This window comes from Semicossyphus pulcher, unplaced genomic scaffold (assembly GCF_022749685.1).
Source record: "Semicossyphus pulcher isolate SPU_LCO1_2020_fin unplaced genomic scaffold, fSemPul1.0.p SCAF_10, whole genome shotgun sequence".
Lineage (NCBI taxonomy): Eukaryota > Metazoa > Chordata > Actinopteri > Labriformes > Labridae > Semicossyphus > Semicossyphus pulcher.
In genome coordinates, this window is record NW_027211604.1 from 25,498,911 (window position 1) to 25,710,447 (window position 211,537).

Genomic DNA, 211,537 nt, shown 5'->3' on the forward strand with positions numbered 1-211,537 from the left:
TCTCAGCCCAACAGGTAGACTGAGGAAGCTGGGGATCAAACCGCCACCTTCCGATTGAAAGACGACTGACTCTACCACTGAGCCACAGCCGCCCCATTTAGTAATTTCATACATTTGTACAATACATGCTTTACTTATTTGGACAGTGTCTGAAAGACTTGAACATTTATATTTTTATGACACCAACACGGAACACTTTTGGTAGCCACAATGAAATATGTGGTCGCATCTGTAATGAAAGTGTTGTTTGACATTGAAACTGTGTACTTACAAGTTATGAACCGCACCAGGCACACTATATTTACAGCAAATGGTTTTTAAATGTCTACCTGATAATGTTTTGAGATAAGAGATTCAATCAACTGATCTATTAAAGAACCGCTCCAGTCATGTTTAAAGACGTATAAATGCTCTGCTTGAAATAATAAATTGTGTCTGATATGTTTTTTCTGCAAAATACGTTTGATTACCTTAAAAATCCTCCCAAGACATCTCCTCCTTCCGCCTCATTAAAAACTCAATCTGCATAGGCCCCGCCCACTATGAACATTTCCAACCGCCCCCTCCATGTCGAAAAGAAATCACGTCTCTGCCAACGTTCAGTGACAACTTGTTGAAACTTAGCTCGCTTGAAATGTAGTAATCAGTAGTAGTAAAGTTAACGTTAGTCGACAGTAGTGAGTTTGCAAAAATGACGGTTACAGCTGGCTCCTGCATCGCTGAAGTGGTTGCCATAGGTTACACATAATGATACGCATAGCATCACCCAGTCCATTAATGGGATTGGCTCCTTAGGTTTGTGACGTCTCAAACCTGCCAATCTGAAAACGTGTTGTTCAGCCTGTCCTTAGTACACTGCAGTTTAAAAGCAGACAGGCCCAGCCATGGAGATGACTGCTGATGTTGTCCCTGATGTGTCTTGTAGCACATGAAGAACACCACATGGAGGTGTTTACAAGGTTAAACTCTGGATTTTCTCTGGAGGGGGGCTTTTACTTTGTTAAAACCATGAAATTGTCCAGTTTGGCTAAAAACCAATCAACAATGTTGACTTGCAGATTTGTTCCTTTGATGAGCAATGACTAACACATGATTCTTCATTTCCTAAAGTAATGTTTCAGTTTACAGTTTGTGTTCCTGTTTCAGCAGATTTACTTTGAACATTTTATACATTGAAACTCTATTAGATTAGAATGACTGAAAGGTGTTGTTGAAATGCTTTTAACTGCTCTAGATAACAGGTTATATTTGGCTTGTGTGCTTGTTAAAATGTTCATTTGTGCTGTGTATGCTATGTCCAACTTCTATGATAAAGTGTGACACATTTGTCCCTTACTTACTACAACACACTTTCTTTCTGTACCTTGCTGTATACTAAAGTAAAGTACTCAAGTGTTTTAAAGTCATCTATAGTTGTCAGGATTTATTCACATGTTCAGCTCCGTCACAGTGAAGATTCAAAAGGATGATTCAAGGTAAAAGTATGACATTTACCTGTAAACATTTTAGTGTAAGAAAACACACCACTTTAGAGAACAGGATACCTTTTTTCCTCATCTCCTCGTCTCTGCAGCGTCTCACAAAGACCTGATTTTTATCGCAGAGAGAGAAGGCCGCAGTGAGTCTGTGAATGAACCACTGTATTGTTCAGGTGCAGTCAGGCAGGCCTCTGTGAGCCTCAGTTTGTAAAGTAATCTCACAGACTCCAGAGTGGTTTACAGACGCACTGACACATCACAGACACGACACACGGCTCCATCAGTGCTGTGCATGCAAAGAGAAAAAGAACATAATATTTACCTTCACAGGAAGTGAGGGAGTCCACAGCTGAAGGCCCTCTGTGTGCGGACACTCATTAGAAAGGGCAGAGTTACAGAACATGACGGCTAATAGCTCTAATGGACGTGTCTATGACAGGGTGCACAAACACAAAGAGTAAGTATACAGTGCTTTGTGACAAAAGAAGACTTGAGATGTCGGATGTGAGGCCTTTAATTATGCAGAGCTAAATTTCCAACAGTTCGAGGAGGGAAGATTATACAGCAGCCAGAGGAAGCTCAAAGTGTAGAATAAGTGTTCAACCCATACAAACCAACACCCTTTCCCACAGTCAGACCAACACGAACCCCCAAAAGTCAGACGCTCCGGTCCCAGAGTCAACACACCTAGTCATGCAGCGGGCAGGAAACAGTCGGGCGTAGGCAGGAAAAGGGCAGCCATTCTAGCGAGCGCTGGAATTTCCATTTGCACTTAAACTCACAAGGAGGACAAACTCTGAACGGCACGGAGGGTGAATTCAGGGTGAAAAATAGCTGCAGGTGGAAGTGAAGCTCCAAAATGTCGACTCAGTTCAGGGTTTAAAAGCAGCATTGTTCATGCCATCCATTTTTTAAATGTTACCGTGCATTTTAAATAACAGAGGCCTGTTGTTTTGAGTTGAACTCAGCTCACGGAGAATAAAATCAGCTTTCTAATAAAAAATAAATACATTAGATCTGTAAGGATAGATGTGAAATTAAGCAAACTTTACATTTGAAATCTCACTTAAGTTTGACCTGTTACATAACTGATACGAGGACTCAATAATGTTGACAATTGCACATATATCTTATATTGTATATTGCATAAAAGCATTTAAAGATTTGTTTATCTTAAAGCTCCTGTGAGGACTTTTTTGCTGAAACTTTATTAGCTACAGAAGCAACCCAGAACTTCAGCTACAAGATTGATTATTTCTGTGTAGTTTTTTTTAATGCCTGAAGCAGCTGGCGGGGGGCATGTGACTGTTAAAGAAAGCAGGAGGAGATTCTTTGTTAAAAATCACCACTTAAGCATGAACAGGACATAATCAGCAAAGAGATGAGAGGTACAGCTTTGTCCACAAGGGGCGCCAACATCAACACAAACCAAACATTCCTCACAGGAGCTTTAACAAGGTTTATAAGCTAAGCTAAACTATAAAAACTATAAAACTTATGTACAATTCAAGGTGTGAGATCAATACTGAAGTTAGAATATTGTCTATAAACACAACATATAAGATAATATTATTTAAATTAGAAAGCTTAAACCTGAACAATAATATATAGCCTTTTTCCTTCCACACTTCCGCCCTCAGAGCACCAACACTTTCTACAGCTTTCGAGGACAGCCTGCTCTGTTTAAACTAATAATAAAGTACATCTTCATTTAGGTTGTCACTCCATGCTAAACTAGGCTAATTTAAGCTAGCTGTAGCTTCATATACCAATAAAGGCATGTAAGTGGAATCAATCTCATCTAACGTGATGTTATCCCATTATCCCTCCAATAATGCACAGTAGAGTGAACAATTGAGGCTTATGGTGTTTACTTATGTTTAAAGCATTCTGGCAGTCCAACACACATTAATGAAAACGTTATGTTACTCATGGCCAGTGATCAAGAAAGGGCAGTTTTATTTTTATTTTGTTCACCGTTCTAAATTAATGCTCCGGATACATATCTTAAGTGAGTGGGGACGCAGTCAAAGCCTTCATTTACAATTTATTGAAACTTGTTGACAGACTTATATCTTATTACAACCATAAGGGACCTAAACGTTTCTTTCAACCTTTCAACCTGTAACATGACGTGACTTCTGGCCTCCATATCATTCATAAATCCCTGATAATGGACACCTCGTCGGGCATTATCCCTTTACAATGCACGGTAGAGTGAACAGTTTAGTTCTATGGTATTTTCTTAGTTTAAGGCTTCATGGCAGTCAAACTATGCCTTACAATAATAAATACTTTATGTTCTTCATGCCAAGTGATCAAGAATAGTTAGTTTTATTTATGGCAGGCAAACCAGAAATAAGTGATGGGTGTAAACAAGTAAAAAACAAATATAAAGTCCTCAACAAAATTAAAGACCACATATATTTTCATACAATAAATCAAATCTGAAATTCGCTCATGTTGGCAGGCTCTCATTTTGAAAAATAGGACACAAAGGTTTGTGTTGCGGTGACAACCAGTCATATTTAATTAGCCTGGGACTTTAAAATAACAGTCTGTCAGGGAACATGACTTATACCATCTGAAATGAAACTCTACACCCAACACAAAATCTTTATATGCCTTTCATTTACAACCCTCCTGAGCTGGACTCGAATGATGCAATCACCGCCTTACTCTCTGTAAGAATGTCTGCTTCTTTAAAGGTTTGAAGCAGGCAGCGGAGACGTTCGTGTTCTGACCTGATGATTAATGCAGAGTTACCGGCACAGGGGTAGGGAAAAAGGAGACGTGATAATTCATCTCAAACACAAAAAGGCTGCAGAGGAACACATGAAAAAAGAAGTATCTGCAGTCTGCAGTATCACACCTCCACTGTGAATCTCTCACCTCTCGCTGCAGACGCCCGCCGACTTTCCCAACCTGCTTCACACCGCAGGAACACAGTCACCTTCACGAAAATAAGTGTGCTGGAAACATTACAGGAGTCTCCGGTTGCACCTGGTTACACATTTTTCCTGCTGCCTGACTCATTTGATGTTAAAGTGAGATCCAGGATCTATTTTCCACTGGCTGGTTTTTAAAGCAACAGTTTTAATATCTTCTGAGGGTGGAATTAATTTCAGTTCACAGCACTTAATGTTATATTCTACTGAAATAAAAACACGGATGAAAAATTGATGAAATGAGCCAAGACTTCAGTACACACTGTACCGTCTGATGAAGACAAAGATGCACAACGACAAACTATATCCTCCACTGCTCCGTGAAGCACTTATTTCTTTCTAAAGACAGGGCTGAACATGGAGGATTAAAGGAGAAACAGAAAACAACAACTTTCCAGGCTGTTTGTGTAATTGAGGGGAAAAGACAGAAATAGCTCTTTTGCTTCATTAGAGGTTCACATGCGACGGGAACATGCTCAAGTTTTCAACCACTGTCATTACAAGAAGACACGACGGAGCAAACAACCCTCCAATCCAGCACACTGACGGCCATAAAACACCAACACCATGTGTGGGAAACCAGGAAATGTGAATGAGCACACAAATTACAGCATGTAGTGTTTTGGTGACATTTATATCCCATGAGTCAAATCAAAGCACTTCTGTTTGATATAAATTTAAACATGAAGACAACACGAAGCTTGATTGTCATCAGCTAACAAACTGTATGTTTATGTCTATAGTTGTTGCCAACTTTGGATTCTAAGTTGTACTTTTGTTTGTGCCGTTTTGTTGTGTCCATCTCCCTTTTGCGGTAAACATTGTTTGCTTTGCAGAACAAACGGTGCCCAGCTCAACAAAAACGCCCTCTGCGTCAGTTATTTCATGTAGATGCGCTCACAGCTGTCAGTCGAATATAGTTTAACTTTTGGAACATCGCTGCGCTTGATAATATCACTTCTCCATCATCAACAATTCAGAATCAAGAAGGGGCGGGACCTCAGATATCAACTTTGTTTGTTTTTTTAATGCATTTTGTTCCTTAAATCCAGCCGTAATCCTCCCCTCTGCTGGGATCAGGTTATCCCAATCCTGCTCAAAATAAAGGTTTTATCCAGATAAAAAACAAAACTGGATTACCTGGATACTGGATTAATCTAATCCGATTTCCAAAGTCTTTTTTTTTTTTTTTACTTTTGAACAACAGAACAACAAAATCTCAAGATTTTCAGGGTCAGCAGTAGAGAGGCACTGAGGGCTCTTTAGGACCTCTGATTTATAAAAGTTTACCGGCCAAAATATCAAATCACCACATCATTCAAACAGCTATGTAAGCCAGTCAGTCAACCAGTGGTTCCCAACCTTTTTTTCCTTGGAGCGCCTCCTGCTTGTATCTAAGAAAGGCTGAGTCCCCCTATCCCACACACGTACACCAAAGCAATAACATGATTCATTCCAAATCTTTATTGGCACAAATCAACACCAATCAGCCGAGTTCGCAGAGGTTTGGCCTACAAAGTAGCTACTATATTTGAATGAGGACCCAAAAGATATTTTTTAATTGTTGAACAGACTTTCGATTATCAAGTAAGTGCTTTTTTAATGATTTAATTTAACATGTGCAAATCTATCTAATCTTGACACTCTCAGTACAAACAAAGCCTCACACACCCCCAGCGATCTTTGCCGCCCCCCTAAGGGGGGCCCCACACCCCAGGTTGGGAACCACTGTACTAAACTATTTGGGGTTTTCTCAAAGAAAGTCATCCATACAGCAGTGAAAAGAAATCACATTATCACATATAATTTGAAAGCGAAGAATGAGAAAATAAGTGGTTCAAGAAGCACCATTTATTATCTCTGTGGAAAACAAATCAAAATAATCAACCACTGAGGTTAACCTTTCAACTATAGTGAACCAAACAGCATTAAAAAGAAATCATATAATCACATATAATGTGCTTAATGGCAGCGAGCAGAAATAGAAAAGAAGTGGTTCCAGAAGTGATCCTTGGGGGACACCATATAACACTTTTGTAGATTCAATGATAATCCTAACAAAAGGGGTATAGTGTTGAGTATTTTATTACAGAGATTTTAGACAGGAACTCAGAATGGCACAGCTAATACACTGTTGGTGGTTTTTGGAGAAAATGGATATAAATTCAGTGGATCCATCCACACTGGATTTCATACAGTCGAGAGATTTCTCTTCCTTCCCCGTTGTTGAGCATCTCTTCTTTGCGCCTCACTTCTTTCATGTGTGAATGGACAGCCAGGCCCGAGGAGCCAACTAACCTTCAGCTGTCAGAGTCTGCATTAATGCACAGTCCTGCATACGTTACTGTGTCATTAAGGAAGCCGACACATGTTCCAGAGGAAGCGTGAGATGTCCTCCTCCTCTTTACTGTCTGCCCATGTGGAATGAATCAGAGATGTGCTTCATGGTGGGCTGAGCAATGTCAATGAAGGAGCCAACACGAACGATTCAAGAAGACATGAATGGCAAGTGATGGTGGGGCATGCTGTCACTGGAGCCACGTTAGCCGAAGACGTCATTAGCCTGAAGCTAGTTATAATGATCGCTCCTCGTCTCCCATCAGGCCTTAAAGCAGTGGCTTCATTTCAAACTGTGCCAGTGAGGTCCCCAGTGCGGCGAGGGATTAATCTGATTTGCATGCTTGCTAACGAGGATGTAATGTAAATTGACAGAGGAATAGTGTAACCAGGACTGTGCTTGTTATGTGCCGCAGTGGGCTCAGTGTGCAGCAACTGTGAGTTATGAATAGCAGAGTTTTCTGAATTAAACATGAGATTATGCTCGACTTGGCAAACAGTGAATGATGTTGGTCGGCTTTAGTTGCCTTTTTTAGCTCTTGTGTTTCCATATTTAGAACGACTGTTTCCACTGCAGCATGAACTGATTCAGACAAACCTCCACGGGCTATTTTTGCATGCGTGCACAGCAGCATCTGCATTCATGGGCCCGACACATGAAGCAGAGGCAGGGGAGCAGCTTTGTGAATGACTGAGGCGATGAATGGAAACACCTCTGAGTGAATGGAGGCAGGAAAGCATACATACAGGATGTACACACACGGCAATTAGCAGTCTCTTTCAGGTTACACAGGTGCGTGCAGCCATGAGCCTATAAAAAGAATCAAACACACACCCAGAGGAACACATAATTTCAGACGCACGCCACTCTTCTACGAGAGAACAAGAGGTCGAGTGAGTAAAATTTCAGTGTTTCACCTCATTTAGTTCGAAAGATAGAGAAAATATATTGATTCTTTTTCTCGGTGTAATCAAAAGTGCTTTAACCCAGGGATACATGACACATGCAGCTAATATTGCACCTCCCTGGGTGATTAAGTGTTTTCCAACTGGGCTGAATCAGTTCTGCTCTAATACTTGGCTGAACAGATCTAAACACTGCAATTGAAAAATTCTCATTCTTTAGCAAAGCAAAAGTAAAAGTCACAGAGTGTAAACAGACACGTCAGATAAGCATGTCCAGAAACACCCTCATTATTTTTGCTTTCTGTAAAGCTTATGTAAGGGCTGCACGGTGGTGCAGTGGTTAGCATTGTTGCCTCACGTATAGAAGGGTCCTGGTTCAAATCCCAGTTCGGACGTAGTGGGCCTTTCTGTGCATGTTCTCCCTGTGCATGCGTGGGTTACCTCCGGGTACTCCGGCTTCCTCCCACAGTCCAAAGACATGCTCGTTAGGTTCTATGGTTACTCTAAAATTGCCCGTAGGTGTGAATGTGAGCGTGAAAGGTTGTCTGTCTCTATAACCGCTTTCCCACTGGTTAAACACCTGGCTTTTTTTGCTGAATGGGAAAGGTTACAATCGGCATTCAGACCCGGCTCAAGTAGACCCTGGTACTTATCGCCTCGGCTCCGATCAACAACGATGGAACACAAAACCCGTGTCTACACGCTAATCTCCGCCCCCTTTCCGGTGCGATGCTATGCTACGTTGGTAACTTCTGCGACTCCTTGTATAGTTCTCAGCTACAAATTGCGCCCGTCTGCGTCCAAGAAGGGCTCAAAAACATCGTTCAAAATTTGTCGCCGCTGAGTTTGATAAACAGACTGAATGAGTGATAAACACAATAAAGACCTAACCACCGTAACATCTTGAGGTCATGACAATACAGCCTTTGTTAGCAAGAGCCAACTTTTGGGGGCTTCAAGTGTAGCTAGCGGTTAGCGATAGAGGACTTCCAGCCAAGACTTCCATGTGCTGCATTGTTTACAATCCAGTTAGCAACTTGGGAAAGGAAAACGCTGAAGTTTAGAAAAGACGTTTATGACCAACTTGTGTGCTGATGTCTGTTTAAAGAGATTAACAAAAAAGATAAATCGTCTGATGGCTGCCGATGGGGGCCAGGGTGCCATTATGGCGTATTATGTCCCGCCCCTTTTTCTCTCCACATGGACTGTTTCCTACCTACAGCCAAAGTCGGCTAAAACTCTTGTGGGTGATACTACTCTGACTACACGGGGTTCTGACTCCAAACATCTCGGCTCTGTCGTACAGATTTTTATGCAGATATCTGTTTATAGAGAGTAATGTAAACTAAACTGGCTGGTTTTCACTACTCATGTAAACTCACTGTCATAACTATATTGGCTACCATCTGACATCATGATATAGCTTCTAGGAGCGGTTAGAAATAAAGGAGTTAGAGCTAAGCCTTCCTTTTCCGTGCGGTGGTCATCGTTTACAGTACCTCGAGGAAATGCTCGAGTTGGAAGATGACGGTTATTAGCTGCACTTACATACAGACGTATGTTTATACCAGAGGTGTGGACTTTAGACTTGGTGACTTGGACTCGAGTCGACTTGAGTCACTGTTCTGATGACTTGCAACTTGACTTGACAAAAAATAAATGACTTGCTTGAGACTTTGACAAAATGACTTGAGACTTACTTTGGACTTGAGCAAAGATGACTTGGTCACAACACTTGTTTATAGAGATGAATAAAAAGCCAAATCGTCGTCAGAGGTCCCCTGATGGATTCAGAAATGTCTAAGGGCGGGTTCACACCAGCCTTGCTTAGTCCGATTGAACCGAACCCTGGAGCATTTGTCCCCTTGGTGCGGTTTGTTTAGGTGGTGTGAACGCCGGACCAAACAACTAGACCATGGTCCACTAGAAAAGAGGGTCTCAATCCATTTCCAAACAAACCACGGTCCGGTTTGATTTTGGTGAGAACATAAACGGACTTAAAGCGGGACCTAATAGAGGAAGCAAACCATAAAACTGTGCATTGTAGTTTACGGGTGCCGACATTTGCAGAGACACACAGCAAGATGAGTAGAGGACAGACGTGGGTGAGCAATGAGAAAATAGTAATATGGGCTGACCAAACAAATGCTTGTGGAAACGCACGAGAACACGGAGGTGTTAAGTGAAAAACTAAAGGAGAGTGGAAGTGATCGATCTGTGGAATTGTGTCGGCTAAAAGTAAAAAACACTGACATCAAAACATTAAAGTCCGCGATCACGTTGAGTGTGATCGATCAGTGTGCTCTCTCGCTTTGTTTACCCACTATAACTATTCTGACCAATCAGAGATCAGCTTTGTAACAGTTTGGTCTTTGATTCGGATCAAACAAACGGACTTTAGGCGTGAATGCGCCGATAATGACCGATGCATTCCGCCTCTTCTGCTCTTCATACAGACTGTTTAACTGCAAACAACCAAAGCCTGCTGAAATGCTAATGGGCGATAATACTCCAGAAAACCAAATGCCTCAGAAACCTCATATGTTGTCACTTGCGTACAGTTAATAGAGATTAGAGAGAACAGAGGAAGTGCATTACACCACTGACTGAAGTGACACAAACGTAGGAGGTTTATGGCAGCTGGTGACATTTAGGGAACAATTGGATCCTACAGGAATAAAACATCATTAGTTTAATACTTTGTTTTATGACCAAATATCTGCCACACTAATGCCTCCCCCATGAGCCTCCTCTGTGCTTTGTTAAATATGCCGATTAGCAACCGTTAGCGTGCTTACATGCCAAACCAAAATGGTAAACATAGAAAGTTAAACCTGCTCATTTTCCTTGAAACAAAGTTAGCACGCTGACATCCCAAGTGCAGCAGACTCTTACCTTCTTTGTACATTAATCTTGTTCCAGCATAGTTTGTTTTTCCACGTCATTACAGCATTATTAACACACACTGTCCTTCTGTCTCTAACCTTTATTTAAATCAGATATTACGCTGTTTTCAGACCCTGAGCTGAACTATGATTTACTTCCCTCAGACTCCTCTCTCTTCTTCTCCCCTCACCTCCCTCACAGACGGAGGAGAGAGAGCAGGGAGCTGTTAACCACAAATGAATGCAAGTCATTGAGGGAGCAATCTGAGATGAGTGATAAATGGAGCCGATGGATTATTCATGATGGTAGGTGACCTAGCAGGCACAGCAGACTGTCAGACGATGATGTCAAAGCTGCATGCTGCATGGACATGGAGATGAATGCAAAGGACCGATTTAAAAAGTGATCAGACTAATGTAAATATAAAGAACAATCCTATCAGAATATAAGCAAAAAGAAGGCTGTTTGCAAATTATTTAGTCCAATTTCATTTTTTTTTTTCTGCATCTAAAGCTGTTATTTAGATCATGTATTCAATTGTAATCTGTGTTTTACTTTTACATTGTTCCTGAATTTAATCTCTTGTGGCATCAGTACATTGTGTTGCCTAACCCTGTGTTATACCCATATGTTGAAGCACATACAGGATGGAGCGTTTCCAATGACCTCACTCTCAGGGATCACACACTCAGGTCTTTGACATGCGGCTGTAATATACGGTGGCCCTGAAGTGCAAAACAAAATTACAAAGTCTGAAACACTTTAACAAAAGCTTGAGACAAATTTACATTCTGGAAAACATTTTTAAATTTTAGAAAACAAAATTTATATTTATCTATCGTAATAATCTTTTTACTCACAAGATCAGGCAATTCTGAAGTATAAAAGTATTTTATCTGGAGTGTGCTAAAGGGTCGAGGTGAGGTGGGGTGAGACGGGTTGAAGTAAGATGGGATGACAGACGGACGAATGGGGTCGAGGTAGCTGGAGCAATGAGGAACCCGGGGGTGGGGACACGTCTTGATACGCTTTCTGGATCAGCATCCCCCGGTGGTTCCTGGGTTGAGATAGAGAGGAGAGGAACAGGGTTTGGGGGGACGCCTCTTACAATGCCACTACGATTACTAAGTTATGTTTCTGCTTCATGAACAAAAGCTGCACCATAACACAATGACAGCAAAATAAAATCCCACTGATGTTTATCTTTGATTGTTCTATGTTGACCTTTTATTTTCAGGCTAAAGGTCCATGTGTGCTGATGTCTGTGTCCTCCGTCTGTTGTTGCCTTTCAGGTCTCCCTTTAGAAAACAGGTTTAAATCTCGAGGGACTTCCTGGTTATACAGGAAGAAATCCAGGTTGACAGGTGAAAGAATGTGTTCATCCAGGCTTTAGCTGACGATATGTCAAATCAATGAAATTGATCAACAGTCGATTCATTTCATGAGTGATGGTATTGATTTTGATACGGCTACATTAAGCTAATGACACTCAAACTGAGAGCCTCATTAGACTGTGAGAATGTCCCGTGACCTCTGACATCATCGATAGTGTGCAGACCTTTCCTTCCTGTCAGCTTGACCCAGGTGAACACATGAACAAACAGTAGCTCATAGGGAGGTAAAAAGGCTTCATATTGAGAGAAAGGAGGTTTTGTTTTCTGCGACGGGGACATTTTCAGAACGCTAGCTCGACCTGACCGTGCTGGAGAAAGGGCACCCAAATCTGTGCAGCAGGCAAAATGCCACAACAAGTTAGCATGCTGCGCAGCCTTGTAGCCTGTGGACAGTGATGTGGAGACAAAGGGCAGGAACCAGTCCAAGAAATCTGCTCTCACACAGAGAGGCCTGAGCCGACTGTGACCTGGGAACAATGATTTAGACTCAGAGAGACACTGGAGGAGAAGAAATGTCTGCAGGATAGACAGAAATACAAAGTTCTCATCCTTGTGTCCATGGTATGGTCACATTTTCATTTCATTCTTCTGTTTGGGAGAATACATCTTATACACTCCATGCAGTAAGTTACTGTTCTCCTTAATGCTTTATTTTCTCTACATACACTCTTATTAAATACCATAACTAAGTATCTGTGTTGTTTTGTTTATATGGAAGTCCTAATGAGTCATTTCCGGTTGTCATCTTGAAATCACAACTTATTTATCTTTTTATAAGTCGGGAAAAATAAGCCGAGATCTTTAGAAAACAACTGAAATTAACTCGTTATCACGGGAAAACGTGTAAATAAAATATACTGATGCTCCAGTTAGGGCTTCCGTAGTTTACAAACGCTTGAACACATAATGCAAGAGATGAAAATCTATTATTCAAAACCTTAGATATCGTATAAAACCTTTACTTCTGCAAGAGATCATTGAAGCATTGAGGAAGAGCTTATTCAAAGTGAATTAACTCCATGTTTTGTATGGATGGGCAATAAAAATTGCCATGTCAATTGAAGCAATAAATTCATCTTCAGCTGTTTGCACAGATAAAATACTAATAATAATATATACTGCTATATACTGCTGAATATCAGAGTCAGCAAAGTACTCCTAAATATCCCACACATCAATCACCTTTTGGGATGCCATTTTCGCTCTTCATTTAATGTTTTCTTTGATAATTTACAATACAAGTGAATGTAGCAGGGTTTATAATACACCTTATTCCACTTGCCATGTTGTTTTAAGTATGTATTTATGTGGCTTCATGGCTCAAGGCTGCCCTCTCTCAGTTATAGCAGATATACTCACTTGGCAGCTGTAATGTTTTGCTAGTTTATGAGAGACATGCCCGAGGTGAGTTGCAGAGCGCAGCACTGTGTACAAATACTGCATATTAATGTCTGTATCTACATATTAGGGACACATATTCACTCTGACGAGCCCTGAGAGGGTCACTGTAGTGTTTAGGTGCTGAAATGTCCAAGTAACAGCATCATGCAAATGTCAGCTAATTAGCTAACTGCTTGTGTGCTAACTGACTTGCTGTCCTGATGGATGGCAGACTCTTACGCCGCAGAGGAATACACCTTAAAATATAAACGTTTTGGTTTCAAGTCAAGCTAGCGTTACACACATTTTTTTTAAAAAACGATAGGGCCATTGAAACAAATTATCTAACAGGTTAAGCTATGTGACTTTAGTTATGCTAGCTAGTGAGCCCGCTAGCTACCTGTTGCTAGGGAGGAGCAGCATTTGGTGATGTAAGAGTAAGGGCGGGAACAGCTGGTGACGCAAACAGGAAATCCTCCGTAGACCAGACCGTCTCATTTCAGTACACAGGCTATGAATGGCGTGTCCTTGGTAGACCGCCTCCTTCGTTTGGGACACAGCTTGTGTCAAACGATGATACAGGTGCAGGTAGAACAGATTTTTCAGATTCATTGAGACACATGCACATGTATGCTTTTTTCAATAAACCAATAAAGATAGCGATGGGTTGAAAATCAGCACAATTCCCCTTTAGTGTAAGATGTTAAGTAAAATAAACCAAACATGTTATGTTCTTACACATTTGGAGCATAATTACTTGTATGTTAATTTTCTATTGATCTCTGGCAGCAGTTTCATGTTGCTAATAAAGCTTTTACTTAAAGTAACAATTTCAAACTTTTTCATTTAACTAAATGTCTGTTAAGTCTGTATCTATCCCCGAACGAGGTAACACAGTGGTTACTGAGCCTATGGCCCGCTGAGGAAAGCCTTTGCATTTGCAGTATATCGTATTTCTATGGACTGGGTGTCTGTGGCGACAAAATCACAAGCGGCGCCCAGTTAGTGACGTGTTTTCCATCAGCCAGCAGTGGTTGGTCTGCCAGAGAGGGTAGGCGGAGCTAAGCGGCTGCACCTCCGGTTTCTGTAAGCATTGCCAGGAAACAGTCATCTACTATGGCTGAACAATGAAGTCAAACAGTCTACAAACGAAAACGAGGAAAATCAAGAGTTAGAACCATGACCAAGGAAGCCAGCCGTAGCAACAGGTTAAACTGGAAAGTGTGCTCTTTTCACTACTGATTATTGCCAGCAGGAGGTGCTCAAGAGGCCAAACATTTAAATCTTTGATGTTGTTACTTTAAGCAGTTCTGTCACTTTAGACACTTGACTCTCAACCAGAGATGCAGAGTCATTTACAGGAAAAGGAAACTGATTATAAAACACAATGGACCTCATATTATCTGTTGTTTGCAGGTACTGTTTGGCTCTTTGTGTGATGTAGGTGTGTTACTTTGTTGATCGATGAAGGGTGGAGTCTTTTTAGACATTGTTAAAAACTGTATATACTTTGAGGCTGGTGTGATTCTGTTAGGAGGTTTTGACAATCTGTGTCTGCTCTCTAAATTCTGATTAACATTTCCATATTTTATCCAAACATCATGTAAATATCATCCCGGGCACACACACCCTGCTTTACATACAAACAGCCGAACCCTCGTGAAGTTTATCCCTGCTTTAATCCGACCGGTGAATCCATCAGATGTGATGGTAGGCGGCGGCCTCGAGGGACGGAGGAGGATTTATGGGCTGCAGGCAGCAGCAGAGTAATCCACGCAGGACTCTCTCCCACCAGCACCGAACATGAAATATTCATCCACACATGGAGACAGTCTGAGCTGCTCTCTCTCTGTGTGCAGGTAAAACTGATTCATCTGCTGATTGCTCATGAAGGGGAGGAGGACTGTGAGTAATATGTGAGATGGGGAGTGAGGCGGGGTTTTAATGGAATTTCTAAGCCTAATTTAATCTACTGAAATGTCATATAACTGCAGCAATACACAGCAGTTTTCATCATTCTGTATTTATAATCAATTAAATGCAGCACTCAACACAATGACCTACCTGACAAATATCCAACAATAATGTAACCATCATTTATTGTATATTTTACAAGTGGTAACTGTTAAAAATGGTTCAAAGATTTCTGCACGTTCGAATGAAAAGGAAACAATTTTTAGGCGAATTAAACTTCCTGAATCATTAATAAAGAATTTAATAGAACTACAAACAAGGTTGGGATGCTGGGAATTGCAGTACTAAGAGTCTAATTATCAGGATACAGGAGAATCTAGGTGTGAGGAGGTCTCTCTTTCTCTGTGTGTGTAAGTGTGTGTGTGTGAGCAGGGTAGCACCTTCACTGTATCACTCTGGGTGTGAGTGTGAGGTGTGGACGAGCTGCAGTCATTTACAGTTAAAGCTCACACACCCATCTTTCATGAACTAAATGATGGAGCAGGGAGATATTTTTAGGATGTCAGTAATGCTGTTTGACTGCTTGTTGAAAGGCCGTGTTCAGCGCTCACACTGATCTGAGAGCAGCCTTCACAAGTGTGAAGTTTGAGGGGACGCGGTCTGCAAGAGCGATCTTAAGGCTCCACCTGGTGGCAACAATAATATATGAACAAAGTAAAAATAATAAACTTTGTTTGTTCTGTAAACCGGAGCCATTTATCATCAGTTTTTTCTGTCTCAAGCAGCGAGCTCAATGATTACCCCAGGCTTAAAGGATTTTTCTAAGTCTATCTTTAAACAACATTGAACATTGTTCCTCTTCTACTCTGCTACTCGAGAACAGATCAGCTGCAGGGGCCGTATTTGTCAACAGAGCTGTCAATCATGTCGTTACACCTCCTTTTTACAGCATCAAATAACTAATTAAAAATAAACTTGGACATAAATCAGCATGATAAGAACTAACTATAACGACAGAAACCATATTTGAGAAAAATGTATTTGACGTGTATTTTGATTTTATAGTTTGACTCATGTCCCATCTGTTAACATGGAGGAGGCGGGCTTTATGACCTATACTGCAGCCAGTCAGCAGGGGGCGATAGAGAGGGTTTGGCTTCACTTTAAAGACATACTTGCTTTTGACGACACGTTAGCATGATGGTTGCCGCGTGTTCCCTTCATCTGTTTGGCGCATCAGCTGTGTACGTTGCATACGCGAGATGCAGTATGCACATGAACAGTAGGGGCAGTGTAGCAGCAGAGGGGATGTGACAGGGTCAACACAGCAGCAGGAACAACAATGTCAGAAAGTTCTGAAGACAAGCTGATAGATTAAGGCAGCGACAATCCACATCTGTAAGATGTGTTATTACCGCTACACAGCGACAAACATGCCTGTCAAACAGCTGCAGACAGATTTGTTTCTTTTTAGAAGTCGACGTGGAAACCTGCAAATCTAAATGGAAACAAGTCGGGACCATTACGTCCGTCCGTCCGTACTCCTGGACCCCGTGACATCACTGTTGGGTGTGGCTAAAAGTGTGAAAAAAACACCACATCTCGGCAATAATTCAATTGTATTAATTAATTTACAGTTATAGTTTAGTTCATAGTTTTTCACTTGAACTTGGGTCAGTACAGGAACATCACTGCTCCAAAAAGCTCCTTTTGTTCAAATAAGGCTAATAGCACTGATGATAGTTTGTGTTTATTTGTTTTACACAAGAATAAATAAAAACAAAGCACATAAAGATAATATTACAGAACACACAATGGGTGTGGTAGAAACCTGTGAATGGCTTGTATAAAAAATAACACCCTAAAGCCTTTAAAAACAAGAGTTTACAAAGTGCTTTGACAGCCAAGCAAGCAAAGTAAAGCAGAGAACAAGCAGATCACAAAACCAGCAAAGCACATAACCCAACACCCAACACCCAACAGGAGAGCCCACACAGCCCAGACCAAGAGGACAAAGCATGAAGAAGTAGAAAGAGTAGATAAAATAAAATAACTAAAAGAGGTAAAGGAAATGAAATAAAGCAAAAATAAATAAAAGCTGCAAAGCATGTGCAGTTAGCCAACGTAGCAGAATACCAGCGAGTGGATAACATCAGCACGTGAAGGTTGACTGCAGTTCACTCAACGGCCAACGATGTCACTAACAACAAGGGTTTTACACAGTTACACAGTGCACCTTTAAGTAAGAAAACAGAGGGGCGAATTCAAATTGTTTTCAGAGGGTTGATTTATCCTGTGATCGTTTTCAGTTTTATAATCAGATTTTGTTGTGCACAAAAATGTTCTCCCACTTTTTCCAAGGTGTTCTCTGGAGTTTAAAAATACATGTTACAAATCTGCAACAAGAAAATGTGTATTAGTGCAGTGAAGCTATAGGAGGAGCTGCAGGAGGAGCTGCAGGAGGACGTGCAGGAGGAGGTGCAGGAGGAGCTGCTGGAGGTTGTGGAGGAGGATCTGCAGGAGGAGGTGCTGGACGTGTGTGTGCAGCCTCAGCTCTCTCAGGTTCCCCTCCATGTTTCATCACGTCTGCAGCTGCTGATCTTTTTTTGACTTTTTAAATCATTACTTTCCCTTTTGTATTTGTTCTGTCCTTTTTTCTTTAACTTTCACTGTTCTCTTTTAATTTTAAATTTAAAAAACTTTTTTTTTTTCTTCTTTCAAATTTCCTCCATATTTTTTCTGTATTTTCTGTATATTAAACATTTTCTTCCTCATGCCTTTTTTATTTTATTTTTAGTACTTTTAACTTGTAAAACGTTGAGCAGTTTGTTGCCTTCAGAAAGTGAGTATCAGATTTATTCACTCACAGTATCTGTGCTTCATCCTCTCTTCAGTGAGACTCATGAAAATAAAACCATTCTGTCAGTAATGAGAAACACTATCAGTTCGTTTTGTCCTTTAAACCCCTTCAGGCCCTTTGGGTTACAGCTGCACTGATGTGACTCGACCACAAGGTGTCGCCAACATGCACACATGATTATTTTAACACTGTTTTGCAGTGAAAATGTTTCACCAAACTTGTTTCAGCAGAAATAGTTTGTTTTGATTAATTTATTTGGACACGTGTCAGTTTAGAGGATAAAAATGAACATTTATTTGCTTTCTTCTGGTCGTTTTCTTCTTCTTCCTCTTAAATTGTGGTGGAAAGCACCAATTTGTATTTAATCAGGTACAACACCTGTATTGAAGTATTTCCACTTTATGTTGATGTAAACTCTGTTTGACTACATCTGTCAGATATGTTCACTTGTTTTAACAACTATTCAGATCAAGACAAATGTGATGACAGCTGACGGTGCGTTAATGTTCGATTACACTAAAATGACATTTTGCAAACACTGAAGTTTAGAAAATAAAGTTCATTTTTCTGGTCATAATTTTGTACTTTTACTCGAGTGAAATGTTAAATGTATTACTTGAACATGTAGTGGAGTATTTTAACCTCGTGGTTCTGCAGCTTTAACTTCAGTAAAGATTTAAATACTCTTCCATCTTGGTTTTAATACAGGTGCTAGTACTGCACAGTCTGATCTACACTGTTACTCTTCTTGTTCTTCTCACAGAACAGAAGAAGGGAACATGTTTCTCAATTCATACATGACACATAAAGATGAAGTCGTACAAACTGAAGCAGTTCAGACACTTTAAGCCTCAATAACAGTTTGACACGTTGAACGCGTGCAGAAACAACAACAGCTCAAATACTGATCAGGGCATAAAACAGGGATTCACTTTGTGTTGACATTTCAGTCGTCACTGTCATCATGAGGCCGGACGCTCTCTCAGCTGCAGGAGGAGGTGCAGGATGCATGTCTGCAGCTTCAGGTTCTCCTCTCTGGTTCATCCCGTGTGCAGCTGCTGGATCTCCTCCTGCAGGACGTCTGCTCATCTCTGCTGATGAAGACTATCAACACGGTGACGTCAGCAAACCTGATGAAGACTTTTTAGCATCTTTAAATAAACAGCAGCAGAGTTTTCTTACTGTGTGCAGGCAGGAAGGAGGCAGCTGTCACACACTCATGACGAGGAGCAGCGGGGCTGAAGATGGAGCAGGCGGAGAGCACTGAGGTCACTGAGGTCACTGAGGTCAGAGCAACATATTGATCAGAGGAGAGTTCAACACACAGACAGGACAACAGGAAATCAGGGGTCAGTTTTATGAGACTCTGAAGTGTAGCAGAGGAAACACTTACTTTGCTGGGATCAGGAGGCTTTCAGGGCGTCACAGTCAGGAAGTGACCCGAGGAGCAGGAGGCGGGACTGTTTCCAGACTCAGCAGCAGAGAAGAAGAACAGGATCAACTGTCAGGGTCGGCCCTGGTCTGTTTTTCTAGACCATCTCTAGGACCAGTCGAGTCTCAGGAGCAGCGGAGACACGACTCTTTGTTTTGAAGCTTTGTGGTTGTTCAGGCAGGCAGACTGTTTCAGCAGAGAACGACCAACAGACATGTTTGAGAGCAGAAGGACGTCAGCTGGGATCAGAAGGACGATGTGGGAGGAGCTGAGGACGTCCCAAGATCAGTCTTTCCAGGTGTTTTGCTGCTGACCCGACTGAAGATACAATCAGGGGGACGAGCCAGAGCTGGAGGACTCATGGGAAGCTGAGGCCATCTTTGTGTCAGAGGTCACTGATGCACGATAGAAAGTTATCAGGAGAGTGTTTACAGCATGCAGATGGACTGAGGAGCAACAGCAGGGAGACAGGTTAAGATAAGTGCTGGAGGAGGGCGAGGACATTTAGCTGCAGTGAGCCAGTCTCAAGGCTCGGTTAGCTGAGAGGATGATTGTATCAGGAGTCAGCAGACGAAGGAGAGGTTCGGTGCAGGAGGAGTTTGACTGTCAGATGACTGAGGGAGCAGAGGGAGGGCTTTGTCCTGTTTTTTATCAGCAAGTGAGAAGGACTGGAACTTCTGTGGTTACAAGGTGGACGGAGACAAACGTCACTGCACAGGAGAGTTTAGTGAACAAACAGAAGGAGGGACAGAGAAGTTTGATTTGTTTCTTTCAGGTGCAGCGGAGATGTTTCAGTTTACGTTTGGTTCTCCCTTTTCCCTCTCTCTTTCTCCTCCTTCTCCTGTCATTTTATCTCCTCTATTGCCCTCTTATTGTTCTCCTTTTCTCTCCTTCTTTTGTTTCACTCTTTTCTTCTCATGTTTCACAAATGATCGTCACTCCAAACTGAAGATAAATTCAAAGACTGACGAGTAATTTTTTTGAATGACGGGGAAGTAATATTTTGCTTAACTTGTAAAACTGTCAAATCATTTAAAATAAACTTGTATGATGACCCGACTGATGTCTCACCACTAAAGTGTTTTGTAGCATCCAAGATTGAGTGGCAAACAAAAACCACTGATCACAGTGTGCTTAGAAAAGCTTGTTTAATAATTTTCATAAAAATAAAACATGTAAATCAACAAGAAAATGAAAACACTAAAGGAATGGATATTCCTGCCACAAGGCCTCAATGATGAACAGAACGGTGGTAAATTCAGATTTAAGTCACATTTCAGTGGATACGTTTGTACAGTATAGAATTAAAGGTGAACACAGATAATGTGAATTTAATACATTTGAATCCAATCTTTTAAGGAAGTTCAATACCAAACTCAAAGGAAGTAAAATCCAGTTCTGAGCCGACTCCAGACCCACGGGGCGTTCAACACGCAAACTTCAGAGTAACAAAACACAGCAGTCGCCGTCATTACGAGGTGTCCATCTGAGCCGTTTCTGAAATGTAAGAAGAGGTTCATATTGATTATTCACCAAGAAATGCAGAACTTAAAGTTCGCATAGAAAAAGAATTCATCTTTTTATATTTATCATCTTCTGCTTTGAAAGAAGGCCTGTGAGTTCTTGACACGTTTTCTCTAGATGACATGAAAGAAGAGCTAACCAGTGCAGCCTTGAGCCACGTAAGATCTCATTTAGTCAGAAATGAAAAGTTTTCCATGGTTGTGGCAGATTACAGCAGACGCCTCTGGTTAGTCTGTTTCTGTCAGCATTTCTCTGACTTTGATTGTGCTTGTGTGAAGGCAGCATCAAAGCTAACTCTTCATGTGCAGGATCCAAAGCTAAGGCATTCAGCTCCTACCAGAGAGCTAGAGGATGAACAGAAAACTCACGCGTCTCATTGAAGAGGAAGGAATCCTGATACTCCTTCATGTACTGAGAGGATCGGGCCTCATCCAGGAACAGAGAGTACACCCTCTTTATGTCCTCCACCTGAACCTCTGTCCCCTGACGAACACAAAACACACAGACGACCTTTAAAACCAGGGCTACAGGGATTCACTGAATAATAAATACAATCCATTCATTGGTTTAATAAAAACGTGCTTATAGATGTTCATAACGATAACCTTTGTTACGTGTTAAAGCTGCACTCATGAGTTTACCTTGCGTTTGCGACACACCAGTCCAGCAGTGCTGATCAGCTGGATGGCGTAGCGCAGCGACGTCTCCATCCCGATGCGAGTCAGGACGGTGTGAGCCTCCTCGCTCAGCTCCACGTCCTCCTCCTCACACCTGAAATAAAAGCGTGCAGGTTTACTCCCTGTTCAAAATAATGGGTAGAAAGATATGCTGACAGATATTAAACACAGAATCTCACCGGATCTTGAGGATCTGCCTCGTCTCCTTCTCGCTGTACGGGGAGGTGGCGATGATGAGCAGGCGATCCAGCAGGTCGATGGGGATGCCGTGAGGGCTCTGATAGTTTGTGCCTCGGATACTGAAAGATAAAAGAGAGGATATTTCATTTACAAGTGTCGAATGAAGTATGGTATGATTTTATGTGACCACAATTTCATCAGTCTTATTTTGTCTTTGGGATTAATGTGTTTTTAGCAGTTCCATAAATTAATTTTTATTCAAAGCAATTAAAAAAAAATATATTTTTTTTTAGCTGTGTCGTTTAACACTAAGAAAAGGCCATATTTACAACTGATTAGCATCACCTGGGGAATCTAGAAATGACTGCAGATGTTGTCAAAGATTTTAATTCTGTGGGAAATTGCCGTGTCCAAAATTTGTGTGTTATAAATTCAAACACAAATTATGACTTTGTCAAACACGTATGACTGATATTAGTCCTGTGCGGGCTGGATTACTGTAGAAATTATAAATAAAAGTTCAGACAACATTGTGGATGCAAATTCATCAGGCTCTAGGCTTGGACGGTATCACAGTATTACGGTCTTCCAAGGTATTTAGAAATCCTGACAGTATGAATTTCAATACCGCTAAAAATCCAGACGCTCATTCTTCTGTGAAGCTGAAGCAGAGATTATGAAGAGGGGATGTGTTGTTAGCACAGCATGTGCCAGCAGAGGTCCTGCTACTACTGGAGGAAGGGGTGACGGGCAGAGCTGAGAAAGATGGTGACCACAAGCGGGGATGAACTTGTGAAAAACAAAAACACCTCTGCCCCCGTTGGGGAGTTTTTGGGGGTTTAGACCTGATGAGAAAGGTGATGAAGCTGTGTGTACTGTGTCTCGGCTCTGGAAACTTGAAACATCACGTGCAGTGACTCCGAGAGCGGAGGGAAAAGAAAAGAGATCAGTGACCAATTAAGCTGTTATTTCCGTGTGTTGTGTAGCAAAACATGTCCAAGTTATTCTATAACCATGTCATACATGTGTGACAGCGACTTCCCCCTCCAACCAGCCGCTCTGCAGTTTTCCAAATACCTTCATATACTGTATACCTCGGTATTATGGCAAGTAGGTATTATGGTATAAAAGAAAATGGATACGGTCCAAGCCCATCAGGCTCATCAGTGCAGACAGCATAAAGCAACACGCAGAAAGAGCAAACTAAAATCCTTCTGAGGGGCAAAATCTGGAAAGATGACGGGATGGATGACATGCATGCCAACATTTCTCTGTATTTCAACAGGCTCAGTAGTAAAAGTCGAGCTGAAACGGCATTACGAGTGTATCTAGCTTCCGTATCGTGACGTATTTCCGAGTGAAACAGGACGTGCATGCGGGACATATCATTAGAGGGATTTGATTTGATCGTTGAGAAGTGGGCGTAGACAGACGTTCTCCACAGTGCAGTAGCTAGCTAACTGACCGAGCGTTCTTGGTGCTCTGCGGCTAAATGTTGCAGATTGATTGGTTGAAATTGTTTGGTGCTAATTTACGTAAGCACGCGGGAAATTTAGTTTTACCTGAAGAAAAAATTAACGGATTTGATATAAGAATACGAAGAAATGGATTTTCTGTATTTTCTTTGGCCTATATTGTCAAATAGATGCACAATATTACCGGGGATGTGATCTAAAAGGATCAAAATGACATTTTTCATTTCACCTCGACTTTAAAGTGATAATCTCGAAGATTTTCATATAAATAAATGTCTGTTAAGTCACTATCTATCACTGAATGAGTTAGCACAATGGTGACTGAGTTAGTGCCCAGTTAGTGACGCGTTTTCCATCAGCCAGCAGTGGTTGGTCTTTTCCAGAGAGGGTAGGCGGAGCTAAGCGGCTGCTTTTCCGCTCTCTGCAAGTGTTGCGAGTAAACAGTAATCTACTATGGCTGAACAAACAAAGAAAAGATGGATGACTACAGATACAACTTCAACAAGAAGTGAAAATCCAAAGAAAAAGAAACAAACTCGACGCTCAGATGAAGCAAACGGTCTGAAAAGGAAAGCGACCGTCAGCCAGGAAAATCAAGAGTTACAACTGTGACAAAGGGAGCCAGCCATAGACATCTGGATAAATTGGGACGTGTCCTCCCACAATTACCATATATCGCATTAAGGGGGTGCCCAAGAGAACTAAACAGAAATCTTCAAAGTTGTCAGTTTAATATGTGGTAGGGCGAGTGAGAGAGAACGAAAGTGAGCGCTCGAGTTACTTGAAGTGTCGGAAACCAGAGCAGCAGAAGAGCAAAATTCGATTACCTCACTACAATTAGAACTATTAATATTTCACCAGATTCAAAGGATATATTTTGATTGAAAAGTGACAGCTCTAATATGTGGTCGTAACATTGGGAAGTTAATGTTGCTCAGAGCCTTGACAACATATCTCGGGGATAATTCCAGGAAATTCTGGATGAAAGCGACTTTGCTTGTCTGTGTGAAAGCACTGCACCAAACACAGACGAAGGGGGGTTATTACAAAATCGCACAAGGTCCCTGGAAATAACTAGTCACTGGAGAACCAGGCTGTAGACAACACAAATGATCAGGTGGGGGGAAAATGTACAGGTAAATAGTACCGAGTGATGCCTCTGTTGGTGGCCATGATGAGAACAGGGGACAGGTCGCTCTCCAGGGCTCGGTTCAGGAAGGAAAAGCACTCCATGTCCAGCATGTGGACCTCATCGATAAATAACACCTGCAACCATAAACAGAAAATTAGTCAAGAGCATCACAGTCAAAGCAATTATAAAAATTCACAAACAGAAAGTTGAACCTACCCCGGGGATGATCTCTGCCTTGCCTTCCTCCCTCCACTCGCACACTTTGGCGTTAATCTGCTCTCGGACTTCAGACTTGATCTCTCCGGTGTCTCCGGAGAAGAGAGCCAGGAAGCCCTGTGTGCGACTGTTGATGACGTCGATCTCGTGGAGAGACACCGTGTGGACCACCTCCTTCCTTTTCTGCAGCTCTCCCTCTGGACACTGAACAAACTGGGTCTGCAGAGACAAACAAAACAAGGATCACTTCAAAAACCTCCCATTAAATGAATCACAATTCTTCAAAGGGAGTTTGGTTCAACTTCAATAAAATCTCAGGCTAATGAATTTTAATAATCCACTCCTTTGTGTTCGGTGAATGTAAAATTAATGATGCAGCAGTTTTATTTCATTGTTGCGACAGTGACTGGGTTACCTGTGCTCCCATGGCATCATAGTCTCTGGCTCTGGTGAACGAGCGGCCCAACTTGCTAATCTTTCCAGTTGCTTTGTCAATCGTGATCACATCACTGAGAAAACACAGAGGAAGGTTAAGATCACATGTTAATGTCAAACCAGTCTGATTAATCCTGACATGTAAAGATGAATGAATTAGAGGTGAACTCACCCGGCTTGAACCTTCTCTTTACTGAGGCAGTCTATCATCTTGTTGCCCAGGTCATATATCGTCTCCATCTCAGTCGTCTTTAGAGTCAGCTTGCCCACTTTGGCACCCTGACAGACAAAGTTAAATATTTAGTTACACAACCTTTCCCTTGTTTTATCCGTAGTGACTGAAATCCAGCAAAGAGTGTATTCCAAAACAGCATAAAGAATGCATCATGTGATGGATGCACTCATAGTCATTATGTCAGCAGCCTACCGTTCCAGTGGCCGGTCTGTCAATCTGGATTTCCACCACCTCTCCTTCAATAATCTCTGTTTCTTCTCTGTAAAAAGAAATGTAGAAACAATAAGACCATGAATTCATTTCAAACAATGAGAACTACAAACGGTCCCCTTGTCTGCTCACTCACTTGATCCTCACTCCGATAGCTTTCCTAAAAGCTTGGCTGAGAGCCTCGGTCTTGCTCATCTCCAGGGAGAAGATTTCACTGCCGGCCAGCGCTGTGAAGGGTGTGTCGGGGCCAAGGGACTGAGCGATGCCTGCATGAAATAAAAAACATAATCTCAGATGAACAGGGGAAAATACAACTTAAGCCAATAACATTATTGAAGGCAACAGCATGACTTCCAGAGGAGGATGATGATGAGACGATATTGTGTTCTGGAAAGCCTCCAGTGTGGCCCTTACCCATAGCGATGGCAGTCTTTCCTGTGCCAGGTTGGCCGGCGATCAGCACTGCTCTGCCAGCGATGTGGCCATCTTTGATCATCTCCAGAATGACCCCTGCTGCCCGACGGGAGGCCAGCTGGCCAACCATCCCCTGAGACACCTGCAGGTGAACAGGTATGCTTGAGGTCAGCACATATGAATGAACATCTGTGCATCTTTCTGTGCTGTAACTCAATGCATTTGTTAAAATCATAATAAATCTTCTTACACTCTAAATACATCTCTCTCTACCAAATACAGAGTGGACAAGTCCTACAGCTACAAAGATTGAAGACATAACGCTACCTGTCTTGGCTCCAAAGCATCGTCTAACCCAAGGCCACGGATGTGAGAGTGTGCTCCTAAAGATAAAAATGATAACATTAGTATTAACACATTTGCAAAAGGGAGTGACACAAACAATACATTAGGGCTGACCTGTCACATAAACAGTTATCAATGTGTGTCACATAAACAGGCATGATCCCAGTTTAGAAATGGATGCTTACCTATTCTCTCGATCCGTGTGACGTCACGAACCTCTTGAACCTTTGTAGTCGCCATCTGGATTAAAAGCAGACAAATACCTTTAATATAAAGAACAATAAGTAGCTACAAAGAATGAATACTACTTCCCTAAAACCTTTATAACTGGGGAAAGACATTTCTCTGGGTTAAGAGGGTGCGAAATGGACACTTTCATAAAACTATAATTAAAAGGAAAAGGTGATAGTTGATTAAAAATATATGTAAATGGTTCTACAAACATTCAAATCTTTGTATTTACTGTCCTCCTATAATCTATCAAGCTCTCTGACCCTGATGTAGGACAATAACACTTTCATATTGTAAAGTCTCATGATACTGTATCGATTCACAAAAACACTGCACTGTTTTAAATTTAACAGTTAACATTCAAAAATGTGTGGCAGTGGTTAATTTTGTGTTGTGTCTAAACTCCAGACCACTAGAAAGCAGCGTGGTAATCGATGGGTAATCTGGGTGTGTTTACAACTGTACTTAAGGCTGTCTACTTGAGAACCGATCACTCAGGAGGACGCATGTTAATACCTGGTATAAACAGGGTCTATGTTCGGCTATTTGACTCTTCCACTCCAACCTTTCAACATAAACTGGGACAAGGTGTGTGAAAAAAGCAGACTAATAAAGGGCTGAATATATTGCCTGCATACGAAATTGCAATAAATTCGCGTAACTCCTGCACAGGGATACAGATTATATCACCAAATTCTTTCCCAATAGATCCCTACTTTGAATCTAATGAGAAAAAATATCTTCTTACAGATAAACACCATCTATAAAATATATATATGTATATATACTATAGGGAAAATATACTTATCGTTAGTCTCATTTTGTTTGCAATAAGCCCGATACCTAAGTTTTCAGTGTATGTGTACCCCCTGGGTCAGGCCTATTTCCTAGTATGCTTTGGATCTCTACTGGTGCTAAATCCTTTTTAAATTAAATTATGAAAACGTCAGATGTTACCTAAAGTTATCGTTAAAATATTAGTATGTCATGTCATTTTAAGACATAAATTTAATAACGGACTGTGTCCTAGCTAGCCGGTTGTCATAGTGACAGTTGTAACGCATGCAACAACACAACGAGATGAGATCGTTGACCATGATGCTGCTGCTTTCAGTTTGTCATATAAATCTTGAGAATATCTTGAAGAGTAAACACCACTCTCAGTTGACAGAAACTTAAGCTTTAGACAAATGACAAACGAAGTCACAAAACTTATCCGCTATCTTCTTTACATCGCTTTCACAGCAGAACATAATGCTAGCGCTAGCTTATGTGATGTTAGCAAACTAGCTAGCTCCATTCATCGGTATTCTGTCTTTAACTATTGTTACATATCGTAGAAGAGCCGAGACTAGAGCAATTAGCAATGATTTAAAGTAAAGTTAATATACTGCTATATCAGAATCTGAAAAAAACAAGGAATAACGTATTTATAACAGTTATTTTATGAGTCTACACTCACCTGTGTAGCCACACCGAAGAAAATGTGAGAATGCGGCGCTTCTTTCTGTTGGTTCGCCGGGTAATTGTGTCCGGAGAGAAACAAGTTCCCCTTCTGCGAAAGCTTTCAGGTTGACTGCCCTCTATAAAATATAGCTTCTTAAGGAGGTAAGAGTGTTTCTAAAATTACCGGTCAATTAATTAAGCGAGCTGCCCGTTTGTAAGTTTGGTTCAGATACTGTGAATAAACCATAGTCACTACGTCACTAATTGTTTAAGTTTGCACTTAGTTCCGCTCTCAATTAGTTGTCCGTATTAAGGTATTTAAAATGTTAACTAAATCATTTATTCACTCTAGGTCTTCTTATAATACTTAAATACTTAGAGTTTAATTAAAAAGTACGGTTATAGGAAGGGTAAATTTATTTAGGAGTAGCCTGTTACATATTGTTAGAAGAGTATGATTAGTGTTTGCATGGTCAAAACCATAGAGTCATTGGTCAAAACTATAGCTAAAGCAGAGCAGTGCAGTTTAGGGAACACTATTTTGGTGTGTAACTCTTCTTGCACTGTGTTCAGAATTTCTCTCACAGTCATCTCCCCACACTGGAGTGAATAGTGGCCGATGACAGGCTCGGTGAGCACTGCATGCACTTCTCCACTAGAGGTAGCCAGGCTCCCAAGTGATTTTCTGTGCAGAGCAGCAACAACATTTAAAGTTGCATCAAGTTAACACCGATGACTGCTCACCAGGTAAACTCTTTTAAAACCTATAATGTGCTGCCGGTCACCAGCTTTCTGTTTCTAAAATTCGAATTATGTGTTAATAAATAGTTCAATTTCTGGCAATTCTGACATATCTGTAACTATGTGATTTTCTACATGTTGTATTTACAACAAATGCACAAGCCCTCATCTTTGTTCTGTAATTCTGGAGTCTGTCCTTCAGCCCTGCCTTCTTGTTCAGAGAGGTTGTACAAAAATGTAATTCCACAAAACATATAAATCAGGGGATCCAAAATCACTGAACACTGAGCAGAACCTTAAGGATTGTGGAGGAGGTTTTCATATCCTTCATGTCCTTTGTTTCACGTTTTCCCTGAAGGCTGCAGTTTTAGGATGCCACAATCTAAACTCACTTCACTCAACAGGTACTGAAAGTTCGAACTGAAACAAAACCTTCTGTTTGTCGCTGTCATCATTGGCTTGTGTTTTGTTTTCTGTCTTGTATGAGTGAGTTATTTGGTTCCAGACCTCTAACATGCTGACAGTGGAAAGAATGAAAACATTACAGTCTTAGTACAGGCAAAATAAAATGTCCTCTTGCTTTATATCACGTACAATAATCAAGTGGAACCACTTTGACTGCCACAGAAAAAGAAGCTCATGTGTTGCATCACTAATACGGTATCTGCCTGAATCCAAACTTTAAATGAGTAACTCAATATTAAACACTTTCAGAGTCATCTTGACGTGGCTCAGTTCAGCAAACATTTAAAGCTCCTTCTAGATGAGACTCAGTCCTCTGAGAACTCAGGAGGCTCTCAGTCACACCTGAACTACTCCTGTACAAGTCCTCTAAACCCTCTCAGACCTCCACTAAACCAGCACTGAAAAAAATGGTCTTTCTACAGATGTTTTTTATTTTCTTACATTTCCCTTAAAAAATAAAGGAAGAGATATATTAAATGCTTTTGTTACCAAAACAGTATGTCCAAATTAACAATAGTGCATAGTTATATTTGTTCACGATCCAAAATAATCATACAAAATCTAACTTTTATTAGACCAGGATGTAGAGATGGGTTCTGTAATTTTTAGAAGTATATTTTAAATGTTAATAATTTTGGGAAAGCTTACATTTCAGGGCTGCACGTCTCACAGTTGCATGTTCTCCCCGTGCATGCGTGGGTTCCCTCCGGGTATTCCGGATTCCTCCCACAATCCAAACACATGCTCGCTAGGTTCATAGGTGACTCTAAATTGCCCGTAGCTGTGAATGTGAGTGTGAAAGGTCGTCTGTCTTATTATATTTTGTGTGGTTTCACTGAACGAGAAACCAGGATTTAGAGATCTTAACTGAGAGTTGCTTGCGGCTGTCATCAGTGTTTTAAACCCAGTTTTACACCAAAGGACACCAGTGAATCTGATATAAAGCTTCAATGAATTATTTATTATGTTTCTTGCATCTCCAGCTTCATATTTTAGTGCACGCCATCCCGACTGAGAGATGATTACACTTTTCTTTTCTAAATACCTTTTTTATCCTGTTTTCTTAATACCTTTTTACACTGTAAATTATGTTCTGCAACATGACAAGACACTGTATAGTATCCTGTTCTATAATGACCTGTGGAGTGAAAGTTCCAGGTAAAATAAGTATTAAATAAAAATGCAATAATGACATCACAACTTATCAGTTATAAAATGTTTATTGATAAAAAATAAGTGTATTATAACCAGTGTACATGAGCACAACACATATTTTAATCATGTACAGCCTTCATTATTATAAATGATAATTTAAATCCACTTCATTAACCTGATCGGACATTTTACAGTTTATCTGAAGAATCTTCACAGTCAGAAAGATCAGTTCCCTGATTCTCAACACATATCGTAAATAGTTTAAAAAACACAGTAAATATCTGATATTGTAAAATAATTTTGCCTGTTATGAGAGAACGGAAATTTTTGTTCTTTAGATGGATACCTAAATTGAATCACAGTTGTACATCGATCATTGTAAGTGTGTTATTGAATCACTGCTGGGTGATGGTGATGGCTGACTCGTACCAGACCCAGAAGCCTGCATAGACGGCCTCACTGAAGGGGGTCTTGAAGCGGTGGATGAGCGTCATGCTGTCGCCTACAGCGTAGAAAGAGAGGGTCCCCCCGGCGTGGTCCAGGAACACCCCGATACGAGACGAGTAGGGGGACGTGACCTCCAGCTGGTCTTTGTTGTGGCGGGCGGAGTAGCTGGAGTCGGAGCAGAAGAGGCTCCAGGACTTGCGGTTGTATCCGATGCGGCAGGTGTCCCCGTATCCCGTCCTCTTGATGCCTTTGTAGGTGACTCCGATGGCGGCCCCCTCCCCGCTCCAGTCCACCTCCCAGTAGTAAGCTCCTCCAGTGAGAGGCTCCGAGCATAGGACCTGGGGCAGGGAGTCGAATCTGGCAGGGTGGTCACCGTAGGATTGGGGGTCTCTCTTGAGGGTAGCTTTCCTGTTCCCTCGGGACAAGTAGAGCTGTCTGTAGGCTGTGTTTGGGTCCAGAGTGAGCTGGCAAGCATCTGGGAAGATAAATTGAGCATTTAATTCACAAGAAAAGGCGTTTGACTTTAAATTCTTGGGTTAAATGGGATTTAGGAATCCCAAGCCTAAGCAGCATAAAGCACCCCTCACCGCTGCAGCCCCATTTTTATCTAACCTTTGCAATAAGAAGATTTAAAGTTAAAGCGACCCTCTGACTGGCCACAGAAATCAGAATAATCCCCGGGGGTTAGATGTCACCTGCCTGCTGTGTGCCTCCACCTCTGCAGGTCACAGCTGGTGGGACACCCGGTGGCCTCGGCTAGATCGGCCCGGTCTATGATCTGGAATGCCAGAGGTATCAACACTGTTTGTGAGTCTTCCCACAAACAAAAGTGCAGCTAACAAAGTGCATCTTTAACTGTGACTGTTTGGCGAGACCCATGTCCCTTAAAGGCTGTGCTCAATTTCCAATGCCTTCAAAATCCGGCCCTTTGTGATGGACATGTTAAGGATGATTACTGGGACTGAAATACAGAATGATTGTCCAGAATTTCAAAAGGTATGTCAGTTTGCAAACAAGACCCACAACCTTTGAAGCCTGTCTTCCTTAAAGAACTTAAAGGCACTGTAAATTTAAAATGTGCATAGAAAAATGTGCAATACAAGCAAAACTTGCCCCAATCAATGTACTCAAAACAGAATATTCTTGGAGATTAGATAATTATAATTTCAAGGATGATTACTATATCAAATTTAAACAATTTTTAGGATATTTGAGACATTTTTTGGGTTCTTATCTGATTAGAAAATCAGCTTTTCCGTGCACCGTAAACTGTAAACTGACATGAAACCACAAAGCTATGTTAATTTATTTGCAATTAGGCAACCCCAGTCTCTGTCAACGCTGTAGGACATACAGTAGTGACTAAAGTCAGATTTTGTGGTCAGCCACAGGGTCTGACAGAGAACCTCATCAGCATGTAATTTGCACTGAAACGAGCAGAGAGAGCAGCGATCTGTGTCAGTCAGGAAAACAGAGTGAGAGGAGCCGAGACTCACATTTCAGGAAGTCGTCCCTGTGCTGAGGCTCCTGGACGGGGACGGACTTGTACATGACGGGTGCTTGATCTTCACCTGTGAAAGGAAACAGGAATTAGTTACAGAAATCCTGCCATGGTCTATGGAGCTGATCTCAAATGTCACCATGCAACTTAGCCAAATACTATTGTAGATGTAGAGGAATGTTCATGTAAACTTGCTGGCAGTTCGACATCCTATTCAAAGTAAACATTTAACCCTGAATGACCTCAGGCTGCCCTCTAATGAATGTCAAGCTCCAACAAACACAAAGCCCTTTTGAGGACAAAGGAAATCTACCAAACCCCATTCATAAAATGCTTCATTTCAATTAGGTCTCCATAATGTCTAAATAGTGTAGCCCTTCCAGTCAGATGTCGTGTCAGAACAAACAGATACTCACTCTTTATTGATCGTCTCTTTTTGGATTCATCCAGCTGACAAAAAGGCATTTTGTTAACTGCAAAAACACAAAACCAAACGAGAGGATTAAAGATCAGAACATTTTAATTCATGCCGATATTCTGTTGTGTTTTTGAACACTAAAGTCTTGAAGCTTGCTCCGCTCTCACCTGTCTTGGCCACCTTCACCAGCTCGTCGTTGCTGAACTCATTCAGGTGCTGCTTCATCTCAGAGACGGCCTTGGTGACCGGGCCGAAGGTGAAGTAGGGGTTGACGCACACTGTAGGCAGCTCCTCAGACTCGGTCTGAGCGATCAGCATGTGGTAGGTCTAATGAGGAAGAATCACGATTTTGTTAGTTAAAGTTGTTCCAATACAGATATCAGTATCAGAAATGCCTTCGATACCGACGCCAATGCAGTGTCACTTGTATTGGAGAGTAAAACGGTCAACACGCTGATCTGGTACCATAATTACCCCCCAAAATGTACTTGTTTCTTCAGCCCCAAAACAATAGCCTCGTAACTACTGCTTTGGAGCGGCAAGGAAGAATTGATCTCAGGTTAATTATCATGTGACATTAGTTAACTTGAAATCTTGAAATGCTCTGTGGATTGGCGTTCAGTCACCTGGATGAAGTGGATGTGGTCCTCGGTGCGGGAGAGCTGAGTGATCTCATTGTCTCTCCTCTTCAGATCGGCGATCTCGTGGCTCAGACGCTCCATGTGGCCCTCTGCATTGTTCAGCGCTGCTCTCTTATTGGAGGAGATCAGCTTGACCATTTCCTGCTGCATCCTCTCGATGGATCGCATCATGTCGCCAAACATCTTCTCGCACTCCTGCATCGCTCTATGGGCCGAGTTCTGCACAGGAAACATGAAAGTATGCCATTAATCAACTGGGCGTCTCATTGGCTTCACTAGCACAATGACAGGTGCTGTCATCACTACATGAAGGAATGTGGTCTGTTCTGGTTGTTAAATTAACTTTCCATTCAGAGTGGAGTGGTTAGTCTGGTCTTATCTGTCTGACAGATGATGGGGCACAAACCTTGAGTGAGTCCACTGCTTGTTTCAGTTCCTCCATCTGCTTGAGTCGGTCATGAATCTTCTCCTGGATCTCAGCCTGGGTGGCGCCCAAACGTTGCTATGAGGAAATAAACAGAAACATTGTTTGTAATGGAGACAGACATACCGCAATTTAACCACTTCACACATCAATCAATCCACTTTCTAACGCTTATCAGGGTGCCAGCAGGCTGAGCAAGTAAGCCCAGACATCTTTCTACCCAGCAATGTTTCCCAGCTTCTCCTGGGGGATCCTGAGGTGTTCCCAGCCCAGATGAGACATATAATCCCTCCAGTAAGTGCTTGGTCTACCCCTGGGTTCCCTCCAGGACACGCCCGGAAAACCTCACAAGGAAGGGGCCCAGGAGAAATCCTAATCAGATGCCCGAACCACCTCAGCTGGCTCTACTCCCAACTCCCTCCGGATGTCTCTGGGAAACTCATTTCAGCTGCGTGTATCTGCAATCTCTTGGTTACTACCCAAAGCTCATGACCATAGGTGAGGGTCGGCACGTAGATGGACTGGTATATCGAAAGCTTTGCCTACAGGCACAGGCAAAAATGTCAAAACTAACCACTCAGATTGACAGAACCATCTTATCTGTATTTTTAAACCCTTGTGATAAGAGTGCACAGTGTTGACACTGGAAGCTGTTCGTGAAGGTAGCATTGTCGTAATCTCATGGGCGTGTCTCACTGAATGCTTGAGGCTTAATTTTGTGGGCTTGTTTCATCTATTGTAAGATGCTCTGTCATGCAGAACCTGCCACTGTGTCGGTAACAGAGCAATGATCCATGATATGTAAACTGTATCAAAGAAGTGAACGTAGCCACCGTGACGGGACCCTTTGATCGACTGAGTTTGGCATTTTGGCCTATCTTTGACTACCTCGGTTGTTTTGGAGCCAGAGGTGGCCACATTGGCAGAGGTTGGTGCTGGAGAGGACCGAGGGGTTGGGGAACACCAAGTTATCAAAGCTAATCAGTCTGTGCTCGATTCCCTTGCAAATTAGCAAGCTGACCATCATGTTCTAAAAAAAGGATTCAATTTGTGCTAGCTGACTGGATTTGTAAGACTAAAGAAGCAAAGACAACATCACAGCCAAAAGGTCAAGTTGAGTGAGAGGAATTAGCAAAGGTGAAACCTAGCAAACAGCTAACAATACCCCTCTGTTCCTCGCAGCCTACACGCCCCTAATCCTGCACACCTTTAAGCCTTTAAATTAACATAAACTGGTGACTTAAATACTAATTAGCCCCTTGTACAGTTGTCTTGAGTAGAAAAATGAGCTACAGAGACTGAAACTGTTTTTTGTACCAGGCTGTAAACATGTTTAATTCTGCTCTAAAACATTTTAAAATGGGTCCTAATGGGGATTGCTCGCTTTTGGAGCCAGCCTCAAGTGGACACTCAAGGAACTGCAGTTTTTTGTCACTTTTAAAATTGTCAGCCCTGGAGTTTGCTGCTTGTTTTTGCCATAGATTTACAAATGATAAAAGGCTCATAATTCAGAATATTAAACACTTCTTGTACTTTTCATGTTGAACAAACTACATTTTAGCATTCGCCCAAGTAAGCCTGTGGTAAAGCTGCTGACAGTCTAGAACCCAGTGTTGTGACTGAAAGTAAGTGTTGCCTACCTGCTCGTCCGCCCGCTCCTGCTCAGCAGACACCATGTCATGACCTTTGTGTTCCTTCACTGTACACAGCACGCAGATACACATCTGGTCCGTCCGACAGAACAGCTCCAGACCCTTCTGATGCTGCGGACAGATCTGTCGGTCCAGGTGGCCGATCTCATCCACCAGCTTGTGCCTTTTGAAAGTGGCCGACTCAAAGTGGGGCTTCAGATGCTTATCACAGTAGGACGCCAGACACATCAGACAGGATTTGACGGCTTTGTGCTTCTTGCCGACGCAGATGTCACAGCCCACGTCCTGGGGTCCTGCGTAGTTGTAGTCAGGGGACGGAGGTGGAGGTGGGAAGGGTTCAGAGTTGCGCTGCAAGGTGGATTGCCGGGAGCTTCCTACACGTCTCGGAGTGGGCCTCTTGTTGTAGGTGACCCTGCACTCTGGGCAGAGGTAGGTCCCTGTATGATCAGCATGGTCCCAGTACGTCTTCAGGCAGATGGAACAGAAGATGTGTCCACACGGGATGGAGACCGGATCCCTGAGGGACTCCTTACACAGGTAGCAGTTCTCCTGGTCTAATGACATGGCGACGACTCAGTGCCGTTCCCTCTAATGCAGTGAAGTGAAGATGCTGTGGAGCCGGTCAGTGACTTGTGTCAGCACAGTGGCAAAGTGATCGCACAGGTACTACGGGTGCAGGTTATATAGAGTAAACAGAGAGGGAGGCTAAACTGGTTAAACCGAAACCAGTCAAACAAGGGCGGGGCATGAAAAGGACACAGTGAATGCTTCAATAAGTAACAGAGCAGAATGAATAAAATGCAAGTCATAAGATTCAAGGTTTGGCCTTCAGTGATGACAGAAAACAATGTAGTTCCTCATGTTTCTTTTTTTAATTCATGAAGACGCTATTGGAATAAAAATACAATAGAAACCGTGTTTTTATACAATTTCGAGCAGGAAAGCGGCACAGGAGAGCGTGAAAAGGGCCTATTCAAATAATGTTAGTAGTATAGCCAGCCCATAAATACATGAGTAAGAACATAAATGTCCAATTAAAAGCAACTAACAATGAAACAATGCGGTGTAAAGAAACCACAGGTGTGTCATCACGGAGTGCGGTAGTTTGCCTGGCGACAAACGGTTCCTTCAGGCATGTGATGATACAAACTCAAGTCACAGAACAAACTGACCTCCAGCTAAATAGATTATTTTCTGCACGTTGCCTAATAAAAACATAGCTGTAACACCTCGTGAGCAGCAGTGTCAGCAGTGACTCCTTTACTGTCATGTATAGTCAGTGGATAAGGGGAAGTGATGCCAAGGTAACCACTATTTAAATTCAGTTGGTTTTCTGATATAGCAGTAGTATTTTTTCAGACTGTATTAACAGCCCCCACCACCAAAAACACACATAGAAGTTATGAATTACAAATACATTACATTGAGTATTAAATGAAAGGGAAACCTAAAATGCTGAGCAAAAAGGTGTTTCAGTGTAACAGTATCAATCAGCTGTGCATGTGAAGGACAAACAATCCACTGTGCATGTAAAAATCTGTTTATTATTTATTGTCATTGATAAAAATGACCCTTTTTTCATCTATAGGTCATCACTGCATCTACTGCCCATCAATGCTCTGTGTGAATACGTTGTGATTACGTCAGCTTTGGGCCAATAGAAACTGACATGATTGTGACACATTGTGTGATGAATCACTCACTCACTCAGGTCGTAACGAACCGTTCCTGCAGCTGTCTTAATTTTCTTTGAAGATCATTAAAAAGTATAAATGCTGTCAGGTTGAGTCCACAAGCTGTTAGAACAAAATGAGCCTGTTTTAAAGTCTATCAGTGATATTAACATGATTCAAAGTGAAATGTTTTTTTCTGTTTATCATATGAAACAGGTCTGAAGTACTGAGGTTGATAAGTTTTACAATGTAGTTCCAGTGGCATCTAAGACTGCAAATTGTCGTAAGCAAACGCTTAATCAGTGTTACGATTATGAGGGGGTCCTTGTAAAATGTTCCCCTGTGAGGGGTCCCTGGTCCCAAAGAGTGTGAGGACCCCTGCTCTATTGCACTATTGTCTCCTTCCTACAATGTGTATGATATTGTATCCATAGGCCTGTATATAGTAGCTTTAGTTTTTTGTTTTTTTTTACAAGGAAATTATCCCATTGAGATGCAAGATCTCTTTCACAAGGGAGTCCTGGCCAAGACGGCAGCATAAAAAGCTTCACAAAACAGACAACAGATTTAAGACAGCAACATAAAAGTCTGACTAAAGGCAGACTAAAACAGCACCAGAGCAGGCAACGACTAAGACAGGCAAGAAATTCATCTACCCATAGCTCAATAGCATTCAGTACTAGGACTAGCAGAATTGCATTTGCTGATCAAATGCTCCTTAATTCGGCTTTTATAGACAGTTTGAGATGACCCTGTAGCTCAAACCATGATGAGGAAGCAAAGACATTAAAAGCACTTTTACCAACGACAGATTGAGTTCAAGGAATGACAAACACGATGTGTCCATGTGACCGAAGGCTGCGGCCACTGAAAGTTTTAGGAGACAGTCTAGAACATAAGTAAGGCAGTTCATGCAGTATCGCCTTATAAAGGAAGATGTACCAATGTTCCATCCTGCGATTATATAATGAAGACGAACCGACTTTCTCATACAGGATGCAGCGATGGGGGCGGAATCACAAACCACACGAGCAATTTCTAACTTCTAACTTTATTTATCATTTCTAACAATTTATACAAAAAACCTGAACAAAACAAAAGCTCCAAAACATTTCACATTAAAGACAAAAAGGGACAAAAACTATAAACAATAATGATCAAACCTGTGTTTTACATTTGAAATTCAACTTTATTTAAACATTTATTAACATACAAAGTGAACCACACATTCTGTAGTTCTTGTCACATTATTCCACAAGTTTACCTCTTTGACAGACACACGTCACACACACATGTCTGCCTAATATTTGTTCTTACCATTGTTTTTTTAAGTACCTGTTCCCCTCATTTCACAATGGCATTCTCTAATTTCAAACAAACAGTAAGGAAGTATGTTATTGTGCTTTGAACATTATCTGTGCAGCTTTTAGACCAACTACATCACAGAATATTAGAGCAGGTAAACGGATAAATTGTGCATTAGTTGTTTCAAAATAAGCAGTGGAGTCTTCTGTGTGAGACTTAGTGCTCCCTTAACCTTCCTCTCACCTTTAACCTGTTAATTATCCACTCAGTTTTAATTTGCATTTCATCACCACTTGTTACTTTCAACGTTTGAGAGGGAACTTTCTGCAAGTCTGAACTTCATTGTCTAAAAACTGTGAAACCAAAGCAATAACAAGAACACTTCCTCTCCTGAGCTAATTGCGTTCCTCTGTAGATGTCATCGTACAGTGAACACGCCTCCCGGCCAACATGGAGTTTCGGGGCTGTTGAAATGGAGATAGGAATGCAACTACACTTGATAGGCCAGATAACAGGAGGGCCGAGAAAGCCTGCTTAAAAGATTCCATTGTGTCGGAGCCAGCGGGGCCCGAGCAGAGAGACAGGCATTAAAGGGTCTGTTGTCCGTCAACAACAGTAACTACAGCCGACACGGGAGGCTGAAGGTAGCATCTAATGTAGCAGACCCGGGGTCACACTCTGTTTACGGCAGGTGATGCAATGAGACCACAGGATTGGACTTTACAAAGATTTAAACAACAACATATTTTTAAGAACTACTTATATTTTGATTATTTTTTTATCTTGTGTTTGACAAAGTTCATAATAATATAATATATAACATTTTGATATTCATTGCATCAAATTTGCATTAAATAAGTACATCCTCTTTTTCACCGACATTAAGAATAAAACACATCAGTTATATGTGAAAATGACTCCAAAGTTAAATGGCCTTTATATCATTGATTTATTGATTCATTCATGTATTTATTTTTCTTTCTTTATCATTAATTATTCATTAATTTATTAATTTTATTATAAAACTGTGTTAAACAGATGTGTGGTGCACAGTCAAAATCTGTATTCAGTAGTCTGCTGCAACAGAGAGGAAAACAAACAAACCAAATTAATTTAATAACATTACAGAAATAGGACGGCACGGTGGTGCAGTGGTTAGTGCTGTCACCCCACAGCTAGAAGGTTCCCGGTTTGAATCCCGGTTCAGACGTAGTGGGTTTTGTTCTGCGTGGAGTTTGCATGTTCTCCCTGTGCATGCCTGGGCTCTCTCCAGGTACTCGGCTTCCTCCCACAGTCCACAGACTCGTTAGGTTCACTCGTGACTCTAAATTTGCCCGTAGGTGTGAGCGTGAGAGGTGAAAGTTTCTCTATGTGTCAGCCCTGTGATTGACAGGCGACCAGGTCAGGACATCTGGGATAGGCTCCAGACCCCCGAGACCCTGAACAGGATAAGCGGTATAGATAATGGATGGATTCAGGAAAATAATAAAAAGTAAAATCAAAGAGGAGCCGGAGGAATAAGAAAAATAATGCTCAAGGGGCTCCAGAGAGTGAGTGTCCGTTTGGGGCCTGTATTGTTACAGCACGGTCACCTGGACCTTAAAACAAACTCACAGTCCTTTTCTTGACTCTCTGAAGTCGGCTTGATGTAGAAATGTTGCTCTGGATTTAAGGTCTACGTGTCCATGCCTTCACAATAAAAGCATTTTAATTGTTCATAAAGAGAGCTCCTCTGAGTGTTCTTGTGTTTAGATGTGTTTGTGTATCACTCTGCAAAGAGCCACTGAAACGAACCTTTTTGTAGTGCAGAAGACACTCCTACTTTACATGTTTGAGGTCATTTCATAACTGTTGTACCTAACCAGCCCTTTAACCCTGTTTCAGCCAGGTGATGGACTTTGCGTCCATAAAACAAAAATATAAAACTTTTATGGAGAGTAAGAGCCTGTTAACCTACACATTCTACATGATGTCTAAGCCACCGGACACACTATGCTACTGATAGACATCTGCACCCACTGAAGTATCTTTCTAAGAATCAGTTTCATAGCAGACTGACTGATAAGAGGAAACAGGATCGTCTGACAACTTCCATGTGACTCTCTCTACACATGAAAGTTTGTGTTGCAAACTGTGACCTTCCCCTTAAGGCTCTGCTCTTGTCTTATTTTGAAGCTTCAGTTTGGCTGACTATCTTCATTTGCATACTGTGACCCACTGTGCAGCTATGCACGCACACAATCTAACATACATTCTTTTCATTTGCTTTTTCATCATCTATTGTTATCCTTCAGGACATACATGAGCTGGTTTTATCTCCCTATTCATGTTGTCTTGACAAAAGTTTTGGCCCGTGTCCGTTGTAGTGTGTTTGTGTATCCACCAGCATCCACAAATGTATCCACTGTTTTCTCAAAGCACGTTTGAATATTCTGTCTTCCTGTTTTTACTTCTCACACTCAGCGAGGTGGGTCCTGTTTCCTTTGATCCCTGTGCCCTGCAGAAAGCTCGCTCACCGCACCTTCATGAAGGCTGACCTTTCTCCTTGAACTTGGACTCGGCTGCAGAGTTTCTGTCTGCTTCGTCAAAGGAAACAGACACTTGGTAATGTTTTAGAAAACTTAATATTAAACCTCATTACCTCATCTATGTAGAATGTGCATTGTATAATCTTCACTTTTCCTTTAAAGCTTCGCCCCTCTGCAGCTCTCCTCGCTGCTAACAGGTAGTTAATCTGTAAGCACAGAGGGCTCCTTTACTCTGCAGGAAGGAAGGAAAACTGGCTTATCAGAAACCTGACCAAATATGGAGAGGTGAGACTACCAAGTGCATGAAGTAATGCAGATATGAACTGAAGGTGGAGCCAATGTATTTTTCACAACCTCCAATTAACCTATATTTGCACTACAGGATAATACATGAGGCAGGAAATGCAACACAAATTACAGACTTTTATTCCAAGCATTAATTCTGATACAAAGTAGCTCTAATCTTGGCGTGGAGCGTGGCAGAAAGACAATGTGCTTTAGTATTGGTTGTAACCACTAGACTATAAGGCCTAATTAAAATGCTAATTAGCGGCTGTGATGTCACGTCATGTTGCAGAGTGAGTCGGGGTCACAGGGCCACTTTAGGTGACAATGGCAGTGATATTTCGAGGAATGTAAAAATGCAACATAACTTGTGATAACACAAATATGTAAAACATGCATTGTAGCAGAACACCTGGACCTGGCAGGAATGTTCTGCACACACACACACACACACACATGCACATAGCCGTCCGTGTGTGTGTGTGTGTGTGTATATTTCCTTCCTGCTGTACAAACATCTACAGTTACACGCTCAAACTGGTCCGACTGGACGCAGTGCAAACACTGCCGCTTTGAACTCCTGCTCCTCTTGGACAAACAACCTGCAGCAAGTCTAAACTTTTAGCAACTTTTCTGTGATGAAAGATGTTTGAAATTACCTCGAAACTCCGCTTCGACTTCACAGAGTCTCTGTTTGTTTATTGGGTGGTCCCTTAAATTCCTACAGTACCTTAGGCAGCATTTATGTTTGTCCGACTATAACCGGTTTAAGACAATGGCGATTCTGCTGGACAACAATAGGTGGAAATCCAGCTGCCGAGAAGTGTGTGCGCAATCCGTCCGCATGATGAGCCACAGGAGAAATGTGAGAATAAAGGAAGCAGCGAGGAAGCTTTTTCTTTTCCACTTTAGTTAACACTTCTTGTGCTTTTTTACATTTCATTCATTCTCTTTCTTTCTCTCTCTCCTCTCCTGTCCGCCTGCCCTCTCTCTCTCTCCCTCTCCCTCCTTGCTCAACCTGCTTATCTGAGCTGGGCAGGGCTCGATACACTCACAGCACAGGGGGAGGGCCTTGTCTGCTTTCAATCAATAACCTCTGGAATTCAGAAATACAAGTAGGTCCTGTCTCTGGCAGGCTGTACCACACGCAGGAGGGCGGGCTCCCAGGCACACTCGACGAAGCCTCTGTCTGCTCCTGGCTTTCTGTGAGCGTTTCCACAGGTCTTGACGGTGTTTTGAGTCCATCACAATGGCTGACCACACTTCTCCAGACTACTTCAGCTGCTCTTTATGTGTGAACCTGCTGAGGGATCCTGTGGCCATCCCCTGTGGCCACAGTTTCTGCATGGACTGCATCAGCGGCTACTGGAATGAGGCTGACTACACAGGGATTTACATCTGCCCCCAGTGTAAGATCACATTTACCCAGAGGCCTGTGCTGAGGCCAAACGCCACCCTGAGCATGGTGGCCGAGAAGATCAAGAAGAGCGGGCTGACCCTTAACCTCAACACGTCCCAGGGGAACATCTACGCCGGGCCCAGCGACGTCCCCTGCGATTTCTGCTCCGGGAAGAAACTCAAAGCTGTGAAATCCTGTCTCAACTGTCTGGCGTCCTACTGCGAGAAGCACCTGAAGCCTCACTACGAGTCAGCCACCTTCAAGAGGCACAAGCTGGTGGACGAGCTGGGGAACCTGGACAGGAAGATCTGCCCGCAGCACCAGAAGTCCCTGGAGCTCTTCTGTCGGACGGACCAGATGTGTATCTGCGCTATCTGCACTGTCAGTGAACACAAGGGCCACGACATTGTGTCTGCTGAGGCGGAGAGGGGCGAGAAACAGGTAAGAAATGCTGCTGTGTGGAGATGTGACCTTTTAATGCATGACATACTTAAAGGTGCAGGAAAAGTGTTGTTCAGGTGTGCGAGAAACACATTTTCAGACAGTTTCTGAGAGAATAAAAGTGAGATATCAGATTGGAAAGATAAGCAGTGATCATGTTCCTAGAGATGGATCCCTTGTGTAGACTAAATTCAAAGAGGAGCAGGGACGGTTCAGGTGTTTCAGAGGGAATGAGGTGTTATTTCAGGTCAGAAAGATAAGCTGTGATCCAGTTACAAGAGAGAAAACACAAAATGAAACTCCTCTCCTAACTTTTAATGTGTCGTTCAGACGGATAAACGTTTAACAAGAGGCTCATGTTGGAGGTTTTACAAAGAAAGAGTCTTGAGGTAAAGCAAACACTGGTTTTCCCAACTCGCCCCCTGCTCTCACACTGGCGGCTGTACTTTGACCCATTTCGCCAACGCTATCAGCTAAACTGGCAGGCATTCACCGCCAAAACAAATCCAGCTCTCTGATTAGCTGCACGGACGCCGGGGGAGTGTCTTATGCAGTTATCGCCTCTGAAAGCAGCTTTTTCTTTCAGAGAGAATATTTGGTGTTTTCCAGCTGTGGGAGAAAAACACAGAAACTACACAGACTTTCACTCTGCTGCTCCGGTTCCCACCTGTGGGAGTGGGTCTGTAATGATGCAGGAATGTCAGGGAGGGAAGTCAAGGCCCTGCAAATGACTCACCTGACTCATCGGCTGTAAAACAATAGATAAGCGTGTCAGCAGATACTGTGGGATAAATCTCATTAATGGCTTTAACGTATGAGTAATTTACTCAGGAGTGTTTTTATGGCATGATGGTTTCTGGTTTCTCTCATCCACAGATTTACAACCTGAATCTCACGTCTCACTCCATCTCCCGCTCTCGCTCTCTCCCCTCCCCCCGCTCATGTTCACCGTCCCCCCCTCCCTAGATTCCCCACATTCCTCAAGCTTATCTTGAAGAATGGGTCGGTGGGCTTGAGTAAAAGCTGAATTAGAAGCCCCTCTATTCTGTGTGTCAGCGCTGCGAGCACCTTGAAACATCTCTTTAAAAGTCAGGCAGCGCTCGATTCGCATTCCTGACGTGAACTGAATTCCATCACAGATTTTTTTTCTCCCCCCCTCTCTCCCCCTGAGATAAAAGCTGGCGGTATTAAGAAGATATTCTTTGAGCAGGGTTTATTAGAAGTGCCAGAGGGCCTCCCCAGATATTACTTGATGAGAAAGAATGTTTTCTACTGCACCAACAAATATGAGGCTTAAAATCTCAGACAATAAAACAGCATGCCATTCAAAGCTGACCACTACTTCTACATAATTAATTAAAGGAGGTCAGCGTGGGAGTGGATGCTAAACTAAAAAGTGGAGTAGACATAAGTGTAATATGATTTTTTTTCTGCAGAAACTTCTGGGAATCTCTCAGGCAGAGATTAAACAGAAATGCCAGGAGAGGGTGAAGGAGCTGGAGGAGCTGAAGACAGCTGTGGACTCACTGAAGGTAAGACAAGTCAAAACACTTTATAAACACACTTTATTCATTTCAACATGTAAACTTGGCAGAAGTACAAACACAAAAGATACTGACGTCATGTAGCAGGATTCAAAATCAATAAAAACTGAAAAAGAAAAGGGAGAGAAAAAGGCCAAACAAGTTGGTAGAGCAGACGCCCCAAATACAGAGGCTGCAGTCCTCGACGCAGCGGCGGCAGGTTGGACTCCCGCCCTCGGCCCTTTGCAGCAATTCATTCTCCACTTTCTTCTCACAAAGTTTCTCTTTTCAGCTGTCCTAGAAATGCACAAAAACAATCTTATAAAACATCACACAAATACACAAACATGCTTCTGCAGCGTGTACACAAATACAAATCCTGTCCACTAGCACCCTATACGCTCTCTTAGATGTGGCACCTCTAATGTTAGCCATAAAGGCTCATCATATGTTGCTTGTTTCATACAGCACATTTAAAAACCAAAAGGTTTGACCCAAAGTACTTTGCAGTCGAGGTTACAAATCGTCTCAGGACAGGTATATAATAGATACAGAACAATAAATGACAGTAATGTAATACAGTAAACCAGAGTAATCCAAACAAATAATAAAACCAAAAACAGAATAAAAGGCATTAAGGTGATGAGGATATTTTAAAAGTGGACTAAAAAAAGAAGCTAAAAGCAAGAGAAAAAGGCCGGTCTTTTGTTTTGGTAAGAAATAATTCCAATAATATTCCAGTGAACAACTTCCTTGACCACCCACTTCCATTTATTTCCCTACAAAATCAATAAAGACACAACAAAACGCTGATGTTTTGGGTTTTTCTCTGCAGAACTCGGCGCAGAGAGCCATGGTGGACAGCCAGAAGATGTTTGAGGACATGATCCGCTCCATTGAGAGAATGAGGTCAGAGGTCACCAAGCTGATCGGTATCAACGAGAAAGCCGCTTTCAACCAGGCCGAGGCTTTGATCGAGCGGCTGGAACAGGAGATCGATGAGCTGAAGAAGAAGGAGTCCGGCCTCAAGCAGCTGTACAGCACTGACGACCACATCCACTTCCTGCAGGTAACAGGCAGCTTTCAAACAAACACACGACTCAAGAAAATTAAAGGAGCAGATATAATAAAAATGTTTTTTTTTACCAAATTGGTCATGCCAAAATAACTAGTATATGGTTGTACAGTGTAATGTAAGAAAGAAGACATCCAGCTATCACAATGCTCACTCTAGTGTCACAAAATGACATTTTTATGGTAGACCAGGTGTGTAAAAAAAGTTGTATATTTAAGAGGGAATAAGTGTAATGTTGTTTATGTAATCTGGTGGTGTTGTCCAACAAATAAGGCAGTGTGTTGTCTCAGTATGTTGTACATTTTATGTGTTATTTAAAAAAAAAATTTTGGATATAAAACCAGTCGATCCCTAACATCACAAGGATCCTTCCCTCTCCCTCGTCCGAGTGCTGTTACAATAATGTAGCTTCCCAATCAGCAACTAAAAAGACATCCTATTGGGAGTATAAGGAGGGACATCGCGCCATATTTTAATTAAATACAACAAATATATAAAAAAACATAACATACATAACACATTAACTACTATAAAGAAACAGCTAACCTTAGCATTCAACCACTTCCTCGATGACCGTTAGCTAGCTTAAGTTACTATTAGCAAGGACTTTACACTGTTCTTATTGTAACAGACTGGGTGACCTGGCTACTGTCATGCCGGAGTTCATGCTTTCAAACAGTAATGTTCGTTATGAGGCGGTTTATGGAAGTGAATTGGTAATGAAATATGTTGTGCAGCACACAATGGCAGCACTTATATTTCTCACAAAATGTGAATTAAAATTTGGATGGACAAAAAGTGTCCACGTCTTTGGATGATTGGTGAATGTTGCTCCAAAGAGACGTGTCTTAAATATGTAAAAACCATAGAAATTCAAAGAGAGAAAAACATAAGGAGAGAAAAAAAAGCACTCTCCTGGGGAAAAAAAGGTAAAAAGCCTACCCTGGCTCTCCTTTTGAATTTCTCTGCACCCCATCAAAGAGAATCTTCATCGCACTTTTTTTGAACTTCCAGGAACTCCATACTTTTTTTTAGACTTAAAAATAAAAACAAACATTTAATATATACTAATATAATATATATGCTTTTCTTTCCCATCAGAACTTTAACTACCTGTGCACACCCACTGATGACGGCTTCATCCCCAGAGTGACGGTGAACCCTGACTTCTCCTTCGGGGCCGTGAGGAAGGCCGTGGCTGAGATCAAGGAGCGACTGGAGGAGTATGGCAGAGAGGAGCTCCTCCATATCTCCAAGTCAGGTCAGACCTCAGCAGAGACATAAAACCTCTACATGACGCACAAGAAACACCAACAAACTCTTTCTCACGATGACTTTTGTTGTGTCTTACAGTGAATGAGGTCCCAGTGTACACGACAGAGAGCAGAACACTGGACAGAAGGAGCAGAGGTGAGCGCCGTCACGTCCTGCAGCAGTATAAGACTGCAGGAGGTTAATTATTGTTTGGGTTGATAATGTAGAGCGAGGAAAAGCACAAAGCATTGCATCATAGAGTCTGAGGTTAAAAACACATCATCAGAGGAATTACAGGCATGTGTGTGGGTGTGAGCAGATCATTCTGACCTAACTGTGGTTCTTCATGTGCAGTCAAAGAGGTCATGACGGTGGACAACTCTCCTCCTCCAGAGCCCAAGAGCAGAGCAGACTTTGTGAAATGTAAGTGTCACAATATATATATGTATAAAAATGTGACTTAAACACTAATTATTTTGTCTTTTTATAATCTTCCACAAATTCTTAGATCCTATGCAGTTGTTTCATTAAAGCTCCTGTGAGGAACTTTTGGTTTGTGTTGATCGTGGCGCCCCCTGTGGACAAAGCCGTACCTCTTGTCCTCTTGACTGATTTTGTCCTGTACATATTTAATGGTTGTTTTTAACATAAAATCTCCTCCTGCTTTCTTTAACAGTCACATGTATCGCTCACTTTAAATTTTTGCCCTGGAAAATGTAAACAAAGACAGCGTGCAGTTAATCGCTTCGTCTGACACCTACCCCCCAGGCATTTCAGGCATTAAAAATATTTATACAGAAATAATCAATCTTGTCGCTGATGGTCTGGTTTGCTTTTGTAGCTCATATAGAGACATCAGAATTAATTTCAGTCTGTTTCATAACCAGATAAAAACTCCTCACAGGAGCTTCAAATACAAACTATAAAAAAATCAGGAAGTCAGCCTTTTTTAACTTCTAAACAATGGAACTACCTTCCAAGAAATGTGTTTAAATTACTCTTTAAATGACAATTATTGATATAAATGACATGCATTTATTCAACATTGCCTGTAACTAATTGTCACTTTAATTTATTCTGATCTTTTACATATTTTATTCTTCTTGTGCATTTCTTTGTTCTCACGTCCTAGCATAATCCTGCTAGGACCTAGCCCTTATGCTAGCATAATCCTGCAAGGTTCTTGCTTTTTGCTTCCTGTTTATTTGTTATCAATTTAACTGCCTGCTTTTATTGTGTAGTATTTGCACTTTTAATTAGCCTGTTTTTATTTGTTTCCTGTTTTTAACTTTATTATAAAGAGTGACTCTGCCTGTATGAACCAAAGGTGACAGTGTGTCTCTGTAAGGGGCTGCTGTGGGGAAATTAGGCTGCAAAATCAGTTTTATCTTTTAAATACCCGCTAAAATAGCACACACTTTTATAAACAGGTTTTATGTAAAACATTTTATAATTTCCTTTACTCTGATCTTTGGTAATATTTTAGCCAACATGTTTTTACCTCTGACTGTTGAGATGAGTTTAGTTGTACCTGCCTTCCTCACATATAACCCACCATTTATTTTATTTGTTATATTTCATTATTGTTTTTTAATGGAAAGTAAAGATAAAAAAGTGCTATATGGGGTGCCAGGTCAGCTCAGCGGTTAAAGGCACAGACCTCAAAGTGGCCTCAATAAAGCCAAAAGCAAAAAAAATAATTGAAAGAAAAAAATGCCATACAAATAAATTTGTTATTATTATTAACCCGAACAAAATGTTGTAATTCTTCTCCGTCAGACTTCTGCCAGCTGAAACTGGACCCCAGCACGGCCTACAAGGAGCTGTACATCTCTGAAAACAGCAGGAAAGTCATCCGCACCAGAGACCTGCAGCCCTACGGCGAAAACTCAGAGCGGTTTGACAGCTTCGCTCAGGTGCTGTGCAGGGAGGCTCTGTCCGGAGGCCGCTTCTACTGGGAGATCGAGTGGAGCGGGGAGTTCTCCATCGGCGTGGCCTACAGGAGCATCAGCAGGAAGGGCAAAGGCTCGCTGTGTCTGCTGGGATACAACGACAAGTCCTGGAGCCTCCTCTGCTCCGACACGGGCTACTCCGCCTGGCACAACCGAGTCGACAAAGCCATCAGCGCCCCCCACTCCCCCAGGATAGGCGTGTACCTGGACTACTCTGCAGGCGTGCTGGCCTTTTACAGCATAGGAAACTCCATGACCCTCCTGCACCGGTTCGAGACCACGTTTGAGGAGCCGCTCTACCCAGGATTCGGAGTGGGAACCTCGGTCAAGATCTGCAACATCAAGTGAACACCAACATCTGAGCTCTCATATCCTCCTCATAACATACAGCAATGCTTTTGGAATATATATATATATATTTTTGCAACATTTTTAACTGTACCAAACCACATTAATGAAGCTTATTTGTTCCTGCCAAGTGTGTATATAGTTTTTTAACCTTCACATCACATATTATGTTTTACATTGTGCTGCCAAATCATATTTTATTGATAGAAGACATTATTGAACTCTGTAATTACGACATAATCACACAAGTACAATACAAAGAGAAGTGTTATCCCTTTAAGCATCTGATAGTAACTGCTGGATAATATTATAACATGTCAGTATCTAATAAATGTGAGCCAAACCTGTAAGTGTTACCTGTTTCCACCTATAGTTTTAAATGTACATCATCATTATTGCTTCATAGAGGGTGTGACATATCTCGTGAAGCTGTAATAACAAGTCACGTTGTACCGTGCTGTACCCTGAGATAACAGGAAGTACATTTGTTTATGATAAGCCATTACATTGTTGTCCTTATTGTATGACTAATATGGAATATCTACTTTTATGATTAGTATAAGTAATACATTAATGTTGATAAAGGTGCACTATCAGGTGTTGTATCGGAGTCAACACATGAAGAAGAACATTTCGTCGTCATTTCACTCTGTCATGTTTTAATATTATCTCATAGTTTCGTATCAGTTGCTGAGATTGAAGTTTTTTTTCACTTGAACTAACCTTTATTTAATTTTATCTATGTGTACTTATATAACAGACAACCAGAGTATAATTGATATCAAGAAAAAACTTGTTTTGTAACAAAATTATTCACTGATGTTCGAAATAAAGAGCTGAATGAATGAATGGATTTTTGTTGGTTTGAGGTTATTTATCTATTTACATATAAAGATGAGGGACAAATGGTGTTACTTATTAAATGGCCAGTTTCACAGAGATAGACTTTGACGATGGCTGAGATCAAACTAATAGTCGGACTTCAAATAGACGTCTAAATTCAAACATTGCACCAAGCCGTCTGCTTCTTGACTATCTTCAATAAGATTAATTTGCTATGAACTTTGGGTAAATTCAGGAAGAGGTCAACAGTTAGAAAGACATTTTACTGGGAAAGAGTGTAACGATGCCAAAAACATCAAACGTCATAAAATCTCATGGCGGTGCAGACCTGTAGCAGAGCTGAGATGCTGTGACCTCTTACTGTAGCAGGACTCAGTGCTTGTGCTAACTCATCCGTCAGACACAGGATAGTTTCCTTGGTCAAAGAAAAACAAGTGAAGCCATCTTCCAACAGGTTACTGCGCTTTCTAAAAATCTGCCCCCTTTCATGGCTCGCTCAACAACATTGTTAGAAAACTGCAAATTATTTGGTTTTCTTTTTTGTCACTTGGTGCCACTGGTCAGCAGGTGTCTCTCATTGTTACCATGGAAACATGGCTCTTCGGTATGAGTTAGCCTGGGAGTAGGTTGGCTAACATTTTACACAAAAATAAGTCAGTCTTTATTTTTATGAGACTTCACTTGCATAAGAGCAAGATTAAGACCAGCCTGACACTACAGACCAGCCTAAAATATGTTTGTGAAACCGGCCCCAGGGCTATATTTTTTGAAGTACCTTTTTCAACAGAGACACCATTTTAAATGTTGTTTTAATAAAGTATTTTACTTGTATGTGAACCAAATATAACTATGAATAGCCAGTCCTCTGCTCTGAAACAAACCCCAAAACCTAAAGTACTCTAACACCGACTATATTCAGGCTCCCTCTGTGGGTTGATCACAGAACTGAACTGAAATAAAATATACTGACTACTGTTAACATGGGAATAACCATGGGAATCAACACTTTTACAGTAAAGCTAGCTCTGACTATATCATAAAAGGTGAATCAGGATGGGTTGACAGATGTGTGATTTCATGTCTTGTAAGCTACTGGATGCCTAAATTTCCCTCTGGATCAATGAAGTGTCTCTCTGTCTGACAAAACAGCTTCAGGTTTTCATAATTTTTCACATAAGTGTGAATAAAATTTCAGATATGCATATTGCCCCCTAAATAAAACCCATGAGGTTTCTTGTGAAGACTAGGGTTATGCAATACCGCCCATGTTTCCGCTCTCTCAGAGTAAGCCAGCATGCACCACAACACCTGAGATTTGCCTTATCTTCTGTGTCAAATATCCTCTGTAAAAAAGGACTATTCCACTCTATATGAATTAGGTTATATGAATATATTTATGAAATGTATGGTATAAAGTGTACTATGTGGCAAAATTACTTCAGACTGTAATAATTATTATTTCTTTTTGTTGATGCTCATAAGACATTTGTCATCATATGCAAATTTATAAACAATGAAAAGACTGTTGTTGTTTTTTAACAATAGATATCTATTTATTGGTTCCCAGGTTACTTGCAGGAGGTTGAGCATACAACGCTCAAAAGAAAATAAAGCATGACAGTCCAAAATTCAGACATCATAGCCGATGATGCCTCCTTTGCCGATGCACTCTCCGATGTAGAACCACATCATCACCTCAGTGGCCACCAGCCCATTCCTGAAAGCATCCTGTGAGGAAACAAAACATTCAGTTAGGTTCAATCGCTTTGGGGCAAAGGCATGAACCAAAATGTGCCATCAGCTCCAGACAACAACCTTGCCAACATTGTTTTTTATTTTTTATTTTGTAGAGCTTAGACTTTAACAGTAAATAGAGAATAACACTTATAGCTACACCTCACCTCACTGTATTCACTCTGTGTGTACAATAAGTGAATAACAGTTTATCAGGTTCTGAGATTTAAAAAACATTTTATGGTCCCTTATGAACATTTTTCACCTCTAAATTTGAACAACATGACCTTTTATTTGTGTCAGATGACATTTCAAATTTTCAAATCTATTGTCTCCAAGAACAATCAATAAGTGTGGTAAAAAATTAAAAATGTTTCTGTAGACACTATAAAACTACACTAAATTATATGTTAACACATATTACATGAGGGTACACTGTGATACACACATGTTCATATTTTTAAATACATTTTTAATAATTGTTAAAAATGAAGGGCATTTAAAACAGAAGAAGCCCATTTTGTATCATTCATGTTCCCTGTAGATACCACAACCTGGTGTTGTGTCTGTTAATCAAAAGAGACAAGTCTTGAGAACCAGCAGGTCTAAAATCACAACACAACGGATTATCTAATGACAGTGCATGTCACTATTGCTTTTCATACAAGACACTTAATATGTTTTGAACCAATCACTGGAGACAAACGTTTTAGTTTTTGTACATATAAACACACACAAAAACGTCTGTCGGTCAATAACACACCCACCTTCACTGTGGTTTGACCGAGACGTCCTGACTGGAGCCCCTTGATGAGGTTTGCGGCCCCCTCGATGGCCTTGGGGATCTCAGCAGGGGACGGGGGGACAAGCTCGACACGGGCATAGTGCCAGAAGGTAGCTAGCCGAGGTTTGGAGTAGGTGACAGCGGCTAAGAGAGAATGAAATATACAGTGACTCGTCTGGTCCACCCCAATGTACTTCAGCTAAAGTTAGCTTCGAGGTGCAGAGCTCCACTGCATGCTGATCGGTAGCATTAGCCAGTTAGCATTATGACTTAAGCTCAATAAATGTAAACAAAACAAATCATGCATGCTAGCTAGCAGTACAGGCAATTCAATCAGAAACTAGCAAGCAATATCAAATCTCAAAGGAATGTTTTTTGCACTCAATGACATTAGCAAACAAATATCCACTTCATTCAATTGACGGTTGTCTCGGAGCAATTGACAGCGTCGGCCTAGCGGTATTTTGTCGATAAAGATTATACAAACTTAACCTGCAGTTCATTAGTCCATTATTGTGTATACGTTATCATTAATTATACGACTTTTTAACTTACCGCCGACCAGGGTAGGTACTTTAGCGACCAGTTTTTGCACCGCCTGTGCCATGTTGACGCGTTTGTCGATGCTAAGCGCTTCCCCGGTTCCTGCTAACCCACTGAATGTCACCTCCAGTACAAGCAAGGACCCCGACCGCAGCTGACCACACAAGTGCCTGAATAAATATAGCCTTCTAGTCTGTATACTTATACATCATATAAAATACACGTTGTTGTTTTTTTACATCGTTTAATATTTTGACGTAACCAGAATTTTAGCATGATGTCATTCTCACTCTGTATACAGTGTTAAGCCTTAAATTTCCGTTACATGACAGTCAATTGTTCAGATAGCTAGTAAGAGTCAAGCAGCTAATGCACAAGCTATATGACCGCTAGAGGGTGCAAATAAAGGTATTGTTTTGTTTGATAACACATAGGCCTACATACAGTCATTGATCTAAATATATGAAAAAGATAAATGACAGGACAATAATGACAAACATTTAAAAAGGGATACAAGTTACATTTTATATTCAAATTGGTCCAGGTATATATACCGTAGCCAATGTAAAATATCAGTATTCCCAATATCAAATATTGGCTATTCCCAAGGTCAAGTCAAGTCAAGTCAAAGTTTATTTATAAAGCACATTTAAAACAACCACGGTGAACAAAGTGTTGTACAGGCTTAAAAGAACCAATATAAGTAAAATTAAGTAGTAAAGTTAAGTAAAGTTAAGTAACAATAAAACACAACAAATAAGAGTAAAATAAGGGTCTTAAAGCAAGGATTTAAACTTTCAAGGGTCTGGGCAATTCTGATATTGACAGGTAGACTGTTCCACAGGTTTGGAGCAGCCACAGCAAAGGCTTCCTAAAGAGCGCACAGTTGTTGTCATATGAGATCCATTCTGGGTCTATGATACCAATCCAATTCTTATAAAACATGTGGTGTAAATCCCTAATTTCACATTTGTTAAGAATATTTTACTGTGTCATGCTTTCGTTTTATTTTCAATAATAACAATTTATGTGTTTTCATTATGTATTAGGCTACATATGTTTTGGGAGAGTTACACATGGCAATTCATTAGTTAGCACCCAGAAACCTTTGAATGATTACACTTTAAAATGTTACATAATAGAACAAATACTCTTATTTCAATCACTCCAATACTTGCTGTACAATACATTATTCATAACTAAACATGCACTCTCTCTGTAAGAACACCTTTTTCTAAGTAATGTTTTGTATGTGTATAAACAAACACATAACCCTCCTCTTCCACACTTAATAATAATATAATTAACACTCTTTATATAACTTAAAAGGACTCTTCCAGAGTGTTTCCCTTTGACCAGCACCTAATACTTTACATAACAGCTAATCATTTGTAAATCTAAAAAACTACCCTCACCCTGTTTCCATTAACCTTGATACAAAAAAAAGGTGAGTTATGGAAAGTTATATAAGCATTATATGTGTCTTTTTTTCATATTGAGATCTACAGTATGTGGTGATTTTAGCCTCTGTGGCATAATACTGAACTAAAACATCATATACAAGTACACACGACAATATAGCTTTGTAGTTGGTACTAGTGACATATTTACAGTTTAATTTAGCTTATTTCATCTGTTACTTCTTTTGGATTGTTTTGTTAAACCCTGTGATAAGATCAATGCAATATAATCACTTTATTTAGTCATGTTTCTCTTGTTCAGATCAGTTTTAAGTCGCTTCTCTCAGGTGGAAACCTATCTGTCGCTCACAAACACGATATCTCAAAACTGTCGTCGTCCTGCAAAGATAAAAAAACGACATTATGGTCAAGATTATCCTCATTCATGAGCTGATACACGTGCTAACAGATTATGCTTTCGATGTAATCTGTTTTTACCTCACTGTCAGAGATATCTGTGGTAGGTGTGTCAGGCTGCTTCATCTTGCTGTAGGCAGTCTTATCCATGACTAACAGGGAAAGAAAATGTCCTCCTTCCTTCACAAGCATAATCACATCTTCAAGATGTTTCTCCTCCACATTTTGTCCGTTGACTTCCATCACCACATCACCTACACATAATCCAGCATTTTGTCCAGAGCCCCCAAAAGCCACCTATAAAAAGCAACACGTACCACCACATTTGAGAAAACTTGCCAGTTACATTACCTTACATGTCAGTAAAAGTCACAATCAGTAAGAAGTTGAAAAGAAGAGTATTTCGTCCTCACCTGGCTGATGAAGGTGCCAGGACTCTGAGGTACACAGCCCAGGTTAAAGCCAAACCCCAAAGGGCCTTTCTGGACAGAGCAGTGTCTGGGTATGCACGAGGCATCCATTTCTATTTGGGGTGACTGATCTCCTGCAGAGACTGGTGTTGTGTTCTCCTTTTCTCTATCGATAGTTTCATCCTCACAGAAGAGAAGAGGTGAAAGACCCAACTGCAGAGAGAAGAAGAAAGAAGAAGGAGAAACCATCAACACTGACCCTTATGTGGATGGAGACATCCCAATCTCAGACGACCATATAGCCTTGGGGAGAGACGGCCAACTTTTCAGGGCTTCCAGTGCAGTTAGCGGAGTTAAGGACTTCAGGCCAAGACTTCCTTTTCCATGCGCTGCATCATTTACAGTCTGACTAGCAATTTGAGAAACTAAATGGAGTTGGAATTGAGAGATGACGTCTAATACCCATTTCCTACCAAAATTAGCTTTCTTTCCCGGGTTTTTCAGAACCATTGCCAGTGGAGTATACTCCTTTTGGTCTCTTTTCTTCTGCATCAATGCTGAGGTTGCAAATGCGCCGGAAACAGGGTTAGTAAACAGTGAAGATGATAAGTTGGTGAGGTCTTTGTTGTATCTATTACTTAATTAGTCTATTCTTCAAACTCGGCGCTGACAAATTTGGAGAGATGTTCGAGCGCTGCTCGGATGGAGACAGGCAGAATTTTGTGCTGGAAAGGGGGCGGAGATTAACGTGTCGACATGTGTTTTGTGTTCCCATCAATGCCGATACTTACCCAGATCTACTGCACACAGTGTTGTGACCAAGTCATCCAAGTCATCATACTTCAAGTCAAGTCTCAAGTCATTAACTTGCAAGTCCAAATCGAGTCTCAAGTCATTTATTTTTTGTCAAGACAAGTCACAAGTCATCAAAACCATGTGTGTTTTAGAAAAGACCTGTTTGATGACTGATGCCCACCTTGCTGTAGAAGTCGAACCCCTGGGGAGTGATGGTGGTGAGGGAGACCTGCTGTCCACTCACTCTCACTCTGTCCACAATCTCATTATGAGTCAATGACTCCACCGACTCTCCGTTCACCTCCAGCAGAATCTCTCCGTCCTTAACACCCGCCCTCTCCGCTGGACTGTCTCTGTCCATGTCACGCAGAACATGAGCTAATAACAAAAAAATATATATTTATTGTATAATAGAATAAAGCATCTAGAAAATATGACAAAAACTATATCAAATGCTTGCGTCTGAGTTTTGCACTCTGTCTGCCCTCTCACATGTGCGTCCTGAGGGAGTCTTCTCCAGCCGAAGGAGGAAGCCGTAGCCCTGAGGTCCAGAGTCCAGGTGCAGTTTTCTGGCTCTGTGAGGCAGGTTGTGTGGAACAGCCATGGAGGGCATGATGGGCATCCTCTGCCGCATGTAGCTCTTCTCGCTCTCGCTGTCAATCACCAGGATGGTGATGTGGTTGCCACATTTCTTCATCTTAAGCAAGATATTATTTATTACTCTTAGAAAGGGACATTATATCGTCACTCTTGTAATTGTTAATACCTTTTAAAGATTGTTTGGTATCGTTTTATTGTTTTGTCTCATGCATTCAAAATTCGAACACCTTTAGTTTGCACTTTTTTAAATGTTGATTATTAAAACAGGCTGAGTTCATACCATCCTGCTGAGTGCGGAGTGTGTGAGATCGGACACTGTTGCTCCGTCCATCCACACCAGGCGATCCCCCTTACACACCCCCGCCTTTGCAGCCGCACCTCCTGCCACCAGGCTCACAGAGAAGCGACCTTTCTCTCCTGCAGAACAAACATGAGGAGCATCTGATAACCCTGCACACACTTCATCTCACCGTCCCTCAGCTGGACATCTAACCATGAACCTTGGACTTGTGATTACCAAGAGAAGTGTTACCTTCCACAGGTGTGAAGTTGATGCCCAGACCTGAGGCAGGATCTCTCCTGATGTGGCAGAGTCTGGGGGGTTTGAAGCTCTCGCCTTTGTGCGCTGTGGTCAGACCTCGGAGGTCTTGACCTTTTGACAAAGCCTGCTCATACTCCTCCCCATCCAACACTAATAAACATAACTGGTTTCCACTCATCTTTATCTTCGCAGCCACCTGATTCATAAAAAAAGTAGTTCCGGTTAGACTCCTCTAAAGGAGTTTCTTTCAGTTTAATATTGTGGGAATCTCACCTTACCTCAGGGTGGGAGACATCATCCACATAGCAGTTGTTGACTTCCAGAAGTCTGTCTCCGTCTCTAAGCCCACAGCGCTCTGCCACTCCTCCTGACACAACATTTCTGATGATGTGACCCTCACGCCCGCTCTCCACCCGCAGATGGAAGCTGTAGGACTCCCCCTCCTCTCTTCTAAGGACACACAGACGTGGGCAGGGCGTCCACACTGAGTCTGAGCAGGAAGAGACAGAGAAGTGCTGTCAGACCGTCTCAGAAAAGAGTTTCCTCAGACAGAAGATGATTAGTAATTTGAAAGTTACCTGCTTCTTCTGTGTCGACCATCACTGGGTTGTCTATTCCCTCTTTAGGATTAAATATAAATGTACTGCACAAGGAGAGATGAGATAAATGTGACTTCAATTTCATTTGCAAACTTTTGACTATTAAATGTAATAAATTCATAGTATGCTTTTTCCTCATTTTCTTAAACTTAAATTTTAAGCAGATACAAAACAAATCAGTATTACAGTATTTCCTCAACTAGTGACTGTGGCCTTAATTTTCCTCAACAACATAAGGTACCTGGCCTTTTGTTGAATCAAGCTTGTTAAAGAGACAGGCCTGTATTTTGCTCTGTTTGATCAAAACAGTGGTTCATCTTTTAGTTCAAAGCCTCTTTTGATCTGCTCCTGTTACTGCTACTCCTACTAAAGTTAAAGCAGTATGCTTTTAGTAAATCAAAGTTTAATCCAAAAGGCAGCTGAAGGCGTGAAGACGTTTCTCCTGTCATCCGAAAGGGTTCTTCTGTTACAGGTGTAAAGGAGGCCATCTATGTTAAACTTCACAGAGGTGGTGCTAACACCCATTAGCCTACCAATGATCCCCAGAGGCCTATATTTCTAGCTACCACCAGTCAGTTTAGAGCTGAAAAAGCCTTTCGGGTGAGAGGTGAAATGTCTTCAAGACCTTTATCTTGAGTCCAGTTGCTTTTGGATTAAACTTTGACTCACCATGATGTAGATGGCCGAGAACCTTCACAGATATGCTTGTAATTCACACTCAAAACTTCTTGTATTTATTTCACATTAAATGCCCCTTGGCATTTTAGTGGACATAATCCCTTCTTATCTTAACTAGGCTTTTATTGAGTAAACATTTGCAGTTACATGTTTTGGAAAAATCAGTGAGCAGTATATTTGAGACGTAGCTACTGCCATCTTGCCGGCCTTGCAAGTTACTACAAAATACAGTTTGCCCGCATAACATTGAAGCGTCAAATTACATAATAATTCTGTTAAATTAATTACATTGAAGCAATGATAATGGAAATAATTTTTGCATGGTTGCGATATGATACCACACAAGAGCTTATCCACCCCTGGTTTTACCCCGGCCTTATCCAAACTGTCCTCAATATGTTACTAGCAACTGCACTGGCTAACATTCAACACCAGCTTTTATTTGTCTTTCACTTTTACTTAAGGAAAGATAGTGTTTTACTAAACAATAATTAAGTAATTGATAATTGCATCAATTACATTACAGATTTCAGTGCAGATTAGCTTCAGAGCCTGTTTATCTGTTTTCTGCCGGCCTTATCTTGGGCACAAAGTCTTTAAGATTACTAAGTTCCAAAAGTCAACACACCGAGCAGACAGTAACATTATATAAAATCCTGTCATACTGTTTACGCTAACATAACGATTTTGTGTTTTGAGGATGACATGAAAGCTGTAAAACTGTTATTCAAGATAATTTCCAACAGTCAGATAAAAAGCAGACTCACTCTGTCAAACCGATGATCTCCACCAGACCTTAAAGAAACAGAGATTATATGAATTGAATGGTTTTAGCAGCATAACATTCAGGCAGTCACATCGAATACTCAAATGTTTCCAGACATATTTACCAAGTTTAACAACATACTCGATAAAGTTACTGGGTTACATTTATACCACCAAGCCAAGATCATACTTTGCAGCACCGCAACACACATCAGTCACAATCATTCATATAATTTTGTACTCGACTGAACTTACTGCTCTGTGAACATCTGCGAGGTTCGGTCTGTTTAACCGTGAGGCATCAGCTGAACAGCCTGCTATATGAGCAGTGGTTGACTCCTGACTGAGGCTCCATAAAACAGGGTTTGACTTTCTGTGATTATCTTTAGTCTTTGTCCTCTCTCAAAGGGGAGGGAATTAAAGGACATTAAAAACCTTAAAGTTACACATGTCTAATGTCAGTGTGACTAAATCAATCTTGCACTGCCAAGTTATTGCAGCGGGCTAACAAAGATGTTTATTACTGCTTCTCTAGCTATTGGAGAAAAATATATTGGTAGCACTTTCCAACGTAGCACAGCTCAGACATCATGCACGGAGCAAGCTTCAGGGGAGGCAATAGCCATGTGAACCTTGTCTGAGCAAGTTGTTTCATTACACCTTGGGGGTTTAAAATATATCTCCCTTACAGAAAGAGGTATAAATGTCTGAATAATTCATTAATCCCTTTTTTCTTACTCATTATCTAAGGTGCGTCCCACAGGGATCCATGTTGGGCCCAGTCCAGTTCAGCTTTATAAACAATGTTGCCTCTAAGGTTGTGTAAAATTCATGATCACATGGACAATACTGTTTGATACTGTGTTGCTGATTCAGTCAATTTAGCTTTAGAGACATGTAACTCTCTTTAATACATTAGAAGATGCATATAGCAAGATTCTGATTATGAATATGAGACAAACTTTTTGCGATTCTCTATTCGGCAAACATTTAGATTACAGTTGACACATTTCCACTCTGACTGTCTAATATAATGAGGGTAACAAGAGTTTATGTTGAAGAATGATAAAGAAAACCTTGTTTATAACTGTAACTGAAGCTTATTGGCTGGCTTGTACTGAACTAAGAGTGGCTTTCCATAAAGCTGCACAAGGAGGAAGTTTGTAGCATTTTTCCTCTCAGATTTGGACTCCCCCTGAGACTCCATTTAACACTTAATGTGATTTATGAAATTAATTCTTGTTCATAAGTACGACTTATTAGAACACTCTATTTATACACTGTATAAAAAAGTAAAATAAATGCATAATGTCCTCATTGTTACTCATCTCTGCATTGTGGCTTTTAGAAGGAATGAAAACCTAAATCTTTCCTCGACACTTCTTATCTGTTTGGTTCATTAGTCGGTGACAGTGAGTCCTTGTTCCTGACACTGTGACAAATAAAACAAACTGTTATTACTGCTCCCAGATAAACTCCAGCCCTCGCATCACATCCAAGCAGCTCCTCTGCTGGATAACTTGTAGCACAGACACTTTAGTGCAGCTAATGGGTCACTGTTTGCTTTTCCACACAATAAAAACCTTCTTTTTTAATGTTCTACGCCATCGTGGTCGTTTATATACGCACAGAGACAAGCTACCAGAGGTCAACAGGGTCTGCAGAAGAGTCACAACGGGTTTTCTTGATTACAAAATATAATAATGTTTTCTGTTGACTATGAGGCACTACCAAAAATTATTTAATTTGTTGCCATGAAGACAATTTTGTGTTATCCAATTGTCCCTTAATGCAACACAGTATAACCTAGAGGAGGCACAGGCGTGAGAGGTTGAAAATGCTTTAGAAAGTATGATGATATATAAGGATGAAATTGACTAGATAAGACTTACCTGAGCTGGATCTCATCTTGTGTCTCTTTCCCATCAGGTGAGCAGGCGACAACACAGACAAATATTACAGCTGGAGCGCTGTGTGTCCAAACATTTATTGTGACCACAGACAGGCTCCTCCCTCTGAGGGACCCCGGGCTTAATGTTTAATCTGTGTGTGAAATTTTCAACACATGCACCCTTACGCATTGTCTGCTTGGCATTGTACCATGGACTCAAAGTACGAAACACATAACGAGAAAGTCTCTTCTTATCTCTCGCTGACTTTCATCTTCATCTGGAAAAGTTAAACTGTGTGTGTGTGCGTGTGTGTGTTACGTCTGAGCTTGTTCCCATGAGTAACACATCCGAGACTGACGGTCAGAGCCAAGGCCAAAGCTCGGTGACAAGTTGCACAAACAGACCGACACTCCAATAAAAATAAAAGTTGTTGTTGACAGTTCAGCTGGTGTTGCAGAAGAAGGAACAAGAATGTGTCGATGCACATTTTTAGCATGGCTTAGAACTGATTGACTGGAAACACAGAGAGCAGGAGGATGAGGGAGGTGATTGAAAAGGAAAACATTTTATCTGTTTCTTGCAAGCTTCCAGGAAGCCACACAGCAATTAAGTTATTATCTTCAACAGCTGGAGACACAGGTTTATTATTAACTGGGCTCACATTTGTGTCATTGTATTGTATTGTAGGACTTAATTTATTATAGTGCCTCATTATTCTCTGGATAAAGTGGTATAGGAGATGTCTGTGAAGGTTCTCAGTCATCCAGGTCATGGTAATTCGAAGCTTGATCCAAAATGCAACTGGACTTGGCTGAAGTTCTTGAAGACGTTTCACCTCTCATCCGAAAGGCTTCTTCATTTCTAACTGACCGGTGAGCAGAGCTAGAATATAAGCCTCTGTGGGTCATTAGTATGCTGTGATGTGTAATTCAGGGTGAGTCGTGAGCCTGAGCTGTTGACCTAGTATGACTGAGAGTGGTCAGTACCCCCTGGTTTTGATGGGTCGTTAGGCTCACTTGATCCTGAGTGTGATCTCAGCTGTTTGGGCAGAGAATTCAACACTGCATTGTAAGTGGGTGATAGGTGGTGTCTTTAGCGGGGTACACACTACAAGATAATCAGGCTGATTTTGGGCCTGATTCCCCCCTTGTCATGAGTCAATCTAGTTTAGTTATGATGTTTTGTATTTTGGTGTTTTTATATTATTTCCGGTTTTCTTTGGTCACTTTGTCTCTTGTTGTCATGAGTTCTTGTTGTTTAGTTTGTATATTGTGTTCCTGTCTAAGTAGTAGTCTGGTTTAGTTGTGCATTTCATTTAGATAATTTTCTGTTTTACTTTGTGGTCCTGTCAGTCCTGAGTTTGGTTCCTAGTGTTTCCTGTTTTATTTTGTAGTTCTTGCCCCTTGTATGTCATGTCTTGTTTTACTTCCCTCCTTTGTTCTGTTTCCTGTCTTTTAGATTGTGTGCCCTGCCCTCATTGTGTTCACCTGTGTTAATTAGTCTCACCTGTCCCTGATTACCCTGTGTGTATTTAGTCTCTGTGTTCTACCCTTCTGTGCCAGTTCATTGTTGTCCTTCCTCTGGAGTTTAGCCTATGTCCCTGACCTTCACTTGGTTCCTTGTGTTTTTTCCCTGGATATTCCTCGTGCTTCCCCTGACCCCTCGTGTCCCTTGGATTACCTGTTCCTGGTTTTGTTGTAAGTTTTTTTTGCTCTGCCCTTTGATTTTCATTTTCTGTCTTTTGTTGGATTTTAGATTTTGTTTTTGCCTTTTGTTTATTCAATCATATCAAAGTCTGCATCTGGGTCCTCAACCTTCTTGTTTCTACTGGACCCGTGACAGAATGAACTGGCCAAATATGGACCCAGCAGACTTTGAACATTTTGATTTATTTTCAAAATCCAGCATTATCAGAACATTTTCAGAGCGGTCAGGGGAGATTTTGATTTCGAGAAGTCCCCCTGGACTGGGACTCGCTTGTCCATTTTCCCTGGCTGCCATAGTGGCACCAGGAAAAGACGTGGCCTTTGTGGCTCTTGTCTTCCTCATCCATCTCTCCAGCCCAGAGCCCCAGAGCCTCCACTGCCTATAGCTCATTAGTAACTCCTGCCCCTGTGTTCCAGTCGGAGGTCCTGCCTCCGAAGTTTTTTGCTCTGCCTTTTGACTTTCCTTTTTTGTCTTTTGTTGGATTTTAGATTTTGTTTTTGCCTTTTTGTTTATTAAATCATATCAAAGTCTGCATCTGGGTCCTCAACCTTCTTTTTTCAACTGAAACCGTGACACCCTTTCTGACAATCATAAGCATAGTCCTGATTTTCTGATGGTTCTAAAGATTATCTTGCTAGATGTTCCTGTGGTGTGAGGTCTGTTAAGAGTGATTTTACTTCCCCATATCTGCTCGGAAGGTCGTCGGGACCACACCCATTTCAAATCGGAAATATTAAACATGTTCAATATTTACGATACGTTATCCTGTTGTGTGGGGGGAACCCTGATGACAGCCGAGCACGTAATCTGTGGATTGTCATGTGAAACGAAACAATAGCCAACAGGGAAGCAATGGTTCTTTTGGCCATGGTGACTAAAGCAAACATGTACAGCCCATGTTCACGCCGTCTCCACCACTTCATCCACAGTTTGTTATTTTTTTTCTTCATTAATTTTCAATAAAAAGTCCCAAAACTATCACCAATTCTTCCTGCCGTCGTCCGCCATGTTTGTTTACTCCAAAGTCTCCTTTGACCGCCAGGGATTTTGTGAGACTTCCAGTTGTGAGTCAGACTCTGGTTGTTTGTGATTGAAATCTGCTAGTGTGCTGTTTTGGTGTAATCGTTGCTCTCCACACACTATACGAGCAAAACTGTTACATCTATGATCATATATCGTCATGTGTGGGGTCTCTCACATTTTCAACATCTGTTAAGATTTGAATAAACTTTTAGTTTGGGCCAAACTTTAGGCCACCACCTCTGTTAAGGGATGGCTTCACTGACACCTCTCCGGTACACTTCAAACCATCAAACAGTCAGACAGAAGCTTGTCCACCCAAAGGACAAAACACCCGGACATAAACGGAGCTATGTTGTGTATGCAGTATAATGCAATGAGGAATGCAGGGACCTGTACATCGGGGAAACAAAATAACCCCTCCACAAACGCATGGCCCCCAGCATAGGAGAGCCAGCTCCTCAGGTCAGGACTCAGCCGTCCACCTGCATTTGAAGGACAAAGGACGCTTCTTTGAAGACAGCAAGGTTCACAGCCTGGCCAGAGAAGACTGCTGGTACAAAAGAGGTGTCAAGGAAGCCATCTATGTTAAGCTGGAAAAACCTCTCCTTAAAAAACATCAATACTCCTGTCAAATTATTGTTAGGGCTGCAGAAGTAGTCGAAACATTATTGAAGTTGTAATAAAGTCAAGTACAACTTGCAAGACAGGAAATGTGGGGAGTAGAGAGCGGGGGACGTCATGCACTAAGTGATCTGCCGACTGGGAGTCGAGCCTGTGATCAGTGCGTCGAGGACTGTGTAGGCTCTGTGTACGGGGCGCTTACTCTACCATCTGAGCTAAACCAGCGCCCCATAAATCAGCTTAATAATGAAGTGTCCTTGTGCTGCAGAGATGATGTGAACTACAAATCTTCAGATGTGCGAGAACAGGAGTTTTTCAGCTCCCTTGTCTCGTAGGTTCGTTGCTGCAGACCTCCTGCCGCCGTGGACCTGCTCGACTCCAACTGCTATTAATATCAATATTACTTTTTATGTCACTATTTAAATTGTTAATCTTAAAGCTGCTCGACTCCAACTTCTTTAATTAATATTATCAGTCTTCCCCATATTATCATTATCATACTGTATTTGCTAATGCTAATAATAGACCTGCTGTCTTCAACCTGGTACAATTATTATTATCAGTCTTTTATTATTACTATGCTGTTCTTGCTAATATTATATATTTTTTATTATTGGCTTTGTAACCATAAACCTGTATTATCTGTTGTTGTTGTTGTTGCTCTGTCTGCCTGTCTCTATCCTGCATCTCCTTCTATCCCACTGTTCGGCCCATCCGGTCGAGGCAGATGTTCAACATGAGTCTGGTTCTGCTCGAAGTTTCTGAATGTTGAAAGAAGTGCTGCTCATGGTGATTCATGTTGGGTCTCTCTCTAAATAACAAAAGAGTACGGTCTAGACCTGCTCTTTTAGTAAAGGGTCTTGAGCTAACTTACAGACCCCCAAAAATGTCACATCATCACGGGTAATCATAATATCTGTGTTATGGTCGGGAGTTTTCTTCTAGTGTTTCTGTTTTTTTCCGATGGCTGTGTTTTTTCTCACCTCTTTGTGTTACCTTTTCCCACAGTGTGTGTGGCAGGAGGCGTTGCTGACTCACTCTCCTCTGGAGCTGCAGCAGAGGCACACCTGTACTCAATCTTCCAGCGGGACTGGTCAAGACTGCACCACTCTGCCAGGTAATGCCGTCTCGTTCGGTAGTGCTGAGGCTTGGATTTTTTGCCTCTAGTGTTCATTACTGTTTTTTTTGCCAGTCTGTTTTTTTTCTGCTACCTGTAGCGTTAGCATCTGTCCAAGTTACAGCTTTTCTTTTGTGTTTTTTTTCACAGTGTGTGTGCCCTGCTGCCTCATCAGGCTTCAGACTCACCTGCCCTCTTGCCATACCGCCTCCAGTGGTCAGCCAGCCTCCAGCCTCCAGCCTCCATCACCAGGCTCTTTTTGGTTTCGCCCCTTTTTGGACTTTTTACTTTTTGTTGGATAATTTTGTCTGCACTTACTTAATTAAACACCTTTAAACTGCTTTCCGTGTTTGTCTCCAGCTGCAGTGGTCCAAACACAAAGACCAGCCTTAACAATCAGTCAGATAATCACAGTAATATTTGATTATATATCAGGAGCCATAGGTATCCATGTAATGATATCCTTTTCCGTTAACTTAAACATGAGCTCCAGATTTTAGTCATTGTACATCCTAATATGTACACCCAAAATCTTTAAATGTGATTTTCACCACATTCACATCCTGACTTTTTTTTTATATCAAATTGTATCTCTCATGAACAGTGAGTGTATGTGTGTGTCTGTTTGAATAAACCACTTGTATTACGTGTGAAAACACTTTTATGTTTTTCTTTCAACCCAGCAATGTCAGTGACACATGACAGTGCCACAGAGCGTAACGTGTCACTCACCTGTAATATCCTTCAGGTTATGGATGCGATTGTATTACAAAAACTACAGATTCAGGTAAATAGATGCTTACGTGTCACCTCCTGCAGGTACGTGGTACTAACAGGTGCCATAGCAGCATGTCCTCTACACTCTACTGCCAGAATAGATTGAACTTGCCGACATGAGGGTATTAATTTAGTGTATAAGCCCTCTATAGCAGGTATTAATGTTTACTGTTTAAGAATTTTACCTTTATTCATTCAGGTATTTGTTCATGGAAAAAAGTGCTGTATCATAAGAACATGCAAATCAATGCTACATGTTTCAACAAATCCCAGCTGTGTCTTCTTCACGTCACCAGTTTATAATTAAAGCTTCAGTCCACTAGATGGCAACAAACTGTTATGTCTGCACTTTTGGCAGTTTTTAGCATTTTGATTGAAATTTCACATAGTTTCAATTAAAAATGCAAAAGAAAATTGCGTCGCTTCTTTGCCTTATTCTTGTATTTGTGAGCAGGCTGGACAGTAACAGGCTCTAAAAGTCTGTTTCATTTTAAGGGGGGGAACATGTTTAACCTCCTGACTGAAGTCTTTGAGTCCTGTTCTTTACCACGACGGCAGCTGACTCCCACACATACACATTTAACCAAAGCGCAAAGATGACAACAGCTCCAAACTTTGACTTTTTAAACATTAATCTCTTTAGAACTCAGATTCATCCGACTTTTCTTTGTCCCTCCTTGTACTGGTAACCAGTAAAAAACTATACTTCCTCTAAAGCCGGTGAGGTGCAAAGGCCCACACAGTCAATTAGTAACTTCACCTTCACCGACGTTCAAAGGTTGAGCTGCCATATGCTGTGAGTTTGAGGAAAAGAAAGGACAATATGGTGACTAGGGATGATTTGGGGACACATTATTTAACATGTGTATTCTAGTTCCACTCAGCACAAAGACAGACAGTGAGTTAGGTTTACATGTGCACTATTTTTTTTATTTTATTAACACATAAAACACATATTTATGACATATATGACACATATTTAAAACAGGTAAACCAGTACAGTACAGTACAAGACAGCAAGTTATCCCTAAATATTCATCTGTTTTACAAATATTAAATACATGCATCTATTAAATTGCAGGCACAGCAAAAATCCCTTTAAGGTGTGTACATGTAAGCCATAGTGGTGATTAGAGTCTAAAATACAGATGTTTAAGGCTTTCCATCACTAGCATCTTGGTTATGATCATGTATTAAACATTTACCTTTATATTTGCAGTAACTATGATGGCTGACATAAGCTAATGGGGTTAAAGGATCGGAGGATTTTACATTTGGAATAGGAGGAATAACACTGATGTCAACATTTAATGCAGGAGACTTGAATTGTCTTAACAATGAAAAATAACTGGACATGCCCTTAATCCCGTCATGCCTACATGGAGTACTCCAGCTGGCTTCGGCATGTAAACACCTCATCGATTAAGAAGGTGAGAAATAACAACAAACAACAATAACAAATGCACACAGATGATCAAAAACCTGGAAACTGACATAAGCATGTATAAAAGGATAAGAATACCCAGGTGTATCATGTTGCATGCAAACATCATATCCACAATAAGCCAGGATAAGGCTCTAAAGCTGGGTACTAATGAGCGTAAACACACTCAGTGAAAGAGGGAACTCAACAAACTACAACCCAGTAAATGACAAACAATAATTAGAAAGTGTGTGTGTGTGTGTGTGTGTGTGTGTGTGTGTGTTTGTACTGTATGTTTGTGTGATGACATTCCCCTAACCTCTGCCTTCTTAAAGTACAGCAGGGAGGATGATAGAGAGAGACAGAGCAGAGAGAGAGAGAGAGAGAGAGAACACATGCTCATAGCCAACAGGACTTCCTCTGGACTTTTCAGTCCTGGTTGTGATCCAAGTGTCAGTCCGGCTCACTCGTCCCTGGTGGGATCCTCCCAGCCACAGGAACACACAGAGCTCCCATCTGTGCTTAAATCCCTGCCAAAGCACCGGAGTGCACTAACGGTCAAATATCTGTAAAGGACGCAGATACCTTTTTGTGAGCATGATCACAGTCCAAACATGGCTGCTTGTCTGTCGACCTCACTTGACTCCTCGCTGAGCTGCAGGAGGTGAGATAAACTAAATAAAGACGGGACCTGATTGTTAGAAGGAAAGGGCAAGGGCAGATGCTACAGCACCACCAGCTCTGAGGCCTGTGTGACGTCCATGCAGAGAGTCCAGAGGCCGCTCTTCTAGCGTTTAACACACATGGCTCCTCTGTCAGAGTCTGCGTCCTTGTGTTTCCTCCTCGGCCTGTGAATCCATGGCAACAGCAGCGTGAATGGTCCATTCAGCACGGCCTCCTCGACACCCTCGGCCTCTCAGATCAGTAAACAAATTGCATCGTTGGTTTGGTGCAGGTTTATTAGACTTGACTGCAGGTGGGAAATAAGCCTCATCAATTAAATCCCAGGAAAAAATTAATGGGAAATTGCTGGTTCTGCTACATGTGCTGCTCAAGCAATTATAAGGTTACTGATTCATAATTGCTTCGTGTAAATGTTAGCACTTGTGTTCAGAATTCAAAATGTCTTTGCTTTTATGAAGTTGATTCATACTTCTGCGACTAAGGACAAAAATGTATGTTCTAGTAATGGAGCTTTTTGGAGGTGGCATGTGTATTTTTGTGTGACTTAGCCTAAGGTTGGTGGTAATTCTCATATTATTGTTTTAAAATGAAATATGTAACATTAGATTTCCTTCACATGCATATGCTGACGAAGGTTTATGATGCAGGATTTATTTCATGAATTTGTTTGTCCACTGTACACCCTACCCCCAACACTTCCCCGTAACGTCTGATTGTGAAATGTTTTTTCAGGATCCTTCCGGGTGAGTCACTGAAAAGAAAAAAGAAAAAGTCAACAGTAGCACAATTTCTAGCTCATTCAAATAATTGATGATTTGTACTGAAAAAACAACACTTGTCTGTGTATGAATCTGCAATAAAAGTTGATGCATTTTTCATGTTTTATATCTGCAAAAATCTTTCACAATACGATATTTATCTCTATAGTTGAAATTTTGTCTTGGTCTTGAATGCTGCATATATTTAGCTGCCTCCACAATTGATTAAAAAAAAAGACAGACTACAACAACGACAATACACAAATGTGTGCATGCTTGGAGTAGATTTTTGGCACTTATCTGGTCCTTTAATTTTGCTTGCATCTCTTTAGCTCTCATTATAACACCACAATTGATTTAATATAGCTGCAATGATCCAATAGATAATAAAACCATGAGAACTTTTGTAAATAATGTAATTTTAGGGGCTGCATGGTGGTGCAGTGGTTAACGCTGTTGCCTTACAGCTAGAAGGTTCCAGGTCGAATCCTGGTTCAGATTAAGCGGGCCTTTCTATGTAGAGTTTGTATGTTCTCCCTGTGCATGTGTGGGTTCCTTTGGGATACTCCAGCTTTCTCCCACAGTCCAAAGACATGCTCTTTAGGTTCATTGGTGACTCTAAAATTGCCCGTAGGTGTGAGTGTGACCTTGGATAGGTCCACAGCTCCAGCCCCCTGTGACCCTGAACAGGATAAGCAGCAGTATAGATAATGGGTGGATGTAAGGATGTCATTTCAGCAATTTGTTCTTATATCTCCCTTCCTATTAAATAGACAAACAACAATAATCTTCTCTGATGACTGTTGCTTGGACACAACATTGTTTAAGTAAAGGTCTATTTTCTGCAGCGTTTGTACTTTATGGTGTTCTTGCAGGTAAGAGTTTTTGAAATCTAACTGCCTTCTTCAGGCATCGTGATGTGTGATTGACAAATACCATGTACTCATATCCTGCGACCATTCATTTCTTCAGAAGCCACTTGCTGGCTCAGCTGGATGACATCTCTGCTAAAGGGTGAGCTTGTTTGAGGGACGGTCTTCCCAGCATTTAATTTTACATTGAGCAATAACGCTACATCCTCTGCCAACAGAAATTGTGGATGTAAAAAAGGGAAATGATCATTTGTTTGCACACTCCACCCAACAGATATTCTGACTAAAACACAATTTGCTTTCAAACTTCAGTGAAATACTCTGTATTTAATTAACTTTAATTGAATTCTTTTCATTTTGCAGATTGTCTTGAGAAAATCACACACGCAGATGGTAATGTCTTACATTTAAAGTAATATTTTAGTGGAAGAAGGATAATTCATTCCTGCAACAGTATATAAACTGAGAAACAAATAAATACCATAAACATATACTTCTTGCTCTTGTTCATGTACATGTAAGAGGTTTGTCACAGACATTTTGACTGCAGTATGTGCCCATATTATCAGAGAAGGTGAAAGTTCACACCTTTAAACTAAATTGTGGTTATATTCTTATAATGACAAGAAATTCAGATGATTAATGATTAAGTTGTATGAGAGATTGTGAAGAATACTGACTGGGAACTTTAAAAATCTTATTTAAACACAATAAATGTTGAATATTTGATTGTTGAGTGCATGAAATTGTTGAATTTCTGGGTTTCTGGGTGCAGAGTGCTCTGATTGGCTGAGAGGAACAAGTGTATAACACGTAAGACTGACGTTAATTTACAAAGACGAATGATGTGGCAAAAATCAAAGGGCGAATAGAAAGAAGTAGTTCCAATTTTACATTAGTTTTTATACATTTATATTAAATAGTCTTTGATTGCTGTATTGTATTTAAAAGATAATATTACACACTGTAAATTCAACAATGAAATAGCAATAATATACGCCATTATCCACATTTTTAAAAAGTGTGACTGCGTATTCATCCGCCGTATTGAGTGCACTTCCATTTCCGGGATGTTTTCTCCGCTGACCAACCTCCGCCGCCATTGCAGGTCCAGGGAGTCGGTGTATTGGCAGTCAGCCGTTAGCCAGGGGAAGCCCGCAACAGATTTGGGACGATTAAATAAGTACCATCACACCGACAGCGCGTTTAACACAAGGCTTTGAATTAATAAATTTGACTTTAGACTAGAGGCCCCCTGGCTGTCCGGCTAGGATCTGAAAGAAGAAGCCGTAGTTTGTTAGCATTAGAAGAAACCGGAGGAGAGTGAGAGAGGAACCGCCATGGCTCAGATCCTGCCTATTCGCTTCCAGGAGCACCTGCAGGTATGTGGATGAATGAACGTCTAAATTGTTATCTAAAGTTTGTCTTTCAGTCGCAATAACTACGAGATTCTCATCTTTTATAGGGACTTTTTAAACACAAGTTGAGGATTGCTAACAAGCTAAGTTAGCTTTTGCTAGCTAAGCTAACTAGCTTGACAGGGTGGATGACGTTTATCTTAGTTAGCATCTAGCATTCTTGCTAACAGTTTGGCCGTATACCCTTGTTCGTGAAATAAATGACGAAATTCTGAAATACACTTTAAAAATGAACTATTATACACATTTGTTTAAAGTCGTAATCAGAAATGTCCTGTTTATCTATTTAAGTTTTATGTTATATTGACGAATAACAGAAAAGTGTTTCGTTTTCTCGGAGTAATACAGGCAGCTTAGGTTAAGTCAGAGTGAGGATGCACTGTTAATATTGCGATAAAGATAGTTGTCTGCAAATGATGAACTAGGATATATTATTTGTACAGCATCTTTTAAAACACAGAAATACAACGTATACATATACGTGAAACAAGCATACATTCATACAAACATACAAGCATGATGCACAGATGGACGGACAGAATTTACGATAACGCTAACCTATAGACGGTTTTTAGCAGCCGTTTAAAACTGACCACAGATGTTCAGGGGTGGACTGTTCCAGAGTTTAGGAGCTGCAACTTCAAATGGTCATCTCTGGATTTGAAGTGTGATCGAGGAACTGATAAAGGGCCCTGATCAGAAGAACGGAGAGGAAATGCAGTTGTATTTAATTATCATATGTCGTGATATGTTCCAATCACTGTATATGCGTAACTGCCCTTTACATAGTAACGTGACAGCTGAATGGGAAGAGACACATTTTTCTAAATTGCAGTTTACTATTTGTGTGGCGTTGACATGTAAAATAAGCATAGCCCTATAATTTGACAGTGATTATCCGAGCTCAGCAGGATATCACGTTGGCTGGTTGTAGAAATGGTCATGTGGTGTGTTGGCTCGTTGAATGACTGTCAAAGTTGGCTTGGGTCCAAACATTCACTGAGAGACTTCTGATCCTGTCTGAGAGGCAACCCTCCCTTTGATATCACAGCTGATATTACACATTAAAAAAAAGTTAGCTTAGCTTGCTTAAAGGTTTTAAAGGCCACACCTTTACTTCAACCCCAAATAAAGTGGCCAGTATGTCAGGTTGAGGAAGTGGAAACTCTCCAAGCTTATAGATTCAGTCTGCAGTGCTGACTTTCAGGATGTAATGAATAAATTAGAGTGACTTTTGGTGTTTCAGTCAAGCTTCAGATTAGAAATGTGATCCGTCTACCTGTCGGCTTCCAGAAAATTATTTGTTTATTGAACCTTTTTTTGTTTGTTTTCTAGCCTGGTGTCAGCTCAGGCTTGACACTGGTGCTAAATTTGAGAATTTTCTTGTGATGAGGGTTTAAAAGTAAGCATTTTCCCACCTGCCACTGTGGCAGGTCACTTAATGTTTCTACTGGCCACTTTTATCTTTGCCATTTTGAAAATGTATGTTGAAAGATCTAGAAGTGTAAACCCTAAGTTAGCGGTACCTGACAGTGGAAATATATGTAATGTATTATGTAACCATAATCCCTAACTGTTCTTAATCTAAGATTTGCTTTCTAAATATAATATTTATTTATATAAGATAAACCTGTCATGGTGGCAGGTGACCAGAAATGTTTACCTTCCATAGCTAACATTAACTCTACATACATGCAGGTGGCAGGTGCTAATTTCATCCCCTGATTTTGATTCAGGCTGTTCTTCTTGATTCCCTTTCTTCCCTAATCTCTGAGAGGCTTTGATTCTCCTCAACACTTGTTTATAAAAACAGTGTTTTGACATTGATCCCTGGAAAGAGGTCAGAGGTCAGGGTCAGCCATCATGGGAGTTGATTGTGAGTTTCAGTATCTTGCTCAGTGACAGTTTAGCAGAGTAAATGTTTGAACCCAGGCCTCCTGGTCTTTATTATTTCTTCCTGCTACGACGAAACTGTCACCTTTTCTTGAGAATAGAAAGGTTACGCTACGTTTAGATGGAAGTGGTCCTTAGATTGTCATTTGTGTCTGCTGTTAATTTAAGACAAAAAACATTTCTAACAAATTCTCAAAAAAATTTAAATTCTGCCGAGTTATTTGACATCTTAGTTTTTGTGACAGTGGTTGATGAGTTTATATATAGGCCTATCGTAATTGATTGTATGGTGACTGAGCTGCTTCACAAAGCAACGCAAAGCTCTATTGTGCATGCAGTTACAATGAAATTATTGTGGAATGAGTTTTGACTCCTTTGTTAAGTCCTCTTGATTGCCTGAGTGGGAGTGCAAAGAGAGCAGAACAGAAGAGGTGAAATACTGCGGGTACTATGCATTAAAATTGCACATATATTTAAGCTTCAGCTCAGAGAGGCTTTTCATTCATGCCCTGATGTTCTTGTCGATATGTTTACTTTTTTTTTGCATAATAATACAATAACTTAATTTTATTCAGATAACTTACAGTGCTGCACTCTATAGTTGACAGTGATGTAAGCTGCCAGTGATTGAAGTACGCTTGCCTTTATGTGTGTCATTGGCGCTTCACAAGGTCATTCTGTGTGACTAATCAACTCCCAAGGGATCTCCAGCAACTATCACTAATGCATGACCTGCATATGCTGTTTCATGCATGTTTCACAGCATGCATCACTTGAACAGATCATGCATAATTTTAAAATCCATAATCACATATTTTACCCCAATTACCTCCAAATTACAGATGTGTTTCCTTTTTTTGTGTGTGCTCATTTCTGATTGGTTGTCCTGAGATAATTATCCTGCTGGCTGTCAGTTTGTCAGGTATTATGTGATGCAAAGAGGGAGCAGGAGGAGCCTCTGCTACCTGGAGAAACCACCTTTACATCATTTCATGGTTCTGCTTTGGTGCTGCATGATTTTTCACACAGCTACAACAGCATGCAGACTCAACAAAACAGGTTTATACAGGCTATAACAGTTTCAACCAAGTTTATCTTGACTGATTACTGCGATTTTGATCACAACACCATACTGCCTCTCTGCAAACATGATATCAGCAGGTTGACCATGTAGGCCTAATACTTTTTCACCATTAAACCACATAATTGTAATTATCCGTTTCAGATTCTCATTTGACAAAAAGCATCACAGTAAGAGACTTAAAACTGTACCTGAGTAAACTGCTGTGATAAATTAGCAACACTGGGGGTGTCACATTACAAACAAACATTTTCCAGCCTCAGTTTTGTCTCGAGGCAACGTTAGGATTGTTTTTGTACAATTTGTTTCCCATCTTTTACACCAAGTCTTGTAAAAACAACTCGGAGAAGTTTTGTATAAAGCATATGATCCTTGTAAACCGAATTGTCAAGATGACTGTGTGAATAGAGTGTGAATGTGGAACAACTACACAGTATCTACTGTAGGGTTGGGTGATAAGTTTATTATCAATCCAACTGTAATAAATCCCTTATATCACAATATTATCCTCCTCAGTTGTCATATTTAAATGAGCAGGTTTGTTGCCACATTGAAATGAACTTTATATATTGTCATGTATCCCCAAATTAGAGAGTACTAGGTAGTCATGTGCTGCATTCAACTATTTCAAAATGGATGTTAAACACATGAGTCTCACAGTGACATTTTCAACAGGATTTAGAGACTGGACCAAATGCAGGGAGCTAATATGCAGAGCCAGCCGTAGCTTAGAGCAAGTATTACCTCAATCTGTGCTCCCTCCCTCTCTTTCTCGCTCCCTCTCCCTCAAACTTTGCAAGTGCGTGTCCTCTGTCATCCGGTCAACTTGCATAGCTTGCATATTTATATGTCATCCATTTATATAGAGTGGTGTAGACTCCAGTTAAAAAACTTTAATTGCACAAGTGTCAAGTAAAACCCTCTAACTATGGGCCCGACAGCTTTTACACACACAACATAGTAAATGCGCTCAGTTTGTCATGTGCAAATAACACTAGGAGCTTATCAGTGTCATGGTTCTGAACAATCAGGAACCAGTTTTAATCAAAGACTAGTGTGCGATATCCATCCCTACCGGGGGTAGGCTGTCTGTAATCTTAAGAAATGGCTCTTGTAATGGCAACATGGTGCCCATTATTCGTTTACAAAGGCTTCCACTGGAAATAATATTTAGTAAGCAGGACTTGCCAGGCCAGGCCCCTTTCCAGCACCAAATATACACTGTTGATGATTTGTGGAGGGAAAAAGCTAAATCTTAATCTTATCAAATAGTGCCTCAATCCATGACAGTGTTTCACATACAAGTCCATAATGAAATGTTACTGTTGATTTCCTTTCCCTGCATATGTGAATGTGTTGTAAGTGTACACAGTATTGTGTTATGTTTACTAAAATATATCATCAGTTAAGTATCACAGCAGAGACCAACCTTTTTATTAAATGTGTAACATGGATTTTTTTTTTTTGGAAAGACTCTCCCCAGAATAATTAGCATTAGTGGTATCATACATACAAAACTGCATTTAGTACATAATAAAACAATATTCTGCTAATGCAAAGTCTGTCATCAGTGGGCCATAGGCTCAGTCACCCTTGTGTTACCTCATTTGGCGATAGATAGCGATTTAACAGACATTTATTTACATGAAAATCTTGAGATTATTAATTTACAACATTCATTACAACATCTATTTAAAAAAAACTCAATTTTTCTTATCTAATAAGTTAGCCATTTCTAGCATTTACAAGAAAAATATTCCTATTTCTATCCATTAGGAGATACTACCACCTGGGAATAGTGACCCCAGAGTCCAGCTTTTAACTTGGAAAATACATTTAATTATAACTGAAGGGCATTCAATAACAGCCAGGCTGCCAAAAGATAAACCTCCTCAAACAGCACCTTTCTGATGTTGAATGGCAGCTACATAAGAAGGAGAAACACCATTGTTTTCTTAATCTAAGTGAACACATTTACAGATTTGCCCAGAGGGCCATAATGAGGAAATGAAAAAGTTACGTTCATTCAGATAAATGCGGGTACTAACTGAAAAAGGTTATTCAGTTATTTGAATGTTTGAAGTGCAAGCTGGCAATAATTGCATGTCATCCAGATTTATTTTCAGTACAATTACATCTGCGCTCTTCCCCGTTTGGGAAAGGCACTAGTTTATTGTGCCATGCTCTTTAAATATCACCTTACAAGGTTTGCATGGTGCACTTTGATCTGTGCTAGTAACTGACCAGCTGATATCTCGTGACAGCCTGCTGAGGATACAGATCTGCTGAACACTTGACATTCTGCAGCAAAGTGTAAATGTAAGATAAAGCGAGCATTTGGAAGAAAAAGGAAACTGCAGTCCCAAAACCACCTCAGCAGAACTGGCCTGGAGAGGAGATGGATGGGGTCCAGAGACGCATGCATTCCTTCCTCCTCCATTCTCTTTATCTAACAGTAAAGGCAGCCCTCTTGCTGCTCACCCCTGGGCTGGTCACATGTCCCCCACCAGTGTCACATGGTCGTGGAGGAGGCAGCACTGGGCAGGCCTGTTGTTTCAGTCCTGGTAGACAATGGGTCCCTGGTTTCCTGTTGTGGAGCGCTGCGATGAAGTGCTGCAAGCCTCAGCACATTACATAGCACATCCTTCCCTGCCCTGCCTTGAACTTTACATGTACAGGGCACACACAGGCCTGTTTTCTGCTGAGCAAGATGCTGCTTCCCTTTGAAGGAAGAGCACACAGGTTAAATCCACAGATGGGACTCCCTCTGGGTCGTTGGGAATAGTTAGAATCTGCTGAATTACTCCTTATCTCTTTAAGTCAGTAGCAAACTCAGCTCAATTTTAATGCCTTGAATGGGAATTTACTCAGCATGAAGCATCAGTTATTTGCATCGGGCAAGAGATGCATGAAAATATGATTTATGCATATGCACAGGCTGCAGTGAAGCTTTCCAGGCACCACATGCTAAGGAGGAATACAACACGTGAAAGATAAAGGACTTCGTTGCAATTTCCTCACCAACAATTGTTGGGTAATATTTCAGGTTTGATCAGAGGATTGTAGTCACAACATTAGAAAAACACAGTAGTACTGCAATTAAATCCAGTTTAAACAGCATTTACCAGTGTATGCAAAGGTAATCCCAAGGCTCCACTTAAATTATATGTTAGTGAAATGTTATGTGAGGATATTGAATGCCTCATTTCCCCTCTCGTTCTCATTCCCTGATGAAATAATGGGATTTGTTTGGACTTAAGGTGGTGTGTTTTACTCTCTTACTCTCACTGTGCATTGGAGCTGATAACAGCAGAGGGTCTTACTCTATGATCTGAGCTCCTGCTGTGTCTGCAGAGTGAAATTTTATCACACTTAGTTTCTACACTCGACTATTAACAATCGAGAAGACCCCAAGTCTGCATTCTGTCAGTAAAATCTCTGCCCCTGTTGCCTGCCTCAACGCCCTCTGCTCCAGTGATGTCTGTCGTTGAAGTTAACTAAACCACTGTTGAGTCAGACAGTACTTCAACTCTTTTACTTTGTCTGACTGTGTGGAATTCTAATGTTTTCACATCACAGATGACGAAGTGTAGGGTTGTGAATGTCATCAGCAAAAGTTCGTTGATCAAGCATGAAAAGGAAAACGTGAATGCTACTGTTTTATACCAGTCGGTTTAGCAGTGGTGTCGTTACAGCAGCTGATTTTATTGCTCTATGACTTTTTTAATTTCATTGCAAAGACTTTGATCGCATGTTGTTGCACAGAAGTGTCAACTAGGACATTCTTTATCAGCAGTTGTGGCATGCCTCAATGTCAACTCAAACCTGTAAACAGTAGTAGATCACCATGTTAACTTGACTGATTGGTGTAAAAGCAGTAAATCTCCAATAAAACATCAAAACGTTTGCAAGAAAGCACTCATTTGCAGATACTGTCTTTATTAAATTCTGGGGCACAGAGGTGGCTGTCTTTCTTGATGGTTGACATTAATCTAAGATGTTAAAGTGTACAACATTAAATCTGTTTTTCTGCTTATTTGCCTGATCATTTTGCCGTCTCTGGTATATAAATATGTCCTTTCAGAGACTCTTATTTGGGACAAGCCTTCCTATGATATGTCACTGAAGATTGAGTCCAGGAAGCAATTTGAATAGAGCAAGGCAGAGAAGTAGAGTTAATAGTTTATCTAGGGACTAATGATTGTGATTCAGAGTGTAATAGTGAGTCACCACCTTTTGCTGGTGTTCCTGTTGCTGCCATTTCACTGGCTATCTGCCCAAGTCAAGGATATTAGACCAGGACTGCATGCAGGCTGCATCACCTGCTCGTGTAAATTGATTCCTCCTCTTGACTGTGTTTTTCTCTCTATGAACAAGCTTTATACTACATGCTTTTCTCATCCTTTCAATGTATTTGTCATTTCTTGTTGCATTTATAAGCAATTCCTCTCTAAACTGCTGCTCATAATGCTAGATTATACATGACGCTCTCCATCTCACTGCGACATTTGTGCGACTTTGAAATTACACCGCCAAAACACTGCTTGGCAATGGGGTTTCTGTGCCACGCTGTCGAGCTATTACTGACTTCTTCATGCACTTCAAACACTGGTGTCTGCCGCGTATCATGTTGGTGTTGCAGCTTTAAAACTACTGCAAAGCAGAAATATGCACCCACAATATGCCTATAGAACTATTCAAGTTTTAGCTTCATGTGAAGACCGAAAGGTTGTTTCAGATAGCTCCAAGCTAGCATTGAGCAAAGTTTCCTCTGTAGTTTTTATACAGACCTGACAGACCAGACATGTAGTTTCATTTCTGGGGAGCTTCACGTCAGGAGGCTACAGCGAAGGATCTGCAGCTATGGAGAACCATCAGCGTATATTGGACATAGAAATATAAGTCAGGCTTTAGAAGCTTGTGCTAACAGCTAAGCTAAACACCGCACCAAGATTTTTTTTCCCATGTTGTTTGTAGCTCCACTGGTTTGACCTGCTTTCTCCCAAATTCCTGCTCATTGATGTCACAGCAGCGTTAGCCCACAGCAGTGTTTCACTATAAGGTTTCCATAGCAAACCAGTCTGACAGACCAAACTGTGGTGTGGTCCGTCTTCCAGTAGTACAACATCTGTCAGTCTGCGTGTGTTGTTCTTTCTTCCAACAAGGCACCGAGTTTCTATATTCATTGTGCAGCATTAGGCCATGCTGCTCTTTCCTGTTTTACGAAAGCCTCTCATTGTGAATGAAAGGGCTTCCTGCAGGTCCCAGAATAGATGGCAGATGGTAGAGAGTGTGAGAGAGAGAGAGAGCGCGTAAATCAGTCTAGAAATGTATTGTGTAATAATAGAGGGTAACCTTCCTCCTCTGCTTGACAATTAGACGTACATCAGTCTGCTTTTCAGAGATAAGAGAGGTGAATTAAAGAAAGTCAAACAGTTCATTCACACAGTCTGACATTAGCCGTTGCTGTTATGACCCTGCATCTTCCATTAATATCAGCAGAGCAATATAACGTTTGGGCTTTAAAGAAAAAGGGTGCTCAGAAGCCATGTTAAGCAAGTCCATTTCAAGGCAAATGCTATTTTTTAGTATCACTGTAAGCTGATTTATTCATTATTTGAAGTAATTTCTCTTTCTATTTGTCTGTATTTCGAGTAAATGTGTCCTAAACGAGGCTTCCGTACCTGGCAATGGCAGCGATAAGAGACATGAAACCTGCAATGATGTTACAGTATGATGTCACCCTCCCTCCGTAGTAATAAAGAACCATGAAACACTTTGATGAATGCTTGCTACACACCAGTTTCAGATCTTTCCTCATAGCTTGTAGTAACACTTGTTCTGTAAGGTCAGTTACTGCAATGTCATTGAGAGGGAACCAGGTTACACACCAGTGAAGAATGTGGGTGGGACAGGGCTGAGGGGGGGAGGGTGTGTCCTGTCATTGATAAAAGGTGTTACCGTTTTGTTGAGCAATTCCTGGAACTGTGGTTTGTGTTTGCTGATTAGGGCTCAACTCTGGCAAACTGTTGACAGTGGAGTCACATTATACCATTAGCAGGCCTTAAAACAAAACCAATACAGCAGTAAATTATGGCTGCAGCAGGCAAGCCTTAAAGGCTCTTTAGCAGAAGTCCAATTTGTGGTCACAAAACTGCCCTCGACATTTAAAGATTTAAAGTAAGGGGCCTCAAATAATGATATTTGCCAACCTCGATGGCTGGTGAAGGAAAGTAGTCATTATTACTGCCTGTTAGCTAAATGGTCTTTATGTAATTTTATGAGAGTGTTAACCTCTGCTAAAGATGTTTTGTCAGATTTTGACATAGTTAACATTTCTGCTTCTGCAGCTGTGCAGGCTGTTTAATCATCTTGTGTTGCTGTACTAATATTCTAGTTTATAATTTCCTTGTAATGACCACAGACTGTGCTAAAGAAAAATGAGCAATTCACCCCTGGAAAAAGCCAGTCAGTCAAAGGTGGTAATCGATAGAAGCAATTATATTTTAAATTGGAGCCATAGCTGTGGAGAAAGTTGTACAAACAGCTCGTGGTTTCGCCCATTCTGCAATACTACAACACCCAGCATGCATTGCATCCCTCCTTCTGAAAGGGACAGCCCAGCGAGAGACGTTGGAGTGAAATACTACCGTTTTCGGTGCAGACAATGGGTCAGGGCGGTACAGAATCCGAAATACGACGAGAATATACCGGCGGATCGTCTAAAAAATCTTCAGGTCTGCAGTCTAATTTCATTTTCATTCATTTTTTTTCTACTATAACATTAGCTCCCCATAATAACATGACAGGACTGAGCTTGGAAATCTGGCCCTTTAAAAGATTTATTTGCTGTAATAATGGGAGAGAACATTTTGCTGTTAGCTTGATAGCAAATAATTAATGACAGTATTTCTAAGTTATACATTTTGTACATTTATTCCCTAAATGTTCAAGTCAATCCGGTCAGCTCTTTGGTAAATAAGATAAGAAAATAATAAAATATAAAAAATGTGGCAGAAAAAACAATATTACAATAGTCATCTAAATCATGTCACAACAAGAATAAAATAGTCACTTCCCCACTAAAAACTTAGTTAGATTTATCCACACAGACAAGTTTGATCAGGAAATCATGCACCGAATAGCTTCAGGTAAATTATACAACATCTGTACAACTGTGGTTTATTGCTGATACGTTGCGAAAGAAGAGGAAGTTGCAACACCAAAACATGGCCTATAGAAAATGTTTTTCTAGTTTCATTTCCTTCAACCTTACTTCACTACATTTGCCGTTTGTTTGCAGACTGAAGTTCTGTTTGTGTAGTCATCACATTATGCCATGTTCACTGGTATAGTTACAATTATATCCTAGTGTTGTCATGTTAGCATTGTAACCATAATACATGGTTTGTACTTGTACCAGAGTCCTGACACTCCTGCCCAGAGCTGTTCTGGCTCTGCCCTCAGTAGGTATTGCTGTGTCAGGGTTTGTGTGAGGCAGGCAGGATGCCCTGTTTCCAGCCTTGGCAGTAAGCTACACTGCAAAGCGGCTGGTTATGTGCTGCAAGGTATTTAACCAATTGCCTCAGGATTTTGTTTTAATGCAGGTTAAACCTCTTTTTCTTTTGTTGCAGTGTTTGTGCTGCTCAGACAAAAAGGAAGTCAGGGAAACTTATGAAACATTGCACTAGCTTTAGGATTTGATTTAGCATTTCATATGATTTAGCTAAGTAACACAGTCTTTATTACAGGTGATTGTCTTGTCAGTACAGGTATTTTTGCAAATATTCCCCTCATGCAGCAATCATATCAAAATTGCTTTGTTTCTTAAACTACTGCAAGAAGTCAGACCTTCGAAAGCTGCTGTTGTTCAGGCTGCAGTTGTTGTGTAATGTGGTTGTAGTTTCCTCTTTGGCCCACGCTTTGAGCTCTTGGCGTTGGAGTAGCTCTCCACCCAGCCCAGCTCTCTAATCGTTGTGATCACTGCACAGCTTCACAGCTCCATGTGTCCAAAGAGCTGCTGCTCTGTGTCGGCCTCGGTGACCTCATCGTCTGGCTGTGGTAGTTTGAAGCAGCTGAGCACAGACTCAAAGCCTTCTTATTAGACTATTGTTGTTTGGTCAGCAACAGGATTTGAATTAGCCTAATTTGTATCTTAAAAGTTATTGTTACTCTACTAACAATATTCTTTTCTTCCCCCCTTTTGCCACATGGTTGTTCAGGAGTCTTTGGGAAATACTTGCTGTGAAATGTAAAACATAAACTAGAAGTATCTTTTGTCAAATGGCAGCCTGGAGATGAGATTGCTGTAGTAAGACTCTCTGTCAGGGATGACGCTTATATTTGTAGTGATAGCTCTTTAGTCCACCAAGCCCTGAAGTGCTGAAAAAAGTACTTTTTTGTTGCTGAAATCATAAAAAAAACAACATGGAAAAGGCAATTAAACACAACTAAACACAGCCTTCCTTAAAAGTTAAACATATATATTCTCTCTCAGTCTTAGTTCACTGTCAAACTTTTTTATTTCAGTTCAAGAGCCTGAGCAGAGGCCTTTATTAATGCCAGCGTGAATACATTGGGATGTTTGTGGAACAGTGCAAGTCTCCAAGTAAGGGGATGTAACTTTGTGGCTGAAGTGGGTCTACCACATCTAATATTTGGTGGCCAGAGATTGACTTTTTGTGGCCCTGGGCTATTGAGGCATGATTAAAATGGTAATCTTGACCGTCTCAGTTTCGTTCTCTTTGGCGGCACCTATGGCGATAAACGGTAATTGCAGGAGCACACTTCCCAGATATCCAGACAGTGCTGCATGTGTGACGTCTGTCATTGGCTCCGGATTCTCTTGATTTTCCTGGCTGACGGTCGCTTTCCTTTTCAGACTGTTTGCTTCATCTGAGCGTCGAGTTTGTTTCTTTTTGTCTGGATTTTCACTTCTTGTTGAAGTTGTATCTGTAGTCATCCATCTTTTCTTTGTTTGTTCAGCCATAGTAGTTTACTGTTTACTCGCAACACTTACAGAAAGCGGAAAAGCAGCCGCTTAGCTCCGCCTACCCTCACTGGCAGACCAACCACTGCTGGGTGATGGAAAATGCGTCACTACCCGGGCGCCGCTTGTGATTTTTTTTCCCCGCGAATATCACACCAGACACCCAGTCCATAATTCTGCATATGCTAAGGCTTTCATCAGTGGGCCATAGGCTCAATCACCATTGTGTTACCTCACTCAACGATAGTGACTTAACAGACATTTATTTAAATGAAAATCTTTGATATTATTACTTTAATGTCAAACTCTGTCATTTATGCATTCTTTTTAATTCCAAATAATATTTAACTTACCTTTTGCAGGGTATTTACGGTCAACCTAACATAAGCTCACTATTTCTCCTTTTTCTCTCAGCTCCAAAACTTAGGGATCAATCCAGCCAACATAGGCTTCAGCACCCTGACCATGGAGTCGGATAAGTTCATCTGTATCCGGGAGAAGGTGGGCGAGCAGACTCAGGTGGTGATCATCGACATGGCCGACCCCAATACACCCATCCGCAGGCCCATCTCAGCTGACAGCGCCATCATGAACCCAGCCAGCAAAGTCATTGCACTTAAAGGTAAGGCCGTTTATTTGCATGGCACAAGCATTATTTGTCTAAATCAGTGTAGGAATACCCAGAGAGAACTACTTTATATTACATCACTGTTGTATTTTAACCAGCTCCTTTCAAGAGACCTGCAGCATTAAATTCTGGCATGTTTGTACAATTTAGTAACATTATCATTTTAATAATTAAAAGTATTTATAGATTATGTTCATCTATTTATGTCCATACACATCCAGCTACTTTAGCTCTCCACTGTGAGGTAGTTTTTATTGACCAACATGTATGTTTCCAACAAACATTTGTCCTGTAAATATTCAGTATAGCATATTTTTATTCTTTTTGTCCAGCATCCATGATTGCTTTGACTTTTTTGTTGTTTTTGTTTTTGTCTTTTCTATGTTCTTTTTTTTTTCTTTACTGCTTTCTTATGTGTTTGCAGACGGTGAGTTGAACTTTAACTACTTCATTGTGGAAGTAAAATCCTGTTTCCAAGCATTTATAAAATTATCCCAATTACTGTACACATGGTTCATGACATATATTGATTAAAACGTTATCCACCATTGTGTACCATTGGAAGTGGCCTAGCTAAGTTAATCATGGATTAGCTCTAATTTATTAAATATTTCTTAATCTATGTCTGGATAATCCCTCGACATTTTCTAACGTCTAGGCCATTGAAAACATTTCTTCGTAAACAGGATTTAGCTCTCACAGCCTTATAGCTTGCTGGCATTCCATCATTTTTATTACATGTACAAGTGATTTAGAGTCTGTTTTACATGTGGTAATACTGGGTAAAATGATTTCATTTTAATTCACATTTCTTCTTAATTTTCATTTGTAATCCATGTCCTCGTCCATCTGTGTGAAGTGGTAATTACCCACACCTGCTGTTTCACGTGTTCCCCAGCTGTATTTGTCAATTCATTTAGATACTCTTTACAAAACACTTGAAGATTACTGCTGGCGAGCATAGACACAATGACTTGTAACCTGTGTGGAAACTTTGCGGCCATCTGATAGCTGCATTGATCTGATTCTTCCTGATGGCACCACCTCCTTTTATAATTAGTTCCAGATGAGGAGTGAGCCGCAGCAGGAGGAGACTTGAGCCTGTGAAGCTCACTTGTCAGGGCGTGAAAAGCAGAGTTAAGCTGTTCAGCAGATCCAGGAGACCAACAATCCTGTGTGTCCATCTGTCTGTGTTCAGCTCTGGGCCTTATCCAACTCTGAAAACAACATTTTGTGAGCCAACAGCTTGTGTCTTAGGATTTGTGGCTAAACTCTCTCTCTGAAAAGAGCACATGTCTTAGGCCCCCTTCAGGTCCTTCAGGTTTCCTTGTGAAATTACGTTATTATTTTTATCACTTAAATTGACCTTTAAGGTTTTGACACAGCTTAGGGATTTAACCTAGCTCATTTTGCTAGCATAATTGTGTTAACTTCTAACCAGGCTTGAATGTATTTATGTCATTAGTGTTAATGTTTAAACTGAGGAGAGAGAAAGGAATTAGTGGGACAATATCAATTTTGTTGGCGATGTCAGCTCTGTTGAATTTAGCCTCCAGCAACTTTAATCTTTACTTAGCCCAACTGTCATAATTTTATTCCTGTAATCTCTGACACGAGACAGTTGAATAGCTACCAAACTGCATTGCATTTAAAAGCTTACTTCTGATTAGAACACAAGTTTAACAAGTAAAAAATATTTTGGTGTTCATGCTGATGTGTTTCTGCTTAATGAAGTGGCCCTCCTTCCTTTAAATGTATTAGTTAAACAGCTGACTCTTCCACTGAGGACGTGGCACAATGTGCAGTTAGGAATTGTCTGCTGAAGTTTTATTGAGCTCATTGCTGACAATCATGTGACATATAGACACATTTCAGTAGTCCTATCTCTGCCTGGTTAAATTTTACACAGCTAACAAAGCCTCTTTAATGTTAGTGCTTTAGAACAAGCAGAGGATATGTTGTGACTATGAGAAGCAGCATTAGAGAGCTTTCTTAGTGTTGAAATCTGTAGTAGCTGTCTTTCCTCACTGATCATGCAGTGTAGGATCATCAAAGACAATCCCTCTTTCTACCCCCTCTGTCTTTCCTGCTCAGTCTACCATGATGATGCCTCTCAGCCGACCTTGTCATGTGACACAGTATCAAGCCTTAACCTTTTCATGTAACCATCTCTGAAGGACGGACACAATGCACACACACACGTCCAACCGCTGATCATGAAAATCATGGATATAAAATTCCTTTGCTTGCTCTTTGAAATTTGGCTGCAGCTTCAAGTGGTCCATTCTCCACACCGCTTATTGTACTCTGATCCCATGGCTTAGTGATGGCAAAATGATCCTGACGGTTGTGCTAATGCATTGGTCTTTGCTTTTTCTCACTTTGTTGACGAGAACTGAATAATGAGCAAACAAGGAAGTCACACTGCTTCTTAATAAAGCTTTAGCTCTCTAAATTAACCCAAACTAAAAAAACAAAATCCAGGTGAGTGAACCTTTTTTGAACCTTCAGTGTCTGATCTGTTATCAGGACATCACGCAGCATATTAAACTTCAATTATAAACACTCAACCATAATAATCATTGGAAACTTTCCAGGCGACTCTCCTCTAAAAGTCTCTCAATTGCTTAAGACCCTTCCCCTTTAATTGTGCCTCTGTGTACCTGTTTAACTGTCGTACTCCACTGTTGTGTATTTGACTCAGACGCAGATGTGTTTGCCTTTTTTGTGAGTTGTTTGTTGCTTCTACCCTCTGTCTGCTTTGTTTCTCTTGATGAAGGCTGTTTATTTGATGGGGCGGGCCACGTAGTCGGACATAATAAAACATGACATGTACACTGAGTGCATACATTAGACATCATTTAAGAGAGGTGTTCAGTTCACTTAAATTGTGTGTTTATTATTCCACATTGGGCTGTAAACGGACTGTACTTATATGGTGCTTTTCTAGTCTTCTGACCGCTTTCACACTACATGTCACTCACTGATGGCAAAGGTCTAAGTCTCAATCTCCAATCAGTATCTATACAAATTTATACTCCATGGCTATGCCTTCAGGAGCCATGTGACTGTAGCAGTCAGGGATCGAACCCCCAACCTTCTGATTGAGAGACAACCGACTCTACCACTGAGCCACAGCCTTATGTATATTTCTGTAATACTAAAAGGTATGCAATAGAGCTCGATCAATATATCCCTTGGACGATATATCGGCCAATATGAGCTAATCATAGTTATATAACAGTATTGATGTATGTATGTTTTTTGACATTTGTGGATAAGGAAACTTTGTAGAATATAAAACCCAGAAAACAATAATTGGGTTTTTTAAAAAGGCTGTTATTATCAGGTTATCATCAGGTCAAACTTCACCTGCTTCACTATGTATTTGTCAGTTATCACCACACATCAGATTTGACACAATTTCCGACTACAGCATGTATGGCACCCCCTTTCTATCCGTCATGGCGTCCTTGCTTGATGAACTCTGTGCCATGACTACCAATATTTCAAATTTGAATCTCTCTATTGAAATTTGGTGTTTTTCTTTTCCTGTGTAAGTGTACTGTGTGCACACACTGTCAGAATCTATAACACTCCTCCGGGGCCCGGCTCTGCCCTCTCTCTCTCCTCATCTAGCCGCCAAAACTCTTCAGATCTTCAACATCGAGATGAAGAGCAAGATGAAGGCGCACACCATGACGGACGATGTTACCTTCTGGAAGTGGATCTCCCTGAACACAGTTGCTCTTGTGACTGACACTGCCGTCTACCACTGGAGCATGGAGGGCGACTCACAGCCTGTGAAAGTCTTCGACCGCCACTCCAGCCTGGCGGGCTGCCAGATCATCAACTACCGAACTGATGCCAAGCAGAAATGGCTGCTGCTCATCGGCATCTCAGCCCAGGTAACCTGCTGCTCCTGTCTTCTTACATTTATACCAAACATAGCTCAGTGGAGAAGAACAGTGAATATGTCAGTAGCTTTAACTTAAGCGTTGGTTAGCAAGTGACCTTTTATACATATTTATGTGTATTGTTTTTGCCTTTTCAGCAAAATCGGGTGGTGGGAGCCATGCAGCTCTACTCTGTTGACAGAAAGGTCTCTCAGCCCATCGAAGGCCATGCTGCCAGCTTCGCCCAGTTCAAGATGGAGGGAAACACAGAGGAGTCGACTTTGTTCTGCTTTGCTGTCAGAGGCCAGGCTGGAGGAAAGGTGAGTGATATTTATAATATAATGAAAGGTAAAACTGGCTTTAATGTCATTGCCATTTCTAACTTATTTTCCCCTTCTTCTACACAGTTGCACATCATTGAAGTGGGGACCCCACCAACTGGCAACCAGCCGTTTCCAAAGAAAGCAGTGGATGTGTTCTTCCCTCCAGAGGCCCAGAACGACTTCCCTGTGGCCATGCAGGTACGGAGCACACGTCCAAGACTGACCACCTGGCTGAGACTAGGGTGTTCACTTTGTCAGGAGTCAATTTTGAATGAATTTAAACGCATTTGTTTGAATTTATTAGAATGCAACGCATGTAGTGTAACACACCCGCACCTACAGAGAGTGTCTAATCCTTGAGCACCTGTCGAGGGTTGCGTAGGCGGTTAGGTGCAAAATTTAGAATTGAAAGCCGGTCATTACAGTTGGTCTACTTACTTTTTCCTCACATTTAGATGAAATGTTAAACACAAAGTGACAGCCCTTGCTCAGACAAAGTGAAAGTGAAAGGCTGATGAAGCGAAAGGGCAGGTGTTTGAGGTTTTTATTCTTTATCACAATCAGATTAACAGAGAAAATGTCATTTTTGTTTTGTTTTTTCAGATAAGCTCCAAACAAGATGTGGTTTTCCTTATTACCAAATATGGCTACATTCACCTGTATGACCTGGAGACAGGCACCTGCATCTACATGAACCGCATCAGTGGAGAGACCATCTTCGTCACTGCTCCACACGAGGCCACTTCAGGCATCATCGGAGTCAACAGGAAGGGACAGGTAAGAATATCAACCAGTGCTGGAGGACATTAAATGTATGTTTGGCATTGCAGCTCGGTCGTATTAATGTCAAAGTTAAATTGTGCTGATTAAATCAAATCTTCATAAACTCTATCAGACAGCCACAACAGAACCACGTCCTTATAACTTACCCCTCATGTCAGTCTTTTACAGCTTAACGAACGTGAACGAGCACAACATCATCATCAGTTGTTGCATTGGGGTAATAACAACAACTCGTTGTTTGTCTGTCGTCATCAGGCGAGCTCGGACTTTGCCAGGAGGCATTATAAATAATCCAAGGTGTAGAGTTGCACACAGAGAGGGAAGAGGGTTGTGTCTTACTGCTTTTGTAAAGCTGATCCAGAGAGGAGAACTGGATCCAGCCAGCTGATGAATAATGTTCCAGCCAGGCCACACACCACATGAATAATTGAGCAGAGGGAAGAAAACTGATCCTGGGCAGTGACAGATCTCGTTGTATGCCGGGGCAGTGAAGTGCGTATGTGTGTGTGTACACGTCACACGCACAGAAACACGCACACACAGGCACTGATCTCGGAGATAATAGGCCACTGTTTTGTGAGTGGGTTGGATACCAGCAATATTGGTAACCTGATGCTAAGTAATACATTAATGCAATGGTTTTCTCATAGATTTCTTTGAATCCATGGCTGTCTTTGGTCAACAAGAAACAGACGGACTCGCAAAGAAAAGCTGACCAGAAGACTGGAAATTTAGAAGGGATTTTTATTTAATGCTGTTTAAATTGTTGGTTTTCTGCTCCAGAAAGGGCTGACTGTGCTGCTCAGTTCAGGATGACATGATGGTAGTTAATAATGGTAGTGAGTCGAGTTGTAATTGAGTATTTGTGCCGTGGTATGACGGTAGTTAGGTCAAAGTTTATGATGAGTAAATACAGTAAAAATAAACCTCCTAAAAACCTTCCTTCTCTCTGACTCTTTCGCACTAACCATCCAGTGTGTGTGATTGATTATTAGATTACAACAGACAAGAGGGGGTTAACCTCAGGGGTTGTGCTGTCAGAAAAAAGCAATACAGAAAGCAGCCCCCCGAACCAAAATGAGGTGCTAAGTTCTTGACATCATGGATGGACATGAAAAAACATCGTAGCACCATGAAGATAAGCCTCCTGGTTTTGGAACTCCTGTTACTAGACAGTGTCTGATATCTACTTGTGTGTTTCCCTCAATCCAGTTTAAGGCTGGGGCGACTCGTCGACGTAATCGACGCCATCGATTACTGAAATACCTCGATTTGTATAACGTGTGTCGGAAAAACAATAGGGCTGAGTTAAGAGCTGGAGCACAGTAAAGTTATGGCGTGCAGAAGCGGATCACTCATTGCTGGGCGGCACGTTCTGGGAAGTGCTGGCTTGAGCCTCAAACGTTTTGAATGAAGCCCCAGTACGATGTCAATTATAAGCTTAACTTTCTCTCTGCTCCGCTCGTATGCACCGTCACTCTGCCGCTCTGTCTCTCGTACTAGCTCGACCACTGTAATGTGCACTTCACGACACAAGTTACAACGAGACGGGGAGAGATGCGTTCAGGTCCAGCTGGGAAAAACTCGGTCTTCTTCTTCTTATTCATTTTTATCATTATTAATATCATCACATAGTCACGGAATTTGGAGACTAAAATCTAAAAACATCATCTTTAGAGTAATCGATAAATTAGTTGTTAGGTGCAGCTCTACTCCAGTTGCGTCCACACTGCTTACACTGGTAGTACCTTAAGTTGTAGTCTTGATTAGTCATTTGCAATCAAATTTTAATCTTCCTGCAATATAATGAACATGATTGTACGTGATACTGACATTAAAAATTGGTGCAACCCTGATAGAAAACTTAACTGCATGTCAAATCGAGCAATTCCTTCAATAGCAGTCAGCCACCAGGGCACAATTTAGATGTTTTAGCTTCACCTTTTGGAAGCTGTCATGTGCACGGGGGCATGCATTGCACATAATAAGTAATATGACAGAGAGCAGATGGGTAAAATGAAAATGTCTGCTGCTGAATGTGAAGAACTAGTCCCTAGAAAAACTTGCCATGATACACTTCAGATGTAGGGAAATTTATGTGAAGCAAAACCAAATCATATGCAGAGTAAATGAGACTTGTGTCTGTCCAGCAAAGCAACATTACTTACCTGTTAAACCACCTGAAAGAATTTCACTAACTGCTCCATAATTAATGCATGAAGGCCAAGAAGAATAATCTGAGGTTTCTTCACAAGATCCAAATGATCAAAATATTTATTATGATAATTTTGGCCATAATTGTGCAGCCCTTTTTGAATATCAGCCTCAGGCCGAGCAGTGTGTATGTGGCAGGCAATGACATGCATGTTTGTGCTGCACACACACAAGGCAGGGACAGGAGTAATAGAGAGAGCAACAGAGCAAAAGAGGGGGAAGTAAAGGCCGACCCACCACCCATCAGCACATGATCTGAAGTGAGAGGCACAGCCTGGTGCCCTCAATCCTCTTAGTGCTGTTCCTCTCATCCAATCACAACCTCCACCTTATCATCCACGTCATTAGCGTGGCAGAGACCTGTGAAGTCTGCCCTGCAGGTTTACTCTGCTGTGTGTGTCTGGACAAGTGCATCACTTGATACAACGGCTCATGTGTCATCTGATGCTGGGTGCTGTAGTTGAGAACAGTTTTTGGCAAGTTTTCCGTCAGACTCTGCCCTGTTTGATTCACATGATCATCCCTGCCTTAGATAATTACTTCTTCATCTCTCTGAGTCTGAATCCTCCTCCCTGCCCACTCCTACGTACAGAGTTTCCACTAAGAGACCTTTTATTACTCCTCCTTTTCTGTCCCTGTTTTATTTCAACTACCACCAATTAGTCCACCCACGTTACACTGAATTAGTGACTCTGCTTGGTGGCAGGAAGAATGAGGTCTAGTCACCCCTGCTGAAAGCTGGGGCGCTGACCTGCTGGTCTTGTTTGTAGAGGGGCCGACATTGGCTTTCTTTCTCCTTCAGCCCCCTCCTCCTCTTTCCTTCATCCTGTTCTTTTCATTCAGCTCATTCTCCGCCCTCTCTGCTGCCAGACTGCTCACAAAAGCCGTGCGTTACACTGACCCACTAATAATACATTTGCATTCAGCAGCCTCTACCCAAGGCCAGACGGGGTTTAATGGAGTTTAATGCTTTTGCACACAGTCAGATTCTGCTGAGCTTGCTCACTCTGCTGATTTCTGGCACAGGACGTGAATAAAGATTGTGTTGATTTTTGTCGGTGTCGTCTTGATGTGTGTAAGATTAGTTCAGATAACTAAAGGCCATTCATCAAATGGTCGATTTATTGGTGTTTTAATTCAAAGGCTGGCTGAACATTCTGGGGGACATCTGAGTTCATCTGACACTTAGGACAGAAAATAGAAGCACATGTTAGGATTCCTTTACAAAGATAAACATGTTTGCAGAGAACTAAAACTCCGTGAGCAGCGCCTGGTCTTACTGAGGTTGCTTCACTGCAGATTGACTCATTCCTACCATAAACTGTGTATCTTGCATTATTTACAAGACTACAACTAGATACACAGCTGACCTCGTGTATTCAGTGGTTTGTGTTAACCGCTTTGATTGAGGCTGTAGCATTTGCTGGGTCAGCATTATGAGCTAGCAGGCGGCTACTGAGGCATTTTCTTTCTTCATAGCTTTCCCCCAGCACCACGCTACACAACGTGTCTGTGGAAGAAAGCTACTGTCCAACTCGTCACATTCCTGCGCCTCCACAGGGTACCCTCCATGTGTACTGTCTACCTGGTTTGCAGCTATGTGTTTGGTGCTGGAGCAAGCACTCACATGTTGTTGACAATGTTTACGTCACTACACTTAGTCTATTTGAATGAACCAAAACCTAAAGACCTCTGATAATAAAGCGGTTTGTTCTTATCACTATGTCAATAAAATGACTGACTAAAGGGAATGTTTGAGTTTTGTGACCACCTTATACCAAAGTTTTAAGATGACAGGAGTGTGCTTCCACTAGAGCCTAACTCTTATGATTAAATTTGGACATTGTAAATCTGTCTGGCATCATGAAATTGCTTTAAAGGTTTAGGTTTGATGCCGATATTACGTGACAAAATTCTGTCCTCATAGAAAAACTTTTTTCAAACTATTTTCATCAGGTTTTTACAAACTTACAGGATAAAATCTGGCTGCATAAAAACAATGTTACCCTGAGTCAATTCTCTTGTGTACTTTAACACAACTTTCTTGTTTGTCTCTGTTACACAGGTGCTGTCAGTCTGTGTGGAAGAGGAAAACATCATCCCCTACATCACTAACGTGCTCCAGAATCCAGATCTGGCTCTCCGCTTGGCTGTCCGTAACAACCTCGCCGGCGGTGAAGAGCTCTTTGCTCGCAAGTTCAACAACCTTTTTGCTGCTGGGAACTACTCTGAGGCGGCCAAGGTTGCTGCCAATGCACCAAAGGTACTCATCCTGTTCACATGAATCAACAGATCTGTGAGACAGCCTGAACAAAAACCTTAAAATTATTGATTGTGTTATTTATCAGTCGCTTAGATCTCCTCACATTCATTCGTCCTTTCCGCTCAGGGTATCCTGAGAACTCCAGACACCATCCGTCGCTTCCAGGGCGTTCCAACTCAGGCAGGCCAGACCTCCCCCCTGCTGCAGTACTTTGGTATCCTGTTGGACCAGGGCCAGCTCAACAAGTTCGAGTCCCTGGAGCTCTGCAGGCCCGTCCTGCAGCAGGGACGAAAGCAACTGTTGGAGAAGTGGCTGAAGGAAGACAAGGTATTGTAGATCTCCATCTCTGCATTCACTCAGAGGAAGAGGCTCTTCCTGATCTGCCTGTTTGTTTACACGACACGCCTGTTATGCTGGATCATGTGACGCCGCCTGTTATGCAAGGAATTCATGACGTTACAGTCTGAAACTGTACTTTAGGGCGGTTCAAAGCTGCAGCAATGAATAACGAGAGAATCTGTGAATCAAACCTTGAATATTCACTCATTATGTCGTCAGCATATATTTAGTCTGTAGTCCATTCTTTAAACATAATTTCTTCTCTTTTTCTTCATGTCAGTATGCTCTTTTATATGTTGTACATAGGTGCATTCTGTGTGCATTTTTATTATAAATTTGCTCTTTGCCCTTTTAGCCTTTTTAAGTAACTTATAAAAACAGATTAAGATGTAAAGTAAAAGAAAGAAGAAATATAAGTTAAGTAGCTTCCATTGCTGACATTACTCGTCCTGTGTTTCAGCTGGAGTGTTCAGAGGAACTGGGTGACCTGGTGAAGGCAGTCGATCCCACCTTGGCTCTGAGTGTCTACCTGAGGGCCAACGTCCCCAACAAAGTCATTCAGTGCTTTGCAGAGACCGGTCAGTTCCCCAAGATCGTCCTGTACGCCAAGAAGGTACGTCTGTCCGCCTGAGACGCAACTTGACCTCTTCAGATTTGATGGTTACCAAATAGAGGAAATTAAACACCTTAAGAAATGCATTTTGAGAAAGACAACCGTACATAAGGCCCCTTTCAAAGGTTAGGTATCAGTTTGGTTTAAGGAATTTAACCCACTGAGCTCTTGCAGTGTCTTCATATGCTTCCTAAAATCTATACAACCTAGAGCTTATTATGTTGTGCTCCAGCTATTATAGTTTTTATTAGACATACATTTAAAGAGGAATAAGCAAACACCTGTGATACACACGATCATTTCACTATTAGAGTTTTTATTTTAGATCAATTTAAACAGGATCGTGTAGAAAAAGATGAAGTGATTAAAGATGGTGTATGTTCTTTTGTTTGTTTCAGGTGGGCTACACTCCAGACTGGATCTTCCTGCTCAGGAATGTGATGCGGATCAACCCAGAACAAGGCCTGCAGTTTGCCCAGATGCTGGTCCAGGATGAAGAGCCACTGGCTGATATCACACAGGTCAGCGGAGGGGATGAAGGATTTCAGTGATCCATCAGGATTAGGGGGACCTGTCTAATAAAGTACTTCTAAATTATGACTGTGATGAGTTTAGTTGGAGTTAAAACTGTCACAGGGTCAACGAGTTGTACTCTAATCCTTATGGTTAGGGTGGGATCTAACTTTTCTTATCTCATGTCTGCCTTTAACAAGTCAATCCTAACATTCCTTGAAATCTTACAACGTATATTTGAGTCAGATGACAGGCCAGCAACCTCGGCTTTCCTGTAGTATAAAGGAAATCTAGCTCTTCCTCTGCTTCCTGCAGACACTCTGCACTGCAAATGTCGACTGCTGACGCAGCGCTCTGTGTCGCAGAAAGTGCTGCACTGGCCGGAACAGGAGTTTTAAGAATAAAACACATATTGCATCAGAGGCTCTCTTCAATCGTTAGAAGTGGAAATGGGTTTTATTCAGCCAACTCTCCCTTTTCATTGCAGGTGGCCATCAGGTAGCTTAAATTTATATTTGGTCTTCGTGCTTATCTCAGGTTCAATCCCTTCTGTGGTGCAGAACTTTGCTTGTTAGAGGGAAGTGTTATGTACTTAAAGCTGTAGTAAAGTATGACTTAATTTAGTTCAAAGACAGGTTTAAGCAGCAACACAAGCATGGTCTCTCTTTTCTTCTTGAGCTGTAATTCTCACCTGTATGTCTCTGTGTCTGTGCAGATCGTGGATGTGTTCATGGAGTACAACCTGATCCAGCAGTGCACCTCTTTCCTCCTGGATGCTCTGAAGAACAACCGACCCTCAGAGGGACCTCTGCAGACTCGCCTGTTGGAGATGAACCTCATGCATGCTCCACAGGTGGACACATCTTTACATTATTCAACTCCCATTTATAAAGCTGCAATGCATTTTTTTGTAACCTTTCTTTGTATTGCTTGATGTTCTGGGTGCAGGTTGCTGACGCTATCCTGGGCAACCAAATGTTCACCAACTACGACCGTGCCCACATCGCCCAGCTGTGTGAGAAGGCAGGACTCCTGCAAAGAGCTCTGGAGCACTACACCGACCTGTACGACATCAAGCGTGCTGTGGTGCACACACACCTGCTCAACCCAGAGGTAGGCTTCAATTACCAATGAAATTATGTCAAGGCAACAGACATTTTTTTCCCTGTCAAATGTTCATTGATTGTCATTGACATCCTCTCCTTCTCCTCCAGTGGCTGGTGAACTTCTTTGGCTCTCTGTCGGTGGAGGACTCTCTGGAGTGCCTCAGGGCCATGCTGTCGGCCAACATCCGCCAGAACCTGCAGATCTGCGTCCAGGTGGCTTCTAAGTACCACGAACAGCTCACCACACAGGCTCTGACTGAGCTCTTTGAGTCCTTCAAGAGCTTTGAAGGTGAGATCCCGAACTTTATACTGGCACACTGTTGCTATGACATTTGAATCTTTGACACTGTACTGCGATGTTGCTCCCATTTTCCACCCAGTGAGAGCGTTGTTTTCACCACAGTTGCCATGGCAACCTGAGACTGTCGCTGGCAGCTGGAGTGGTGTTCTGAGACTTGTGTGTCGTAACGTGTGCGCGCAGGTGCATGGTGTTATAGAGCATCTTTGGTATTATACCGTCTTCATTTTAAAATGTATTTAATCCTGCTGGTAATCCCCATTTTTATTAAATGTATCTGTAAGCTAATGACCTTTTCTTCTGTAACTGTAACAGAATACAGTTGCCTGTTTTTGTATCCTAATTAAGTAACACCGTTACTTGTATTTCGTTACTTGTATTTCGTTACTTGTATTCCGTTACTCCCTAACCCTGGTCTATAAGAGATTTATACTCTAGATAGGGTTCATTATCAACAATGGCCCGTAGCCAGAAAATGTAACTTGTAACCAGGTTAAAAATCGAGCGTGGTGTCTGACTTTTCCTTCCTAGCTTTATTTATGCAGCCATTTAATCCCCTCCCCCTGTCTATGAGCTTAGATACATGTCTCCGAACTATCAATTAGACAAGTAGGCCACAGCAGAGGCAATCAATAGACTGTACAAAATGGCCTGCAGCTGAATCAGCTCAGTTCCTCTACTACCACTGGAATAACAGAGAATGAAGGTTAAGTAAGCTGGGAAGACAAAATGCTGCATTTTAATGACAGTTATATCTTTTCCTCATGTATTACTGGATCCATGATGCTATCATTAGTTAGGTGGAGCTGTAGACACAGCTGCATATCTTTTGAGGTTTAACATAAGTGACTGTCTGCGTCTCTCAGGTCTTTTCTACTTCCTGGGCTCTATTGTGAACTTCAGTCAGGACCCTGAAGTGCACTTCAAATACATCCAGGCCGCCTGCAAGACGGGCCAGATCAAAGAGGTGGAGAGGATCTGCAGAGAGAGCAACTGCTACGACCCCGAGCGCGTCAAGAACTTCCTGAAGGTAAAGCTGCAGGGACAGCCGGAGCGATCAAACACTGACAGCTTCCTTTACCTGCTCCTTTCTTTGTCACTCTCTCTCTCTCTCTCTCTCTCTCTCTCTCCCGCACATCCATCTTTCTGGTCCTGATCTAACTTTTGTCATCTTAAAATTTTGCCTGAACCTTTTTTACTCCATCTTGGTCTGAAGGCAACACTTTCTAGTGTTGCAATTTTTTAGATTACTCTTTCATTCATATTACACCTTCCTTGAAGATCTTTTCATAGATTTTGACCCCTTATTTATAAATGACAAAACAATTACTGTCACTAGAAGATCCCGAGTGATTTTCCTGTATTGGTTTTAAATGTTCAAAACAACCATCCTGATGGCAGTCAATTATCTTTTGTGCTTCTCCTCTTTTGTCTTTGGATTGGCAGGACTTGAATCAGGTAAATCTATCCTCCCCCACGGTCAGGACTTCTCCCTTTTTTCTGACTTTCACCCCTCCCCCTTAATTCAAGGCCCAGGATTGAAACTGGGATTTGTATGGAGGCGTATATTCCTATACACCACAATCCATACACCCACTGGGGTGCAACCAGTGCTCTCTGAACTTTCTGTAACATTAGCTACTCATTGGGTGTTTTGTGTGTTATTGCTGTAAATGGTGAATATATGAAGACATTAAAGTTGTGTGTGTGTGTGTAAAGTGTGTAGTCCCATCATAGGAGTCTAGAGACAGTGCAGCATGTTCTTGGATGATACCGACGAGGTGCACAATCCCAGTTTGTTAATCCTGTATGAGTTTGGATGGCAGTGTTCATTGTGGTTCAGATAAGTAGTGGACATTCAGGTTGACCTGACAACTAGCAGCTCTCTGCCACATAATAAGTAGGAAAGCTACTTTATTTAGAGGTCTTGTTCTGTGACTTTACATACTTTTTTTAATCGTGACGTCCATTTGTTGTAGTGACGAACCTTTTATTTTCTCCCCTTGATATCGTGTTAATAATGTGATTTTTCACTTTAGGAAGGTTAACTGTAGGGGTGTAACGGATCTCAAAACTCACGGTTCGGATCATTTCTCGGTTTTCAGTCATGGATCGGATCATTTTTCTGATCGGTAAAAAAATATATATATAGAGATTAACAATGCATCTCCATATAACTATAAAATGTATCGGTTATTATTGCTTGACATTGCTACTGTTTCAATAATTTGTGGAGTTGAAAGTAAGTGTAGTGAAAGTAGAAACGTGAAAGCTCTGTTTGATACAAAGCAGCCAGTGTGCAGTGAAGTACGTACACCTCGTGTAGAAATATTTTTAAAAGCCTGCCGTGTTTTAAAGTTATAGAGCGGATCTCTGTGGGCTGATGCGCTCCTATTTGCAGCGCTATGTGAAGCACCGTGGTGAAGCAAGTGCTGCAGCAGCTGCTAAGCTCAACAAACTGTACGGATCAACTGCGATCCGTTACACCACTGGTTAACTGTGAAGCTGGAAAATTATATTTCAAATTTCATTTTCAGTCTCAGTTACTCTGATGCTTGACTGTGTCACAGTTTGAATTCTGAGTTAAAACATTTCTTTCCACCCCTGACATCTTTTCCCACTTCCGAAGGTAAAAAGAAAACACCTCAAAGATAACACCGGTAGCTTATGGGTAGCATGCAGCTGAACTTTTAGAGACTCCAATGTCACTGTTGGAGTGGGTGATGACGAAGAATGACAAACGGTCTCAACAGAATAGTATCAACATACTCCACATGTCCTCATCTAAATAGGCTATATTTATGAGGCCTGTTTCGGGATATGCAAACGGAATATGTTGTTAACATGACAAAGGAATAGTCACTGGCAAAGCTGTCAGTGCTGAAAATAAAGTCTAAATCGTGTGACATGACGTCTGAACCATAAGTCAAATGAAGCTCTGGTTTTGGTAGGAGATCGACCCTGTTGCGTCTGGGTTGGTTGTTGTTTCATGGCTTGTATGTAGATGTTTTTTCTGGTGGCACGATCTTGCTGAACCTCGTCTGTTTCCCTTAATTGTGTGTAACGAACAGGAAGCCAAGCTCACCGACCAGCTGCCCCTCATCATCGTCTGCGACCGCTTCGACTTCGTCCACGACCTGGTGCTCTACCTGTACCGCAACAACCTGCAGAAGTACATCGAGATCTATGTGCAGAAGGTAAGGCTCGATAGAGAGGCATTCAGATGACTATCATAATCCATCCTTATTACAGAGATAATCTAATGAGCTGTATTGTTTTGCGTCTCAGGTGAATCCCAGCCGTCTGCCTGTTGTGGTCGGTGGTCTCCTGGATGTGGACTGCTCCGAGGACGTCATCAAGAGCCTGATCCTGGTCGTGAGGGGACAGTTCTCTACTGATGAGCTGGTCGCTGAGGTGGAAAAGAGGAACAGGTGCTGCCCTAGTTTCTTATCATAACTAATTTGTCCTCCAACGTAATGGGGAAGTTGAAACTATAAATTTGAGTCATAAGATTACGGGTGTCTGACATTAGGTCTACCTGGTCAGTTTTTGACGCAGTTTTACAGTGGTAATGAGTAATGGAGTAATGTCCTGACACCCGTTTTCTCTCACAGACTGAAGCTGCTGCTGCCCTGGCTGGAGTCTCGTATCCATGAAGGCTGTGAGGAGCCCGCTACCCATAATGCTCTGGCTAAGATCTACATCGACAGCAACAACAACCCCGAACGCTTCCTGAGGGAGAACCCGTACTACGACAGCCGCGTGGTGGGGAAGTACTGCGAGAAGAGGGACCCCCACCTGGCCTGCGTGGCCTACGAGAGAGGACAGTGTGACCAGGAGCTGATCAATGTGAGCAGGAAATGTTGTACTTGCCTGTCTGTCACATGTATTTACAACATTCTGTGTTAAACTGAAGCAGAAAGTGTTTTAATTTTTGTTCTTTTTTTTTATCAGGTCTGCAATGAGAACTCCCTGTTCAAGAGCTTGTCTCGCTACCTGGTCCGCCGCAAGGACCCCGACCTGTGGGCCAGCGTGCTGCTGGAGACTAACCCCTTCAGACGACCACTCATCGACCAGGTAAAGAAGAACACACAACACGAGTCTTTTTCTCTTTTAATGCAACTGTCATGTTTTTCTCTAACCCTCTGTTCCGTTGCCCTCAGGTGGTTCAGACAGCTCTCTCAGAGACCCAGGACCCAGAGGAGGTGTCCGTCACAGTCAAGGCCTTCATGACCGCAGACCTGCCCAACGAGCTCATCGAGCTGCTGGAGAAGATCGTGTTGGACAACTCAGTCTTCAGCGAGCACAGGTGTGTAGCTGGGATAAGGTGGATTGTTATCTGGTTTCTTGTACGTAAAATTGTGCTGAGGGATCTGTTTCTCTGTTTCCCACAGAAATCTGCAGAACCTGCTGATCCTCACAGCGATCAAAGCCGACCGCACCCGCGTGATGGAGTACATCAGCAGGCTGGACAACTACGACGCCCCCGACATCGCTAACATCGCCATCAGCAATGAGCTCTACGAGGAGGCCTTCGCCATCTTCAAGAAGTTTGACGTCAACACCTCTGCTGTGCAGGTCAGTCAGTAGCTTCTAAACAGCCAGACTGCTGCCATATTGACTGAAGAAGTGAGGATCATTCAGGGTTTTTTTTCACCTAGGTGCTGATCGAGCACATTGGCAACCTGGACCGGGCCTATGAGTTTGCAGAACGCTGCAATGAGCCGGCCGTGTGGAGCCAGCTGGCGAAGGCTCAGCTGCAGAAGGAGCTGGTTAAAGAGGCCATCGACTCCTACATCAAAGCTGATGACCCCTCTGCATACATGGAGGTGGTGCAGGCTGCTGATAAGAGCGGTAAGGAGACTTGCTGAAAGATGGCAGAGAAAAACACATTTGTTGGGATTTTATTGGGGATGTACTTGTATGAGAAAATGTGTCCAAACTTTTGACTGGTATTGTACCTTTCTCAGAACTTTGCGAGTTAAATTGGCTTCAACTATTCTGTTTATTGTTCTCAATTCGTTGCCACTCTAAGCTCTTCTATCGGCCTATATGAGAGTCATTTACCTGTAAGATTGCACTTTTATTTTTGTCCATAAATGTGCCTTCTGTCAGGCAGACATAAAAACAATTCACAGTGTTTTAAGTCACAGAACCATTTTAACTATATCATTTAAACAGATAAAGGTTTGTAGTCAGATAGTGCTCTATAGTTTGTCGTAGTCCCTGAAGCCCAGCTGAGTAGCGTAAGAGTTTTGTTTTTTTTACCACTTTTGATATCCTGACCTGTCAGTTTTGAAAAAGAGGAGACTTCTGTGAATAATTCAGCTTCCAATTTAAACCTCAGAAATGACGGAAAAGCTAAAAACTGGCTGAGCACAATGCAGCCCATCCTGTCTTTCCTCTCCAGCCCATGTGTCTGCCAAAGAGCATCAGAGAAACACTAGTTTTTACTGGAGTTTTTACTGGTTTTTATCACTGGGTTTATTTATTTTTAAGTGGAGGAGACCTATGTGGATAATACGGCTCCCATTAAACAGTTAGTAATTCCAAACTGTAATTCCTGCATTTCTCTGTTTACAATGACAGCCAAAATAACAAGAGTGCAGAGGTTAGACTGAGTCCACTTGATGTCTTCCAGACTGTTGCTTTGAATCATTTATTTTTAAGAAGCAGTCCTAGATTTAATTTCATGGTATCTAAAGTGTCTCAAGGCCATGTTGTTCCGTTTCCTCCAATGAGGTACTGAAGAGACCAAAGTGTAGAGGCCGAGAATCAAACCTGACTCATTGTGAGCTGCTTAATGTCTATAAGCAGAGGTCTGATTTATGCCAGTGCCACTTCGATTGAAGGCGATCAATATGCAGCACATCAGCTGTGTCGTTGAGTTTGTTGTTTGAGGTTTGTCCTCCAGGGGTATTCGCTGTAACTGTAGTTACTGCAGCAATTTGTTATTGAAAGTGCATAGTATTATTTTTTTGGTTTGATTTGTGGGTTAATGTTGAAATAGAACAACATCATTGCACTATTAAATACAATAAGCTGCGCAGCTAGAAACAAATAAAATACTGCATGATTTTATTACTGAGTTCTTCCAGATTTATAACTGAAAAATAAGTATTTTAAATTTAATAAAAGACCCAAAGTCAAACTTGTGTTTTGTTCACTATAAAGAGACACATTAGTTCAACACTTAGTAATGCCACGTTTGCTAATTGCCTTTTTCTTGGCTGCTTGCCATTATTTGCCTGACTCTTTGATGGATACAGGAACACACAGTTGCCATGAGAATTTCAAAATAAAGGACTATGTGATTATAAGGTGCTTATATTTAATTTTTCCTTGATGATATTTGTTTTTTAGTCACTGAACCGATACATCAATCCAGACTGATTGGTTCATCCTTAATAGGCATAAAATACGGTTGAGGCAGAGTACCACATCGGCCAGAAAAGATTTCATGTAGAAACACAACAGCTAAACATGTCTGTGTGTTTTAGGTAACTGGGAGGACCTGGTGAAGTTCCTTCAGATGGCTCGTAAGAAGGCCCGCGAGTCCTACGTGGAGACAGAGCTCATCTTTGCCCTGGCTAAAACTAATCGCCTGGCTGAACTGGAGGAGTTCATCAACGGACCAAACAACGCTCACATCCAACAGGTTAGCCACTGCTCTCATATAAACCCTCCGGGAAAAACATGCCCCATCAAAATTCTGAATATTTCATCTTGACTGCATCTGCTTCGTAGGTCGGTGACCGCTGCTACGATGAGAAAATGTACGACGCTGCTAAGCTGCTCTACAACAACGTCTCCAACTTTGGTCGTCTGGCTTCGACTCTGGTGCACCTCGGAGAGTACCAGGCTGCTGTGGACGGAGCCCGCAAGGCCAACAGCACCCGCACCTGGAAGGAGGTGTGCTTCGCATGCGTGGATGGAAAGGAGTTCAGACTGGCCCAGATGTGTGGCCTGCACATCGTGGTGCACGCTGACGAGCTGGAGGAACTGATCAACTACTACCAGGTAAGATGGAGATGTTTTTTTACCTTATTTTTTATATCAATTTGCCTTCATGACAAATTAGCCCACATACATGCATAACGTCACCCTCCTTCCTCCTCTCTCAGGACCGCGGCTACTTCGAGGAGCTGATCACCATGCTGGAGGCCGCTCTGGGCCTGGAGCGTGCTCACATGGGCATGTTCACAGAGCTGGCCATCCTCTACTCCAAGTTCAAGCCCCAGAAGATGAGGGAGCATCTGGAGCTCTTCTGGTCCAGAGTCAACATCCCGAAGGTCCTGAGGGCAGCGGAGCAGGCTCACCTGTGGGCCGAGCTGGTCTTCCTGTACGACAAGTACGAGGAGTACGACAATGCCATCATCACCATGATGAACCACCCGACAGACGCCTGGAAGGAGGGACAGTTCAAGGACATCATCACCAAGGTACACTTTGATTTGAAGTCAGAATGGGTTTAGTATCATTGCATTCTTTTGTCTGTGATTGTTTTGGTCTTTTTCAGCTGACAGTCTTCTGGTTAAACATTTGATGTGACTTTTATTTTACTGCAATCTTTTATGATTATCTTAAATGTTTCTATTTTTCATAATTGAAGAGGATATTATAAAATTTAAGAGTGACACATTATAATCATCATGCCTCAAATTGCACTATAATCCCTGACCTACTGTTTGTGCTTCCTAAATGAGTGTTTCTGTCTCCTGTGCAGGTGGCCAACGTGGAGCTGTACTACAAAGCCATCCAGTTCTATCTGGAGTTCAAGCCCTTGTTACTGAATGATTTGCTGATAGTGCTTTCCCCCAGACTGGACCACTCCCGTGCTGTCAACTTCTTCAGCAAGGTACGCTTTAACCTCTCCTTATGGTAGAAAAGAAGTGTAGGGATTACGTTTATTTCCATTAACCAGTTTTCATGCGTTTTTCATTCAATGTCATTCGACAAAAACAAATGAGACAAAGTGAATCAACCATAATGTGCATGAAACAAGTGACTTAAAACATCATTCATCCCTGAAAACACGTAAATAAAGGACAGACTGAAACATCACGTCTGCGTGGATTAATAGTAAGACCAAAAATACCATATTTACCTCTCATTTACTAAAGTGTAAGGTTTGACAGACATACTTTAAATTACATCTTGTTGTGTGCTCATCTTCCGCAATGGTTCATTTCACCAGACTGCAGAAGAAGCGACTCCAACTGTTTTACATACAGCCAACTTCTGACATAACCATTTGAACATTTGATGATGATTTTTATACACGTGTGTCCACAGGTGAAACAGCTTCCCCTGGTCAAACCATACCTGCGGTCAGTACAGAATCACAACAACAAATCCGTCAATGAAGCACTTAACAACCTCTTCATCACAGAGGAGGACTATCAGGTGAGATTGGCATTGGAAGTATTTTGTTAAAGTAGTAACCTCAAAGTTCTCAGTTTTGTCTCTTTGGCGGCATCTATGGTGATAAACAGTAATTGCGGGAGCACACTTCCCAGATATCCAGACAGTGCTGCATGTGTGACGTCTACGGTTGGCTCCGGTTGTAACTCTTGATTTTCCTGGCTGACGGTCGCTTTCCTTTTCAGACTGTTTGCTTCATCTGAGCGTCGAGTTTGTTTCTTTTTCTTTGGATTTTCACTTCTTGTTGAAGTTGTATCTGTAGTCATCCATCTTTTCTTTGTTTGTTCAGCCATAGTAGATTACTGTTTACTTGCAACACTTGCAGAGAGCGGAAAAGCAGCAGCTTAGCTCCGCCTACCCTCTCTGGCAGACCAACCACTGCTGGCTGATGGAAAACGCGTCACTAACTGGGCGCCGCTTGTGATGTTTTCCATTAAAGTCGCCACAGACACCCAGTCTGTAATAATACTATAGCCTGCCATAGGCTCAATCACCATTGTGTTACGACATTCGGTGATAGATAGTGACTAAACAGACATTTATTTAAACAAAAATCTTCGAGATTATTACTTAAAGTATTCTGTTAAGTGTTCTTGGTTTAATATTCTAACCTTTTACACTCACGTTAGGCACTGAGGACATCAATAGATGCCTACGACAACTTCGACAACATCTCACTGGCTCAGCGTTTGGAGAAACACGAGCTGATCGAGTTCAGGAGAATCGCTGCGTACCTCTTCAAGGGCAACAACCGCTGGAAACAGAGTGTGGAGCTCTGCAAGAAGGACAAGCTCTACAAGGTGCGTATTCCCCTCAAACATTGACATTTCACTGCTGAGATTTCTGACACTTTTCCTGAACCTGTCCTTGCTGCGTCTCCCCTCTGCAGGATGCCATGCAGTACGCGTCAGAGTCCAAGGACGTGGAGCTGGCAGAGGAGCTGCTGGCCTGGTTCCTGCAGGAGGACAAGAAGGAGTGTTTCGCCGCCTGCTTGTTCACCTGCTACGACCTGCTGCGGCCCGACGTGGTGCTGGAGACCGCCTGGAGGCACAACATCATGGACTTTTCTATGCCATACTTCATTCAGGTCATGAGGGAGTACCTCAGCAAGGTGGGTCGAACTTCAAAATGAATTGACATGGAGCACGTGATCCTTCTCTCTTCCTGTTTAAATTGTCAGTTTAAAATGAAAGGCCTACTCAGTTCCTTCTTATGGTCTTCACAGCAACATCTTTTCAATGTCCTTCTCCTATGCTGCTCCTCTTCTCTTCCAGGTTGATGCAGTTAAGGAACAGGTGAAAGCTAAACGCTCTGTTGTTAATCTCAGCTCGGAAAATTGCGGTCTTGAGTGTGCATGGTGTTAGCTACACTCTCACTTGGACACAGTCACTGTTAAATCTGTCAGGCTTAAAACGTAGTTGTTGGAGGGCTTAAATGTTGAGGGAAATTAATCCTTAGCTTTCAGCTGCTATTAACCAGACTTTTTGTCTACACTACATTTAAATCAGAGACATCATTAAACTGATTGGATATAATTACACACACACACACACAAACGAGTTGCTCTCAGTGTTCGACAGAATTAAATCGTATTTTTGTGGATGAGGGACGCGTAAGGGATTAGATACTGTCATTTTTAAAGGATAGAAATACTAGAAGAGTAAATTGCATGACAAAAACTGAGTGAGAAATTATTGTAAGCAAGCAAACATAAGATGCATGCTGTGCTAGTTAAGAGATCACAGTTTGTCCCTATTTCCTGTCAACCAAACAAGAACAGGACGCAGACTACAACAGAGTAAAATCAGAATTGTACCCAGAGCTTGTAAAGAGAAATAACACACTTTTCACAGTAGCTAGTATCATGGTTTAAATATCAGTTTTACCTTCTTAGTCAATGAAATCAAATGAAATTTTAATGGCCACTGAAGCTCAAACAGCTGAAAAGCGATAATAAACTCTCATGAACACACTTTAAAGTGCATTTCCTCACAGATACCAACACTGCACAACACCAAGCTGAATGTGTTCTGAAGAGGCTGTCTTCATGTATTTGCTGGTTATTGGGATTAAGCATGCTGGGAAATGTGCAGCAGCAGGCTGTTGGTTTTGCCTGGCTTCCTGTAGAAAGCCTTGAAGTGTACGGGGCACCTTGTCTTAGAGTCAACCCCCCTCGCCTCCCTTTCCCCTCCTCCTCCTCCTCCTAAACTGCATCTCAGCTCTGCAGCCTGCTCCTCACTTACTGCCAGCGGTGCCTCACATTGAGCATGGGACTGTTTCTGTTTACGGTGAAGCTTCAGCTTGATGGAAGTGTGTGCAGAGGACTTGATTTGAAGAGCTTTCTTTTGAGGCATGGACAAACTGAATGATAAATGTGCATATTCAAGACGAGGAGGTGCACTTCTTAGCATGCCTCACCTCTAGTTATAACCTTAACCAGGTGCTGCTGCTTCCAAGGAGGACCTCATGCACATTTTTGATTGCTGCCTTTTCTCACTTATCTCACTCGCTGTCTGAAGAAGTTCCTCCTCTTAATTTAATCACGCGTTTTTATGTCATATTTTTCCCAGAGGAATGGGCTGTTTTTATTGTTAAGTTCAAATAGAGAAAATTGTCATTAGCTCCCGAACAGCTTTTGTCTTTGCTAAAATGCCGGCGAAAACCATCATTCTAGTCTGAAAAGCCGTCACTAACTCGTTAATGAAAACATGCACCTGTATTGTTTTTTTTACCTTGTGTAATGTTGTTGGAGAGTGTGTCGTACTGATTATGTCATTTCTTTGCCTTGCAGGTAGACAAACTAGAAACCTCAGAGTCCGTAAGGAAAGAGGAGGAGCAGGCGACAGAGACGCAACCCATCGTCTACGGTAACAGTCCTCTCATTACAGCGCTGTCTGTTTGACTGTGATCAAAGCGAAGGCGGCAGTGTTTCGTCCACCCAGGGTTTCATTGTTTTCTCCGACCCTCACAGAACTTTGAATATTAGAGTTTATTAAAATCACCAAAAACGTGTCTTCAGATCTTTACCCTGCCACCTGGGAGCAATGGAAACAAGTGGTCAACCTTACACTGATATTTAATGAATGAAGTTAAAATTGCAACCTTCTTAGCACACATCCAGCAGTGAAAGTGAAACATTAGCATTCATTTGGAGATTTGTTTGTGTCCGCCTTATGAATTTAAGCCTAAAATACGCTTTCTTTTAGCTGTTGTTTGCCTACTACTAACTGCCTTTTAGCAGCTAAATGCTCCACTACGATCACCAAGTAACCTCTGATCTGTGTATATCTGTGTTTAGTGCTAAGCAGCTAGCGTAAGGTGGGTTCTTAGACTTATATTAGCTATGGTAGCTTGCTCACTGTGGTCTTTGATGGCGTGATTTAATCGACTTTGACCTAAGGGTGTCTCTATTTCGATTGGAAAATATAAAGTCTATCAAAAATTGTGGATTTGAAGCGAGCGACACGCCGACTGTGGAAAACAAGCCACCAACTGTCATCAGACATTTGAACAAAAAAAATCCTGATCAGCGCATGACGAATGTCATTACATGGTTCATTTAAACAAGTGTGAGAAAGAGATTTAAAAAGAATTCAGATATGATTCATATCATAAAGAAAAATATTTAATAGTTGGCAGAAAATAGTTTCTTCACGTAGATCGAAGAAGTGGAATGAGGAAGGGCCTGTGTCCACTAACCCTGGCAGCGCACACAATCTCAATTACAGAGCGCGTCTCACCGGCGCTTACTGTTGCTAGGTTACGAAAGTTGGCAGCACCTCCGCTTCCCTCGGTAGTGATAGTGAAGTCTGTTTTAAATTGCTCTGTATGCTTACATTTAAGAAGAAAACATAAAAAAAACAACGTAAAGGAATCATGTCGTGTTATTAGCAGCAGCTCCACACCTGGAAATTGTATCCTCGAAAAAACACAAGCGATTAGCTTCTCCGCCACCATTGTTGTTAATAAAGTTGATATCTGAAGTCCCGCCCCTTCTTGATTTTGATTGGTCGGTGAGGAAGAAGTAACATTGATGAGTGCAGTGCAGCACTACGACCATATCCTTTATGTTTAACAGACCAGTTACAGGTTTAAACCCTTTCCTCTGTGTCTTGCAGGCACTCCCCAGCTGATGCTGACAGCGGGCCCCAGCGTACCTGTGCCCCCTCAGCAAGCTTACGGCTACGGCTACCAGGCACCTGCAGGATTCAGTCAGCCAGCACCTCAGCCAGGCTTTGGCTACGGCATGTAAAGACCCCCACCCCCTCTTCTCTGCACACGCAGGCTGGAGCGACCATCCATCCATCCCCCACAGTCCTTCACAAGACCATTATTATTGTCTCTCTCTGCCCCCTACAGGCAGCAGAGGGTAATACAGACAAACCTTTTCTTTTTTTTTTTTACTTTATTTTCCTCTTTTTAAACTGTCATGAAGGACTCTTTCTGTTGTCAAAGAAAAGCATCACAAAGATTAATTTTCTCACATTCCGTATTGACTAGATTAATTTTTCTTGTGTCTATTTTATTTGAATGGGAAATGGTTTATGTACAATGGGGGGCTTTTTGTGGGAAGAGCTAGTCCTCTTCTCGGTTTAAAAAAAAAAACAAGGTCTGTTGTGAAGCATCTGATTTGCACTCTGTAGTGAGAAGAATTAATGTAGAACCGTTTTTTCCTTTTTGATGTGTGTGAGCAGCTTCTTCTGTCCGACTGTAAAATGCATTTAATTATTGTATATTCAGACACAAAGTAATGCTACTATGTTCTTCTATATTTGAACATGAGACTGCCGCTTCCATGACCACAATCCTGAAACACTAAGTCGTACCTGTCATGTCCCCACACACACACACACACACACTTCAGGGCTGTTTAATGAAGAAAATCAGAGAGTATTTTACATAAGATTTACAGGAAAGTTAGATTCTTTCCAGCAAAGCCTATGCAGGACTCTCCAAACAAATTCAGACATTTCCATGTGCTTTAAATACAGCTCTAATGTGGGACCATGCAGACCTGTTTGTGTTCGACTAATATGCCCCCCCCCAGCTCCTCCTATATTCTGCAGTTTGTTTCTGATGTCAGGTCACTGTTGTTGAGTGTTTAGGAGAGATTTTCAAACTTATGTCTCCTCCTTTATGTCCTGCTGAGGGACGTCTTTTAACCTTTTTCAGTTGACCCCGCTCATCCACTGCAGAAACACAGGACTCGTGGTAATTTTGAAGTTTTTATCAAAGGCTTGCGTGTATACAGGAATTCAATCATTAACTCCTTTGAACTTATATTCTTATCTAAATTACCTAGATTTAAATTGTGCACTTAAGATACTTGATTGTGCATAATCAGGATCATAATGAATGAAACAGCGGTTTTGTTTTCCACTTAAAAAAAAATAAAGGCTTCTTGTTTGTCAACACGAGTCTGTTTGTGTCTTACATGTGAAGGAAATGAGCACTGTAAAGGTTTGCATATTCAGCCCCAGCAGAGAACACGATCAGCGATCACTGGTATTAAAGTGTAAGATGGTAACACTAGTTAGTTTTTTTACTATATAACATTGGACCTAAATGTGGTAACGCTCCGAGAAAAAATGACTTCTCCATTTACAAATTGGCTGACCTTGTTAAAACTGGCAGAGCTGGCTTGGCGATAGCACGGTAACAGGAAACACATTTCTGAATGAATCAGGATTCAGTTAGTCAGTGGGTGTGTTTTACACATACTTCCATACAGTTTAGTTTGACATGAAAAGAATCTCCCAATAAGAGTCCAACCAGAATTTTATTCTGATATGAGTTTTGTAGGGCTGGAATAACAATGGACCCTTTTTCATGTGGATGGAGCACGCACTTAGCACCACTATGACGTTACAACTGTATTCAGAGAGCTGCTTTCACACCGGAAGTCCGTTTGTTTGGTCTAAATCAAAGACCAAACTGTCCCAATGTTGCATTTTGCCTCCAGTTTGGTTTGTGTTCACTTTGCTTTCTGCAGCTGCTTTCTGATTGGTCGGAATTTACACATGGGAAAACTCCCTGCAGTAAACAGAGAGAGAGAGCACACTCGTGTTTATTTATTGTACAGAACATTTTTGAGGGAAAATCAGTCCGTTGGTTTTTCTCTGAACAGTTTGAATGCCTCCGTATTCTTGTGCATTTCCACCATTTGTGAAACAGTTTGGTCAGCCCATATATCTATTTCCCCTTCCTCCACGTTTGTCCTCTACTCGTCATGCTGCCTGGTTGTGCGTCTGTCTCTGCAAGTGTCAGCATCCATTAACAACCCACAATGCACAGTGTTTTAGTTTGCTTCCTATATTAGGTCCTACTTTAAGTCCGATTATGTTCTCACCTGATCGAACCGGACCGTGGATCATTTGGAAACGGACCGAGGCCCGTCTTTTCTGGCGGACCACGGTCCGCTGGTTTGGTCCACACCAGCAGCACCTCACCTGTCCAAAGCTGTCTGGTCTGAATGCACCCTTAAATAACTCAACTCAAGCCTATTTACCTTTATTATACTTTGCCACCATTTCCAGTGCAGACAACATCCTCTTTGGTTTTTCCTGCATTAAATATTCTCTAAAAAACATTCATATAGGTGCATACAAGGCAACAAGTACACCAATACAAATATATCTGTAATAGGCCAATATCGGCCCAATGATATTATCAGACTAATATATCAGTCAGGCTCTTGTCCCCATACACGTCAGTCAAATGCTGAGAGCCAAAAATAAAATGATGTCCTACTACATCCACTTCATTTTGCAGTAAATAAGCCAGCGTGGTTTTTATTTTCTGGCCCTTCTGACCCACAATCCTCTGCAGGCAAAGAGTTGTCACATCAAATCAAATGAGCTACAGAGAGAGCAAAGATAGCTGTACTAAGGACTGCCACATATGTATGTAGGGAAGTTCAAGGCACAATATTATTAGGGAAGTAGAACGTCCCCATTGTATGCAAAGTATGTACTATAATTAAAAGAAGAATGATGTATCTTTGAACACAGGGATTGTCAGACAGGCGTCTCACATAGACCGGTGGTAATGTGACAGTAGCTTTCTCGCAAGTTTATATACTCATTACAGTGTATCTGCAGTAAAACCCTGTGTAAATGGACTTTCACATTTTTCAGCTGTGTTAGCTTTATTTTACTGTGATGTATTCATGTTGCCTTGTCTACTATCTTAATATGCTCAGATCATTTCAAACAGTACCTGTCTCTCACTTGATTTAAGAGCTGCATGAAATGGACACAAACATAAATAACGAACATTCTCTTAGATCTGGAGAGCAAGATTTATAGGCCAGGGCATCTCTTTGGCACTACAGTATTCATTATAATGCTGTTATCCTTATTTTATAGCCCTACTAATAAAGAGTAGGATGTAGCACTAACACCCTCTGATGGTGCAAATAACGTGAGAGGTGAAACAGACTAGTAAAAAGTCAGATGTGACTCTTCCTATATTGACAGATCTCTCAAGCAGATTTACAAAACAAGACAACTTGCATAACTGATTTAGTGGAGGCATTCATTCCTACTTTAAATACTTCCGACAGTTTAATCAAATGCAACAGCTCAATCCCAGAATAATAATTAATATTCATCTTTGTGTTATAAGTAAACCAAAATGACATCCCTAAGCATTACGACATTGATATTTCATCAATGCAACCAGCTCCACTGCTGCAATGCAGAATCAATTCAAACCAAATTTAATCACTGCCGTGACCTCCAACGTATTCTAGAGTATTAAATGCTTTAAAAATGGCTTGCACATAAAGAAGCTGTGAGGAGCTTTCATTGTGTCATTTATCAAGGCCCATGTGGACAAAGCGGTAAGTGTTACCTCTTGTCTGATCCTGTATGTGATCTTTTTGCCACTGTTACAGAACTACCATAGTTACATAGTACACATCAAGCTGTTATTACTGATATTAAAGAGTCAAACTTGATGATTATTTTTAACTCTAACTTGAAAATGCACAACACACCAAAACTGCACAAAAAATCAAGTGCTTCACAGGTAATCAAGTCGATTGTTTTACAAAAACATAAACTCATGATAGCCAAACATAGTTTGCGTTGCAAATGGTTTTGACAATCAAGAAGTTGTATGCAAGTCCTTCAGATGATAGCAGGAGCTCTAGTAGAGCTTCAAGTCTCCAGTGACTTTGTCGATCAGATCAGCTGGGCCTGGACCGATCCCCAGCACGGTGCGTGATCCCGGTGCAATTTGTGTCCTTCCTGCGTCCTGAATCAGGCTGACAGGAAGTCCAACCTCTTTGGCATGACTCAGCAGATCAATCAGTGTGTCCTCATCGGGGGCCTTCACCACCACCTTGGGCTGGCCGCAGTACTCCCACTGTTTGAGCAGCTCGGGGTTCCTGCGCTGGACCTGTTTGTAAGCCGATACAGCAGCATGGGAGCACTGGGCAGCCACTTTCCCTTTGCCCATCTTCAGGTCATTTCGGACCACCAGAATCATCTTGAACTCTCCTCCTTCTCCCATTACGCTCGCTTCACCTGCGCTGTTTCCCATAGCTGCCACCAGACTTTTGGATGCAGGACTGGCGCGAGAGCGAAGGTGCCAGCCGAGGAAGAGCCCACAGCCCAGTCCTGCTACTACACCCAGACCCAACGGACCGTATAGCAAATCCATCTTGTTAAACCTGCAAAAATGACACAATGAAATAAGTTTAGTCACATTTCCAAACATAGAAACTTGAACGCAGCAGCATCAAATTAAAAAATATCTCTTGACCTTGTTAACAGGAGTAGAAAATAAAATACCTCAAGAAGGTAACTGTTGTTCATGTCACAACATCCTCGGTTATCAGTCATAGACATGTTCGAAATAATATTCCTCTGTGCATTTAAAATGTTTTCTCTCTTTTGGTTTAAAGCTACAGAACTTTTTTTGGCTCCATACCCACCTAACATACATGATTTACGCCAGATAACGTAAGAGAAGTGACTTCAAGCTTATTATACATATATTGTTTTGAGTCATTTGATCAATTTTAAGTAATTCCGTAAGCCTTTAGTAGTATCTTGAAAGCTAACTAACTTTATTTGTGGTAGTAGCCTAGCTTAAGTTAGCTACAGACTATAAGCCGATAACTTTCCAAAACACCGGTACAGTACAAAATATATCACTTTGCGAACAAATAGACTCATGTTAATACATTTCATGTGCTCTTAGTGCCTTCACAGTGCAGCTGAATTGATACACAGCGGATTAGGCTGGTTACATTTCATACCTGCCGGTTTGTCCGTCGTGCTGGCAGCATGAATGAAGATTCATCTGCTTTTTTCATGTGGGCGCTTTATGATGACGTCACAACGCAACGCGTTTTCAAAAATAGCAACAAACAGTATTTATATTAGTAAGTATTAAGTATTATTTAGCCTTTTTGACATTTTGACTATTTTTAAAATGCTAATTTAGAAACGTCTTCCTCTGTTTTTACTGAAAGATTGAATATTATTTCCACTTCACCTGGCATTTTGACTTTATTCTCAAAATGTAAAATAGAATAAAAAATCTTCCTTACCCCGACAATCTCTGATTGACTGAAAAAAGACGAATAGAAAAGATAAAGCCAACACTTCTGCCAGCAAAATCTGGAATACATTTCAAATGTGTAGGGAGTGCTTCCCCACACAAAGGGTATCAGGGTGATCCAGCTCTTGGTCAGAGATCCCATCAAACATACAAATGAGGAAGTGATGGTTCCTGGATCATCAGAACAGGAATGCCATAATAAGCTCACAAACACACATGTGCACAGTTACAGACAAATGGTTAAAGAAACTAGAGAAAATGTGTTAGATACATTATCACTCTGCAGACTGCTACATAAAAGGAAAGGGCCAACTGACTATTAAAAGGCTGCTGCAGGATTGTTAAAAAAGGCAACACACCTTCTCCAATACATTAACCAGTAGATACATCTCCTCCACAGGGAGGAGGACACGAAGGGTGATGGCTCCATCTTCACTCCTCATCACAGGCCCTTAGCAAGACACCACCGGCTAACACACACATTTCACACAAATTAGTTCAGGAATAAGGGCAGTTTTTGGTTTGGTTTTGGTTTTGGAGCGTGTTGTGGGACAGACAAGAACCTTCTGGTCTTCAGGAGCTTCTCGTCTTTGTGCTATTCATCCTGCAAAGGTAACAGGTAGCTTCAGTAGAGATTTTAGAAGGAGGTCTGCCTCACACCCATCCATCCATCCATTATCTATATCGCTGCTCCTGTTCAGGGTCACAGGGGGCTGGAGCCAATCCCAGCTGTCATTGGCCGAGAGACGGGGTACATCCTGGACTGAACGCCAGTCAATCACAGGGCTGTCACACAGAGACAGACAACCTTTCATGCTCACATTTACACCTATGTGCAATTTAGAGTCACCAATGAACCTAACGAGCATGTCTTTGTACTGTGGAAGAACATGCAAACTCCACACAGAAAGGCCCACGACATCCAAACCGGGGTTCGAATGAGGAACCTTCTAGCTGTGAGGCGACAGTGCTAAACACTGCACCACCGTGCCGCCCCCTTAGTTCAACATTGTGGCATATATGTTAATTTGCTTTCTTGCCGACACTTAGCTGAAATGGTTGACACTCTTATCTTTCAGATGGATATACATTTACAACCAGCAGCTGATTAGCTTAGCTTAGCTCAACGAATTAAAACAGGTAAACAGAAAATCATGCTCTCTGTCCTAAGAAGGTGAATAAATCCACCTACCAGCACCTCTTGTGTCCAATGAAATAACTAACACATTATATGCAAGTTGTTAAACTGTTCAAAACCTATGTTAATTAGCAGGCCTTAAAAGGTGGATTTGGGGTATATAATTTCTTACCCAGTAGAACGCTTGCGGATTCTTTTCTTTCAAAACAGTACATATGACTATGAGTACAGACTGTATAAAATTTGGATGAAGTATGGGAAACAAATAATAATTTTTAATCACAATAAAGCCTAAAGCTGCCAAGTACAACAGCAGCATGATCAACTGTCCAGCCTTGTCCTTCCAGTTCAACACCAACTTTCAGGCAAACACTGCCCTCTATTGAGTAACGCTGGTACTTCCTTATGCAACTAAAACACAAAATACAGTGAGTTGCAGTTAAATTAAAATAAAACCAATAAATGTAACATAATGCATTTTTCAGCATTGCGTTTTCATCAGCTTTGAAAATCTGAAAGATGATAGTTATATAGTAATTATTCAAAAAGACAGACATAAAAGACATAGGGCTGTAGGGCATGTTGTCAAATGATTTCAAAAATAGGTGAGTTTTTTTTTAATCCCAAAACTACAAAAATATCCTGCAAATAATAGATTTAGGTATTTCTGCCTCAATATTAAATCATGAAGCTTGGATGCTCCCTTTCATTCTATTCAGTTCAAATATGGGGCTAAAAACAAATACTTTGTCAAATCATAAATATGTGAAATAGAGTTTCAGAGCATGCAGTCGGGTCAAAACACATAAGAAGCAGTGATTGTTTTAAAGGCACTGCAGCTTTTTTAGATCATTTTGAGTAAGACTTTTGTTTTACGTTTAGACTCTGCAGTAATCACTGCAACGCTGAAGGTTTTGTCTTCAGACTGTTGGGTGAAGTTGGTCATTTTTGTCATGCTTTGTGGCCGTGTACTGTGTGTTCAGTGTTGCCCAATTGGGCTTCTTGTGATTACCTTGGGCTGGGGAGAATAGTGTTGGGCTGGTAGATGAACTTTGGGCTGCTTCTGTCAACATTTGGCGGGGTTTTGAACACAGAACAAGCTGTTATTTTATGGCAAAAAACAAAGATTGTGTTGTTTCCACTCAGTCATTGTTTACCCATTTGAGTGACATGAGTTGTATTCAATCATATGAATTATATCAATAACTTTGTCACTCACATTTCAAGGCAGAATTTGATCATTTTATTATGGTTTCACCAGGACACCAGGGGTGCATTTCGCAATTTGTGTATTTGGTTGTCTAACTGCGCTCCTTCTGGGTATAGCATATTTATCTAACATTTTATCTTTGTTTTTTGATGCAGATTTGAAGCTTTGTATGCTTATGTTTTTTTTCTATTGCATAATGGTTTTATAGTTTTACACAGGTTTCTGGCAATGTCATGGTTTGGGCTATTTTTATTAAATTGGGCTGGTCTTGAGTTGTAATTGGGCTGGGAGCTGTCAATCTGATCTGGCAACACTGGTACTGTTTCCTGTGCCAGTCTCTAATCTGACAATCACGCTACATTCCTATTTTAAACAAGTAGCCTATTCATTTTTGACATGTTCTGATCTCTCAGCAATAATACAAGTAAAGTTCAGTTATGAAGGAGCAGATTACTAGTACTAGGCCTTAATGCAGTATATATTCACTGTATTTAAAGTCCTGTTCACCGTCTTCAGATGGCAGCTGTTGTCCTCTGATTGCACCCAGGGTGGGAAGTTCAAATGCTGGTATAATGTACTGCTGTCAATTAATTTAAGGAAATTTGACAAATCGGTATAATGCCACTGCTTCCATTATGATCAGAAACTGGAGAGTCAATGGACAGTGAAATTAGAAGACATGAGCCCATATTTCAGATTAAAACCACATATTTTATAACTTTTTATGACTAACTTATAACAGCTAACATAATCATTCAACCATTTCCTAGCTAACATTACATTTGATTAGTGTTCCTGGTGTTACATAATACAATAGGAAAAGTGCAAATGCACAGTTAATGGTAATGTTAGCTGGCTATCAGTAGCCCTTATGTTACCCTGCTAATGGTAATGTTAGCTAACAGTGTAATGTTAGCTAAGAATTTGTTAAATGCTAACGTTAGCTGTCACAATTATCAAATAGCCTACGGGTTTTTAACACGTAAACATGTCAGTTTTGTGTTTATAGAAATGAATTTTCTCGATCAGAAACCAGCAGTGGAAATAGAAACAGGCCTATATTCTGAAATACTTTGATAAACAAGACGGCTCCGAAACTCAGAGATGGTGACACGCCGTTGAGGCCGTCTGTCTCTCGCTATGACCTGAAAAACGTGATGTCCTGAGGTGTTTTTTTTTTTTTCAATTTGGGAATTAGCTGAGCGCTCTCTTTGCCCAAATGCCATTCATTCACTGTGTGTGAAAACCTACAGAGGACTGAGAAGTGTTAGAAGTGCGCTCCAGGAAAGTGATCCACTTATTTATAGACCTTTAATTAGACTGCCTCTCTGGAGGTTCTACCGGGCAAGTGATGAAATCTCTCCTGCTCTGTCTGTGTGTCTTTCTCCTCTGTCAGCCTGCTCAAGCTCCCCTCCCCCGGCTACTCTGTATCAGGACTCTATCCCTCCCTCCCTGGCCCCCTCCATCACCACACCCTGCACTCAAGTTATGATGCAGTTCATGGGTAGCGTACTTTTGCCATACATTGCCACCGGGGCTCCACTGCAGGGTTTATTGGAGCACGGAGTTTGTTGTGGACTTAACATCAGCTGAGCGGTGAGTTTACCCTCTCTGACAACATTACATGACTGCCCTGCTATTTTTTGTACTGTTTCTAATTTATGAAGTCTTTCCAGTGTGGAAAAAAAAGTGGTTTTCTCTGTTTAAAATGTGAACACATGATTGCAGCTTATCAAATTTCTCATCCTGAAGTGCATGTGCTCTGTTTTCAGTTTCTCATTGTCCTACGTACAAGAAGTTACTCAACAGGTCCGGGTTGTTTTGGTGGAAGCGATTGCGCAATCGAGTGCTGGAGCAGAGCTGCGCTACTGTGTTTTAGTGTTGTGTGACGTTCACGAACGATCCGATTCTTTTGAACGGCTCTTTGGTGCGAACGTCGGGAACCGACTCGTAGGTGAGAGCCGTTCTTTTTAGAGATGTGCCCAAATTGGCCTGCCCTAGATCCACTCCCCTTTATGCTGGATTACCACAGGCAGCTTTTTTCATCTGCAATTCCGCTATACTAGAGCTGTGTCCCAATGCAGGGGCTGCAGCCTTTGAAGGAGTCGCTCTATGGAGGATGCACCATTCATAGCCTGCATAGACCGTTAGAGTCTAACTGAAATGAAATGGTCTGGTCGACGGAGCATTTCCTGTGTGCGTCACCGGCAGTTCCCACCCTTACCCTCGTGTCAACAAATACCGCTCCTGTTGCCTAGCAACAGGTAGCTAGCGGGCTAACTAGCTGGCATAACTGACATGGAGTAAGTTGACCTATTATTTTAAAGATAATTTGATTCAAGGGCCCTTTCATCTTTGTAAACATGTGTAACGCTAGGTATTCGATTGAGTTGAACCCAAAAACTTTTTCATTTAAACTTTTATTCCTTGGCTGCGTGAAAGTCTGCCATGAATTGGCACGCAATGCATCTCTGGGCCTGGGAAACGGAGGACGCATTTGTCGGCTGCATCTGAAGGAGCCTTCAAATTGGGACGGCCTCTGACGTGCTTCTGTGACACAATCAGCCTACAAAGGCCGTAGCCTGCAGCCCCTGATTGGGACACATCTTAGGGCATGTGTAGCAGAATCATGTCACCACAACATAGGGCTAACGGTGAGCAACATTATAACCCTCTGCTAAATTTGTTGTTTTTCTGTTGACATCTCTGTAATCATACAGAGTTCGTATCATAAATTATTGGCGAATCAATGACGTTGATTAATTGTTCCTACATTATTCTGCTTTTTCCTTTTAAATTTTGTAAGTGTGTCTTGACACGGGAGAATATAGTGCAGGCACATTTGCGAGTCGGAACATTCTCTCACCTCGATCTTATGGCTCTTCCTTTCCAAGAGCCGTGTGAAAGCCCCTCGAGAGGCTCTCGGAAAGGAACGGAGCCATAAGATCCGGCTCACTTCTAAGAGCCTCAATTCCCATCAGTTCTGCGTTTTGCTGTGAAGCAGCAGTGTTGTTATGAAACAGTTAACAAGGAACTGATTGTGCAAAATGAATAAAAAATATCAAATTAACTGCTTATTTTTAGAAAAAGTCTGTATGGTACACTTGCAGCTGAAGTGCATGTTTAGTACAAAGTGACCTGTTTGGACCAATTTCTATAATTAGAGTTGTTGCTACCAGGATATCACAGATTGACGCACTTTGTGGAGTCCTTTTGTAGGACAATGCATTGTTCTCCTCAGTGCAAGAGCAGAAATGATAGGGTGCATTAAATACTATTGTGCATGAAGCATTGGCTCTGTGCTTCTAGTGTGTGTGTGTGTGCGCGTGTGTTCAAGGTTTGTGATGAAAAGCTTTTGTTTGTGGTTCCCTGAGAAGGCTCTCCGCATGCCTCGCAGTGTAATCGTCTGAGAAGATTTTTATTTTCCTTTTTGTGACACTTCAGTTGCTGCAGAGTACGCACACACTCATTGTTCACTGCTCTTAATGTCTATGTGTGTGTGTGTGTGTGTTTGTCCTTCAAGATTGCACTTTACACCCAGACATGCTCAACCTAACAAGTAGTTTTCAGGTGGTTTTCAGGTCTGGCATTTCACTTCTGTTGTTAAAGTGATGGCCACTGCAGGACAAATGTGAAGCTAATGGTTAAACTTAGAGCTACTTCTGAAAAAAATGAGAATTCAACTATTTCCTGGCTTTTGAACATACTTTAATTGATGAAACCACATGTGTTAGAAACAGTTTTTATTAGATTTATCTCGACTTTTTCCTAGCATTAGCATTATTTATGTCGTCTGTTAACCAGGTTTTCTTTTCCCTTTGTCTATAAAACACTTTGCTCAACTTATATTGTTTTTAATGTGCTATAAAAAATAAAACGAAATACTTGACACCCAAACGTGCTGAACCTACCGAGTGGGTTCTAAGTCTCTTGTAGGTCTTTAGCACATCAGTAACATATAAGGATTTAAAATGTCAGTGCCAACGCAATAGTAATCTAAAACTAGAGTAGAAAAATTAAGCACTTTCTAAAATCCTCCAACTTTCTGTTTGCTTCATCTGAGCGTCGAGTTTGTTTCTTTTTCTTTGGATTTTCACTTCTTGTTGAAGTTGTATCTGTAGTCATCCATCTTTTCTTTGTTTGTTCAGCCATGGTAGATTACTGTTTACTCGCAACACTTGAGACTGGAAAAGCAGCTGCTTAGCTCCGCCTACCCTCTTACTGGGCGCCGCTTGTGATTTTTTCCATGAATGTCGCCGCAGACAGCCAATCCATAATAATACTATATATTGCAAATGCAAAGGCTTTCATCAGTGGGCCATAGGCTCAGTCACCATTGTGTTACCTCATTCGGCGATAGACAGAGACTTAACAGACATTTATTTACATGGAAATCTTAATTATATTTTTAAACTACTATTACCTAATGGGTTTAAAATGATGTGTTTTATTAATTTCAACAGAACTTAATGGTTTTATCTTGATTTAATTGTTTTGGTCTGTAAAAGTCTTTTCCAAGTCTATAAAGTACTTTAATCAGCTCATATTGTTTAAAATGTGTGAAAAAATAGTTAAAAAGTAAATTAGATGCGACTTGAACTTATCAATCAAGTTCCAGCAGCTTCTGAAGAGACAGCAGGCCTGATGTAATATCAGTTTAACGTCTGTAGTGAATGTGAATGCATGAAAACAGGAGCCAGAGGCCCAGACCTCGGGCACAGGATAGAGGGATTAAGCTTTGAGAGAGAGAGTGTGTGTGTTTGTGTGTGTGTAAGAGAGAAACACACTTGACAATTTCACCAGATGGTAAGCTGCATTCCTCCGTGTCAGAGTCCCCATCTCACTGCTCACTGACAGATTCCTGAGAGACTCGAGGCTCTGTAGTGAGACACTGTGTGCCCGCGTTCGTAGGCACGTATGTGAATGTGTGCAGATTAAAAATCTAAATCTCGCCCCTGCTCTTTCACCCACATGTCACTGTTCTCTGATCAGCAGGGGAGGTGTACTTATAATCAAGTGTACAAACAGAAAGGGCTTTCAGTGTCAACATTAATGCCAATTAAATAACTCATCAGGTCATGCACAGGCCTGATTGGGTTACAGTAATCTGCAGGAGCAGGAAAACACCGGCTGCTCCGCTGCTGTGTCGGAGTGTACAGTATACACACATGTAAGAGTGAGGAGAGTGTTTACGGGAGCTGCTGTGTGTTGGTGGGTGTGGATTTCTTTTGGGCAGGCAGTGTGTAGTAAAGAGTGCTTGAAACTGTACTAAAGGTTCGTCTCTCCTCTCTGCAGGAATCCTTACGGGTGAATGAGATGGCAGAGTGTGCGGCGGACAGTGAACCTCAGAGACGTCTGGGTGTAAAAGAAGAGCAAAATGGAGAGCTGACAGGTAAAGACATCGAATGTACAGCTGAGACACACATCGAAACCACGCTTAAAGAAATGTTCAATATCAGTGTGAAAATGCCTTTTAAAGGATGTAAAACATTGTGTTCATACTGACAAGGGGGCATGAGCATATGTATATAAAATGATAAAGACTTGACAACAGAAAACAACCATAGAAACAAACAATATTCAGCTCTTCAGCAGCTTATATCCCTCCTTTATCATTGTTTACATAGACAATCGACATTTTTAAGACTAGTACATAGTTGTGAAATCAATTTTTCTTTGCTGCAGGTAAGCCAGCAAAGAGATCCCTTTATAACGGTATAGTAGATTGATACAGTAACATGTTTGGGAGGCAGTCAGTCAGTCAGTCACGAGGCATTCAAACAATTTAACTGTGGCACACGCAAAAAACATACCTATGAATAAATATACATATACACAGAATGAGCATGACAGGGATCATCCTCGGATCTGTGTATCATTTTGTCTGTATACATTGGTGATTATAATTATGTAATGTTGGAGAACTTTTTTTCCAAATTCTCTTCCCATCAAAAGTCCGTCCATAATTGTTCAAATCTGCATTTCTATTTCTATTAATATTTGTTTCTTTATTTGTGTGTCTGCTTGAAATCCCCACACTGTGTCGTTAGACTCAGATCTGTCTGTGGATGAGAGGAAACAGAGGGACAGGGAAGAGCGTGAATCTCTGGTGTTGTGGAAGAATCCTCTGCTCACTCTCTACTACTTCACTCTGGAGCTGCTCGCCATGCTTAAAGAGTGGATATGGAGGTGAGATCAGGGCTCCAAACTGTAGTGATATTACATTAAAAGAAAAACAGTATATTATAATTTAGAGAAGAACTTGAAAGAAAATAATAAAACATTGGACTAAAGGTGTTTTTCACAGAGACTCTCCAAGCTGTATTAAGCTGATATAAGTTGCAGATTAAATTTTAGGTTTAATGTTTAATATTTTTATTAAATATAATAAAAATATAAATAGGTATTTTATTTTAAAGATTATTTTTGGGGGCTTTTGCTTTTATTATATAGGACAGCTGGAGAGAGACAGGAAACGTGGGGAGTAGAGAGTGGGGGTTGACATGCAGCAAATGATCGGTAGAGTGGGAGTCGAGCCTGTGATCAGTGCGTCGAAGTCTGTAGCCTCTGTACATAGGGCGCCTGCTCTACCAACTTAGCTAAACCAGCCACCCTTAAATTCTGTGTTTTAGTATGTACTATTTAGTGCTATTTTGCCGATACCAATTACCAATCTGATACCAGTGCGATAGTCGAAACATGACATTAGTAAATAATGCTCAGAAAAAAATCACTACCATTTTTTCTTTTACACATCTCTCTCTTCTGTGCTAACCGAAGTGCAATGGAGATACTCGGATACACAGATTTTCAATTCAAGTTTTCTTAACTTTGTCCGTTAGTTTTGGAGCTGAGGAGACCTCTGTGGAATAATTCAGCTCCTGTTAAACACCTTGTGGGCAACAAATTTCAAAGAAAACATAACTTAAGAACAAGCATAGTACCTAAACACAAGCTAAGCTAATGTTAGCAGCAGCCCATCTCCCAGCCTTTCAGAAAGTGCTGTGTCCAACAAAGCTTCAGAGAAATACATTTTTTTATCGTGTAGCTGCTTTGTTTAATTATTTATTTGCTACTGTGCACAATTCTTGCTATTGTCACATAATAAATGACCTAAAATCAGTTATTTCTTGCTGCTCTTAAACAGTAGTTTCAGGTGGCACCCATAATACATTCATGACAGATGTACAGCTCAACTTGCTGTGTAGGCTACTGTTAGCAAAAAAACATACTTGTGTACTCTGTCTGACACATTTTGAATACTGATATGGGTATCGGAACAACTCTGGTAATGTTCATATGTTGATGCCACTTTAGCACTGCAGCATTAAGCAGTGTTTCTGTATTTTTTTATTTCTAAAAGTGCTAGTGCTGCTTTTTAATCTTAGGCCAAAAGAGGACATGATGGTAGTGAAAAATAACCTTGTATGCTCTACATACTCTTTCCCCCACAGCCACACAAAAGCACAAACACGCACATAAAGCCAGACAGAAGGTGACCTTGATTGTTTCTGTGTTATCACCGCAGCAGGCCTCCTCCCTCATAGTTTAGTCTTCAGTCAGAGAATTAATGGAACCTATAATGCAAAACAAAGAGACATTACAGGACTGGTTTATCCGTTTTACCCCCTTATTACTCCTCACACTTTCTGCTGATAGGTCTTTCCACCTAAATAACTGAAGCTACTTCCTCACTCAGGAAAGCCACATCAGACAACACTACATCAAATTCTACGAGCTAAACGACATGTCTTTTACACACCTTATAATCTTTGTTGACATTGAGGGCCCGAAACAAGGTCAGAATGTACGCTCATGGAGGCCTTTGTGGTTAAGTGTGTGAGGACAACGTGTTTATTTTCTAAACTACAAGAGGATGTGGTGAGCCGCAAGCACCACGAGCAGCGCTCTGACAGAGAGAAGCTGCTGCTCACCAACACTGAAAAACACATGGTGCTGTAACTGCCGCAGGGGGAAACATGTGAACACATTAAGACTTAGTCCACAAGCATGCAGAGACATTTATCCTGAATGTTGATAGAAGTGGTTTTTAATTTATTGCACATGTACAGGGAGTCCTCAGGGCAACGTACTGTTCACTGTTGTGGCTCTGCACTTGTTTGGCTTAAGATGTAAATGAGGAAAGTGGTTAGGAATCAAAGGAAAAATGGGTTTTGGGTGTGTGAGACTTATTGATCTAGTGTAATTTGCAAACGATTATGGTCGAATTATTTCAAATTCTGCTTTTCAAAAACACACAATATAAGTATAATACAGTTTGTAGTGCCCCTGAGACACACATTAGAAACATTAGAGACTAGTCTAAAGATGATATTCATAAGTGAGAAACCCAAGGAACAGTTTCCTGTATGTTATACAAGCGGTAGGCTGAAAACATTTCTCTTTCATGTATTTTTGTGCATGCATGTCTCTGGAGGTGTTACTGAACACTGAAAAGCTTTCGTTTTACTCCACATTTTATATTTGGTGCAGCATTGACAGAAAATTATTTTTTGTAATGTACTTTATTCTCTGTGAAGGAAAATATTTTAACTCAAGAATAAAGGACTATTGTTCCTCTAACTAAATTTCCTAAGGTATTATCATACGGCAGACAGAAACCGTCCTTTTCCCGTAATTGTCGGCTACCTGTTGGCTCACTGTCAATTGACAGCTAACTGACAGATGGTAAAGCTAACGTTAGCCATGCAGAGAATTGTGAGAAGCGGAGTCACTCGTTTCACTCCGTGAGTTAACGTTCATCTCACCTGTAACGTACGCAGGTAAGCCGTTAAGCACACCGGTAAGTTAATTAGCCTAATAAGACCGTACAATACAGTTAATGACCGTCCGACAGACTGAAACGTAAAACTGGGGGTAGCTAACTAACGTTTTTGACCACATTAAGCTAACGTCACCACCGCCGAGGACAGCCGTTTGCCAAAATAACGTCCGTACCGGCTAGCTTATAACGGCAAACATCCGGTTCACAACGGTAACATTAGCTGGCTAACTTTTGTTTAAGTCCTATATAAGTCCTTATTTCTTTATTTTAAGTTAAATTATATCTGTAGTACAAGTGTTAAAGTGAAGGTGCTTGTTATGAAAATAATGCACCCTAAGTTAAAATATTTGAGGTACATCAATGTAGTGACATTAGCTTAGTAGTGGTACTTTTCTACTCAAAAACATTGCAGATTTATAAATGTATTTCTTCTTTTGTTTACCAACTAGCAACCATAGCAAATACGTTTGACAGAGTAAAATTAAAAGTACAAAATAGCAGTAAACTGAGACACAATTACCTCAAGGTTGTACTTTTGTATAGTAAATAAGTATAGTAAATGTGCTTCACCACTGCTAGCCACTGTATAATAATAGTGGATTCAATGATTTCATACAGTCTTACTTTGGGTAAATATTTCTTTACCACTAAGTTATGTCTAGTCCCTGAATAACAAGTTTTCAAGTGTGTTAAGTTCCTTTTATTAGGTCACTAGGTCATCATTTAAAAAAAATCTTTTGGTACACATTACCACTCTATTGTGTGCAAGCATGTACTTTTCTCAATACACTGTAAAGTTCAGGGTTAGCATGTTAAGCACTGTAACAAAGGGTTACATATGTATGCAGTGTGTTACCCACATGACTTCTATCCTATTGAGAACATACTGTTCATGTTCTTGAGACTATAATTGCAGTGGCTTGAATAGTTTCCAGCAGGTGTCTCTCTCTCCCACAGATGAAATGAAAAGTACCTCCTCTGCATCCTTGCCTTTCACTAATACTGCATCATGCATGTCTCTAATGATTCCTCATCCCTTTCACTGTCCTAACACTTTGTCCTCCATTCTAACCATTTTTATTCTTGAGTTGAATACCATTCACCACTAACCCCTAACACTTGCAGCCATCATTTTCCACCTTCATTCTCTTTCTCTCCCTCACCCAGGCTCTGGCAGCAAAGACAGACTGTGTTTGGCCTGCTGATCCTGCTTATCCTCCTCTCCATTGCCTACTGTATTGAAGGATCACACCAGAAGGTGATTAAGTGTAATTTTCAGTGTAACTATTACTGTATTTAGGTGCTGTGAAGGCCAAGCACCATAACCTAGTTCTAGTTCCAACCTGTTCAGCCGACATCAATCATAAATCACTGTCTTTTAAAGAAGGGTATAATTTAATGCATGTTTCTTTCTGTGATGTGATAATCACAGAGTGCAGGTTGCAACAAAAAGTCGTACTTGTCTAACATGCTCTAAAATATCCTAGTTTTTAACCTTCCAAGTATTGATCATATTTATGATATGTTTACATGGACCAGGACAGAGCTGGTTATTCAATCCCTGTAAAGTATCCAGGTTTCGTATCATCCGAGACTGTTTAAGTCTCGATTTCTTACCATCTCTGTTAATCTGTTGGTTGTTCTGTACCAACAAAGAATCATCTGAAACCTGGATAAGGTGTTTACCTTATCCATTTACCTTATCCATGCCACAGAATCCTGAATTTCTATCTGAGCCCTCCGGTAGCATATCCAGGTTTCTCAAAACCAGGATATGTTTACATGTACAACACATAACCAGGATACTTAAAAAACCCAATCCAAATCTTGATACTTGTACGCATGTTAACATATTACCTAAATGCAATACATGTATTAATTTAAGGTTGATGGTTTGATCCATGATGTGACTTTAGCAAGACAGTCAGCGCCAGTACTTTGTCTTACTAGGGTTGATAAATCATACTTTCGTGGGTATCATGGTTTTAACATGCTGAGTAAATACAATGCAAAGACGTGAAAACAACAAAAACAACATGTAAGAAACATGACCAATATATTCATACTCATAGCATGCAAATACTTGACCGATCAGATGGAGCCCTGCCTTCATGAATGGATGCATTTAACGCCATTTGGCAAATAAGATGAATCCCCAGCTAGCAGTCAGCTACCCTCAGATGTATTCATGTCAATTTAGTGGCAAGTGTGTGGTTAGCTAGCACGATGGCTGAGGAAGAAGAGATGAACAAGCAAAATGTGGTTAATGAAAGCCTTGTGGTACTGAAAGAAAAGCACTTGTGCAATTTGGAAATATTTTGGAATTGGGAGAAAACATGTTACAAACACTTGTACTGTGTAAAACATGCAGAACAGCAGACAGACATAGGAACTGCAAATTATAGCTAAATGCACTCTTAAGTATGTGTGTATAAATTGCACTTCATATTATCATTGTCATATAGAACAATTTTATCTTTAAGCAGGTTTATCTCATATTTTGCAGGTGTAGTGACTATTAATTCTGCACTGCAGGAACGGAACAGTGCCTATGAGAGGATACCTGCGTGAACATCATCTCTAACAAGTGTGTGCTTGTGTTCGTGCCCGTTCCTGACGTTGGTTAAATTATTAACTTACCACAAAGCTCTGTTTGAGCTGCTAATCTCTTAGGTCCCCAGTGCAAACAACCAGAGCTGTTAATGTATATCAAAACAAACTGTGCTATAGTTTAAATAAAGCCCTTCCCTTCTTTTCCCTCCACTTTTTGGGTTTTTCCTGCCATGAGCGGTAGTATTTTGAAACCCACTTCCATAAAATGTTTTTTTTTTTTCTCATGTTGAGACTGGGGAGTTGTGTAATCAGTTCTGAGTAACTTCACGTAACAATCGCCCATGGCTGGCACTGCGTTTCCCAGCATTCTGCCAGCAAAGACGAACGCAGTTTGTGATGTTTTTGTTTTGCTGGGTTTCCTGGGAAATGGAGTCTTCTGTCCCCCACCTCCTTCCAATCCTCAGTCCCCTCCCTTCTTCCCGTAATCTACACACTCCATGCTTCCTACTGAAAGCAACCTGCCCTGGCTGCAGGGAGGAGGTGTAAACAGAGTGATAGAGGTGGATGAACAGGAGGAACATAGAGAGGGAGTGATAGAGAGATCTTGGCTTGCCTTGTTTTACTAGTTGTGTAAGAGCTGGCTGCCACCAATAAGAATAATAGTGCTGTTCTTCTGTCAGTGTGCTGAACACTCCTACCCTACGGCTCTGTCCTCTAAACTCAACAACAACCTCTGTCTCTCTAAAGGTCTCTCTCCCTCTCTTTCTCTACCACTCACTTGCCCTCTCCCACCCTTTTAAGTGCCCTCTGTTTTGCACACTTTCACTCTCGTACCTTCTCTCACTCTGTGTCTCTCTCCCTCCCTTCCTCTCTCTATACCCCCCTCCTCCCACCCCCTTCTTGTTTTCCTCACACTCTGTGCATGTGTCTCTGCCATGTGGTTCACCGTCCCTCTCTCTGGCCTCTGCAGTATGTACGCTACATGGAGAAGAAGACGCTGTGGTGCGCCTACTGGGTCGGTCTGGGCATCCTCTCCTCGGTCGGTCTTGGCACCGGCCTGCACACCTTCCTCCTCTACCTGGTAAGAAAATCTTTTACTGTGACTCTACATGACAAGTTGTTCGCCACTTTAACACCGCAGTTATTCACTTGCCTGTGCATGTTGTGCATCACAGAACTGAAACTCAAACACAGTGAGCGGATGGTGTTAGTGGTGGTGCAGTGACGCAGGTCTCAAAAAGGCTGTTTTGATGCTGTTGTTGGGTTGTTGCTAAGGCTTTAATAAGAGTATTATTAAAAGCTTTTGGTGGCTCCTCATGCATTTGCACATGCATACATGAGTGCGTTAGTATGGGGTTTGTGCGTGCGTGCATTTCAAAGTGGGGCGGAGATGAATAGGCGCTGTGGTAGCCGCACTGTTTTGACAGGCAGTCCAGGAACAATCGCACTCACTGACCCCTCTGACTGAGTGCACATGAGGATAAAAACACTTTCCCTCCCACTCTCCGAGTTCTTTCTCTTTCCTTTCTCCCCGCTCTCCTGCTCCCCACTGTGTCGCTCCCTCCCCTTACTCGTTCTCCTTTTTATGTCTCTCCTCTGCCTTTTTCTCCCCCCTTTCCTTCCCCTTCTTCTTTCTTTTTGTTTTTCCCCCACAACTCTCTCCATCTCTGGGTGTTTTTGCTCTGTTTTGAGCGCAAGGAGGTGTTGGGTCTCTTCTGCTGATCAGATCAGGGTCCCCAAACATCTGCCTGTCTTCACTGCTCTGAGTCCATCTGTCATCAGGGAGTCCACTGGTGCCCTTGCCCAGTGGAGCTGAACTGGAAACTTTGAAGTGCGTGTCCTCCATTCTGCTGTTTTTAAAAGCCAAACTCTGGCGCTCCCAAATGTAATTTGAGAGGCTTTTTTTTTAACTCCCTCTTAGTGGCCCAGCTTAGTTTCTCAGAAAGTTAGGTAGGATATCACCATCTAGTGAAGCGCGGCTGCTACTGCAGGTTTTGGTGTCATTGGGTTCATGACAGAACTTGGTGCTCCTTGCTAGAGCTGCTGTCGTGCATTTTTTATAAAGTTGACTGATATTTCTTTTTTAACCGATACTAGTAGGGATATTTTTGGATTTGATCGACTAATACATGATGTTTGAGTGTGGATATTGAAATAAAATGTTTTAAAATTTAACCCTTTATACCTCTGTATAAAAAATGCACTTTTAGGCATTTTGTCTTTTGAAGAAAATAGACTTCTTGAAGGGTGGACATGCTTCTGGAACTGTGTTTAGACCATGAGACAGTGCTCTAAACATTGAAACATTGCGATTTGTACGACTCTCAAATCTAAACCTGTTAATGACGATCCAACTTGTCCACACTGGAGTTAATTATGTGGTCAAACATAGTTTAAAAAGCATTCTTTGCTAAGTGTTGATCATTTATTACTTTGAAGATGAATGTCTTTCATTGGCTGATATTCAAATTTTAATAGAACTGTTACATAATACTGGCCCGAGTTACTTGTCCAACCCCGTTTGTTTATATAGGAAACCCTCAGCTTCCTCTCTTCAACTGCAAGCCTAGACCTCAAGTAAGAAGCACAAAACTGAGCTCAGCTCACAGAACTAAAATTATACATCCTTCTGTAGGAGGGCTGTTTAAAGGAGCCATCGAGATTTCTAACCCATTTTGTAGATTTCTGAGTCCTGGCAGATGTTTTCTGACTGTAAAAAAAGTTAAAGAATTTCTGTGGTGAGAGAACAGTGGAGAATGCCAGCAGACATGTTGTCCTGTTCTGAGGACTAGGTCAGTCATTATAACTGGGTGACACAATTTCAGAACACTTGCTAAGAAGTCCCAGCAAACTTACAAGTGTTATACTTGCAGCTTCACCTCTCTGCTACTGTTGTCCTTCCTGTCCACAAGACGCAATAAATAGCTAGAAATGAGAACTGGGCTTGGGTGTTTACCAGCTTTTTACCCTGTTTCACACCTATGTTAACATTTAGGAAGAACATCAACACTGTTACTCTGTAAGTGATATACAAGTGCAGCAACAGTGAGCTTTAAACATAGCTTCTGATATAAAACTTGCTGAAACAGTACGTACTTTTTCACCTCACCAAACTGCCTGATTGTGAAGTGATAGGTTAGTCTCAGGGCAGAGCTCTAACAAACAGTCGAAATCTGTGTAGATTTAAAGTGAAACTTAAATTGATGTTATGTTGGCCAATGCCTTTACTTTCAGTGTGCACTGAGCAAACTAAATAAATAACCACATTCAATCAAAGCGAAATCAAAGCGAATTAGAGCCTTACAAAAATACCGCCTCATCACAACTAGTGTACCTGGAGCTTTGACTGATTTGAGCATATTAGTGCTTAACCTGCTGTAGGTTGTGTAACAGAAAGACCAATGTATCCACATTCTTTGGCAACAGGGAATTTCTCGATAGATTGAGCTTTGAAAAAATTAGCTCCGAAAGGGTTGAAGCGGCAGGGATGCAAAGCAAGCGCTTGGCTACAGTTGCCAGCTGTGGATAACGGCCCGCATTTCGTCTCCAACTCTCGAAAGGATAGGAAGCCGTTTTTGACCCGTCGTTTAAAAAGCCCTCCAGTTCCTTCTTTGTAATGACAGTCGCTTCTCTGTAAGATGCGTCTCCATCATCATCCATGGACAGGAGGAGCTCCATGTCTCGCTCTTAGTCAGTTTTAGTCTCCGTTTGTTGGAGCCATAATGTACTTTTTTGTTGGTTTTATGTTTAACACAGTGACTGAGTATTATCATGCTGTTCCGATATCGAACACCAGGTGGAGCATCATGTATAGGAGTGCACATAGGTAATCCCTGGTGATGAGGAGCAGGTGTGGAGGCAAACAGTTTTGACCGTGTCTTTTGTTACCGTCAGTGTGTCGTGCACGGTCGGTTTTATGTTTGATGACTGGAAACATTGCTGCAATATAATGAACATTTTTATCTGCCTTGATGAACTTTGAATGCCGACAAAGAAAGGTGAATATTGGATCACAGAATCAAAAGATGAACAATGTATGGACATTGATTTATTTCATCCCAAAACACGCAAAACCCTGTTCACCCGTCCACCCGTCCACCCGTCCACACTTCAGTGGCTTATTTAGATAAACTGGTTTGTTTAAACTTCACTACAATGATTAATGTTGGGCTAGTTCTTATTTACTGGTCTAATTCTTATTTTGGATCGGTTAAAAGGGGGAAAACATTTTGATTACTGATTTTTGCATTCGATTAACGTGGCAACGAAAGTGTTTAGGTCAGCCCTAGATTATTGTACTCAGACTCAGACTCAAAAGAAGTGGGACAGGGACTGTGTTAAACTCGAATGCAGATAGATCACACTGTTCTGATTGCTTAAAACTTGTTTTGCTTACATTTATTCAGCCGTGGACAAAGTACACAACTTCATTACTAGAGTCAAAGTTGCTCAGTGAAATTATTCCTTGAGTTAAAGTACTGGAGTACTTGTTTTTAAAAATACTTTAGTATTCAAGCTACGTTTTATAAAAAATTGTTTCATTTTCACAACGCATGAGTGCAGTCATAGAATACATGGGTGTACATTCTGCTACGTTATGTTTATTTAGAAAACATTCTTTACATTTTTAAACTCTACAGATTTCCAGATTTGTAGCTCCAGAATAATAGGCTGGGATGAAGGTTGTGCGCGGTAAACAGAGCCAACATTTAAAATGATATGAATCATTCTTCATTTCAAAAACCTCAAACATGGTGGAAAATCGTTATCCTCTCTGTTGAGCCATCATTACCACCACTCAATGAACCGCCTGATCTGAGTGATGTTTGCTCTACGTTCAACCATGAAGACGCGTGAGGTATAGGTACAACAACACCACTTAGACAAACCACACGCAGAACTACACGAATAGGGCCGGGTATCGTTATGGATTTCTCGATTCGATTCGATTCCGATTCACAGGGTCCTGATTCGATTCGATTTGTGTTAGGGGTATTTCAGTTACAATATCAGTGCACCTCTACATTAAGAATTGACCCTACATCATGTACTTTTTATTTAACATGAGCAACACACAGCAGTCAACACAATATTAATAATTTTATGAATCAGACAGCTTATGAACTTTTTTCCCAGTTAAAATTTTTAGTTTGTACATCTGGCTCATGGTTCTGATTAAACAAACTGGGCTTCAACTTGCGCGAGATTTGGCCACGTGATCTCATAGCACGAAAAACAAAGCCACAGGAGAGTTATAGGGAAACACATACTGTTTAACAACATGCCGAAAATACACTCGCGGCCAAAGCCGACGCTAACAGAGAGTAAGATAAACATCAGTGCAAAACTAACTTACATATTCCGAGCCGCAAACACAATAAAAAGAGTCCGACGGCGATCACTGATGTCTCCGTAGTAGCTGCAGTAAACAAGTCCAGGCATGTCTCCCTCACTGTTTTGAGGGGATGTGCTGAGTCGTGCTGCGTTCAGGAGCACTCAGAAACAGGAGTGATCGGACACGTTTTTACATATTCTTAAAGATTGGTCTTGGGATTTATGAATCGATATTGGGTAATTCAAATGAGAATCGATTCGAATCAGAAAAATCGATTTTTCTAAACCCAGCCCTATACACGAATACAGTTTATTGTCTTTCAGATTTTAGAAAAGAAAAAAAAAATGAATCGGCTGGCTTCAGAGCAAAAGTAGCAAGTAACGAGAACATTCATAGAAATGTAGTGGAATCAAAAGTACCATATTTGTCTTTCAAATGTAGTAGAGTAACAGTCAAAAGTTTTCTCACAAAATAATACTCAAGTAAAGTACAGATACTGGAGTACTGTAGTACAGTATTCCTGCATTCACCCCTGCATTTAATGCATATGATGGTGGGTTCTTTATACTATGACAAAAATTATAATTTTTATTATGGCTGCACCACATAGCTTATCTCTAAAACATTGCCATCGCAATGTGTGGATATGCAATTAGTCACATCGCAGGATGTGCGATGGGAAGCAAATAAAGTGAAACGCGTCATGCTGCTACTTCTTTATTTGTAGCAAAATGCACATTTGCGAGGTTCTCATTTTCCATGACTAACCTACAAGAAAAGTTTGTCTGACACATCACACATTTTAAGTGCACCCCTTTACCACAGCATAGAGAACTGACCACTGTGCATGGACGCTCTGCATGTTGGTGAACATGCATGCGATGCTGCTGCTGTCACAGGCAAGCTAGCCTGGAAGCTCATCACAGGGCCTCAGTTTTGCAGGGTAGCTTTTGAGAGAGCGTTCTTGCATTTTCAGCGGCACTTATGCTCGGTGCTGGCTAATGCTGTGACCACATATATGGACCGTTTACCAAGAGGATTTACTGTGGAGTGTTTACTTTTAGTGGCTACAGCGCATGTATGGCGTAGTGTTGTGTGAGTCACAGGCAGTACAAAACAGTGAGCTGTAGTTTCAGAAAGTTACTGTCACTTGCTGGTCACACATGATTAGAAAGGGTAGATGACATCACCAGATAGAAATAATTGATTGCTAGATTCCTTCCAATACACAGCTCTGTTGATTATTTATGTTAGCTGACAAAACATTTATAGTAACAGATAATTTACTGATTGATAATTGGGAATCGTTTATGTTGTCTTTAAGCAAGAGTTGCCTAAATTTACTGGATCCAGCCTGAAATCTAAATACTCTCTGGTTATGTTTCTCTTTTATGATGGTAAGCTGTCTTATGGTTTTAGATGGTTGGTCCTACAAGACAAGACATCTAATGATGTCTGCCTGACCTCTGTTAAATTGTTACAAACTTAAAAAAAGAAAATATCCAAAATTGAATAAACCATGACCCCTTTCTATGAACAATGAAATGGTGGATTAAGACTACAATTACAATATGACTCTCAATATGGCATATAGAAATTAATAGATAGACCAACTAATAGAAGTAAAAAGGGACATTTTATTTGCAAATAATAACAGATTCTCATATATTGTGTCCAATCAACTCTAACTGACCAAGGTCATTACTGCAACACAGTCAGTAGAGGGTGCCACTGACCTTAAGATAGCAATAAACTAGAAAAATCAGTGCAGACTGGTATTTTAACACATTTCAATGTTGTAATGTGTTTAATTGTATTGCTACAAGTATCTATATTTTATTAACACAAGTGCTACAGTTGAAAATTCATACATTATCTCACTGGCTAATGAAGATCTAGAAGACATTAGTTAGTTTGAAAGTTTTGGTCTGTATCAGTTAAATTAACAAAAAAGAAAATCATCGAACCACTAACTAACAAATTAACATAATTGAACTTATTTTTGATTGTCTAATTGCATCAATAGTTCTTTGTAATATGCATATCTTTATAAGATGTGGGGGCATGAATGCTGCCAGATCTAATAACCATGAAGGTCCTCTGTAGTGCTCTTTTCACATGACATAACATGTGACTTTCTGTTGTCACATGACTTCTCCCACCTTCCCAGCTGTCATCATGTGTCTGATCAATTTATGACTTCTTTAAAGGACTTAACTTCCTGATTGGAACTAATTCCTTCATTTCCTCCAGTTACAGTAAGTGTGTGGTCACATTTTTCTCTGCCACAGTGTTGACAGACCGTTGACTTCACTGGGCTAGCCATGCTAGATTCAAGGCTTCCTTTAGCCTCTGTGAGATTGATATGTCAATCTTTTACTGCCAATACAGAACTGACAATAAAGATGGCCAGTTGCCACAAACAGTTCATCTCTGGCCACCAAATATTACATGTAAGTGGTCCAAGTTGTGGCAGCCAAGTTTTATCCCCGTACTGCTTGCTAGAGATGTTCAAATCTTGGAACTGGCTAAAGTCTGATGACAATATATACAATAGCATCTTGTCTCCAGTACATCCAGCAGTTAGCGATAAAGGACTTCCAGCCAAGGCCTTCTTTCCCATGCGCTGCATTGTTTACAGCCCGACCCATGACCTGAAGTTAGCATGGGAGCCAGCCAGGATGACATTACTGCGGATATATTCAAACATATTGTTTTTCCTGCATGCAACCGAAGGCTGTTGACACGGGATTGGTCAATACTACTTGGACTACAAATGCACTACAAACTGAAACTAGAACACTTCGGATACCAAAAAATCTGGTTGTGCGCCCACAATATAGAGATGAGAATGTTCCAATACCATTTTTTTCGATACCAAGAACCAGTCCAAGTCCTGTTCGCTTAAACATGAGATATAAATATACCTATTATTAAGCAGCTGTGGGCCTATTTATCTAATGGCAACACTAGGATTCCTTGCATATTGATCACATCATCTTTTACTGGTTAGATGTTCTGGAGTTATAAAATGTTGACAAGCTGTTTACATCTTGCTTGCTCTGTTCCACGTTACATTCTCTGCTAGCATGGCACTGCTGTTGTTTGCTATTGTCATTTAAAAAAAATCGAGGCTGGCAATACAGATTAATTTGTAGGCTGAATTTGTGTAGGCTGTTGTTATGGAGAGCTGACGAAACATTTTGCAACATTTCAGTGCCGCAAACATCCCAATTCCTTAGTGCTCGTTAACAAAGGCCGATGATCCTGCCCTTGAAGAGCTTGAGCAGGGGAAGCAAACAAAATTGTACAGCATATGTGAAACGCGCCATCTTGTTCGGTTGCTGCCATTTAGTAGCTCCCGCTAGCGTTACAGTTGACCTCAGTGCTTACACTGAGCTGACGTGATGCTATTGCCACGTCAAAACAAAAACATTTTGACACAATGTATGTGCAATATTCTTACAAAGAAGTCGTGTTTTCAATTTATAAAAATAATCTTGAAATTATTTTTTCACTCTGTTCAGGTCTTTTATTTACTGATATGTCATAGTTAAAGAAGGCTGTGTTAAATTGTGTTAATTACCTTTTCTGAATTGTTTTTACATTAGTTTACATTTGGGCCACCAAACATTTACTTTGACCACCAAATTTAGAGGCTTGGTAGCCCTTGGGGCCAGTACTTAAACATTTTAGCGTCTATCCAACAGGCATTTTGAAACAATTGACCACACATCACATACTAACAGCATCCATCCTTTGTGGTAAGCAGTGAACATTCTTATGAGAGTGCTTCAGAGCAACCAGTAGAGGGGGGTGCATAGCCAGTGACATGCAAACCATCCCAGTCAATGAAACCAGAGCAGAAGTGGCAGCTCCTCTGTTCCCTGACATGGGCAATTGCTGCCCTGTGTCTCTCTCTGTGTTTGCATCCCGCTGAGACTGCGGGAGATCATTGTACAAGGACAGGACTGGTTATTGGAGAAAGATAAAACCCTGCAACTCAAGCGTAGAAAAGAAAAAAAGCACACTTCTTGGCACACCATCAAGTGTATTTTATCCAGCTGCTCTGAGGGAGGAGGTAGTGGGTGGGTGCTTATAATACAGGCCATGAAAACAATAAAATCATGCAGGAACACTAGAGAGATCTCATTTCAGCAGGGGCTGCGGAGGCGAGGACCAGTACACACATACGCACACTGAGAGTCCTGCACCTGCGCATGAATCCGCCATAATTGTTGTCAGGATCATAATTTTGAGTGGGACCCGCTTTCATCCCCACTTATGTTTTTAAGTGTTTGTTTTTTGGCGACAACTAGTGTCAGTGCCCTCCATAAATCCTCTTTTAACAGAGAAGGGGTTAGCGATGACTCTCGAAAGCTTGGGAATGCTGTAAATATTTTAGAAGAGAGCTCATCTGAGTCATCCACCATTAAATTACTTTCAGTAATGGCTGTTGCCATTAAGTCATTATGGGCAGCATGAAAATTGTTGTGCTCGACGTTAAATCAACAGCAACAAAGAATTAAAGTCATTATAATTGAAGCCGTGCACGTTGCTGTTTACATAATAGCAACGAGGGAAGTCTTTTTTCCTCTTTTCCTCTTGGCTTTGAGCTGTTTCACGAGTGAGAGGTGTGCTTGTTGTGTCTTTCTGGGAGCATGAATGTCAGCAGCCACTGGGAAAAACATAACACCAATCCTCCAACATCTTACCATTGTTTTTGCATGTTTATGACTCATGATTTACAGTCCCTTGTCTTTCAAAAAATAAACTAGTGGCTCATCTAAATAAAGGAACATTCTGTGTTTTTCTATATTCAGTTTCTTTTAGGACCACTAAATTACAGGGTGCAGAGGAGGTTTGTGTAGAATATACAGATTTTCCCCAGCAAACCCCCTGAAATTAAGTTTTGGCTGTTGGCAATTACCAGGAGCACAGCCTTAATTAGCGCCAACTATTGCTATAAGAGCTAAGCAGGTCTGAGAGTGTGGCTTCCACACACTGACTGTCTCTGCAGTGTTACACACACACACACACACACACACACACACACACACACACACACACACACACACACACACTCTGCTGCTCAGATACTTAAAACTTTTCCGCTCATATGTCGTTATACAGCTAAGTGCAGTCCGCCCACACGTTCACAGTCTGACAAGAACATGTGGGTGAGGGAAACTCGGTCACAGCATGGCAGGGCAGGACAAAAGACTGGTATGTGTGTGTGTGGGGTGTGTGTGTGTGTGTGTGTGTGTGTGTGTGTGTGTGTGTGTGTGTGCGTGTGCGTGCGTGCGCGCATTTGTGATGCAGTACCTCTCACTCACCTGACCATTGTCCGGCTTTTACAGTGATGAGCTTTGCTACAATCCCGGAAACAAACAATAGGGCACCTTCATGTCCACACAGACAGAAACCTGGCTGCTTTGTGTGAGCTGTGACTCACGCTCCTTTCAGTCCGTGTGACCTGGACCAAATTTTCCACCACACATAGTGTTTTTTTATCACTTGATAAGAGTTGATTAGTGAGTTTTTCTGAACTCCGAGCTGATAAGGCCATTTAGAAAGTGTTTAATTCAGTCCAATGGGTGCAGACTCACCGTCTAAATAATTAAATAATGCCAGACTCGAATCAGTGTTTCCTTGACTTGGCTTCTTGTTTTAAACATAACTAAAGATTAAGCGTGTAATCATCCCTTTATATTAATCGGTGCATTGATGTAATGATCAACAATTCCTCATCGTTGATACAAAGTTATAAAAATGTATCTGACACCTTTAAGCAGTTAAACATTGACAATTTATTCATATTTTTATTTTTTTTCTAATTTTTAAATTCTGGAAGAGTCACGTAATCTAACTGTGAACTTTGTTTTTTCTTGTGTCTTGTGATTTGAACCACTAATAATTACAAAGTTGACCAGGTCTGCTCTTTAGAAAGAGTTCAATTTACTCTGATGGATGTGGAATAACTGTATATTTATTAATATTGATTAACAATTCATTACATGATGATGATGATGATACAAAGTAACATACTTTGACTGAAACATTCTTCTCTTTATATTAAAAGGAATAGATTTTTTAATTAAGATTTGAAGGATTGTTAAGATATCAAACTGTCAAATTATATATGTATAAATATGATATATTTTGGTAGTGTGGCTGGTGTAACTGTATTAAGTGGAGCTACACAATCGTATTGTGGCAAACTGTAATATCAGTAAATATTGTATCTTATTCCAAAGAATCAATATAAAATCGTATTATGAGACTTGTGTTTGTAGAGAGTTGTTTCTCAACTCAATTGTAATGCACCAGGTTAGAAAGAGTTTACTCTGATGGATGTGGAATCACTGTATATATAAACATTGATTAAGAACTTTCTTGAAATGTCTGTACATGCTTTTCATGTCAAGCATGACTCAACATAGCACAATCACTCCTCACCAAAGTTCACCAAAGGGAGAACTGATACCTTGCATGCATGTTACCCGGAACATGGGTGACACATCAGGATCAAGTTCAGTAGCTCTTTGAAAAGGTGAAAAGCTACTCTTGACTCACCCATGGCTGGCAGTAACGGATCTCTGCCTTTAACATCAACTCCTCTTAAATTCAATTTGAAGCCATTAATTTTTAAGTACATCTAGATAGAGTGTCAGAACTTTATCGCTCGGATTTGATCCCCGCACTACTGAAAAGGCAGTATTACTTACATACCATAAAGCTATGTTGGTTGGGAATTTTACACTCGTATGTTATGGATCTGCAGCTGCTCCCGAGGGGAATTTTCTCACTTTGGGTTCAAATTTGAAATACTGCTTCAGGGGTTTTGGCAAAAAAATGGAAAGAAAGAAAAAAAACAGCACGATTGTTTTCATCTTTGATTTTGAAATAATTCATGTTCTTCCTCATAAGGTTGGAGACATGGATCTGCCCAAGTGTCTTACTCATGCTCACCATCTCCTTTAAAGATGAATACCAGAGAGATGTGTAAACGGGAGCTAAACGGCATCTCAATCTTAACTGTCACACTCCAGCCATCCGAGGCATGCGTCTGTCTGTCTGTGTCTTGGAGGCCCCAGGAGTCCTGTTAATACCAAGTACAATAACCATTCAAAGACGCACTCAGTTACGCACACACACACACAAACACACACACAGGGGCCTACAGGAAGCAAATCCTTGGCCAAAGCGGGCTTAGTGTGTAGCCAGTCTGGAATGAAACCAACAATGCTGCCAGTTCAAGCCAAACCTGACCAGACCAAACCAGAGCGCTGCTGGCAGACTGTAGGTGTTTAGGTTATTTGAAGCATAGTTTTATGACCATAAAGGCTAAATCATTCACCCTCAGGTGGATCTGTGTGTGCGTGGCCCCTGCATCAGCCTCCTTTTTTATCATGGACTTTGAACTGGATCGGACCTTTTGTTTCCCCGCAGTAGTTTTGTTTAGAAAAATTAAACACACTCAAAGAGGGATTGTACGTCCATTGTGGTTCGAGGTAATTCATCAATAGCATCGTCACCTGTGTGGAAAATGTAAGATTTGTTTATAAGATTTATCTGCTTATGCTGTTGACAGTTGACAGGACAATTGAGTTAAAGTTGAAAGTTTTACTTTTCAGTTGATTAGTTTTTAATTGTGATACGCACTGGTACAAACGATTTTAATTGACTTATTTATCTTCAAATTTATTTTCTCCAACCATAAGATGTACGAGAAAATTGTGAAAAAAAAGGGGGGTAGAAGGGAATTTATTCAAACTACCGACATCCAACTTCCAACATCCAGCTCAGTTTTAATCCAGAGCTGTTCAGTTTAATATCACAATCACACGAGTCAAAAGTAGCAAACCCATTTGGGAACAATTGAGAGGCTGGAACCTGAGAGAGTTTGACATTTTTACTAGATTAACACATGACAAGAATTAAATGATTATCAAAATACAACTACTCTAAAAAATTTAACCAAAGGAGATTTACCTGTTTTTTTTGTTATTTCAAATATGGTGTTGCCTGAATAACATGAATGATTGTTTGATGTAAGACAGGAGACATCCAGCATTCACAATCCATACAGAAAACATCATCTAACTTTGACCACGTTTGCCACTGTAAAAATCTCTAATTCCTTTAAATGTGTTCCTTTAATTTTTTTGAGACTAATAGTTGCTGAATAATCTCAATGCACATTTTTATACATAGGGTGTATATTTTATGCACATTTTAGATTGTAATGAAACTATAAATGAAGCACAGAGCAGCATTATTTCACTGCATGTTCATGTGTTTTAAGATATGGATTAAAGTGCATAAAATAATTTTTGGTTCATTGATGTTAATGCCACCTAATTGTATTTTTCCAGGTCAGATGAGTCTAGCAGAAAAAAACAATACTAACTTGTATTCTAGAGACAAATCACTTAATAAGGATAAATTGTGACAGACTCAAATCTTAATACCTACTTAGTAAAGTCATTGCAATTGTACACACTACATTTACATGAGAATTTTTTAGAGTGTAAAATTATTTACTTTTGTTCCTAAATTTGTTTAAATTAAATCATTTGGATTTTAGTAAAAGTGTCGTCTTGCAGATGTTTAATCCATCGCTCAGTGGGGGGTCACAGTGTCTGTCTGCTAGTCAGGGAGAGGTCTCTGAACATGAAGTCGTTTGGTGAAACCACATGGATAAATCACTGGGACCAGCCCCTTAAACCTCCAGCATCTCAGAGTCCCTGTGTGTGTGTGTGTGTGTGTGTGTGTGTGTGTGTGTGTGTGTGTTTACCACCCACTTCTAAACAGCCCCCTGCCCCTCCTCTCTGTCTCTGCTCCATCACTGGCCTCCGTCCAGCCTTCTCTTACCTCCCTCGGAGATCCTGACCAGGGCTTCTTCATAACGAACTAACCTCTAATGTTTGTCCTGCTTTGCCTGCAGCAGTCTCCCACTGTAAGAAGCGGTTAACAGGTTATGCTAGCCCGACCGTGTCTAATGCGCTTAAATGGCCCTTGACAACCACAGCGACCTGTTAATGACTGGAGCGTCCTGTGGTCGTGGTCGCTGAGAACTGGTCAGTTTATGGTCACCCATTAATGTCTGGTTTGGGGCTTCATTTGCCACCATGAACTAACAAGAGGAGTCCAGACCAAGAGTGGTGTCTGTGATGATTACGGGCTGCAGCTGGTAGGATCTCATGATTAAAAACAGTAAATTAGGGATCATTTAGTGTCCTTATACAGTTTGTACCTCTTTGATCCTGGGCAGAACATTTCAATTGGGAAGGCATGCAGGGACAAAATTATGTTGTTCTTGTCATGTATTTATAACCTACAGACAGCTGACACTTCATCTGACTGTCATGTGCGACTGTTTCCTAATGGGTATGTACTGCTTTTTGAAATTTTATATGATACGTGATAACATTTCTTCCCGAGTGCATCACTCCACTGCGTCTGTGAACCAGTCGTTCTCATTTGAAATGTAAAAAGCCCCCTCCTTGCACAAGCTGCGTCACAGTTCAAGTCATCACGCCTACACTGGTACATTATGAACTGAACTAACGCAATAAAAAACTGTGACACACAACTTCACACAAAAGGCAGTTTTGTTTTATACATCAAGTGTTCAACTATTCAAAACTACCGTAACACTGGTGCTGCTGATGTTGCAGATCACGCTGTGGACCAGAGATGATGGTCGACAGTCAGTAGCGTGTCAGCAGCAGCTATTTGCCAACCAGCTTTCACATCCTCCTTCAGGAGGCACACTTCGTTCTTACTGTGGCCGTGAGAGGAAGCTCCTTTCTGCTCATGTGATTTTACCAACTGCCGTGCTCACTTGGAGTCTATTGTCAAAATCTGGAATATTTGCAGTTGAATAATTGTCTGTTAAGTCTCTATTCTTTTTTCAAAGAGCTATCACATGTTAACGATGATTATTGAGCTTATGGCCTACTGATGAAAGCCCTTGAATATACAGTATTCTTTGAGATTACAGAGTGGGTGTTGAGTCCACATTCCTGTGATAAGCAAAAGCGGCGTCCATCACCCAGTAATGGTTTGTCTGCCAGAGACAGCAGAGAGAAGCGGTGTACTGTTTTCTCCGGTCCCTGCTGAGTCGTGAGTAAACAGTTATTTAAACAGGATCGAAAGACGTAACCCAACCAATACAGGGAGAAAAAAATCACTTATGTGGTGATTAATTTGCCTGGATTTTGCTGCGATATGACAATGCAAATGTACTAGAGAGGCTGCTTTCTTAAACAACTCATACAACTTTATAGAAGAATATGCAGCATTATAACACATTGTCTGTCTACTACATGTGATGAAGACAGTAGTGGGGGTGTTGTTGGTCAGAGCACTCTCTACTCAACATATTACATGATAACACCATTTTTAAATGACCTGAATACTTGTGTCATTCCTTACATGTTCTGTAAAAAACATACAGGCGCATATTTATTTATTAAGATTTACACTAATATCTTGTCCTCAGTCAGGCTCTAATTAGAAAGATTATGATAACATGTTTCTGGGTATTATCCTAGTTTTTTCTTTATTTCCCCTACAGATGACAGAAGTTACATTTCAGTGACTATTCCATTCAATATCTCACACTGATGTATTTTGGTTGTTTGACAGAAGTTTTCTGTTTTGACCAAATGTTCCCGCAGACATGCACTCTGCTTTAAAGTGACAATACTCAACAAGTATGCAGACACGCAGACATACCATAATACTGGATCCAGACTGTGTTTGTCTCCTCTGAGTCTGTGTGGATGCTCTCATACCCAGGAGTGGGGATCCCACTCATTTTGGAGGCCATGCGTTGGTCTTTGCAGGTCGCCACAGGAATGCCAGAAATGTCGCCTCCATTGTAGAAACCCGGTGCCTCTGTCACTGCTGATGTGTGTTTTAGTGGCTGCAAGCATAGTCAACATCAGGCAAATCTCAAAGCTGTCATATTGAGGAGGTTGAATGGTTATTTCAGCAACCATGACTTTTTATAGTAAACACAATAAGGTGGAACAAAGATGTCTCTCAGAGAGAATAAAATACTTCCTCTGCTATATATTTATGTATTTTGATATTAATCGTCTTATATGTCTACCTGGTAGCTGAAATGTGACTTAGCCTGTGTGTGTGTGTGTGTGTGTGTGTGTGTGTGTGTGTGTGTGTGTGTGTGTGTGTGTGTGTGTTAATGATGAGAATTCTAGCTCTTTAGTGAGTCCGATCATTTGGCTCTTTTAGCTCTTCATGAAGTACTACTGAAGTATGTGTGCACATGTATCACTTAAATTATTCAATTTAATCATACTTATTATTTCCAGAATACCAGTATTGAACCGAATGTGTGATATAATGTAAAAACATGAAACACTATTACACAAATATAATGTTTAAATATTACGCTGCTTTGTCTGTGTCAACTGGTGCAACGTAAAGTGTAGAGGTAAAGCTCCTTTGCGACCTCAACACCGACCTCACCAAGTCAGAGACAATATGAGACGGACAGCAGCTACCTGGACGCAGGCTTTGGGCCGGTCTGCAGATGACTGGTGAGTCACCTGCTCAACATGAGATGACTGGGCTTTTGTGTAAGGTGAGAAGCAGTGACACAGAGTTAGACGGAGAGAGAACATGCACTCCGAGTCACGCAACTCTCTCGGTTGGCAGGCCGTCTGTGTGTGTTTGGTAAACATACCTGAGATAGAGCTGGGAGGAATATAATCTTTCTCGGCCACACAAACATTCTGCTTGAGGAGTCTGTGTGCATAAATGAAGTGTGTGTTTGTGTGTCAGGACAGTGTGATCTTACTGAAGAGTCAGTGGGGAGGATGTGAGTCTGGGGAGTATCCAGTCAATGCTGGAAGTTTCTTGACTTCTCCCTCTGGGTCACGGAGGATTTTCCCATCTGTCTTCTGCTTTTGTAAGAAAACCAGTGAATGAGCGCTTCAAACGTTTTCTTTTTATGCCCTGGGAGTGTTTTCCTACATTATTATGCAAATTCGACTGCGCCTACTCAATAATACTATGTCTATAGAGACTAATCTGTGTCATGTAAAGGGAGTGCACTGTTAGAGAAGACTTGGCTATTTCCTGTTGCCTCACACGCCACTGTCCTGCCCTCCCACGTCCCACCCTGTCCTGCCTTGTCCCATGCAGCTCCGGAAGTTTCTGCCCCACCCGCACGTTCGCCATATCGCTTTGGCGCTACATTGCGTAATGCCAAACGGCCCCCGTGCGTCACTGGGAGCACCCTTCCTACACACACATACGCACGAGTGTAAACACTGGGAACAGGCAGAGTACACAGGGCGACTCACTCCATGGACCTGCCTTTATTTGCAGGGCTCAGACTACTGTTACTGACTTGTTTGATCATCTCTGTAATTTCAGATGTAGGTCAGACCTGAAGGTCTTGTTCAGTGTGCTTTCTTTCAGAGGAAATGCAAATGTCACATGACCTATTCCTTCCTGATCTGATCCGGTTTAGTTAAAAACTTCTTCAAACATTGTGCTAACAGTCAATTTTAAAGACCTTATTGTAATAATGAGTCAGAGAAGAACCAACGACCAACGGCTGTTTGTACAAATAGTTTCTTTGTTCTTCTCAGTCAACAAACTTTGATAACTGAATTTGTGCTGCAGGAATGAGACGCGAAATTTTGCCCGGATGGACGTGGTTTTTCAGGTTGGAGCTGTGCACACTTTTGTGAGCCTTGTGACTGTCACAACACAGCTGTTTCTTTTACCCAAGGAGAGCGTGATACGGAAATACAACGATGATGTATTGTTTGTAGTGACGCACCGATCAGGATTTTAGGGCCGATAGCGATTTTTTAAAAGTGAGATCTGCCAATCACCGATCCGATCACCGATTTAAATGCATTTTTCCAACCTTTCTAAGATTACAAAATTGATAACACAGAGAGAGAAATTAATACTTTATGATCTTAGTGTTAATTAGCCATTGCAGTTGATAACTGCGCTGTTTAGAACAATTAGGTGTGCTGCACTTATGTAGACCATTAATGCAAATAAACAAATATATAGGCTCTACATTTTTTTACGTCACGCGATCGGCTGGAGTGATCGACACTCTGAAAGGTGATCGGCCAATCACCGATCCCCTAACTAGAGCGATCGATCGGCACATCCCTAATTGTTTGAGCACCAGCCATGATCTTTTTGTTTCATGATACCTAACGAAAGGGTCAAAGAGTCTGGTTAGGTTTATGCATTTGGGGGGTCAAGGAAAATAATTTTGTCTAAAATACATTTTCTTTAGGCTTACAACATTGACATCACAATATAGACTCCCCGATTTAGTAGATTTCTGTTGTTACACATAAATAAGTCCGTCTAAATGTTAATATATTTAATTGTACATATTTTTCAGTATTATGTTATGATGATTAATTAAGAATGAATTAACAGTATGATAAAAGTGACGGGGAACCTGCAGGAAGTCTAGTTGCAGAAGCAGTCATGCTAACAGTTATAAGGAGCAAAAATGTAAGTGTATCTTCATCGATGATCACAAACAAATAAGAAAATCATCTCTGTTTAAAGTGACAGTTAGGCATGGGGTCTCCTGAAGGTTTCATCCCAGGGTTAATACAAAGCTTAGGTTAAAAAAACAAACTTTTTCCAGCTTATCCAAAAAGTGACGAGACGACGAGAACGTGCTTCAGGCAAAGAAAACTCTGTGTTGTTGTAGTTCTTGTACCATGTTCTGTTGAGCAATTTGACTTGTACTTTGACCCAAATAGTACATTAAATTACCCTTAAAATGACATGAAATTACCCTTAATGAACGTGTATTAAATGACATTCAACCATTAAATGTTCTTTTCTGAGAAGCACTGTAATGTTAAATTGCTAATGTTTACATTAATAGAGGCGCAAGTAGAGAAATGAACAAAAGACCGATGCTGGTACTTTCACGTCATAATGCCAGGAGTGTGTTGAAATGGAGATTTTAGTCTCGTGTTTAATTTCGAGTATGTGTGTGGCCTTCAGAGTTGTTCTCCTCAGCTGCATTGTGATAACTTGTTTTAGGGTTTGCCAAGTCAAAAACACAAAGCTGGCAGCTCAATAAACTTTCAACACACAACAGATATCCAACCTGCAGCTCTCTTCCCTCCTTTGATTTCTCAGTTTTCTCACTGGAAGTCTCTTTGAAAAAGAGTAAATAAACAAGAGCCAGAAATGTAAACCAGGCCGGGCCCTATCAAAGACAGCGGGCCCTTAAGTATGCTAATGTCTCGTTCTTACAACAGGAACGGTCAAACATTAATAAGTTCTGTCTGAAGTCAGCCCATAGTTAGAACAGGATTCTTTTTCTACTGCTTGTTTCTGCATTGTTATTGCTATTCTGGGCAGACACATGCATCGTGTGCCTACGCTCAGTTGTGTGTGTGTGTGTGTGTGTGTGTGTGTGTGTGTGTGTGTGTGTGTGTGTGTGTGTGTGTCACCTGGAAAAGATAACTGGAAAATAGTTTGAACCGTACCTTGGGTTTCCATGTTTGAATACGCCTCCGTTCTTTATCTCTTACACTTTGGTTCTCCTGTAGTGCAGCAGCCTGACTGACTGCTTATAAGTTTAGATAACTTCTGAGAGTGATATTCTAAGGTAGGCTATGATATTTTAACTAATTGACTTAATATGAAATTAGATTAAACAGTTTACTTAGCTTTCTTTGTGTAAGGGAGACTTACCTGATAATTATCAGATGTCTGCTCCTCCTTGATTCTGAGTCACTAAAGCCTCTTTCACACATGCACTCCTGACATGTTCCTGACAATTTCAGGACCGCCTGCCCCCGACAAAACCCACAGTTGCCCATTCAAACATGTCGGACGCGGAGGGGGGCACCTAATTCTGTCGTGTGTTTTTTTTATCTGTCAAAAAGATCGTCAATCCATCGATTAACTTGTTGGACACTTGCCCCCCGCATTATGTCTCTCCCCTACCTGCAGCAGCGTCTCCCACATGGTCATCAGAAAACACACACGTGCGCTGGCAGGAGAGAGTCGGGGTAGTGTCGGGGTCAAAAAAATGGCCGTTTGCGTTCACACATGCAGCCCACCTGGGTAAAGTCAGGACATGTTCAGGAGTGCAGTGCATGTGTTAAAAGGGCTTAAGGTGCTAATTGGTTTCCTCTAAGTAAGGAGTGGAAGTATCTGTTTATTTATAAATTTGGCATGGTGAACGAGAGCAACAGTTGTTGTTACATACACTGTCAAAAGACAAAAGTCAACCAGCATTTATAGCTCGATAAAGTATGTTTCGTTTATTGAACAGATACTATTTCCTGCATGTTTTATGGTAGTGTCGGCTGAATGGAATATGTGATTGGAGCAGCACTATCATGCAGGTTTTGAAACAACATTAAGCATCCTTCTTGCATAAGGCTCTCTCTTTATCCTCGTTTTGCGTTTTTCTCCATTTCATGATGGAATATTTATATTTAACTCACACAGAAAGGAAATCAGAGGGGACTTTTACTCTCTCAGGTTACAGTGAAAAGCAGAGGAAGAGTTCCACTGATGTAGGAAATAAAGGAGACACCGTCTAGATAGTGGCCCACATATAACTGCCATATAACTGACTGTCGCTTTCTCCGTACGCCAATAACAAAGGGGTCTTCCTCTGACTCAAAACTACTTCCAACAGGTGGACTCACATCCCACTCTCTTTCTCACTTCTTCATATTTTTCTCCTCTCTTTATCTTCCTTTTGTCTCTCTGTCTTTCGCTCTCTGTTTATCAGGGACCACACATAGCATCAGTGACATTGGCGGCCTATGAATGTGGCTCTGTGGATTTCCCAGAGCCACCCTATCCGGACCAAATAGTCTGTCCCCAGCTGGAAGCTCCAGCAGCAGCAGGCTCTGATGCTGAGCGAGTGGGTGTGGAGGCAGCGGGGGCGGATGGCTTTGTGGGGTCAGCAGCCGTCCAGGGAAGCATCTCTCTCTGGACCATCATCTCCAAAGTCCGCCTGGAGGCTTGCATGTGGGTGAGTGGCTCATACACACCGGCTGTGTGAAACAGAACAGAAAAAGTGCAGGAGTTAGTTTTAAAAACATTTGTTCACTTTGGTTGCAGAGCCCTTTAACTTCACAGCTTCACGTTTTGGGCTTGTAAGTTTGGTTGTTTTAAGGTGAAACTTAATGTCCAACAAATAAAACAAAATATTCTGTTTTCATGGATCACAGAAACATTTTTTGAATTTATCAGTGCAATTAAAAGATGTTAATAGGGGGTGGAAGAAACATGAAAAACATTAAAAGTGAAGGGGCAGGTTAGACTATACATGCTATGCCCCTGCCTTGTATAGATGCTCAGCAGTGCCACCATCGGCCACCAAGCCTGTGAATTTAGTGTTCAAAATATATATTTTAACATTTAGGTAAAAACAAAGCAGATAAGGCAATTAAGCACAACTCAACACAGCCTTCCTTCACTGTGAGACCTCCCTTATTCAAAAATATATTTGTATAATAGTTTAATTAAATTGGAAAAACAAGTTCTTTGTAAACACCTGGTAAATATATTCTCTCAAATTGTGTAAGTTCGCATTAACCCTTTTGCCCCCCATGCCTGTTATACACTCTGGTGCTGACCCCCCTGCCCCTGAGCACTGTGACTGAGTCCATCATGTCTGCATTTAAAACATTACAGGTATTACATTTGTTTTAAAACATTGAACAGCATGTCAAGTTATTGTGCGAGCAGGTCTACTCCTGCTCAATCTCTCTCAATGCTGCTGGAGTTTAAAGGGCCGGATCATCTGCCTTTACTAATGCTAGCATGTAGGACACAATGTTGTGGAACTGCAGTGGTGTAAGGTCTTGCAGTGTGGGGATGAAGCTTCATGGCCACAGGGGGGCCAACTGCATGTAATATTTTGTGGCCACAGAGCAGTTTTTGTGGCTCTAATTTAGATGCACAAATCAAACCACATTTTTCTCAGGTAACATGCAATTTATGCTGCGGTGAGACAACAATAAGAAAAATGAAAACTTCCCCTGTAACCCTCCCTCGGATCATATGAAAGACTCTGCAGCCCCTGCGACCTAATTTTAGAAGCACTGTCACATGGGGCTACCGATAACTTGCTCGTTCTTTTTTTTGCACTTCCTCCCCCAGTAAAGCCTGAAGCTAGAAATGAGACAAGTTTGCGTTCACATCGTGGGTGCAAATGTATTCATTGATAACTCATTTGCTTGGAAAACCCAGCCTACCGTGAATTTCCCCCATGTAGCGTTGGTGGTTTCACACCTCTAACCAGACTTGTGGCTGCTGAGAAAGATGCACTGTTTTCAGTCTCCTGTCTTTTGCCAGGGCAGCACAAGAACATTTTTACCACGTAAGAGAAAAAATGTATAAATACAACATGGTAAACATTATGTTTCTGTTTAAAGCTTGGACTTAAACAAAGAATAACCTTTGACCTGGGTGTCTACTTGGACAGGGGCTCTGGTGTTTTATCAGTGACTCAGACGTCTCAGAGTTACCATGAAACCACTGACAATAGCTCGTGCTACTGTCTACTAAGAACAGATACTATTTACCACTATGAAAAAAAAAATAATTTCACATCCACTATTACCGTCCGTTTCCTTCTACTATTGTGAGAAAGACAGAACTGCCCAGCGTTTAAAAAGAGAACTTGGTCACTGATTCGTGATCTGAGTTTTATCAGTCTTTGTTAACTGTTTCCCTCTTCTGCGTAATGTGGAAGGGACTGAGGTGATGGGGAAATACAGATCCTCAGCTACTTCTTTACTGTTAGGAACTTGACAGGAACCAGGCAGGCTGTTCACGACCTGTAACTGCACTTTAAGCTTCCTTATTATTTTTAATAGATTACCTATACTCACGTACACACTTACAAATGCAAAAGTAGAAACATGCATGCATGCACATGTAAAAAAGACCTGTATGCTTTACATGTTTGGATAATTATCCCCCTCAAAAAAAACACTTTTTTATTTAGTACTATGTAACATCCTTTAATTGAGGATATTCATTCACTGTCTTACAAAAAACAATTTATTCTTCAATCAATCAAACAATCCATTTTCATTCAGAAACAAGTTACAACGGATGACACTTAGATATAGAGCAGCTCTAGAATGTACTCCTTGTTATATTACTACAGACTACTCAACTGGTCAACTCATTTTGTCTAAAACTTTCATGCCAATAAAGCCTTTGAATTATATTAAATTGAATTGACTTGAAAGACCCGCTCCGGTCATGTTTTAAGACGTATTAAATGCTCTGCTTGAAATAATAAATCTTGTCTGATATCGTGCAAAATATGTTAAATTACCTTAAAAATCCTCCCAAGGCATCTCCTCCTTCTGCCTCATTAAAAACTCCTGAATCTGCATAGTCCCCCCCACTATGTTCTACGTTTCTGCTTTGGTAAAATTACAGCCGAAAACAAAACACGTCTCTGCCATCGTTTAGCGGCAGCTTGTTGAAACTTAGCTAGCTGGCTCGAGCATCGCTGAAGTGGTTGCCATAGGTTACACATAATGATATGCATAGCATCACCCCGTCCATTAACGGGATTGGCTCCTTAGGTTGGTGACGTCTCAAACCTGCCAATCTGAACACGCGTTGTTCAGCCTGTCCTTGGTACACTGCAGTGGAGATGACTGCTGATGTTGTTCCTGATATGTCTTGTAGCACATGAAAAAACTCCACATTTTCTCTGGAGGGGGTCTTTAATTGAATCGAGAGATGTAGACAGAAAGTCAGACAGACAGATGGGCAGAGTAACAGACAGACACAGATGGACAGAGAAGCACAGCAAACACAACTATGATGATAATAATACACAGACCACTAATATCAATGCCAACTATACTAATAATAGAAATATGACTTACTGTGTCAATAACAACTGTTATTATTATAGAAATGTGACGTACTGTATCAATAAGACACTATAAAAATGACTAATGATAATAGTAGGGATGGGTCAAGCAGGTCCATGGCAGCGATCCAAAACAACGATCCTCAAGGACCTGCAAGACCAGAGAGCGAAAAAAGACTCAGAGGAAGGCACAAAGTTAGTAACATGTATTAATGGGACATGTATGCCTATAGCTAGAGAGAGAGAGGAGGAGACAGGAGCTCCTGTCTCCCCTGGCAGTCTAAGCCTATAGCAGCATACCAAGGAGCTGGTCCAAGGCAAGCCTGGCTACTGTAATAAATTAAACTGTTGTACTGTGATCCGTATGATAGCTTAATGTTATACTGTATAAGACACACCCCATCTTAATATATCTACATCCTGCTGGTGTGTGTGATGTAAAAACGTCATCATGTTTAATTTATTGCTGATGCATTAGAGCTTTTTTGGCTTTAAACTGGAGTCATATTTTCTCAGAGCTGCAGCCAACGCCAGCAGCAGATCCCTGCTCTGAGGTGTGACACAAGACTCTGTGTTTGTGGGTGTGTGTGCCACCCAATCCCCTAGGATTCATCACCACCCAGTCACCGCCACACCCCCCTGTAACCCCAGCCTGGCATGACCTCGGCCTCGGCTTGTCAGCTCTACAGTTGGAGACACCTGTTGTGCCCACGGTTACAAAGCACCCACGCCAAGCGTCCCCCCCCTCCTCTTGCCTGCCTCCAATCCTCTGGATACTCTGCTGATGATGAGACATGAGACACTTCCCTCCCCACTAACACCACCTCTTCTTCTCCTCCTCTCTTTCCTCCTTTCTCTTTGTCTTTTTTGTTCCCTCTTGAAGCCTCTCTGTCCTCCACTGCAGCGCCCTTAAGTGCTCCACTTCAAACACCACCACTGTGCAGGTGGACGTATTTCACTGCCCTCTCGACAAACACACACACACACACACACACACACACACACACAGGCACAGGCACATGCACGCTTACAAACAGAGGCAGGGCTGTTGAATGGAGCAGCTGCCAGGGAGATTAGGGCACGTCTCCATTATGAGAGAAAACTGGCAGATTTCATCAAAGGCTGCAGTGTTAACAAGAGAACAGGGTGTCCAGATTAAAGATGCAGTCTGCCAGCTTTTGGGGTAGCACCGCCTCCTGAGAGTGATTGTTTGGGCTTGTTGTCGCTGCCATGGTTGCTAACTACCCACTAATCATCTTCTGGCTCTTTCATACAGCTACATTCAAGTAATGTGGCTGTGATTAGTTAGTTATGTTGTTCTGGTGGAGAGATCGAAGCTTAGATTGTGTGTGTTCCACCTAAACAGCTGAATTTCACTCCTTTTTTTCCTCTCCGTGCACTGTAGGATGTCAGGGATTTGTTTGGGCTTGAAATCATCTGTAATTGTAGCTTTCTTTTACTGTATCCTAAGCATCTTCTCTCATCCCTCGTCGCAGCGCTGCTCTCCCCTCCTGTGCCTGGAAACATTAAAGTAATGAGCTGTGAGCAACTCCAAAAACACTGCATTTCTTGGCGGCTGTTTTCATTGTGTTAATTAAGACTGTAACCCTCACCCCCTCACCCCTAACTCCCCCCCCTCGTCCTCACGTTTTGGCGGTACGAACTTGGTGAACCGACTGAGCGCTGAGGATTTATTCCCCTCAAATCACTTCCGCTTTCTCCCTTGTTAAGCCCCACCGCTTTATAGCTACAAGCTCCTTTTGGCTGTTAGATATCGATATCATGGTTCCTGCAGACCCCCCTGGGCTTGTTAGCACTTCTTAAATTTTCCAGAAACTCTGCATTCCACACGTCCAAAGCAGATTCGAACAGAGCCGTTAGTGGTGCAATGTGTTGATAAGCTGTTTAGAGGTGCCATCTGGTTTTTCACCTTCGCTGGACCTGTGTTTTTATGTGTCCATGATCGTTTAGATCATGATTCCTTTCCGTTTTATTCCCATTAAGCGCTCTGATCGCACAATCCCAGACGTCAAGCTGTGCAAGCTCCTTTGGACGTGGATATTGATATTTTTACTCCATTAACCCCCTGGAAACAAAGGAAAATGCTTGTTTTAATAATTAGCCTGATATAAAGAAAATTAGAGCAGTGTTGCAACAAAACTCCATAGTGCATAATAAGAAGCACAGTACAAAGTAATAAAACCAGCAACTAAATACAATTTAATAAATTAAATGCCTGCACTGTACATAAAAACATCTCTCTCACTTATTCTTAAAAACAATATTAAGTTATCAGCGTGACGGGACAGGAGCCGGTGTTGACACAACAATATAAGAGAGAGCATCGTGTCACAAACAGCTGAGCAGCAGTAATTATAGTTTTGCCAGCATGCATTCATGAAAATCGAAGTCGCAGCTTATCACACATTAAGGGAAACAAAGGTCTGTGTGGGCAAACTGTGACTCGTTTTTCTTTGCTTTCACACAAAATGCTTTCAGTGACCACATTTTACAAAAGGCATGAACTCATTTACCCATTGATACTCCACCACCTGCAAATCACTTCACACCTGCGGCTCAAATGCGCAACAGAATTACCCCAAATATCTTGGATTTTTTTAATGACCCTATTGAAATATAGAGAAAATATTTGTAAAATATGTACAAGGACATGAAATATAAATCAGTCCAGACAGAGGTGATTGCAATGTCAGGTGAAAGCCTCCGCAGGTGTCCTGATTTTGGTCTAATTAGCAAACAGGCAAAAGGGGATGGAGAGAGAAAGGATTAGAACCCTCTCAGTACTGTACAGCATGTGTGATTATAATACTCATGTTGAATACTTTACAATATGTTTGTTTGTTTTGTAATTATTATAGCCTGGAAATTCAGGATTTATCTGTCAACTTTTTAATATTCGGGGCGCTGGTTTAGCTCAGTTGGTTGAGCAGGCGCCCCATGTACAGAGGCTACAGTCCTCATCGCACTGACCGCAGGATTGACTCCCGGTCTGACGATCATTTGGTGCACCCCCCGCTCTCTACACCGCACATTTCCTATCTCTCCTCAGCTATCCTATCAACACAGGCAGAAGCCAAAAAAATTATCTTAGAAAAACCCAAAACTTTTTTATATTTCACAATCACCTCACACTCGCATCAGATCATGCTCAGATATCAAAGGATTACATTTTACTTCCTTCTTGTTACATACACATATTTAGGTTAAAAAATAATTTAAACTTCAAGATAAAAGTTAATTTTTAATTTAATGCTTCCTGTTAAATATTGTTTAGGTCAGTGAGTGATGAGCGACGAAGAGTGCCATGTAAGTCAGAATTGTAGCCAGTGCTTTGGTCACTAACACTGACATGTATGACTGTGTGACTATCACTGACTTTAACCATTTCACTAACCTGAGGCACTTTTGAAAAAGGGGGCTTGTATGAAAGAAACTAACAATCTCTACATCTGTCTGTTTTTGTGTGTTTGTATTTGTGTGTGTGTGCGCAGGGTGCAGGTACAGCTATAGGAGAGCTTCCGCCCTACTTCATGGCCCGGGCTGCGCGGCTGTCCGGTGCAGACCCCGACGACGAGGACTACCAGAGGTTTGAGGAGATGCTGGACCAGACTCAAACTGCTCAGGTGACCCCCTGCATCATCTTTATCACCCTCTGTTATTTAACACTCTCCCTCATTTCCTCCTCCTTCTCTCATCTTGTTAAACTATAACTTTTCCTTCTAGCTGCCTCATCTCACTCTCACCTCTTTGATCTTTTGTACTTTCACGCTTGTTCCTTATTACTCTGTTGAACTTTTACCATTTCATTTTTAATCTCTGTCTCTGGCTGTCATTTGTTTTCTCAGTTGTAGTATTTTTCCAAATCGGTCATTGCAGACTCTGACCTGAACCCTGAAGTAAACTTAACACATTGTACCCTGGTGTGTGTGTGTGTGTGTGTGTGTGTGTGTGTGTGTGTGTGTGTGTGTGTGACCAAGCCCCACCCCTGTGTCTCAACGGTACAACAGGAATCAAGTCCTTTCACAATGTTATGACTAATGTAACAGCAGTGATGCACTCGAGTAAAATGTTCCCGCCATTTCCGGGCCTTCTTCTTTTAAAAAATGTCCTGAACAAAAACAAAAATATGTTCTCATATCAAACATCTCTGCAAATGTTTCAACAATGCCGAGCAGCTCACTGTAAATATTTATTTTTCCATCCTCTGGTGATTATGAATGGAGGAGGAGGAATGAGGGGAAACATGCGTGTGGTTTTGTAACGGCTTTCGTCAGAGCCGTCCGTCCTGACACAGTCTTCATCCTCAGGAATGCTTCTTTCCCTCCAACTTGTGGGTCAAACAGTCAGACAGGTCAAGTGCAGAGAAACAACTGCATCCATAAATGGTTTTGAACTTTACTACACACTCACTTACTCTTGCAGTTACAAATAAACTGTAGCAGATAGAAGAAAACTGTTAACAACAAATACATGCTGGTTTTGAATGAGGGTTTCCCACATATCAGGGGATTACGCGGTTCTTCTGAGGAATCATTATTTTAGTTTAAAGTGTGTGCTTCACTTATGATAAATAACAGTAAAATCATAGATGAGATTTGAATCATGAAGTACTGACCGGCATGCTGTCTCTGCAAGGCCAAAAAGTGATACATAATGCCGTGCCGTGGTGTTTTTGCTCTCTAGAGCAAAAACACCACAAGAGTTAATAGAAAAGAATTAATTTCTAGTTCTAGTACAATACAACAAAACCTTTGTTCTGTGTTTGTACCTTGTATGTCTGAATGTTTTGTTCCTCGGTCACAAGAATAACTTTTGTTTTGATTTCATTGTAATTCTTTGTACTATGTTGTGTATCCGGTTTACATGTGTATGTCCTGAGCTGTGTTTGTGTATATATATATTGTAGTGTAAAGATTGAAGTATGTTAATGTTAAACACAAACTTTGATTATAGATTTTAGGAGCAAACAGGGAATCTATTTTTCTTAAATGAAGTCACCTCAGTCGTATTCCTTTAGGTTTAACATTTTGCCTTGACCTGCTGTTTCATGGAAAAAGTGTTTTTTAAAATTTCAAGCCATTTATCTTGAAACAGGGTAAATCAGTCCATCTGTATGTTATATTACTTATTGCAAATGTTAGTGTGATAATCTCGAAGATTTTCATGTAAATAAATGTCTGTTAGTCACTATCTGTCGCCGAATGCGGTAACGCAATGGTGATGGCACAAAAAATCCCAATCGACGCCCAGTTAGTGACGCGTTTTCCATCAGCCAGCAGTGGTTGGTCTGCCAGAGAGGGTAGGCGGAGCTAAGCGGCTGCTTTTCCGGTCTCTGCAAGCGTTGCGTGTAAACAGTAATCTACTATGGCTGAACAAACAAAGACAAGATGGATGACTACAGATACAACTTCAACAAGAAGTGAAAATCCAGAGAAAAATAAAAATAAACGCCCGACACACTGCCCGTCAGCACCAGTGTCCGATCGCACTTGAAGCTGTTTTTTGGCTCTAACTGACCTCGTTCCCTCCTGTCTCGATCGTTGCTTGTGTTGTATTAACTCTCAGATGTCCGTCACAAGAGTTACAGCCAGAGCCAACCGTGGACGTCACTCATGCAACACTGTCTTGATATCAGGGAAGTGTGCTCCGGTGATTACTGTTTATCACATGCCGCCAAAGAGAACGAAACTGAGATCTTTGAGATTACAACTTTAAAGCAAGTGAATTTGCTTTGGAGATAATTAAATACAAACACCTTTTAATTCACTGACACTAAACAACATTTCTCAGCACAGGGGTCTGGGCCCTCCATTGGGATCCCTGTCACTGGACTTAATTTCACTTTGTCTTATCCAAGTTTGAGAATAAATAAAAATGCATCTTGTATTTTATTTTCACCATCAATGCCTCTTAGTGGAGGCAGTTACACAAATCAGTACTTAACCTGTAAGTTGGTCCTTTGCCTCTCTTTATTGCCACTTTCACCTTTATAAGAACCACAGGACAAATGTCTTCATGAGTTACTGCATTCATTTATAGCGGCAGTAATTTCTTAGTGCTCTTCTTTCTTTGGGATGAAACTTTGAACCGTGTTGCGTGTAAGGTCACACCTCAATTTTTTTGAATCAAGGCACGTTGCCTTTGGCTGGATCACCTACTCACACAACTTTAAATGCCCCAAATGAGCAACTGGTGATCTTTTGTCAGTCAGACATACACCTTTATGCTGCCCACGCCTATCATGCTAACAAATGTTAAGCCAATATTAATGAGATTTTGTCAAGGTATGCAAAATTATTTTTTATTAATGAATTTAAATATTCAAAATCAAAACATTTAGAAGCGCGGAGTACTTAAAAATATATATTCAGCCTTTTTAATGTGCTGTATGTGCTTCGTTCTTCTAAAGGGAAATATTGCATCAACCCTCACAAGCATCGCAACTGACACCCAGCACCCAAACCGAAGAGGCGTTTAAAGACACTAATACTGAAACACATCTACGGAAGTCAAACATGTGGTAAGAAGACTCTGTTCTTCTATTAACAAGCAGCAGGGCTGCAGCATCTACTGTAAGGTCCACTCAGACTGATGTTGTGGACAGCTGGATAGGTTGGCACCAGCATCAGACCACATGTGTGTGAGTGGAGCTCTGACATCACTTACTGATAAAGTGCTGCTTCCCACCGAAACAGTGAGAAAAGCACAGAGACAGTGGACGAGCGAGACAAGCGGGCGGCGTGGGGGAGAGGATATTTTGTCTAAATGATCATCTCAGCGTAGAAGAGCTCCTGCGTGTCTTCTTGAAAACAACCTAACAGTTTGACGCAGGAGGAGCATTGCCTGATTGCCTCGCATCCACGATACTGAAGGCAGATTAGAAGTGACGCTGCAGCTGCTGCCTTCTTCTTCTTCTCTCTCTGACATTGTTTCTTTTTCTGTCCCTCTCTTCCTCTGCTCTTATTCTTTCTCACGCACAGTTCAACTCCCGCTGTGCATTGCGCTCTCTCTCTCTCTCTCTCTTTCTCCCTCTCCCTCTCTGATGATATGTGGCAGCTGTGTGTATGTATGTAATGTGTGCTTGGTGATTGGACAGCATCTGGAGGCAGGTTGCAGGCACCAGCGAGGACCTGCAACATACGGAAACATTTTTTCTCTCGCCAGGGCTTTCACCGTCTCTCGGATGTTCTCAGGGTTCCCTCTTTCGCTTGAGGAGATTCCGCCGCACCTCTGCGATTCTCGGCTTTCCGCTTTTTTACCTTTTAAGCACCTTTTAAAGGTGTACACGGAAGAATTCATCAGCTCTGGATTTGTGTCAGTTTTTGATTGCAAATTGCCAATCAGTGATTGTAGGCCAAACAGTCTCCACTGGAATTGGACTTGAGGAACTTTTGTATTGTTCGATTGTTGTGTCTTAGACAGGAAGTAGTTAAATCCTGTCCTCAAGGATGTGACAACCCTCCACACACACAAACGCACACACATGCTCAGATCTCTCCCACACACACCCTGTGGCAGCGGAGCTGGATTAAGATGCTGACTTCGTCCCCTTCGCTCTAGTCACAGAGGACTGTAGGTGCCAACAGCTTGACTTAAACCCAGTGGTATTTCTCCAAACCAGCACGTGCCAACTTCCTGCCACAAGTGCACGTGATGCACAGCAGCAGCACGGCACTCTGGGTTTTTTTTTTCATTCATTCAACAGAGCTATTCAAGAATAATGAAGTCATGCTTTTTCTAACGGCTCCAGACGCTGATGTCATGAACATCAGCTTCTTTTTTTCCCCTCTTAAATCTTTAGCTCAGAGCACTCGTGTGCCGGAGAGGAATCCTCTGACCGCCGTGGAGGATCCTGCCTGTATGGATCCGGTCCACGACTGCTTGTAACCTGATAATGAAGTTATTTCCTGCCTTGTGTGTATTTTTTTTCATCCGGCACGGAAGGGGTTAACAGGCTGTGAATTCTTGATTGCCAACTCCCAGGATCGTATCTCCTGTAACTCAAATCAGGGCCATCTGCGCTGGGCGTATGCCTGCCTTCCCCCCTGGCCTACTGCACTAAAGGCTCTCTGTGCTGTGGTTTGCCCGGCCCCGTCACGTGACTTCTCTGAAAGTGCCCCCTCCCTCCTCCTCCCTCTTTATTTCCAGTAAACTGTTTGAAAGGAGGGGGGTGAGTCAGAGTAAAACCAGCTTCCCTTTAACCACAGCTTGTTAAAGAATTTGTCAACGTGGACTCAGGGGTGCATTTTTTTTATGTGTGTGTGTGTGTGTGTATGTCAGAAGAAGTGTGTGTCCATATAGATATTAATGTACATCTCTTCTTTTATATTTCTTCTTGAAGGGGACTGTAGCTTGTATTGCGTCAGGACTCCTTAATCACTCTACTTCCTGTGCCAGAGAGAGCAGGCGCGGGCTTGTCAGGAGTTAATGAGATGAACTTTAGCCGTCATCGTGTCGGGGGGCTCGCGACCGCTCCGGAGATGTGTGTCTTCTGTGTGAAAGACTTTCATTGAGAAAAAAAAAGAAAACACAGAGAGAGAGAGAGCGGGAGAGAAAAAAATGTGCGTGGGTGTTGACTTGTGTATAGGCTATGCATAGATTTTTCCTTGTCTGACACTTTGATTTTCCACATGGAGCAGAGTGCCTTGTCGCTGCCTGCTTTTTGTCTGTGTTTGAACTCTGTTCTCCATCAGCACCACCAAAAACTACTGCTGAGCCAACTTTTTAAACACAAAAACAACTTTTTTCGAGGGGAATCCCTCAAACAGCTTCAAAATAAACATATATTGCATCGTACGATAATGCATGTCAGATGGAAAACAGGCGAAGAAAAAAACATCATTTTCAAAAGCTGACACATGAAAAATTATAAAAGCTTAATTTCCTGCTGTATGAAGTTCAAAGAGCTGTTTTCTGTCATCAACTGGCAACTGTAACCACATGTATCCAAACTTTCCTGTTAAATGAAGAGATTGATCTGATTCAGATTTAATAAAGGACATGCTCCTGAGTCAGTTTTTGCCATGGCCTAAATATGATTTAATTTTCAGTTAATCATACTCGTGACATTATTCTTTAGCTCTAACGTCCTGCTGCTGGGACGAACATCCTGCTCTTTCTTTTTTATTACATTAATTACAATATTTTTACTTCCTACAAACAGAAGTGGCATATTCAGTATGTTTGTATTGCTGTGCTGTTATATTTCCAAAGCTCTGTGTTGTAACATGTAAAGTATTTTATTTACCATGTTCACATGTTCATGAAACACTCTGCGGGAAAATGCTATAAAGACTACAAGACAAAAGGCCAGCACACATGAAGAACTGTCTAAACTGACTATTAGAAGTACATGGGGGTGGTAGTGTGGGGGTCCAGTCCCATAAAGAACAGATCAAATGGTATTATTGTTTCCCACAGCGGTCGGCTCCATGTGGGGTGACTGTGCAGACTGCTGAGTAAAGCATCTGTGCCGAACATCCAAACCTTGAACCAAAAAAACCTCCATGGTTTTAATGACGCTGCACCCTTGACAAGATCTTACCAAATGTAATTGCTGCTAAGCCCAGCCCTGCAGGCCGGCGGTGACGGGGGGGAGGAGGAGGAAGAGGGGTGGGGGGGGGGGGACCGGCAGGCAGCCTTTGGCAAGCTGCCTGGCAAAGATGGTGATTTTCCATAAGCCGCCAACAACAGAGTCTGGATGTCTGAACCCCAGCCATCCAAGATAGATGCTTCCCGGGTCCAGAAATGCAGAACAGAGAGAGAGTCCAAGTACAGAGTTCAACTATAGTAAATCACAGTGTCACAAGTTCACACACACACATGCACACACCCGTTTGCACCCTCCCCTCACCTCCTCAGGGACCCTTTGTTCACACTGCGGTGATATTTTCATGCTCACTCTCTCTGCATGAGCCAAAAGCTCAACTACGGCACCTTTAATGTAAACAATGCACATGTCATGATGTCATAAAATGAATGACATTCACAGGCCGTCTCCATGGCTCTGATTGGTTCTGCAGAGTTCTGTCTGCGCTGTCAGGTGTCCCTGATCCAGATACAGTCCTCAGCGGTTCAGCTGTAAACCAACCATACACATTCCTTCTCTCCCTGTCTCCCACCAGCTGAGCTACACACACGCACGCACACACAAACACACACACATGTGCGCGTGCTCGTGCGCACACGCACACGCACACACGAAGACAGGCTAGAATTAAAACTACAGGCTAGTCCAAGAAGAAAGCCTCGTGATTGGACGTCAGTGGAGGCAGAAATTCAAATCGTGAACCAATCAGATTGCGTGTCCCTTCGCTCCCCCCACCACCACCTTATTAGGCGACCTCCCATGTCTCTCAAATTTCCTGACTGCCCGGTTGCACCCCGTAAAGAATGTCATCAGCACTGTACTGGTTTTGTTGACCATATTAGGTATGATCATGAACTGCCAGCCCCCTCCAGAGCCCCATTTTTTATTTTACAAGATGCTTTAGAAACTGAGGCCTTACTTTTGAAACAGAAAACAATTTATTTCTTGTCTGATAATAAGAAACAAATTCATATTTTTTTCCTTTTGTTTCTTATAATTTGATTTGATATTGTTAGAGGTAGAAAAATATTGTTTCAGTGGAGAATCTTCTTCCCACAAAGACCACATATTTAAATGTTTTAAGTGTTCAAACACAGGCCGCTGATCACTGACTCTTGGAGGGTCTCACTGTAAAATTCAATCGATGCATTTATGGGAACAATTTGCTGCATGGAAAAACATCAAACATCATGTTATGAAAGCATAAATGATTTGGTTCAGGAAAAATAAACTACTCTAGAAAGTGATTATGGTGAATGTTAGCATAAGTGTGTGTTCAGTTTGAAAGTGTGTCATTTCTTTAAATGTAAGGTGTCACACTTTGTAACAAAAGCCCTCACATAGCTTTTATTACCAACTATAACAAGTATAGAATTTATAATTGTGTGAAAAGTGAAAGTGAAATCTGAAAGGCCAGAGGATGCTTTAAATATGAAACATCTTCATCACTGCGAATAACAAGTGCAAACTTTAATCTATTCATTTGTAACAGCAGCAAATAGATTTAAATGAAAACGTGAAAGGGATCCTTTTTCAGCAGGATTTTATGTGAGGATAAATTAAGCAAACTTTGCTTTTCAAAACATTAATTAAGACGCCAAAGAGGCAGTGATTCCTGAAATGTTGTGTAAATAAATGAATAAATAAAGGCTTTGTCTAATGAGACATAAATTCAATAAGTTTATATATTGAAAATTTCAATGTGTTTAAAAAAGAGGCAGTATAAAAATATTAATTACATCAAATTTGCAAAGAAAGAACAATCTTTAACTGTTTTTCATGATAAAAGTGCAACAACTTCAAGATAAGTTCAGGAAAATGTAGAAATAATAATAAAGAATAAAATCTTTTGTGCAGTTTCGTCACTTGTCTAATCTCTGCAGACAGATCACATTACTAACATATTAAGGCCTTCAAAATAAAACATCTTGCATCAAATACTTTGGAAATCAAATGTTCTCTGTGTATTTAATTGTTATTGTTGTAAAAGTTTAGGTTTTTAACCAGAATGAAACAATTCTTGACAAATAAATAGATATTTTAATTAAGCAATGATAAGTCAAGCATGAAGTAATCATTTAATAAATTACCTACACATTGAATGAGTCCAAAAAGTAAAAGGTCCGAGATCAGGGCTTTCCTTTGCAGTCCCACTGTGTTCCCAGAACTACTTTAGGTTAAAATCCAAACAGATTAAGGCTCCTCTTCCCAGAAAAGGTATATTAGGGGGAAAAATGTGTGTCACTGCAGTGAAAAGAGGCTTTTGTTGAGCTGTCAGGAGGAATAGGGCAAGAGGGGCAGAAAAAGTAAGAATATGTGAGTCACTGGAATGACCAAAGTCTGTTGTCTTGTTCTCACGTCCCCAGTGACAATGGAGTTAAAAACGGGCACTGGAGGTTAGATAGAGACGTGTTTAAACCAGTTAATGAATCTCCTGCAGTGAAGAAATCTGTTTAGAGATGAGTCTGTAAATTCTTGAACAATGTGAAGCAGGTGAATCAGTGGATTTCTGCTGTGAACATGAAGATATTTATGTTGGCAGGACGGCCAGGAATGTAGCACGGGGCTTGGTTTAATTGTTAAACCAACATTTTTCATTCAAACATTTAAATAAAAACATTTCCCCTCAAAAAAGTTGTTTTTTATGAGATGAGTTAATTATTTTGGTGATGAAAACACACAAACAGCAATTTTTCCCATCAAGAGTTCCTCATCACTTCTGCATTTCACATTTAATTTTGTGGATTTGGATAAATGAGAATTAAACAGAACAAATATTTGAGTAATTATATTCCTTGGTATAACATTTAGAAGGTTTTTATTGTTTTATTTTATTTAAAAGCACCTGAACTCGGGAGGGTTTGGGAACAGAACCTCTAAGATTCAGATGGTGGAAATCTCTCAAATGCAAAATACATTTAAATATATGTAATTTCAAGTCAGTAACAGTTTGCACTACTGTACATCTAATTTCTGAGGATGTAATAATTTTATTTGTCAGCTTAAATCTTCCTCAATAATTGATGGAAGTGTTCAGTGGAGGGCAGATTTACAGGAGGCTGAAAACCCTCCTGTTGCAGCTGCTGCTTCTTTGCACTTATTTAAAAACCAGCAGGGATTTAAAATCCTGCTTTTTCTCTTATTTTTCGTTTCATTTGTACACAAACGTGTTTTTAGATATAAAATAATAATTTTTAATGGCAGTAAACTGACAGTAAATTGTGAAGAAGCTGAGACACTCACTTTCAGAGATGGAGGAGGAATCTTAAAAGCAGATCTTTTATTAGGAACATTTTTCCCAAATTAAGATTTGATGTAAATTTTTGATGTGTTTAAAGTCACATTTGAATGAGCTTCAAAGCATTGATTAAATATTAATTAAAAACATTGCAGCTGGCGGCACACATTTGTTTCACACAGCTCTCTGCTTTTCCCTCTTCCTCTTCAAGCTCAGAAAAACACTCTTTTTGTAATTTAACCTTTTAAATGTTTTAATAGAACAATTTATGTTCTGAATCATAAAAATATATTTATCTAAAATCTGCCAGAAATTAATTGTGATTTAGTTATAATGTAATGTAATCCTTAGTGGTCATTTAAACAGCCTGATGTGCAGACACCACACAGTATCTATAAAGACAGTTTAAAGGGTATCTGATAGACACTCTACAATTGTACTTAAAAGAATAAATTATAGGTTATTTTAGTAATTTGATGATTCATTAAAATGTGAGGCAGGTTTGAGATTTCTCCTGTGATCAAAGCATGTCTGGATTATGCAATAAAGTGTGTGATCGTCTCTTTAGTCACACATTTTTCACACTTGTGCTCTGTTTTCAGGACTTTGCCACCCGAGCAAAAGTAGCCGTGCAGAGACTCATCCAGAGGGTCGGCTTCTTTGGGATTTTAGCCTGTGCTTCTGTAAGTCAAATCTCACATCCACCTCTTTTTACATGTTAGATATTCTCCATCCTCACCGTGGGGCTGATCAGTTATCATCTTCTTTCTCACATTCACATTGTTACATTTACATTTTAAAGATGCATTATTCAACATATGATGAAAAAGATTAAATTCTTGAAAAGTATCAGATGCCATGGTTACTGTCATTGACCTTCTGGAGGTGAACCTGTGGAATACAGATGTAATGTAAATATGCAGACAGAAATCTATGCACACTGTTTTTTTACTGTAAATACTGGAAACAATCTACCTCATGTAAATTAATCCATCTGTTACATACTTGGATTTTTTAAATTATATTATATATGCCAGCATGGTTGCAGTCCTCGCACTTACACTATTGTCTTTCGTAGGCATGTAGATACTACAGCAGTTTAATATTTAATGTTTAAGTGTTCAAAGAGAGCAAAGTTAAACTGCATGTGTACAATCGGGCCAATAAAACTGATTCTGACTGATTCTGAAAAAATACATTGCGTTACATTTTAATTACATGAACTTTTCTCTGTCTGATTGTTTTTGTATTGTTTACTATCTTGAGGTGAATTTACACAATGTGAAGTCTAATCATCTCCATCCTTCTCCCCCAGATTCCAAACCCCCTGTTTGACCTGGCAGGAATAACATGCGGACACTTTTTGGTTCCTTTCTGGACCTTTTTTGGTGCAACACTCATCGGAAAAGCAGTCATCAAAATGCACATTCAGGTGAGCTGCAGTTTCATAACATACATTTATTTTAAATAAAGCACAGGGCTGATTTTTTTGAAGAGAGAGAAGTGGTTGGGACGTGTGCACAGTGAAGCTCTCTCTCACAGCTGGGAATATGCTGCACTTGTCTTTTATGTTTTTGTTCTCGTTCTGCAGAGGAACTCCAAAACTTTTCAGTGGCAAAGTTTGAGATTTACATACATCTGCATACTGAGGGAGAGATGTGTGTTAGATAATGCAACACACTCATGCTCAGCATCTACAGCAGCACTGCACTCTGTGAGTGAGGAGGCCATTTTGTGCAGCCAAAGTAAGGGGAGTCAACCATTTTGTGATTGCAGCTGCAGCACCCCCAGTAGCTTCCCTGTACATTCTACCGGACAGACTGCAGCAGATTGAGAATTTATAGGAAAGTTACATCCTAACCCCTGAATAGGAAAGTGCTGTTAGGAGACTTGGCATCACACACGTTTCTTCTAATCCTGGAAAATCCTCAATTTGCGTCCAGGAATTTGCAGTATGTGTGTGATTACCGCCAAGGGGCTCGACTTTCTGTTCTCTAAGCAAACGTTGGAATTTGCTCATTGTGACTCAGCGGCGAAGGGTTAAAAGCAGCGTTTTTTCCCCTCAGCTTCGTTCCTTATCATACGCAGAAAGCATTGTCCTGAGCTAAAGAGTTAATGGTGGGGGGGTGAAAGTAGTGAGTGCGAGGGAAAGCAGATAAACATTGTCTGTGGGAGGTGATGGAGAAAGAGAGAGGGAAAAGTGAGAGGGACGGGTGGGGGTTGCATGTATGGCAGGCACAATCACACACACAGTACCAGATTACACCCAGGGGTCCCTGGGGCCCCCACTGACAGAGGTGTGTCCCTCCCTGTCTTACAGAAAGAAAGACTTCACTCGGCTCTCTGGCATGTTTGGGGGGCCCTGGTCTCCCCTGTAGCTGCTCGGTTTCATTTTCTTCAAGCTTTACATGCAAATGATTCAGTAGCTTTTACAGTGTGTGGGCACAAAACATCCACTTTTAGACGAGCAGGTGATGCTCTCCCTCGTGGGCCGAGAGGGAACAAAAGGGGATTTTGAATCTTGTGGTGTGTGTGTGTGTGTGTGTGTGTGTGTGTGTGTGTGTGTGTGTGTGTGTGTGTGTGTGTGTGCGTGCTTCAAAGCCTGTTTTTGATCTGGGTTTGTACCTGCGCTTCAGGTGTGTTCTCACCGGCAGTCTCAGAGGAGAGGCTTCCTTTTTATTCTGCACGGCTTCCTCCTTCCTTTTATGCTCATTAAGCTTCACGTCTGAATGTCTGATGTTGAATGGTGCACGTCAGGGCCTTTGTGACGCAGCGGGTCACCAGAGGATGAGAGTTGATGTCATAGAAACACTCATGAAAGAGGTGATTTTACAGAGGACAGAAGAGTTGCGAGGTGTGGCAGAGGACTTAGACTTTGATTAATGCAAAGTGAAATAAGAGAATAATTAATGTTACACCCTAATGCATTTAAAAAAGGATGCTCTCACTTCCATATTACTGTCAATTCCCTCGTGGTTCTTGTTAATGATTGTTCCTGTTCTATAAAGAACTGATGTAATGCTTCCTTCTTGTAAGTGTGTGTGCTTGTGTGCATGACTGGGATGTGCGTAGCTGGTTTCTGCGTTATCATTGATCTGACATCAGCGAGTCAAGATCATGTCACCGTCAGTTCCCAGCAAACACACTTATTGTGTCTTAGTCAGCTTCCTTGCGTCGGCCATCTTGCCGTCCCTTCTTCCTTGCTGCGTGTGGGACGAAAGATCTCTTGTCAGAGTCTGTTAAGGAGATGTGGGTGCTCAAGATCCATGTTCAAGTGCATCGCTCCAGAACTTGTTACTCAAGTTGCAGTTTAAATGTCGCTGTGAGGGGATTTACTTACCGTACCGCCTTGTGTTTATTTTCTGAGAGGCACCGAAATAGTACGACTGCAAATGTCAGTCTTTTTTTATGGTTGCACATGTCAATTATGAGTTGTGTTATTTTAGTGACAACATTGTGACTGCGTGTCTCTCTTTTCATTGTGTCTAACCTTCAGTGAGGCTCTGAGGCTTGAGACCCAGTTTTGCAGCACAACCAGATGACAATACATGTATGACCTAGATGACATGTTATGTAACTTTACAATGAACACTGTAACAAAGAGCGCTGTCACATGAAATTAAAAGTGGCTGGGGTGTCGTCGTGCCGTTATCTTCGGTGAAGTCATGTAAAAGGTGTTGTGGGTGTGGGGCTCACACGGCTGCCGCAGCACTTCTTGTTCACTTATAGTGTCATGTATGTCACTCTGTGTGTTTTCTTTACTTTTTACAATTTTTTTTTCAAACGTCTTAGAGGTTATTGTTGGGCCTTGTTAAACCGTTGCTTTAAATCCTCCCAGTTGTTCATGAAAAATACTTTACTCTAAAGCCAGCCGAGTTCGGGTGTCGGGACGGATCAGTGTGTGAGGAAGTGCAGTTTTATGTCGTTTTATCAGAGTCTGACTGATATATCAGGCGGCCGATATTATCGGCCAAACCAGGCTAATGCTGTTTAACAGCTTGGTGAAAATTATTTTGCTTATAATGAGGCTCAATATAAAGTTAGATTAATAAAGTTAAAAGACAGAAAAATGAACACCCTTTGACCTCTCGTGGCCTGAGTGAGATAAGAAATGTGTTGACGTTTAATATTTGACTGTATGCTCTTCTTGATGAAGCTACACATTCTGCTTGTTTATACTGTCAGGATCAGTTTTTACAATTCCACTCTTTTCTTGTTTTTTAATTGTCTTGAAAGTTTTTGGTGGGCCACATTAAACTGTTGTCGCAGTACTGATCTGCACGTCAGGAGTCTCATTTCAATTAATCAGTACTATTGCCTGACCGATATATCATCTTACCGATATCATTGGCTGATACAGGCTTATCACAGACATATATCGGTATAACTGATATGAAAACTCAATTATTCTATGACTCCCTGCACTGTGTGCAGCACAGGTAGCAGAGAATCACAGCTGAGCAGACAGTGGTCCGATAATAATGTTATATATTCTTTCATAAAATGTATTGTGTGAAGAAATCAGCCTTCTGAGCAAAATCGATGCACAACCAGCATAGAAAGGTTTGATTTTAAGCCCAGCTTAATACTTCAGCATCTAAGCAACCACTTATTTTTCCTGTGTAAAATCAATATCGGCCTTGAAAGGTCCCTTATCTGTCAGGCTCTTATAGGCATCCTTTAGCTTGTTGCAAGAGCAGCATGAAAGCTATGCTGCTTATCATGAGGCTTACTATATATAACTGCAAATTAAAAATGCCGTGCTGTGCATAACATGACACCTTTGAAATCAAATAAGAAATGTTTAGGCAGTTTCACATTATACTGTGTGCTCCTCTAATTAAGCTACACATTTATAATGAGTGAAATATTCAAATCCAGGATGGCTTTTTTATGTCTCCATCATTACATAAAGTGGAACATTCTAGATGTATCATTTTATACACTTTTCCCTGTAATTTCAGCAGCATATATTTAGTATCGTTGGAAACCTCAGGATCTGGACTAGAATTTAGTGTAAGGCTGAGTGCGTTTGAACAATCCTCTTCTGCAGAACATGACTTTGTAATGACGGACCTGCCAGAATCCGTGTTATGTTAAGCTTTTCTAATCGCATGTTGAAGGTCATCAAGATGTTACTGGATCAAATCACATTTTAAGTGCTCAAAAGATTACACTGACGCACAAACACCCAAAAGCGCAAGTAAAGGAACAAGCTGGTCAATTATTTGGAGCATGTCTCGCAACACAGGGCTCAAATGATCCAAAATGTCTGCCAGTCGCATGTCCGTCTCTGCTGGCCCGGTGACTAAACAGGAATCAGGCTGGACAAGAGCTGGTCTGTAGACCCCCTCTGAAGCACTGACACATCTCCTTTGATTCCTCCAATCCGTAACACACACACACACACACACACACACACACACACACACACAGCTCTGATGACATCCACTGTGATATGCTGACCTAGTGCACTGTGTTGGTCGTGTGTCATCCGGCCCAGGCCTTTCATTTCTTGCCCTCCATGACAAAAGCAGCTTTTAGATCTAAACCGCCTTGCTGATGCAATTCACAGGCTTGGGCATAATTGGCAGGGTGTGTGTTTATGTGTGTGTGTGTGTGTGTGTGTGTGTGTGTGTGTGTGTGTGTGTGTGTGTGTGTGTGTGTGTGTGTGTGTGAGGGGGTGTTTGGGAATTACTGATCAAACTATGATGCACGTACTGCGTTGTTCTGCGCCCCAGCAGTGACCTTATGGTTCAGTTACTGACTCGCTCTTTCTCTGTGTGTGTGTGTTTCTTTGTCATACAGAAACTGTTTGTGATCGTCACCTTCAGCAGGCACATAGTGGAGCAGATGGTCTCCCTCATCGGGTGAGTAAGCCTCAAACGGGTGTGTGTGTGTGTGCGTGTTGGCTCTCTGAAAGTTCCCTGTAGCGTGTGCAGCTATCACACATGAAAGGGTTAAAGCAGAACTCGACGGTTGAGGGACATTTTGGGGTGGTCATATGTCATTCAGGTAATTTACGTCCCTTTGTGTGAAGTGTTCCTCCTCCTCTGCACTGTGAGCGTGATGAAGGTCACAGAGTCAGAGGGGGCTTTGAGTTAAAGATAGTGATGTTGGGAGATCACTTGTTGGTTGAAACAGACCTTGAAATGGAGGTTTTGTCACATTCTGGCTCCTCGCTCTGCTGTTATAGTCTCACGTGGTTGATTAATGGCTTGGATTTTTCCACTGGATGACTATGGGCATGAACATGTTCTGGCTGCTTCACAGGACAGGATGAACTCTGGTCTGTCAGAGAAACCTTCTCTCTGTTGTCACCCTTTTTATCCATTCGGTTATTACCTGATCTCATAGGGAGCCCAAGCCAAAATACAGCCTCTTCGTTTTGTTTCGATAAAATGAGGCCTCAGGTGTCAGGCTTTTCAGGCCGGGTGTGCTGATGTTTATTAGACTGGAAAACTCTGGGAGGAAGGAAAAAGTGGAGATTAAGCTTCTGCAGAGGGAGATTTCACAAAGGAAACTTATTTGTGTCACCATTTGTTTATGCTGAACTGGGAGATCATCACTGTTTTTTACATGAAGTTGTTTTGTTTTTGAAGACACAGGACAAAGACTGGTTTGGAAGTTTGTCATAAAAAATGAAAATGCTTTAAAAGAAAGCTGTACACACACGCATCACATACACACAGATGTATTAGAAGTATAAGGGGCCTTGGTGCTCGGTGTAGGTGCTGATGGGTGCCATGATGGGTGTCCTTGTAGAGATGCCAGGCGATGCAGCTGGAAACTGCCCTCCACACACCTGCTGGTGGGAGTGCCGTCTATTGCACACGTGTATGCACACACACATCAGGCAAAGAGATTGCATCAGATCTCGTCCTTGCCTGTTGTGTCTTTGCACTTTTGCTTCGTTGTTTTGAATTTTGAAAAACTTTAGTCCAACTGGAACTAACGAAGCTGCTGCTGCTCCCTTTCTCAGGATGAAAGAACTTTAATCCTGTTTAAATAACAAAAGAAAAAGTATGTTGTAATTGAGATGTAATCAATAGATTAACTGTACAAAGTGAAAGATGTGTGTGTGGCTGTGGTTGTGATAGACCTGTTCACTGTTCATTGAGCTGCAGACTCAAAGTGAAACAACTTGGTTATTGACAGGTTTCATTCTGACTCTCTGCGCGCTTCTTCTTTAGAGGAAGTTTCCCCTTGTTACAACTTTTTAACCGTCAGCTTCCTTCCTCGCTGAGGCCTCTCCACATTCACCTCTGCCTCTCTGAGCCTCTCTCACTCTCACTCTCAATCACGCGGCACCTTATGAATGGGCGACAGCCTTTCAATTTGAGGCCTTCAGGGCCCAGAGACCGCAGTGTCAGTGTTAACTACGCAGGTGCTTGAAAATAAATTTGCACCTTTTTACACCCGCTTTAAAGCAGGCACCTGCAACTGCCACCACCCACTGCGCACATGCACACACACACACACACACACACAATTAAAAATGTGTCCCCCGGATGGCCTTAGCCTCTACATGTCCTGTTTCTTTCTTACGTCAGCAACAGGACTTTTACACAGTTTTCAACTTTTGAACTTTGCGGATTTGCAGTCTGAACTGATTAAATCTTTATTTTAAATTCTGTTTAAATCAGATTTATTGAGTTTATTGAAACAGTTTTCCGTGAAATTCTTGTTTATACGTGTTGCATAAACAGATTGCTAAAATCATGATTTAGAGCCATGACTGCAAGAAATGTTTTATTGGTGTTTTAGGATTTTTTTTACACCAATTACTAATAAGTTGTTTGGTCTGTCCGGTATTTTTACTACTGTCATGTTAAATTCATTTTTGCTTCATGTTGTAATGAACTGATTTCAGGTTGTTTCAGATTGCGTGGCTCCGGTGTTGTGTGTGTGAATGGAGGGAAAAGTGTTTGTCTTTGTGGGTGACGGAAGTGACCGTTGGACTTCGGCTGTAGTGATTTCATTCTTGCATGACATAATACAATACTAGCACAAATAACATCCTGCTGTGTGTGTGTGTGTGTCAGGTGAGATAGTGGACACACACACACACAGAAGACCTTTTAGAGTGTACAGCCTTGCAGAACATTCAGAGAACTATTCAGAGGACAATGACTTTCCAATGATCTGTAAATGAGTGAAAATGTCCAAAACTTTAACTTATCTTCAACATAATTCTTTTTTCACTTATTTTCATCATTATTAATTAATGTTATTTATTATTAGTTATTAAATTTAAGTTGATAATAATTGAATTGAAATATTTTCTTACTTTCTGACACAGAAACATGAGAAGTTTCTCTTTGTTCTAATCTCAGAGGAGTCATTTAACCTGGGGACTCCCCTGCATCACACGCTGCCGTGTGACCTTTCATTTTGTAAAATTGCCCCAACTTAGTTTCAGTAGTAGTAAAAACATGTTCTTTTGTTGATAAGTGACTGGTGTGTGTGTGTGTGTGTGTGTGTGTGTGTGTGTGCACCGTTTCTCCAAGCTTGGCATACTTGAGTGGCACATGTATTTCCTAACAGAGATGTGACGATGAAAAGATGTCAGATTCAGTCCAGTTTGATTGATGCTTTAATTAGTTCACATTCCTGTAATCATGGCGAGAATATTTTCTCAGTCACTCAGCAGGGAGTGTCCACAAATTCTTTCAAAGTTTCATTGAGAAAATATTGTGTTTTGCAACACTGTGACAGTTAAGAAACAGTTGTGTGGCAATCAGAGTTGTGAGTTCATATTATGTCTTTCTTAATCCACCTTATAAGTGACCTTTATCTCCAAACAGGCCTTTTTTAGTGGATATTTATAAACTGTTTTACTCGTTCATCAGCTGTTTATGTTAGAAAAGTGGAAAGAGAGTGTTGCAGAAAAATACGTTTGGATGTGAAGCTTTAACGTCACAAGCCTCTAAAACTGTCAACAGGCATTTTCATCACCTCTCTTAACAAAAATGACCAACTCCAGAGTTCTTTTACTAGCTGGAAATAAAACGTAGAGAATATTCAAAGAGCTTTTTTTTTTTTGAACAAGTTGGACATAAGTGACTTAAGATTTCCATTATACATTTATGACTGTCTGATGTTCCCTTTGAGAGCCAGAGTGAAAAAAAAAGTTTTAGAGTGACGCGTTCTTCCTTCTTCAGCAGTTTTTCTTATTCCTGTCTGTTTATGTGTCAAACATTTCAAACTTGATCTAATTTTATGTCTTGGTGTGTATTCTCGAAACAGATTCTTATATCTCTCTGGCAGATGAGTTTCACTCTTGTTTTCCTGCCATGCAAAGCATTTAAGCTTGAATCTATAACCCTCTATTGGCAGTAGCGGGATAATAAACGGATAGTTTAGCTTTGAACTGCCAGGAAGTCACAATAAAACCTTTCCTCAGATGCCTTTTGGCCTGATAACAAGAACTGATAAGCCGACTGTCTGATTGGACTTGTTAGCTTTCCTATGTCCTGTGACTAATGTACAGATGTCTGCTCTTCAGGGCCAGCCGTGTGTGTTCAGTCATTGTTTAAGTTAGCAGAAAAATCTGCACACTCAGACCGAACAAGGCTTTGATCAAGAGCTCAAGCAGTCATATGTCAAGAGGTTAATGCTCTCATTTAATTTGAAAAGTGTTCATTTTGCAGTTTTTCACCTTTAGTCATAAAAATCCCCTCACATGCTTCCAATCTTTTCTAATAAGTCTTGAGAAAGTTTATAGATCTGATCAAAACAATAATAAGACCTTTTTTTTCATGTAGTATTGAAAGTGATTGCATTTCTATCTTCTCAGTTGCATGTATCACCCAAATGAATACCATGTCTCTCTGCACCTCTTAATACTTTAACATCCTGTGTCCTTTCTTAATGTGTGAAGTCAAAGGACAAATACTGTTTTACAGAGTTTTCAGGGATCTGTGCTTCACCTGAGTATTTATTTTCTGGACAGTTCGTGGGACATTTTCCAACACAGGCCTTTTGTTTAGCTTTAATTAATTGTGAGGAGAGAGAAACATCAACAATTATTTTAAACTAAATGGATGGGACAGTAACACATAAATAAGATGAAACCTTACTGTGTCCATCAGTGCACATCACAGACGATAGACATGACGAAAACAATGTGGAACAGGAATCAGAATCAAGTTTATTACCAAGTAGGTTTACACATACAAGGAATTTGTTTTCATGTTTAGAACAGAGAACTAGAATAACAAGACAAGGTCAAAAGCTAGCATGTGGCTGACCGCATCAGGTCAGTGTGCGCTTTTGCGGGCAATGTGTTACAAGGACTGTCCTTATGAGGCCGATGACAACGTGTTTGAAAGCAGGTGTGCGCTGCGGACGTAGGTGAGGACAGCGGATGAGGAGCGGAGGAGCAGCCCCGCCTACTCACCGAACAAAGTATCCAGAGCCGTATAGACGGAGAGTTGCGTCAGTGGAGGTCCAATATGCTCCATGATCCGCCATTGCGATGTCACAACTCTCTCTCTCTACGGCTCTGAATGCACCGTCACTCAGTCACTCACTCAATCAGTCAGTCAGTCAGTCACATACAGACCCATTTGTAGGGCCGAACCCGGCGGTCAGCCAAAAATAAGTAACCTTAAATAGAATAAGATAAAAATAGACGATAAGAATAAGATTTTAAAGAAGCAATATGATATAAAATATATAAAATATCAATTATGAAACAGACACGAGCGGAAAACTCAACAGCAGATTAGTGGAGTGTGGTGAAGCGTGTATCCATGACCGACAGGGAGAACTTGTAGCAACATGGGTGAGAGTGAACCAGCCAACATTGATGACGAGGTTGGAGCCGAATCAGAGCAGCCAGATCTTCCCTATCCAACTGATCCTCACATCGGAGCAAGTTAATGTTGTTTTTAATTAAGGTGAAGTTAGCATGATTTAAGTTTTATATTCTCTCAAATATGTCGTGATATTCAGTTTGCCTTGCACAGAAACAATTGGTAGAAATGTCCTTCAGAGGGACAAAAAGTTAAATCAGTACTTCTGCTTAATTCTCATGTTCTACCCTTGAATTTAAAGTCAGGAAAATCACTCTAGAAAGACTTCAGAGAACAAACTTGCCCCTGTGCTCTATTTACCTTCAAAGAGCAGATTCATCTCTCTCTGTGCCCAGTCCTCCCTCTCCTCCTCTCTCTTATCTCAGCTGGGGCTTCGTCAGCCAGTGAGGAGGTCATCTACTGCAGGAAAGGCTCTAAAATCACCCGTTGCATGCAGTAATGGACCAGGGAGCTTTCCTGTGTTTGACATGCTGTCTGGACCTCCTCGTTTGATCTGCTGTGAGTCGCTTAATTGAAAACGAGATTCTAAACTGTGATTCGTGCCACTTCTTCAGCAGCAACATGTGATGCATCTGAACAGGAAAAAACACATTTCTATCCTAATTATGAGAACAGCTGTAGTGAAGAGGCCCGGTGGGTGGCTTTGGTGATTCACTGTCTGCAGGAGTCCGGTGTGTTTACACCTTGTCAGTGGTGACTGTGGCGGGACTGGGTTTAGTTTCTGTGGAGGTCTGAGACAGGACAGAGCGTGAGGTGGATTATGGTGCCGGGGATGTTTGTGAGAGTGTTGAACAGAGAGAAAGTGAGAAGACAGAAACAGAGACGACGTTACAGTTTCATCTGATAGTATCTCTTCTTCTGAGCCCAGTTGTTCCAAAGTCATCTGATCGGATTTCAGATATCATTATTGGATCAAATATTGAAAATGGGTTGTTGAAAGGAAAAAAGGATCAGATATCAGATTGGATCATGTAATCCATTTTTGGTTATTTATCTGGATAAAACGTTTTTCAATAGAATTTGGATACTTGTTATCCAAAACTTATAAGGATTACTGTGATCCCGGCAGAAGGGTGGATTCATAGTTTTAGGGACAAAATGTAATAAAACTTAAATTAGTCAAACAACCGTGTCCTCAGGTTCAGGGCTCTTATCGAAGACGGCTGTTCAGTATCCTTATATTTGCTGCTCGGAAAAATATATTACTAGGACGGATCGATAATACACCACCTACAATCGTAGGGTGGCACAAACTGATCTTTGACCTCATACCAATGGTAGCCAACTCGCAGATTCAGATGTAGGATAGGTGACCCTTCTTTAGATGCACTGGTAAACTTCCATCCTGTATTAAAGGGAATGATTGATTACAGCCCCGGTAACTGGCAAAAGGATATTTTGCTTCATAGGGCGGTAGGCTTTAATTTTTTTAATGTATTTTTCTAATTTGATGACTTTTATTTTGATGCTTTGTTTTCTGAGCTTACTCAAAGGATTTTTCAGATTTTAAGTGCTGCATCACGACTGTAACTGTAATGAGCTGAGTATATCCTTAACATGCTGAGACGCTATGTCATTCTCCACATATACACTCACCGGCCACTTCATTAGGTACACATGAACAATCTAATGCAGTTCAATAACAGCACTGCCATGGATTCTGCTTTCATGAAGTTTTTGTTGACTTTTGTTTTGTTGAGAGTCAGAAGTATGTAAATTCAATGATGTTTATTACTGAGCCATGGTTAAAGGTGCTTTTGTACTACATTATATTGAGATGTGTCTCTAATTTTTTGTCCTCCCTATTTACATACATGAGGGGGCCAGAGTATTAGAAACACCTCTGAATATAATGCAGCTCAGCACAGCCCCACCACCAGTTATGAGCTTGACTCTGAAATATAATTGAATTAACACCTCTGTGACAGCTTAGAAAAGAGAAAAAAAAGCAGATCTTATGGCTGAGCTGGTGTATTGGAGTACATTAGATTTTTCAGGTGTACCTAATGAAGTGGCCGGTGAGTGTATCCTGACTCGGTTATTTGTAGGGCTGAACAATTAATTTAAATTTAAATGAAATCACACTATGGACAACTTCAATTTTATAAATTGCAGGAGCTACAATATTTTTGCATTGTGAAATGTGTTTTAAAAAATCATATTAATTTAAATATTGTGTTGCAGAGCTGCTCTGGCCTACTACACAGACGAAAGTATCAAATATCTTTGCTTGGTACAGAACAAAGACAAAATCACACCATAGTAACTAATTCATATTCTTCAATGAAAATGAGAATAATGATGTAAAAATGATCATTCCCTTTAATATCGCAAATCATATCAAAATCGCTGTCTAAGTCAAATTAATTGCAATTCGATGTTTTTTTAATCGTTCAGCCCTAGTTGTTGGAAGTGATTCTCATGACTGTAATATGCTGCATGTCGTGTATCAGGGATCTAGGTGAGAAATGTAGTTGTGTGGCCGGTGTGTGTTGTCTGTAATGCTGTTTGATTTGTCTGTATGTGTGTTTAAAAGTTTAAAAATATAGAAGAAAAAAATAGTCAAACAATATGACATTTATTTCATGTAGTGTACATTAGCTTTGTTAAACTGTTTCTGTGATACAGTAGATAAAGAAGACGATAGGCTTCCTTTTCAACATGTCAGTACTGAAGTAGAAATAAAAGGATTTTGTTCCCATTAAAAACCTAAATAGCTGTATAACAAACAAAATACTTTTATTGTCACTTTAATTTATCAATTTATATTTGGTACAATGACACATTCAAAATGCATTCAGCACTGAAGCTGTGGTTGCATATCTCATCGGGCAGGGCCGGTTGGGCCCCATTCTAATACTTCATGTCCTGGCTCTGTTTCAGTATATTATTAGACATTTGTTAGAGTTAGGGTTTTTTATTTGTACAGGCACAGAAAAGGTATGACTGAAATTTAAAATTAGTGTCTTTTTATTGTTGTATTGTACTGTTTTCTGTCCCATCATTAAAACACTTAAATACTTACAAAACAGGGAGCTCACATTGCATGTGGTCCCATTTGATCCCCATCCTGGTAATCAAATCTAATGTTGCGTTGAAAAATCAGCACAAGTAAATAGATGATCTGATCCTGGAAAGCAAAAGATGGGTTTTCTAAATCCAGCTAATTCTGAACCAGAAGAATTATTTGAACAACTGGGCCCTGGCTTTGTAGCACAACTTTAAATGACTGTTTACAATAATCCATCATGTTGATTGAGTTTGCCACTCTCTGTGTCTTGTATTGAGCTTGACAAATCCTTCAGACTCGTGTGTCAGAGGAGGAACTATCACTGTCAGGATCTCAGGGAGAAATCCATTGAGGTGCAGAGAGGAAGAGTCGCGACCTGAAAAGGTCTTCCAGTAGGAACCGGTGTGCCGGGGCCGTGGGGGGAACCCTGCACGTCTACATGAGAATACTTCGCATTTCCATGTGAGGCCATCTCTAAGGCGGGAGTCCATTACCAGCACAATGGGCCTGCAGATGGCTGTTCCTGCCACACAAGGCTTTCACCACAGGCGGCCCCGCTCAGAGGGAGGCCAGGGGAGAGTCACAGGTCGGGGCAGCCGGGGGTGTATGAGCTGCTCACTGGACCATTCTGGATCTTTCCAGAGTCTCAATCAACATTTACAATCCCATTAGAATGAGATAGATGACAGATAAATTTTCTATGTAATACACCTGGAGCAGCAATGATTACTTGATTATTAACAAAGAAAATAAGTTGCCAACTAATTTTAAAGTTAATCAATGAATTTTTTTTAGTAATTTTTAAGCAAAAATGTAGGAAATGAAGTTTTTGCTGCATGCTTTTTACTTCTATGATAACAAATGAAGACTCTTTGGATTTTTGAATGTTAACTGGACCAAAGACAAAATTATAACGTGTCACTTTGGCCTCAGAAAAAGTTTGATGAGCATCTCACTATTATAACATTTTATTGACTGACTTTATGATTTATTGTGAATTATCATCAGACTAATCCTTAGTAAAAAATAATCATTGGTTGCCCTTCAAATTCCTTGACTTGATATTGCTGGCTGCAGCTTCTTAACTGGAAGATTGAGTAAATGAAGAGTGTTTTAGGAGTCTTTGGTTTTTTGACATTTGTTTGGACAAAAGAAGAAATTTAAGAAGAGATTTTTTTCACAATTTGACATTTTAAAGTAAAATTTTGAGGATTTTCACGATTAATCGATTCGTTAAGAAAATGATTTATAATAAAAAATATTTGTTCATGGTAGTCCTAAATACTTTAACTCGGCGCTCTAGGGTTAATGTTAGAGTAAGCATGAATCATTTAACAAAGTTGGATTACTCATAAGACTTTAAAATTAACCTCTGCATTTGAATAGCTTTTGATTTCTGTAATTCAGTCCAATGTAGCGTAACATTTTATCAAATTAAACCTCTGAATACATTTATATACAAATGTGCATCTTGTGAAGGGATCTTGTAAGGGCTAGTTTGAAAAAGAGGAATGATAACAACCATCAAAACCTCTTTACGTATTACCGTATAGGCACCTGATTATTGTTTTAAGAAGGCCTGAAGGTCAGACCACATTCTGCTGACCTCTCACCATCCACCAACTCGTGTTAAGTCCTGTTACTGGAGAAGTGAAATTGCTGAGAACCATGCAAATCATACTCTTCTGGGTTTTCACAGTAGAGCAGTTTAAAGTAGTGGAGTTACTGGAGAAAAGTCTGTTACTGCTTATTTCCACTGAATTCCACCCATCATAGGCACATCCCCTTTAACTCATATAGAAACTAGGTCTGTGTGGTTTCTGACTGAGCACTGGGTTGTCAGAGCTGAAGGTGAGTGTAGTGCAGTCTAGTTAGAGTTGAAACTCACCTTGCTGTAAGGGATTTTTTTATGTTCACTTTGTAACCACATGAACCTTTGTGAAGCAGACTGCACCAGTTTAAAGCAAAGCATGTTTCTGATCAATCAATATATTTTTGTTTAATAATTATACAAAACAAGAGCTTATTAGTTTAAGACATGTGGGGAAGTATTGCAACAAACACTGACCATCTTTTTGTTTGTTTAATTAGATTCACATTAGCTACTGGAGTTCAACAGTAGCTGCTCTTTTTCTAGTATTTAAATAATTGTGTTGCACACAGGGTTTATAGCTTTTGCTGAAATTCAACTCTTGTCCCTAGATACAGAAAATACATCAATACAAATCCATATAACATAATCATAATAAGACTTAATACATAGCACAACCCACAAGAGAAAACAACAAACTCTAAACTTGTCGTTTAAATTATGAGATGGAGTGGAAAAGAAGCGACTTATCAGCTCATCCACTACATCAGAGATACAGGGGGATGTACAGCTCTCTCAATCCTCGTCACATCTTTAAGATCAGAAAAACAAACAAAGGTCACAGAAAGTTCTGCACTATTCCTTGTGTGAGCAAATACATCTGTAACTCTAACTTATTAAAACTTGTAATACTTTCTGAAATTTAAAAAGAAAGGGAAATGAACTGCGTGCCACCAGTGAATTCTGACATCTCTCTAAAAAAGCAACGATAGGTTGGTAAAAAGTGTTTCTGGGGTTTTAGTTCTGAAGATATTCCTAATAAAGCACACTGGTGAATAATGCTACTTTATACATGTAACAAAGCTGAAAGAGGATTCATTTTACTTACTCTTGTTTGATTATCGCAGTGAAGAGCTACCAAATGACTCTGTTGTGTTGGACCCAATCACTTAACAGTGACCTGTGATTAGACTACTTGTTGCACTAATCCTTTGGATAAGTAGCTAGACGTCAATCAATAGTTTTTTGTATTAATATGTCTATTCAAAGACAATTTTTCTATGAACAGTAATCCCAAATAGCCTTGCATCTGTTACTTGTTCAGTGTTTATGTAAATTTCCTATGGTTAACCACCAAACACTACACATTTTTTTCCTTTTCTGTTAGCTTTAATTTCTCCTTAAATGCTCTTTAATTCCTCATTTAACTCCCTACCAAGTGTATGTTGTGAGTATATATTGTAGAATTGAGTGCATACAGAGCAATTGTGGTAAAATTCAAAATTGATGCAAATCATTTGTGAAAATGTAAAATATAAGTGGTCCTAAATGACTTCCTTGAGGCACTCCATAATTCATTCCTCTGACCTCCGAGGATAACTACCTTTAAAAAAACAGTTTATTTCCTGTTAGTGAAAGAGCTTGTTCAAGGTCGTTAAAATGATTCAAACAAATCTAAAATGTCACTTTATTTCTTTAACCATTTACACCTCGGTGACTTCACTAATCCTATAAATAGCCCTCTATGAGTAAAGTCTTCCCGTTAACCCAATATGCAAGGAGGGAGTGTTTTCGATACTATTAGTCACCGGTTGCTCTGGTCACCTGAGAAGCACCCTGACAAAGATGGCATTGATCAGTCCTTCCACTGCCTGCCCTTCTCTCCTCCAGACCCAAACACAGTCAGACGCCTCACTCAGGGTGACGGCATCTGAGGGAAACAGGGTAAGACAGTGGGAGTGAGGGATGGACCGGCAGGTCGCGGCCGACTCTCTTTTTATACAACGTCGTTAAGTTTAATGCGAGGCTCGGCGGGGCGTCTATTTTCTCATCTCCCCTCCACTTCTATTCTGATTACCTTGGCCCTCAAGCTCTGACAGAAATACAGAGGCAGTAAGAGAGGTTTGACTCTAAGCCAAAAGGTCTCACCGCAGCCATTTAGAATAATATTCAATCGCTCAAGAAGACTTATTGTTCACATCGTGTACTATAGGTTATTTCTGTTCTTAATGGCATGCTGAGGGATTTAGAAGAGGCACACAAAGATGAGAATGTAACCGTAGCTTTGATGAGTAAGTGTGAGAGAGAGACAGACACAAAGAGAGGGAGAGGTCAGATGTGTGATCCAGGTCTGGTGTCATATTATGTGCCTCCCGGGTACAGTGTATGTCCCAGGACTTCAGGCTTTATTCATCTCTGATTCATTTGTTTTGGTCCTGAATCTCACCGAACACTGTTGCTCACTCATCAGCTCATTCCTACAACATGCACAAGTCAGGGCTATGAACTTACTTATTCATCAGGATGGCAACCGGCTTGTATGTTGTTTTAGGAAACAGTACGCCATTGAGTCATTTATAGAGCAGCTCATTTATCAGGGGAACACAACCCGACCCTGAGCTCTGAATCAGCATCATCCACTGAAGTGTATTGTTTAGTAAATCCCATGAACATCGTAATGTGTGCTGTAGTTTCACCAGTTGTCATGAGTGTCTGTGTCTGTGTTCTTTGAGAGGAGTCATCCCAGACAGACCCTGACTCAGAGGCCAGCTGGGCAGCCGTCCGGACCCCTCGCCCACCCCACCCTGCCTCCACCACACCTCAGTCAAAACCAAAATATAGTCCACCGTCTTCAGCAATAATCACAACAACTTATGGAGCGGAAGAAGAGACTGTAACGAGGGTCTTTTCTGGTAATTCTTCCCATAAATATGCCCCGTATTGTCCAGTTGTGGATAATCTGTGTAAGGCCTCAGCCTGGAAACCGGGGCAAACATAAATCTAACTTATGAGGAGGCTTTATTTGTTTTATCCCAGACACATAAATCATTCGCTTATTATTTTATTTTGTCAAACCTCAAAGATTCACCACTGTGAACACATTTTATTACTTTGCAAATCTTTGGACTAGACTGCTCTGGGATCTTAAATCACATTCACACAATACAACTGTTTAATTGTGAAATAATGTCGTCTTTTTTTTTAACTATGGTCTCTACATTTATTCAGTGTTGTTCCAGCACTTAGAGACATGCTGCAAAACCATCGGGAACTTAAACTAGTTTTCACTCTGTGGCTCCTGACCACAACATCTCTGCATCATGTCAACTCGAATGCAAGGCTGGATGTTAAACTGGTGTGAACATTGAATTTTAGTTTAATTAGGAGAGACAATGCGATTAAACATGGATCTAATATGGAGCATAAAAGTGATTTGCCGCACAGGGAATTTTCTGCTTTTACTAATTTTCTACTCTTGTCAGCTTTCAGTATCATAAAACCACAAAATACCACATATATGGAAATACAATAAATTACACAAACCATTGTTCACTAATTCACATACACCCCACACCCTAGTTATTTTAAGTATAATAAGCTAACCACGAGTACCGCTCTGGTTTGCTGTGAGTCTGCTCTAAACCTTTGTTGTGAAATATTTTTATATCTGAAACTGATTCAATTTTCGTTATGTTTTCCAGAGTTTACAACTCAACCCAAATTTAGATCTAAAATGTTTCATTTTACAGATACCACTCACCATGCTCCAAGTTACTCACTCTCTTGTCTTTGGATGTCAAAGGAGGCTCTTTGTTAGATTCATTAGAGAAAACATAAATTAACAAAATTGTCAAACTAAGTAGGTTCTATCTTTTTAGTATGTGGAAGTAATGCCACCGGACAGGCTCATTGTGCCTGTTTATAAAACAGTTTAAGGATTATGATTGTAGTTTGTGATGCTTGAGCTCATACAGCCATACAAATGAAAAATGAAAGCAAGTCATATAGTACATGAATAACTTGGATGCTTAAGTTGATAGAGTGCATAATTAAGTTGGAACAATTAAGGCTGGTCTGTACTGTAAAACTATAATCACTACTTCTTGCTTCTGACAGAGTTGGAGGGACCTTGCTGTCTGCCTTTATGTTTAATTCTTCCTCCTGTCAGTCACTCACACCGCAGCCAGAGTAGGACGTATAGCTTTACAACGGAAGATGTTCAGCATGTTCCGGCATTTGACAGATATATAGTAGACATGTGGTTGTCTGAGCAGCACGTCACGGTGTACATAAACCACACTGTTTCCATACAGTCCCACATGCAGCGTATGGTAAAGTCCCTAACGTACTCTCTTGTTCTCAGTCGCTCACCTGGTGTGTTGGATTAGTGACATACATCGAGTTAATGTCAAGCTAGTCAAGCTTGTAAATGTTCTCTTTTATGTGTCATCGCGTGCCATCAGTTTCCCTTTGGGGTGTTTCTAACATTCAGAGTTTATGTTATGTTATGTTGTTATGAGTTCATTTGACTGTTCTTGTGTTTTTAGGGTTTTTCTGACTTGCTGCAACTAATAAAGTAGAAATACAGTAGGTGTTGTTATCAGCGGGCTATTTGGTGTTTCTTTTGAACAGAGGGCCAGAGTTTGTTTGGAAACAGTGTCATTAAAAGCGGTCATTCCTCTAAGCCTGATCTCACAGCATGGATGGAGACCTTCGGCTCGGGGAGGGATGATCGGATGGTGTTATAATGTTGTATTGTTGGGTTACAAGTTGCAATTTGTTTAATACAGGGGATCATTATGATTTCACTGCTTCATGATTGTTTAGCGACTGAAAAGACAATGAACAGAACAAATCTGGATGGACATCAGGACATTTTTAAAAGAAAAACCACATAATTGACAACCAATTAACAACCGCTTGACAACAGCTAACGTATGCATCCAACCGCTTCCTAGCTAACATTGCTGTTTGAGTCACATGATATGAGAGGAAAGATGTGAATTAATTCGGTAATATCAGCCCACAACTTGGAGGCATTTACTCCAGCCTGGGGGTAAAACACACTGATCTCTTCTATGGCATCCTTTAAAAATCTCAAATGGTAATTTTAGCAAGGAAGTGATTTAATGCTCACATTAGCTGTTGTCTAATGGATTCTAACAAGTTTAAAATATGATGCTTTAACTTGAAATATGGCCCAGACTTTGGTTATTTATTATTGTCTCTTCAGTTGCTAATGGATGGAGTAGCTGTGAGATGATATCAGTCTGTGAGATTCCCTGTTTTTATACTTTTTGCAAACTTGGAGCACAGCAGTACGACTTTGTAACAACATTAAAGTTTCCCACTCTGACAGGGGATTAAGAGCAAAATAACCACAGTTTGATTTTGGTGCATGCCCTACACCTCTTCGTCTTCTTCATCTATTTCCAGCCTGTCGCTGCCGCTCTACAAACAGTCCTATGACTCGTCTGGATGCGTCTCCGGTCACATCTGACTCACTGAACAGCCCTTTCTCACCACTGGACAGGTCCAGGCCTGGTTACCCAGTGACCCAGCAAGTCCACACACACCTCCACACCCAGACCAAGGGGGTCTGTGTGGGCATGCAGACCTGAACCTGGGGGGGTCGTATAGGTTGGAGGGCTGTTTTATGTGGCTGTCTGGGAAGTGAGAGGAATAATAGACTGCTATAATTGGTGCCCCCTGATTTCCTGGCAGCACTGCGACTCCCAAGAGGATAGCATGTGTCCGAACTTGTGTATATATATGTGTGTGTGTGTGAGTGTGTGTGTGTGTGTGTGTGTGTGTGTGTACTGGCTGACACATGGATGGCTATGGAGCAGGGATGTGATAAACACGCTGGGCAAGGGGGAACTCCGTCCAGGAGTGGGCTCCATGCTTTAGTGGTGAAGTCATTGGGAAAAATCCTGGTTGAACTGGAGGAGGAACAGACACACACACAGCAATCACACACACACACACACACACACACACACACACACACACATGCAGACAGATATTACCTTACAACATTTGCACGTGAGTCAAAATTTTCCTTCACATAAAATGGGACACACTCCTCCTCCCATAATTCCATTATCTCATTATTCCGACACTTAATCAAGTCAAATTGGATCAGTTGTAATTTATTGATATGATAAAAACACACAAATGAGTGTTTTGCACTGGCATGGTGTGGAGGTCAGAGTCTCAGCACCTCAGGTCAGATCGCTGCCTCACCACAGTATGCGTCTTGTGGTGCTGTTGTGTTAGGTGTGAACTGTGGCCCTGTGGAGCATTGGGTAACACTGGTGATTGCCTAAGCAGTTGTTGTGATGATGTCGTAACCAGTTGGACCTGGCCGGGGTTTGGCTGTCATGTGAGCCCTTGTTCTCTATCATCCTGCTGCCTGTGGCGCCAGGGCACGAGTGTGTGTGCCTGCGTGTGTGATCTGATTTTAGGATTTCATTAACATAAAGAGTAAAAAAATCATGATTGTTTTTGACGTAGCAGCCTTCTTAAGGGGCACACAGGTCGAAGGTCGCCTGTGACTCATGGCCTGTTGCATTTAGTTTTCACTGAATGAACGCAGGACGTCTGAACACGCTCTGCACTGTGCGAACAGCAGCAGGAAATGATAGATCATTAAAAAATGAGAGGCAGAGATGGCGCTCACAGATTAACCCTTCACAGAAATAATCAGGCTGCAGGAAGCAGAGAGATGAGGGGTTTTTTTCCCTCCATGTCTCCTCGTTTTGTCGTCTCTAACCCTAAAACTAAGCCTCTTTACTTTCCTGATTATTGATCAGGTTCGCTCCTTGGCAGAGTGACATTTCTAACCCAGCTGGGTACTGTTTAAGTGCAGGCTATAGACTATATTATAACTGAATAGTAATAAAAGTTGGTGAAATTGTGTTAATTTTCTCTCTAATGAAAGCAGATGTGCAGCTCCTGGTAACTAACTGCAGTTACATAATGGATGTTCTTACGTGCTTCAAATGTGGATCAGACGATGCTGCTGTAACCTACAAACTGCCACGAGCACTGTATTCCACATTTTACCAGTAATAACAATTATAACTTTATTTTACTTTAGCTATTATAACTTAATTTGTATTGCCCCTTTAAAGACTGGGTTTAAAACTCGCTTCGACAGGCAAAACAAAATATTCCTCGATGTTGTACGTAACCTTTTCTTTCAGAATTATGTGACTTTTCCAAAGAATATTTGTTTGCCACCTGTAGGAATAAATATTTCCTTTGTCGTAGTTTACATGATTTTGTTTTTCATTTTCTGTTATTTAGCAGACAGCAGGTAGAGAGGGAGCTCTTTGCATCGTCAATAACCCCTTACTTCTGATATTTAGAATACGGACTTCAAATGTCTTCATTGTTGGAACTTTTTTTCTTTTTTATATTCAGAAATTAAATTTTTTATACTTCATAAATGTTGTGTGTGTGTGTGTGTGTGTGTGTGTGTGTGTGTGTGTGTGTGTGTGTGTGTGAGAGAGAGAGAGAGAGAGAGAGGAGAGTATAGCTGGTCAAAAATGAAGTAAGTGCCTTGTTGGTTTGATGCATTTACCTAAAATTGACTCTGATTATAAAGTCCACTGACGGGCTGCTTTGTTGAATTTCCCTAAAACACACTGATGCAAAATGTCAAACAGTTTTGTCTTGTTCATGTGATTATGTTGCGTGTTTTTCCTGTGTGACCGCACTGAGAGTGATCTGGAAAAATGAGGAAAGTGAGTGTCTCTGTGGCATCATAGGATGGTAGTGCTGCTGTGGTTTCTCCTGTGTCTCTGGACGAGAGCTGTTCTGCCTCAGAAATATTGATCAAACTTTTTATCTCTTCTTTGATAGAGTTGTATTTTCTTTTTCAAGCTATCGTCATTTTAAAAAGTTGCTTGCGGTTCGTATTAGCGGTAAATGTCACTATCTGTTTGTTTTCTGTTCTCTTTGATCTCATCTTATATGCAAATGAACCCAGACAGATTTGTACCTGCTTTCTGAGCTGCTGAGCTCTGCCTCGCACATTTTATATTCTTGCATTTAAATGCATTTTTTTAACATTTCTAGAACATCTCTGCTGCACCTTTGCATTTTATGAACAACCCCTCGGCTTCTATTATTCATTGTGATTGATCCACAACTACAGGTGTGCTTGTTAGAGCTCATCAATCTTTGTCACATTTACTTTTTGCTTCTATATTTTTAAAAAATTCAGAAATAACTCTGAAAAACTGGAAAAACTGGAAATCACTTGTTGGAGCTGCGATGGTTTGCTCTTATTGTCTAGCAGCGTACAGGTTTGATGGTAATTAAGAAATGATTTATCACACACACACTGCTCATGTTTCAGAACGTGCAGGTATATAAGATGCAATTATAGTTTTAATGAGAACAACATATATCAAGTGGAAAATGTTTTTTATAACCCTGCAGAGTGAAGCACCTAAAGCTGGAAACTTCTGGAAGTAATTCAATTAGAGAGCCACTGTTCTAAAGTTAATGCGGTTTTATTGTTGTAAAACCACCTACAGTTTAAGACTTCGTCATTATTGTCCTTTTTATCTGTCTTTATTTGCTTTTATGAAGGAGGAACTAAAAGAGTCACGTTTTATAGATCTGTTTGGATTAACTGCAATTTTTTATACTTGACAATTAAATTGTTACGTCCCTTTATGTCTGTGGAGACGAACCCACAAAAAGCAGGATTTTATTATGAAAAACATAAAAGAATAATTCATTTTCAAAGGGAGCATTTATTTGTCTAAATATTCAGAGTGAGTTTCTTCACTTTTACAGTCACATTTTGTGACGAGAAAAACTGTCCTGAGACGAAAACTTCACTTTTAATGTCATTTCAGACACATGTCTGTTCCAGCTGTTTCAGCTGATTTAATAAAATCCGAGAGGAGAATCTGTGAGCTTTATTTTCCTCATCACTACTTTTGCCTTTAGTAGATTAAATAAAGATCTTTTTTATAAGAACTAACTGCATGCTCTTCTCTAGGACTTCTTCAGTAATTAATTCACTGAATTTTACTCGCCATAACTGAGACAAGAACAGTGTGTGCTCTAAATGAGCCTTTAGAGTTTACTCAGAAATTTAACAACAGCTTTAAGAGTGTAAAAATCAGACTTTCTGCTTCTTAAACGGACTGTAAATAGTTTTGTTCAAACTGATTTATTTGTGTTTGTCAAGGCCACAGAGCGTCAGAGCCTGACTTTGGACAAAGGACTGAAGAGAGGAGTTTGAAGTTACTCTCTATTAAAGTTAAGGATTTTTACAAAGCAGATTTAAAGTTTCTTCAGCAGCTGCTGAGTAAATAACTCATGTCTCCCAAATTACATCTGATGGCTGGTAGAAAACTCAGCTTCTAGTTTGCCTCTGCCTCGCCTAAACTCAACTTCAATCAGAAAGTGCTGCTTCAAATATACAAACTTGTTCTAAACATATAAACCAACCTCTAAAGCAGCTTCTGTAAAACATAGATCTGTTTTTAACACATATTTAATGCATGCACAGGTTAGACAAATAACTCAGTTAATTCCAAGTGTCTCAGACTTACAAAGATGATCATTAGCTCCTCTTTCACAGACACAGAAAGATGTTCAGCACAGGTACTCACGGGTAAATCATGAACACATCTACAGCATAAATCCAACATTTTCACATCTTCTGCAGAAAGTGAAAATATATCCCCAAAAAGCACAAAATGCTGAGTTTTTTTAATGGAAAGAGCGAGTGACAGTCCTGACTGTGAGGCATTAAAAACGTGTTTTAGACTGCTAGCTTTCAGCTTCTTTGTTGGTGGATTTGCCCGGGCTCATGACTCAGTATTGCTCATCGTGTAGGAGATGATTCGCCCGCCATTTCTCAAAACTGTTTCTCTCACTCTTTGTTCCTGCCTGTTTACTCACAAGTCTATTTCAACTTGGTCTTTAATCTCTCTTTTGCTTGTTCAAACTTATATTTACATCCAGGTGATTTGTTTCTAAATTACTTTGTGTTTGTAGATGTTAGGGTTTTTTTGGGGAGCGGGGGATGGTAAAAGGAGAGGCTTTGTTTCCCTCCAAAAAAAGAGCTTGATTTTTGATACTCCTGACCATTTCCTTTTGTGTAATTTAACGCATGATCCATCTGCTAGACTTCCTGTCTTCTTTATGCCCATTCACATGTAGGATATCCATTACCTGGTTAATTATTACTAAAAGGCTTCCTTGTTGTAAACTCAATCATTTAACACAACCTGCTTTTTTTTCTCACCATAATAAAGGTGTGTGTGTTTGTTCCTGTGTGTGTGTGTGTGTGTGTTCGTGTGTGTGTGAGAGAGGAGGTGGGGAAGGGACGGAAATGACTTTGCCTCCCTCGGAGAAAGTTATCAGCTATAAACTCAACCGTATGTGACATGAGGTGCCCACGCAAACCTGCCTGTAAATCTTTGATGTGTCTCCCAAACATGAACAGAGTGGAGCTCTTTGAGACAATAGGTGAGGGGATGTGATTGACTTCGTATAGCAGAATGAGTGAGGGTCTTTAGTGTCTATTTGTTTAGTGATTAATCACTAACTCCAGTCTAGGGATGGGCCGCTGATTCTAGGGCATTCTCTGCAGCGTCTTTTTTTCTTTGCGCGCGTGTGTGTGTGTGTGTGTGTGTGAGGAGGGGGGGGTTCGGTAGTATGCATGTAGTTGGTGTCTAAATCTCGTAAAGGGTTCTCCTAATATGGGCTGTCTTACAGGAGTGCCCTCCCCCTGTGGGCCGTCCCCCCCCAGACCTCAGCCAGTGATGACACAGCTCGGGTACGACTCACTTCCTCATTAATTGGCTGAAACCAGTTCTTACAGGAACCGCCTGTGATAAATGTGAGAGTTCTGAGAAGTCATTCATTTCTCCTCGCTGCAGCGGCAGAGGAGGCACTGCAGGGGAGTTGAACGGGTTCACCGATGTGTGTGTGTGAGAGGCAGAGGAAGCGGAGTATGTGTGTGTGTGTTAGAGAGAAGAGGAGAGGAGAGGAGAGCGGGAGAATGTGGGTGACTACTGCTGCTGCCGTATGAGGACCAGCCAACTTTATTTTCTCCTTTTTATTTTATTTTCTTTTGACTGTTTTTGTTTTTGAGCAGCTTTATTTTCTACAGCACAGCCCGTCCTTGTTTTTTTCCTCTGCGTGTGTGTGTGTGTTTATGTGTGTGTGTGTTTGTGGGGGATGAGCAGTGAAGGGATTGCACTCGTTGCTCTCTCCGTCTTTCTCTCTCTCTCCTCGGAGGGGAGAGGAAGCAGGGGAGACCGACGACACTGTACAGGACACAGGACAGCATGCCTCCCTTTGTTGCTGCCCTTGGGCTGGTGAGTAACAATGATGTGACGTGATTTGTGCCCCCCCTCCCTCACCCCCCTCTTCCTCCCCTCCTCTCCTCTCCCTCTCTTTCTTTCTCTCCTCTTCCTTCCCTCCCTCTTTCCCTCCTTTTCCTCTCTCCCCCCTCTCTCCTCTCTCTCTCTCTCAGATCTCTTCCTCTGCTGGGTGCGGCACTGCAGAGGCCCTTCAGGGAGTACTTGAAGGCCCAGAAGGCCAAACTCTACCATCACGCCGGCGAGGGGATCCCGACTGTAAGTACAGGGGCCTCACAGCCTCTATTCATTCACGTGTGCGCGCCAAGGAAAGAATGCGGCCCCCTTACTTTTGCCTCTTTCACTCCTTCTCCCTCCACTTTTTTTCTCTTAGTCCCTTTCTTCTCTTTATCTAAGCCTTCCTTTATTTCCCTCTCTGACCCATTTCCCTCTAAAGAACACAATTTATTCTGCTTCACCCTCTTTACCAGCGTTACTTTAAAAATGTTAAGCTTTTTTTTTTTAAACATAATTTCATGTTTAGAAGAGATGTTTTTTACTCTAACCTGTAGTGTTACAGTAGATTACAGGGGCTTGTTTAGGGCCAGAATGACAGAGTAGCTCCGGGCTGCACTGGGCGGGCTGGAGGGGGAGGAGAAAGAGGGGAGGGGGAAGAGGAGGAGGAGGAGGAGGAGGAGGAGGAGGAGGAGAGGGGCCAGTGTGGGGTCTCGCTGTATTGAACTGTACTACTGTAGCGCGGGGCGTGCTGACTCATGCTCCATCTTACCAATTGGGAGTGTGTGTGTGAGTGTGGTCACTCCCCTATGTGTCACACACACACTTGCACTCAGTGCCCCGCCTGAACCTAGAACTGACTGTGGACCGGGGCGGGGGCCTCCCTCACCCCCCCCCCTCCCCTCCACCTCCACCTCCGCCAGTGACAATTCATCAAAACCCCCCAGTCTAGAACAAAAAGAGCCAGTTGTAGCTCTCTTTCAAAGCTTCTCACTCCCTCTTTCTCTGACTGATTCATTGAAAACGATTTTCTTTTTTTCATGCGCTTACTAGCAAGCAGAAGAGAAAAAAAGGAGTTGCACAAGGACAGATTAAGGCATTTCTAGAACAATGTTCCTTTTTTCTTGTAACTTGAGCCTCCCGCAGTTACAGGAGAGAAGCAAGGCAATTTAACTTGGTGGAGGCAGGCTGCAGGCTGGGGTCAGCGGGGGCGTTCGGAGGGGAGGACGGTGGGGGCTGCCGCGTGTTTTATTACCCCTGATCTCTATCTGTCCTGCACATGGAGCTGGATCCCCACCTAGCCTACAGCATCAGGAGCAGAGAGGGGAGAGCAGGGTGTGGGGGTGAAAGAGGAGGGGGTGGCCCTCAGCGTACTGACCGAGCTCCTCTCTCTTCTCTCTGTGGTTCTCTCTGGCAGGAGGAGAGCTGGCTGTCGTGGCTCTTCGAGAAGGTTGTGGTCATCATGGTATGCTTCTTTGTCTGCTCCATTGTCAACTCCATGGCGCAGAGCTACGCCAAGCGCAGGCAGCAGGAGAAATACTCGGAGGGGAAGACGGAGTGAAGGCCGGCACGCGATCGCGACGAACTTCAGAAGCTCCCATCACTCCTCTCCTGCTGATGCCTCAGCGTAATCTGAAGCTACATATCTGCCTCATCTGGTTCCTCTTCTTGTTATTATAGCAACATGTTTGTGTTGAACTGGGACTTCCATTTTAAGTTGCTTTTTTTGAAGGCTTTGCATTTGGTAGCGATTTCTGCGGTTGTTCTGTGTGAGGTAGGTGCTTGTTGGGCTGCGTGTGAGTAAGCTGTTGTCCGTGTCGGTGCTTTTAGCAGCTTGTGAGCACGTGAGAAGAAGCTGGCTGTAATTCTCTTCAGTGAGGCCTTAAGCTGCACTGTTTGATCAGCTAGAAGAACCTTACAGTCTTATATATCTGTAGAGTCACTTAAACTGAATAAGCTAGAGTTGTTTCTTTGGATTCTGTGCTGTTATTTATCTAATAACCTGTTTATTTATCGGCTGAATTTGCTGGTTTCTCTATAAGACGATCTGTATTTAATGCTGTGCTGTGAGTTGCTGTGTAGTTGGCTGTGGTTACATCAGATCCATCTCGTTTCACCGTAGAGCTCTTAAGTCAGTTGTAGTAGTGATGTTAATGATTGTCCCCCGCTCTTCATGGAGAGTTAAAAAAGCTCTTCTTGCTACTTTTTTGGATTTGAAATGATAAATCGGCCGTGAATCACCCTGCTGGTCCCTTTGTCTGCCCTTATTGTTCTGCTTCCAGGAAGAGAGCACATGAGTCAGCCCGGGGGCTACTTTACCAGATGCAGCCATATATTGAATCAGATCTACGACTGTGCGTGCGTGTGTGTGTGTGCGTGTGTGTTTGTGAGTGAGACGCAGATAGTAGGGCTGCGTGGCTGCCACATTTGTTTCCCTCCCTTTTATCTTTTATGGATTAAAGCAGATTGGGCTCCGGTAATAGACTACAGTAGGAGTCTGCCTGGACGTGGTAGGATAGCAGATAGTAGCTGTTCCTTTTAACTGAGACAGTGTGTATCGTGTTTTTCTTTGTCTTTACATGTCCATCGAGGTTTTTTTAATCCTTTTTTACCCCAGCCGAGGACAGCGAGCTCATGTTTGACATCACATGAGCATCTCTTAAAGCTGAGCTCTTCATTTTATATAATCACGCTTCCTTTTTTATCGGATAACGTCAGCTTTCTCTCGATGTATCCTCTCGTTTCTCCTTAAATTTGCCAGAGAAATGTGCTATTTTCTTCTCCCTCTCTGTACCGCCGCTGTGCTACGCTGGACTGAGCACAGTGGGCGCTAGAGCAGGCACAAGCAGGAGGGAGGGAGGGAGGGAGGGAGAGAGAGAGAGAGAGAGAAAAAAAACCCTCAAGCGCAGCACAGTGAAAAGCGTCTGTGCCGTTACCTCAGCTGAACCTTCGAATGAACTCGTTGCACTGCCCCAGTCACGGAGCCAGGAGACGAATCACTCGAGTAGATTCAAAACAGAGGGGTACTGTTGAGCGGGCTGAACCCTGCGCTCTGCACCAGCTCTAGTCAGAACATTTTACATCTCCTCTTTTCTCTCCTGTCATGGTAAGTCGGATTAGGATTTTTTTCCCCTTTATTTCATTGTTGTCTGTACATGCGTTCGTCACTCTCTCGGCCTGTCAGATAGCTTATCAGACTGGTGTTGGCTGTTAAGATTGCAAGGCGACAACAGTCTGTAGGCTGTCTGACATTTCGGGCTCTCTCATCTGACCAGCATCCTGTTTTGTCCTCCTTTTCTGTTACTGTCATTGTTTCAGTTAGCATCAGTTCCCATTTTTAGAGGTGTGTGTGTGTGCTGCTGCGATGTCACTTCCCTTTATCCCAACCGCTCCTGTAGCGTCAGAGACATGGCTCTATTGTTTATTTCCTCCATGCTGACGTCCGTGAGGGTTTTTATGTGGTTTTATGTGGGGGGAACTGTGTCTTCGCATGTTTGCAAATGCAGATGTAGTGATGTCAACGGTGTACTTCTGTATATGTGTGCGTGTGTGTGAGTTGGCTCTGTCCTCTTGAATTTCCAGAGAATCCAGACAGTACACACCTTATTGCAACACATCACATTGTGACACCCAGTCCTAGGTAGGGTACACACAGTGCTCACAGTGCTCTTCCCTTTTACACTTCCCTCTTCTCTTATTACGAGTACTTTCTTTTGTTTCTCAATAGCCTCTTTTTTTCTAGGAAGCTGCATTTTATTGGGGATTTTTTTTTCTGAGGGGCCACAAATTGGTGATTATACAAAGCTAAAATCATCGCCTGACCAGAGGATACTTTTTTTTTGCCACAAAGCCTCAGTTTTATTTTAGATTCTTCTTATTTTTCTAGAACTTTTTTCTCGTCATAAAGGCAAAATCATTGGATCACAGTGGAATGGCTCGCTGGCTTTCAGGGTGTTTTTCTTGGCCGTTTCAGGATGTCCTGTTCCATAAGGGAGCCCCCTTTTGGCTTGCCTGTCTGAGTGCGTGTGTGCATGTTTGTCTAGAAATTCTGTTTATATTTTGATGTGTAATTCTACTCTAAAAGAGGTATGTACTTGGTTTAAATTAAATATGTATGCACTGTTGCTTTATTTCATTGCTTTAAATAAAGTTTGGTGAAAAGAGGATCTGTGTTGTGTTCTTTATTTGATAAGTCTTGACCACACTGTGCCGGTGTTGACCCTCAGGCCCCCAAAGAATCTCACATGTCAGCCGAGAAAGAGCGACAAGGAGGAGAAGTCCATCACTACTGCCCGTCTTATGTTTCACATCCAAACGGTTATCACATTACTGGTTTTCTCTCCTCACACTGACATCATCTCCATTTCAGATACCCCGTTTAACCTTTTAACGTCAGGCTTAAATTATAGCCACACTTTGCTTTTGTCTCAAATGAAGGCTGTTTTCAAACTCAACTCTCCAGAGACTAAAGAATATCATTTTTTACTTGTAGCATTAAATATTTATGTCATCTGCAACATTATCTGACGCACAGAGAAGCTTCTTGTGTAAAATGTTTGCTCTGACTTCAGTTTATGTAACTTTTTATCTAAATATTATGAATGTGTTGTTGGGGTTTTATGGTCATTTACAAAAGAGAATCACACATAAATCGGTTACATTTACGTATCACACAATTGTTTTTCATGCTTTTATTGTGAAAGCATTCAGGTGTTTTCAATCCTCAGTCAGTTTTTTGTGCTTGTGAAGTATAAAAATGAAAAAGGAACCTGACATCTTCGTGTTGGACCACGGTGTGATCTCGTCTCGGACCGAAGGCACCGAAACCCCCCTGTTGAGGAAAGTCCTGTTCCCCGAGCAGCCACACCCTGAGCACCATGAAGACGACTATTTCCACCCACCTCGCCCCACCCCACCCTGCCCCGGGGCTGCGGCTGAAAACCCAACATGCAAATCCTGCCTGTCCAAACAGGCTGGGGGACCGACGATTCAAATAACGACACTGCTTTTGTCCTTCCTCTCGCTCTCATCTCTTCATATGCTGAACATGTACTACAGTAGACTCGGCCGCAGTGGTTTAATTTCTGGCACAATTACCCCTCCACCCCTCTCACACCACCTCCCTCACTGTCTCACACTTTTTTTTTTTTCTCCTCCTTCCTGTCAGCAGGCTAACCACCGAGGGATGCTGAAATATCACTGACTTCATCCACCACCCACCCACAAGCTCACTCTGCGTTTGGTTATCCACTTAGTTCCTTTCACACTCTGTCTCATTAAATTATGCTGACCATTTGGGCTTTTTTCTTCCTCTTTTTATTTAAAATCACATTAAGCTCCTTTGTTTCTGTGAGGAGCTGTCAGGAGGTCGTATCGGACCACAGGCGAGGGAGCAGGCACAGCCAAAGATGCTTACCAGAGGAAATTCAAATTTTATGGGTATGTCCCAGGATTATGCACTGCTTTATGTACAGCACCATTTTACAGTGACAAAATATACAGTGATGTACTATAGTTTTAAACTGCGTCTTTATTTCAAAATTGCAATAGTTTGTCATCAGTAGAGAGCAGACGGAGAAGTGCGGAGCAAAACGTTTGAATATACCACTGGGAACACGTTGTTTATCTGAGTCCCACTTCAATTAAAACTGTGTTTGGCTTATTGGTCCTTCACTGTGACGTGTTTGCCTTCACTGTGCAGAATGTTTCATACACACATTTAGTTTTTCCCACACGTCTCTAAATGGGGGAATATTTCATCTAAATCGGATTAATAACCAGATTTTGTTCCATCTATTTACTCGTTTGGACACCAATCCATGGTGCAATATGTGGCTATTTAAAATGGTGTGTGTGAATATCATTTATCAATATTGTGCGGTACATTAATTTTAAATATGCTCAGCCCAAAGCACACTTAGAAGACACCTATGTGAAGAAAAAAAACGACACCAGAGACTTACAAATGATAGAAACCATATTTTCTCTTCCAGCAGTGCGTCAGAACATGCAGGATTCTAAACACACATCTCAGTTATCACAGGTATTATTAATTCATCACATATCATGTTAGGGACAAAACAGGTTTATATGACTACTAAACGTCTCCTTCTCCCTTACTCATCCTTCTGCATGATTCACACGACCTGTTGTTCTCTAAAATGTGTTTTATCTTCCTCCTTCAAGGCCAGAGGAAGATTCCTGCTCATGACATGTGAAGATCTCATCCTTATTAAAACTTTGCCGTGAAGTGAGACACCCAGAATCAGAACCGGGGTTTATTGCTGGTTCACTCATACAAGGAATTTGTTTTGGTGCGGAACAATTATAAAAGAGCTAGAATAAAAATAAGTAAAAGACTTAAATAGAATAAGTCAAAGAATAGGCATTAAGAATAAAAATATAAAAAACAATATGTACTACAGGTGTAATTAAAAACTGTACAGATGGTGAGCGCAAAAAGCTTACAGTGTAAAATTAAAAGTAGTGCAGCGGTTAGAAGACACAACCTGTATTCAGCAGGTAAACTATGAAATCAAACATGTTGCAAAATTCAGATTCTTTGTTTTGCATCGATGCAGAAAGAGTTATTTGAGTTATTTGACTGATCACCTGCATGAATTATTATTCAGTATATTAACACGTCGTAAAACTCTTTGAACACAAAATAAATCTTTATTTCCAGTTTATTTTGTGTTGGTTGCACAAACGATGGACTGTCTTCTGATTCTGAGTGATTCTCTTTAAGAGCTTTAAGACGACCTCTCTAAAAAACGATTTTAACAGAACAAACTTCATTTATATAGAAAACAAGGCGCTTTACATTAACAGAGAAGAGTTTAAAAGTTTAACACAATAAAACAAGATGAAAAGCAAAAAAGCAAACTCATAAAATCCAAACAGGACACTAACAGTCATGAGCAGTATAACTTTTGAAATATGACCTTCATGTGTGTTGATATCTTTCTTTGTCACACACACATGTGTAAATCTGCACACACACTCTCTCTCTCTCTCACACACACATCATTACTGTGGTTAGTTTAAAGCCTCAGATCCAAGAGCCTTTGTTTCCTTTATTGTGGCTTCAGCACGCCAAGATCAAACGGGCTTATCAGCGGCTTCAGACTCTTCATAATTCACTCCATCTGAGAGCAGAGATTATTGGTCTCATTTGAAGTAGATCACTGGGTCGATTCAGAAAGATTTACAGGATGAATAAACGTATCAACAGGAACTTGGCTGCCCTCTGTTGCTCTGTGATTTACAATTATTTAAATACAGTCATTCAAACCATTACTATCCACTGATGCACTGTTTCTCTGATTGGATTCGGCACTACAAAACAGATCTCCCTGCGCTGCGTTAAACTAAATTATGTGTGGGTATTTTAACAGCACAGTTAGGCAGGAGCATCTGCTGTTCCTGCCCACACGGTGCCAACATGGCACAACGCCTAATGTTCGATGCCAGGTGGCAACACCAGGGCACCGTGACGAAACTCACATCCGCACTGCATCCGCCTGCTGCTTGCTCAAAGAGTTAACGCTGTGAGGCAAACTCAGGTTGGGTTATTGAGGACTTTTAGAAACAGGTGAAAGATTATACAACATAAATCATTTAAGCTTTGTTAGTTTGGGACTGAGGAGATGAAATATCAGTAACTTTTTGTCCTCTGTTGTTTCAAACAAAAGTCGAGCACTACTTTCAGAAAAGTTCTGCATCACTCCTTTTGTTCTCAAACACAGAGCGTCTTTAAGTGGCCTTGTGTCAAACACAGAGTTGGGAACTTACAAAGTACACACACTGTTATGTACTTAAGAAGAGTTTACAGGTTTTGTAACGTCTTTATTTATATTTATCTTTCTGACAACTTTTTACTTTCACACACACACACACACACACACACACACACACACACACACACACACACACACACATTTAAAACAAATATCTGTTCTTGCTGCTCCTCGCATTTTCAAAACAGCCTTGTTAATTCAGATTTAATGCATTTAAGGGATTTTATTTTTTCATTGTGCGACGCCTTCAAAACATCACACTGTAATAACACTTGTGATAACTCAGTATTTTGTTTCTCTGTCATCTCCCTCCATCCATTATCCGCTTATGTTGTTCAGGACCTCAGGGCGGCTGGAGCCTATCCCAGCTGTCATTGGGCGAGAGGTGGGGTACACCCTGGACGGCATGTCTTTGGACTGTGGGAGGAAGCCGGAGTACCTGGAGGGAACCCACACATGCACGGGGAGAACATGCGGACTCCACACACCCGATCCGGGACTTGAACCAGGAACCTTGTAGCTGTGAGGCGACAGCGCTCAACACTGCACTACTGTGCAGCCATTAATGTCATCTGAAGTAAAGTCAACTAAGTTTTCCAACTTACAAAAACAATTCTACTGAAATTAAAAATTTGAGTCAAAATTATAAACCTTGTAATAAAGTTGAGGTTACATGAGACGGTTGTACAGTGCAGTGTTGAGTGCTGTAGACTCACAGCTAAAAGGTCACTGGTTCAGCACTCAGTTCGGCCCAATGACTGTATAAAGATGGACGACGAGTCTCCATCTGCTCCCATTGTACAACAGTTAAGCCAAAATAGCCCGTGATAGGCCCTGCCATCTTGCGATGGTGACGTCATTTGGAGACAGAGCTGCTCAGCAGAGATCGGCAGGTGGCCAAAACCAAAACCAAAAAACCAGCAAGGATCCCGCACTGCGGCGTGTTTAACAGCTTCTTGTGTTGGTCTGAAGCAGACGTTCACAGATATGTAAACTTCAGTGACTGTAGTGATTGTTTTAGTTGTCTCCTCTCACCGTTCCTCCTCTACTCTGCTAATCAGGAACTGATCGGCTGCAGGAGCCGTATTTGTCAACAGAGCTGTCAATCATCCTTTTTACAGCAACAAATAATGAAAGCTAAACTTGTCAGAAAAATGAACACTTGGACATAAATCAGCATGATAAGAACTAACTATAATGACAGAAACCATGTTTGAGAAAAATGTATTTGACGTGTATTTTGATTTTATAGTTTGACTCATGTCCCATCTGTTAACATGGAGGAGGCGGGCTTTATGACCTATACTGCAGCCAGTCAGCAGGGGGCGATAGAGAGGGTTTGGCTTCACTTTTAGGTAGCTGTCATGGCGTCCATCTTTATATACAGTCTATGCTTCGGCCATGGATGAAATTGAAAGACTGTGTTGAGAAAAAAACTAAACTTTAAATACAGGTTAAGTAAACTAAAGGATTACAAATATACGTTAATGCATGAACACAAATTTATCTCAACTTATCTTCTCAAATTCAGTCAACTTAAAATTTTAAGGCAGCCCAGACAATAACTTTATTTAGTTCAAACTAGTTTTGTCAGTGGATTGGACAATAACACAGAGTAAAGATGTGAGTGGTGTAACGGATATCAATGTAACACACGCATCAAGATGAGAGCAAAACAAGACATTCCCTATTCAGCTAGTTTGCACACTGGACCAAAGTGAATGATAATTATATTCAGCATATTAATATTATTGTATTTAATTTGAAGTCTGAATAATTTGATATTTAGTGATATTCAGTCAGCTTTGCACACAGACAGCCTGTAGAAATGTCTTTCAGAGGGCTGATTTTTACTGTGATACTGTTGGTACATTTCAGAGCCCAAACTTACTCAGTGCTTCTACTTTTATACAAGTTGTACTTCTACTTGAGTAAAGAATGTGTGTACTTGACATACAGGACAGAGAGGAGTCTAATCATGTGTCTTAATCTCTCCTACCTTTTGTGTTGCAGGAGTCTTCCAAGGAAACTGCGTCATCCAGGTGTGTCATAAATATACAGAGTAGTTGACCTTTAAAGCAAAGATTAGAGAACACAATACAGCAGCAGCATACCTGAGAAGAGAGTCAGCATTAAGGTAAAGAAATGTATAATACTCCAGCCCACACACTGTCACAAGCAGCACACCCCTCTGATGTGAGACGACGTCACAGCCTGATACCTGACAGTATGGAGTCTCTCTCTCTCTGCAGTATTCCATCCTTAGGCGCTGAGTGCAGCTTAAGCACAGCTTTACATGTCAATGCAGGTGTCTGTGTCATGACATGATGCCATCGCAGAAATATTACTCGGGAATGTCTCTCGCTGCCTTCCAAGCATACCAGCGCTGGGAATGTGTGGTCTGCTCTTTCCACTGTACATGCAAATTAGGCAACACGAGAATCAACCGCGAAAAGTGCCAGTGGAGGCATATTTAGACGCTGTTTTTTAGGTGCACTGGAAACATGTAGAACAGCTTCACAGAAAAGGGGGGAAAGCTAAAGGAAATAAGTTGCTACAAGAAGTCAGGGGAATCACCAAAGACGCAGGCTGAATCAGTCGCCTGAGTAGACGCTAAAGCCAACTTGAAACGAGACGGTCTGGTCTGCGGAGGATTTCCTGTTTGCGTCACCAGCTGTTCCTGCCCTTACCCTTTCTTCACAATGCACCACTCTTATCGGCTAACAACAGGATGCTAGCTGGCTAACAGTTAACATAACTAAACTTTTCGATTGAGTTGAAACCAAACGGCAACCTCCGGTGTTGAAAAATGAAGCCAATGCAGAAGAGCAAAAAACTGCAGTTCCTCGAGTGGCCACTTCAGAAACCAATAGATAACATTAGCTGGCTTGTTAGCCTGTTCCAGCTACCGGGCCGAGCGAGCAGTCAGTCACCGTCACAAACACAATGTCCTCTGTGGGAAACACAAAGTTAAACTAGCTCATTCACAAGTTCATGGATCAGACACAGACTGTTGAGCTTTGATAGCGTTTTCAACCACTCGCTTTTCTGCAGCACCCTCCCATCCAAATTTGGTCAATTCAGGCTCCAGTAAACCGACATGGCAGCGTCCATAAGTCGGCTTCATTTACGCAGTCGAGAAACCAGTGGGTGATGTCACGGTGGCTACGTCCATTATTTATACAGTGTATGGTTGAAACCAAAAACTTACATTACTTACATGTCCCTCCCAGCTCCCAGTTGACGCTTGCATCAAACCCTGTTGCTCGCTTACAGAACAGCAACAAAAACGGCTCCTGCCTACCTGAACGCCCTCATCCAGGTCTACACCTGCCCACTACGCTCTGCCAATGAAAGGCGCCTGGTACTCCCGTGATGCCATTGATGCTATTGATGATGATGACAATGAGGATGTTGTTGATGTTGATTAGGATAGTCATGAAGATGATGATGACTACACTGACCTTGTTGATGCTGCTGATGATTATTATATTTTAAAAAAAAACACCCTTTGCACTGCCAGCACCTGTGTCTGGTTGCACTTGAAGCTGTTTGTTGGCACCTCCGTTGCTTGTGTTGTATTGACTCTCAGATGTATGTCGCTTTGGACAAATCTCCGCATCTCGTTTGAAATGCATCTTGGGATACATTGGGGAAAAGGAGAAAGCATTTGTCGGCCGCATCTGAAGGAGCCTTCAAATTGGGACAGCCTTCGTTGCGCTTCTGTGACGCAATCAGCCTTCAAATACGGCTTTCGAAGGCTGCAACCCCTGATTTGTGGGACACAGCTAACTTCCCTAACAGTAGCTCATCTCTATGAGTGAGTAAAAATGATTTACAGTCTCTACTATGGTTGTTTATTTCCCTTTAAACTACTTTTTGTTAGCTTTTCGTTCACATGGGCTCAACTTTCAACTTCAAGCACTGGGTGACCCAATCTTCAAACCCTAAAACCGAGACCCCTAAGTGAACCGAACATCCATTCACACACAAATTTTTGCGCTTTCATCAGGAATTAGAATAATTATTTCAGAGGTAGGGTAGCTAGTACATCTTTCAACACCATGGATGCCACGATCGCAGCATTTTTATTGCCGGGCACTTCATGAAGGAAGGAGTTATCTTTCTGGAGCTTTGAAGAAGACGCCAACTTTCTGTTCCGCATGACAGCTAACCATTAGCATGCTAAAGAAGTTCTCACAGAAAGAGCCGGAAGTTCTTGTTCTATGGCGCTTGCATGTGATTCATAGAAAGGAATGTATAAAGAAGTTGTGGAATTTCTTGGTGTATAGTAACTGACTGTGACTTTCTGGAGTTGTGTCAAATCGTCATGCCTAACATGCTAATATTAAGTATGGAATGTTTAGTGAGAGCGCATGCTAGTATGCTAATGTTAGCAACAGTCGTCGGTTTGTGGCTGCACATATTGAACTATATTCCTCACAATGTGAGATCCAAATCCAGATCTCTTGTCCAAGAACTCAAAATACTTTCATGTAAGGAAACGTGAGGATAGGGTTTGCTGTGGCACTTAAACAGTCAGGGGGCGGCCCTGATTTCAGGAATGTAACTTATGGCGGAAACAGATTTTTTTAATGATAAAGAATCTCTAATGTGGATCGTTGACGTCACAGCTGTTAGCCATGTTTGAACGGTCCGTTCCCGGTTATGTAAATCCGTCATAACCAAAGAAAAAATAACTTCTTTCTAGATTTAACATTTTGCTGAGGACAAAGTACAGAAAGAACTGCAACAGTCACACCGCAGTATCCTCAGTGTCTATATACAGTCATCAGAAACATATGACATTACTATTACAAACCTAAGCTCTCAGCTTTTATGGCATCGCAATCAGAGCTAATTTTAGTCCTGTCCACATACTCTGCATGAGGCCTGTTTACCACATGCAGTGTGGTTGTATGCAGCGTGCCCATCAACGTGCTGCAAACAACCACAAAGTGCAAACAAAACCAGACACATCCATGCCAGACTACACAACAAACACACTGTGCTCCCGGCTCATCTGGACGGCCTTTTCTGCAGTGATATTCCACCAAAGGACTTTTACTGCTTTCACAAACATACCTGAGGCCCCTAGAATGATTTATGCTCCAACTTTTTATGTCTAACAGAAGAGAAACATCTTTGATAGTCACCATGTTTAGCCATTAGCATTACGTCCTACATTGCAGTGGCCAACAGAATATTTTCAATGGCAAAAAGGGGGCGATCTTTATGAGGGGACACAGGAAGAAGGGTGTCTATATTAGTCCCCAAAAACAAACTAAATTACTGCTTGACTTTATTTCCTTATCCAATCAGAATCTTGAAGGAAATTAAACCTCTTTTTGTATGTTTCTCCAAATTAGTAGTCATATGGACGCCCATTACAGCCAAATGAAACTAGTTATGGCAAAATGAGAATACAATAGGATTAATAGAAATTATAAGATACTACAAGGCCTTAAATATTCTTATATGAACTTTTAATTAGAAACTTTTAGAAATAAAAATATATATGTGTGTGTTTTTAACTCCCTAGCATTTGTTTATTTCTGACAAAGTTGGGCTTCCATAGAGAGACCTATGAACAGCAGACATTTAGAGTCAGAAATCACTGCAAAAATTCAAGCTAGACACCAATTTACTTTCCGCTTTGAAGCCCATTCTATTACTCCAGACTCCTGTCTCGAAATCAGCGTCAAAAAGCACACAATTTTCCTTGATTTAACTAAATATATATACTTACACATTTATAATTAAGCCTGAGTCTGCTGCACAAGTTATTCACCTCTCTTCCTGTGAGCACAGCCTTCGTGTGGTATTTAGTTGGTTGCAACATTTCAAACATGGTTTACTGTTTAATTGTAAAGCTGAGCTGACGTATATATTACGGCCCTTTTTACTAAATAAACATTATATGCAGGGGTTTTTAGGGATTACTTGACCAGATGTTAGATCTGTGGTCTTTAAAACTCACGCTGAGGCCCTTTTGGAGAATAAAACCCATCTCTCCAGTTAGTGGCGGTAAATTTAGCTGTCACATTTTTAGTAATGTTGCTCTTGGATTTCAGCTGGGATCAGTTTAAGGCTGCTGTGATGTCACAGGAGAACCATACACTGTATATATGAAGCAAACGCAGCACAGGATGTTGGAAGTTTGGTGTTATGGCTGTCACCATCTTGGTTTTATTGGAGCCAGAAGTTAGCGTATTCATATGAGAAGGTGGAGCTGGAGAGGAACGAGGGCTCTGCAAACACTGAGCTATCAAAGTTAGGCCAAGACTAATTCATTATCTGGCTGATTGGATAGTTAATGACAAGGTCTCCAACCGAGTGATATTTGTGGCAGTAGCAGACATGTTTTTGGTTATGAATCAGCCTCAGTAAGTTCACAGAGCCTGTGTAACGTAAACTCGCCACTCGCATGCACACATCTCGAGTGGGAGTTAGCAACGGGTAACAATGCTAACTGGGTAACCTAAAAAAAGCGGTCCTAACATCACTATGGCCCATCGTCTTCTCTGCTGGGAAGAGCCAAAAAGCAATCCTGACCCACATGGGTTTTCAGAAATAAATCACCGAATGAGCTAACAAGCCAGGTACCGTGAGCACAGCACTGATGCCTGCTAATTTTTGCTAGCATATACATGAAATAACACTAGACTTGACTCACAGTGAAAAACAGGAGCACAGACTTCTTGGACGGTCTGTTTGTAAAATAAACTCAACAGCAAGCCGCATTATTTATCCAATATTTGCATGAAAATCCCCCCAAAGTGACCAAATACACAAACACGTTGGAGAGCTTAAGTTCCATGAGTGAATTAGCTGAGCTTATGTGTACTCTCTCTTGTGATGAGCCAGGCATAAACATAAACTTTTTGTCTCCAGCACGCCGTTTATTCTGATAACAACAGAAGCATATGAGATTTCTCACAGCCACCTTTGTAGTAATACGCTCCAGAAATTGCTAAAACACAGAAAGAATTCATTTAGCTAACGGTGAACTAGTAAAACCCAGCACCAGGATTAATGATGAAGCTTCAGTTAAGCTAGCAAATCATAATAATGTAGTGAGCTTAAATTACCCTACAACAAATATCATCATAACAATGTTAAATACCACGTGGAAAAATACAACTTATTTTTACGTATTTTAGCGGAGCTCATTACAAACCAACCGACCACGGGGACAGGATAATGGAGGTGCACTGCTCAGGCTGCAGGGGACCCAGCAGGGGGCGCTCATGTTACAAACTGAATACAAGTCCCAGTGGAAAACTAATTAGAATACATTAAACAGTGTTGACACAATTAAAATAGTACAATAATAGCAAATAGTTGCAAATGATGGTAACTGGAATCATTAACACTGTTACATCTACACAGAGCAGCACCCACCTGTCACTCAAAGAGGCCACGCCCTTAGTTTTGTGTAACTTTAAGCTTTAAATACTTTAAACAGGTGACTTACTGATTTTTTTTTTATAAATTCGCTTTAGAGACGCTAACTGATTTTTGTAACAGGCTCTAAACCAATGACATAATGACGTATATAAAGATGGATGACGCGTCTCAATCTGCTCTCGTACAAAATTGTTAGCTAAAATAGCCCCGGGCACTGCCATCTTGCGCTGGAGACGTCATTTAGAGACAGAGCTCTGCAGCAGAGATCAGCGGGTGGAGCCGCTGTAGCCACTTCCGCTAACCAAAACACACACTTAACTTTTGTTTAACAACAGAACAGCTTCTTGTGTTGGTCTGAAGCAGACGTTCACAGGTAAGAAACTTCAATGACTGTAGTGATTGTTTTAGTTATGTGTCCTCTTGTAGTTCCTCCTCTTCTCTTCTAATCCGGAACAGATCGGCTGCAGGAGCCGTATTTGTCAACAGAGATGCCAATCATCCTTTTTACAGCACATAACTAAGGAAAAGTAAACCTGTCAGAAAAATGAACACTTGGACATAAATCAGCATGATAAGAACTAACTATAATGACAGAAACCATGTTTGACAAAAATGTATTTGACGTGTATTTAGATTTTATAGGTTGAATCATGTCCCATCTGTTAACATGGAGAAGGCGGGCTTAATGACCTATACTGCAGCCAGTCAGCAGGGGGCGACAGAGAGGGTTTGGCTTCACTTTTAGGGAGCTGTCATGGCGTCCATCTTTTTGATAAAGTCTATGCTTTAAACATGTTCATTTCTGCTGTAAACTCGGGCAGTATAATATGGAGCCAAATGGGGATTGACTCACTTTTGGAGCCAGCCCCAAGTGGCCACTCGAGGAACTGCAGGCTTTATTTATCTGCCCTGGAGGTTGCTGCTCGAGGACATTTTATCAGTGCAGTATATACACAGCAACTAAACATAAAGACTGATATGGTTCTGTGTTCTCAAGTTATAGGGATTTATTGTTCACATAAGTAACATTTAGATTACAACATAACCCTACAGAAGTCTTTGTTCTGCAGTAACACCAGGCATATAAATTCAGAAAGAAGAACAAATCAAATCAAGACGCTGACAGCTTTCACCCGCCATCTTTAAATTAATGCCTTTCCATATTGACAAAGTCCAAACATGAGAGCACAACGCAGTCGGTTGATATACAGAGTGATTCTGAATGAACACAATACAGACCTCAAGTCATCACACGGACCCACAACAGAGCTCTGCGACTTTCTAACAGTGTCTAGTCTGTTCTCCTGTAAACATAAACAAAGCTAAACAAAACAGAGAACACACACAGAAAACATATTTAGTTACTCAGTGCAGCTGGATTTGATCACACAGCAATCAAAGTAAAACAAACTATCAGAGGAATGGAGGCTGCGCTCGGAGTCGCTCTGCCCAGCAGGGGGCCCTTCTCTGGTGAACCCCGCTGCAATAAAAGAAGCTGTGGTGAAGATTGACCTTCTAGCTCCTACACTGATCTGTAATCATTACCACTTTTACTTAAATGTGGTGGAGATCAAATACGGTAGACTCGTCTCTTTGAAGAAAAATCTCATCAATAGCTTAAATTGTGCTGCAGCTCAGGCGCCCCGATGACTGATCTTAAATCAGCTGTACTGAAGGAAATCGGCAGGAAGGGATGCTGAGGACGACATTTGTTTATATTTAAAATGCATGTTCATTATGAGTGATTGTGCCATACCCTTAGATTCAGTTTGCTTGCTAAAACAGGTGAACAGTTTCTCCCTTATCGTTGTAAAAACCGATAGAATCCTAATCAGCTTCAGCTATGTGTGCTCGTACAAATGGTTTAACGTTGCTCTCCATGAACAATGTATAACATAGAGCTTAGTCCAGAGCTTCTCTATTTGTAAAATGTCCTGAGATAACTCTTGTTGGTATTTAACATAAATTGACATTAAACTAGGCTAGGGTTAGCCTACAGATATCCATCCATCCATTATCTATACCACTTATCCTGTTAAAGGTCACTGGGGGTCTTGAGCCTATCCCAGCTGTCATTGGGCGAGAGGCGGGGTTACACCCTGGACTGATCGCCTGTCAATCACAGGGACACAGAGGCGCAGACCTTTCACGCTCACATTCACACCTACGGGCAATTTAGATTCACCAGTGAGCGAACCCACGGGGAGAACATGCTGACTCCACACAGAGAGGCCCTCTACGTCCGAATCCTGATTCCAACTAGGAACCTTCTAGCTGTGAGGCGACAGCGTGAACCACTGCACCCCCGTGCCACCACTTGGTATAGACTTGTTGCATGACATTTGGAGTTTTATACTGTTTTGTCACAGCAAGTAGTGTTATTATATCTATCCCTGTTCAATCAAAAATGTGTTTCGCTTATGATTCCCTCTGCAGAAAGACATGCAGAATAAAAACACCAAAAAGCTGTCTTCACATTCATCCAGAGGGGCAGAGTTTCTCTGTGCTCACTTTAAGGCTGAGTTTAACACATTGACTGACATAAGACCAAGTTTTGTTACATCACAGATATAGAAGCCAATCGTGGTCAGATGTGCAACTCAAGTCATGAGCAAACCTCCAGGCTTCACAGGAAGTAGGAGACGTCCTGTGTTCAGCATTAAACTTCAGATTCTGTATTCTTTAAAGACACAAGAGGCTGCTTTCACTACTTTTTTTCTGCAGAAACACATTAGCTATTAACAAAAAAGAACAATATTGTCTTGAAAGATAGCTAATCTTTTAAAAATGTTCATTACTTTCATTTTCATTCAGTTTAAACAATATTAAAATGTATCAAAATGTTTGTGAGATCAGGAAATATAGTTGGGATTTAGCTGGAATGACTGTGCTGGATAAATACAGTTAATCTTGCTTATAATAAAAAGATTACATACTGTTATATTATATAATGTAAATGCTTTTTTTCTTTCCACAAAATAATGCCTACAAAGAATATCACTTACATCTTTGTATTTTTTGACAGATTTCCTAAAGCCATCAAGCTGAAACATGAACCTCATGGCAGAGCACTTTGCCTTTCTGTAAGATGCAGTTAGACATTTCTAACAAAGAGACAAACATCAGAGCAGAGATCGTGATGAGGGCACGACGAGATCTTAGAAACAGTGTGAGGAGCTTGCAACAAGCTGTCACTCTGCATCTCTCTACCAACGATCCCCTTTATATGTGGAGACATCCCTCAATATACTATATCATTAAATATAACATCTTTAATATAAGTATGTTGCAGTCCCGTCAGATCAGTTACATCATCTGCTGTCTCTGTGTGAGGAGGGTTAACTTACAAGGACATGCGCATCACTCATGATGCAAAGACTCTGTAATGTTGTAGTTGGATTAAGTGTGTATCGGTCCATTTAGCTGCTTTGGTGTGTTATATATGTGTTGTGTAATTGAGTAATTAAATCTACAGACTAAGATTCAAGCCTCGACTTTCTAAAACTAAAATGAAGAAATGATATATTGGCAGTTTTCAGGGTCTGGAATTTTGAAATTGGGATGAATGAGAACAGACTTCACACCCTGGAAGGGATTCCCTCTTTCTTGCTGCCACCTCCTGGTAAGAAAATGGGCTGTAGACAGACTTGAATGACAGGGATAAAATCTGATTATTAGTGGGTGGAATCAACTACTGCTACAGACTTAACCTCTTACCATGCGTAGATCTCGGTCAAGTCTTTTCTACTGCTGCATTTTAATTTATTATAGCAGGAGAAGTACGGGTCTTTCTATACTCTAGTTTCCCTTTAAAGCCTCCTAATGGGAAGGTGAATCGGCATAAACGGGATTCAGCCATCATCAAGTAGTATTCTTAATAAATCTTCTTTATCCTGCCATGACATATGTAAATGTCTTTAAGGCCTGTCAATCATCCTCTTAGCAACCAGTGAGGATGCTGTCTTTAGGATAACACAACATGAATACAATACTTTGCTGCTTTATTCCGGATTTTGCATATCTATGATCTGCTTTCAGTCAGGAATAGAAGAAAATAAGAAATGAACCAGCAGGATGTCCTTACTCCAAATAAAAGTGGTTTAATCCCTGATAACGTGCTGCACATGGTATCAAGTGCATCTACCCCGATGG

The 211,537-nt window shown here is 41.2% G+C and overlaps 8 protein-coding genes across 10 annotated transcripts; 3 read left to right on the top strand and 5 right to left on the bottom strand.

Moving 5' to 3' along the window:
* Positions 1-20,678: 20,678 nt before the first annotated feature.
* ruvbl2 (RuvB-like AAA ATPase 2) lies at positions 20,679-28,120 on the bottom strand. The gene is made up of 14 exons (XM_069672889.1): positions 28,072-28,120; positions 26,564-26,618; positions 26,361-26,416; positions 26,034-26,175; positions 25,756-25,885; positions 25,602-25,668; positions 25,347-25,453; positions 25,155-25,248; positions 24,740-24,958; positions 24,539-24,657; positions 21,916-22,035; positions 21,701-21,830; positions 21,428-21,542; positions 20,679-21,032 (listed from the first exon to the last, which is right to left on the bottom strand). Exons 2-14 carry the CDS (start codon positions 26,616-26,618, stop codon positions 21,007-21,009), a joined length of 1,380 nt encoding a protein of 459 aa, XP_069528990.1. The 5' UTR covers positions 28,072-28,120; the 3' UTR covers positions 20,679-21,006.
* Positions 28,121-30,471: 2,351 nt separating this feature from the next.
* Positions 30,472-36,137, bottom strand: ftr83 (finTRIM family, member 83). Its single transcript, XM_069674068.1, has 7 exons — positions 35,488-36,137; positions 33,830-33,925; positions 33,409-33,642; positions 32,950-33,109; positions 32,781-32,837; positions 32,360-32,434; positions 30,472-31,338 (listed from the first exon to the last, which is right to left on the bottom strand). Exons 1-7 carry the CDS (start codon positions 36,061-36,063, stop codon positions 30,812-30,814), a joined length of 1,725 nt encoding a protein of 574 aa, XP_069530169.1. The 5' UTR covers positions 36,064-36,137; the 3' UTR covers positions 30,472-30,811.
* A 6,128-nt stretch (positions 36,138-42,265) lies between these two features.
* Positions 42,266-50,127, top strand: ftr82 (finTRIM family, member 82). The gene is made up of 7 exons (XM_069676090.1): positions 42,266-43,130; positions 44,567-44,662; positions 45,489-45,722; positions 46,830-46,989; positions 47,082-47,138; positions 47,337-47,405; positions 48,762-50,127. Exons 1-7 carry the CDS (start codon positions 42,540-42,542, stop codon positions 49,280-49,282), a joined length of 1,728 nt encoding a protein of 575 aa, XP_069532191.1. The 5' UTR covers positions 42,266-42,539; the 3' UTR covers positions 49,283-50,127.
* Positions 50,128-51,659: 1,532 nt separating this feature from the next.
* On the bottom strand, positions 51,660-53,335 carry atp5l (ATP synthase, H+ transporting, mitochondrial F0 complex, subunit g). The gene is made up of 3 exons (XM_069674910.1): positions 53,199-53,335; positions 52,627-52,787; positions 51,660-51,853 (listed from the first exon to the last, which is right to left on the bottom strand). Exons 1-3 carry the CDS (start codon positions 53,248-53,250, stop codon positions 51,755-51,757), a joined length of 312 nt encoding a protein of 103 aa, XP_069531011.1. The 5' UTR covers positions 53,251-53,335; the 3' UTR covers positions 51,660-51,754.
* Positions 53,336-54,952: 1,617 nt separating this feature from the next.
* nherf4b (NHERF family PDZ scaffold protein 4b) lies at positions 54,953-61,299 on the bottom strand. The gene is made up of 11 exons (XM_069677113.1): positions 61,284-61,299; positions 59,394-59,421; positions 57,928-57,992; positions 57,628-57,839; positions 57,341-57,545; positions 57,089-57,225; positions 56,701-56,905; positions 56,390-56,586; positions 55,417-55,626; positions 55,085-55,300; positions 54,953-54,985 (listed from the first exon to the last, which is right to left on the bottom strand). The coding sequence occupies exons 1-11, from the start codon at positions 61,297-61,299 to the stop codon at positions 54,953-54,955; spliced, it is 1,524 nt and encodes a 507-aa protein (XP_069533214.1).
* Positions 61,300-71,369: 10,070 nt separating this feature from the next.
* Positions 71,370-110,458, top strand: cltca (clathrin, heavy chain a (Hc)). 2 transcript variants are annotated; one of them, XM_069676717.1, is made up of 31 exons: positions 71,370-71,647; positions 84,061-84,268; positions 87,914-88,182; positions 88,329-88,490; positions 88,578-88,691; positions 89,097-89,270; positions 93,556-93,753; positions 93,880-94,080; positions 94,553-94,705; positions 95,104-95,226; positions 95,934-96,071; positions 96,167-96,331; positions 96,433-96,613; positions 97,489-97,652; positions 99,694-99,819; positions 99,911-100,053; positions 100,237-100,471; positions 100,577-100,699; positions 100,786-100,931; positions 101,017-101,200; positions 101,284-101,476; positions 103,123-103,280; positions 103,370-103,642; positions 103,747-104,064; positions 104,349-104,480; positions 104,918-105,028; positions 105,676-105,846; positions 105,936-106,157; positions 106,321-106,341; positions 107,838-107,913; positions 109,165-110,458. In XM_069676717.1, exons 1-31 carry the CDS (start codon positions 71,606-71,608, stop codon positions 109,296-109,298), a joined length of 5,058 nt encoding a protein of 1,685 aa, XP_069532818.1. In that variant the 5' UTR covers positions 71,370-71,605; the 3' UTR covers positions 109,299-110,458. The 2 variants fall into 2 exon arrangements, with proteins under 2 accessions (XP_069532818.1, XP_069532827.1); XM_069676726.1 differs by lacking the exon at positions 106,321-106,341.
* A 1,069-nt stretch (positions 110,459-111,527) lies between these two features.
* ptrh2 (peptidyl-tRNA hydrolase 2) lies at positions 111,528-114,358 on the bottom strand. Its single transcript, XM_069673896.1, has 2 exons — positions 114,315-114,358; positions 111,528-113,723 (listed from the first exon to the last, which is right to left on the bottom strand). Exons 1-2 carry the CDS (start codon positions 114,356-114,358, stop codon positions 113,198-113,200), a joined length of 570 nt encoding a protein of 189 aa, XP_069529997.1. The 3' UTR covers positions 111,528-113,197.
* A 7,925-nt stretch (positions 114,359-122,283) lies between these two features.
* Positions 122,284-195,061, top strand: LOC138603960 (vacuole membrane protein 1-like). 2 transcript variants are annotated; one of them, XM_069675752.1, is made up of 12 exons: positions 122,284-122,359; positions 123,024-123,156; positions 126,920-127,010; positions 129,276-129,386; positions 149,434-149,544; positions 149,623-149,679; positions 156,066-156,197; positions 166,004-166,084; positions 166,717-166,833; positions 171,210-171,271; positions 192,338-192,440; positions 193,594-195,061. In XM_069675752.1, the coding sequence occupies exons 1-12, from the start codon at positions 122,284-122,286 to the stop codon at positions 193,735-193,737; spliced, it is 1,218 nt and encodes a 405-aa protein (XP_069531853.1). In that variant the 3' UTR covers positions 193,738-195,061. The 2 variants fall into 2 exon arrangements, with proteins under 2 accessions (XP_069531853.1, XP_069531845.1); XM_069675744.1 differs by having other exon boundaries at positions 123,018-123,156; positions 149,434-149,679.
* Positions 195,062-211,537: the final 16,476 nt, after the last annotated feature.

Coding starts and splice junctions, on each gene's coding strand:
- ptrh2 (XM_069673896.1), bottom strand. CDS start 114,358: ATGAATCTTCATTCATGCTGCCAGCACGACGGACAAACCGGCAG. Junction 113,724..114,314: donor CACGACGGACAAACCGGCAG/GTATGAAATGTA, acceptor TCATTTTTGCAG/GTTTAACAAGATGGATTTGC.
- LOC138603960 (XM_069675744.1), top strand. CDS start 122,284: ATGGCAGAGTGTGCGGCGGACAGTGAACCTCAGAGACGTCTGGGTGTA. Junction 122,360..123,017: donor GCAAAATGGAGAGCTGACAG/GTAAAGACATCG, acceptor CTGTGTCGTTAG/ACTCAGATCTGTCTGTGGAT. Junction 156,198..166,003: donor ACCAGACTCAAACTGCTCAG/GTGACCCCCTGC, acceptor CTCTGTTTTCAG/GACTTTGCCACCCGAGCAAA.
- cltca (XM_069676717.1), top strand. CDS start 71,606: ATGGCTCAGATCCTGCCTATTCGCTTCCAGGAGCACCTGCAG. Junction 71,648..84,060: donor GCTTCCAGGAGCACCTGCAG/GTATGTGGATGA, acceptor TTTTTCTCTCAG/CTCCAAAACTTAGGGATCAA. Junction 106,158..106,320: donor TGAGGGAGTACCTCAGCAAG/GTGGGTCGAACT, acceptor CTTCTCTTCCAG/GTTGATGCAGTTAAGGAACA.
- ruvbl2 (XM_069672889.1), bottom strand. CDS start 26,618: ATGGCGACTACAAAGGTTCAAGAGGTTCGTGACGTCACACGGATCGAG. Junction 25,886..26,033: donor AAAGACTGCCATCGCTATGG/GTAAGGGCCACA, acceptor TATTTCATGCAG/GCATCGCTCAGTCCCTTGGC. Junction 25,454..25,601: donor ACAGACCGGCCACTGGAACG/GTAGGCTGCTGA, acceptor TTTGTCTGTCAG/GGTGCCAAAGTGGGCAAGCT.
- nherf4b (XM_069677113.1), bottom strand. Junction 56,906..57,088: donor ACTCCGCACTCAGCAGGATG/GTATGAACTCAG, acceptor ATCTTGCTTAAG/ATGAAGAAATGTGGCAACCA. Junction 55,627..56,389: donor GGTTCGACTTCTACAGCAAG/GTGGGCATCAGT, acceptor TTCTCTCTGCAG/TTGGGTCTTTCACCTCTTCT.
- atp5l (XM_069674910.1), bottom strand. CDS start 53,250: ATGGCACAGGCGGTGCAAAAACTGGTCGCTAAAGTACCTACCCTGGTC. Junction 52,788..53,198: donor AGTACCTACCCTGGTCGGCG/GTAAGTTAAAAA, acceptor ATTCTCTCTTAG/CCGCTGTCACCTACTCCAAA. Junction 51,854..52,626: donor TCGGTCAAACCACAGTGAAG/GTGGGTGTGTTA, acceptor GTTTCCTCACAG/GATGCTTTCAGGAATGGGCT.
- ftr82 (XM_069676090.1), top strand. CDS start 42,540: ATGGCTGACCACACTTCTCCAGACTACTTCAGCTGCTCTTTATGTGTG. Junction 46,990..47,081: donor CCTCCATATCTCCAAGTCAG/GTCAGACCTCAG, acceptor TGTGTCTTACAG/TGAATGAGGTCCCAGTGTAC. Junction 47,406..48,761: donor CAGAGCAGACTTTGTGAAAT/GTAAGTGTCACA, acceptor CTTCTCCGTCAG/ACTTCTGCCAGCTGAAACTG.
- ftr83 (XM_069674068.1), bottom strand. CDS start 36,063: ATGTCATTAGACCAGGAGAACTGCTACCTGTGTAAGGAGTCCCTCAGG. Junction 33,643..33,829: donor AAGCAGTGGACTCACTCAAG/GTTTGTGCCCCA, acceptor TTTCCTGTGCAG/AACTCGGCCCATAGAGCGAT. Junction 31,339..32,359: donor CAGGGACGACTTCCTGAAAT/GTGAGTCTCGGC, acceptor TTATCTTCCCAG/ATGCTTGCCAGCTCACTCTG.